Consider the following 280054-nt stretch of genomic DNA (forward strand, 5'->3'; position numbering starts at 1 on the left):
GACCAGGCAAGCCTGTTGAGTCGCAAAGATCTGCCTGTCTCTGCCAAGTGTTGTGTTTAAATTAAAAGCATGCACTACCATGCCAGCTTATTTTAACTCTTACTGAACTTTCTTATTTGGTGGAGATGGTAATGATGGCTAGCCAGAGTCTGATGCAACCACCTTTGTTGTCCTTTCTGGAATTCAAGCCTTCTTCCTATCTAGTTAGCTTGACTATCTCAGACAGATCTGTAAGCCTTCTTATTTTCCCTGGTGTTCTCGACCTCACTGTTTTAATCCTAATGTTTGGTGATCATTGAAGGGCTTTGAAAAAGTGAGTTCACAACTTGTGTGTAACCTTTGGACAGGCTGCAAGTCAGTATGTCAATTCAACTGGTCTTAGACATATGCCTGCCTCTGCCTCCAGAGTGCTGTGATTAAGCCAGTGTGCCACCGGCCTACCAATCCTTTAAAAAAAAAAAAAAGATATGTATATAGGTGTTAGGCGTTCTGTCTGCATGTATATATGTGCTGCCACAGGTGGGAGCATCAGATGCCCTGGACTGGGAGTTACAGAAAGCTGTGAGTCACCATGTGGGTGCTCCTTATGTGACAAACCTTTTCCTGGAGAGGTTAAACATTTATCCACTTGTTGTGGTGTCTGCTTAGATCCAACTCAAACACCTAGCCAATGCAACTGTCAAAAAAGTTATTGGAATCAAGCTGCTACTGATTGATTAGGGCCTTGCCTGAAATAGGGAGCCCACATCAGACCAAAGTAAAGATACCACCAAAGTTCAACCTGGTGAACTAAGGAGTTTTGGGGGAATTACTGACAGGAGCAGGAATGACTCAGAGACAGCTGCATCACCAAAGCCCACCAGCATATGGGTTACATACAGCTCACAGAGCTGGGAGCCTGGAGTTAGCTCACTGCCTGCAGGCAGCTCTTCTTGTCTGAGTCTTCTCTGTAGCTGGGCTCTCTGTTTACTCTGTGTAGTGGCTATTCCTGGTTGTCAACCTGACTATATCTGGAATGAACTACAATCCAGAATTGGAAGGCTCACCTGTGATCCTAATCTAAAGGCTGGGAGAGACAAGTTTCTGACCTGGATCTTGGTTTGGAGATCTTGAGGCATAGTGGCTATGGATCCCAGCAGACTAAGGTGAGGAAATCTCTGAGTTCAAGGTCATCAGGGACAAAGAAAGTCCCAGATCCAGGTTTGATGACACACACCTTTAATCTGGACCACACCTTCTGCTGGACACCAACATAAGGACATTGGAAGAAAGAAGATTCACTCTCTCATCTTCGCTGCTTGCCTTGTGGGACTGAGCAACTGCTATGTATCCTTGGACTTCCATTTAGAACTACTGCTGACCATTGTTGGGAGTTGAACTATAGACCGTAAATCACCAGCAAATTCCCCTACTATACAGAGAATACCCATAAGTTGTATGACTCTAGAGAACCCTGACTAACACACTCTGGCAGGAGGAGCCTAGGGAGTCTGCAAAGTTTCAGGAAGTTCCTGAAGCTATTGTGTTGTTTACCTCTCACTTTAAGGAACTTCCCTGCCCTGGGCCTGGTGGCGCACGCCTTTAATCCCAGTACTCTGGGAGGCAGAGGCAGGGGGATTTCTGAGTTCGAAGCCAGTCTGGTCTACAGAGTGAGTTCCAGGACAGCCAGGGCTACACAGAGAAAACATGTCTCAAAAAACTAAAACAACAAAACAAAACAAAACAAAACAAACCAAGGAGTTCACCTGCAGGATGGAGTGTTTTAATCTTTGAGGAGACTGTTACTAATCCACTCCTTCCCTGGGCTCTTACATCCTTTGTTCCCCTTATTCTTGTTTTGTTTTTTTTTTTGTTTTTTTGAAACAGGGTTTCTCTGTAGCCCTGGCTATCCTAGAACTCACTCCGTAGACCAGGCTGGCCTCGAACTCAGAAATCCACCTGCCCCTGCCTCCCAAGTGCTGGGATTAAAGGCGTGTGCCACCACCGCCCTACTGTTCTCCTTATTCTGCAATAATCCCTGAGCTTTGAGGTTGGAGGTGACTGTATACATGGCAAAGTAATAGGCCACTTGTTAAGAGTTTTGTCAGTGGTTAGAATTGTGACAGCAGCTTATGGATTGTTGAAGATGCCTCAGGGGCTTCCCTGAGCAGCTACTCGGAGGCAGGTAGTCCACCCTTGGCACTGGGATTTTCATTCAGTAGCTTTATGGCCACCAAGAGTGTCCTTGTGCACCCATGTAAGGTACTTTTTAGATTTAAACTGTTTGGCTGTTGTTTTAGCAACCCACTTTTCAATTAACCCAGCCTCAGTAGGATTGTAAGGTAGATGGAATATACTGGTTGCCTCTCCAATGCCTTTTCAAATCGGCAAGGCACTCTGATGTTAGCACTGTTTGTGTATGTGTGTGGGTGTGTGTGTATGTGTACAGGAGGTGGGCAGAACAAGGCATTGTCTTGAACCACCATATAACAAAGGTAACGCCTGTGAAGAGCTCTGAAGGTCTGCTGTCATCTGTTCTCAGCAGTGCTGTGTGAGCCCAGAAGATTCCATCCTTCTTTATCAATTGCTTCCTCCGCTAATGAAGGTACAAAGCATGCAGAGATAGGAAGCACTAAGGTAATTAGCTCCCTTGATCATTAGCCACTCTCTGAACCACTGGGTTTCCATATCCTAGAGCTCTTTCTTCCATGACACATTCCTGCATTTCTCCACACCCGATGAACTCCGTGGGCCTGTCTTAGTTTGCTCATACCTAGTCAGGGCCAAAGAGTAGGAGCTGCTCTGCTCTCCCAGCAGTACCTGGGGCTCCCTGGGTCAGAGCTGCCCTGGGTTGGCTCTGTGGATGTAGCAGTAGCTGCTGATTCCCCATACCTGGTGGTTGGAGGAGTTCCTGACAGGGCAAACCAACTCCACCCCTAGTATAACCTTTTGCTGGAGGTAAATGTGCCCTCCGTAGTCTGGGAGGTAACTGTCTAATCCTGAGACAGACTGGATCATCTCCACCTGTATGCTAGCACAGAGGTCTTCGGTGAGCTGTTTATCGGGGCTCCTTAGCACATAGAAATCAGGCTTTCTATCATCTTTTTTTTTCCTTTGAATTCCAGCTCAACACAAATTTTGCCACATTTGTTTTCAAGTAGCCCAGGTAGACTTCTCTGGCGTTCCCTCGTTACTGTCTCCTCTAGGCTGCTCTCTTGCTTTACAAGCTCTCTTCGCATGCTGCTCTATGTCACTGAGTTCTGCCAAAGCCTTTCTTACTTTATTTTTTTTAAAAGATGTATTTATTTAGTATATGTAAATACACTGTAGCTGTCTTCAGACACCCCAGAAAAGGGGGTCAGATCTCATTATGGATGGTTGTGAGCCACCATGTGGTTGCTGGCATTTGAACTCAGGACCTTCGGAAGAGCAGTCAGTACTCCTTACTACTGAGCCAACTCTCCAGCACCCTTTCTTACTTTATAAAGATCTCAGCTGACTCAGCAAAGCTACTGAAGGTCCATGACAGCCTCAGGGTCCCCACTGCAGCAGCTGTTATCTCCTCTGTGAATACAGTTCTATCTGGACCAGTGAACTGGGGTTCAAACACAGCTTTCCTTGTTGTTAATTTCTTCAATAGTATCTGCTTCTTCTCTGTGGCTCTTCAGTTCCTGATATTTGTAGGGAACTGAGATGGGTAGAACCAAGTGTTCCTAGTGGCTCTGATAAGTCATCATCAGGACTGATCTTCCGGACCCTGAGGATATGCAGCCTTTGCCTTAAGAAGGGAAACGAAGTTACATTATTCAGTTTTCCTGCGTCCACACAAGTCAGATAGGTCTTATCTACTCCCAAGTCCTACAGTCTCATGAGCCAAACTTGCCTGTTTAAAAGTCTTCCCTGATTCCGGCAGTTTGAATGTATTTCCTCCTCACACTTGTGTCCTGCACTGGACCATGGTTAGTGGCCACATCTGCACACTGTACCACAGGCTTTCCCTCTTTATCTTCTCAAGGTTGGACTTGAGGGGGACCGGGTATTGCTTTTACCATCTCTACCATCTCCCTTTCATCCTCTTGTTGACCTAATTTAGTTGTCAAATCAGAGGCTAGCGCATCTGCAGCTCCATTTCTGTTGCAATTGCGCCTTTCAACAAAAAAGTTCCTATCCCTTCTCAGGGCCTCAGATTACTTTCTTTTTCCTTCTTTTTTTTTTTAAGATTTATTTATTTATTATATGTAAGTACACTGTAGCTGTCTTCAGACACACCAGAAGAGGGCATCAGATCTCATTACAGATGGTTGTGAGCCACCATGTGGTTGCTGGGATTTGAATTCTGGACCTTAGGAAGAACAGTCAGTGTTCTTAACCACTGAGCCATCTCTCCAGCCCCCTCAGATTAGTTTCTAAGTACACAGCAGTGCCCAGACAGCCTCTGCCACGGCTTGCCGCCGGGCTCCACTCTTGTGCGCTCATCTCAAAGATTGCTAATTCTCCACTAAACCTTTATCTGCAGGACATTTCCATAGTCCCACAGTGGATAGAGACCACTCATCAAGCAAGCATGCCGCCCGATACCACTCAGACAAAGACTACCATCCTGGGATTCCTCCCACACACATCCAGGATCCTGACGGTTCAGCCTTAGTTGTCTATGTCTCTACCCATTGCAGGAACCATCCAACGCTGCCATAGCACAAAGGCATACAAACACATCAGAATTTCCTCTGTGGACGCTACCCTGCCCCTCTGGCTTCTCAGCCTCATTTGCATGCCTTGCTGCCCATACAGCTAGCACCATGCAAGCCTCCCCAATTCATTTTTTTGGTTCTAGTAAGTCACTGTTTAGGTGCCAAATATATTGTATGACAAAGCTTTTCCTGTGGAGGGAGGTTAAACATCCACCAGATAGGCAAACCACTACAAACCAAAGTGCAGACACCACCAAAATCAAACCTGGTGAACTAAAGAGTTTCATTAGGGTTTTTTTTTTTTTTGTAAAGATTTATTCATTTATTTATTATATGTAAGTACACTGTAGCTATCTTCAGAAACAACAGAAGAGGGCATCAGATCTCATTACAGATGGTTGTGAGCCACCATGTAGTTGCTGGGATTTGAACTCAGGACCTTTAGAAGAGCAGTCAGTGCTCTTAACCGCTGAGCCATCTCTCCAGCCCTCATTAGGGTTTCTTACAGGAGCAGGAATTACTCAAAGACAAGTCTATCACCAAAGCCCACCTAGCTTGGGGGACAGCTCACAAAGCTGGGAACCTGGCTCAAGAGGTTGGAGAATATCCTTCCCAGGTGCCTCAGTTGGTCTGAGTCTCGTGCAGGCAGCTCTTGTGGTCTGAGTCTCTGTCTTCTCTGCAGCTGGGCTCCCTCTGTCTACTGTGGCAGGAGGAGCCTAGGGAATCTGCTCAGTGTCAGGGAGTTCCTGAAGCTATTTTGTTGTTGTTGTTTACCTCCCTGCTTAAGGAGCTCCCCTGCAGGATGGAATGAGTTTTTGTTTGTTTGTTAGGTTGATGGGTTTTGGTTTTTTTTAAGATAAGATTTCTCTGTATAAGAACCCTGGCTGTCCTGGACTTGCTTTGTAGACTTGGCTATTCTTGAACTCACAGAGATTTGCCTGCTTCTGCCTCTCAGGTGTTGGGATTAAAGCATGGTGATGCCCAGCTAAAATGCAATGCGTTAATCTTTGAAGAGGCTGTTCTACAACAGTGCTAGGACTCAGACCCAGGTCCCCAGTAGCCAAGGCATCCTCTCTCCAGGACTGAGGTCAAGTCCCGTATGAAACTCCAGTTTAAATGATCTACTAGAAATTGGCAGGTCAGAGATACCTGATGATGCATCAGTGACACAGAGAGAAGGCAAGGCTTTGAGGAGGGAGGGAATAGAGTCTATATAAGGGGCCAACTCAACTAGCATCCCGACACAGGAGCTGCAGAGAAGGACTAAGAAGTCTCAACTCAATTCCTAATTCATTTTAAATTAGGTAAGTGTTCCTGTTACTGGGGACCCAGCTCTTCTTTTCCAATCACGAAACTGGAAAGCTTGGGCTTCTGTTTTCAGGAAGTGGAGGATGACGCACATTAAGTTAGAAAGATAGAGGTTGGGCTGGAGAGATGGCTCAGCGGGTAAGAGCACTGACTGCTCTTCCCAAGGTCCAGAGTTCAAATCCCAGCAACCACATGGTGGCTCATGACCATCTATCTGCAAAGAGATCTGACCCTTGTGGGGTATCTGAAGACAGCTACAGTGTACTTACCTATAAATAATAATAATAATAATAATAATAATAAAAGATAGGGACTAGAGAGATGGCTCCGTGGGTAAGAGCACTGACTGCTCTCCTAGAGGTCCTGACTTCAAATCCGAGCAAACACATGGCGGCTCACACCATCTGTAATGGGATCCAATGCCCTCTTCTGGTGTGTCTGAAGACAGCTACAGTGTACTCATATATATTAAATAAATCGTAAAAAAAAAAAAAAAAAAAAAAAAAAAAGCAGCAGGGCAGTGATGGCGCATGCCTGTAGTTCCAGCACTCTGGAAGGCAGAGGCAGGCAGATTTCTGAGTTCAAGGCCAGCCTGATTTACAGAGTGAGTTCCAGGACAGCCAGGGCTACACAGAGAAACCCTGTCTCAACAAAACAAAACAAAACAAAACAAAAAAAGCATTGACTTCAGGTGTCTTCCTCAGTCTCTTGTCATGTACTGTAGCTATGCTGGCTGGCCAACAGGCCATGGGAATCCCTGTTTCTGCTTACCCAGTGCTGGGATTACAGGCATGCTCTATCATGTACTAGGGACAGAACTCAGGTCTCCATGCTCTGGCTGCTCTCACTTTATTGGCTGAGTTATTGTCTTAGTCAGGGTTTCCATTCCTGCACAAAACATCATGACCAAGAAGCAAGTTGAGGAGGAAAGGGTTTATTCAGTTTACATTTCCAGAATGTTGTTCATCACCAAAGGAAGTCAGGACTGGAACTCAAGCAGGAGCGCCAGGCAGTGGTGGCACACACCAGTAATCCCAGCACTTGGGAGGCAGAGGCAGGCCAGCCTGGTCTATAGAGTGAATTCCAGGACAGCTATATAGAGAAACCCTGTCCCTAAAATACACACACACACACACACACACACACACACACACACACACACACACACACAGGAAGCAGGAGCTGATGGACATGGAGAGGTGCTGCTTACTGGCTTGCTCAGCTTGCTCTCTTATAGAACCCAAGACTACCAACCCAGAGATGGCACAACCCACAAGGGGCCCTCACCACTTGAACACTAATTGAGAAAATGCCTTACAGCTGGATCTCACAGAGGCATTTCCTCAGCTGAGACTCCTTTCTCTGTGATAACTCCAGCTTGTGTCAAGTTAACACACAAAACCAGACAGTACTCTCATCTCCCCTAGATTTAAGGTTATAACATATATCAGTATAATTGACTTATGTATATGGTGTTTTGCTGAATGCCTATATATGCACCATGTTTGTGCTTAGCATGGTCAGAGGTCTGAAGAGAAAGTAGGATCACTATAACTGGATTTATAGATGTTTATGAGCTGTCATGGGTGCTGGGAATCGAACCTGGTACCTTTAGAAAAGTGGCCAGTAACCACTGAACCATTCTCCAGTCCAAGGCTTTTTTTTTTTTTTTTTTTTTTTTTTTTTTTTTTAACATTTAGTTATTTAGCTGTGTGTGTTTGTTTTATGTGCCTGACACGGAGGTCAGGACAGTTTTGTGGACTAGGTTTTCGTTCCAGCTTTATGTTGTGGGCTCGGAAATTTGAACCCAGGTAGAACTGCTCATGGAGCAAGATCCTTTACCTGCTAATCCGGTTATCTCACCAGTTCCAGTAAGCAGATGGACATAGGATTTAAGAATAATCCCCGAGTTCGAGGCCAGCCTGGTCTACAGAGTGGGTTCCAGGACAGTCAGGGATACACAGAGAAATCCTGTCTAGAAAAACCAAAAAGAAAAAGGAAAAGAAATAAAGAATAATCCTGTTCCTGATTTGAAAGAGGCATTAGGCATTTCTGCTAGGCATTCCAGTACAAGAGCACCTTTACTCTCTACCTGGGGAGAGTGCGAAATTTTGTCTGGGATCTGGACGCGTCCATCCTAAGTGCTCAGAAGGTTTGAAATTTGAGGCCAAAATGATAAGTATCCTCCAGGAGATTTCCGCGTTACTAGGGCAACCCACCTTCTCGTGCACCCCGGAGAAAACTACAACTCCCATAATCGTCCGGGCTACCCAGCACCTCCTTAATGGAGGCGGGGCCCGAGCGAGCGCGGAACCGGCTTCCTATTTCCTGCGTCCCGATTGGCTCGTAGCTCGGGCGCGGCAGCCAATGAGCACACTCTCGGGGAGCGGCGAGGTCAAGATGGCTTCCTGCACCTGGTGACGGTTGAGGAAATTGAATTTGGTATCATGGAGAAGTCGCAGAGCACAGAGGTAAGAGGGGAAAGGGCTCAGCCCAAGCAGGAAGGGGAGCCCCGAACGCCTCACTCGGCGGACGCGCCGTTTTAGCGATGTCTTGGTGGTGGAGAGCTGCTGGATTGGTAAACTGAGGTACGGAGCTTAGTCTCGGCCGGAGGCCACAGAGGTTCCTTTTGGTCTGGTGATGAAGGAAGGCAACGCCTCCCTAGCCAGGGGCAGGGAAACTGGGCTCTGAACGTCGTCTTGGTTTCATGGCTCTGAGCTTTAGGATTGTGCGGCCTGTTCCTTGCACGAGGGAAGTAGAGAGCCGAAGATCAGATCTGATTAATACTCCACGCTGGGAGCGTTCACGTGCCGGTCTCCCAGTGCACTCACAGCCATCATCTTTAGGGGCGGCTTAAAACAGCCTCTGGATTGACACAGCAGGAAAGGGCAAGAGGTTGTCACCAAGTATGTCAGTTTCCAAAACCGTGTTATGCTTTTCCCCTGGTACAGCAGCCGGTGACCCACTGCACCTTGCATTTGAAGTCTCTTTCCGTTTCCTAGCGGTAATAATTGCTAACCTTTATTGAGCACTGTTGAGCGTTTTACGTTTATCATCCCTTCCCAAAATAGTATTAAAGAGTGGCATTGTCTTCATTTTGGTGGAAACCCAGGCAGTGCAGTTGACCGGCTGTGGATGATACAGCTAGGAAGCACGGGAGATCATATTTGAACCTTGGCCCAAAGCGTCATCCTTTTTACCTTTTTCTTGCTTCCCCCACTCCCTTCTACTACAACCTAGGTATGTTTTTATGTAGCGTTTCATCTCTGCCTTACCTTCTGTAACCCAACAACTGTCATAGACAGAAAATAGTCCCACAGATCCTAAGTGACTTGCCTGAGGGTCTGTAGCTGATTTCAATCAGACCTGAACTCGAGGCTAGTGCCACAGAATTAGTTTCCCCGAGTCACCTGACTCAAAGCCTCCTTGGGACAGCCTGGGCCTCAGTTTTCTCAGCCTTTTTTTTCTTTTCCCTATTTTTCTTTTTAGGAAGAAAACAGGTTTATACATTGCAAACATTGCAAGGGACAGTGGGCAAGCCAGCAACAAGAGGGCCACAGCCAGCCTTATTTATTTCTTAATTAATTAATTTATTTTATTATTATAATTTTGGTTTTTTCGAGACAGGGTTTCTCTGTGTAGCCCTGGCTGTCCTGGAGCTCACTCTGTAGACTAGGCTGGCCTCGATCTCAGAAATCCACCTGCCTCTGCCTCCCAGAGTGCTGGGATTACAGGCGTGTGCCACCACTGCCCAGCGCAATATTTTTTCAATAGATACAGTACTTTGAAATTGGAATTCTGCTCTGTACCCAAGCTGTCAGTATGAGAGGCATTGGTGCTGGGCAGAGGCCCAGACTAACCACAGCTTGCAATAGCCATGTGGTCATTAGAGGAAACAGTCCACATTCTCTTCTCTTCTCTTCTCTTCTCTTCTCTTCTCTTCTCTTCTCTTCTCTTCTCTTCTCCTGTTTTGTTTTTGTTTTGGGGGAAATTTCTTTTGTAGATCAGGCTGCCCTCAAACTCACATAGATCTGTCTGCCTCTGCTTCCTGAGTGCTGGGATTAAAGGCATTCACTACCACACCTGCCTTTTTCTTTCTTTCTCTTTCTTTCTTTCTTTCTTTCTTTCTTTCTTTCTTTCTTTCTTTCTTTCTTTCTTTCTTTCGTTTTTGTTTTTGGTTTTGGTTTTGGTTTTTGGATTTGGTTTTTTCGAGACAGGGTTTCTCTGTGTAGCCCTGGCTGTCCTGGAACTCACTCTGTAGACCAGGCTGGCCTCGAACTCAGAAATCCACCTGCCTCTGCCTCCCAGAGTGCTGGGATTACAGGCATGCCCCACCACCGCCCGGCTGCCTTTTTCTTTCTATTTGTTAAAAGATTTATTTTATTTGTATGAGTACACTGTAGCTGTCTTCAGAAACACCAGAAGAGGGCATCAATCTCATTACAGATGGTTGTGAGCCACCATATGGTTGCTGGGAATTGAACTCAGGACCTGTGGAAGAACAGTTAGTGCTCCTAAACGTGGAGCCATCTCTCCAGCCCTTCACCTGCCTCTCTCTTCTCTTCTCTTCTCTTCTCTTCTCTTCTCTTCTCTTCTCTTCTCTTCTCTTCTCTTCTCTTCTCTTCTCTTCCTTTTTTTTAAAAAGAGGATCTACTAGCCAGATGGTGGTAGCATATACTTTTAATCCAATACTCGGGAGGCAGAGGTAGGCTGATCACTGTATTCAAGGCTAACATGGTCTACAGAGCTAGTTCCAGGATAGCCAGGGCTTCTGAGAGAAGCCCTGTTTCAAAAACAAAACAAACAAACAAAAAACCAAGAAAAAGAGGTGGGGGTGTGGAGGTCTACTGTGCAGTCCTAGCTGTGTAGACCAGGCTGGCTTCAAGCTTAGGGTGCTAGGTCTGCCACAGAGTGTGTGCCCCAGGATACCTAACCTCCTAGGTGTTTTGTTTTGTTTTGTTTTTGAGACAGGGTTTCTTTGTATAGTCCTGGCTGTTCTGGAACTCACTCTGTAGACTAGACTGGCCTCTTTGAACTCAGAAATCTGCCCGCCTCTGTCTCCCAAGCGCTGGGATTAAAGGCGTGTGCCACCACTGCCCAGCACCTCTTCAGTGTTTTAAATGAATGTTCAGCGTGTGTGTGTGTGTGTGTGTGTGTGTGTGTGTGTGTGTGTGTGTGTGTGTAAATATTGGTTTTTCATGACAGGATTTCTTTGTGTAGCCTTGGCTGTCCTAGACCAGGCTGGCCTCAAACTCCTAAGAGATCCACCTGCCTGTCTCCCCACTGCTGGGATTAAAGCAGCGTGCCCCTGCCACCCCAGCTCAGTCAAGAGCCCTTGCTGCTCTTTCAGAGGACCAGCATTCCAATCCCCAACTCATATTGGGTGGATTAGCTGGTGTGTAACTTCCGTGTCATTTCCCACTAGGAGACACCATCCTCAGAGCCAATGGAAGAGGAGGAGGAGGAAGATGACTTAGAACTCTTTGGGGGCTATGACAGCTTCCGGAGTTACAACAGCAGTGCAGGCAGTGAGAGCAGCTCCTACCTGGAGGAATCAAGTGAGGCGGAGACCGAGGACCGGGAAGCAGGGGAGCTGCCCACCTCACCTCTTCACCTGCTCAGCCCAGCGAACAGCCGCTCTGTGGACGGGAGTGGTTCTGAGCCAGGTGCTGTCACAGTGGCCTTGGAGATGGAGGGAGGCAGGAGGCTGTGGAAGAATCTGGGATGCGGTTGGAGACATCCAGATATCTAAGGGACTGTCCTGAAGGGTCCTTTCCTCTCTGCAGTCTAGTTCTAAAGTCTTATTCTCCAAAACCTCTTGGGTTTATTTGGCATTGTTAAATTCCGTTACATCTGTGTGACTGGGCTGGGCAGTCCCTGAATCTGGGTGTGAGGACAGTGAGACTCAGTCAGTGGTGTGAGTGCTTTTGAACAAAGGGACAAGAGATAGCCTGTGGGCTGCAGGCTGGCAAGTGGGGGAAGTAGAAAATAAAGTGGTTTTCAGGTCAGAGGGCAGGCATGGAGGTGGGCAGAAGGGTGTGGCCATGAATTATCTGGAAGCCAGATGACTTCAAAGAGGTAGTGCTGGGATGGCTGCTAGACCCTGTGTGAGGGCATCCACCAGAGTGTAGGCAGTGTGTCCTTGAAAAGAGGCGGCTACAATCTGCACACGTCCCTCCTGTCCTGTCCTGTCTCATGTCCCCCCACCCCCACCCCCCCCCACCCCCGTCACACTGGTGCTCTTGGGCTGTGCTGTCAGCTCTGCTTCCACTCATCCTGGCTTCTCCCTTTTCTGTCCTCTTTCACCTTTTCATCTTTCTCCCTCTACCTTCTTCTCACCCTTCTCTCAGAATCCGAGACAAGCAGGAATCATTAGGGAGAGCATCTGACCCTGGGGGGCTGATTTATAACCCTGGCTGCAGATTAGCATCATCTGGGAAACTGAAAAAGCCCTTCAGATGGCCATGTTGCTGGAGCCCAGGGCATGGCAATCTCCAGCCACAGCACTGTTTCCAGAAGGGTCCTCGGGTGACCTTGTGTGACGTCAGACAGCACAGCCTGTGCACTTGCCCCTGTGAGAACTAAGCTGCAGATATTAAGGGACAGCGGCACCTGTCCTCTTGTTGTCACACTCCTCTCTAAAACATGTTCATGTGGGTTTCCAGCCCCTTAGCCCCAGCTCTAGGTACAGAGCCAAGGGAGGTATCTCGATGGAGGGGCACACTTGGGGGTCCAGCTGCTGGGCAGGCTGCTGGTGGAGGGCCAGTTGAGCCTGCAGGTTTGAGGGCACATAGTGAGACTCGCTCTTGGAAGAGAGTTCCATACACTGTTCACACTCACCCCACCCCCTGTCCGCCTCAGAGCCTAGCACTTATATGGCCAGATACAGTGCTCTGGAGCTTGAAGAGCCCGTAGTTTTGTTTGACTTAAAGTAATGATGTCAGGGGGTCACATGCTGTGTTCTCTCCTAGCTGTCTGTGAGATGTGTGGTATTGTGGGCACAAGAGAAGCTTTCTTCTCAAAGACCAAGAGGTTCTGCAGCGTCTCCTGTTCCAGGAGCTACTCCTCCAACTCCAAGAAAGCCAGTATCTTGGCTAGACTGCAGGTGAGAGAGCCCCTTACCCCCATCCTGGGGCCTGGATTCTGAGCTGGAGCCATCATGTGACTGGAGGCAAATGGCTTAGGCAGCTTGGGGGACTTATTTCTAGAGGTCATCTGAGGTAGGTGAGACCCTGCCTCAAAAAGTGGTGCTTATTTGTTTATTTATTTTTAAAAGATTTATGTATTATATGTAAGTACACTGTAGCTGTTTTCAGACACCAGAAGAGAACATCAAATCTCATTACGGATGGTTGTGAGCCACCATGTGGGTGCTGGGATTTGAACTCAGGACTTCTGAAAGAAGTCTTAACCACTGAGTCATCTCTCCAGCCCTGGCCATTTATTTATTTATTTAGATCTTTAGTCATTTTTATGTGTATGCATGCTTTGCCTGAATATTTGCCTATGCTCTACATGCTTACAGTGTCTGAGAAGACCAAAAGAGGTTGTCAAGTCCCCTGTCAAAGTGGAGGAGGTTGTAAGCCACTCTGGGTGCTAGGAGCTAGCCTGGATCCTCTGGAAGAACAGCCAGTGTTCTTAACCACTGAGCCTCTTACTAGACCCTTACTTTATTTTTGAGACAAGGTTTCACTGTGTAACTGAGTGACCAGACTGGTCTCAAACTCACAAGGATCGGGTTACCTCTGCCTCCCCGTGGCTGAGTCATGCCCAGCAATTCCTATTTTAAAAGGCCAAAGCATTTAAGGAAGTGGTTCTCAATTGTCCTAATGCTATGACTCTCTTACACAGTTCCTCGGGCTGTGGTGGCCCCAACCATGAAATTATTTTCATTGCTACTTCATAACTGTCATCTTACTACTGTTATCATAATGTATCTGATTCACAGGATATCTGATATATGACCTCTTTGAAAGGGTCACATAGTCAATCCAAAGGGGTCATGACCCATAGGTTGAAAACCACTTCTTTAATGTCAGACTTTATTTGACTGTGCCTCCGTCTGGCTGGTGTGTTGCCTTTATCATTGGTACTTAGTTATCTTGTGTAAGTGCACTTTCCCTGAGACACCTGATGATAGGACTGAAGAATGTTCTCTCTAGAACATTACAGTTACAGAATGTTGCCTCTGGCTCCCCTGCAGTGTCTCAGCTCAGCTCTTCCTGAGCTGGGAGCCTGGAGAGGACTTTTAGGAAGAGGTTCCCAGAGAGGTCAGGGGACTGAGTGACATGCGTGTCATCTGCGTGTCGTCTGGAACCGTCTCCTGAGTGTTCTCACTCATCGTTACTTTACAGAAGAAACTCAAGCCTGGAGGTTAGATAGCTGCACCAGGGGCTCACCCCAGGAGTTCAGTCACGCATGGTGGCTCATGCCTGGAACCCCACCACTCAGGAGGCCGAGCACTGTAGCCACAAATTCCAGGCCACTGTATCTCAAAAAATAGCAAAGCAAATAGAAACAGCCAACATGGCCGACGGCCTGCACGCTTCTTTTTTTGTCCTCCAGGGAAAGCCACCCACCAAGAAAGCCAAAGTCCTGCACAAGGCAGCCTGGTCTGCCAAAATCGGAGCCTTCCTCCATGCCCAGGGGACAGGGCAGCTGGCAGATGGGACACCCACAGGACAAGATGGTGAGACAGAGTCCTGCGCAGGGACACTAGGGTGGGGATGGCCTGCTGGGAAGTCGGGGATCCAGGTCTACAATGGACTGTCTCTACCTGCTGGCTATTGTGGAAATGACCGCATGCATTCCTTTCAGTGCCTGCTGCCTTCATCACACAGCAACCAAGAGTTAGCTGCTTCTCTTCTCCCTGCATCTGCCTTCATGGTTTCTCTCTTCCCTGGTGCACAGCAAGCCCAGGGTGTGTGGAGCAGGTGGTGAGGTCCTCTCAGTTTTCCAGGCATAGAGACTGCTGAGTCCCAGGGGTTGAAAACTGCACTGGGCAGCTAAGTTGACAGTGGCTGCTGCTTCTGCCCATGCTGAGAGGTGTGGCCAATGACTGGATGCAGGGGGATCAATTTAATCCTATATCTGAATTTCCCTTTCTGTGGAGCAAAAAGAGAGAGAGGTTTCTCTCCAAATGCTTCACAGTCCTGCTGGCCATCAGTGGCCAGGGACTTGTCCCCAGAGCCCTGCGGGGCCTCCGGGCTCATGTTCTAACATGGCTGCCATAGGACCCTGCCTTACCTCCTCCTCTGTGCTCTGCAGCTCTGGTCTTAGGGTTCGACTGGGGGAAGTTCCTGAAGGATCACAGTTACAAGGCTGCTCCTGTCGGCTGCTTTAAACACGTGAGTGTCCGGGCACCGGGAGGGGGGCGGGGGAGGGGGATGCCTGCCTCCTTGCTTCCCTGCACACTTCAGTTGAGCTGCTCTAGGCCGGACAGCCTTTATCTTGTAGGCCTGGAGAGATTATTCAGCAGGTAAGGACACTTGCTCTTCTTCCAGTAGTCCCTGAGTTTAATTCCTAGCACCCACATGGCAGCTCACAACCTACCTATATTCCCATCGGTTCCTATACCCTCTTCTTGGGTATAGACACAGATGCAGACAGAACACCAGTGTGTGTGTGTGTGTGTGTGTGTGTGTGATTATATACATACATAATTATCAAAAATGTATTATGGGGGGCTGGAGAGATGGCTCAGCAGTTAAGAGCACTGACTGCTCTTCTGAAGGTCCTGAGTTCAAATCCCAACAACCATATGGTGGCTCACAACCATCCATAACAAGATCTCACGCCCTCTTCTGGAGTGTCTGAAGACAGTGTACTTACATAAAATAAATAAATCTTTAAAAAAAAAGAAAACGGCCGGGCGGTGGTGGCGCACACCTGTAATCCCAGCACTCTGGGAGGCAGAGGCAGGCGGATTTCTGAGTTCGAGGCCAGGCTGGTCTACTAAGTGAGTTCCAGGACAGCCAGGGCTATACAGAGAGACCCTGTCTCAAAAAAACCAAAAAAAAAAAAAAGAAAGAAAATGTATTATGTATATACGTATATAAGATATATACATATGTGTATAACTATATATAGGTATATAATATATATATATATATATATATATATATATATATATATATATATATATATATATATATATACACACATATACAATATATGTCAAGTATAGTGGCATATATTGTGTGCCACTATACTTTAACCTCAGCATTTGAGAGGTAGATACAGACAAATCTCTCAGCTAGCGTAGGCAACAGAGTCCAGAGTTACATAGCAGGACCCTGTTTCTTTTTTTTTTTTCTTTCTTTCTTTTTCTTTTTCATTTTCTTTTTCTTTTTCTTCTTTTTCTTATCTTTTTCTTTTTTCTTTTTTCTTTCTTTCTTTCTTTTTTTTTTTTTTGTTTTTTTTGTTTTTTTTTTTTTTTTGTTTTTTCGAGACCTGGTTTCTCTGTGTAGCCCTGGCCGTCCTAGAACTCACTCTGTAGACCAGGCTGGCTTCAAACTCAGAAATCCACCTGCCTCTGCCTCCCAAGTGCTGGGATTAAAGGCATGTACCACCACTGCCCAGCAGGACCCTGTTTCAAAAAAAAAAAAAATTAAAAAATAAGAACATCTCGTGCCATACACAACTGCCCCTGGTTTTTGAAGGGTATTATTTACACAGTACAGTTTGGTCTGAATTCAGGGATGTTCTTTTTTTTTTTTTTTTTCATTCTTCATGTTTTGTTTCCCTCATTAAAATTGTTTTTGTTGGTGGTGGCACACACCTTTATTGCTAATACTCAGGAGGCAGAGGCAGGTGAAACTCTAAGTTCAAGGCCAGCCTGCTCTACAGAGTTCCAGGACAGCTAGAGCTACACAGAAAACCTGTCTACAAAAAGAACAAAAAGGTTGTATTTGTTTTATTTGTGGAATTTTTATTATACAACATACAGTCTTGTTTCATTTTTTAATTTTTTTTAGATTTGTTTTTATGTGTTTTGCCTGTCATGTATGTATATGTGTATGTACCACATGTGTAACTGGTGCACATAGAAGTAAAATGCATCTGTGTCGGGCAGTGGTGGCGCATGGCTTTAATCTCACACTTTGGGGCAGAGGCAGGTGGATCTCTGAGTTGGAGATCTGCAGAGGAATTCTAGGACAGCCAGGGCTACACAGAGAAACCCTGTCTCTGGGGAGAAAGGGGGCAAGTGGAGAACTGTGGAGGATTGTTGGCCGCCATGTATGCTAGAGACTGAACCCTGGTCCTCTGCAAGAGCAAGTACACTTAATCTCTGAGCCTCTTCAGCATGCTTTTGGTTTTTGAGGGGTTGGTTTTGTTGCTTTGATTGATTTGGTTGGTTGGTTTTGGTTTTTGGCTTTTCTTTTTTTTTCTTTTTTTTCTTTTTCTTTTTTTTTCTTTTTTTTTTTTCTTTTTCTTTTTTTTGGGGGGGGGGGATTTGGTTTTTTCGAGACAGGGTTTCTCTGTGTAGCCCTGACTGTCCTGGAACTCACTCTGTAGACCAGGCTGGCCTCGAACCCAGAAATCCGCCTGCCTCTGCCTCCCAGAGTGCTGGGATTACAGGCGTGTGCCACCACTGCCCGGCTGGTTTTTGGCTTTTCAAGACAAGGCTTCTCTGTGTAGCCCTGGGTGTCCTGGAATTCCTAACTCACTCTGTAGTGTGAGATTTTCCTGCCTCTGCCTCCACCATGCCTGGACTGGTGTTATTTTTGTTTGTTTTGTTGGTTGGGGTTTTTTTTGTTGTTGTTTGGTTTTGGTTTTGAGGCAGGATTTCATGTATCCCAGGCTGGCCTCTAACTTGCTACATAGCTAAGGATAGCTTAGAACGTCTGGACCTCCTGCCTCAACTTCCCGCGTATGTGTCGCCATGCCCAGCCTTCTGCTAGTTTGCTCTCAGGGTCCATGTTACTTTTTGCTGCATTGGGAATTGCATGCAGTTTAAGCAGCACACTGCCCCTCAGCCCTGTGTGAGTCCCTGTCTGATGCCAGACACACTCCAGGGGGCATCCCAGTTCTTACTGAGGAGCGAGGGGTTGGGGCCCTGTTTGCATGCTTTGGATGAGCTTGAAGTCAAGAACTTAACAGTGCCAGCAGCTATACCTTGTATTAGCCTACAATAACATAGACAACAGGGCTTCTATTTCTCTAACTTTTTTTTTTTTAATTTAAGACAGGGTCTTACATTATAACTCAGGCTGGCCTAGAACTCACCATATATACCAGGCTGGCCTGAGAGCAGACTTCCTGCCTCAGTTTCCCAAGTGTTGGCATACAGGTATCAGACATCAAGCCCAGTTTCTTTTGCTTTTTTTAAAATTTTTTTATTTATTTATTTATTTATTTTTTGGTTTTTCGAGACAGGGTTTCTCTGTGTAGCCCTGGCTGTCCTGGAACTCACTGTGTAGACCAGACTGGCCTCGAACTCAGAAATCCACCTGCCTCTACCTCCCAAGTGCTGGGATTACAGGCATGCGCCACCACCACCCGGCTTCTTTTGCTTTTCAATCCCATTTCCTAAAACCTGACAGAGGCCTCCTGAGACTGCCTTTGACGTCAGGAAGCCATGCCTGGCCTTCCTGGATTGTCCTGCTTATCCTGCACTGAGACAAGTTGGTCCTAGGTCCTACCATGCCCTTCTCTGAGTTGCTAATTGAATGTGTCTCTTTTGCCCCCAAAATTTCCTAGTTCCAGCCTTTTCATTGTAGGGAATTAGGTCATATTTAACACAAGATTCAGTGTGCTCTGTAAAGAGCTTGCCCTGTGTGTCTGGGCCACTGTGTGCTTCCGCCGGTCTATGTGAACCTGTCCACCTAGGGATATGGATTGTTACTGGTTTAGGTCAGGTCTGAGGGTGAAAGAAGATGCTTTTCCTAAAGGAGTATCAAGTTCCCATTGGCAGCAAATCAAGGATTAAGCATTGGGAAGGGTCAGGCGGTGGTGGCGCACGCCTGTAATCCCAGCACTCTGGGAGGCAGAGGCAGGGGGATTTCTGAGTTTGAGGCCAGCCTGGTCTACAGAGTGAGTTCCAGGACTAGCCAGGGCTACACCGAGAAACCCTGTCTCGAAAAAAAACAACAACAAAAAAGCATTGGGAAGGTAGCCTGAAGCCACCCAGTAGGGAGGGACTGGGTAGAACGTGGGTATGTTCTGCCAGCTCTGTGTGAACCCAGGTTGACTGGTGTTCAGGAGGTAATGTCTGTGCTAAGACACTGTTGTACAACTGGCCAAATGACAGATGTGCAGGTGCACCGCGGTGTCCCTACTGATAGTCAGGAGCCGGCCCTGCAATGATGAGAGCCAGGTCTGTGCCTCTGGCCCTGCACCCATGGCTCTGCCTGGTGGTACCCTACCCCTCCATGTTTCTGGACAGTGGACACGCCCTGTTTACCTCTCTGTTCTTAATCTTCTGCACCACGAAGGATGTGAAGTGAGGGTCAGAGGACAGTGGACTCAGGCCTGAGGGCTGGCTCCTGTCAGCACGCCAATGCTCTCCCACCACAGGTGCCCCTCTATGACCAATGGGAAGACGTCATGAAGGGGATGAAGGTAGAAGTCCTCAACAGTGACGCCGTGCTCCCCAGCCGTGTGTACTGGATCGCCACTGTCATCCAGGCAGCTGGTGGGTGTTCTCCGGGCCAGGCCAGGCCAGGCCAGGGTCTGGAATTTGTTTGCCATGTGTCATATCTAGTAGGTGGATGGTGTTACAGGGTGAAATGGGTTTCATAAATCAAAACGAGACCCACTAGCTTTCTTTCCCCTTCTTGGGGATTCTCCTTTAGATGAAAACACAGGACTAAACCATGAATGTTAGTTTTGTTTTGTTATGTATTTTATATGTTTAGTTGGTTGGTTTTTTTGTTTTTTGTTTTTTGTTTGTTTGTTTGTTTTTTTTGTTTTTTTTGTTTTTTTTGTTTTTTTTTTTTTTTGAGACAGGGTTTCTCTGTGTAGACATGACTGTCCTGGCACTCACTCTCTAAATCAGGCTGACATCAAACTCCTCTGAGTTTGATGCCTGTGCCTCCAGAGTGCTGGGATTAAAGGTGTGTGCCACCACCGCCTCACTTTTTTTTTTAAAATAAGGTTTATTCTGGGGATGATGAGGGTATAGAAGCAATGATCAGCCCAGAATGCAGCATGGGTATTGTTTTGTTCTGTATATAGGGGAGGGGACCCCACTAGCCTGGAAGGAGTCCCTGGAATAGGAAGGAGGAAGTCTCGCTGGTGCTAGAGAAGGACGACAGCCTGAGAATATGTCTTCCCTACGCCACCGCCTCACAGGTTCCCTTAACCTTCCTTTCAGGGTACCGAGTGCTGCTCCGATATGAAGGCTTTGAAAATGATGCCAGTCATGACTTCTGGTGCAACCTGGGGACTGTGGACGTCCACCCTATTGGGTGGTGTGCCATCAACAGCAAGATCCTGGTGCCCCCACGGAGTGAGTCCATGAGTATGCTCCCATGCTGGCTCCTGTAGGGCCCTGGGCAGAAGCCTTCCCCCACCCAGGCTAGGAGTGCCTGGGCAGTGTGGACGTATAGAGCCTGTTTGTTGGTCTTTGTGTGTGTGTGTGTGTGTGTGTGTGTGTGTGTGTATTGTAAACTTACTATATGTATTTATTTCATGTGCATGTGTGAGCCTGAGTGAATGTCTCTTCACCATGTGTGTGCAGAGGCTGAGAAGTTCAGAAGAGCTGTTGGATCCTCTGGAACTAGGGTTAGAGATAGTTGTGAATCACCACGTGGGTGCTGGGAACAGAACCCATGTCCTCTGGGAGAGCAGCCAGTGCGTTTAACCACAGAGTCATCTCTCTAGCATCCCAGAGGCTGGTTTTATAAGATGTCATCACTGGCCTGAAGTTGTAGAACTTAATAGTTATGTCTGTAGCTGATCTCTGGGTTGATAAAGCTATCATCCGTCTATGTCCTGCCGGTGTCTCTGCAGCCATCCATGCCAAGTTTACTGACTGGAAGAGCTACCTCATGAAGCGGTTGGTGGGTTCCAGAACACTTCCTGCAGATTTCCATATCAAGGTCTGGCTGGGTTTCAGCTCATTCCCCTCTTTCCCTCTCCCTTCCCTCCTCCCTCCCAATTCCATCCCCCAGTCTTTCCATCCTCCATATGATTCATCTCAGGCATTTGTTTTGTTCTTGTGGTTCTGGGGGTGGGACCTAGGGATTTCCATACACTAGCACTGTGAGGAAGGCCCCTCATTCCCCATCATAATCCTCTTCTGAGACCTCTTGGGCAAACTTCAGCCCAGTGCTGCTGCAGTTGCTGGGCTGCCCACCTCCCTGCCAAGACCCTGGTTCACACCATATTAATCATGTTGCTTTGTTGGCCTTTTGGATTTTAAAATCTCCCAGATTCTTGCCCTTGCTTCTAGCATTTTTTTTTGTTTGTTTTTGGTTTTTGTTGTTGTTGTTTTTTCAAGACAGGATTTCTCTGTATAGCCCTGGCTGTCCTGGAACTCACTCTGTAGACTAGGCTGGCCTCAAACTCAGAAATCCGCCTGCCTCTGCCTCTGCCTCTGCTTCTGCCTCTGCCTCTGCCTCTGCCTCTGCCTCTGCCTCTGCCTCTGCCTCTGCCTCTGCCTCTGCCTCTGCCTCTGCCTCCCAGAGTGCTGGGATTACAGGCGCGTGATACCACCACCCGGCGCTTCTAGCATTTTCAATAGTATCTGTGCTTTTTATTGCTGTGATAAAATACCATGACCACAAAGCAACCTTGAGAGGTTAATTTTGCTCATACTTCCACATTGTAGTCCATCATCCAAGGAATCAGGGCAGGAGTTGAGGGAAGGAACCTGGAGGCCAGACCTGAAGCAGAGGCCGAGGAGGACACCTCTGTACCAGCTCACTCTTTCACGGCTCGCTCAGGAGTGCTTACTTACCCTTTTTTAAAAAAATATTTATTTATTTATTATATGTAAGTACACTGTAGCTTTCTTCAGATGCCAGAAGAGGGTGTCATCTCTTTATGGATGGTTGTGAGCCACCATGTGGATGCTGGGATTTGAACTCAGGACCTTTGGAAGAGCAGTCAATGCTCTTACCCGCTGAACCATCTCTCCAGCCCCGCTTACCCTTTTTTTGTTTTTTCCCCAGGACAGGGTTTCTCTGTGTAGCCCTGCCTGTCCTGGAACTCACTCTGTTGACCACGCTGGCCTTAGAACTGTAGCTCTCCTTCCTCTGCCTCCAGAGTGCTGGGATTAAAGAGTCGTGCCTCCACTGCAGGACTTTAGCTTGCTTTCTTGTAGCATCCAGGAACCACAGCTCAGGGGTGGCACTACCCACAATGGGCTGGGCCCTCCCATGCCAGTCATCAGTAAAGAGAAATGCTCCATAGACTTGCCCATACCCAGCCTGCTGGGCATTTTCCTCATTTAGTTTCCCTCTTCTGAATGGCTTTAGCTTGCATCCAATTGGCATAAAACAAACTGGGCCACGCAGAGTAATCACTCAGAGATGATATTATGTGCTGGTAAGAGACAGCACTATACGCTGGCCATGGTGGCGCACACCTTTATCCCCAGCACTTGAGAGGCCAAGGCTAGTGCATCCTCCATTGGTTGGTTTGAGGGTCTAAGGTCAGTCCTCAGCCCCTCATCAGGCAGCTCACAACTGTGACTCCAGCTCCAGGGGATACACACACACACACACACACACACACACACACACACACACACGAGTGTAGCTACACATGAATAAATATAAGTTAAAAACAGCTCTGTGGGAAAACAAGGAAATTACATATACATATATGCAAATATATGTGTATATATAACTTTTTTAAAAAATTTTTTTTCTCCTGCCTAGATTCTTCAAGCTGGTGGGAGAAGTAAGAGTTATACACACAAATAGTGATAAAAAGAGCCTCCGTCTGAACTGGGGCTATTCGACCATCTGTATGGACATAGCAGTTCAGCACATGCCTTTAATCTCAGGACTTGAAATGTAGAGCAGACAGTCTCTGAGCTTTAGGCCAGTGCATGGTCTACATGACTGTGACAAGTTGTAAGCAAGCGGGGACTCCACAGTGAGGTCCTCTCATAAGGCAGCAAACATTAGAAAGCTGCTTTACCTGACTGAGGCACGTGTGCGTAGTAATTGTTTAGAAGGGACGACCCGAGGCTCACAGAACACTGTCTGCCACCTCCGTTCCCACCTCGGGGACCTCGCTGGGCTGTCTCCCTGATTGGTGCCTGGGCCGCCTTGAGGTCTGCTCCCCAAGGCGTTCCCTGTGTCCTCACTAGGTTGTGTCGGCTTCCCAGCAGGGTGCAGGCCGAGGGTGGGGCACTTGCTGCCAGGACGTGTTCTCAGAGGAGCAGGTTTCCAACAGGTGTCCCAGAGACAGTGACTTGGGTTGTATCTGCAACCAAGAAGCCAGCTTGAATCAAAGATGGAGTGGAAATTGGGACTGTCACCGTCAAGGCCCTGGGTGCGAGTTGCCGGAGTTGGTAAAGAAGTGACCTCTCCCACGTTGTGCTTCAGCGCACTTCACAGAAGCAGTCCTTTCTTTTCAGAGTGGAGATTGCTTTTCCCTCAAACTTCCTGGGGTTTGTGGCTGTTTGTGTCTCCTCGGTGAGCTTTCCCTGTGCCAAGCCAAGCTCTGCCTCCTTTGTCCATGCACAGTGGGCAGATGTAGGCATGGGGCAGTCAGCTTCTGCTCAGCCAGCACTCTTACAGACAGATGGTGTGGCCACCAGGGGTGGCAAGGAGGCCTCTTTGTCCTCACACTTACGAGGATATGGGCGACTCGGACCACTCTGCAGGCCTGTGCTCACTGCTCCCTTCCCGCCCTGCTTTGCACTCTAGAGGGGCAGTGGGTAGAACAGGACTAGTAGTGCCTGGTTGGGGCAAGAAGGTGACTAAAGAGAAGGAGGTGTTATCAGACAGTAGAGGGTTCCAGACAGGCTGGAGTTGGGGGGGGGGCGGTGCGTGCGCTGCCTCAGAGAAGACTTGAAGCTTTGACAGGGTGACCACAACTTAGGCATTTCCAGTGGGAAGCACTGGGTTGCTACTTTGCCAGGCACCTCTGAAAGCAAGAGTGGTAGGGTGGGCAGAATGGGGTGGGCTTGTGGAGAATGCCCAGGCCTGGTCCTTTGACTGCGGTGCAGTAAGTGCAGTATGGGGGTTGTTGGCTGTTTTGTTTTTGAAAGTCTTATACAGGCCAAGGCAGCCTCAAACTTGTGATATAAGTGAGGGGTCCCCTGGAACTTTTACGTTTGTTTACAGTGCATGGGTAGAAATGCCAGGACAACCATGTGCATCCCAGGGCTTGCCCTCAGGCCTTCAGGCTTGGCCACAAAGTTCTTTTACCCACTGAACCACTTAGCAAGTCTAACCTTGAACTTCTAATCCTCCTGCCTCTGCCTTTGATTTGCTGAAATTACAGACAGGAGCCACCAAACCCAATGCACTGTAATGTTTTAGGGGTTTTGTTGTTTGAGACATAGTGCTGTCTGTCCTAGAACTTAGTATGTAGCTCAGAATGGCTTTGAACTCACAGAGGCCTGTCTGCCTCTGCCTCCTGAGCACTGGGACAACTAAAGGTGAGCACCATCATGTCCAATCCATAGTAATGTTTTGTGCCTTACTTGAGTCAGGTGTGTCTGCATGCAGTCATTCATTCTCTTGCAAAACAGACTGTGTGCCTAGCTCTGAGCTGAGACTGGGCCTTATAAACCCAGGCCTATGACACGGCAGGCCTAGACCTGTGTGACTCTCCTAGACAAGCTGCTGTCCCCTGTGGTTGGTGGAAGGAGGTTGCCTAGCCGTGAACTTTGGAAGGGCAAGGTCTGCCTGGTTTAGGATGCCGGGTTGGCTCTTCTGTCAGTGTGTTGTAACCTCTGCGATTGCCCCTCCAGCATGTTTAGAAACAGCCCTGCTCAGCACCGGCAGGGCAGAGCTGCTCTTGAGTCAACTGAGTCCTGATGCTAAAAGCTCGACAGCCACCCTAGATACAGACATCCTGGTTGTCCTGCACTTGTGGACTGCTGCTAAAGTGCGCTAAGCCCTAGGAGTCACATGTGCAAACTATTTCACATACAGAGAGATTAAAAAGACAGTCTCTCTACATAGTCTAGGCTGGCTTTGAACTCGTGATCCCAGGTAGGCCCTACCTCTTGTGTGCTGGAATTATAGCTACAATACCACTGGACAAAACCTTGCATGTGACACCCACAGAGGCTAGAAGGTAGAAGAAAGCATTGGGTGCCAAGGGATCAGTGCAGAGCTTGTGAAAAGCCACAGCTGGACGCCAGAACTGAGTCTGCCTATACTTTTCTAGGTCATTTGAGTTTCCTTGGTCTGAAGTAGATTCTGGGAATTCCATCATCCTGACTAACTGAGATCTGGTGAGACGAGGTACCCACTGAGAATTGTAGGTCTGCCCGCTGTGTTCTAAGGGATTGGGGCTCAGGCAGGACAGGAGGGCTCAAGGACTCAGATTTCACCACCCTTCTCTGTCCTGACTCCTTAAAAAAAAAAAGGTTTATTTTATGTGTATAGGTGTTTTGGCTGCATGTATGTATGTCTGTGTCATATGCATGCTGTTCCTGAAGGCCAGAAGAGGGCACTGAGTGCCCAGGAACTGGATTACAGAAGGTTGTGAGCTGCCATGTCAGCACTGGGAATCAAATCTGGGCCCAGGAAGGGGAATGCTTTTTACTGCTGAGTCATCTCCTCGAGCTCCTCCTCTGCTGACTTTGCTTTGGTTTTTCAAGACTGGGTTTCTCTTTGTAGCCCTGGCTATCCTGGAACTCACTCTGTAGAGCAGGCTGGCCTCAGATTCAGATCCACCTGCCTCTGCCTCCTGAGCGCTGGGATGACAGGCCTGCACCAGCACGCGCAGCTTTTATGACAGCCAGATTGTGTGTGTGTGTGGGGGGGGGGGGCGGTGACTGAAGCAGATTGCCTTCCTGTGTCCTTGCAGATGGTGGAAAGCATGAAGTACCCTTTTCGACAGGGCATGCGCTTAGAGGTTGTAGACAAGACCCAGGTGTCACGGACCCGCATGGCTGTGGTGGACACAGTAATTGGGGGTCGCCTACGGCTCCTCTATGAGGATGGTGACAGTGATGACGACTTCTGGTGCCATATGTGGAGCCCCCTGATCCACCCAGTGGGTTGGTCACGGCGTGTTGGCCATGGCATCAAGATGTCAGGTCAGTAGTACCCCTGGCTGGTGTGACTCCAGGCTCAGCCTCCCCCTAAAGGTCAGTAGGACCTTTGCTGTACTTCCCAGCAGTGCAGTGAAGTGAACTATCATTGCTCTGCAGGAGACAATGTTGAGGTTCATAGAGGCCAGGGACTTGGTCACTGCTCAGTCTGAACAGCAAAACCAAGGTGTAAGGCAGATGATATTGGCACAGTGCCAGGACCAAAGAGCCTGAGCCCCCCATGCTGAATAGTCCCCACTACTGCTCCAGGGGCCTCTGTTCTCCCATGGAGGAAAGCAGTCGGGGCATGGCTGAGAGCGCAGGTAGCCGGCCTGGCCATAGGCCATATAAGTCGGAGAAGCCCGCGGTAGCCAGTGGTTGCCCTCAGCTCCTTCTTCCCTCCTCTCCGTCATCTCCCCTAGACAGACGATGTGACATGTCTCACCACCCTACCTTCCGGAAAATCTACTGTGATGCCGTCCCTTACCTCTTCAAGAAGGTAAGGTACAGCCTATGGGCATTTTTCCTCTTGGTCATAATCATTCTGTCGCTTCTCTGTGGGACTGTATCTTGTCTCTTGTAAGAGATTGTCCCACCGACCTTAACATGCTGAGAACTTTTAGGAGAGTTGAGTGAAGCAAGGTCCTTTTGTAGGCCAGTTTGGCTTGTCATGGCTTCTTTAAGTTCTGGGATTATAGGTGGGCACCACCACACCCAGTAGGACTGTCCTTTGCCCTCTGTTGCCATGCCAAGCCTGCAGTATCTGAAGGATTGATTATTCCTTTACTTTCTCCTGAATGCAATTGCTTCTTCATCCTTTAAGGTTCGAGCTGTCTACACAGAAGGTGGCTGGTTTGAGGAAGGAATGAAACTAGAGGCCATTGACCCTCTGAATCTGGGCAATATCTGTGTAGCAACCATCTGCAAGGTGAGCCTAGGCCGTTCTTCCTGCCTCTCATCGCGCATGGCTGTCCAGGGGTTGGATGGCACAGAACTTTGCTCCCACTGAATGGTTCTTGGAGCTCGGACACTGGCTGATCATTGCCCTTAACTTCTGTGTGGTAGAGGGAGACTATTCCTGCATTTTAATCAGAACCTTCATGTTAGGGTTCTGAAGCGTTTTCCTGTGTCAGGTAGAGGCTTAATACTGCCCCCTGAAGTATTCCTTTCTGCCACTAGCCTCTCCTTTGCATGCCCAAAGCCTCAGCCTGGCTTCTTGCTCCTACCTGCCATCCTTGCTGAGCCTAAGGACACTGTTAATTGTCCACCTGGCCTACTCTGTGTCCAGCCACATGCTATCTACATACTCAGAGCCCGGTGGCAGTAAGGCAGGTGCAGGCCTGGCTGGCGTGAGTTGGCTATGGTGGAGATGGTACATTATCCCTCCTTTCCTGAGTACTGGGTGCCCTGCCAAAAATCAAAAACTGGGGTATTTTGGCAGAAGGCAGAATTTAACGATCCATTTGGATCTATGTCTCATGTCCAATCATAGCCACCTTGAGGATCTGCAGTTAATGACCCTTGCCATCCATTTCTCTTTACCCTCCCCTAGGGCTTCTTTGGTCTTGTTTTAATTGCCTTCATTTATATGTGCATGTGTGTGGAAGTCAGGAGTTTTGTGGTAGCTGTGTGTCCTTCCACTGTATGGGGTCTAGGGATCAAGCATCGGTCGCGCTGGACAGTTTCACCCTTTGAACCTCTTGCTGGCCCCTCCTAGGTTCTCTTGGATGGTTACCTGATGATTTGTGTGGATGGGGGGCCCTCCACAGATGGCTCAGATTGGTTCTGCTACCATGCCTCCTCCCATGCCATCTTCCCAGCCACCTTCTGCCAAAAGAATGATATTGAGCTCACACCCCCAAAAGGTGAGGCCTTGCAGGGTGAGGCCACAGCCCAGATCCCTGCTGCAGGTACCTTGGCATGAGAAAGCATGGGCCTCTCTGGCCACCACTGCCTTTACACTGCCTGGGCTGACCCGATTGATGGATGTATAGCTGGTGAACAGGACTCTTGTGTGTTAGGGCCGTCCGGGAGTTGTGCAACAGGACTGTCCTAGAGCAGGTGTCACACTGGAGAGAAGGGTAGCTGCAGACTCTGCTGGGACTCAGCCCACAGCCAGCTCTTTCTTTGTGACTGTCCCTCCCTCGCCCTCCTTCATCACACTTTTCCATCCAGGGTATGAGACACAGCCTTTTGACTGGGAGACCTACTTAGAGAAGACCAAATCAAAAGCAGCTCCGGCAAGACTCTTTAACATGGTGAGGAGACTCCAGACTCCAATTCCAAACCCCTTCTTTAAGTCTTTACTGCTGGGATCAGTAAAGCAGCTTCTAGAAAACTCTGTGATGTGGATACTGGCTGGGCCACAGTGTAGACTAGCCCCTTCTCCACAGAAGGGTTGGCACTTGAGAGTTGAATGGGATGGCTGTCTGAAGGAGGAGGCCCTTTTCCCTACTCAGTTCCACCAGCAGCTCCTTGCCTCCCTGGACGCCTGCTAAAGTCTAGCACCAGCCAGCCGGGCAACTGCTTTCTTCTCCCAACCAGGACTGCCCCAACCATGGCTTCAAGGTGGGCATGAAGCTGGAGGCTGTGGACTTGATGGAGCCCCGGCTCATCTGTGTGGCCACCGTGAGGCGAGTGGTACATCGGCTCCTTAGCATTCATTTCGATGGCTGGGACAGCGAGTATGATCAGTGGGTGGACTGCGAATCCCCGGACATCTACCCTGTCGGCTGGTGTGAACTCACTGGCTATCAGCTCCAGCCACCTGTGTCCGCAGGTGGGATGGGGGTTGCCTGGCTCAGACAGCCCTTGAATATTGTCCTTTGGGCTTTTCCCTTCCTGTCAACTGCTCCTCCACATGCCCACCACCCTCTGGCATGCAAAGGCTCCAGGTTGCACTGAGCAGAGTATGTGCTCTGCCTCTCCCCTGCTCCTGACCCTTCGTCTCCCTTCCCGCAGCCCTGCAGAGCACCTTCCTTCATCCTGCCCACTCTGTCCTATGCCTGGCCCTTGTGCACCCACACCCCTCGAGCAGCGTGGGGACATGGGAGTGGATGGGACAGCTGCTCTCCTGCCCCTCCTCCATCCTGTTCTCAGTGTCTTGCTTCTCTCATATATGAGGGCCAATGCTGTCATATGGAGGTGCCCTGTGACCTTCCAGAACTCTCTTCTCATTTCTTGTTCTTTCAAACATTAGAACCAAACACACCTCAGAAAGGCAAAGACGCCACAAAGAAGAAGAAGAAACAGTTTGGGAAGAAAAGTAAGTAAAGCACCAGAGCAGTGAGCACGGCTTCGGGCACTGCCGGACAGTGACCATGGGGACCCACAACACAAGCAGGAAGGAAACAGTGATGATGTGCGAGGAAAGGACAGGAGAGGGTCACAGCCTGTCCCCTCCGTGTCCAAAGCACCTGTAGATGCTTGTTCTGATGAAAAGGCACCCTCCTCCAACACGCTGTTCTGGAACAGCTGTCCATGGGGGGACAGGACAGGACAGGAGGGCAGGTGACAAAGTCGCTCCCAACTACATAGCGTGAAAGGTAATGCCAAGCCGGGCGGTGGTGGCACACGCCTGTAATCCCAGTACTTGGGAGGTAGAGGCAGGCGGATTTCTGAGTTCGAGGCCAGCCTGTTCTATACAGTGAGCTCCAGGACAGCCAGGGCTATACAGAGAAACCCTGTCTCGAAAAACCAAAAAAAAAAAAAAAAAAAGGTAATTCCACAACATGGGCATCAGGCAGAGAAGAGGATGTTCTGTAGTGAGACAGAGCCACAGCAGGGACTAGGTGTCCCTGGGTAGGCGTGGCATGTGAATGGAGACTGTGCTGGTCAACGCAGGGACCTGAATATGTATGCCTTGTTCTATTTAAAAAGTCAGACATCACCAGGCAGTGATGCACACGCCTTTAATCACAGCACTCAGGATTTGAGGCAGGTGCATCTCTGGATGTGTGAGGCCGGCCTGGTCTACCAAGCAAGTTCGAGGACAGCCAGGGCTACACAGAGAAACCCTGTCTCGAAAAAAGAAAAAAAAGAAAAGGCAAGAAAGCTAGCTGGCATCCATAACTGCTTTGACCTCAGACACCTGGCTGTTAAGGGTGGAAAACCGGAGCCCAGGGCCACTGCACCCACTTACAGCTGCCTGTTAGCACTAATGCTAGGCTTTTTAATCTTGTTTTCATAGGGAAAAGAATCCCATCAGCCAAGACTCGGCCCCTCAGACAGGGCTCCAAGAAACCCTTACTGGAGGAGAACCTTGAGGCTTTAGGGGTCTCGGAACCAGTTCCTGATGACAGTAAGAGCCAGTGGGCTGGGCTGAGTCCAGGACAGGGTGCTCCACTCTCGGGTGTGGTCTCTTTGCTTCTCTACCTGGACACAAAAGAATAGAGTCAGACTTGAACGGCATTTTCCAGGCACCAAACAGTTTTCAAACCATTGGACTGGAAAAATCTAAACAGCCCACCCAGCTCTGCACTGAGGTCTCTCTCCAGCCATGTCTCCTGGCGCTCCCTTCCTCCTCTGCCTCCAGATACCCCCATGCTCTCTAAAGTGTGTGGCAGTGTGTCGGGTGCCAGATTTCTGGCTTAGTCTTGCTGGCCAGGATGTGCCTGGGGTCCTCACTCTGACTGCAGTAGTTTTGGGGAGTTGTGTGTCCCAGCACATGTGGCATCAGCGATGATGTCAGGAGTCGCTTCTCTCCTACCGTAGGGTAGGGGCCCCACAGGCTGCCAGCTTGGCTGCAAGTGCTATTACCTCACCAGCTGGGCCGCAGCCTTAGGTCTTCTCTGCCGATGCTCCTGGGAAGGTGAGGAGGAGGAGGTCAGAAGTGCTCACTCAGGCTCGCTGCTACCTTCAAAGCCCTCTCTGAAGGAAGCTAACTTCCTTAGGAGCCTCTCATCCCACCCCCAGGCCATCACACCTTCACACACTCATTCCCAGCTCTCTGTCTTCTTCCCTCTCCACAGTTATCGCTGTGTGTGTGAAGGAGGAGCACCAGGACATCTCCTCACCTGACAGGTCACCCAGTCCACAGCTGCCTCTCCCCATTGAGAGCATCAAGCAGGAGAGGGACAACTGAGACTCCCTTGGCATCAGCTGGACCCCTACCTGAAGCCAAGCCTGTCACAGAGCAGAGAGGAGGCCCGGCTTGACTGCTACGGCAGCGAATGGACAGCCTGGTCTTCCAGGGCCGCCTCTGCCCACTGGCCAGGCCTATTGACTGGTCAGCTAGAGTGGCACACTCACTGCACCTCAGCACACTGGAAACCTAGACTGATCCCCATGTGTCTACCCAGGCAAGAGGCGGAAGTAAGGTTATGGAGCAGCTGTGGGTGGGCAGCCCAGGCTGGTGCTGGGTAAGGACAGAGCCACCTCTGCCCAAAATAAATTGAGGGTCTTGTACCTCCCGGGGGCTCCCCACGGCCTAATATCTCAGGGGCCCCACTCTGGCAGGGAATTGACCAAGGTAGTGGGCTTGAGTGATTTGGGTTTGGGCCTTGACCTCAGGGATGGCAAGAACACTGACTTCTTTTCTTAGAGGGAACATTTGGGAAGATGTGCAGGGACCTGTGCCCCTAAGGGTGACGTGGGCCAGGCTTCTTGCTGTCAGGTACAGGACCAGACAGTAGTTGTCCCATGCAGTCTGAGGGTTGAACTTGGGCTGGAACTAACATTTACACTCCTACCTGGTTAGCCAGCCAATGCTCAACCCGTCGTCCTTGCAGGGTTTGGCTTCTGGATCCCATTTAGACACATTTTTGTTTTAAGACTGAGACAGGGTCTGTGTAGTACTTTCTGTTCTGGAGCTTGATATGTAGCCCATACAGACTTTAAACTAATAGGGATCCCCCTGCCTCTGCCTCCGCCTCCTGATGGCTGGGATTAAAGCTGTGCACCCAGCCCCTGGCTAGACACATTGGAACTGGTGGCCTAGCCCTCCAGGATCATCCTGAACAGCAGTGGGGCTCCTGCAGTGCCCCCGTGTCTGACAACTTTGGAAAGAAACCGCGAGGCCCATGGCTCCCTGTCATGCAGTGGCTGTGCTGCATCTCTGGGCCTTCACTGGCCAAGTCTTGTCCATCATGTGCTGACAGGCTTTGCTCAGGCCAGGCTTGCTGCATCCCTAAGGAGACGGAGTGACTAATCAGCACAGTCTGGGCAGGTTCCGAGAGAAGCTGGTCTTGACCTATCTGCTAAAGATAGCCCACCCTGAGCAGAATCTAGGCCATCAAAGAAGCCTTGTCTGCCTGCTTTCCTCAAAGGGAAGAAGATGAAAGGCCACAGTAAAAGGCAGGTTCGATCCCCAGCATGCACTCACGGCCGCCTGCATCTTGAGCTCCAGGGGAGCCTGTGCCTCTGGTTTCTGTGGCTACAAATGTGCACATCCTTAAACGTAATTAAAATCTTTGAAGCAAACAATGAGATGATATCATATGAGTGGGCCTCGGCCCCTAGCAGCGGGATATTGGGAGGAAGGTGGTCCAAGTGTGCCTTTGGAAAGATGTCTGGAGGATGAGCTCCCCTGACGAGAGGTGGGCAGAGGGAGGCTAGGGGCTCAAAGCTGGGGCTGACTGGGCTTAGGCTGCTTGACTCCAAATTCTTGTTGTTCTGTTACTACACATTGAGATAATTCCTTTTTTAAAAAGATTTATTTATATGAGTACTCTTGCTGTCTTCAGACACACCAGAAGAGGGCACCAGATCCCATTACAGGTAGTTGTGAGCCAACTTGTGGTTCCTGGGAATTGAACTCAGGGCCTACGGAAGACCAGTCAGTGCTCTTTTTTTGTTTGTTTTTCAAGACAGGGTTTCTCTATGTAGCCCTGGTTGTCCTGGAACTCACTCTGTAGACCAGGCTGGCCTCAAACTCAGAAATCTGCCTGCCTCTGCCTCCCAAGTGCTGGGATTACAGGCGTGCGCCACCACTACCCCTGTCAGTGCTCTTAACAGCTGAGCCATCTCTCCAGCCCGCTACTTCATTTCAGATCTTGGCTTCATTCACAGATGTGAAAGGAAGGCTGAGGCTAAAAATTGTTTGCTTCAATACACAGGATAAGTGACAGCAGCGGTGCTGAGCCTGGGTTGATCTGCAGTCACCACCATTGCTGGGACCCTCTTTAATATACCTTTCCCGGACCACGGACCAAGCTTGGTAGACTTCATGCAGAGTGCAGGAACATACATAGCAGGTGTGCCCTGGCCTTCCTCCAGGCACTAGGGCTAGGAAATGTCCCTGGTGTGCCATCCTCTGTCAACCCCAAGGGTATGGGGATAATGACATCAGCTCAGAGTATGAGCGCACACGGAAGGGGTATGGTGGGTGTGGGCTGGCAGGGCAGTTGAGGACCTGAGTTTGATCCCTGGAAGCCTCACAGGAGGTAGAGAAAATTACTCCTTTGGGTTGTCCTTAGACCTTCTCCCACACACCAGGACACATGCTCCTGCACACATACAAATAAGTGTAAAAAATATATGCAAGGGCTGATGAGATGACTCAGCGGTTAAGAGCACTGGCTGCTCTTCCAGAGGATCTGGGTTCAGCATCCACGTAGTTCACAGCTGGCTGTAGTTCCTGTTCCAGGGGGTTTGAAAACCCCATAGACACACAGGTGGAGGCAGAACACCAGAGTAAAAATTTAAAAGGGGGGAGGGGGAGGGGGAGGGAAGCTTTGTTTGCTTCAAGAGAGAGGAGACATCATCTCCTAATGGTGGCACCTGGCTTCTAGGCTGTAACTGTTGCCTAGAGCAAGCCTGGAGGAAGGCGACTGGCTGTCCTGTAGACCAGGCCTGGAGATCTGCTGCCTCTGCCAGGAGGACTAGGATTAAAGGCATTTGGCACCACCTCGTGGCAGGAAGGAAGACTTGCATCCTGTAGCTCAAGATCTTGCTTTTCTTTGATTTGTGTGTGCACATACATGTATCCATGTGTGTGAACATGCATGTGTGGAAATCAGAACAGCACGGGTGTCAGTCCCTGCCTTCTACCTTAAGACTGTCTCTTCCTGCTCCACCACCACCTCACCTCTGTCTCTCACACAGCCTACCTCTCCTGTGAATGCTAGTGGAAGCCAAAGCTGTTAAGTCCCCTGCAGCTGGGATGACAAGCATTTGTGATCAGACCTGGGTTCTGTGTCAGAGCAGTGCACGCACGTAGACATGGCAGCCCCAGGTCTATTGTTTACTGTTTGCTGTGAGCCCCGGCCGGCTGGCTGGCTGCTGGGAATCTCCCCGTAGGAGTGCTGGATTCTAGATGGCCCTGCTGTGTGTCGGGCTTATTGATGGGGGCCTCAGGGCCTCATGCTTGTGTGGCAAGGACTGTCCCCCACATCCTTCCCCACTCTAATCCTGCCTCCACAAGGACCCGTGTGTGGCTAGGTAGCTGTACTGAGCTGCCATCCTTATGAAAAAGAGTGTACAGACTGATGACTGGAAGGAAGCAGTATGAAGAGACAGAGAGCACCACAGTGGAAGAGGCAGGTTAGAAGATGGCACAGGCCGCCATTGGCCACAGCAGCAAGATGGGATCCTTTTATCCCAGGCTCCTCTTGAGAATCAGCACTTTGGTTTCTGACCTCAAACCTCCAGGACAGTCAGGCACACTGCTGCTGTACCAACTGATGGTCCAGTCTCTGGCAACCACAGGAACTAATGTAAACACTTGATTGCCTCAAGTCTTCAAACCCAGAGTGGGGGAGGGGCACCACCTTCCCCCACCTTCCCAGCACCTTTCTCTCTGCTCGTTTCCTCTATGACATGGCTTCCTCTCTTCAGACTCCACACTTGGCATCAGCCTCCTGCATCTGGGGGCTCACCCTGCTCAGCCTGCTCAGCCTTCACAGACACATCAAGGCCCATTGCTCCAACTGAGAGTCAGAGCTGGGTCAGGACCTGAATATCACATCATGTGACATCTCAGCCTGTGACTGACAGGCGGTTGGGAGGCAGAGCCAACACACCTGAACTCCCACTCCTCCCTGAGAAGAGCCAGGTCATGATGGAAAAGGGTGGGGTCCACACAGATCCAGTAAAAACAGAAATGGCATCCACAAAAGCATAGTCATCTTAAAGTATGAGAAGGGGTCATTGCCTTCTCGCTGCGTCATGCAAGGAGACCATGAGTCATTGCCCAGCTCAGGAATCACTGAGAAAAGTCGGGCTCAGCTTCCCAGCAGCTTTGGGACCCAGACCTCCTTGCCCAAGGGCTAACCTTGTCTGTTCTTCAATGTCGTCTGTGGATGGGAGTTCTCCTGGCACTGACCCTGGAGGTTGGTGTCCTCTTGGCCTTCCTGGCAGTCCAGCCCGGACAGGCTTCAAAGACTGGAGCTGCAGCCTTCACCTTCTGGCCACGGACACTGGGAGGGGTGGCACAGGTGGCACCTACCCGCAGATTCAGCCCAGTGAGCCACCTGAGGAGGAGGGAGAGATGGGGAGCCCACTATGGATGGAAATGGGTGAGAACATTCCTGAGGGGTGAGAGGAGAGGTCAAGAACTTGGAGGCAGTGTACACGAAGAACAGTCCTCTGAGTTCTGGCTGGGTGGCTCGCCTCCATGTCACTTCAAGCCTCTGATCCCTTCTGCATAAAAAGATGAGAACAGCGGCCGTGCTCTCAAGTACCAGGCGCTGTGTCTCCAGTTTACATCTGCTGCCACTGATTCTCCAGCCGCCAGAGGCAGGGCTGGATGGCTCCTCGCCCCTCCACAGATGACCAGAGGGAGGCATGGGACTCACCTAACCTCAGAGCCTAGACTTGCTAGAGTTCAGACCGGCTTGAGCATAGATGCTTCCTCTATTAGAACAACAAAAACTGGGTCTCATGACGCTCAGGCCAACCTCAACTTCTAGTCGTCTTATTCCACCTACTGAGTGTGCTGTGTTACAGGTGTGTGCCACCACACTGCCCCGAGTGCTGTGTTACAGATGTGCGCCACCACACTGTCCTGAGTGCTGTGTTACAGATGTGCGCCACCACACTGTCCTGAGTGCTGTGTTACAGATGTGCGCCACACTGCCCCGAGTGCTGTGTTACAGATGTGCGCCACCACACTGTCCTGAGGGCTGTGTTACAGATGTGCGCCAGCACACTGTCCTGAGTGCTGTGTTACAGGTGTGCGCCACCACACTGTCCTGAGTGCTGTGTTACAGGTGTGCGCCACCACACTGCCCTGAGTGCTGTGTTACAGGTGTGCGCCACCACACTGTCCTGAGTGCTGTGTTACAGGTGTGTGCCACCACACTGCCCTGAGTGCTGTTACAGGTGTGCGCCACCACACTGCCCCGAGTGCTGTGTTACAGATGTGCGCCACCACACTGTCCTGAGTGCTGTTACAGATGTGCACCACCACACTGTAGTTATGTCCTGAGTGCTGTGTTACAGATGTGCGCCACCACGCTGTAGTTGTGTCCTGAGTGCTGTGTTACAGATGTGCGCCACCACACTGTAGTTATGTCCTGAGTGCTGTGTTACAGATGTGCGCCACCACACTGTAGTTATGTCCTGAGTGCTGTTACAGATGTGCACCACCACACTGTAGTTATGTCCTGAGTGTTGTTACAGATGTGCATCACACACCTGTATTTATGTCCTGAGTGCTGTGTTACAGATATGCGCCACCACACTGTATTTCTGAAGCACTAGAAACTGAACCCAGAGCTTCGTGTATACCAGGCGAGCAGCTTCATCCGTAGCCTTTGCTTTTGTTTAGGGCAGGGTCTCATACTGTCCAGGCCAACTTCACATTCCTGGGTCCTACCTCTGCCTCCCAAGTGCTGGGGCTACAGGCATGGTGACCATGCCCATGTAACTGCCAAAAGTGCATTGTGTTTCTCAGCTCTCAGCGCCCCAAGCAAGGGCAACATACATCATCCTGATTTATGGAGGAATTAAACCTTAGTTTTGTGGTACCTGTGCCAGGCATGTCTGTGGGACATTATCTTGATTAACAATGGATGTGGGACGGTCCAGTTCACTGCAGGCAGTGCCCACCCAGGTAGACAGGCCTGTATATAGGGGATATAGGAAAGCTAGCTGAGCCCACCCGTAAGTAGTGCTTTCCTCCCTGTCTCTGCCTCCGGGCAGTTCCTGGCTTTCCTTGCTGAACTGTATGTAACCTGTAAGCTAAACACCGTCCCAAGAGTAGTGGCACACAGCCGCAGTCCCTCCAGGAGATAGCGGGCTTGCCGGGCAACAGCTGGCCACCTCTGCTGGGGGCCCTGACGGGGTGTACCTGTGCAGCGGGAGCAGCTGGCAGTCACAGTGGAAAGGATTGCCGCTGAGGTCGATCAGCTCCAGCCCGCTGAGCCACGTCGGGGCAGGCAGGGACTGAAGATGGTTCTTCTGCAGGTATAAGCCCCGGAGCCCTTTGCCCAGGCCTGCGAAGGCCCTGGGAGAAATCTGCAAGGAAGTGCCAAGTCCTCTTGTGAGCCCCTGCCAGGCGGGCTGTGCCAGGTCTGTGGGGAGCTAGCCCCCTCCTCCCTCCAGGAGGTGGAAGGCCCAAGGTGGTCTAGAGTGGAGGGGCAGTACTGAGGCTAGAACCCGGGTTGATCTTACTCCAAGTTACACCGTGCCCAGGTTCTTTCAACCCCACCCTCTCAGAACGGCCAAGACTCTTCGGGACTCTGAGGGAACTGCTCAGACTCAAGCTCTTCCATGCCTCGAGCTGCACCTGAACTCCTTAATTAAGGGCTGAGGGGGACGCTGGGTTTATCTGAAGTGTTCTCGTGTGCCCTGCCTGAAATGCTTGCCGAAGGAAGGAAGGAATGCCTCCTACGGACTTGTGCTTCCCGCCTGCACATCCGCCAGCACCCACCTGCTCCAGGTCACTGCTATTCAGGAAGAGCAGCTGCAGCGACCGCCCCACAGGCTGAAAGGCCCCATCCTGCAGAGCCCTGAACGGGTTCCCGGAGAGCTGCAGCTCCTTGAGGGCGGGCAGCCCCTCCAAGGCTGCAGTGGGCACCTCTCGCAGCTGGTTCCCGTCAAGGTGCAGCTTCTCCAGCTCCCGGGCTGGCCCTAGCGCCCCAGGTGACACCTGGGCGACCTGATTGCCACTCAGGTAAAGGCAGCGCAGAGCCCGCGCTCCGGCCAGATCCCCGGGCGCCAGGCGGTCCACCGCGTTGTGCTGAAGGTGGAGCGAGAAGAGGCTGGGTAGGGCGCGCAGAGCGGCCCCCGGCACCCTCGCGAAGCGGTTGTGCTCCAGGTACAGGTAGCCCAGGCGGGGGGCCCCTTCGAGGGCGGCAGCGCTCAGGTCCGAGAGCTGATTGTCGGAGAGGTAGAGGTAGACCAGGCGCTCCAGGCCCGCCAAGGCGCCGGGCTCCAGCTCCGCGATGCCGCAGTGCTGCAGGTGGAGCGACACGAGGTGGCGCAGGCCCGGGAAGGCCGCGCGGGGCACCGAGGGGAAGTGGTTGCGCCTCAGGTCCAGGAGCTGCGTGTCGTTGGGGAAGCCGCGGGGCACGGCCTGCAGACCGCGGCCGTCGCAGGCGCTGTGCCGGGTCTCCCCGACGCACGCGCAGGCCGGAGGGCAGGGCGTGGCCCGCGCGGCCTCTTCGTGCAGGGAGCGAGGAGGGGCGCGGGGACCGGCCGGCGGGTCCTCGTCCTCGTCTTCCTCGGCCGCGTCTCCCGGGCAGCGCAGGTCTGAAGGCCGCAGCGTATCCAGGGCCTCGCCTCGCAGGCGCCGCGGTCCCCGGCACGCGCCGTCCGAGCGCACTCGAGCGCGCACCAGCCACTCGAGCAAGGGCCGCGCGTGGCAGGCGCACCACAGCGGGTTGCCCTGCAGCCGCAGGCGGCGCAGCTGGCCCGGGACCTGCAGCGGGGGCAGGGTGGTCAGCTGGTTCCCGCGGAGGTCGAGGGTGTGCAGGCGCGGGCAGTGGGCGAAGGCCCGGGGGCCCAGGGCCTGCAGGGCCCCGTGGTCCAGGGCGAGCTCCCGCAGGCCGGGCAGCGCCAGGCCATCCTCCTCCCCCGTGTAGGTGAGCGGGTTGTGGCCCAGCTCCAGGCGCGCCAGGCCGCGGGCCTGGGACAGGGCGGCCCCGGGCAGGGCCTGCAGCTCGTTGTGGTGCAGGCTGAGGCGGCGCAGCGCGGGCATGCCGGCCAGAGCCTCGGGGGCTAGCACGCTGAGGGCGTTGTGAGACAGCTGCAGCCAGCGAGCGCGCAGCAGCCCCTGGAAGGCCATGGCGGGCAGGTAGACCAAGGCGTTGTGGGCCAGATTGAGAGTGGCCAGAGAGCCCAGGGCGCCGAAGGCCCCAGGCCGCAGCTCCTCCAACATGTTTCCCTCCAGCTCCAAGCGCCTCAGTGAGCCCAGCCCGTCCAAGGCCTCCTGGGGCAGCGTGCTCAGGCGGTTGGAAGCCAGGTTGAGGAGGAGCAGGCGGCCCAGGCCACGGAAGGCACCCTCGGCCACCTGCTCCACCTGACAGTGCTGCAGGTCCAGATGCGTGAGGTAAGGCAGGTCCTGGAAGGCCGCGGGAGGGATGACCTTCAGCAGATTGCCCTGGAGGTCCAGCCTCTGGGTCAGCTGGGGACAGGAGACAGGAAGGAGAATGAGCCACACAGGCCCCGGCCGAGGCCTCTCTCCCCCACCTCTCCCTGCCATCCTTTCCTTCCTGTCCTCCCTGCTCTTGGCTTACTCTCCCATTAATCGACACCACCACAGGGCAAAAAAGAGCTTCTTATCCAGACACACCCCCAGTTCAGCCCAGGACCTGTCACAAATACATTATTATTTATAAGTCACATAGGTATCTCAGCCACACAAAGATTTTAAATAAATTACATTGTTAATGGCTTGTTTAGTTGTTGTTGCTATTGTTTGTTTGTTTTGAACATGGTTCTGGCTAGCCTGGAACTCACTCTGTAGACCAGGCTGGTCTTGAACTCAAAGAGGTCCTCCTTGACCTCCTGAGTCCTGGGGTTAAAGGTGTGTGTCACTGGATTTGGCCCCTACTGGTTGGGTTTCTCCCCACTTAGACCTAGATACCCAGGCCCAAGGAGCAGGACCCAGCCAGGCAGTGGTAGAGCCACTGGCGTAGCCCTGGCTCCTACCACTCTTCCCTTCTTGCCACACTGCCAACCCAGGCCAGGATGTTCCCTCTCCTGACCTCAGGGATGGAGTTTGGCACCTCGGTGAGGTTCTGGTGCCGGCAGGTAACATGCCGTCTGGAGTTGTCGCAGACACAGGTCTGCGGGCATCGCTGGGCCGCTGCGTGCCAAGCCGGACTCAGGAGTAACACCATAAGCAGCAACAGCATGAAGACCCAGGTGGAGCTCTGGGGCCTAGGAGAAGGGGAGGGGAGGGAGAGAAGGAGGAAAGCGTGAGAGAGAGCACGCTGCTGTCCACAGGGGACATCAGTGCTAGTGGGCCCTGAACTCCTGACCCAGGACAGCCAACTCCTGCCTCAGATCCTCCGGGCCCTCATCCTCTGGGCACAGGAACGTGCTATGGCTCGGATCTTCTCCCTCACCTCGTACTGGGGTGGGGCAGGGAGCTTCTGTTACCAGCTCTGGTTTGTGGGGGGCAGGGGGACTAAGATACAGAAAATTCAGAGATCCAACTCTGCCCAGTGAGTGGCTCTGGACTTGAGACAGTTTGGCAGCAGGAGGGAAGGCCCAGACCTAGGCCAGGTTTTAGGGTGGACCAGGAGGTCCAGGTGATGAACCTGAGAGACGCTGTCATGGTAAGCAGGCACCCCAGGCCTCTGGGCCTGCTTCCCCTTTGTCCTCTTGTTCCCTGAGTCCACACGGCTGACTGACTGTGACAGGGAACTGAGGGCTGGATATGTACTGCTGGAGTGGGGAGAAATAGATCTCACTTGTCTATTTATTGATCTGCCCACCCGCCCACCTGTCCATCCCTCCACCTCGCAACTCCAGCCACTTGCCCATCTTTTTTTAGGGATGGTTGTTGCCACCAAGGCTCCCCTGGGCTCCACCTACCAGCCAGAGGGAATTTCCCAGAAGACAGATAGGATCCTGATACTCCCAACAGAACGGCCCAGTGTCTAGCTGTTGCCCTAGGTAAAAATTGCCAATTCCTAGTGTCTCAAGAAGTCGTCTAGGTTCTCCACCACACACCTTGAACGGCACCATTGTGCAGGCCCCGCAGCAGCGGATTCACCCCGCTCCTCGTTATTCCCTCGGGTTGCAGGTAAATTCCGTGCTGCCTTCCCTGATGCGGGGCCGGAAGGCTGCCCCACGGGACTCCCACAGCTGCTCCCAGGCTTGTTACTGCCTGGCTTTGTCTCCTTTTAGTCCCAGAATTCACCCCTTTTTCAGCCCTGGCTGCTTTCTCTGGACTCTGGCTTGAGGGTCAGGGTAGGAAGGGGGCCTATTAGGCTGATAACTGGAGAGGAAAAAGGTCCAGGACATGGAGGGCTGCCGGGGATCCCTTGATACAAGGCTCCAAAGGGTACCCCACAGGAATGCTCAGTGACCGCTACCTCTGGGGAACCTCAGGTACAGGAAGACCCTGTGGCTCTGCAGCCGGCCTCTCAGAGGCACGAACAGATAAGCAATCATCTCCAACCACCTAGTTCATCTGTGGCTCCCTCGCACCCCCAGGGCTCCAAACTCACCTCTCCATGCTGACTGGAACTGCCAGCCCTGTCTGGAGGCCCCGCACAAGGGAAAGACCAGGGACAGCCCTTGCCTGGTCACCAGCAGTATCCAGTACCCACCCCCCTTTGCCCATGGGCTTGGCAGCCAGGACAGAGCTGAATGGGAAGCATTGTAAGCAGCCCAGCCGAGCTGGGGCTTCCCCAGGCTGTGGGCAGGGGGTGGGAGCAGCGGCTGGAGTTACAGGCTGCCTGTGCAGCACGGGCTCAACAACATGGCCCAGGCCCGAGTCCTTGGACTGGCTGGTGATGGAGATGGGGGGGGGGGTGTAGATGGTGGAGATGGGGGCCTTGGGGTGGGTCAGTATCACCAGGACCCTGCAGACTCCGGGACCCTAGGAAGAACTGCTCAGCGACTGGAGTTAAAAGCCAGCTCACTAGGTTGCTGCAGGAGTTAAGGTGGGAACCTGGAACCTTTAACTCCTTCCTTTCTGTGAGCATATGCACTCACACACTGAAGCCTCTGCACACACTTATCTGTATCTTGCAACTATTTTCCTTTCTACTTTAATGTATTATTGAGGATATCCAAATTGATGCCTAAATTCATATCCATTTTCTAATGGATTGTATGGTGTTTCATTTTATCAACAGACCTAAGGCAATAACCAGGTAGTTGTGTAGACCTCAGGAAACTGAACCAGAAGTATTAAAAAACGTACTGGTTCAACTGAGATATTTTAGTTTTAGTTTTTGTTTTGAAATATGTGAGTGGCCTACATGTGTAAAGGGCATTATAGCATGGCAGGTACCCATAGAGGCCAGAAGAGGGCGCCAGAGCCTCCAAAGTGGGAGAATGTGAGGGATTTGAACTCAGGGCGTCTGCAAGCACAGCCAGCACTCTCACCCAATAAGCCATCTGTCTAGCCCGTCTTAGATATTTCTATTACTCCTCTGTCCCCCTCCACAGACCTTTGTCTGTTAGTGATAGAGTTAGACTTAGCAAGTTAAAGGCCAGCCTGGGATCACTGAAACCCTGTCTTGAAAATAAAAGTTGTGGGTAAACAGATACACATGCAAGTAAAACACCAATACACATAAAATAAAAATTAATATTTAGGGGGCTGGAGAGATGGCTCAGCAGTTAAGAGTACTAACTGTTCTTCTGGAGGTCCTGAGTTCAAATCCCAGCACCCACATGGTAGCTCACAATCATCTGTAATGAGATCTGATGCCCTCTTCTGGTGTGTCTGAAGACAGCTATAGTGTCTTTAAAAAAAAAAAAAAAACAAAAAAACAAAACAAAACATTAGCCAGGCAGTGGTGGCACACACTTGTGACCCCAGCACTTGGAAGGTAGAGGCAGGCAGATTTCTGAGTTCGAGGCCAGCCTGGTCTACAGAGTGAGTTCCAGGACAGCCAGGGCTATACAGAGAAACCTTGTTTCGAAAAACAAAAGTGCTTTTAAGAATGTATCTTTGGAGCATGGAGCATCTCAAAATGTCCAAGGCTCGACATGGCGGTGCACACCTTTAGTTCCAGGAGCTAAAGGCCATTGGCTACATACTGTGACACTGTCTAAAACACAAACCAAGCCACAAACACCCTGGATAGCACAGCTGGGCAACAGCACTCACATCTCAGACCCTCGTTTCTGGCGTGTGGTAGCTTTCAGTGTTCAGCTTGCTTGGCCTTCTGAGACAGGGTATTGAGTAACCCTGGCTGGATTCACAGTTGCTGGGCATCTGAGACTGCTCCTGTCCCCTGGATCCAGCCTGGAAGTGCTGGGACAACAGGGGTGTGCCATCCCCGCATGCATAGCTGTTTTGTTATTTTTACACAGGGTTTCCTGGCTGTCCTAGAACTCTGTTGACCAGACTGTCCTCAAACTCACAGAGATCTGCCTAAGTCTGCCTCCTGAGTGGTGGGATGACAAGGCCTGTGCCACCACTACCCAGTTCAGTTGTTTTTGTTCTCCCAAGATAGGATGTCTCTGTGTAGCCTAGCTTGAACTGACTCTACAGACCAGGCTGGCCTCAAATTCAGAGATTCTCCTGCCTTTACCTAAGCTGGTACACCACCACTGTCCAGTTTCAGAGTTGTATTTTAAATTTTTTTCCTTTATGTTTACGGTTGTTTTGCCTGTATATATGCACGCAATGCACATGGAGGCCAGAAGAGGGCGATGGATCCCTAGTACTGGAGTCTCAGATGGTTGCAGACCACTTACATGTTTGCTGGGAATCAAACCCGGGTCATCTAAAAGAACAACAGCCCAGCTGTAGTTTTTAAATTACACTTATTGGGCTGGAGAGATGGCTCAGTGGTTGAGAGCACCGACTGCTCTTCCGAAGGTCCTGAGTTCGGATCCCAGCAACCACATGGTAGCTCACAACCATCCATAACGAGATCTGATGCCCTCTTCTGGTGTGTCTGGAGACAGCTACAGTGTACTTACCTATAATAAATAAATAAACCTTTAAAAAAAATTACATTTATTTGCACATGCAAATGCAACAGCGAGTGTGAAGGTCAAAGGATAAAAGGTATATACCAGTAGTTGTAGGTAAAAGGAAGAGGATCTTGTGTTCTGGGTCCTCCTTGGCTACAGTGTATTTAAGGCTATGTGAGACTTTTTTTAACCCTACCCCCAAACCACTGTCTGAACCTGAGAGGCCCCACTTGATAAAAGAAGCTTCTGGTGTCTGCAACTACCACAGATGACTTTTATTTGTGAAGCTCCCAGGCACAGCCCAGATGTACAACACAACGGGAAGTAGGAGGTGGCCCAGCAGCGACCACTTCAGGAAGTCACACAGCATCACCCACCCAGCTCCATCCCTACTACACTCCTATCTCAGAAGGGTAGCCCAACGCGCCTACAGGATGAAGAACAGGGCTGGGCCAGCCATGGTACTTTTTCTACTGGGTCCAAGGGCCAGGGTGCCCCAGGCTACTCCCACTCTCGGGCTCTCTGGGGTTGGCCCCTGGCTGCTCCAACAAGCCACATGCTTAAGGCCAGAGTTTCACTTTCTAATGACAGCCATCTCTGACAGTCTATTCCTTAGGCACGGTGGACACAGGAGGACACAGCACAGTAATTCCCCAGGCTTTGGTGGGACAGGAAGGCAGGACAGGCAGGCCAGCCTATGGGCCTATGGCCAAGCTGGCGTAAGTTTAATAACAAAGCAGCTTTTGACCCTTCCCTGGGCATCAGTACCCCACAGTGGACCCGGGTTAGTCCAGCAGGGAGATGAAAATCTGCAATCCAGACAGGAAGTGCATACCCACACACACACCAAACCAACACAGTATCAAAGGACCAATATGACATGAGACAAAGACCCTCCCCTGCCTCTGGTCAAAATCCTATCCAATGGAAATGCTGGCTGAGCTCAGTCCATCCAAGTCCCCCAGTCACTGGGGCAGGGTGAGGGATGAGAAGCTGGCTTTACATCTAGATGTTGTGTAGTGTCTGCAGCAGACTGTGGCGGGCAAAGGAGCAGGCTTCCAGTGCGCCATTGGGCCTGTGGAGAGAACAGCTCAGTGAGTCAGGTGGACATCTGGATTCTGGGAGCTCAATGGTCAGAAAGGTCTGCTTCCTGGTGGGGAAGTTAGCATCTCTGGACTTCACATGGGGGCTGGACTGGGACTGACCCCCACCCGAGAACCTTAGCTCAGGCAGAGACGGGAACACGGAGGCCTCACTACTCACTTTGTCACAAACGCCAACAGCAGGGGTGCAAGAGCCTTAGGGAAATAGTCCTGCTTCACCACGTGGTTCAACACCATCAGCGGGCCATGAAGGTTGGGGATGGCCTTGATCTTGTCTTCACTCTGCAAATGAAGGTGGGTAAGTCCCAAGGTCACCCGTGAGCCCTGCCTCCCCCCTCAGTGACCCAGAGTGCCGTGGAGCCTCACCTTGAGCAGACCCATGTGGATAAGCAGCCGGGTAAGGAAGGTGTTGGAATTGAAAGAGGAGTGGCTGAAGGCCTTCTTCATGAGGGCATCTATGGAGGCAGAAATGGAGTGCGGTAGTAAGCAGGCGGGAGAGGGTTAGACAGAAGGGTATCCGGAGCCCCTGACTTGGCCCTGTCAAGAGGTAGAGACTGAAGAGGCTGCAGGTACAGCTAACTGGGGTCTGAGTACTGGAGCCAAGGGAAGGCTCAGTTTACCAGATGGAGCACTTCCCCACCTGGCGGCCTATGTAACGGGTGTGGTGACAGTAAGTACCATCCTGTACAGCCTGCACATGGAGCCAGAGCGGCAGAAACCACTGGGGAGGTGTTGGATACTAGCTGAGAAAGGAAAGTCTCTTGTATCTGAACAGCCCGGGAAGAGGCATGTGTGTCTGCTCCTTTTCTCTTCCCACGACCTAGTCCTTGACCAGCCCTCCTCTCTTTTCTGCCAAACCTGACAAACCTGGAGGCTCTAACAGATGTGACAGGTAGAAGGTAACAGAGTTGGACTGGAAACAGAACATGGGGAAAGGTAGGGTTTGGAGATGATACAACGGTTCCAGGAAATGATATGAAGGCGACAGTAGGTGCCTTCTGTTTATGACCACATGTGCAGTCTCCCACAGGGGCACAAAGGACTCCCTGACAGAAGAACTCACAGGGCCTTACAGATTTGACTGTCTGGCTTTTTAAGATCAGCCAGATAGGGTGGGGCAAGCCACTGCCTAAGTTCTAACTATATACAACCTTATGCATTGGGGAGTTCCCCAATGCAGAATTCAGGAGAGCATCTAGGTCTGCCAGCTCTGTCTCCCCTTACCGACGGCATCCAGCACTGCTGTTTTTACTGAGGCTTCATCCCTGAACACAGACGCCACCTTCAGGAAGGCTGAAACAACCTTCTCAGGGTCGGAGGTATCAACCTGAGGACAAGACATAATACCTGGTTAGATGCCAGAGCCCTGAGGCTCTGACTTCATACAAAATAGCTGCAGAAGGCCCTGGCCATATTAAGGGGGCGGGGGGGAGGCAGACATGGTGGGCAGCAAGGATTGGTAGCTACTTTCCACAGTAGCTATTATTTCCTGGAGTCTGGTGAAAACCTAGCCACAACAGGTATGAGCAGTGAGTTAAGTACCATTCTCCCCAGGTGCTGGGGTAATATTTTTGTGCACTGTGTGAATGTGTCTCTGTCTTTCCTCACCTGCCCAAGGCATTCTCTGAAAGAGCTGACAGCATATAGCTGAGGTCGGAGAAAAAGGTGAGAGATATGAATTCTGGGAGAGGACCGGTTAATTAAGTTACATGACCTAGTTAGGAACAGGGTAAGCTAAAGCCTGACAATAATAAATGTGTTTATTGGAGCTGGTGGGTTAATAGTCTGACAGTATTTGACATCCAACATGGTAGTTAGAGATCCAATAAACATGGGCAGGCCATTGAAGCAGCTGGGCAAAGGGTTTCTTAGCAACTGAGCAAGCCAGCCGTACAGAGCCCACACTGAAGCCCGCTGGAACACAAGCCAGCCTGAGGGCCCTGCTTTAGCAAAGGGCCGAAGGAAAGTCTTCCAGGAGCTGCAGTGTGAGAAGCCCCAAACTTCTCAACTGGGGAGAAGTTTGAAAATAGTTAGAGAAAAAAAAGAAACTGGGTATAAGAAAACCATAGGAAAAAATAGTTTGAAAACAGTTTCTGAGGGAAAGATTAAAAAAATATTTCCTGTGTTAAAAAAATAAACTATAATGTAAGAATGCACTTGGACCCCATATAATTTTGTTTCGATTATTAGCATACAAATATATTTACAGTAATGATTCTAATTATAAATATCCTCTTAAGAATGATCAGATTAAGCCAGGCAGTGGTGGCACACGCCTTTAATCCCAGCACTTGGGAAGCAGAGGCAGGTGGATTTCTGAGTTCGAGGCCAGCCTGATCTATTGAGTGAGTTCCAGGATAGCCAGAACTACACAGAGAAACCCTATCTCAGGGGGGAAAAAAGGCTAGAGAAATTCATGTTACGTTACAAACAACAAAACAAAAATTAGAAAATTCTTTTAACCAGAATAAATCTTCAGAGGAATCCAAGCTAAAGCTTCTCAGGCTGCCTTGAAAGAGAAGCAGAATGAATGATGCAGATCTTGTTTGATGATGACATGTGTCATACAATAACTTGTCTTTCATTTTGTAAATTAAAGCATGAACGTGTACACAACACTGGTTGCTAGTTCACGCTGATCAGGAATGACGCTCGGTGAGGAGCCTTTTCAGAGGGAAGCGGGTGCTTTCATGGCAGCAAGGCCCACCAGCAGCGCCCCCAGGACTAACTCGAAGCGCCTCTATGTGGCATTTGCTCCAAACAATGCTGCCACCAGGCAACAAACTGCCCTCACCTCGACTGCTGACAGTACACTGTGGACAAACAGGACACTGGGAAGCTGATTGACCAACTTTGCAGAGTCAAGGTAGGACAGTCCTTCCCATTTCCTGCTTCACAGGAAGAAGGTTGGTCAGATATTCTGGGCCTGTTGGCTGAAGACAGATGCCCAGCGATGCAGAGGAGCCCTGGGTGACTGACAGGCAGCCAACAAGGACAACACAGAGATGATGACGCTAGACGAGCTAGCTGGAAAACAGCCTGAACTCTACTAAGTCTGTGTCGTTACTGGGAGTGGGTGGGCAGGACAGTATGAGGAGACACAGAGTGTGGTCATCCTACTCTACCACCACACATCAGCCTGAGGGATGGCTGCCATCTTAAACTCTAACCCTGCACACCAAGCCTAAAACCTGAAGTTGATTCTCAGCAGAAGAGAACCAACTTCTGCAAGTTGTCCTCTGACCTCCACAGATATACAAAATAAAAGGACTTTTTTTTTTTTTTAATTTATTGACCAGTGTCTCACTCTATCTCCAGCCTGGAAATCTTATGTAGGCCAGACTGGCCTCGAACTCACCTGCCTCTGCCTTCTAAGTCTGAATGTAAAGATGTGTGCCTAGCAAAATGCAATGCTTTTTTTTTTTTTTTTTTTCACCTAAGGACATATGTGATCTCCAGGTTGCCAGGGTAACAGAAACCATGCTTCAGTACAATGTCAAGGAATGCCCCTCCCTGAATGACATCATGTGAGGCTGGATGGCACGTGAGCTGCACAGATGACCTGGAAAGGGGGTTTGACCTGGAAGCAGCTAGGCAGGCAGCTCTTGGAACACACACTGTAGGCGTGCACAAGTGAAGCTGGCAAAACTCAGATTCTCCAACTTTTTTTTTGCTGGGACACAGCAGAGACTCTTATGACATCACAGCTCACTGCCCAGCCTACGTTTTTACAACGGGGTGGAGGCTGGGAGCACGCTTACCTGCTGGACTATCAGCACCGAGACCTTGGGACCCAGACGCAGCAGCTTCTCTGGGGAGGGGAATGACAGGAAGGTGGAGAGGTCTGTGGGAGGCGGGGAGGACAGCACGGGAGCTGGCTCCTGAGAAACAGGTGACACAGGGGCTCTGTAGATTCCAAACCCCAGATGCCTTGACCTGGCTGTGCCCGTTCCCACACCAATAGCATCCTTACTCCAGCCAGCTCTGGACTCCAGAATTAGCTCTCAGTCACAGGCCCCAAGCGCTGGCTCACCCCAGGTGCTCTGAGGCAGGATAGCTTTAGCACTCAGAGTGGAGCTTTGACATGCAAACAAGACAGGTGCTTGCTGGCTGCCAGCAGGTACCAGGGAAACCTAACCCTGAGAGGCACTTTGTCAGTCAGCTGCTCCCAGAGCAGAGGAGTGTGGGCTCCAGCTGGAGTTCAGAACCCAGGAGATATGTACAAAGTGCCAGTGGGCTCAGGAAACTGACTCAAGTCTATGTCAACCCAGCCATAGCTCTGGACTGCCCCAGGAACAACCAGGATAGCCCACTGTGGGGAGGAGAAAAGATTAACTAGGTAGCCCAGGATAGTCCCAAAACCTTTTGGCAATCCTCCTGCATCATTCTTCTAAGGCTGGGATGACAGGCACGAGCCATGTTTAGCTCTGCGTAATTTCTGGTGTTATAATTTACACTTAACATTCTTGGCAAACACTCAAAAAGGTCCCTCCTGGACTGACTCTGAGGACCAGCAGGCCTTTGTATTACTGGGCTGAAACAGATACTAGCTATGCCCCAGGACTCTGTGCCCACCAATAACAACTCACCCCACTGTTAGGGTCCAGGGTCTTCCTCGAGGGTGTAGCTGGCTCCTCGCCTGACCCTCGCTGTGGTGGCTCCTCCTCTTCCTCCTCCTCGTCCTCATCATCATCTTCCTCGTCCTCCTCCTCCTCGTCCTCTTCATCTTCATCCTCATCGTCGTCCTCTTCTCCTTCTTCCTCATCATCTTCATCCTCTCCCTCATCATCACTGCAGAGAGAAGCCAGCTACAGTCCAGCAGCCCATGTTGACTCAGAGATCTAACTCTGAGGCTAGGCCAAGAAGCACCGCGCACAGGATGGCAAGCAGAGTCACCAGTTTTCATTCCACTAAGGAATGCTACAGACACAGAAGAACCAGAAATGGTCACTGTCTCCAAAGAGCCTCAAGCGCCATATGGAAGCAGGTAAAGGAGCCTGCTGGGATCTGACCAGACCTGGATGTCCGGGGTAGCACCATCTGCATCTCATGTGACCAGAGAAGGCTAGGAGTGTGGAAGAACGATGGATGTCCTTCTAGTCCCCCCGAAGCTCTGCCTTACACTGGAGTCCCCAGGCCCAGCCCTGAGAACAGGCACACAGTGTCAACATGAGAAGGAAGCCTCCCTAGGGATGACAGAGGCAGGGCAGATGACGAGGCAAAACTGACCTTCCAATGCTGCCCGCCTCACCCTCTTCCATTCCTTCCTACCAGTTACTGGGAACTGAGGCCAACCCCTTCAGGCGCCTGCACTTCCCACACCCCCCTCCACTTGCTGCTTCTGCCAAAGACCTGCTGGGAGTGATGGAAGGCAGAGGCAGGGGGATCTCTATGACTTCCAGGCCAGCCAGGATCATTATACTAAAACCCTGTCACAAAACGGAAAGAAAAAAAAAAAACTGGGGTGGGGGGACAGCAGCTCTTCAGGGCCACCCAGACAGGCCTGTAAGCTGGTCTTGTGCTGAGCACACTCAACCTTTCTCCAACACCCAGTGCAAGGTGCCAGCTACTGGGCTGGCAGGAAGCAGGAGACGAGCCAAAGAGAAGCGAAGAGCAGGCCTGACCCCTGGCCTCTGGAGCCATCTTCTCAAGAGTTCCCTACCTGAGGGATGCCAGCACCTTGGCCATATTGAAGCTGTCTAGGACCTCCTGAAGTTGCTCACAGCCCTCTTCTCCTAGGGCATTGCCTGATCCAGGAAGGAGACAAGGTCAGAGAGGACAGTGCGGGGCCTGCTGCCCAGGGCTGAGCTAAAGCTGATCCACCCCACAGCCTACCGTTGAGGTCCAGTTTCTCCAGCTCAGCCTTGTCAGCCACAGCCTCGGCAACAACCAGGGCAGCATCTCTCTTGATTTCACAGAATGACAGGTTCAGCTCCTAAAAGCAAGGGGAACAAAAGAGGGGCATGTCAAACCTGGGCCAAGAGACCAGCCCTGTTCTTCAGCAGTGAAAGCGGGCTTACTCTTCTGCCTTTGGCACTGGGGACTGAAGAAAACTAAACCAATAAAACCAATACCATGAACCCAGTGCAAAGTTCTTGACACGTTTACACCAAAGTGAGAAGGCTGAGACCCGGCCCACCCTTTCATATAAGACCCCACCACCACAGACAGGGGTAAAAGCTGGCACCTTCAGCTTGGGCAGGCCCCCACGGACAGCATCTGCGATGGCAACCGCACCCTTAGAGCGCACCAGGCAGTCTCCAAAATTGATCACCTCCACTTGTCGCAGAGTCTTCAGGGTCTGAGAGGAGGGAGTGAGGGTCTGGGTTACACCCTGGCCTGGCTTCAGCATCTCCTCAGTCCTCATCACTGCCCACTGGACTCTGATGTTCCCCATGTTACAGAGTTGTCCCCAAAGCATGAATCAAATCAAATTACATCCCATCACATCAGGGCTTCACCCTCCATGGCTTCCTATCACTTAGCGATAGCTTCAGACCGACAATACTACAAGGTCTTAAATTCCTTTGCCCTTCATTTTTCCAGTACCCACTGTCCCTTCCCCCACTGCATTTAGCTGGACTTCTCAGCCCATCCTATTCAAGCTGTGACATTCATGGCCAGCAGCCTCCACCCTTCCCCTGGTGTTATCTCTGGCCCTAGTTGCTGTTGGGAACAATACAGCCACTTTCACCTTAACTACCAAGGCTGCCTCAGGGCAGTCTCACCAGGAGACCAGCAGAAACCTGCAGGTGACTGGAAGCAGGAGACCCGCTGAGAAGAAGAACCAAGGAATTCGAGGCCATTTGGGGGGCAGGGTTGTTTTCTAAAGACTATATATTTTGGCTAAATAATAGTAAAGTCAGCTCAAGTCTAAGATCCAATCCCTCCTCCCACCTAGTGCTAACACCTGCATTTGTGACACTTATAACTTACCTTTCATGAGCCCTTCCCACCCAGAGGCCACTCAACATTAGGTTGCAGAGACCTTGTAACATGGAACCCTATTCTGTGCAAATGAGGGGCACTGGGGTATTCAACATAGAAGGATGGAAAATAGGGGCAGAGCCACGCCCGCCCACGAGCTTCCAGAGGCCCCTGCAGCCTCAAACACCCGCCTCACCTCAGCCATGGCCACCCCACCCTTCTCAGTGAAGGTGTTGTCATTTAGGTTGATGACTCGCAACAGGGGGTTGATGGCAAATGCCTGGGCGAGGGCCGTGACGCCAGGGTGGTTAATTCCATTCTGTGGCATATGGACCTCTTCCAGGGTCCCAATGATCTGTGGGGCAAGAGAGAGTTGAGAAGTGTGGTGGCCTGGTGCTCCACTGACACAGCGGGAAGTGTGGCCGGGGGCCCCACTGACACACAGTGGGAGATGCTGCCAGTGTCCAGGGCACAGATCTCCAAGCAAGCTTTTGAACAGATCCAGGGAAAAAACAAGGTGTCAGATGCCAAGGACTGGCCGGGTTCACAGCCAGTATGGCGGTTCCTCATTGGTATCCTTGGTGTGGTGTGGTGTGGTGTGGTGTGGTGTGGTGGCAGGCAGCCGGGGGTCTTCTCTGATGTGCAGAGCCACTCATCTTCCTGAGGACCTCCTATCCAGCTACAGACTCACTTTCAGGCCACATCCTTTCTAGGCCTTTGATACTTTATCCTCTCTGCTTTTGAGTACCACCATTTCCCCATTTATTGACATTTTAATTTGTCTCACAGGACTAGAGCCTTGAGTGTACTCATGTTGGGCTACACTCCCACCAGCATTTTCTTTAAAACAAACAAAAAACCCCATTATTGTGAACTGTGCCTGTGAGTTCAGGTGCTGAGAAACCAGAGGATCCCCCCTGGGGGCTGGACTCACAGGCGCCGGGAGGCAAACTCAGGTCCTCAGCAAGCGCAGCCCCGCCCCTGCATCTTCGTGACCCCACTTAGGAAAGGTTGCCAGGCATGGTGACAAACGCCTTTTACCAGCCCTTGGGCAAATCTCTGTGAGTTTGAGCCCTCATAATGAGACACTGTCTCAAAAAAAAAAAAAAAAAAAAAAAAAAAAGCTCACAACTATAATGGGATCTGATGCCCTATCCTGGTGTGTCTAAAGATGGCAACAGTGTGCTTATATAAATATAATAAATAAATCTTTAAAAAAAAAAAAAAGGCTCTCTCTCTCCAGCCTGGCACTTAGGAGGCAGAGGCGGGTTTCTGTAAGGTTGAGGCCAGCCTGCTCTACAAAGTACCAGGATAGTGAGGTCTACAGAGAAAGCCTGTCTAGTTGTGGGGAGGAGAAAGAAAAAGAGGCTGGAGAAATGGCTCAGAGTTATAATAGCTGTGTTCACCCAGACCATTTCAGGTTCAATTCCCAGCATGGTGGCTCACAACTATCTGAAAGTCCAGTTCCGAAAGAGGTGCTCGCTCTTCTCTGGCCCACAGCCATGAGGCATCCATCCATACAGTAGACAGCCAGGTAGGCCAAACACCAACACACATAAGATAACTTCTTTTAAAAGAAAGGTTTTTGTGTTGTTTGTTTTTCTCTATGTTCCTGGCTGTCCTAAAATTCCCTCTGTAGACCAGAGGATCCCTGGTTCTCCTCCACCTTCTCTGCCTGCCTCTGCCTCCTGAATGGAATGCTGGGATTAAAGGTGTGTGCCACCACACCCAACTGTTTTGTTCTGTTTTGTGAACTGGGGCACAGAGCCCCAGTCCTTTTCAGAGTTGTGTTAAATGTTGTTACATATGCAGTCCCCTTTGTTTTTCCGTTCCGGTTGAAGCTGCATCAGCTGCACAGGTCCCTCTTCCTCAGAGCTGCAGGAGAAGCCCCAAGGAAAGGGAAAAGCACCCAGCTGTTGGCATCACCTCCCCAGGACGGGAGAGCGCAAACCTTGCTCACTTGGTTGCAGCTACTTTTCTTCACCAGACAATTCAACCAACAGCCCGTGAATGGTTCTGCCCACATTCAGGGTGGGACTTTCCACTTCAAATAACAAATAAAGATCCGCCCAACACACACACACACACACACACACACACACACACACACCTGATCTAGACTAACTCCTCACTAAGACTCTCTTCCGCCCAGGCCTTGCTCCCAGCGCCTACATCCCAGCCTCACCGCACACATGCAGGTGAGACACAGGAATTAAAAAGAAGTCCGGACCTGCATTTCAGGGCCTGGAGAAAAGGCTCAGGGGCTAAGCGCACACACTGCTCTTGTAGAAACCCTGATGGTTCCCACAATCCATGTTGGGCAGCTCCAAACTACCTTGGAGTACAGGTCAACCGAAGGCCTCTGAGGCACAGCACTCATACACGCCCCCCCAAACCCTCTTTTCCTGTATTCTTCCAGGTGGTACAATCTAACACAGACCAGCCTGGACACCTGGAGACTTTCTGGCTCCTCCTAGATGCCGTCCTTTCCACATGAGGGCTGTACCTGGTTACCCTCAAATTTTCAAGGAAAGGTCCCATGTTTAGACAGAGTAGAGTATCTCACACAGACACCCTCAGCCTGGGTTTAAGACCCAGCACCCACAAAGCCCAGAATGTAGACTCAGTCAGTCAAGTGCTTGCCTTGCAAATATGAGAACCCAAGTTCAACTTGTAGGATCCACATGAAGATGCCAGGGCGTGGTGGGGAGCACCTGCCATCCCAGGGCCTCACTGCTCAGCCAACCTGGCCAATTCCTAAGCTTCGGCCAAAGTGAGGTGGGCTGCAGAACAAATTGTTTTCTGACACACACACCCTGCCCCCGCTGCCAAGGAAAGGAAGCTGAAACAAGCGGGGGGGGGGGGGGGGGGGGGGGGGCTTGAATTTGTCCATGGCGGGCTGGAGATGGCTCAGCAGTTAAGAGCACTGACTGCTCTTCCAGAGGTCCTGAGTTCAATTCCCAGCAACCACATGGTGGCTCACGGCCATCTGTAATGGGATCCAATGTCCTCTTCTGGTGTGTCTGAAGACAGCTACAGTATGCTTGTATAAATAATATTTTTTTAAAAAAGAAATTGTCCATGGCAAGGACCCCTAAACCCAAGTCCAAATGCTACTGCTTAGCTACATTAGAGATCACAGCCCTTCATCTACACTGACCACTAGAGACTCAGTGTGGGACACTGCCTGGAGCAAGGACCCAATTCTAGGCAGAGCAAAGGACGTGAGGGCTGCAGGCCCCAGGAAGGGCCTATCCGGCGGCAGCAAGTAGTTCCCGTCCAGCCTAGAGAACAGTCTGCAAGGACCGTTCCCACCAACGGTGCCGGGAGTCCTTCTGGGGCAGCTGCTGGGCCGGCCACTGAGGGCCACAATAGGGCTGCTGCTGTTTGCTTAGTGCAGGGAAATGCTGATTGCTGGGAACAGAATGAAGACCCAAGTTTGCATCCCTAGTGAGGGCAGAATCTGTCCTCCCAGCTGGAGTAGCACCCAGGTGTAGTGTCCTAGAACAGTGGGACAGGAGAAAAGGGGACCAGGAGGCGGAGCTGGTAAAGATGCTGTGGGGCAGCGAAGCGATGCAGTCCGACAAAGAAGCCTCTGGAGCTCGGAGTGGAGGGAGAACCAGCCGCCAAGCTGTCCTCTGAGCTCTGCATATGCACTATGTTGTGGCATCCACACACCTGTAATAAACAGTCTGACAAACAGCCAGACAGTGGTGGAGCACACCTTTAATCCTAGTACTTGGGAAGCAGAGACAGGCCAGCCTGGTCTACAGGAGGAGTTCCAGGACAGCCACAGCTACATTGAAAAAACCAAAAAGAAAGAAGCCAGGTACGGTGACAGACAACTTTAATCCCAGCACTCAGGAGACAGAGGCAAGCACATCTTTGTAAGGTTAAGCCAGCTTGGTCTACATAGAGTTCTAGGCCAGCCAGAACTAGACACACCCCCATCTTAACCCAACAAAACTAACAACCCGAGGCTGTCAACCTGTCATGACCCCCTTCGGTGTATGGCACAGCAAGGTAAAAGAAACAACTCACCCCAAAAGCTTCTGCCAGTGCAGTGGCTCCCTCATTCTCCAGTCGATTCCTGCCGGCCACGAATACCTTCAAGGCCAGTGGCTTGCCGTGGGCACTGGACTTGCGGTGACACTCAGTCAGAGCTGCTGCCAGAATCTGTATGGAAAGGCACCGCGGTGTGCACAGCTTGGCCAGGCCCTGGTCCCACCTGCCTCTCAGCTGCTCTCCAGGCCCACACCTCCTCTGGGGTAGCCCAGTGGATACTGCTAAAGCACAATGGCCACAGACCTTTTATACTTTGTGGCATTTTCGTACTTTTTGGGGTTTCGTACTCGCAGGAGTCTATGGCACTTAGAGGCAGATGGACCAGCTGGATTTTAAGCTAGCTGTGGTGTGGATTCCCAGTTATCTCAGAGTTCTGCTAGGTTAAAACTGTCATGATTTCAACCTTCCAGATGAAGGAACTAGACTATGAGAGGCCAGGCTCTTGCACTGAGATAGGGTCTCATATATTTGAGGCTGACCTTGAACTCACACTCTGTAACTCTGCCAGCCAAGTGCCTCCTTCTTGCTATGTTGTTCAGGGTGGTGATCTTCCTGCCTCAGCCTCCAGAATAATTAACAACCAACATGGGCCACAGCAACCAGCTAAGAAACTCTCTCCCGTCACTAAACCACACTGTGTATCATAATGGAGTCTCTCCCATACTATGAGGGAGTTCTTGTCAGACCATGGACCATATGTACCATCTGACAATACTTGTGCCTAAGTCACCTTTATTTTACTTATGAAGAAAGAGTCCCAAGTACAAATTGGATGATGTAAGCCATTCCAATATGCCACACAGAAGAGGAAGACTACTTTCTGGTTAAGGATGTACCTTGGCTGGTGCAGTACTTATATGCACACGCTGGGATCGATCCCTAACAACAGAGAAAAAGGCTCGGAATCCCAGCACTGAGGAGGAACAGGAAGGGCTGAAGCTCATGGTCATGCTCAGCTGAGTGCAGAGTCTGAGATAAGGCTGTGCTACAAGATATCAGCTCAAAAAACAAAACACAGGGCTAAGAGATAGCTCAGCGGTTAAGAGCATTGACTGCTCTTCCAGGGGTCCTGAGTTCAAATCCCAGCAACCACATGGTCGCTCACAACCTTCTGTAATGAGATCAGATGCCCTCTTCTGGTGTGTCTGAAGACAGGTACAGTGTGCTCATATAAACAAAATAATTAAAAGGTGTGAGACAGGGAAAGACTGGAACCTGTCACCTCTCCCTTCACAACACAGGACAACCTCTACAGAGCTGGTCACTGGCTCCTTAGCCTGGGACAATACAAGGCCCATTCTAAGTTTTTCTGATCTGACTGGAGCCTTGAGATTTTGCTCAATGGTGGAGCCCTAGGTTCTAGTTCAATACTCACTGTTGTAATAAGAGGCCAAAACCAAAAAAAAAACCAAAACAAAAAACCCAGAACCCTAGTGAAGGCTCAAACTCTCTACTCGCCCCACTCCCTACCTTTGTTTACTCGTACAGGAAAATGGAGATGGCACCAGCTGTGTACACAAAACCATCTTCATAAATACACCCCATCTCCCTTAGCTGTGTCCCTGCTCTGGGTCTGATGGAACCTTGAAAGGAGTGGCAAAGAGGAGGGCAGTCTCCATCACTGCATGCCTGGTAGTCACAGGGTGACCTGAAGGCACAGCCCTGTCCAGAAATAAGCCAACTATGACTGGGGCTGTGCCTGCTGTTCTGAGTAACAAGAGGTTTGGTACAGGGATATTCCAACCCTGAATTCTGCACAGCAAGCAGGTCAGAGCAGGTTATGCAGAAGCACTGCCTCTCCGTTGCCAAGCAACTCAAGAACTTGAAATGGTTGCTAAGCAACCTAACCTTCTGGACTCCTTTCCTCTCGGGCTGCAGGCTGCTATCTTTGAGGCTTTGCTTTTCTTTCTCTCCTGTTAAGGGCTAGACACACAGCCCAGTGTGGATGCAGGAAGGGCTGCCTACCCACCTTGCCACCACCGATGCCCATGCCACAGTTGTTAAGCTTGAGTTCCTGCAGGGTGAAGCAGGCTGGGCTCTTGAGGAGGGCCTCAAAGCCTCGCACTCCATCGGGTCCAAATGCGTTGTCACTGAGGTCGAGCTCCACCAGCTGTGCTCCTGCAGTGATGAGTCCCTCCCCTAGTGAGATCTGGACAGAGAGAGAACTCGCTCAGTCTCTCCCAGACATCTACCAAATGCCACTTCTTTGCCAGCCCCAAGCCCTGTCACAGGTCATACCCAAGTCAGTGTGTAGCACAGTAACTGGCTGAAAAAATTATATATTACTGTCACTATTATTGTGCTTGAGTCCAGACACACATGTACTTAAATACAAGTATACAGGTCAGAGAACAACTTACGGGATCTGGTTCTCTCTGCACCAGGCACTCATTACCTGAATGAGGCTTGAACTGAGGGGTGCACAGTGCGCACTCAAATGCAAGCACCTTCACCCACTGAGCCACCCTGCCGGCCCTGCCACGGGCTTTAGAGCAGATTATCCTTACTATGTACCTACACTGTAATGGGAGAGAGTGGAGGCGGGGGTGGGAAAATTTGGGAAGGCTCTCTGTGAGAGGGACTTCTTCACATTATCCCCTGCTCCCACCACAGCCCCGGACACAGGGCAGGAAATGGATAGCCCTGTTTTCACCCATGAGGCTGAACTGATTCTCCAGAGGAAACAGGTGTGAAGGGGTGTTGTGCGGGGAAGCACAACTTGGTCCCTTACCAGAGCTGGTGGAATCTCAGACCGAAGCCTTCCAGTGAACATGTCACTCCAGTGGCATCGCTGTGTAGGAAGAAGAGTATTAGTTGCAGAATTAATCAGGAGCAGCTCCGAGGGAAGTCTCACACCAGCAATGCCTCTTTGAGAGCTTGGGCACCCAACAGAAACTACATTTCCTAGTTCCAGTTTTCTCAGCAGAGAATTAGATCAGTTTGGGCCACAGCAAGAGAGACCCAGAAGCAAAGCATATTCTCTCTCTGTCCACCTTTGGAGGACCGTGAAGATTCCGGGTGACAGAACACCACAGAAGTAAACAGAGGCGTTACCATGGAGAAGACCTCTTTCCAGCCCTCCTGCTGTCCATCTGGGCTGGGCCCTCCCCACTTCCACTGTTAGCCACTTTGTTGGTTTCCATACACGAGTGTCATGTAGCCCAAGCTATGCAAGTGAGGTCGGCCGCGAACTCCTTATCCTTTCCCAACCTCCCAAGTACTGGCAGTTCAGACTGGCACCGCCTTGCCCACCAACTAACTTTTTAACAAATGAGAACAAGATTCAAACTTGGAGCTAATAGCTGGCAATAATGTCAAGATAAAGTCCAGACTATTCATTTTATTTTCCTTGTGTATTATGTCTGGTGACTTTCTTTTTTGAGAAATGGTGTTCGCCTTTAATTACTTGAAAGGCTAGTTTAGGGGCTGGAGAGACAGTTCAGCACTTAGGAGCCCTGGCTGCTCTTCTAGAGGACCTTGGTTCAGTTCTCAGCATTTCCTAAAGCCTCAGCTCCAGGAGAGCCCATGCCCTCTCTTGTCCTCTGCAAGGTGCCAGGTAAACGTGTCATACACATATACACGCAAGCAAAATACCCATACACAATTTTTTTTCCTAAAATACATAAAAAGCTAGCTCAGTAAAAATGATCAGATCAATGTCACAATGGCAGGAGCCATTAGAACTTGGTTGCAAAAGCCATCGTCGCAGCTCTGGTTACTGCAGGTGGCCTGCAGTAAGAGTGGCCTCAGAGAGGCATGTGCTAGCTGATGTTCATGCTCCTTGGGAGAATGGGTCATGCACTGTGAACGGAAGATTCTCTGAGTTTGTCTTTCATGGGTGTCACCTCCAATTAAGACCCCTGTACTCCTGATACTACATGAAGCTTGCCTCATTTCAGAAAAAGGGTGAAACTTTGTGTGCTCAAGTAGTCATCGGGAGAGGACCGGCGTGAGTATCGGCCGCCAGGACAGGGCATTGGCAGGTCTGAGATCTAGGTGGCAGCTGTGGCACCGTGAGGGGATCTTATCAAGTACAAGCTCCTGGCTGTGCCCTCACCTTCAGCTCAGACTTCTTCTCTAAGGCCTTGGCGATGACTCTGGCTGCTTCCACACCCACCGTGTTGCCCTCCAATCGCAGAGCTTCAAGGCCGTCAAACTCTTCAATCTCCTTAATCACATCTTTAGCTATGTAAACAGAAGACACCTCAGGCTTAGGCAGCACTGAGCCCAGCAGGCCAGCTCAGGAAGCATTGACTCAGTCACTCCAAGGGCTATGAACCATGCGCCACTGGAGAAGGGAGAACTGGGCAGGCTCGCAGCTTCTGGAAGTGCACAGAGCAGTGAAAACTAGTCCTCTGTGTTCAAGCAAGCACAGGCCTAGTCACTGTCATGTCTGCTTCTGTGATTTTTAAAGACAGGCTTTGAAGTTTTCTATACAGTCAAGAATATCCTTAAAATTCTGATTTTCTTGCTGTTGTGTGGCTTAAGTCCTCTCCAGGGGTCCTGGGGACAATGGTGGGGACTGATCTCTTTGCTTTTTGCAAATCTTGCTCCAAAAGGAAGAGACTGATTTCCCAGATGGCTGTGTGAGGAAACATAAGCCTTAAAGGCCAGAAGGGCAGGCCATTAATCCCAGTATATAGGAGGCAGCATTGAGAGGATCTCTGTGACTTCAAGGCCAGCCTGGTCTACACTGCAAGTTCCAGGACAACCAGAATTACAAAGAGAGACCCTGTCTTACCAAATAAATAAGTAAAAATTTAAAAAAAAAAAAAAAAATTAGCCAGGCAGTAGTGGCGCACGCCTTTACTCCCAGCACTTGGGAGGCAGAGACAGGTAGATTTCTGAGTTCGAGGCCAGCCTGGCCTACAGAGTAAGTTCCAGGACAGCCAGGGCTACACAGAGAAACCTTGTCTCAAACAAAAAATAATAAATAAAAATAAATAAAAAATAAAAAATTAATTAAAGGCAGATAAAGTGACCTTCAGTTCTCAGGTCCTTTGTTTCAAATCTCTCAAAGATGCCTCCCAAACACCTCATTTTCCCTCAAAGTTAGGAGTTCCTGCAAGGCTAGGGTAAGCTAGGCATTCCTAGTGACCTAATATAATGTTAGCGACATGGAAAAATTATCCACTGGAATTTCAAAGCCAAACTCAGGGCCTTTGCTTTCTGCAGTGCTGGGCATCAAATCCAGGGTTTGTACAACACAAGCATTAAATTGCTGAGCTGCACTCTGAGCTCAAAAGCTTGAGTTTCTCAACCCTACCTCCAGCACTGGTGACTGTGCCCTTAAGGAGTTATATCATGTCCTCAGTCAGTTTTCAAATCTGCAAAATGGGAATAAAGCCTTCGAAAAGAACCAAACAGCATTTATTTATCTATTATGTTTGTGTGTTCACATAAATGTGGAGGTCAGAGAACAACTTGCAGGGGTCAGTTCTCTCTTACCACATGTTCCATCGATTGAACTCGGGTCATCAGCCTAACCAGAAACTGCCTTTAGCAAATCTGTTCTTACTTAATTAAGGTCAGTGTCTGCTCAGAAGAATGGGTGTACAGAATTGAGCTGGATCTCACAAATCTTGCCATTTGTGAAATCTGTGACCTTGAATGAGTTAGTCTCACTTATAGAACATCAGTGTTTCTACCCACTTCCCATGGAGATGACAATACAAATCCAAGCTCCTGAGAGTTGTAGAGGCAGGAGGATTAATTAAGAATTCAAGGTCTGCTGGGCAGTGGTGGTGCACGTCTGTAAGCCCAGCACTCTGGGAGGCAGAGACAGGCGGATTTCTGAGTTGGAGGCCAGCCTGGTCTACAGAGTGAGTTCCAGGACAGCCCAGCCAGGGCTATACAGAGAAACCCTGTCTCGAAAAAACCAAATCCAAAAAACCAAACCAAAAAAAAAAAAAGAGTTCAAGGTCATTGTCTGCCACACAATCAGTTTGAGGCCAGCCTGGTCAACAGAGTGAATTCCCCAAAGAGCCAAGGCCGCACGAGAAAACCCTGTCTCGAAAACATAATACCAAACCAAATCAAAACAACAAAACCAAACCCACGAATAGTATGTCTTTAATCTTTGCACTCAAGAGGCATGAGGATCTTTATGAGTTCAGCTACATGGATAGCCTCATCTACATAGGAGACCTAAATAGGAGACCCTGTCTCAAGATAACACAACAAAACAAGGAACCAAACCACACAGAGCAGTGAGGTTGAGGGGCTGGGCATCCACCGAGAAATCCCAATTTCACAGTACCATGGCGCTGTCAGGGGTGGACATCCATACCATCCTAAGGTTCAAAAGGTTCCCTTTGGGAGGGGAGTAATTTATGGGTGCATGAGACAATCTGGCAAGTCCAAACCAGTTTCTCTGGTTGGGCCAGAACCCCAAGAGGCCTCACAAGGTCTGAGGGCAGATACCTTTATTTCTAGGCAGCAGGGGGGAATTCATCATTCTCCTTCAGCTAAGCCTTGGTCATGAATGGGAAGACAGGAACCTGATTCCATCCCCCAAGGATGCCTGGTTGCAAGGACTGAAAGTCCCCATGAGGGCCCAGTACTGTTGTTTTACTGCAGCTCCCTCCCTCGGTGCCTGTGACATGAGGGAGACAGCTGCCCCGGGATGGGAAGGGGTGGGATAAGCCTAGCACTGAAGCCAGAGGCTGAGCTAGATGGACAGACAGGTATAGACTAGTCTGAGGTATACGTCAATGAAACCCTGTCAAAAGAGAAGGAATCTCCCTTTCCCGCTCCTTTTCCCTCTCCCTTGTAACAGTCACAGAAGCACCTAAGTGAGACTAGGCCACTGTTAGGATGGACCGTTGGCACAAGACTGCCAGGACAAATGACACAGATGAGGGAACTCCAAAAGGCTGAGGAGCAGCAAGCAAGCGTGGCACCTCCCCCACAGCCCGCCCATAGCCCGCCCAGGAACTTACCGTCGTCTGCAGTATTTAGTTTGAGACCCTTGCCCTTAAAACTCAGCTGTCCTCCGGCTACCTGGGTTTTGGCCAGGGTCTCTGCCAGTTTGGCAATGTCTTCAGAGGCCATGACTACGACCGTGGGCTCCCCTGAAGGTCTGTAAACTGAAGAAGAAACTGCATTAGAAAAAGACTCTTGGCCAGCGGTAGTGGCGCATGCCTGCAATCCCAGCACTCTGGGAGGCAGAGGCAGGCGGATTTCTGAGTTCGAGGCCAGCCTGGTCTACAGAGTGAGTTCCAGGACAGCCAGGGCTATACAGAGAAATCCTGTCTCAAGAAAACCAAATCCAAAAAACCCAAAAACAAACAAACAAACAAACAAAACAAAACACACAAAAAAAAAAAAAAAGAAAAGAAAGAAAAGAAAAGAAAAGAAAAAGACTCTTGGGCCAGGCAGTGGTGGCATTTGCCTTTTATCTTGGCACCTGCCTTTAATCTTAGCACTTGGGAGGCAGAGACAGGCGGATTTCTGAGTTGGAGGCTAGCCTGGTCTACAGTTCCAGGATAGCCAGGGCTACACAGAAAAAAAACCCTGTCTCGAAAAACCAAAAAAAAAAAAAAAAAAAAAAAAAAAACCCAAAAAAAGACTCTTGGAAGAGAAGGGAGGGGGAGAATGGAGAGATGGCTCATCAGTTATGAGTACTTGCTGTCTGTACAAAGAACTACATGTGATTCCCATCACCCACAAATGCCTGCCAAGTTCAGCTCCAGCTCCAGATCAGACACTTCCAACCTCTCAGGGCATTTGCATTCACACGAATATACTTACACATTAAAAACTTGTCCTTACACACACACACACACACACACACACACTGGCGCGCACCATACACACAGCTACGGGGCTAGGAAGAAGGCTCAGTAAGGTTAATAGGCTGGTCTTGCTGAGAACTAGATTTTAATTCCCTGCATCCTTATGTTGACTAGGGTCTCTGTGGTCACTGCAGACAAATACAGACATGTATCCAAGGCAACATACTCAACACACTAAAAAAAATAATACTTCTGCTGGAGAGATGGCTCAGTGGTTAAGAGCACTAGTTTTCAATTCTCAGCAACCACATAGCAGCTCACAACTAACTCCTGTTCCAGAATAGCAGACTCCCTCACACATGTAGGCAAAACTCAAATGTATACAAAATTTAAAAAATTATTAAAAAATAGTGTTTCACCGGGCGGTGGTAGCACACCCCTGTAATCCCAGCACTCTGGGAGGCAGAGGCAGGCGGATTTCTGAGCAAGGCCAGCCTGGTCTACAGAGTGAGTTCCAGGACAGCCAGGGCTACACAGAGAAACCCTGTCTTGGAAAACCAAAAAAAAAAAAAAAAAAAAAAAAAAAATAGTGTTTCATGTCTTTCACCCAGAACATGGGAGGCAGAAGCAGGTTGATTTCTGTGAGTTCAAGTCTAGCCTAGTTTACAGAGTGAAACCCTGTCTCAAACAAACAAAGGAAAAAAACTTTGTAAAAAGGATTCTTCTAGAAACTTAAGGCCCTGGCTTTGATGTCCCAAGCATAACCTCAAAGTGTGTATGGAGTGTCCCCTGAGTTCCCAGCCAGGTTGTGGATTAGCCCCCTTCCTGCCATGGAGAACCCAAGAGCTAACCCACCAAGAGAACTGAATATGTCATTAGAAAACTAACAGTTTGGAAAGTCGGGAGAGAGATCAGGTCTTTCAAATCCTCCTCCAAACCGCCCCAGCAGGGACACCCAGTGTAGGGCAGTCAAATCCCAAAGCATCCACTGCTCCAAGAATCACACACCTGTCTGATCATCTTGGTAGCACTCTGTCTGAGGGTCCCACTCCTCAAACAGGACATAGATGGCTATGGGATCCAGGTCATCCATCCCAAGGAAGGCCCCACTGCCCATGCTGGCATGACTGGGGGGTGGCACAGGTGGCTAAGGCCACTGCATGTCTGGTTTCAACCCTGGCCAGAGACTGCACTAGCCACAGTAGCCCCCCTCAGAGGCTCCTAGGAGACCAGAGGCATTTACATCACAAGAGCTGCCATCACAATAGATCAGGTGTGGAAAATACCCTGGCCTCTCCATCGACACTTCTAACAGTGAATACATACATCAAGCAAGCAACTGACTCCTGCAGGGGACTGCACACTCTCCAATTCAGTCTGGACACTCGAATCCCCGGAGTTGAGAGCCCAATCTACAAGGCTATCCCACATGTGATACGACATGAACCCCAGTGTGTTTACCTGTGCTTCTGATCTCCTGGCTATGAACGGCCATGACTCTCCCATGGGGTCAATTAATTTGCTAGAACTCACAGAACTCAAGGAAAACAGGTTTTTGTTTTGTTTAAGTAAAGTTATCTACTGGTTTATTATAAAGGATATGTGCATGTGTGGGTATGTGCTGGGGACAGTATCCCAGACTTCTCGCATTTAACTATACCTTTAACCCCCAACAAATAACTTCATTTATTCATTCATTCATTCATATACAGTGTCTTGATGTATATCTCTGGCTGGCTTGAATTCAGTCTGTAAGATCAAGATGGCCTCAAAGCCACAGAGAGGCATCTGCTTCTGCCTCCCCAGTGCTGGGGTTAGAGGTGTGCACCATCATGCCAGCAAACAAAGGGTATTAAAGACTACAAATAAACAGCTGGATAAGCATAAAGAATGCACAAGGAAGGTCTAGGGAAGAGCCCAGAGCTTCCATACACTTTTGTTGTTGTTTTGAGACAGGGTTTCCCAGTGTAGCTCAGGCTATCCTGGAACTCACTCTGTAGACCAGGCTGGCCTCGAACTCAGAAATCCGCCTGCCTCTACCACCCAAGTGCTGGGATCAAAGGTGTGCACCACCACCGCCCGGTGCTTCCATGCACTCTTAAGGCCCAACAGCCTCCAAGACTCTCCCGTGTACAGATATCTGTAAGCCTTCCAAGTCCTGTCCTTTCCGAGGTTTACAGACTATTACATAAGCATATTGGTTAAGTCATAGGTGTCACTAATCTGACAGTCCCACTCTCTAATTCTGTTTAGGTTTTTCTCATCACTTCCTCCACCTATCCTAGTACTATGCAAGGGACTCTGAGCCAGCAGTCAGCCTTAGGTGTTTTCCATACCAGGAAGTAGGACTATAACCAAACAATATACTTCATAATGTCACTACCAAAGACAAAGATGTCCACAGCTGGGAGCTTAACAGTCTGGCAGAATGAGAAAGCAGGGCTGATGCAGCTAAGTGAGGAGACCTATCAGGCAGATGGGGCTGCAGGTTCAAGTCCCAGCACCACCACACACGGGAAGAGCATGGAAACTGCATGTTCCCAAAGAGGATGTGGCACGTAACCAGGGTGTGGTGTTTTGACCCAGAACAGTCCCCATCGGTCATATACTTGAATTCTCTCCCTGACTTTAGATCGGGTTATAGCTCTCGGCCAATGCTCCAGTGTCATGCATGCCACCATGTTACCCAACGTGATGATAGTGGACTAAACCTCTGAAACTGTTAAATAAGACATTATATTACACACACACACACAAACACAGACACACACACACATACATACACACGCCACCCTGGTCTACAGAGCAAGTTCCAGGACAACCACAGCTATAACAGAGAAACCCTTCCTTGGAAAACCAAAAACCAAAAAAGGATAGCCTCGGTCATGGTACCTCTTCACAGCAACAGAACACAGACTAAGACACAGGAAACAGTCAAGTAATTCTTTGAGCACATTTTGAAGGTCAGGTCACATGTAGATAGCGATTCAGTTAAACAGAGGCCAGAGCCGGAGTCCTCTGGGGTTAACCAAATGCCTGCCCATATGAGGCCTTCTCTGGGCTTGGCCAGCTGCCCATCACTTTTCCTTATTTTACCCCCAAATGCCCTGATTTATTAATCAGTAAACATAAATTACAACTCAGGATGAAGTATCAAAGTAGTCAGCCAAACACTGTATTGGGCACCATGTACCAGACACTGTTTGGAATAACAGGAGAACTACAGTAAATATCACACAGCCCTTGAAGCTTTTATTCCAAAATCAAAATATTTTGCATGTTACTGAAAAAATACTTTGACATGAGGGTGGGCCGGTCAGTGGTGGGACTCTTGCCTAGTATTTGTGAGGGGCTGATTTTAATCTTTAGCACAACAAAAAATAAAATAATAAAAAAGGCCAGGTGCTGTGGCACACCTATGATCTAGTAGTACTTGGGAAGGGAGGCAGGAGGATCAGGAGTTCAAAGCCATTCTCAACTACTAAAGGAGCTAAGGCCAGCCTGGACTACATGAGACCCTGTCTGAAAAATACAAAGAAAAAACCCATACAAGCCAACCAGGAAAGGGGCAAGGAAGAAGGTCGTTTTTGACAGGTTTCTTTTTTTTGGGAGAAGGGGGTACAGTTAGTAGAATGATTAAAGGTGTTATATATGTAAAGAAACTAAAGATAGCACAGACTGAGCCAAGCGAGGGAAGAGCACTCCTACAAAGGGAACGGAATATGCAAAGGCTCATGGGAGAAGAGGAACTGCAAGGCCAGTGGGACTGTGGATAGAGCAGAGGAGAAAAGGTAACAAGAGACTCAAGCCATAAAGGACATTCTAATCACTGTATCAGTGTGAGTGACCAGGAGGGTCCCCGGAAGGCGTCTAGCAGCTAAAGCACACCAAGCTGCTTTTGACAGGAACAGGGTCCTGGCATAAGGCCTGATATTTGAGGGTTCAAAGAAAGACAACACTGAGGTATTCTCCTCAGACCAAATAAGTCAGTTCAAGCCAAATTAAAGCATAATGGCGGGTTTATTGGGGGCAGCTCTCTCTGGTGGGTTCACTAGTCCCAAGGAAGGGAAGGTGCTTTGCAGACAGGGAGTCAGAGGGGTGGGAAAAGATAAAGGAAAAATGAGCTCACGTATGCTGGGAGAGAAATGCAGACAGAGGCAGGGAGAGGAAGGGAAGGGGAAGTGAGGGCGAGAGGACCAAAATGTGTGGATTATACAGTGAAGAGCTTCAGGGGAGAGAGGCAGCTCAGCCCCCGGACCGGAAACTTCAAGTAGGGACGGACTGAGGGATGCTGGGAGAACCTGGAAGCCATGTCCAGTTTGGTAGGTTAAATGGGCACCTCAGCCAGCTGTCACGGGCCAGAAACCCAACAAACACGAAGATGAGTAAAAAAAAAATAAAAATCTATCTGGAATTCAGCCACCTCTTACAGTTCTACGATGGGGCAATGAGATTAAAAACGTGGCGGTGATAGGGCTCCAGGTGTAAGGGAGGCACAATCTCTGTCCGTGGGACCGGGACACACAGACACGCACAAGCCCTCCCCCATTCACTTTAAAAAATGACTAACCAAAGCAAAACAGGGATGGTACTGAGCTATCCAAGGTCAGCAGACCGCCTGCGAGGGAGCACACACAAACGGTCAATACACAAACGCCCTCTCCTCCTGGGCGGCCGCGTGGGAGCCGTCCTCAGGTGCACAGCCAGCCATCGACCCAGCAAAGCGTCAGCAGTGACTCATGCCAGGCTTCCCGCGCGGACGTGGGCCGACTGGGTAGGCAGCGATGGACTGCGTGGCCCCACCCGGCACCACCTCCAGGTGAGATGGACGCCGACGTGAGGCGCCACCGCAGAGAGGGAGCTGTGGCTAGTGTCCACTCTAGGCCTCAGTTTCCCCAAACGTACAAGGGGCAGCGCCGCCCAGCGCCCCATGCCCCAATGCCGGCGCAGCGAGGTCAAAAGCGTAGGAACAAGGCGATCGCTTCGCCCCACCCAGACCCTAGTGGCCCAGGCAAGTGACAGGAAGAGCGTGAGGGCCCCGACTCACCACAAACTAGCGGCACCGCCGCGTGGGGGGACGGAACGCGCGCGTCGGTCACTGCTTGAGAGCCCACGTGAGGGCCGGGACGGTCACCGCGCCTCCGTAAAGCGGGTCCAGTGACCAGTCTGTTTGCCTATCCTCGCTACCGCGCCTCCTCGTCTACCTTGTGCACACCACCTGCTCCACCAGCGATTATGGCGGCGGAGGAGGATTTTTGAAAGCCGGCAGTTTCTTTCCTTCGATTTGATTTGTTTAAGCCGAAGCGGGGTTTTGCCGGGCCCGCTTGCGGGGTCTATTGGGAAAGGAAGTCCTATCGTCCAGCGCGGGCATAGCGGGATGCTCTAGACGAACTACAATTCCCATGATGCACGGTGCTCGAAGAACACAACACTCCCCTCCGCCCGCCCTCTCGGCTTCTGGCTCTTTCTCTACAGGACTCTACGGGATAGTATTTGACGGGAGCGCCCGCAGACTACAAATCCCGGCAGACCATGCCGTGAAGTAGCCACACCCTTCCGTAAAGGTTAACAACTTTATTGACAAAGGCGATACTGTGAAAGGCGGGTCCCTGGATCTCTTTAGCACTAAAAGGGATCTACTTGCTAAAAGAAATGACTTTAAAAAAAATCTAATTCCCTTGAAATTGAAAGGAAACTCTAAAGATAATTAAAAAATGGAGAAAGTAATTTTGTAATAGAGACAAACTAGAGGCCTTAACCAACTGGTTCACATTAACATCAATAACAGGACAGACACAACCACCATAGCCTCACAGCGTGACACACTGAGGACACAGGATGGCTGTCCATTCTTCAAATGAATAAAATTAATCAAATCAGAGAGAAAGAGACAGACAGACAGGACAGACAGACAGAAAGGAGAGAAACAAAACCCAAGGCCATCTTCCAGAATAACTGGTCTGTATTGTTCCAAAAATCTCCTGTGCCATGCGAGTTGAAGAATGTTACTGCTTACAGACTGTGGAAATGGTTGCCCTGGGGCATAGCTCAATGACAAGGGCATGCATTGAGTTCATCCCTAGCCCTGAAAAAACAAACAAATATGAAAAAGACATATTTAATAAGTGAAATACCTGGGCCTAGGCCTCATCTTTCACTGGGCAACAAATATTTGCTATAAAGGACAATACTAAAATAATTAGCAAACTGTGTCTGTATAGCAAATGTTAGTATCAATATTGAGTTTTTTGGTTTGTTTTTTGGTTTGGTTTGGTTTGGTTTGGTTTGGTTTGGTTTTTTGAGACAGGGTTTCTCTGTGTAGCCCTGGCTGTCCTGGAACTCACTCTGTAGACCAGGCTGGTCTCGAACTCAGAAATCCTCCTGCCTCTGCCTCCCAAGTTCTGGGATTAAAGGCATGTACCACCACTGCCCTGCTGAGTTTATTTTTTATTGTACTGTGGATTACGTGTGATAGTGTGAAATAAAGTAACAAGAGCAGTCTTTTTACCCTATTCCTGGCATGTATTTCTAAAGTCCTTGGCAGACACCCAACCATTGTATGCCTGCAAAAATCAGTGAATTCTGGGTGTGGGGAAAAACCTCTACATGGAATCACTGCCTGTCCCATCATTGTTGAAGGAGAGATTGGGGGTGACATATATTTTCCTCTATATTTTCTTTCCTCTTGGAGAAAACTGCTGAAATGATTAGAGATAAAAGAACATAATGTTGAAAATTTATTCTCAAAGAGTATTTTTAAAAAATGTGTGCAGCCGGACGGTGGTGGCGCACATCTGTAATCCCAGCACTCTGGGAGGCAGAGCAATCGGATTTCAGAGTTCGAGGCCAGCCTGGTCTACAGAGTGAGTTCCAGGACAGCCAGGGCTATACAGAGAAACCCTGTCTCGAAAAAACCAAAATCCAAAAAACAAAACAAACAAACAAACAAACAAAAACAAAAAAATGTGTGCGGTTGGGCTGGGAGAGCTGACTCAGCAGGTAAAATACTCTTCCAGAAGACTCAAGCTCAATTCCCAGCACCCACATGGCAGATCACAGAAGTCTGTAGCTACAGTTCCTGGAGATCCAAAGCCTTTTTCTGGTCTCTGCATGCACTGCATACATGTAGGGCGCAAACATACAAAAAACAAAACAAAAACACTGAAAAATGACTTGAACCCTGAACCGTCGGATTAAAAGTCTGACGCTGCTGGGCGGTGGTGGCGCACGCCTGTAATCCCAGCACTCTGGGAGGCAGAGGCAGGCGGATTTCTGAGTTCGAGGCCAGCCTGGTCTACAGAGTGAGCTCCAGGACAGCCAGGGCTACACAGAGAAAACCCTGTCTGGAAAAAAACCAAAATCAAAAAAATAAAATAAAATAAAATAAAAAGTCTGACGCTCCTACCAGCTGAGCTGTCCAGGTCCCCAGCGAGTGCTCTTAGGTGCTAAGCACTATATTCAGCTCCTTCAAAAAAATTAAATTGCATTGTTTCATGTACATTAGAGTACTGCTTACATGTACATCCGTGTATTTCTCTTTTCTTTCTTTTTTTTCCCCCCGAGACAGGGTTTCTCTGTGTAGCCTGGCTGTCCTGGAACTCACTTTGTAGACCAGGCTGGCCTCGAACTCAGAAATCCGCCTGCCTCTGCCTCCCAAGTGCTGGATTAAAGGCATGCGCTGCCAACACCGCCATCACCCGGCAATCCATGATTTCTTGTACCTTATGCCATGGAGACCAGAGAGGGTGTCAAATCCCCTGGAAATGGAGTTATAGACAGGTGTGAACCATCATGTGGGTGCTGTAATTGAAGCCAGGTTCTCTGGAGGAACAGCCAGTGCTCTTAAGCACCGAGCCACCTCTCCAGCTCTCTTGCACTATTTTTAAGTGAGGAAAACTTTTACATTTGTGTGTGTGTGTGTGTGTGTGTGTGTGTGTGTGTGTGTGTACTTCAGGCTTGGCAGCTGGCACCTTTTCCCAGTGCCCTATCTCAATATTTATTTATTTTTCCACTCTCACATTTGAGAATATAAATCCAAGGACGACTCTGAACTCCTAATCCTCTGGCCACTGTTCTTAAATATCAGAATAACAGACATGCCCCATAATGTCTGGTCTGTGGTCTATTTATTTATTTATTTATTTGAGACAGGGTCTTATTGCAGTTGCTTTTTTGTTGCTGTGATTTAAAAAGCGGGGGGGGGGGGGGACGGGGGGGGGGGACGGGGGACGGACAATTTAGGGCTGGAGAGATGGCTCAGCAGTTAAGAACACTAGCTGCTCTTCCAGAGGACCTAGGTTCAAATCCCAGCACCGGCATGGCAGTTCACAACTGCCTGTAATTCCAGTTCCAGGGCATCTGACACCCTCATACAGACATACATGGAGGCAAAACACCGATGTAAATAAATTTTTTTAAAGTTTTTGATTTTAAAGGCAACTTACAGAAGAAAGAGTTCTTTGGTCTTGTGATTCCAGGATACGAGTATGTAATGTGGGGGAAGGACAGGAGAGGAATGGGTATACTATACTGGCAGGAGGTGGAGGCTGAAAGCCCTGATCAGTAACTACAAGCTCACAAAATAGAGAGAGTGATCTAGACATGACAGGAGAACTATGTAAACTCTCCCAGGATCTTACTTCCTGCTGTAAGTTCACACCTCCTAACGGTCCACAAACAGCATCTAAGGCAGAGAACCAAGGATTCAAATGCCCAAGAGGATTTAGGCATTTCTCATTCAAATAGCACTAGATACACATTACCTTGTTTGTTTGTTATTTTGTGTGTCTGTTGGTTTTGAGACAGGGTTTCTCTGTGTAGCCTTGAACCAAAGCAAGACTGAAAACCAGCAGGGCAAACTTGAAATCTTATAGATGTCTGGAACTTTTATTCCACCCCCCCCCAAATTTTAGCTGTCATTTATTTATTTCTATTTTATGTGCAAGGGTATTTTGCTCAAACTTATGTATCATGTGTATGCCTGGTGCCAACAGGATCAGAACAGGGTTTCAGATCCCCTGGAACTGGGAGTCAGTGATGTTTCTGAGCCACTATATGGGTGCTTTCTTGAGTCTCCAGCTTGGTAAATGCAAATCCTGGGATGTGTCGCAGGCAGGGCTGGGTACAGAGCTTAATGCAGAACACTTGCAAGGCCCTGGCCTTGATCCCAGTCAGAGCATGGAGGGCGGAGTGGGGATGATCGGTCTCCACAATCATGTGCACCACTTCCTTACAAGAAAATCTATCCATCCATCTATTCAGTTAGTTCTGTGTCACTGGAGAAGGTTTGGTTTGGGGCTGAGGCACATTATTATCAAAGCAGTCCTGGCCTCCAGGTTCTCCCAGCATCCCTCATTCCCTACATGGTATATCCTGTCCCCATCCCTGAACTTTTCAGTCCACGACTTGGGCTGTCCTTCCCCGAGAGGCTCCTCCATGTATAATCCAGACATTTTGTTTGCCCTCTTTCAGTTTCTCCCTTTCCCTCTTCTCTCTCTGCGCACGCACCCTTTCTCTCTTCCTCTCCCACCTACTTCTCTCCCCATAGTGACTCTCCTTGGGACCAGCGAACTTACCTGAGAGCAGCTTCCCAGTAAACCTGTCTTTAATATAATCTAATCTGGCTTGAATTGGCTCATTTCACCGATGAAGAAATAACCTATCAGAGAACCCTGATGCAGAGTCACCACAAGGGTAAGCAAAGCATTGATGTCTGTGTAATTGTTAATTTAAAAATAAGGCAATTGAGCCAGGCATAGAGTCTTTAGCCCCAGCACTAGGCAGGCTGATTACCATGAGTTCCAGGCCAGACAGAGTTATGTGGTTAGTGTGGTTTGAAAGAGAGATCCCTCAGAGTCTCGAGTTTTTGAGTACTTGGTCCTCTGCTGTGGCCTGTGCTGTGGTGGTGGTGTGCCTGTGGGGAGATTTCAGAGGCGTGGCCTTGCTGAAGGAAGAATGTAGTTTAATCCCCGTCTCATGCTTGTGGCACATTCAGTTCAGGTTGCCATGCCTGTGGCTTACTGACTTGCTTCCCTACTCTGACAGACTCCTGTATCTTCAAACTGTAAGCCCAAATAAACACTTCCCTTAAGTTTCTTTGGTCACGGTGCTTTACCACCACAGCAGAAAGTGAGTTAGTACAGGAGTAACAGGTCTTGAGCACGGGCGGGCTATTGCTGGAGAGAACCAGCCATGTTGTTTCTTGAAAGAATGCCGAAGACTTTGGAACGTTGGAATAGAAAAGTAGTTAAATGCTCTAAGCAGAGCTTCATGGGGCGGCATCGTGAGAACTTGGAAGATTAGTGCTGACAGCAATGTGGACTGTGGAGGGCAGGCTCGAGAGGCTTTGGACGAACAGTACTAGCTACCCATGGGGCTGTATTCCTGTGATATTAAGGCTGCTTTTTTGCCCTTGACTTGAGAATTTGCTTAAAAAGTGGTGGGCTGATTCTTTGGGCAGAGATAATTTCAAGATGACTTAATATTCAATCAGTAGCATGTTTTGTTGAGACAGGGTCTCACTAGGTAGCTTTGACTGGCCTGGAACTTACTGTGTGGAGAAAGCAATTCTTAATCCTTCTGACTCTTCCTCCCGGGCACCAGGATTAAAGACTGGCAAGAGCCACTATGCCTGGCACAAGGTTCTTATTAACAACTGTTACACAGTTCTCAACGAAAAAGGGCAAGCTCAGCAGGGAAAACTAAGAAATATACATTGTTAAAAGAGGAAGAGCACCACTAAAGATAATGTTGCAGCCTCAGCAGGTACTGCAGGAGATCAGCTCCCCTGAGGAAAGGCATGCTACCCTCAGGGCACCTCGCCCTCCTAAGTGTCCCAATGTGTGGAAAGAAAAGACCTAAGGGGTTCTCTATTCCTAGAAAGCAACTGCAAACAAAAGCTGCAAGGCAAGTAGTTTTGGTTTTGTTTTGTTTTTGGTTTTGGTTTTTTTGATTTTTCAAGACAGGGTTTCTCTGTGTAGCCCTGGCTGTCCTGTCCTGAAACTCACTCTGTAGACCAGGCTGGCGTCGAACTCAGAAATCTGCCTGCCTTTGCCTCCCAAGTGCTGGGATTAAAGGTATGCACACCACCGCCTGGTGCAACAAGTGTAGTTTAAGGGGTCCATCCCAAGCTGATGGCGGATCTCGGCAATGTCACCCATACAGTACTGGCTTTGGACCCATGAAGGATACAAGACTGAAGGTGTTTATAGATCTTCCTCTGTAGATTCAGACAGCCATGGAGGCCAGGCATCGTGAGGATCCAAAGGTGCATAAAGGCTCTGAGAAGCAGGAAGACCTGAAAGGCCATTGGATGAGGCTGTGGAAGTGAAGTCTGGGTGCACTGGAGCCCCCAAGATGCTGCAGATGCTGGAGCCATGGCATAACTGTCAAGAAGAGATACACACGGGAAATAGAACCAGCGTGGGGCTGGGGCGGAAGAGGAGCGAGGGGGGAAGGGAGAGAAAGGTGTAGGAGGAAAGAGAGAAAGGGGGAAGGGAGAGAGGTATAGGAGGAGAGAGAAAGAGGTAGGGGAGGAGAGACAAAAAGAAGAGAAAGGGAGGGGGAGGAGACAGAAAGAGAGGGAAGGAAGAGAGAGGTGGAGAAGGAGAGACAGAAAAAGAGAAGAGAAAGAGGAGGGGAGGAGTGAGAGAAAAAGAGGGAAGAGATAATATCAAAGATATATAACATCAAATAACAAAGCTGGAAGGACAGAGACATTTAAGATCTTTGGAACTGGCTGGGCGGTGGTGGCGCATGCCTTTAATCCCAGCACTTGGGAGGCAGAGGCAGGTTCGAACTTCTGAGTTCGAGGACAGCCTGGTCTAGAGGGTTCTAGGATAGCCAGGGCTACACAGAGAAACGCTGTTTTGGAAAGAAAAAAAAAAAGATGGTTTTCAAGAAAGCTGATGGTTTCACTTCAGTGTGGTGGGCAGGCTCAGGGAAGAAGTAATGTTTCAACTGGAGACCAAAGGCAGGAGACAAAATCCAATGTACCAGCCTGAAAATGGAGGCCTTCCTCTCTGCCTTGGTGTACTGGTTAGACCCCCCACCGATTGGCTGAGACCCCTCCTCCTTACAGAGGGCAATCTGTTTTACACAGCCTGTCAATATAAATGTTAAACTCATCTAGAAAATATCGTCATTGGAATGCCCAGAACAATGTTTGACATTGTTTATGTGGTGATATCTGGGCACCCTACAACCCGTTCATACTATACATAAAACTCCTCATCATAGGGACTGAGACTTTAGAAAGCAGTACTGTCTACTTACTGTGTGTAAAGGCCTGTTCTGTTTTTAACCCCCAAACCACAATAAAATATATAAATAATAAAAGTAGTCATTAAGGGGCTAGAGAGATGGCTCAGTGGTTAAAGGTACTGGCTGCTCTTCCAGAGGTTATGAGTTCAATTCCCAGCAACCACATGGTGGCTCACAGCCATCCATAATTAGATCTGGTGCCCTCTTCTGGCCTACAAACAGAACTCTGTATACAAAACAAATAATTTTTTTTTTTAAAGAACCATCAAGCCAGGTGTGGTGATACATGCCTTTGATTGTAGCACTTAGGGATAGGGGCAGGCAGGTCTCTATAAGTTTAAGGCTAGCTAAGGTTATATAGTGTGACCCTGTCTCAAAAACAAATTAATCATCACAGGAGAACAATCACCATAATGAGGTTTCCAATAATAATGAACAACATGAACAACATACATGACAGCATATACCATGTAGCCTAGGTATGGTGTAGGCTCTATCTTCTAGGTTTGTGTAAGTACACTCTATAATGTTTGCAAGATGATAAAAATCACATAGCAACGCATTTCTCAAAGTGTGTCCGGCACTGCTAAGCATTCTCTTATCTTAGGATTCCCCCCTCGCTAACTCAGATTGTATTAACAAGTACCATAGTCTGGAGGACATTAGTGACATAAAGCATTTATTCAGATCTGGAATGTTGAAAATCCAGGATCAGCATGGACAGGCTTTTGGTATGCAGACAGCCTTCCTCCTTGTTTACAGATGCTCCCTCCCCTGCGATCTTCTCTTGGTGTCTCCTCTTATAAGGGCACTCACTCATCCTATTCCCGAGGACTCCACCCCCATGGCCTAACTGTTGCCCAAAGATCTCAATGAATGGATTTAGGAGGGACACATTTGGTCCAACACATACCCCAGTTTACAGATGAGGAAGAAGGAACTTAAGGCTAAATTTATGAATACAATTTACTGTCATCAGTGGGAGGTCGTAGACTTGGGACTGTGCTAGAGCCCTGGGGACTTGGGACTTGGCAGCTTATTAAATGTGTAAATGAACCTGAACAGAACTTCAACTAAGATTGCCACGTGCTGGGGCTCTCCCTGGAGGTAACAGTGTCTAAGCGGGGCACAGAAGGTGCTCACCGAAAGGATCCTCCAATGATATACTTGTTAATTTCTCAAGGCCAAGCCTTGGATTCCCATTTCTAGTGAGTCACTCGTGTGATAAGTCCTTGGGTGTAATGAGTGACAGACCCAGAAGTAAGATGATCCCCATCGAGGTACAGTGGTCATGGTCTTACGGGACAGGTAACAAGTCTGCGACTGAATTGTGACCGACTCTTCCTTAGATGTGTGACCTTGACCCAATCACTAACTGCTTGTGTTTGCTCCTCAACAGAAAGCAGTGAGAGGACTGAGTTAGGCAGAGCCAAGCTGACTCCATGTCAGGCTGCAAACTGACAGGTTGGGAGACTAGGCTATAAATGTCTCTTTCCTAGAAATGAGAGCTTGCTCCCAGGAACCAGTGATCAGGCGACCATAGCCTCGGGCAGCCAATCTGAGGACACCTTGTCATCTGGCCTGAAGGAAGAATAGGTTTCTACAATGAATAAGCAAACCCTCAGGGAGCTCCCCAAAGCCTAACCAACTGTAGAATTAGACCCCTAGGGAGAGAGCTAATCAATCAAGGTAAAAGGGCACATACTTGGGACTAAAGAGATGGCTCAGCAGTTAAGAGCAATGACTGCTCTTCCAGATGGTCCTGAGTTCAACTCCCAGCAACCACATGGTGGCTCACAACCATCTGTAATGGGATCCGATGCCCTCTTCTGGTGAATGTGTCTGAAAACAGCTACAGTGTACTAATATAAATAAAATAAATAAATCTTTTAAAAAGGGGGGGCACATACTCAATCCCTGGAATTCTTCTTCGAATAAAAGCTGGGCCTGCAAGCCCACTAGGTGTCTCTATTCCCAAATGGGGAGAATTTAGAGAATTTGGCTGAATAAATGCTCTTTGCTCTTGAATGTGGGGTATCATTCTTTGGCGATTTTTGGATCCAAACAGTATGTTAAAAAACAATCCCTATCTTATAGAGCTTTTATGATGGTAAGAGACTTAATATATTGATGCTGGAAAGATGCCTCAAGCGGTTAAGAGCATAGGCAGTTCTTCCAAAGGATCTGGGTTCAATTCCCAGCATCCACAGGACAGCTCACAACTGTCTATAACTCCAGTTCAAGGGGATCTGACACCGTCACACAGACAGATAGACATGCAGGCAAAACACCAATGCACATTAAACAAACACACAAACACGGACTTGATATATGCTTATGTTTGCTCAGGATAAATATGTAGTGGCTATTAGTACTAAGTTTTGGTGTGAGGACATGCAGGCTCACAGGAGAAGACCAGGACTCCTCTAAAACCAATCTATCTGAGTGAGATTCTACTTATCTTCATAGCACCCCAACTCTGGTGGGGGTGTCTCTGACAGTCCAGCTTAACAAACTGATGTCATATTGGGAACTTTAGAAACTAGCATCCAGCCAAATTTTCCTTAATTGACAGACATTCCTCTTTGAAGGATATCTGGTATTTCACTAGCAGCTTGGGATGGCAGAATCTTCAGGCCTCTTGCCAGCTAATTCATCTGAGGCAGGATGTAGTAATCCAACTGGCTTCTGTAGGCTTATCCCCGAAATGAGTGCTATTAGCAACGGTGCCTGATGTAGTAAGCTGTCAGGAATACCTCAATGTAAATTGCACAGGAGGTTTGGGAACTGGCATTGTTCGATCTTTATTGTGGGCTAGAATTTAGGCTAGTTGAGGCTAGCCTTAAATGCCTAATTCTCTGGCTTCCTGCCTCCACGCGTAACAGGTGTACCACACTGCCTAGCTCGCTCAGCTTTATGTTTTTAAAATCTTGATTTTGGATATGAGGCAATTGGTACTGTGTGATTGTTTGGTGTGCTTTGGGGTGTGTGTGTCAGCTAGTGAACAAGGGCAGAGCAAGAAACCTTAGGTATTCCTAATGTTAGCCAAGTGATTCTTACCACATCACCCAGAAACCCCCACCTCCCCCCCCCCCACTAAAGCTGCCATGCTCAGACTGACTCTTCTCAAGCCCATAATCTTGACTCTATCTCAAGCGACCCAGTGCTTGTTTTGCATAGAGACACCAGTGACATATGAGAGCAACTGCACTCTGGTTCTGCTTCGGAGATTGCTTCCTCCTCCTCATCCTGGGAGTTTTGCTACTTCATAAGGGAATGAGGAAGGAGGAGGTGGTCACACTGGTAAGAGCTGAAGAGCTTTGAAAGTGGGGGAGCAGGCAGAGCTGGGTAACACTCCTTTAATTCTTTGGGAGACAGAGGCAACCGGATGTCTGTGAGTTCAAGAGTGAGTTCCAGGACAGCCAGAGCTACACAGTGAAACCCTGTCTTAAAAAGGGAAAGAAGGCCGGGCGGTGGTGGCGCATGCCTTTAATCCCAGCACTTGGGAGGCAGAGGCAGGTGGATTTCTGAGTTCGAGGCCAGCCTGGTCTACAGAGTGAGTTCCAGGACAGTCAGGGCTACACAGAGAAACCCTGTCTCGAAACAAAACAAACAAACAAACAAACAAAAAAGGAAAACAGGCTGGGCAGTGGTGGCGGATGCCTTTGATTATAGCACTGGTGAGGCAGAGGCAGGCGCTCTCCGAAAGTTCAAGGCTAGCCTGCTCTACAGAGTGTGTTCCCAGACAGCCAGGGCTACACAGAGAAACCCTGTCTCCAACAACAACAACAACAACAACACAAGGAGGGGTGTGGGAGAGAAAGACAAGAGAAGAGAAGCATATGAGCACTTGTTCCCTTTCTAATGTGTCCTAGAAGTAGAGTTACTAGAAACTACCAGAGGCCATGAGGGACACACAGACTCCAGTCAGACTTCCGCCTTGGAATGTTTAATCTCTGAGCTTTAGTTACCCACCTACGAAATGGGCATGCTAAGACCTGTGTTCCAGGATTCTTTTGTGAATTGAACAAGTAAACACAGCCCTAGATTCTTGTCCCTCTTGAGCACCTGCTGTAGCGTATTCAAGCCGTAGCTCCCAAGGGTATGTATGTCTAGCACAAGTGTCTGTTGAAGAGGTAACATTTGTTATGATAAAGTCTGCCAGGCTCAAAACTGATTTGCAATAAATTAAGTATACATACACATGCATGTGCATAAGGTGGCGAGAAGGAAAAAGAGAAACTGCATCCTGGGGTGGGGTACTTCGGAATCAATAGAGCAGGTAATTACTGTGTAGGATAAACACCATGTGGAGTCGAGAGATCTGGATTCAAATCCAGCCTGTCTATTGGCAGTCCTGAGGCTGCACCATGGACACTTACAGGTGATCTTGTTTGTTTAGTCTCTCTTTTATCTCGGTCCTTTTAGCAACCTTAAATCCCTTCTAGAAAGATCCCCCAACAAAGTGTCTTTCTATGATGAAATGCTACTTAGGCTCTTCCGAACTTTCCAAATAAGCCTGAACTTTTGGGTTTGCATATTTATCTCTGGATTTTATTTTACTTAAAAAATTTTTATTTTAATTTATTATCATTATTTTCTTTGAGATAGTGTCTCTCTGTATAGTTGACGGCTCTGGCTATGTAGACCAGGCCTGCCTCTGCCTTCCAAGTGCTGGTTTAGAAGGTGTGCTTCACCAAGTCTGGCCCAATTGTCTAAATTTTGGCAAGCATCGTGCTAAGTTGACTTAACTAGAATTCCCAGCCTCCCATTGATGGCACACCATCAATATTCACTCAGGATCCTCATCCTCCACTAGGCTTCAAGGTTCCAGTACCTGACCTATCTTCAAGAGATGGCTCAGTCGTTAGGAGCACCCGCTGCTCTTCCAGAGGACCCATGTTACAGTCCCAGCACCCACACTGCGCTCAAAACCATCTGTGACTCCAGTTTCAGGAACTCTGGGCTCCCTCCTCTGGCCTTTGCAAGGTACTGGGAGAATACACAATGCTCGTGCATATCTGCAGCCAAAACACCAGTACGTACAAAATACAAATCCTACTCTAAAAAATACTTAAGACGCAGCCGGGCGCTGGTGGCGCACCCCTGTAATCCCAGCACTTGGGAGGCAGAGGCGGGCGAATCTCTGAGTTCGAGACCAGCCTGGTCTACAGAATGAGTTCCAGGACAGCCAGAGCTATACAGAGAAACCCTGTCTCGAAAACAAAACAACAACACCAAAAATACTTAAGAACCCTGTTGGGTGGGGCTAGCAGCAATCATGTTTTCTGTCCCCTGACCCTGCCTTGCTCCTGGCCCTATAAATTCCCTGTTCGTGCTGAATTCAGGGATTAGCCCAGTGTCTCAGTACCACTGCAAACCCCCACTGCAGTGCTCCCTAAACCCACCATGATGGCCCTTTCTTGAATAAAATCAGCCAGGCTTTCTTAAACAAGTGTCATTGATTTCTCCCCCCCCCCCTTTTAACTTTCTATACATAAAACCCCAGTCAAAGGAGATCCTGATTGAGGTCCTTATCTAAATAAATAAATAAACAAAATAAATAAATAAAAATAAATAAATAAATAAATAAAAATAAAAAAGAGGGGCACAACAAGACCAGATGCTTTGAGATGCTTTCCTTCATCATAACACCTGGAAAGCCAAGTGTGGCTTTACGCTCGATTTGGGGGGGTGGAAAAAAAAAAAAGCAGAGGTCGTTCCAGCATCCGCCCAGAAATGCAGAACTGCCAAAGGAAATCCCAGAAAAGGAAGAGCAGTTTTAAAAGAAAAAAATCAAGGTGAATTCCAGGCATGAACCGTCCACTGGGAAGGGGGGCTTCCCGACTCCCCCCTCCCCCCCAGGTGCGCAGCCCGCGCCGCCCACCCCGGGCGCGACTTAGGCGAGGAGGAGCTGCGCTCTCTAGGACCCGAGGAGGGAGAGCTGCAGGGAGACGGAGCCTCCAGCGGGTGCTGCCGCGAGCGGCCGGCCGAGGGGGCTGGAAATGAAAGTAAAGCGCTCCGGAGCCACATGGACCGAGCTGCCCGGGCGGCGGCGCCGGGAGCAGGATGCGGCCGCCCGTAATTAAATAGCATTTACTCTTATTATTACTAATAATAATAACGTAATCATACCTCTAGTCATAGTATACCATTTATCGGGCTCGGCGCAGGCCCGCGGGGAGCGCAGCCCGGCCGAGGTGAGTGCTTTGGCGCGGCGGAGCCCCGCGGGGCAGGGACCAGGCCACCGCGTCCCCGGCGGCGCGCGAGGTTGGGGCGCGCGAGGCTGGGGCGCCCGGGCAGGGCCGGGCAGGGCCGCGCGCGGAGGAGGCGCGGGAAGCCCGGGCCGGGCCACCTGGAAAGGCGGCTTTGCAAGAATAAAGCAATAGCACCTCCATTACCACGAACTGTTTTTTTGGGGGGGGGATCTCTCTGCAGATTCCCGCACCCCTACCCCAAAGTTTCAAAGTTATTGTGTGGCCGGGCACCTGCCGCCTGGGAGATTGGGTCTCCACTGTAGCCTCCAGGGGATGTCTTGGGATTTTTCTTGCGTGGTGTGGGGCAATCTCCCTTGGGTCTGGAGCTTTGGGGGTGCGCGGATGTTTTGCGGATCCCACTGCAAAGAGGTGGTCCGAGGCTGGCAGTTAGGGTCCCCCTTTCCTTTTTGTATTTGCTTTGAATCCGCAGTGCCTAGAGGTGGAGGGGCCGCGGCAAGGGCCGGGGACAATGGCCGGCTGATGGGTCGCCCCAGTCGGTTACGGCGGCCACGCGAGTCCGGGGATCCGAGGCCTGCGGGCCCAGCCCTGGGGGAGGGGGCGGCAGGAAAGGGGGGCGCGGTCTGAGTCGGCTGAGCTGGAGGGCATTTCCGGTCGTGGCATCCGTCACTGTGCTCAGAGGCCTCCCGGGTGGGCAGTAACCAGGCAGGGGATTCACGGGGACTGCAGGGTGCCGGGGTTGTGGCGACTGAGGGGCGTCCTGGCAGGGCTGGGGGCCCTGGGGAAGCAGAGCCGACCCCGCCGCCAGTGCTCTTAGCAGACAGAAGGTCCCCTCTGTGACCCATAATTCTTTTTCTTTCTATCTTAGAAACCCTCAGGTTCAGGTGTTTGTAAAGTTCCTGGGTTGAGGGTCCTTCACAGAGACAAAGGCTCCTCCCCACCCCCCACTCCCACGGCAGGAGTGGGAACCTGTAGAAAGAGTTCATTCTTGACGGAACAGGATGGCTGGGGTGCCAACAATTCCTTGATGGAGAAGGCTGGGGCCCTGGAGGGGTTGGGGCTTCAAGTCGGGAGAACTGGGGGGCCGCTGCAGTGATAGGGAATTGCGGTTTTTTTTTCCCTCAGGTTGTTAGCCAGGACTTAGGTGCTTGGGCACTAGAATCAAAACCCCCGACTTCTTTCCATTTTCCGGAGTGCCTGCAGTTCATGCAGTTTGATGAAAATAGCAGAATGCAGATCCTTGAATCTTTACACAAATGCTATAATTATAGTACATTTAGCAACTATGTTGGACATGAAATTCCAGCAGAATCTTTTCCTCTACTACCGAGACTTCCACCACCGCAGAGAGAACCATTCCCTCCCTGATGTCTTCACACTTCTTTCTCCCATAGAAGTCTGCTGCAAGCTAGACACGATGCTAGGCCCAAACCCCTGGGTGAAGCAGGTTCTAGAAGGTGTGTGTGTGTGTGTGTGTGTGTAAGAGAGAGAGAGAGAGAGAGAGAGAGAGAGAGAGAGAGAGAAGCAGGTTCTAGAAGGTGTGTGTATGTGTGTATGTATCCTGAGTTGGGCATATGTGGGCTCTTCTGCTGGTCCTGCCAGCCAGGTAGACATTTAGCCATCCTTGTTTTCCAGATTAGAGAATTGGGTATCTTGCTGGAAATTTACACAAGAACGCCTAACTAGTTATTTGACTCCAAAGCTCCATTTCCAGGAGGGAGATCTCAGGATGAGTGAGTGCCTTTATGGTGCTGAGGCTGTCATAACGTCTGTTTAGTGGTTGATGTGAACTATAACCAATTTAGGTAGGGAAGTTCAGAATGTGTCTTGTTGAATTTTTTTGTTTTTGACTGTTGAGTTCAGTGGGATGAGCTTGTGTCTTGTGTCTTATGTATGGGACAGTACAATCTCCAGTGGGCTCGAGTCCTTTAACATGATAATATGAGTATAGCATTTTGTATGTGTGTGTCCATGTGCATCTACGTGTGGTAGGTCTGATACACATCTCCCAGCACTCAGGAGTTAGAGGCAAGAGAATTGTGACTTCCAGGCCAAGTTGGGCTACATAGTGAGATCTTGTGTTTTTTGTTTTGTTTCGTTTTTAGTTTTTCAACATGGGGTTTTTCTGGGTAGTTTTGGTTGTTCTGGAACTCCATTTGTAGACCAGGCTGACCTCAAATTCAGGGGTCCTCCTGCTGCTACACCTGACTTGAAAAAGAGAAAAAAGAAAGGGTTTTGGTGGCTGTGGGGTAGCTCGGTGGTTAAGTACTTCTGCAGAGGACCTGAGTTCATTTCCCAGCACCCATGTAATGCAGTTCATAACTGCCTGGGACATAAGCTCCAGAGGATCTGACACCCTTTATACCTCTACCTGCACATACTCTCATGTGCACATAACCACATAAACATAATTAAAAAAAACAAAATCTTAGCCAGGCATGGTTAAGCCACACCTTTAATCCTAGACACAGAGACTGGCAGATCTCTGAGTTCAAGGCCAGCTTTGTCTACAGAGTAAGTTCCAGGACAGCCAGGGGTACACAGAGAAACTGTCTCAAACAAAACAACCAAACCAAAAAAAAAAAAAGGAAAAAAGAAAGGAAAAAGTATGTGTGTATATATGGTGGTGCTTAGTGCTTTTTAAGTTCGTTTATCACAAACTGTCTTTCACATATGTGAACTCATCTGTCCCTCCTGGCAGTTACGTCAAGTAGAGTTTTTCTTCATTACTTTTTTTTTTTTTTTAAATATATTGGGCTGGAGAGATGGTTTGGAGGTTTAGAACATTGTTGCTTTTCCAGTGTAGAGGTTCGATTCTCAGCACACAGTTGGTGGTTCACAACAGTCCTTTACTGTTAGGGGATCTAAAACCTCTTCTGGCCTCTGTAGGTACCAGGCGCCCAACATGAATATATATGCAAGGAAAACAACCACACACATAAAGTTTAAAAAAATAAACATTTTACCCCCAGGTACTTACAGGGAGGGAGTATGCACGGGTCCTGGAGTGCATACGGCAATCAGAACTTGAGGGTGTGAGTCCGAGGGGTCAAGCCCAGGGTGTGAGGCTTGGTGGCAAGCACTTTTACCGGCTGAGCCATCTTGCCTGGTGTGGGGTAGGCGTTTTCTAATCTTTCTTTTACAGATGAAGAATGTAAGGCTTAGAGAATTGGAAATGTCCACAGGGCCCCTGAGTAGTTTCCTGTCTCTAAATATTTATTCTTTCCCAGAGTCCTGTGCAACCTAGCAAGTCGAAAGCTCCTCCTGGTAAGCTGCCGTGAGGCAGGTCTGGGTATGAGCTCTTTGTAGTTTGGCTGGAAATAGAAAGGGAAATTCAGTTAGAAAGCAGTGGCTGGAGATGGTCCTGTGGTTAAGCGCCTAGCTGATGGATAGGTGCCAGGTTCAGGAAGAGACCCCGCGTTGTCGAATGAACAGTTGGACAGTGGTAGCGGACACGTGGTACTCTATTCTGGAGGGGGGGTCCTGTGTTCACACACAGGTGTGGTCATCCACACACATGTGCATATATGCACGTACATAATTGTTTAAAAAACTGGAGTCAGGGGTTAAGAGTACCGACTGCTCTCCCAGAGATCCAGAGTTCAATTCCCAGAAACCATATGGTGGCTCACAACCATCTGTAATGGGATCTGATGCCCTCTTCTGGTGTGTCTGAAGACAGCAATGGTGGTGTACTCAAATACATAAAATAAATAATCTTTTTTTAAAAACCTGAAACTGAGAACTTTGGAAAAAAAAGAAAGAGTTCTGTGGTTAGTGCACTAAGAGCAGGCAAGATGGCGCCTGGAAATGTCGAGGAAAGTTTCCTGTAGGAGGCGGAACTTGGGATGAAAGAGTGGGGCACTCAGCCAAAGTAGAGGACACGGAAGGAAGCTTGGGTTACCTTCTGTTATTTCTGTGCCCGAAGACTGACATCTTTAATTTTTGGCTATCTTTAATTTTTTTCTTTAATATTTTTTAGAATTTATTTATTGTTTTGTTTCTTTCGAGGCCCGGTTTCTCTGTAGAGCCCTGGCTGTTCTGAAACTCACTCTGTAGACTAGGCTGGCCTTGAACTCAGAGCTCAGCCTGCCTCTGTCTCCCTAGTGCTGGTATTAAAGGCGTGCACCAACACCGCCCAGCTCCAAAAATTATTTTTTGGCTTTCATTTTATCTGATTGTAGTTTGTGAAGGGTGGGCCCCTGTGGCTGGATTTTACTGAAGAAGATACTAGGGGGACTCAAGGTTTTTGTGGCCACCTCAAGGTCATCTTACTAAATTTGAACCCAGGCCTTTCTGACTGTTCTATCGAACGTGCTTCTGCCTTCATCTCCACCATCATGGAAACAAGAACAAAAGCCAGAAAAGTAGGAATTGGCAAATGCCACAGCCATAGTGTTCACGTGGGAAGGGTTAGCAGGTGCCTCAAGGCCAGAGTTCTCCTGAGGTGACTGAGTGCTGCCATCCCACAGAAAAGGCAGTGTAGTCCTGAGTGTGGAAATCTGAGTAATTCTAGTCCTTGGGGGATCTGAGGGCCTTGATTATCACCCTGGAAGAGCTTGGAGCTTGGGCAGGAGACAGATACGGACCATTAACCTGAGCTTCCCATGGACAGGAAATGGCTCTGACCCCGCCTCTGCCTCCAGCTGAGGTGGACGTGCCAGCAGCGCACATTCAGCCCCTGTGTTGTCAAATTGAATTATCCCCAGTGTGGAGGAGGCAAGCTTCTTTCGCCCCGAGGTGGAAGGTCTTTCTAGAAGAATTTCTGTGTGAATACTTGAAAGATAGGAAAAGAAAGGCCAGAGAGGCCATTTGGAGCAGAGACAGATGGACAGAAGCAGGGACAGGCAAAGCCTGAGGAATGTGTCACCTGGTGCAGCCACAGTGTAGGGATGGCTGTGAGTTCCAGTTGAAGTCTGGCTTTGTTGCTCGCCGCTGCCACCACCGCTGGCCCTTGGATGGTCTGCACTTGAGTCTCCATTGCTGGAAATGAGCACTGAGAGTGTTTGTTTTTCTTTTCTTTTGAATTTTAAATTTTATTTGTATTATGATTACTATTATTATTTTGTGAAATTTGAGATGGGGGGGGTCTCACTAAGTAGCCCTGGACCTGGCTGTAGAGACCATGTTGGCATCTTTTTCCCAGTGATCCTCTGACCCTGCCTTTCAGTTGCTGGGGTTTCAGGCAAGTGCCAGCATGTTCCGATGAGTCCTGAGGTTTGCTGGTGTTTGGTAGTAATTCCAGAGAGCTAAATGAGAGAGCTAGAAGGTCAAGGCTTGGGAGATGGCTGACTTGTTAGAGCATCTGCTGCCCTTTTAGAGGACTCAAGTTTGAATCCAAGCACCCATGTTGGGAGGTTCACAACTACATATAACTCCAGTTCTAGGGGGTCAGTGTCCTCTTCTGGCCGCCAGGGCAGCATCTCTTAGTAGTACACACCCACGCATAGATGGACATGTAAAACTTTAGAAAAGAAAGAAAAGGAGCCGGGCAGTGGTGGCGCACGCCTTTAGTCCCAGCACTTGAGAGGCAGAGGCAGGCAAATCTCATGAGTTTGAGGCCAGCCTGTTCTACAGAGGGAGTTCCAGGACAGCCAGGGTTACAAAGAGACTTTGTCTTAAAGAGGGAAAAAGAGAGGGAGGGAAGGAAGGAGGAGAGAGAAAGTACTAGGCATGATGGAATTCCTCATTTAATCCTAATATTTGGAGGCAGAAGCAGTCAAATTTCATCCTGGTCCACAGAGGGAGATTCTGTTGTGTTTTGTGCTTTAAAAGTGGGTCAGAGAGGGATGGCTAGGTGGTCAAGAGCATGTATTGTTCTTCTAAAGGACCTGAGTTCAAATCCCAGCACTCCCATCAGTTACTTGTGCTCCCTGTAACTTCAGCTCCGGGATCTGCTCCAGTGTTCTTCTGGCCTCTACGGAGACCTGGACTCATACACAACCTTCCCACAGACCTGCACATAATTAAGAATACAATCAGTTATTTAAAATTTTGTTTATTTACTTATTTTAACATGTGTTGGTGTTTTGCCTGCATGCATGTCTGTGAGGGCATTGGATCCCCAGGAACTGGAGTCGCAGGTGGTTGTAAGCGGCCATGTGGTGCTGGAAATCAAACTTGGGTCCTCCGAAAGAGCAGCTGGGCCTCTCCACCAGTTAACCTATTCTCCAACCCCAAATAAAAGCTTGAAGAAGGAGAAGCAGCAGCAGCAGCAGCAAGAGAGACTTTAAAAATTGTTACTAATTTAGCAATAGCACTCAGTAATGCCCCTATGGCCAAACCTGGCGTCTGAGTTTATTTAATCTCCCCAAATCATCCTATGGGTATGCCTTGATAATCCCCCATTTTATTGATAATAGAAGAGAGGTCAGGCACAGAGTTTAGATGTTCCTGTTTAAAAACAAGTCTGCAGAGTGCACCGAGTCTGTCTACAGTAGAGAGCATAAACAGTGACTGGAGAAGCTGGTGGGGTCTGCAGCGTAGACCTGAGACTCAGGGGGTGGGGTGTCCGTCCGCTGGGGAGGGGAGGGCTGGCCGCACCCTGCAGCTGGAGACTCCGTCGGCTGAAGTGACTACTCTGTTGGCTCCTTTCTTCATCTTATTTAATGGTGCCTAGCAAACAGGCTCATTTTCCTTCCTGTGACAGCAGCAGCCCCAGAACTCCTTCACACCTTATGTATTTCCCCGGCAGTCTGCTTCTGCACAGGCAGGGTGATGGCTTCTGCAGGAGTTTGTTAGCACTGCTGAGAACCCGCTGTGGATGGAATACAGCATTTCTGTCTCCAGAACCCATCTTCTCTCCAGCGCCATCTACATGACTTCTTTCTTCAGGGACAATCCCTGAGCCTTGTATCAGAAGTTGGGCTGGGAATGCGGACAGCAGCTACCACATACTTGCGCAGTGCTCGGCTCTATCTGTGCTCTAGTATCACACCCACTCAACTACTCCCTGAGGGAAGACGGGTGTCATTGCTGGTCCCATTTTGCAGATGAGGAGCTTGAGGCTCAGAGAGACAAGGAACACTTCCTCGATCATATATCGTCAATAGAGCAGAAGTTGCAGGCAAGCCAGTAGGACTCTAGAACACCAAGTTTTTTTTTTTTGTTTTTTTGTTTGTTTGTTTGTTTGTTTTTGAGACAGGGTTTCTCTGTGTAGCCCTGGCTGTCCTGGAACTCACTCTGTAGACCAGGCTAGCCTCAAACTCAGAAATCTGCCTGCCTCTGCCTCCCAAGTGCTGGGATTACAGGCGTGCACCACCACGCCCGGCTCACAAAGTTTTTTAGTAGGGTTTGTTGTTGTTGTTACTGTTTGGTTTTGGGGTTTTGGGTTTTTGTTTGTTTGTTTGGCTTTTCAAGACAGGGTTTCTCTGCACAGCCTTTGGTGTTCTGGAATGCACCCTGTAGACCAGGCTGGCCATGCACTCAGAGATCTACCTGCCTTTGGCTCTTGAATGCTGGGACTAAAGGTGTGCTTGGCATCGGGGCCACTCTGAGTGGTGACTTCTGGGCGATTTATGTTTATTCATTATTGTTATTTTATTTATTTACTTACTTATTTTGTTCTTTCAAGACAGAGTTTCTTTGGAGCCCTGGCTGCCCTGGAATTCGCTCTGCAGATCAGGCAGGCCTTGAGCTCAGAGATACCCCTGCCTCTGCCTCCTGAGTGCTGGGATTAAAGTCATGCATTACCAGTGGACATACTTATGCGTCCTAACAATTTCCAGGAGTGACCTTCTGTTACTCTTACTTTTTTTTCTGTTTGTTTTTTTCTTTTTTGTTTGTTTGTTTTTTGGATTTGGTTTTTTCGAGACAGGGTTTCTCTGTGTAGCCCTGGCTGTCCCGGAACTCACTCTGTAGACCAGGCTGGCCTCAAACTCAGAAATCCGCCTGCCTCTGCCTCCCAGAGTGCTGGGATTACAGGCGTGCGCCACCACCGCCCGGCTACTTTATTTCTTTTTTAAGCTTAAATGGCAGCTTTATTAAAAAGTTGTCAGGGGCTAGAGAGACGACTCAGTGGTCAAGAGCACCGCTGATTTTCCAGAGGACCCAAGTTTGGTTCTGAGCACACAGGTCCCTCAGGTGGTTCACAGTGGTCCGTGAGACCAGCACCAGGAGATCTGCTGCCTCCAGCCGTCTCAGGCAGCACAACGCACTTGCACATGCCTATACACTGACAGAGATACCTACAAATAATAAAAAATAAGTAATAAAAACATAAGTTGTCATGCATGGTGGCACACTCCTTTAAGCCCAGCATTTGAGAGGTGGGTCTCTGTGAGTTGGAGGCCAGCCTAGTCTACATAGTGAACTCCAGGCCATCTAGGAAGACATAGAGAAATCCTGTCTCAAAAACAGATGGCCAGTTTCAGAGAACGGAAGCTGCAGGCTGCCGAGGCCTGTGGGCACATTTCACACTCGCTTCTTAACCTGCTTTCTCAGGGAGCCTGGGATAGCGCCAGCAACTCAGCCTTCCTCGGAGACCTTGGCCTTGGACCAGCCCCCATCCAGTCTAAGCCTTATTGTTCTGTGGACAATGGGATGATAAATCCTGCTTTTGAGATGATTGGGGACACAAATGATTCTTTTGGACAGAGCCTTTTGTTTCAATCCCTTCTAGATCACAAGTAAAATATATGGGATTGCAAGGAACAACAGTTCTGCTCCCCCATGGACTTTGTGTGTGCGTGCACACACACATGTAGTGTGTGTACACATGTTTGTGTATATGTAATGATGTGCATGTATAGTGTTCCTGTGTACATGCGGAGGACAGGTGACAACCTTGGGCGACATTCCTTAGGAGTCATCTGCTTTTTCTTTCTTTCTTTTCTTTTTTATGTGTATGAGTGTTTGCCTGCATGTATGATATATATATATATATTTTTTTTTTGGTATAGAATAGAGTTTATTTAGAATAGGGGATGGGAGTTAGTGGTAGAGAGAGAGAGGGAGAGAGAGAGAGAGAGAGAGAGAGAGAGAGAGAGTGGAGGCCGGCCATGACCATGTGGAGGGGGGGGGAAGAGCCCCAGGGGCAGAGAGGTGAGAGAGTATGGGAGAGCAGAGAGCAAAGAATGATATATGTTTGTATCATGCGTGTGCCTGGTGACTGCTCCAGAAAAGGGGTGCCAGATCCCCCAGAAATGGAGTTACAGGTTCTCGTGTATGGCTGTCCCCATTCCATATGGGTGTAGGGAACCGAACTGAACCCAGATCTGGACCGTGTACTAGAGCGGCAAGCACTCTTAACTGCCAAGCCGTTTCTCTGGCTCCTAACGTGGTTTCTGAGATAGGCTCTATTGGTTTGGCGCTCACTGAGACTCTGCCTGCCCCACTTCCCCATTACTGGGATTGCAAGTGTGTGCCAGCATGCCCAACTTTTTCCTTTTTTAGTTTCATGGTTCTGGGTTCTCGTGGATATAACACAAGCACTTTATTTATTTTTATGTGCAGTAACTGAGATGCCGTCAGAAGAGAATGCAGTGTCGCCGGCCACGTGTGACTCGGGAGGGCATGACCACACTGGCCTGCCTGTGTTCATAGCTGCGGAGAGGGCTGTCAGGAGGGGTTTTCTCATCTCCATTCAAAATCCCTGCTGTAGATCTTATTTAATATGTTGACCTGTGGAAATAAAGCATGCCCCTCCCTGGCATGGGACAGGGAGGCCGGGGGCGGGCAGACATGCTTCAAGGGCTATGGGCACTTACCAGGCGATATGTGTGGGCAGGTTGCTGGCTGGTGGGTGGAGGGTGGTGCAGGGAAACTTTTCCTACGCGGACTGGGGAAGCTATCAAGGACCATTGCTGCTAAGTGCTCTCAGGGATGCCGGAAGCTCTGGTGGCAAATGCGTGGTATGTGGCCAGCCTGCATTCTGGTGGGACTGCTGCTAAACCTGAGGTTGTATGCATGAGGGCACGGTAAACACAGGCTGTGGGAGCCCCGTGTTGCTGGGGGAAGTGATAAAATGGGGCCCCATTGCCAACTTCCAGGGTTCGAATCTCAGCTCTGTCATTTCTCACAGGGGGACCCCTGTAGGCTGTTTCACCCCTCTGTGCTTCTGTTTCCTCATCTACAAAATAGGGCTGTCATTGCTCCTTCTCACAGAGTACTGCAAAGACTAAGGTGATGTTTCAGGCTCTGTGACAGGAGAATGTGTGTCCGCCATGACTAATGTCCACCGACTCAGTCTTGTCCCCAGATCCCTGGGCCCCTCCAACCACTGGCTCCTAGGCATTTTTTCTCTGGGCTTTCTCAGGGATGAACCAGGTGCAGCTTCTGCCTTCACGAGCTTTAACTGGGGAGTCAGGGACAGAGACTAGGACATGCATGGTGCTTATAACAGACATGATATACATCAACGGCACAAGGACCAGTGTTAGGGAAAGCACTGAGCTTGGGTGGAGCTGGAGAGAAGCTTCCAGGTAGAGGAGGCATCACAGTTGAGCTCTAGAGAAGCACTGGGTATGGAGGGTGCACCACTCAGAGGAGGCAACCTGTTGGTTCACCCAGGTCCTTCCAGGCCTTGCCACGGGACCAGGGGAGGGCAGGTATGCCCTGCTGTGCGGCAGACACCAGCTGAAGAATGGGGACTTTGTCCTCTTGGCAAGGGTATTGTAGGAAGTTTTATTTGTTTGTTTAACTTGTTATTCTTGAGAGGTTGCAAAAATTGTACAAAGAGTTCCCTTCTCCCAGCCTCCCCTAGCAGCGCCATCTTGTGCAGTTGGTGTATATTATTAAAACCAGAGAGCCAGCCTTGGTACATTACTGCATGACAGCTTATTCAGGTCTCACAACAGGGACTCTGTGTGTGTGTGTGTGTGTGTGTGTTCAACACATGTACATTTGAGAGATTTTGAAAAGGGGAATGACATTGGTGTATGTATTAGACAAATGTCCTTGGCCTCCCAGAGTGGGAGCAAATTGTAGGGCTTCACTGGTAAGAGATGATGACGTCCTATGAGATGTGTGTAGTTGGAGAGAGGGAAGCTGTGGAGGTTCTTGCCACACATCAAGAGATATTTAGGAGGTTGAAGGTGGCAGGATCTGGGGTTTAACAAGACCAGATGACAGTCAGAGCTCTGGCTAGGGCAGTGGACAAGAACGGAGGAGGGGGAGGAGAGGAGAGGAGATGCTACATTCAGTCTGGAATGTGTTTAGTGGGAAGAGCCAGGTACTGTTGGGATGGCCATAAAGGTTGTGTGGACATAGGAGGGTTTTGTTGTTGTTCTTTTGGTTTGTGTGTGTGTGTGTGTTTATTGGTTTGAGGTTTTGTTGTGTAGCCCTGGCTGTCCTGGAACTTAGTCTGTAGACCAGGCTGACCTCAAACAGAAGTAGGCCTTTTTTAAATATTAATTTTATTTTATGTGTATGAGTGCTTTGCCTGCGTGTAGATCTGTGCACCATATGTGTGCAGTGCCCTCAAAGGCCAGAGGAGGGGCTGGAGAGATGGCTCAGCGGTTAAGAGCACCGACTGCTCTTCCAGAGGTCCTGGGTTCAATTCCCAGCAACCACATGGTGGCTCACAACCATCAGTAATGAGATCTGATGCCCTCTTCTGGTGTGTCTGAAGACAGCTACAGTGTACTCACATATAATAATAAATAAATCAGAGCACCTGGAGCTGGAGTTATATTATATTATTAGAATTATTTATTATAATAATAAATAAATCAGAGCACCTGGAGCTGGAGTTGCAGATAGACAGCACCGAGGAAGGTCTGGGAACTGAAACCCGGTCTGCTGGAATTACTGCCAGTGTACTTACCCGGCTGTGCCGCCGTTGCTCCAGCTCCTTGGGCATGGATCTGGGTGTGGGTCCTGGGGTTCTACATATCCTGGGCAGCAGACATCCAGGTGCCATACCCAGAAGGTGAAGCGAAATCTTTCCTGCTGAGGAGGGTACACTTGGCAAGAGGGTGGATTCTTGAGTCACCAGCATGACTCATGAGATCACGAAACGCAGGAGCTCATCTGGGGACTGCATAGAAAACTGGGCCAGTGTCCCCTCCACAGAGCCTCAGGAGCATTGGCCTGGGCAGAGAAAAGCCCACCCACAGAGAGAGCCAGAGGAGCCTAGAGGTGGGGGCATGCGCAGGTGCAGCCCAGAGTCCAGGAAGAGGCAAGTTTAAAAAAAACTTAGCAGCAAGGGCAGGAAGCCACTTGGCTAAAGGCGTGAAGTGGAGTTAGATGAGAGCTGTTGCTGTGTGAGTGAGGGTATTGAGTGAGTCAGGGTGGGGATGCAGTTGGGGCAGGGGCAGGGGCAGGGGCATCCTGGATTGTGCCTAAGGGAGTCAGAAGTCAGAGTTTCTGTGAGCCCCCGGGAGATGAGGTTGGATGGACGGGTCCTCAAGCTGGGCCTGCTTCCTTGACAGCAGAGGTGATGCGCGTAGACTCTAGGCCAGGCTGCCAGGTTTGGCATTCCCTAAGCCAGCTCCAAACTGTGGACGGGACAGTTAGCTTTTCTGTACCCCTGCTGAGTGGGGGCCGCTAGCAGTATCTGCCTTAGAAAGCTGTTGTAGTGCTTTAAGGGAGGGAGGTGCCCAGGACAGCCCCTGCTCACAGGAGCCACTCAGCGGGAGCGAGCCCTGCTGTGAGTGTCACCTCTCTTGGTGCAGGTCTTTTATGTATTCATCTGTAAAATAGCTGGGTGGCCATTCATTCATTCTGCCACCATTAACTCACTCTGTGCCAGGACCATGAGATCTTCCAGAGGCCTCCTGGACTAATGAACCACAGTACTTTATCTCTTATTCATTCTTACCTCCCCCATCTCAGTGCTGGGATCCGAACCCCGGCTTTGAATCCTGGATCTCTGAGGCTCCTGGTTCCCTCCTGCCCTACTGAGTTGGTCGCAAGTCAGCCATCTTAGTTTGCATTTGAGATTTTGCCTGTGCGGGGAGTAAAAACATCCGAACCCCGATGAGAAAGTTACTCTGTTGTCTAGCAGATTCCAGTTTCCAGAGAAAATGAGATATATGAAGTGTGTTCTTTCAAATGCCTCCTCTGCATGCGGTGGGTGCTGGGAATCGAACCTGAGACCTCTGGAAGAGCAGCCAGTGCCTTCAACTTCTAAGCCATCTTTCCAGCCCTCAGTTCTGTGCGTGTTTGTGTTGTTGCTGCTGCTTCTGGTGGGTTTGTGTGTTCAATGAGGTAAGATCTCAAATTGTACTTCAGCCTAGAGTCAGGCTCTCAGGAGAGTAGTTACAGTAGTTGAGTCTGGCCTTAAACTTCTGGTTCTCCTGCCTCTTCTTCCAGAGCTGGGATTATAGGCATGTGCTCAACACCTGGCATGGAATATATATACATTATGTTTGTGTATGTATACTATATATACATTATAATATAAATATATATATTACTAGTGTATGCGTATGATTTGTATATGAGTGTGTATAAACGCAGGATGCATGTGCCACAGTTGTGCGGCAGTCAGGGGACAACTTTAAAGAGTCAGTTCTCTCCACGGTGAGATCTGGGATCAAACTCAAATAATCAGGCTTAACATCCCACAGGTGATTGCAATGCACAAAGCATTCTGAGTTTTTTTTTTTTTCTCATTTTTTCTTTCTTTTTTTTTTTTTTTTTTTTTTTTGAGACGGAGTCTCTATGAAGGCCTGACTGTCCTGGACTACGTTGACTAGGCTGGCTTCAAACTCACAGGGATCTACCTGCCTCTGTTTCTGAAATGCCAGGATTAAGGGTGTGAGCCCCCACCCCAGCTTTGTCTGGGTTCGGGTGGGGGAAGGGATCCAGTGAGGACCCCTCTCCTTCTAGCTCCCATCCTTTGTGGCCAGGGATCTGTCCAGAGCTGGGCCTCTGACCACGTGTTCGTTTGCATTACTGTGGCTCTTAGCAGTGGTGTCACTCTGACAGGGAGGAGTGGCTGGGGGCCCAGTAAGTGTTTGTTGCTAGACTTTTCTTGTGGCAGTGCCATTAAGAGCCCAGGGGTCCTCTTTAACCAGTGCCTGCTTGGGTGGCCCTACCAAACCTCTGCCTGCCATGTTGCTTGGTGAGATGGAATCTCTGTGTTAGATTTACTCTAAGGTTTTTATACGCAACAGGAGAACCCTCGGTGATCCACATAGATAGACCCTTGGACTGAACTAGGAAGAAGAATGACACTTTCCTACAGGGAATTATGCCAGACAGACATCTGCCTTGGGGCTAGGGACAGATGTCAAATATCCTGTCGAAGCTGAAAGGGTCCAGGCTCTGTCATTTTTGAGGGAGTGGTGATGACCTGATATCTGGTGTCCTAGAATAGTCTCCACTTTCTGGCTGCACATCTTTTTGTTTTTGTTGTTCGAGACAGGATTTCTCTGTGTAGCCCTGGCTGTACTGGAACTCAACTTCGTAGGCCAGGCTGACTTCGAACTCACCTGCCTCTGCCTCCCTAGTGCTGGTGTCAAAGGGCTGTCCCATCATGCCCGGCTGTGACTGCAAATCTTATAAGCCGTTTGAACATCCTGTCTTGTCTTTATCTCTTGAATATTGGCCTGCCATTCATGACTGTAACCCCAGGGACAGTCATCAAGATTCATGAAAGGTGGTCACGAGCCCTGGCCCATGAAGCCAGGAGAACTCAAGAGCAGGTGGCCACCCAGAAGGCTCCTGTCTAATACTGACAAGTGCTCCCGTTGACCCTTCAAATTCAGCTGGCTGTGGTGGTGGATACCTCTAATCTCAGCACTTGGGCAGCAGAGGCAGGAGGATCGCCCAAAGCCAGGGGCTGGTCTGGTCTACATAACAAGTGCTATGCTAGTCAGAGCCCCGTAGTAAGACTCATCCTAAAAAGAAATAGATTGATAAACCCAAAACAAGCAACCGAACTAAAGGCCCAGTTCAACCCCCCGACCCGCTACCCCTACCCCCCACCCACCCAGAGCCAGCAGCTGCCACTTCAAGTGTTACTTAACTCTGTTCACCGTAGAAGTCTGGCTTCAGGGGCAACTCAGGCACTGTCTGGCCATGTCTCTAACTCGGTTGTGAGGCTGGCTGGGCACAGAAATGCCAGCTTTCTCATTGTATATAGATAGCCATTGTTGAGCTGAACACCCAGCAGAGGGATTCTAATCTTCCAGTAGCCTATTGATGAAGTGCTTTCCACAAACCAGACTCTATTTTGTCTTTTTTTTTTTCAAGAGCTGAGAACTGACCCAGGGCCTTACACTCACTAGGCAAGCGCTCTGCCGCTGAGCTAAACCCCAACCCCCAAACCAGACTCTAAAATTTAGGATTTGCAGGGTGCTGTTTCTGTTAGTGATATCTGTTTCCTGAGTCTAGAAGAGGAAAGAGTAAGAGATTTCACATGGCAGGTCAATAGAAGAGGACACAGAGGCGGGTAGCTCTGGGCCGTGGAGATTCCGCCTATCTCTGAAGCAGGACTGCCTTACCGCTTGGCTTCTGATTCAGCCACCTTGGAATTGATGCTTGGAGTGACTGCAGGCTGTGTGTGTGATTGAGTCAGCTGGATGTCTGGACTGAGGGCCGATATGGAACTGTTTCTGCCTGCTGGGGGTTTCCAGGAAGCCACGGACATCACAGAGGTTGTTCAGGCTGCCCTCCAAGTCATTATCCTCCTGCCTCAGCCTCCAGGATTACAGGCATGCAGCACTACACCTGGCTCAGTGTAGGGAATCTTGATTGTCTGAAGAAAGGAGACTCCTCAAACCTTAAACACAGGGTCAGGCAGGATCAAATGTATGACTTTGAAAGACCCTCCCCAGGGTGTGCTTGGGAAGGCTGAGGGACAATGAGAAAACTTGCCCAGAGTCTGGGGACAGTACTGGCTAGGGGGCAAGGAGGGGCAGAGGCCAATTGGTGGATGAGGCCCAACCACTGGAGGCAGCAGATGTGGATCATGGCCATGCCCTGTAGTGCCTGTGCTCAGACCACAGAGATTTCTGCCTTCCACAACTCCCCCTGCACAGGACCAGGCCCCATTGCATGGCAATTGGTACGGCCTTGTTGTCCCTGCCCAGTTGTACTTCCAGGTGGAGCCTGACCCTGACCATCGCAGCTACCCAGCTCCTAGCCAGCACTAGATGAGTGAGCAGTGATAGAGCTGTTTCAGGGCTGGAGGGAGATTGGTGCCGGGGGTCGGGGGAGGCCTTTGCAGGGAGTCCAGGAAGGAATATGATGGTTCGGTTGTAGGGAACTGTGAGAGGGTTGTGTGGCAAGGGGCAGAGTAGGCTACAGGAAGGAGGGCTTACTCTGTAGACAGACAAGCCAGAGTGGTCATGGCTGGCCTCCCGCCTCAGCACTGAATTATAGTCAGCTGTCTGACCCAAGAACCACGTGTCAGGTGTCTTGCAAGAGGGAGGGTCAGTATGGTATGATGCATTTTCCTTGATGTTTGGACTGTTATCCATGCCAGGAACTCTACATCTGTCACCTCCCACACCGTCACAATAGACAGTATGACAGGATCTGCCATCAGCCCCATTCCCCGCTTGGGACACTAAGGCCTAGAGTCACAGTAAGAACTAATGTTGGGCTCACACCCAGGTCTGAGGCCGGAACCTTTCCATAGTCCCCCGACGTCAAACACAGTCAGTGCCCCAAAAATACATTCATCGGTTTCTTGGTGTATGGAGGGCTCCCCAGGGTGACAGTTATGTACCCATCAGCTTAGACCTCTCCAGACCTGCCGTACTGTCTATTGAAGAGGTAGCCACGGATGTGCTGTGGAGAGAGACGGACATTCCCCTCCCCCAGGACATCCTGAGCTGAGCTCCACACTCTGGCCCAGGCCCAGACCAGAGGTACCCACAGCAGTCCACCTTGCCTGCAATCAGGTGCCCCTCATAAACAGTCGCCAGCTATGGTTTGTACTTCCTGTGTTCCTTCTCCCTGCTGGTCCGACGTTCCTGGTCCCTGGTAGCACACATGGTGGAATTTAATGGTAAAACTAGGTTTTTCCTTTGAACTTGAGATGTTCCGGGCCCTGCTCATGCCCACCCTTTGTGTGGTGGAGGGCAGGTGGCCCATGCATACAGACCACTTGCCCTTCAAGTTCAAGTGCGTCCCAGGTCTGCAAGGTGACAGCATAGCTCCTGAGATGGATGGCCTGTCACTCTGAAGACCCCTGCAAACCTTTAGCATGGAGTGAACGGGAGGGAAAGGGCCTTTCTGAAGGCCACAGGGTAGGGTGGGGTTAGCAGCCACTCTCCCCCCTCCAGCCCTGTTACCCCCACACACGGGTGCTGTCAGACTGATGGCCTTATGCTCTCCCCGCAGACACTGATGGAGAGGCAGAAACGGAAGGCGGACATCGAGAAGGGGCTGCAGTTCATTCAGTGAGTGGGCAGTGGGCAGGTGGGGCGGGCTCTCCTTTTCCTCCTGGCTGAGCCCTGCTCAGTGCTCACTGGGATGTGGAGGTGGGAGGAGCTGGGAACGGCCCATAAGGCAAAGGCTGTGACACCACAAGTCCGTGGGCCTGTGCTGCCTGGCCCTGGCTTTCCCTGGACCTTGGCCAGTATCATTCTACCCTCGCCCATATCATCTTCTGCCCCACTGAGCCTCAGTTTCCCCCTCCACTGGGGACCAGGAGACAGCTCCGCCCTCCTCCCAGGGTGACACAGTGCAAGCCCTCCTGAGCCAATGCTGTCCTCCACAGGGAACTGTAGTTTTACCCACAGGAAAGAGTGGGTAGCCGTGGGCCCTGAGTGACTTGTTAGTGTCTGGTGGAGGGGTTGGCTGCTGTCGGTGGGCCTGGCACTGGCTAATTGACCGTTTGTGTCAGTTAGCTCAGGAGAAGGGCAAAGCCTCCCAGACTGAGGGCACCTGAGGTGGACTCTGCACGACTGTGGGTCGAAGGTAGAAACTTGATTTGATGAGGTCGTTGTTCCAGAGTAGGTGCTATTTTCCTAGCAGCAGTCCTGCCCTATACGAGTCACCCTTGACTTTGCCTTGGCCGGTCTGACTGTTGTTTCGCAGTACTAGGAGCCTCCTAGACCCAGCCATGGCTCCCCTGCTGCTGTACCTTAGAGCCCTGGAGTCTGGTCTTCCTTGAGAGAGGCCTGAGCTCAAAGGCTGAGGGCTGAGGGTTGAGGGCGGCTGCTGCTAGGCAGCTCCTGCTCAGCTTCTGCCTCTGGGAGAGTCTGGGGAAGACGGAAGTCAGTCCTTCCTTCAGAACCTCTTACCTCAGCCAAGCTGCCTGAGGCCTACCCTGCACCACCTCAGACCTGTGGAGCCAGCCTGAGGCTCCACATGGGACTGACCTGCGGGCTCACCCTGTCCCGTCTCTTTTCCCACCAGGTCAACACTACCCCTAAAGCAAGAAGAGTATGAGGTGAGTGTCACCGCAGCGGGCGGGTGGGTGTGGTGAGGGCTGCTGTGTGCTGGGCAGAGGGCTGACTGAGCAGGCTGGATGGACACCCACTTAGTCCACCGCACCTTCCCTGCAGGCTTTCCTGCTCAAGCTTGTACAGAACCTGTTTGCCGAGGGCAACGACCTGTTCCGGGAGAAGGACTACAAGCAGGCTCTGGTGCAGTACATGGAGGGGCTGAACGTGGCTGACTACGCAGCCTCGGACCAGGTGGCTCTACCCCGGGAGCTGCTGTGCAAGCTGCATGTCAACAGGGCGGCGTGCTACTTCACCATGGTGCGTCTGCCTCCGCCTGCCATAGCCGTGTCCTGTCCTGAGTGCTCCTGCCCTCCTCCCCACCATAGCCACGTCCTGCGTGCGTCTCCCTCCTCCCCGCCCTGATTTGTGTGCTCCTAGCCTGGCCTTCACTCCTTGACTCTTCTTAGCTCTCGCCTTATTTTAGTTTGTGTTTTTTTTTTTTATTTTCCCCGACACAGGGTTTCTCTGTGTAGCCCTGGCTGTCCTAGAACTCACTCTGTAGACCAGGCTGGCCTCGAACTCAGATATCTGCCTGCCTCTGCCTCCCAAGTGCCGGGATTACAGGTGTGCGCCACCACCGCCTAGCTCTCGCCTTATTTTAAAAGGCAGTATTTCATTATGTAGCCCTGGCTAGCCTGGAATTTTCTGTGTATATCAGGAATTTTGTGTATACAACTCACAGGGAAACATACACTTGCCTTTACCTCCTATGTAAAAAGCATGCACCACCATACTTGGTTAAGTTTTTTTAAATATTAATTTTTTAAAGATTTATTTATTATTATGTGTAAGTACACTGTAACAGCTGTCTTCAGACATCCCAGAAGAGGGAGTCTGCTCTCATTACATATGGTTGTGAGCCACCATGTGGTTGCTGGGATTTGAACTCAGGACCTTCGGAAGAACAGTCAGTGCTCTTAAACACTGAACCATCTCTCCAGCCCCCTAAATATTAATTTTTATTTTATGTGTATTGGTGTTTTACCTGCATGTATGTCTGTTTACCATGTATGTGCCTGGCACTTACGGAGGTAGCTCTGTCAGTAAAGGACTTGTCTTTACTGCTTTATAAGCACAGGAACCTGAATTGATGCTTAATTCTGAGAATACATAGTGAACTACAGGCAGCACACACATAAAACATATACATATACACGTACATACATGATGCACACACATATATACATATAACACTCATATATAAACATATATACACATATACTTATATATTACACACACATACATTCACTCCCTCACACCCTTCCCCATATATATATATATATATAATTTATATATATAAATATGTATCGTATATATATATCCATCCTTTGGAGCTCATTGTCTAGCCAGTTTTTGTGTTGTTTTGTTTTTTATCTTGTTTTATTTTTTGAGGCAGGGTTTCTCTGTGTAGCCCTGGCTATCCTGGAACTCACTCTGTAGACCAGGCTGGCCTTACCTGCCTCTGCCTCCCGAGTGCTGGTGTTAAAGGCCGTGCGCCCCTAAGCGGCTTGTCTACTCAGTTTATCCAGTCAGTGACATCAGGTCCAATGAAAGATCATGTTCCAAAAATCTAAGACGGACTCCTCTGGCGCCTACGCGAATGTCCCTGGGTGTACATATCTACAAACATATCTATAGCCGCAACAGCAACATCATCATCAAAACACACTCTCCAGGGTGAGCCTCTCCCTCATGGCATCTCTGTGAGGTGCTACTGTCACGCTTAGACCATGATGTTTTGAGCCAAAGGTAGACAAGTCAACAGATGTGTCCCCAAGCAGACTCACTGTTGGAGAACGCGTGGCTCTCCCCACAGTGTCTTGATAGGATCCACCACAGCCCACCATCCTTACACAATGTGTTAGATGAGACACTATGACCAAGGCAATTCTTTTACAGGAAAACAGTTGATTGGGCTGGCTTACAGTTATAGAGATTCAGTCCATTACCACCATGTTGGGAGCACGGCAGTGTGCAGGCAGACGTGGTGCCAGAGGGGCCACGAGTTCTATATCTTGAGCTGCAGGCAGCAGAAGGAACTGCGTGTCTCACTGGGCATAACTTGAGCATAGGAGACCTCAGAGCTCCACAGTGATGCACTTTCTCCAACAAGGCAACGCCTCTTAATAGTATCACTCCCAAACATTCAAACATGAGTCTGTGGGGGGACTGCACCTATTGAAACCACCACACACCATCAGAGTCCATGCTGCCCTCTCTCCCTGGGCTCTGTCTTGAAGCTCTTCAGCTTTGTCTCTGAGCCCAGCCGCCTTGCTGTTCCTCTGCAGGGAAGTGAGGCTGCTTTCCATCCCTAGGGTCAAAGGTGCTGACCATTGGGCTGCCTGGTTGTCTCCTGCAGGGTCTGTATGAGAAGGCGCTAGAGGATAGTGAGAAGGCCTTGGGCCTGGATGGCGAGAGTATCCGGGCACTGTTCCGCAAGGCACGCGCCCTCAACGAGCTGGGACGCCACAAAGAAGCCTATGAGTGCAGCAGCCGGTGCTCCCTCGCGCTTCCCCACGTGAGTGCTGTCTCCCGAGCGTCTGACCTGCCCTCCCACGTCCATGCAACCACACCCTTCTGGGCCTTGGCTTCCTCCTCTGCTGTCGGTTTGGTATACTGAAGTGATGCTGGCAGGACAGCCAGGGCGACATAAAGAGACCTTGTCAGCATTAAAACACAAAGCTACATAGTTTGATCCCTAACACTGCTAGAAAACAAACACTAGAAACAGCCCGGTTCTGTGGGCTGAACCTATAATCCCAGGGCCTCAAGGCCGCCTGCAGCAGCACAGGGAGTTCCCCATCTTAGAGATAATATGGAAAAAGATTAAAAAAAAAAAAACAACTATTCCTTTGCCTCCCCCAAAATAAAAGGAAAAACAAAACAGCCTTGTAGTTCCCAGCGTGTGACTTAGAAAGCCAGTGGCAGCTTCCAGGAGAGCTGTCCACAGGATGTCCAGGAGCACGGCTCTGCGGACGGGGCAGCCTAGCCCACCGGGTGGATCTGAGCCTGGGTCCTGCCTTCCACAGGATGAAAATGTCACTCAGCTGGGTCAGGAGCTGGCTCAGAAGCTCGGGCTGCGGGTGCGGAAAGCCTACAAGAGACCCCAGGTAGGTGGGATTTGAGGGAGGCTTAAAGACCAGAGGTGAAGGGAGGGACTGGGCACTGTGGGGACCCCGAGAGCCTGCTAAGGACAGAGGGAGTGACAGCAGGTGACCTTCCTCCCTGTTGGCCGAAAGCCCTGGAATGAGCAGCAGGACCTTGGGGAGGAGGAAAGAACAGCCAAAGCTCCCAGCTCTCCGCAGACGGCAGCTGTGAAAACACAGCCCCTCCGCTGCCCGAGCCGACTTAAACCAGGCTGAAGATGGCGCACAGTGACGCTGGTGCCCTTCAGCTTTGTGTTCTCAGATGCCTCTCACTGTGCCTGTCTGAATGTTAGTGTCTGCCGGACTCCGTCACATCACGTACTGTCATCTGCCGAGTGTATGGAAACTGCATGACGCAGAACATATGGCTTGAGTTTTGTTGGCCTGACCTTAAACACATTAGTGTGTGTATTTCCACCCATTTCCGCATCTGGAAGGCAGATAATTACGCCCACCTCAGGAGGCTCACGGGAGGGATGAAACGAGGGAATGTATGAGATGGTGCCTGGCGTGTTGCAGGAATGTGTATGTTAGATCCTCTGCCCAGCTCACCCTTGGAAAATGAAAAAAAGTGTTAGTCTGGAAACCAGGGCCCGTGGCAGAGGATAGTCCTGGGGGAGGGACCACAGCTGGTGTCAGGGTCTCTGTGATGTCCTGGCTGATGGAATGCTTTGCCTGTTTTCACAGTCCTAATCTCTGCCCTCTTCTCCACAATTTCTGACAGGAATTGGAAACATTTTCTCTGCTTAGTAATGGAGTCCCGACTGGCTTAACAGATCAGGTAGGAAGGGGTCTGAGACTCCAAATGCCACACCCAGCTTCATACCAGCCTCTCTACTTCATCCACTCCCAAGAGCTCTGGATTCACCCATTGGGGTGACCCCGAGTAGTAGACCACAAACGTCCCCATGTCTGGCACAAGGCCTCCAGGCCCCTAGCATTCTTTCACCAACCCCCACTCCTTACTGGTACACTTAACCACACCCACAAAGGTTAGGACTGGTCACGGTTATGGGGGTCAGTGAGAAGGCCAAGCGCGGTGGAGAAGATAAGGCCAGGCCTGCCTCAGTACAGGAAACATCTGAGAACTCGAGCAACACCAAGTAGTGTCTGGGCCTGCTCCTGGCATCCTGTGACACCTACAGGCGAGATGGCACAGTGTACATGACATGCGGTCACTCGTGAGGTTCGGTTGCTGCATTCTCCACAGGCCTGTCCAGCCCAGGACTCATTTTTCTATCCAGTTGGTCACTCTGCATGCGTGCCTAGAGCTGGGCAGCCTGGGCTGTGCTCACAAAGTTGTCAGCATTTACAAGGTGCAGTAGCCCTGGAGCTTAGAACCCGAGACAAGGAAAGCTATGAATACATGAAGCAGAGCCCAAGGCAGCCTTATTGGGACGCAGTCTCATCCAGCTGGGGGGAGGGGTAGCTTTAGCCAGGTAGAGAAAGAACAGGCTTCACAGGGTGTGGAGCTGAGGCCCCAAGTCAGGAGAGGAAGAGACCTTCCTGAGACCACTGACACAGCTAGCTCCTCCTCAGGGTTCCGCAGAGTGAGCTCTGTAGCCGCATGTGGTAAGGGTCAGATCCTGAGAGCGCCCTTTCTTGGCCTTGTATTGCTAAGTGAATGTTACCAGTAGGGTTCTGTGCGAGAGGCCTGGGAGAGAAACCTGGACAGTAAGGGCGGCGGGAGGCCCGGAGGCTGCTTGTTTCTGCAAGGCCTAGACAGCGCTGTCCTTAGAAGCCTTCATTGTGGCCTCCTTGTCTCCTTTGTCTCCCCTCCCCAACTCCACCCCTCAGGCTGGTGTAACGCTGGCTATCCTGGCTCCATCAAGCCTGTAGATCAGGCTGACCTAGAACCCAGATTGACCTGCCTCTGCCTCCCAAATGCTGGGATTAAAGGTGTGTGCCTCCATCGCCTGAACCCCCTCACCCACCTCCTTTCGGTGTATAAAAGCAGCTCTGTGAGCATTGTGGTGGCCTTGGTCTGAGCTACTTATCTGTGAGATACAAACACCCCGGGGGAAGCACAGGCACTTCACGTGTTCACTGTGCCATCTGTGGACGGGCTCGGGGGTGGGGCTGGAGGAGCTCCTGGCTCCAAGGAATGGACAGGACAGACAGGGTCAGGGCAGGCATTAGACAGCCCTGCTCTGACCCAGGAATTGCACTCTTGACTAATATTGGAGCCATGGAACATCTCTCAGAGCGCTGGCTGAGCAAGGTAGGTGAGGTAGAGTCTGGATGAATTGGCTGCAATTGTTGCTAATGCTAACTTTAAAGAGGGTGGCTAACGGGAGTGTCTGGGCCTTCTCCCAGCCTCCACAGAGACAGGAAGGACACAGGCTAGCCTGGGCCTCATATGGATGGTAAAGGAATCAGGGAAAAGAAGGAGCACGTTCTTTTAGTAGAGGAATGTCTTGTGTCCCCTGTGCCTGAAACAAGGCAGAGGAGTTCACTGGGTATCAAGAACGGAGGCAGGTAAACTAACTGCGAGTCAGCCTCCCAGCAGCACGTCACACACATGGTAAGTTCAGAGCGTGCCAGGCACGCCTCTGAGGTGCCTCGTCTCTAACAGTGCCAGGCAGTGTGGCTGTTGTCTCCTTACAAACAAGGAAACGAGTCCAGATAGGACACCAACTTGGCCAGACCGGAGAGCAAGCTCCAACATTTCCCTAATCCCAGAGTGTACTCTGACCCCAATGGCTGCAGAGGACAGGCTCTCTGGAACACACACACACACACACACACACACACACACACACACACACACACACAACCTCCCCAGGAGGAACTCTGCCTGTGGTCTACGGAATGTCTGACTCCAGGCCAGGTTGCTGCCTGACCTGTGAATTCTGTTCTGTCTTTGCGATGGGGATTGGATCCCACCTAAAATGCCATTCTCCTCAGAAGGAGCAAAGCTTCCTGTGTGGCTGGGGCTGGGAACTGAGCCTTGGGAGGGGACACATTCCTCTTTGAATTAGAAACCATCTGTGACATGGGAGGCAGAAGCCGGCAGATTTCTGAGTTTGAGGCAAGCCTGGTCTACAAAGTGAGTTCCAGGACAGCCAGAGCTACACAGAGAAACCCTGTCTCTAAAAAAAAAACCAAAAAAAAAAAAAAGAAAAGAAAAGAAAAGAAACCATCTGTGATGTGGAAGGCTTGGTAAATCCTTATCCCAACCTTTAATCCCAGCAATTGGGAGGCAGAGGCAAGTGAGTCTCTGAGTTCCAGGCCAGCCTCATCTACATAGTGAATTTCAGGGCACCCAGGACTTTTCAGACCCTGTCTCAGAAACAAAACCGAAATAGCCCCAAACCCTTGCCTCAGGGTGTGGATGAGACTCTACCCTTTTCCAGGTGCCTCAGAGGTGTACCCCTTCCCTGGGGCCATTGCTCCCCTGAAGTGTACCTACTAAGCTAGTTTACCCCGCACCCATCCCAGCCCACAGCTGCTCAGAGCCTGGCTGAAAAGCCAGCCCCCCTGTGATAGGCATTCGTTCCTCAGTGCGTGGCCCTCAGCGTAGCCCTGTGGAAGTGTGCTGGGTTCTGAGGCCCTTCCACCCTCCATCTTTCCTCTCACAGGGAACGTCTAACGGATTGGGATCTATAGATGACATCGAAACAGGTATGCCTCAGCTGTATAGGGTGGGATACCCCAGGGGCTTCCCTGAGGCAGGACAGCTCACTCCTCAGGTTGTCCCTGTCCTTCATCCATGCCTGTCCTGGTTGGACGACTTGTGTTAGAGCCCTCACTTCCTACTTCCTTTTCTCTGTTCACGGGCTTCCGGTTATATGTAATTAAGTGCTTGAAGAAGGCACCGCTCGTCCCAGAGAAAGGTGACATTGGTGGGCATTTGGAAGCCCTCCACAGCTCCAGGCTGTCTTCCCTCCTCTGAGCCATTGCCACTGGGGCAGGGAATAGGGAAACCAGGTCCCTGTGGATCAAGGGAAGAAGGGAAGGTGTTAGCTTCGTGGCTGGGCGACACTCCCACCACACAGGACCCTTTCAGCTACTGAGCTCCCCCCTCCACAGACTGCTACGTGGATCTCCGAGACTCCCCGGCCCTGCTCCCTTCCACTCCCACGATGCCCCTGTTCCCCCATGTTCTGGATCTCCTGGCCCCCCTGGATGGCAGCGGCAGGGCCCTCCCCAGCACCGAGGTCCTGGATGACTTCTCAGATGGGGACGTGTTTGGTCCAGAACTGGACACCCTCCTGGACTCTCTGGTGAGCCATGCTGCTAACTTCTTGTTCTGTCCCTTGAAGCCTCTCACTTAGAACCCCGCAGTCCCATGAAGAGGCAAGGGAGGGGCCCCATCTTCACATCTCAGCTGGGAAAGTGGAGGGCCTTGGGAGGGTCCCGGGAGAGAGCAAGGAGACCCCCAGTTCCTCTTCATGAGCAGACACTGTCAGGCTATGGAGGGATAACTGGTCCCTGGAGTGCCACCCACACGGGGGTGATGGTTATGTGCTTGTCTGATGCCTGGCTCTGTCCCCACTTTGCAGTCTCTGGTCCAGGGTGGCCTGCCTGGCAGTGGTATGCCTAGTGAGCTGCCTCAGCTGATCCCCGTGTTTCCTGGTGGGACCCCACTCTTGCCACCTGTGGTGGGTGGCTCCATCCCCGTGTCCAGCCCACTGCCTCCCGCCTCCTTTGGCCTTGTCATGGACCCCTCCAGGAAGCTGGCTGCTTCTGTGCTGGATGCCCTTGACTCTCCAGGGTCCACGCTGGACCCCCTGGATCTCTTACCATACTCCGAGGCTCGGCTGGACTCCCTCGACAGCTTTGGGTCAGCCCGAGGCTCGCTGGACAAGGTGGACTCCTTCCTAGGTGAGACCTTGGTGGGCACTTTGTCTCTCTTCTCCCTTGACAGTGCTGCTCTGTCTCTCATCTCCACAGCACATGCCCATGTGCCCAGCCCAGGGCAGGGAAGGGCGCTGGACCACAAGAGAGCAGCATGTATGCCGGCTTCAGCTTAGATGCTAGCTGGGTGGGCCCTAGAAGATCATTGGCTCTCCCCAAATTCTCCTGTCTGTTGATGGCTGAGCCGCTCCCAGGAGAGCAGTAGGCCCTTAAACTGTCTCACCTTTGCTGTGCTCAGCACCACTGGAGTTGAGCCTCGGGCAGGCTGTCTTACTCTAGATCAGACAGTAGAGCTATAATTCCACCTGGTGCTCTGCCCAGCCCTCCAGACTCAGGTCCCATGGAGATTATCCCGATGCAAGGTCATGAACTCCATTAGCCTTCTCTTGGCTGGGAACCAGGGACATAGTCCACTGACCAGGCCTTGGTAGGGTTGGCTTTTAGAGGTCAGAGATAGACAAGGGCACTCAAGACTGAGGGACCCATTCGATGGCATGGGTAGACAGGAGCCAAGGTTTCCTTCTGGAAGACCTAATGGCACAGAGGCCTAGGGTGGGTGTGGCAGAGGATCTGGGTCTGGCTGATAGCTAGAGCGGGAGTTCCCAGGGGAGTGCGAGTGAGCCATGGTCTTGCTAAGCATCCTTTCTCCCATAGGCAACAGGAAGCCTCAGAAGGCTTCATAGTAAGCAAGGGTAGACATGTTAGAGCCTCTTTGCTCCAGGGCTGTGACCATGAAAATAGGAGAGCCTGCGGAACTTCTCTGAGGTGGAAATTACAGGGCCCCAGAAAGGCCCCTCATGCCCTCTGTACTAGGGAACATAACCCTTGCATCTTCTCCTTTCCTAGAAGAGACCAGTTCACAGGACCACCGACCCCCAAGCAGTACTCTGAAGCCAGCCCCCTCGGTGAGTGACTTGAGCAGGGCTCCAAGACCAGACCTCTTATTCATCCTATGGTTATGAGCCTTAGATTGGGGGTGAGGTGAGCTCTCTGCATTGGTGAGATGCTATATTCTTCAAGGGGGGCACCTTCAGAATGGCCCTTATGCTGGAGAAACACATTTAGGGTACTCCTTATCTCTTACGTTAGAACAAGGCTCAGTACCTGTAAGTGATATCATGTCTCTGATCCCTAGGCTCAGCCTGTTCTGGGTTCAGAAGAGCGCTGGACCACAAGAGAGCAGCATGTATAGAGACTTCAGCTAGATACTAGCTGTGTGGGTCCTAGAAAATCATTGGCTCTTAATCCCAGCACTTAGGAGGCAGAGGCAGGCGGATCTCTGAGTTCGAGGCCAGCCTGGTCTACAGAGTGAGTTCCAGGTCAGCCAGGGCTACACAGAGAAACACTGTCTCAGAAAAAAAAAAAAAAGAAAGAAAATCATTGGCTCTTCCTGGGTCTTTTTCTCCTGTCTGTTGATGACTGGACCACTTCCGGTAGAGCAGTAGGCCCTTAAACAGGACCACTGCGATTTCTCTGCTTTAATTCAAGGAAATGGTCTGGAGCCAAGATGGCTTGTACTCATTGTCCTGGGGCTTCTGAGGCAGGTCATCGTGATTGGGGTTCTTATGTTACAATACGAGGCCAGGAAAGATGTAGAAGAGGGTCCTAGGCTACTGTTCTGATACTGGGTAGGGGTCAAAAGACATACCTATTCTCACCGCCTTGGCTGGCCCTGGTGGTCCCAGGGACCCTCAGGGCCAAAAATGGCCAATGTCTTCCCATTGTAGCCAGAGCCTTCAATGCTCAACACCGCCCTGCTCATCAAGAATCCTCTGGCTACCACCCATGAGTTCAAACAGGCCTGCCAGCTGTGCTACCCCAAAACAGGTAATTCCACATGTGCAGCATCAGCCCTCTGCCCTGGAGATGCCAGGAATCTCAGGAGTGTGGAGGCCACATTACTGTGTGTTAGTGGGAGATTCCTGAAGGAAGACAAGGCCCTTCTCTGCCGGAAATGAAGGGGTGGGTTCTGAATAGGACTCGCCATCTCTCTGCAAAGCATTGTCTTCACAATTCTAGAAACACTGAGTTGGCACACTCACCATTAATTACGTCCCAGCCTGTTAGGGAAGTCCCTCGGTGGGTGCCTGGGAGGGCTCTCAAGTCCTCCCTTTCCCTGCAAGCACATCCAGGGGAGATATGGTGGGAGCTTCAGGGACCCAGATGAGGGTTTTTCTGGGTTTGCATCTCTGTGTACCCTGCCCACAGGCCCCAGGGCTGGCGACTATACCTACCGTGAGGGCCTGGAGCATAAGTGCAGAAGGGATGTCCTCCTCGGCCGCCTCCGGAGCTCGGAGAACCAGATCTGGAAGCGCATCCGGCCCCGGCCCACCAAAACCAGTTTTGTGGGCTCCTACTATCTGTGCAAAGGTGGGTGGGCCACAGTGGGGCTGGCTGGGGCCAGCTGGGGCCAGCTCCTCCCAGGCCTACAGCAGTGACCACAAGGGACTTGAGAGAGCTCTGATAAAGCCTGAGTCTCATATGAGAGCAAGCATCTCTCCTGACTTTGTCTGAAGACAGAGGCTATTCAGGACATGCTATGGATCTGGATTTGGTCCTGCACCATCACATGGTGGCCATGCACATCACAGTCCATTCCGCCAGCTTCATACCCGCAGGATTCCAGCAGGGATGCAGAGTCCCGGAGCACGTAGGAGAGGCTTGCAGACGGCAGTTGCTTTTTAATGAGCACGTTATTTTCCTTGCCCTCACTTCTGCCTCACAGAAATCTGGCCAGTACCAAACAGATGTTTTTGGTTTTCTTCCATTTCCCTGAACAGTCGTGAAGCACATCTGTACTTCAGCCCTCTTTGGCCCTTACCCCCAAATATCTGCATGTAACCTTTTGGTACTTGGCATCCGCCCCAGGCTCCTTTGCCCTCTTACCCACCTCATGGCAACCACCCACACGGGCCTTCCAGACCATTCAGTGTCCTCCCAGAAGCCCTGCCCAGGGCTGGTGGGATGAAGGCCAGCGCATGCCCACGTCCGCATCTCTACCCTAGCTGCTCCTCAGGCACACTCGCACTGCCCCCCCCCCCACATGCTCTGCCCTTTGAACCCGGTAGCTCCAGTTTCAGAAGCCATTCCCTGTACCACCCCCACCCCTCTGCAGCTGAGGATGCAGCCACGCCTCCAGCTCCAGCTCTGTGGCCCATATGTTCCTGGTCCTAATCACACAGTTATTCACTTCCTTAGTGAATAATACTTTTTATATAGTGTGTATTCTACAAAGGCCTTTGTGCATTGCTCGACCTGCACAGACACTGGGGACCGGGGTTGGGGGTAGGGTGGGAAGGGTTTGGAGGGTGTTGAGCCTTTCACACCGGGGCTTGGTATTGGCAGCCACCAGTGCTCTGTTCCAGCGGATTCTCGCTCTGCTGCCCACAGTGAGATCACAGGGTGCTGCGGGCTGCCTCTGTCACCTGGTAGAGCGTGTGTCCTGTTGCCTCTTTGTAGACATGATTAACAAGCAAGACTGTAAGTACGGGGATAACTGCACCTTCGCTTACCATCAGGAGGAGATCGATGTGTGGACAGAGGAGCGGAAGGGCACCCTCAACCGGGACCTGCTCTTTGACCCTCTAGGGGGCATCAAGCGTGGCAGCCTCACCATTGCCAAGCTCCTCAAGGAGCACCAGGGCATCTTCACCTTCCTCTGTGAGGTACCTGCCTGCCCAGCCAGTTCACCAGCCGCCTCCCCCCATAGTCCCAGGCACAGTCAGGGCTCTGCTGTCTTGCGCTGGTTGTCGCGGGAGCTGTTAACCCTGGAACCTGTGGGCGTGGTGATGCCTAGCCAGAGAATCACCAGAGACTGTCATGAAGTTAGGCCCTGGGGATCCTGGTAGAACCCAGATCCTGTCTTGCTTCTCATTTTACAAATGTGAACGCTGACGCCAGCTCACAGATACTGTACTGGTTCACGGGTGGTGCTGGAGGCTGAGGTAGGTGTTGCCTGAAGGCTGTATGGACACGCCTACCTGAGCCACACCCCCCAGGCGCTGGTAATCTTTAGAGCCAAGCAGACTTAGAATCTTGCCCAGTGTTGTCCCTGAATCCCATATCTATTGTGGGCATGACAAATTTGGCTAGCTCAGTTGCCTAGATGTCCATGGCCAGCCTTTTCACATCTCCCCATGCGGTCCAACCTGGCTGTACCTGCTGTTTCCGGCCTGTGACCCAGCTATGCTATCACACGGTGTCCTCCCCCAAGTTTCTTCATTGTTTCCCTAGGAGTCTAGTAGCTCCCCTGAGCTTTCCTAGTATTGGCTTCTTTTGTCTTTTTGTGGAGTGTTGAGACAGGGTCTCACTATTTAGCCCTGGCTGGTCTGAAATTTGCTACATAGACCAGATTGGCATTGAACTCACAGAGATCCACCTGCCTCTGCTTCTGAGCACTGGGGTTAAAGGTGTGCACCACTATGACCACCAGCCTTTCCCAGTCTTGAGAATACATTTGGTTCAGTAGCAACTTGAAGGTGGGAACAGTGTCATGATTCTCTCTGATGAGGAGGAGGGGCTTGGGTGAGGGGTTGGTGAGGCCCAGTCTCCCCTGATCTGTTGACCTTAGAGCAGATGAACTTGTACTGTCTCCCCTTAGGGAAGACTTGGCTAGGAGCTCTTGAACTCCGTTTTCTCTGTGTTTGACCTGCACAGAGAACCTGTGGGATAAAGTAGGTTAGTTATCCAGTTTACAGTTGAGAATCCCGATGCTCGGGGGCATGGAGTGACTCCTGCCCTAGGCCCTGGAGTGATCTGAGAGAGGATGAAGGGACAGCTGAAGTCCAACTCATCTGTGGGCCAGAGACCTGAGAGCCGCAGAGCCTAGGTTCTCTTCCACGTTTCCCCCACCTGGGGCAGGGTTTACAGGGACCGATGTGCTGCCCTAGGGGCCATTGGGATTCGAGCCCATCGCCTTCCCAGGTGGCCTAGTGAAAGTCGCAGCTCACCTTCTCCCTGAACAGATCTGCTTCGACAGTAAGCCCCGGATCATCAGCAAAGGCACCAAGGACTCTCCGTCTGTCTGCTCCAACCTGGCTGCCAAGCACAGCTTTTACAACAACAAGTGAGTCGTGCAGCGGCGCAGTGGGCAAGCCGGGTGGAGAGGTCCCTTGAGGGCAGCTTGTTGGATGAGGAGAGGCCTAGGCCAGCGAGGGGCAGAGAATGATGACACATCCACCTAAAGAGGACAGGGACCATGTAGAACACTTCCTGTCTTCCAGTCATTGTCTTGGCTGTTTGATGGTCTCAGCAGCCCCCTGGGAGGGAGTTGCTGCTCTCCTGTACAGAAAAGAAAGCTGAGGTTTGGGGACAGCTTGGTCAGCAGGCAGATATGCCCTGCTGATGGCTCTAACCAGCACCTTCCGTTGTCATGGTTTCAGCGTCAAACAGGGCATGGGAGGAGCTGGGTCAGGAGGACACCATTGCCTTGCTCTTTCTAGCTATCTGCCCTGCACCATCATTTGAGATGGAGTCAGGTCCTGGAGTTATGCAGCTCTGGGTCCATACTGCAGCCTGGCTTGGTCGGAGCACTAGCCATTGTAACCCTGGGTTTCCTCCTCTCTGAGAGTAAGGATGTCCCCATCTTATTGGGTTTTGTTCAAGGCCACTGAGTTACCCCACCCAGAGAAAGTGCTTCACTGTTATCCCCTTGGGTATGAGACCGCTCTGGGGCACTGAGCTGGGATAGCCCTTCTACTCACCGGCCTTCCCTTCTCCTGACCTGGTGAGGTCTGACACTATTGGTGGACAGTGGTAAACTGAGATGGCCCCAGAGCTCTGCGATGGAGCCCAAGTAAAGCGGAGCTAGGAATAAAGCCCTGAGTGTAGGGTGTCCTTACCTCTTGTGCCATCCACATTCTGAGATGGGCTAACAGGACAGGAGGCGCCTGGGAGAAAGCGCTGAGAAGCCTCTTCCCTCAGACTTGCTTGGCACTGGAGAGGTGGCCACTGCAGAGGTGGAGGGCGGAGGTTGGTGGGGGACTGTCAGCATCACACACGTCCCGTGTGCCCTCCAGGTGTCTGGTGCACATCGTCCGCTCCACCTCTCTCAAGTACTCCAAGATCCGCCAGTTCCAGGAGCACTTCCAGTTTGACGTGTGCCGCCACGAGGTGCGCTATGGGTGCCTGCGTGAGGACAGCTGCCACTTCGCCCATAGCTTCATTGAGCTCAAGGTCTGGTTGCTGCAGCAGTACTCAGGTAAGGGACAGGCAGAGCTGTAGGTGACGTAGGCTTGGGATTGGCTGGGAGTGTACAGGCCAGGGCCTGAGGATCAATCCCCGCTGGGACTTCAGGTGAGTTCAGAAACAAGTGGCTCCTGGGAGCTTCCTGGAGGAGTTAAGAACCCTGGACATCACAGACAGAACTCTGCTCACAGGGTGCCGCTAGGTTCACAGTCTGGGTCTAGACCCTTGGCGCCGCCCAGCAGAATTCTGCTTGCGTCTTCAGTGAGAAAAGCAGGGGTTCTAAAACTGGAACTCTGGCTTGGGAATCGAGGCGCTTTCTTTCTGTGTTACGGATGGACAAATTGGCCTAGAGAGGACAGTGCACTCTCTGTGTACTGAGTCTTTCTGTGGCCAGAACTGGCCCGGTAGGACCCCGTAGCTTGGGACGCATCCCGGCATCCCACGGGTGCTGTGTCTAATCCTTTGCCAAGACCTGTGCTTTCTCCCGCCTCTACAGGAATGACCCACGAAGACATCGTTCAGGAATCCAAGAAATACTGGCAACAGATGGAGGCCCACGCAGGGAAGGCCAGCAGCAGCAGCTTGGTAAGGCCCGGGATTGGCACTGGAGTAAGGGCGGACACCGCGGGAGCTGTCCATTTCCCTCTACTGTGAGGTGGGACCCTGCAAATTGCACTTTTCCTGTATTCTAGAGTTCACGTTTTACTACTTGCTTTGTTATCAGTGAGTGCCAAAATGTCTTGTTCCTATGTGCAGGTGTGTATTTTTATATATAAATATGCATTCATGTACATAAATATTCACACTGGTTTTGGGGACGTTTCTGTTTTGAATCGTCTGGGAGTGAGCTTCAGATACATATCCTCTCTCCTCTGACCATTTTTTTTTTAAAGATTTATTTATTTATTTATTATTATATGTAAGTACACTGTAGCTGTCTTCAGACTCACCAGAAGAGGGTGCCAGATTTCATTTTGGATGGTTGTGAGCCACCATGTGGTTGCTGGGATTTGAACTCAGGACCTCCGGAAGAGCAGTCAGTGCTCTTAACCTCTGAGCCATCTCTCCAGCCCCCTCCTCTGACCATTTTTAAAAGGGTAATTTGGGCTTGGAAAGATGGCTCAGCAGTTAAAAGAACCCATATTTGATTACCAGCACCCACGAGGTGACTCACAACATCTCTGACTCTAGTCCCAGGGAATCTAGTGTCCTCTTCTGGCCTCTGTGAGCATTCTACATATGGTGCACAAAAGACATACATGCAAACAAAACACCCAAACTCACAAAATAATAATTTAAAAAAAAATTGTAAAAAATTGTAATGAGGGTACTTTTTATATACCCAAAGACCACAAAATTAATAGAACAGTACCATTCAGATTCTGTGACTTGTCCCCTAAATTCTAGGTGACACACTGTTCCATTGGCATGTCTCTTCTCCTTTTAATTTAGATTGGCTCTTCATCAGTTGTCTCTGTGACTGACAGACCTTTTTTTTCCTTTCTTTTTCTTTCCTTTCTTTCTTTCTTTCTTTCTTTTTTTTTTTTTTTTGCTATTTTGAGACAGGATTTCTCTGTGTAGCCCTGGCTGTCCTGGAACTCACTCTGTAGACCAGGCTGGCCTCGAAATCAGAAATCTGCCTGCCTCTGCCTCCAGAGTGCTGGGATGAAGGCATGAGCCACCACTGCCTGACCTGACTGACCTTTTCAAAGCCTCTGGTTTTACACATAATCCTTCCCTGTGGAATGGGAGTACCTGTTTTCTCCTGCTGCAGAAGCAAAGCCATGGGCTCAGAGGCATGGCACCTCAAGTTATCCCATTAGTGGGGGTGACTGTGACAGCTTATTTGAGGTGCCTCCAACTATAAAGGTCCTTGTACTAGAAAGTTATTTTTCTCCACAGTAATTTAGTAATGGCTTCCTGCATCGATAGAGCATGATGGCACATGCCTATCATCTCAGTACTTGGGAGACGAGGCAGGAGAATTAGGAATTGAAAGCCAGCCTCAAGCCGGGTGGTGGCAGTGGTGGCACACGCCTGTAATCCCAGCACTCTGGGAGGCAGAGGCAGGCAGATTTCCGAGTTCAAGGCCAGCCTGGTCTACAGAGTGAGTTCTAGAACAGCCAGGACTACACAGAGAGACCCTGTCTTGAAAAAAACCGAATCCAAAAAAACAAAAGGAAAAAAAAAAAAGAGAACAAGAAATAAAGAAAAAAAAAGAAAGCCAGCCTCAGCTATTTTGAGTTTGAAGCTAGCTTGGGCTATATAAGAGACCCTCTAACCTGCCACCGTGCCCCTCAAGAACGTCTCCAAGGAGCTGCCTTGAGCCCATGTGAATTTCTTTAAGGGCTCAGAGTGGTACCCACTGACTGTGGTTTCTCTCCTGTTTCTCACTGTGCTCTGACTGGATGAGTCATATCATTGGGGCATCCACTAAAGTCCCCTGATGTGGTACTACGTGTGCCCTACCTGTGCCATCCCTACTGTCCAGTGCCCCTTAGATTGATCCTGAAGCCCTGCTCACCATTTACAGCCTAAGTGTGAGGCTTACAGGAGTTGGCCCCGGCTTCAGGGTGTTGAGCCTGCTGTGTGGTAGACCTTGTCACTCTGATGCTCACAACAGCTTGGGTCGAGGTCATTGTGGATGACGAGGAGACACTGGCTTGGGGATGAGAGGAACCAATGAGTATAGCACAGCCATGAAGTGTGATCACCCTGTTTCCAGACCAGACCAGTCTATTGCCAACTTGAAGGGAGCCTGGGCTTCAGAACTCCTTATGGGGCCAGGATAGGGAGGGGCTGTGGAGGAGCCGAGCTGAGGGGAGGGGCCATGAGGGCTACTTGCTCCTTGGGCCTTCTTTCCTCTCTACCCTTGCTCAGTCTCTCTCCGTTGGCCCAGGCCTGGGACTCTTGCCTGCTTACTATCCTGAGAGTAAAGTCAGTAGGTCTGTGAAGAAGCCAAGGGGCTGTCGGGGCAGACGCTGCTTGTGCCCAGTGCCTCTGGCTTACCTGTGAGGGGTAAGAAGCCACTGCTCTGAGCTATCTTTGCTCAGTCATATGGGAATGATCCCTGCACTGGGTGGGCAGTGCTGGTCACTACTCTGGGGGGAGCTGGCAGAAGACACTTACACCTGCTAACCTGGAGAAACTGGAGAGTTGCCCAAACAAGCAGTCTCAACACCCAAGGCTAACGAACGGGCAGTAACAGAAGAACAGGTTAGCCAAGGTCACCTCCCACTCCCCAAACTGAAGGCTAGGCCAAAAGATATGGAAGAATCGTGGAAAAGGAGCCTCAGAGACTAGCTGAACATTGTCCTCGGGATGGTCTCGAGTCCAAGGCTGTCTGTCCTGCTGCCCAAGGCCAACTTCCCACTTTTGAACCTCTGCTCTCTACAGACTGGGCCCTCAAAACTGGTCGATCAGACACGGTACTTTAACCACTGAGGGTGGCAGCTTTGTCGCAGGAAAGCTCCAGGAGAGCCCCTGCAGCCTGAGGTGCAGAGTGTGTGTGAGATGCAGCCATCTGTGCAGGCCAGAGGAGGCACCGGTGTCCCCTCTGCCACTCTGCCTTCTCCCTTTGGAGGCGGCGAAGTCTTGCTGACCCTACAGCTTGCACTTTCTTGCTAGTCTAGTCCCAGCTAGTCCTGTTGCTGACCCACCCAGTGCTGTGTGCAGGGCCACACCTAGACCTTGTATAGGTGCCGGGATCTAAACCGCGGTCTTCCTGCTTTTGTGGCAAGCACTCTCACCTGCTGAGCCATCTGTCCAGCTCCTGAGCTGAATTTTGAAAGACATTTTTTAGAGTAAGTTACAGGAAGAATAGAGGAATCTGGGTAGGGAGGACAGCACTCGGCGTATCGCACCACGCCCTGGACAGACAGACGGACGGCCTGCTGCACTCTCTCCATATCTCACCTGAGTAGTTTACGTGTGGCACAGACATGTAGGTATGTAAGATGGGCATATAACCAGAAGTTTGGCTTTTTTGAAATAGTTTCTCACTATGTAGCCCAAGATTTCCTGGGACTTACTTTGTCACCCATGCAGGTCTCTTGTGGCAATCCTCCTGCCTTAGCTTCCTAAGTAATGGGATTACCAGCATAAACTACCACATCCGGCGATCTATCAAAGACTTGCTAATGATGGGTCATACTTTTTTTTTTTTTTTTTGGTTTTTCCGGGACAGGGTTTCTCTGTGTAGCCCTGGCTGTCCTGGAACTCACTTTGTAGACCAGGCTGGCCTCAAACTCAGAAATGCACCTGCCTCTGCCTCCCAAGTGCTGGGATTAAAGGTGTGTGCCACCAACGCCCGGCGGTCATACATTTTTAAAAATAATTATTTGGTATACATATAATTTTATCATTTATTAAGTTGTTTGTTGCTTATTAATTAAATATTAATGAGGTGGATGAGATTAACTAATTAAGTCTTGGTTGAATAGTTAATTATAGGATGTAGAGACAACACTTTTTGATATTGATGAGTATTTTGTTTTTATCGTTAACAAATTTGAAATGCTGAGACTACTATTGTGCATAATCATGTGGTTTAGAACTTTATTGGAAATTCAATACTAACTCCACACCAAAATTCATGTCTTAATTTTTTTTTTTTTTTGATTTGGTTTTTTCGAGGCAGGGTTTCTCTGTGTAGCCCTGGCTGTCTTGGAACTCACTCTGTAGACCAGGCTGGCCTTGAACTCAGAAATCTGCCTGCCTCTGCCTCCCAGAGTGCTGGGAATGTCATAAATTTTAAAAATCATAGATGAGGGCTGGAAACTCAAGCGGCTCAGCCATGAGGAGAGCCTGCTGAGTGAGCCTGCGGTGGGGCTGTGGCTGTGGCTGTGCTCTGCTGCCCCTGGCTCTGCAGCTCCTTGCTGCTGTTTTGTCTTTGCTGCAGCAGAGAAGAGTCTGAGGAGTCAGACGGCATGGGATTTGATGTGCTTGTTTACATTTCTGCTTGCTACAAACAGAACCTTTTTTATGTATCTTAGGGAGAAACTAAAAGCACTTCTGAATCAGGTGTGTATGCCTTTAACCCCGGCACTCAGAAGATGGAGGCGGGCAGATCTCAGGATTCAAGGCCAGCCTGATCTACAGAGCTAGTTCCAGGATAGCCATTGCTACACAGAGAAGCCTTATGTTGGGGAAAAAAACAAAAAGCACTTGATGCTTTTTCAGACGACAACAACTCCAGTTTGGTTCACAATGCTCCCATTGGGCAGCTCACAGTTGCCTGTGATAGCAGGTGCAGAAGATCTGCAACTTCCATCTGCGTTCACACAGTCCTCATAAACTACTAAAGAAGCCAGGCTCCTTTTAAAAAGTACTTGAGAGGCAGAGGCAGGCAGATTTCTGAGTTCAAGGCCAGCCTGGTCCACAGAGTGAGCTCCAGGACGTCCAGGGCTACACAGAGAAACCCTGTCTCAAAAAACAAAATAAATAAATAAACAAACAAACAAACAAACTACTAAAGAATGAGCAACTCAACAGCAATAGCTTCGATGTGCTCCCTCCATCACTCACTTTCACTGCTGTGATGCAACAGCAGAACCACAGCTCTGTGGGGAGGAAAGGGTGTGTTTGGTTTTTATATCCTCAGTCAGTCCACTGGGGAAAGCCAAGGCAGGAGCTCAAACAGGGCAAGAACCTAGAGGCAGGAGCTGATGTAGAGGCCATGGAGGGCGCTGCTTACTGGCTTGTTCCTCAAGGCTTGCTCAGCCTGGTTTGTTATGGAACCCAGGACCACCAGCCCAGGGATGGCCCCGCCCACAATGGGCTGGGCCCTTCCCTATCAATCACTAATTAAGAAAATGCTCTACAGGCTTGCCCACAGCCTGATCTTATGGAGGCCTTTTCTGAATTGAGATTCCTTCCTCTCAGATGACTCTAGCTTGTGTCAAGTTGACAAAACTAGCCAGCACGGCCTCTAACTCAAAGAGATATGTCTGCCTCCATTGCCCCCCTGCTGGGATATGTCACCACACCACTTTTTTTTTTTAAAAAGTGTTTATGCATTTGACTGTTTTGCCTTCATGCATGTATTTATAGCATATGGCATACCGATTGCCGCAGATGTCAGAAGAGGGGAACTGGAGTTACAGATGGCTGTAATCCACCATGTGGGTGCTGGGAACCAAGTCTTCTCTGAGAACACGCGCTCTCAGCCACTGAGCCATCTCTTTAGCCTCAACTGCAACTTTTAGAAATCAGACATTCTAATAGTGTAACCCAAACATACACTATCAGATACTAATTTAGTATTTACAAGCTGAGATAGAAAAGTGGGAAAACAGCCAGCCAGGCGTTGGTGGCGCTTGCTTTTAATCCCAGCACTTGGGAGGCAGAGGCAGGAGGATTTCTGAGTTCGAGGCCAGCCTGGTCTACAGAGCGAGTTCCAGGACAGCCAGGGCTACACAGAGAAACCCTGTCTCGAAAAAACCAAAAAGAAAAAAAAAAGAAAAGTGGGAAAATATTTAAAGGCTTTGTTTTCTGCAGACCATTCTTCTAAAGCACAGGAGATCTGTATGTATAGTCAGAAGACCACAGTCACAAGGTACAGCAGTCCGCAGGCTGAGCCTGGGTCAGGCAGTGCTCCTGGGTATTACAGGGTGTGGCACCACACAGTGCAGCCAAGGGTTTGCTGAACTAACACGATACAGCATTTGAAAGGCTGCCAGACACACTTCCAATTCCTTGCATGTCTGATGTTAAATTAATTTCTGCTTGTTGTGTATTCAGAAGGTTTTGGTGTTGCCAAAATTTCCAAGTTCCCAAATTCGGTTCTCTGACCCTTTGGGTTGTGAGCACAGTGTAAGGAGCTGTTGAGATTAAGAGCGCATGCTGTTCTCTCAGAGGCCCTGCGGTGGATTCCCAGCACATCAGCAGCCTGCAGTCACAGCTCCAGGGGTCTCTGACCAACGCCTCTCTCTGGTCTCCAAGGGTCCCCACACACATGTGCGCAAATCCACATATATACTTAATTTAAGAATAAAATAGATTGTAGCTTGTGCCTTGAGTCCCAACACTCAGGAAACAACTGACAGATCCACAGCAAGTTCTAGGCAGAGGTGCTTAGTGAGACCCTGTCTAAAAATAAATAAAATACATTTAAAATATTTTTTTAAAGTTTTATTTATTTTATGTACATGAGTATACCATTGCTCTCTTCAGAAACCCCAGAAGAGGGCATCAGATCCCATTACAGATGGCTATGAGCCATCATGTGGTTGCTGGGAACTGAACTCAGGACCTCTGGGAGAGCAATTGGTGCTCTTAACTGCTGCGCCATCTCTCCAGCCCTAAAATAAATTTTTAATAAGAGAAGCTATGCTATACAGTGGCTGCACAAGCCAGACCTCTACAAGAGTAAAGATATGTGAAGACCAGCCAGAGAGGGGAGGGAGCCGGTGGCTCAGGAGTCCCTCTCCACATCCGGCTCCCATAGTCAGAAGTCACAGGGCCCTAGCTGAGAGCTCACTGCCTGTGGGTAAAACTGGGCAGCAGGCTAGCCAATCTAAGACTGAGTGGTCCTAGGAGTCCCAGAGGCTTAAGGCCTGGTGGCTACAGTTTCACCAACCCACTCCCCCATCTTCCACTAGGGTACCCCAAGGACGCCTGGACCCAGCACCTTTGACTTACAGATGAAGTTTGTGTGTGGTCAGTGTTGGAGGAATGGGCAGGTGGTGGAGCCAGACAAGGACCTCAAGTACTGCAGTGCCAAGGCCCGGCATTGGTAAGCAGGCTCCGGGCAGGGGCTCGGGCAGCACGGGGCACTGCCAGAGCCACAGGAGGGAGGAGGCAAGCCTTAGGAGACCTGGGCTCTGAGAGAGGAAAGGATGCCTCATGACCCCAGGCCCCGCTCTGACTCTCCATAATGCCTTCTACCTCTGGCCTACAGCTGGACCAAGGAGAGGCGGGTCCTTCTGGTGATGTCTAAGGCCAAGAGGAAGTGGGTGTCCGTGAGACCACTGCCGTCCATCCGAAACTTCCCACAGCAATACGATGTGAGTGCTTGTGGGGGAGGGGAAAGTACAAGAGGTTGTGGGCCCTGAAAGGCTTTGAACCGGCCACCTCTATGACACGGCTCCATGGGACTCAGCAGGCTTTCTTTTGCCTACCCACAGCTGTGCATCCATGCCCAGAATGGCCGCAAATGCCAGTATGTGGGGAACTGCTCCTTCGCACACAGCCCTGAGGAGAGGGACATGTGGACCTTCATGAAGGAGAACAAGAGTGAGTGGTGGGCTTGTCTGTATTCCTCCCCATATCTGTATCGCCCCCTCGCTAATCTCTAGGATACACTCTGGGCTTCCTGTGAGTGATGAGTCCCTCAGGCCAGGCTGCACAGTGGCAGAGCTTAAGATTTTTGTGCCTCCCGAGTTCAGCAGGGACCATAGGTAGAATGGATGGGAAAGCCCCCTCACCAAGCACTCTGTCCCCTGCCTAGTCCTGGATATGCAACAGACCTACGACATGTGGCTGAAGAAACACAACCCAGGGAAGCCGGGAGAAGGGACCCCCATCGGCTCTCGGGAAGGAGAGAAACAGATCCAGATGCCCACAGACTATGCGGACATCATGGTAAGCCCTGCCCCCATCTGAGCCAGGGCCAGTTGGGAGGGCCCCCAGGAGGGCTGAGAGGGGCCGAGGTGCGGAAGCGGGCACCCACCAGGCTGTGCACGCAGATGGGCTACCACTGCTGGCTCTGCGGCAAGAACAGCAACAGCAAGAAGCAGTGGCAGCAGCACATCCAGTCTGAGAAGCACAAGGAGAAGGTCTTCACTTCCGACAGCGACGCCAGTGGCTGGGCCTACCGTTTCCCTATGGGCGAGTTCCGACTCTGTGACAGGTGCTGAGGGCTGTGTGACAGGGAGCACAGGGGCAGGGAGGGCAGGCAGCAGGTGGGCCTGAGGACCAGGAGGTTGGGCCCGGCTCCATCTCCTGACTTGATGCATCTTAGAGATGAGTACAGTACTGGGGGCAGGCAGGGTGGAGGGTGGGTTCAGGCCTAGCTCTAGCCCTCCTTCAGAGCTCTGGATCAGATCCTAGAGAGCGCTGCTTTGTCGGGTTCCCTGAGCCGAGACCAGAAGCTGTCTGGGGAGAAGCATATTCTAGAAGACTCAGGCAGTGAGCCTTCTGCTGTCCACAGGCTCCAAAAGGGCAAGACCTGCCCAGACGGGGACAAGTGCCGCTGTGCCCACGGACAGGAGGAGCTCAGTGAGTGGCTGGACCGGCGCGAGGTGCTGAAGCAAAAACTGGCCAAGGCCCGCAAGGACATGCTCCTGTGTCCACGGGATGACGACTTCGGCAAATACAACTTCCTGCTGCAAGAAGATGGTGACACCACTGGTGCCACCCCAGATGCCCCCGTTGCTGCAACTGCTACTGCCGCCGCCACCACCACCACCACCACCACCACCACCACCACTACCACTACCACTGGGGAGTAGGGCCAGGTCTCAGCTATGTCAAAGTCCTGGGGTCGGGATGGGTTGGGGGCAGGGGACCATCCCATAAGGCAGCCCCCAGTCCACTGGGTCCCTGTCTCTCCTTTCCACCCCCAATACCCCAGGTGTGTATACCCAGGTCATATACTGCAACCCCAAGTGGTCCCAGGATCCTTGTCCTGTCAAAATGGGGGCAGACCCTCCCCAATTCTAGTTCTCCTGGTTGGAGAGGGAGGGGCCTGGCCAGCTTCAGCCTACAGCTTTAAATTCTGTCTACTCCTAAATGGGTCCAAAGCTCAGGGCTGGGGAGCCTGGGTGCCCACTTGAATATGCAGCAGGAGGTTCCTTTTCCTTCTCTACCTTCCTCTTCCCCCTTTCCCTGGGGCCAGATCAGGACACAGCAAAGGGCAGGAGGCCCTGACTAGCTTAAAGTATAGTCATGCGATGGAGTTGGGTCACTTACCACCTGGGGCCTCAGTTTCCTGATCTGTGAAAGGGGCAAGGGCTAAGGCAGATGATCTATGCAGCTAGACTAAGCCGTCTAGGTGCTCCTAACAACCATCCCGGCCCAGCCCTCTCCTTTGTGAGCCACAATTGTAGACCGTGCCTCAGCCTTGGAGTCAGCACAGCCCACAGCCCTTTTTACAGAAACAAAAACTGAGTTCTAGTAGGAGTGGTTCACCCAGGATCTTTAACCCTCTCTGGTGCAGAACTGGGATGTAAACACTGGTCAGAGACCCCACCCATTATCAGCTGGAGCCGCTGGGCTCCTCAGTCCCATGCAGCGTCCCTGGGACGTGGGGAAGGGATGCTGAGACAGGAGCTGGCCTTCTTAGCTCCATGTTGGGGGATGCTGGGGTAAGCGATGGAGGCTTTATCCTCAGGAGCTTTCACAGACAGTGACGGAATACAGGGCACCATGAGCTCAGGTTCTGACAAGGTACAAAGCGTGGGGAGGCTCTGAGGAATGTGAAGGGTGGGAAGACGACCTAGGCTCCATGGGTCGATGGGAAATAGCCTCTCTTTCCTGGGGACCCTCTGTAGTTCCCTCTAAAAGACCCAGATATACTGTTATGAACATCTATCCCAGCCCCACCCTACGCTCAGCCCTGCTGACTGCCTAGGACCCCAGCTGACCCCCAGCCCATGCCCTCCTTTTACTGAGGCCTCTTTTATCATCTGAAGTATGTGTACACCTTTTCATCCCGTCCCCACAGGTAGACACAGCCTCCCCTGGCTCCCCAAGACATTCCAGAATGCTCCACCCCATTGGCACAAGAAGTGGGGCACCCCCACACACCCCCTACACCCCCGCCAGAAGGAACCAGAAACTAAGGCTATCAAGGAGTAAGATAGAATGGACAGACACTCCTGTTTTCCCTCCAGCCAGGGTTGCTAGGGCTCAAGGTCACAGTGACAGGCACCTGGGCGTAAAGGACCCATTCCTCATCCCACCACTGCCCAACCTTCCCCCGATGACCATGGCGTGCACCTCTTCCTCTCCCCTGACCCTCTTCCCTGACCCCAGCTGGCTAGCACTGCAGTCTGGGTGCTGGCAGTGTGGCTGGAGGGGAGGGGAGACCACATCTAAGGTGGGGGCCATGGCCGTGAGTGTGAATGACACTTGGTATCCTGACCCGTGGTGTTGCAGTCTGTTGTCACCAGCCTTGTTTTAGTGTGTATATATGTCGCCCCTGTGATGCATATATACACAGGTATTAAATATATCGCTCTATATAATATTATATATGTGTGTGGTATCCAAGGAATCTCTTCTATTGAGGGCTAAAGATAAAGAATTTAGCACAACAAAAAATGCAGACATCCTTGTGAATTTTGAGTGCTTATGGGGTCATCTGGTTATTTAGGGCGCTGAGACTGGAGCCATGGCTCAGATGATTTGGACAGAAAGGGCAGGGTGGCCCACACCTGGGCCCTGCTCTAACTGCTAGTCTCCCACAGATTCATGTCTAGAGAGGAACAGCAGTGCGCTCAGGAAAAGGCAGTCGTTAGCGTTTGTCCCCCGGAGAAGGATGAAGCCAGGGTTTCCCTGCTGTTCATCTGTCCAGGGGCCCCTGAGATCTGGGCTCCCTGACGTTCTAGACCTCTGTGCCCCACACAGAAGAGAAGGACGATAGGGATGACCTGGGGTGGGAGAGAACATCCTCAATGAAGACTGCGGTTAATCAGGTGTGACCCCTCTGGGGCCCCTGGTTGGAAGGCTGGGGTTGAAGCCGGGCCTAGGAGCAAGAACAAGATTGCGCAGTAGGCATGGCGTGGGGGACAGTGGGAGGGGTGCTGCATTTCTCAGCTGGGCAGTAATCAATCTAATGGTCCTTTAAAAATGTCTGTATTAAAATTTAAGAATACCACACTTTAATATTAAATATCATAAGGTCTAGTATCTTGATAATAATGTAGATGTTTTAATAACAATTTTTGTCCTTCTTAAAATAAAATGAGAGAGAAATTTGTTTCTTTTAGCCTTTGTTCTAGAGAATACACGTGTGCACTGTGACTCTTGTCCTCCAGGTGTCCCTCCTGCTCCTCCCCAGTGACTGCATGGATTCAGGGGGCCAGGGCTGCCCCGGACTCCTGGGACAGAGCTAGCCCCAGCTGGCTGTGCCTGGGGCAGACATTCCAGAGGGTGAGGGGCAGTATCTGTGTACACATGGAGACCCAGCTGACCCAGCTCAGGCAGCACCTCCAGAGCGAGGAAGGACACGCTGTGCTCTGTACCCTTTGGCAGCCTGCTCGCAGCCTTCCTGTGGGACTGCCCGTGCCTCTTGATTCTACCATCATGTGCCCCGCTGCATTCTGTGCCCTTTTTGGGTATGGGCTGTCCAGGAAGGTAAGGGGTCATGCCAGGCTTCACAATGTGATCTAGACTGCAACCTTGATCCTCTGAGCCCAAGGAAGAAACAAAGTTATACAGGAAAGGTTTGTCAAGTTTTTAAAAACTCTGAGCCAGTTCTTGCTACGCAGCAGTGGGTGATCCCGCTTTGAATGTCTGCCCCTGCCTCAGCTTTCCTGAACGTCAGGGTGGCAGACCTGTGTTACCACACCCAACAGTTTCCTCAACTTTCAAAGAAAACTGGGCTTCCAATCTCACAAGGGTGTTGTTTTTGTTTTTTGTTTTTAATTTCCTGGAGTGTACTCCGTCTACAGTGAGTGCTCATCACACAGTTTCACTGTGGCGCCCTGGCTGGCCTGGGATTCTTTTTTTTTTCCCCCTGAGTTTTTGTTATGTTTTGATTTGGTTTTGGTTTTTATTTTGTTTGTTTGTTTTGTCCTAGAATTTGCTTTGCAGGCTAGACTCAGCCCTGTGTGGACCACCCTGTCTCAGAGTGCTGAGTTATAAGGGTACCCGCTGTGCCTTGCTTGCTTGCTTTAAGCTGCAGGACAGCTTGGCCTGGGAGGAAAGGTCTCCTTGGACCTATGAATCCCCTGAAGACAGGAGTTATCTGGGCCAGGTATACAGGAGGCACTCCAGCTAACAAACAATGGCGATGAAAAACGGAAGACTTAGGGGCTGGAGAGATGGCTTAGTGGTTAGGAGCAGTGTGTGCTCTTCCAGAGGTCCTGAGTTCAATTCCCAGGAACTACATGTGGCTCTCACAACCTTCTATAATGGGATCGGACGCCCTCTTCTGGTGTGTCTGAAGACAGTGACAGTGCACACACATAAAATAAATCTAAAAAAAAGACTTAATCCCAGCACTCATGAGGCAGGGAGGTAGATTTCTGAGTGTGAGGCCAGTCTGGTCTACAGAGCGAGTGCCAGGACAACATAGAGAAACCCTGTCTGGGAAATCAAAACAAAATCCACAAGCCTGTCCCTGGGCTGGAGGGCACATGCATGAGCTTGTATTAGGACATTCCTTAAGCTGGAGAATTAAAGCGAATAAGCAAGAGTAAACCTAAGGAGTTGAATTAACCCAATTTAAACTTCCCTTTATTCTCTTCTGATCTTCATTTGGCTCGCGTTAGGAAGCATTACCCAATGAGCACCCACCCCGTGCAGATCCCAGGGATACCAGACCAACTACAGAAGAGAGTCTGCTGCGGTCTGATTTTTACATCACAATCAGTAGGCGCTTACTATTCTGCATTTCCCCCTTCTTTATTTTGTTCCACGTCTGCAGTCCCGTGTACCAGGGAGACTCGGAGTGTCTGACGGTCATGCTGTGGGTGATGGCCCTGATGGAGCATGGGGCTGTTTCTGGCTTTGGTCTGCATGGCACCAGCTTCCGCACTCTCTGGTTGCTCCTTGGGGCAGGTACAGGTGCCAAAGACCTGGAGGCAGCTGTGTGCCTCTCCAGTGAAGACCTTTGAGGATTCTGCCAAAAAACATCTACTAGTCCTTAACCAGGGGAGTCTGTGCAGCCTTCTGGGAAAACACCCAAGCCTCAGGAAAGAGGAGCCAGAGCAACTGGACCTGGTTTGGGAGCAGTAAGTTTGTATTGGCCTCTCTGACTCTGCTTTGGGGCTTGGAAGTTAAATACACCCTGCTAGCCAAGGGGAGAACAGAAGACCCTCAAAGTTCTTAACCAAGTTCTTACTTAGAAGGACCTCCAGGTGGAGGTCACAGCTTGCTTCCGGACAGATGTAGCTGTTGTCACATAAAAATGCCTTGTTAATGAACGAGGACAAATAAAGTCAGAGGGGAAATGAAGGGTAAAGTACAGGGGTGGTTTCAGCACACTGATTTAAAAACTAACAGACCTAGACCATTTACAGAGGGCTTTGGACCTCGACGTCCAGAAACCCGGAACATGTGGGCAGTCCAAACCCCTGCCGGTAGCCCCCTCCAAATGTCTCCAGGTACATCCTCAGCCACACTTCCTCCCCACAGCTGCTGTCCCCAGCCACCGTGCCTGATCACGGGTGACACTGCCAGCTGGACCCCTTGAGTACAAGGAGAGGCTGTGTCAGTGTGCTCTGAGTATGGATAAGGCTTCACTAGGTCTGTCGTTTAGCTCTGAACTGTTTACAAGGTCTGGCCTGGTGCCACATTCATGGGGCATTGATCTATCTCCTGTCGTGATCAGGATGCCCAGGACCAGATAACTTATAAAGAATGAAAGCATAACTTTCCCCACACTTCTAAAGTCTCCAGATTCAAAAGTATGATCTGGTTTGGTATTATCTGGTGAGGACCCCTTGCTGACTCTCCACAGCAAAGGAGCAGTACAAGCTCTGCTAGTGCAAATCTATCTTCCTCTCCCTTAGTTTTTTAAGATAGGGTCTCTCAGTGGGCAGCGGTGGCACACACTTTTGATCCCGATAGTCTGGTGGCAAAAGCAGGCAGATCTCTGTGAGTTCGAGGCCAGCCTGGTCTACAGAGCTAGTTCTAGGACAGCTAGGGCTACACAGAGAAACCCTGTCTTGAAGAGAAAGAAAAATAGTCTTCCTATGTAACCATGGAACTGTCTTGGAGCTTGCTGCATAGACCAGGCTGGCCTCTGCCTCCCAAATGCTGGGGTTAAAGGTATTCCTGGATTCTATCTCCGTGTTAAGCCGGTTTTGTATGAGTTAATTCACCAGCCCAGCCTGAGTCAGCCTCAGTTTGCAATCACAGTGCAACTCAAGCCTGAACTCCGACTCCCACCTCACTCTCACCTTGGGTACAGGGCAAAGGGGGGCTTGCTAGGGCTCCTGTTGGCACAGAGAACAGGAGGAAAGGTTCCCTTTGTGCTAACCAGAAGCCTCTGATGACTGAAGCATACAGCTGTTCAAAGATTGTAACTGAAATTTTACAAGTACATATTGCAAAAAGAAACATTGGAAGGTTAAATAAAAACACTAAATTTATTATGAGAAGAATAAGAATAGGGTCAGGGAAAGAAATACTGTGAAGTATGGCCTGTCAGGGGCTGGAGAGATAGCTAATCTTGACTACATCTGGAATCAAATGCAAGAAGATAGACACACACACACACACCACCCCATGAGAGACTTCACTGACTGGATCATTTGAAGTGGAAAGACTCACCCAATATCTAGGCCACACCTTCTGCTAGCTTTTTGCCTGCTTGCCCTGGCTTGTGCTGGCAAGTTCATCTATCCTGTTGCAGAGGCATCCCTTCATTAGTATTAAAACCTACTTCTTCTAGATTCCAATGTAGACTGAAGACCAGTAGATCTCTAGGAATCCTTCAGGATTTCAACATTAGACTGAAACAGTTGAGACATCCAGTCTCTCGGGACAGAATACCACCAGATCCTTGGATTTTTGGTCATAAGACAGCCATTGATTGCTAAACTACCCAGATCACAGCTTGTAAGCCATGAGAGTAAGTCATATATGTATGTGTATGTGTGTGTGTGTGTGTGTATGTGTATGTGTGTGTGTGTGTATGTGTGTGTATGTGTATGTGTGTATGTATGTGTATGTGTGTGTGTGTGTGTGTGTGTGTGTGTGTGTATCTATACTGTTCTATCATTTCTGTTCCTCCAGAGAACTCTAATACACTGCCCTTGTAGAGGCCCCAGTTCAGTTCCTCCATGGGACAGCTCACAGCTACCTGTAAATCCAGTGCCAGTGGATCCAGCACACACTTCTGGCCTCTGCTGTCATGCCACACTTACATATAATAAAAACAAAGAAACTAAATTTAGAGCTGAGCCATGGTGGTGCACACCTGTAATCCCAGCACTCTGGGAGGCAGAGGCAGGCGGATATCTGAGTTCGAGGCCAGCCTGGTCTACAGAGTGAGTTCCAGGACAGTCAGAGCTACACAGAGAAACCCTGTCTCGGGGGGGGGGGGGGGGGGGCAAATAAAAAAAAACACACACACACAAAAAAAAAAGAAAAGAAAAACAAAAACTAAATTTAAAATCCAACTTTTCCAAGGTTTTGGACTTTGATCCATGTAATTTGTGTTTTTATACAAAAATTAAAAGTAGTGTAGACAAGAGGGCTCAGCAGGTTAAAGCACTTACAGCCAACCAGACAACCTCAGTTTGATCCCTGGGATATTCACAGTGCAAGGAGACAACCAACTCCCACAAATTGTCTTCTGACCTCCACATGTGCACCACAGCATGTGAGTGCCCACACACACACACACACACACAAACATATGTACAAAAGCTATAAATGGAAGTAGCTAGGCAAAGTGACGCACACCTACAATCTCATCACTCAGGCAGCCACAGAAGGAGACAAAGTTCAGGGCTATGGCTGGTGATCTGGCTGGGGGTAAAGACACTTGCTGCCAACTTTACAACCTGGGTTCCACTCTGGGACTCACAAGCTAGAAGGAGAGAACCAACCTGAAAACTGTTCTCTGATATTCACACACATACCATGTGTGTGCACCTACACATACACACGCAAAATAAATACATGAAATTAGTAATAAAAAATAGATTTTATTTTCATGAGCATCTGCCTGCATGTGTGTATGTGCATCATGTGTCTGCCTGCGGGGACCAGGAGGCAGAGTTGGATCACCTAGAAGGGTAGTCAGGGTGGTTGTGAGCTACCATGTAGGTACTGGGAGCCAAGCCTGGGTCTTCTGCAAGAACAAGAAGTGCTCTTAACTGCTGAGCCAACTCTCTAGACACAATTAAAAAAAATATGCATTTGTGTTGTATGTGTATATATGTATATATGTGTGTGTGTGTATGCATACACACACACACACAAACGACAACAACGAGGATCCATAGGGGATAGGAGAGGATAATGGAATGGAAGCATTAGCTCAAAGTATATATATATATATGTGTGTGTGTGTGTGTGTGTGTGTGTGAAACAATGAAGGAATGTAATTGAGGGCTTAAAGCATTTCCCCAATATGCGCAAGACCCTTAGTTCCATTCTTTGTACTAAAAAAAAGGAAGCCTGGCCCAGTCTGGTCCTACAAACCCCACCCCAGCCGCTTGAGAGGCTAAGACGGAAAGAACACAAGTCCAGTGCCTGCCTGGTTCCAGAGTGAGTTCTGGAGCTGTGGGTTATGTAATATATAATATGTAATTTCATTAATCTGGGGCCGATCACACAGGAGGAAAATATGGTAGTTAAAGGATATGCTAAAGACCTAGGGAAACAGACATTGATGACTGTTTCCAGCTCTGTGTAAGATGTGATTGGGGGCGGGGTGTGTGTGTGCTGGAGAGATGGCTTGCAGTTAAGAGCACTGACTGCTCTTCTGAAGGTCCTGAGTTCAAATCCCAGCAACCACATGGTGGCTCACAACCATCCATAATGAGATCTGACGCCCTCTTCTGGAGTGTCTGAAAAGAGCTACAGTGTGCTTACATATAATAATAAATAAATCTTAAAAAAAAAAAAGAAGAAGAAAAAAAGAAAAGAAAAAAAAGATGTGATTTAGCAAAACAGCCATGAGTCTCTGTGAGATCAGGCACAGAACAGAAGACCAAGAGCAGCCATCCAGCCCAGGGTGTCTGAGCTGCAGACGCAAGCCTGACCGGGGTGACTGCGTTCGGTTTTGAAGTTGAGCCCCAGAATCAGTTTCTGGCTTGGTCTCGATTGATTCTTCAGCCTGACATCTCTGCCCAAGTCTGGTCTCTCTGCTCCAGTCTCAGAAGGATGAGGACATGCAAGTGGGTGACTTCACCCAGGCACAGTCGATGTCCTGGGGGACCACAGTGCACCTGTGGGAAAAAGGAAGGGCCTGTGGCAGGTGGCCAGCTGCCACTTAAACCTCAGCGATGGACACAGTGAGGTTTGTCACTCAGGGCAGGCCTGAATGAGGTGGGCAGGGCTGTCCCCTTTCAGTAGTGTCCACCTTGACAACCACCGTAGGGACCTCTTTTCCTTTTCTTCCCTTTCTGAGAGACTTGGAGAGCAGGCTTTAAGTTGGACAGATAGTGTGAAGCCCCAGCTATGCATCCACATGTACGGGTGCACTCGTTGCAAGGCTCATGTGTGTGTGTGTGTGTGTGTGGGCGCGCGCGCGTGTGTGCACACACACACACACACACGTTCAAACACACCCAACCCCTTGGAATTGGCAAGCTCCCATCTGAAAGGCATGCACAGTGCTATTACAGCATCCTTTGTGTCAGCTGCCTGGGATGCTGGTCTAGTCTGTCGTCCTTTCTTCCGGCTACCCCTGATTCCAGCCCAGGAGGATTTGCCTGGTGTGCCCTGCTCTCCCCTGAACCTGGGCCTCCAGGCCTCCCCCACCCCTCAGCTCCCTGTCTGTGCCTGCGCTCCTTTGCTGCGGCGCTGGAGCTCTGCTCACCCTGGTTATGGCTCCCAGACTGGGGAAGAACTTCCCTTTGCAAAGTTAGATAACAGGCCGGGTTCTCTGTCAGAGGATTGGCGCTGTGGCTCCACGTGCTGCAGCTGGCACACGGCCAGGTCCGCCCTGCCAAGCAGCGAGAAGAAGGGAAGGCCTGGCTGCTGCCGTAGCTGGCAGGTGGCCGAGCTGGGGGTGGACAGGCGGGCTGGGGCTGGGGCTGCCCATTGGCTGCCTCGGTGCTCACACCCCGCCTGCCTCCCTAGCCTGTGGCTCCCCAGCAGCCCCTGCCTCTCCAGCTGCTTCTAAACTCCGGAGCAAGCACCTCCCTCCCGCTGGGCCATGGCGAGCTGCAACCAGATTGGAGTGGCCCCTGCCATGGACATGCCTGAGGTCCTCAAGTCCCTGCTGGAGCATTCTTTGCCTTGGTCAGAGAAGAAGGCAGGTAGGAACACAAGTGGTCTATACTCGCAAGGTCGCCCGAGTGCCTAAGGGGTGGAAGCAGGCTGGGGGGAGAGTAGCAAGATGGGTAGGAAGGGCTGCAGTGCCGTGAAGGACCCCAGGGTGTATGTGGGTGCCGCACCAACTCTGGGGCTAGCCCTGTCGGCTTTGGGTGCCGAGGCCAGCGAGCAGCTACTGACAGGTGCTGTGCTCACGTGGAGCATGGATGGAGCACAGCGCCTGGAGGAGCCCGACTGGAAGCTGATTGCTTCCCAAGCTCCCTCCCTCTGCACGTGAGGGGCGAGCAGAGGAGTGGCGGAGCCTCTGGAGCTTGGGCCGCGGCTGTGTGTGGAGAAGAGGCTTTCTGCTCGCCACTTGCTCGCTGCTGGAGGGCTGAACTCCTGGATGGGATAGAAGCTGGTTATGTAACAGGACCACAAACCCTGCGTTCCTAGGATACCACAGGCAACCCTGGGGCTAGGGACCAGCAGAAGAGCGAAGTGAGTGGCAGAGAGGGTGGAGGAGGGGGCGGCTTGGGCAGCCAGCACCAGCTGGGTACCTTACAAGTCTTTCCTGGAAAAGTTAAGTGCTTTGGGGAGTTGGGGAACTCATTTGGGGTACTCTCTCCTGATATTTATGTCGCCAAATCTTCCAGGCTCAACCAGTTCTTACTACCTTGATCAAAAATTTTCCTGCTGTACTGGGGGATTGAACCTAGGCCTTTTGAATGCTAAGCACAAGCTTGGCTGTAGCCGTGTGCCACCATTCCCGCCGTCACACATCGCTTTTAGAGGAGGCCACCTGTCTGTGCTGCCAGGGTGACAGGAGGTCAGGGTGTTTTGGGGGGACCTTTTTCAGGCATCTGCCTCATTCTGTGTTGGCATCTGATATATCTCCTCACCATGGTGTCACACACACACATACACACACCCCGCTCACCCTCCCCCCAACAGACTTCTTCCTGCAGGGCTCTCCAAACTTAAGAGCCAAAAGGACAGCCCCTGCATTCCTTTCACCCTCTACAGCCAGGAATGGGCTTAATTTTGTTAGCTCTAGGAAGGCAGGACAGCAGGCTTTGATCCTGGGAAATGTTGTCTGAGATAGTGGGTTTCCCCAAAGGTCATGGCAGGGCCCTCCAAGGCCTTTTATAGATCTTTAGACCACAGCCTGGGGCTTCTAATACTGGTGTTCTTATGTCTAAAAGCACAAAGGAAGTCAGTTGTTCAGCAGGAGAAGCCCATGTCTACATCCCTGGGAAAGATCCCTGACAGACAGACGAGCCTGTCATGATACCCATGAACAGACCACAAAGAGCTTTCTGCCATCTCTGGGTGGAAGAGTCTCCAAAATGTAAAGTAGAGCCTCCCGGTCCCGCAGGTGCAGGGAAGATGATGCCGCATCCTCATGACCCCACCCAGCTGTCCCGAGATACCTACCCTGCCGCAGACAGGGTCAGCTCCTGAGGCAAAGGGGCTGACTCGGAGCACCACTCTTTGCTTGAGACTAACAACACCTTTGAAGTGTGGTAGCAACCATTGGTCACTGACTCCTAGATGGTGTGCAGAGCCCTATGAAAGCTAAAAGTCCCCCTCCCTCATGTGAGGGTAGCCAGGGTCCAGCACTTAGGGGACTTGCCCAAGGTTTCAGGCAGAGCTTTGCCAATATTGGGTAATCCTCTGTCTGAGGATTAGTTAGCCCAGTATAGCTGGGTCTTAGGCCTGAGTCTTGGACAACCTGGCACTCCATGTGGCACTTCACTGAACATCAGAACAAGTCATCCCACAGGAGCTGTGGCTAACTTGGAAAAAAAAAATTGAGGGGAAAGTGGTGGAGGAGCCAACCTTGTCACCAAGCCTCAACTCATGTTACCCCTCCCCACCTACAGTCACTACTCCCCAAAGCTCCCAGACCTTCCAAAGCACTTAAATGTCTGCCTTAACAAGAGCAGGCCCCAACACACTGAGCTGGAAGGCTCAGCAGTCCTCTGTCAAGTACTTTACAAGTTCCTGTTGTATTTTTTTTCCTGCAAATTTCCCACCACTCTGCCCTTCGTCCCCAATACCGGAGGTGGGCTTCTCCTAGAGGACTCTGCAGAAGCCTTCCCTTTCCTTCCCCTTGCCCAGATACTCTGCAGCCAAGCCAAGTCACATGCAGGGTGTAGCCAAGTTCCAGCGGGAAAGAATTTCAGAAGCGGAGCCAGAGCAATGCAGAGTGTGAGAAATTCCAGGTGTGCCCTCAAGAATGCTCTCCCACTGCTGCTGCGCGCTCTGTTTTCTAGTTCAAAGACACTTCCCAGGGTCCACATGGTGCTCCTCTGGCCGCTCCAGGGCCTGCTGCAGCCTGCACGAACTTCTGCCTCTCTCTGGTCCCCAAGTAGGTAGACTCCGCAAAGACTGGCTTTTAGTGCTCCCCCCATCTCCTGCTTTGTTCACCAGCGTCTTGAGAGATCTTGACTTCTTCTTCAATCATCCACAGTTTCTTGCCTGTGCTCAGTGGCACCTCATCTACCTTTCTGTCTTCTGCACTCACCCAGACCTCCGTTTACAGGGGCCTGACCACTTTAAAGTCAAACTTTGCAAGAAGGGACACTTCTGGACAAGGCCATAGAAGCAAAGCCTTAGAATCAAGGCCAGGATATGATCCCTGAGCCCCCTGCCCAGTGAGCAGTCTAGCCTTTTTAAGGATGACGAGGAATACCTATGCTGCTGGCTCCTTGCCAGGACTAAATGAGCTGTCCCACATGGAAGTGTTTTCAACTGTGACATCCCATGCGGCTTTCTCTCAAAAGCCACGAACAGTGTGGCTTGGTTTCTGCTCTTTCTACCTATCATCTGACCCTCATTTCCTTGTGTTCACCTCCCTTTAAAGAACTGGATGTTATGAGATTGTGCACACACAGCGCTGTTTCCTTGAAAGTGCGTGGTGAGACTCCTGGGGCATGATTCCATCAACCCTGCACCACACCAAACAACTCTGCTATAGTACAATAGGCAGAATCTTACCGTTATTTGCTGGGCTACAACAAGAGGGGAGAGCGGAAGGGACTCACTCCAGTCCTCTTGGTGAAATGAAGTAAACAGGCAGGGGGTGGCCTGCATGCAGCCTGGGCTGACCCAGTCTTATGAGGCCTGTATGAGGACTCAAAAGCCCGGGAAACCAGAGAAAGCACGGTGCTTGCTCAGGAGGGATGACACGTGGCCTTCTACGAGCTGGATGTATTGCTTAATTTACTTCAGCCTGCTACGTGGTGCATCTGCCCCATTCTTTTAGTGAAAAATGAACTCAGAGAGCTTGGCCACCTCAGGACAAATAGGTGGAATAGTCCCTTTCCTTTCCTTCGACCTTAGGCCAGGACTTGCTCTGTCACACCCCAGCCCTGATGTGTTTATAAAAAGATAAAGTAGTAGAATATGTTCTATGGGGGTGTGGCGAGGGGTGGGGGAGGGGTGCCTCAGCAGGCCCATGCCGAGGCATCCCTTCCCCAAGGGACCAGCTATAGCACAGAACAGAGTTTATTCAGGGCATGGGAAGGGGAGTTAAGAGGGTAGGAGAGGCAGAGGAAGGCAGAGAGAAGGAGGTTGTAGAGAAGTAGAGGCCGGCCATGACCACATGGAGAGAGGAGGGAAGGGAATGGGGAAAGGGGGGAGCAATGGAGCAAGAGACAAGAGAGAGAGGAAAGAGTAAGAGAGGCGAGAGGAGGGGGGGGGGCAAGCAGCCCCTCTTAGAGTGGGCCAGGCCTACCTGGCTGTTGCCAGGTAACTGTGGGATGGAGTTTAGACAGAATGCTAAAAACCCCAATTAGAAACATGAAAAATTCATCTTCGTCAAGTGCTAAATACTGGTGGCAGTGTCCCAAGGTATCCTTTCCAGGTGTCTTTATATCTGGCCAGACCCCAAGTACGGCTCCTAAAGGAATGACTTGAGTCTCTCCGCCATTCTTGGGAGCATGTGCCAACCATTCATTCCTACATCAGTGTGTGCAGCAGAACCATCGCAGGCGAGTCTGGTTTTCCATCCTCCAATGTGAACACTGATGATCCAGAATGGGAGGGTCACGGACGTGTCGATGAGGCCGCCCAGCTCCTGCTTCCAGGCTTATGTCTACCATGAACTCCCTGGCCTCTGTCTTTCATGGTCATCTAGTTATCCATTATAGCTTAGTGAGCATTTGCTATGCGTGTGGCTCAGGTGTGGATGAGACAAACACTGTCCTGGCTTAACTAGAACTGGCAACCCAATGAGGAAAGATAGCAGTTATGAGTCCAGCTGGCCTTTCCAAGGGGAAACCCTTAAGCTAAAACCTAGAAAGTGAGGCAGAGATAAGTATGTGAAGAACTTTGAGGGTGCAGTGAAGCACCTCAGAGGACCTTCTCGTTGTCTGCAGAACAAAAGGCCGTTGGTGCTAGGGAAGGTGACCCACGGGAAAGAGTGTGCGTGTAGTGAGGTTGGAAAGGTCCCATCGATAAGACCTCTGTAGTCAGGCCCTGTAGCTTGCACCTATTTCTATATCGCCAACAGAACTTCAGCTAGGGAAACAAGCTGTCAGGTGGTGTCACCCCCTGCCTGGGCTGGCCGTGTGTGGGAAGTTGTTCTCCATAGTCATGGTACTGTTGGGGCAGACTCTTGAGAGTACTAAAGGGAGAGGCAAGAATTTAAAAAGAAGCCCCACCCACCACTTCTACCCTAGAACACATTCAGACCAAAGTACACAGCACAGAGCCACAGTTTCCCAGCCACAGGTATGCGGGCTAGAAAAGAGAGTGGCTGGCGAGGCTGGTGCTGGGACTTGCCAAAGAATGGCTAGTGCTTGTTCTTCCAGATTCCACCGTAGATCAAACACAGGACTGCTGGTTCATATGAATAACACTCTAAATGTATAGGACTTGGCTCTAAAACGTTTTAACCTTCCTACCAACACTGAACAGAGAAAGCCAGCCAACGAGTGTTTACTGCTGCTCTGAACAGGGCATTGGACTTGCCTTTAGTATTGGGACACCAAGTGTTGTCTTTCTAGAACTCAGTAGAAGCTCATGCGCATCCCAGGTTCCTGTACCATCTGTCAGTCCTTCTAGATGCCAAGTGGTCAAGATCACTGTGGGGTCCAGGCTAATGAAAATCTCTTGTTCAGCATAGACTTCATTCAATAGACTTTCTAATTTGGGTTGGTCAATAGGTTTCTAGCTGAAAAGAACAGAACCTAAAACTCTTCCTATTCTGGTAAATAATATTTCTCACCCCAGTCCAGCTCTGGTTTCGACTCTATAACCTGTCCTTATAATCATACACAAACAACTCCTGAACCAACACATCCTAAGTGGAAGGAAGATGCTGGGTGGATGTCCATCCATTTATCTCACATATTACGTAGGTGGGTACCTGCCAGTGCTTACTACAGATAATCTCCACAGCCCCCTATTCAGGAGGATTTTTCCATCTGCTTCCCAGAGGAAAATGACTGAGGCTTAGAAGCCATTTGCACAGTGCTATAAGCAGGTCATTGGCTGAGAGGAAGGTCTCCTCAGGTCTTCTCTCAAGGCCAGAGTCACAGCCGCTCCAGACATCCTGAGACAAGCACTGTACTGAAAAACTATTATTGGCCTGGCATGGCAATACTTTTAATACCAGCACTTGAGAGGCAGAGGTAGGTGGATCTTTGTGAGTCTGAGGATAGCCTGGTCTACAAATCATGAATCCCAGGCCAGTGCAGAGCTACATAGTGAGATCCTGTCTCAAACCCACCCTCACTAAAAACAAAACCAAACTCACTATAATTGCAAGATGGCTCAGTGGGACAAAGCCCTTGCTGCTAGGCTTGACAATCTGAGTTTAATTCCTTGGAATCGGGCTGGAGAGATGGCTCAGTGGTTAGGAGCACTGGCTGCTCCTCCGAAGGTCCTGAGTTCAATTCCCAGCAACCACATGGTGGCTCACAACCATCCGTAATGAGATCTGACTCCCCCTTCTGGAGTATCTGAAGAGAGCTACAGTGTACTTACATATAATAATAAATAAATCTTTAAAAGAAAGTTATTGAGGAAAAAAATCCTTGGAACCATGGTAAAAGGGGAACCTGACTTCCAAAATTATCCTCTAGTCTCCAAATGTTTATATATGTGAGCACTACATAAGTGATTAATTAATTAAAAACTATTATTAGAGACTACGGATGTACCTTAGTTAGTAGACCGATTGCCTAGCATGCACAGAGCCTGGGTTTGATCTCCTGAACGCCATAAATTGGTGCTGGCAGAAGGATATAAATTCAAAGCCATCTTCATCTACATTTCAAGTTTGAAGCCAACCTGGGATCCATGAGACCCTATCTCAAAAAAAAAAAAAAAAAAAAAACCTCAAAAATGTTATTGATACGAAATAGTGTGATGCCACATCATACTTTCTTTTCTTTAAAGACAGAGTCTCACTATGTAGCCTTGGCCGTCCTGGAACTCATATGTAGACCAGACCAGCCTGGAACTCATAGAGATCTACCTGCTTCTGCCTCCCATGCTGGGATTAAAAGTGTGCCCCGCCACACCCAGCTGCCGCATACCTTTAACGTTTGACCAGGTACTAATATGTTCCTCTGAGGGAGTCTATTTCTTTATAGGGCTTCCACACTGTGGCAATTAGCAAACTACTTTTCACAACACTTACTGCTCTACTCTGAGAAGTGGCAAGGTCACAGCTATCACCATAGCAACGGCAGGAAACACCAGCAGACAAGGCAGCTGGGGTTCTTGAGGTCAGTTGGAGAAAGAAGAGAAAGCAATGCCTCTGCCTTCAGGACCGTGTTGATTGCTGCAATCCCCCACAGCTTGCAAAGACGCATTAGAGGGAACACGCCTGTAGTGCTCCTTCCGGACTCTGAACATCCACCTTTGGTCATCCAGGGGAAACTGAAGTGTTGGTAGACAAGAGGCTCGGAAGCTAGATCAGGTTTTGAAGCCTAGGCTTGTTACCTTTTTGGGTTTTTTTGGATTTGGTTTTTTCAAGACAGGGTTTCTTTGTGTAGCCCTGGCTGTCCTGGAACTCACTCTGTAGATCAGGCTGGCCTCGAACTCAGAAATCTGCCTGCCTCTGCCTCCCAGAGTGCTGGGATTACAGGCGTGCGCAACCACCACCCGGCTGGCCTGTTACCTTCTTACACCCTACTCTCTTGCCGTTCCATGTTGGTGACTCGTCATCCATTCGTGGGTAAGGAAAGGGACCGAGGGGGCAGAAGAGGGAGAGAGGAGAGCAGGAAAGGGAATCAACTCTCCCCATGCGTCCTCTTCCTTATAGACAGACGGAAAGCACTCTTTCCTTACCAATCCTCCTCTGCCACCCTAGGAACTGTTCCCCTTCTCAGCAGTGCAAGACTTAGCTATGGAAGTGCACATTTCAGTTTCCTCTAACGGGTTCCTCTAGAACCAACACACTTGGAGATTTCTACTGCTTTGAAAAAATATTATGTTACATTTGTGTGTTTGTGTGTTTGTCTGTGTACAGAGGAATTATTGTGCTCATGAAGATCTGAAGATAATTTGTGACTTAGTTCCACCTGCCATCATGTGGTACCCAGAGACTGAACTCTGGCTGTCAGACTTGGCAGCAATCACCTCTGCGCTGTGAGCCATCTTGCTCACCCAGCTTTTCTAGAGTTTCATGTGTTGCTTGCTTCATTTTCGTAGAGTTGCTCTTTTAGATTTGTTTCTAAAACCTCTAGGTCAGTTTCTCCTAAAGATATTCAAGATACACACAAAATCCTAATAGTTCTACGACACCTAGGTTTTCTGTGCAGCTTCCTTTTTCCACACTGGATTTATATCCATCAACGTTGATTAAATTAGGAAAGATATTTGCATGGGAACACCATAGGCTAAATCCTGCTTTCTCCTCATTTGACAAAAAGAACAACAGACTGGAGAAATGGAACAATGGGCTGGAGGCATTAGGTTCAGAAAATGATCAACATCACAAAAACTTGTATTTTGGATCCACAGTCCATCATCCGTTCCAAAGGCTACCCAACGTCCTTTAGTCTCTTCCTTTAGGCCCTACTCAGCTAAATTTCTTTTTCCTCAGGTCCAAATACAATTCTAATTCCATGCTTCTATTGTGGTGTTCTGTACCTACCGCAGGAACCACAGGCGGCCTCTCAGCCAGACTCAGCTCCTCCTTCAGAGGAAGGGAGCCATGGGAGACACAGAGTATAAACAAGCCAAGTCCCTGCCCCTCTGGGAGCTTAATCCCAGAGAGTCTAGTATTGTCTGGGCTTGAAGCCGAGTATGACTTATGCTGCAAAGAGGTACAAAGTTCTGCGAGCCATCTTGAAGGTTTGTACACCCCTTCACAGCTCACAGGTTTCCTAAGGAATCCAGGAAGTATGTTTTGTTTTGCTTTTTAATTTTAAGAAAGGGAAATTCGGAGGCGCGCCGAATTGTGGAGACTAGTTCAATGTTGAATTTTAAGACTGAGAAAATGGGCACCAGTGGAGCAATTGGATAATTCCCAAGGTCACAAGCGATCAGCTAGTAGTACGGAAGCCTGTTCCGACCCTGATTTGTGGATAGGTCTCAAGAATGTGCTCTCCGTACTAGTGTTTATTCTGCAACCACGCCCTCTCCCAATCCCTAAATCAGGGCAACCTGACACCCGCTTGAGCGGCGGAGCTTGGAACCCGCCTGCCCTCCGCTAACCTCGCACGGAGCGTGGGAGGAGCGCTGGCTGGGCACCCACGTCCCGGTCCCCCTACCCCGGGCAGAGTCCGCCAAACAACAGAACAGGCCAGCCCGGGCCAGGCCTAGGCCAGAGCCAGTCCCGCCCCTCTCCGCCCCGCCCCGCCCCTCCGCGCCGCAGCCGCACGTGCAGAGCCTCGTGCAAGCGGGCCGGCTCCGCCCCCTTGTCCCATTGGCTGCCGTGAGTCTTTCCTTCACTGCCCTGCCCAGCGAGGTTCGACTCTGCTGCCGCTCCACGTGACCGTCCGGGCTGGGCCGTAGGACCTAGCTCCGCCTTCCTATGAGGTGGCTTCTCTGAGGGAAGGAGGAAAGGGAGGCTGCGATGGACTGGAAGGAAACCTGTAGTCACGAAAGTGGTGGCGAAGGGGACGCGACTGAGCAAAAAGAACAAGGGTTCTCCACCAAAGGCCCCGATGATCTCAGGCAGGCGGAGCGATGCTCCTCACCTGGCCCAGCACGTGTCTACATCGTTTGGTTCCCACAGCCAATCCCAGCTTGAAGATCTGTGCCCGCCCTCACGCAGAGCGCACCAATCGGAAGCCACGTTCCGGGAACGCTGGCCTGGCCTTATGAATAATGAATGAGACGGAACCAGTCCGCAGGAGGGGTGCGGATGGAGAGAGGCGGGGGTGCAGTAGCGCGTCTGCGCAGTGCTGCCCGTGTCAGCAGCTGCGGCGGGTCGAGCCGCTCCGGCCCATCTCGGGGTGCGGGCGGGGGAGGCGAGGCGCACGAGTGGGGCGTAGGGCACGATGTCCGACGCGGGCGGCGGGAAGAAGCCGCCTGTGGAGCCTCAGGCGGGGCCGGGCCCGGGGCGTGCAGCTGGAGAACGGGGCCTGTCGGGCTCCTTCCCTCTGGTCCTGAAGAAGCTGATGGAGAACCCCCCGCGCGAGACGCGCCTCGGTGAGGGGGGGGCGGCTCGCGCGTGTCTGGGGGCGGGGTTTCTGTAAAGGCGGGGCCTTGTGGGGGCGGGGCGGGCCCGGTCAGAGGTCAGGGTGAAGCGGTCCGGTGGAGTGGTGTTATGCGGCCCCGAGATAACTAGGGGCCTGCTGGACTAGGCCTCTAGCCCAGAAAGTCAGGGGATGATCTGGAAAGGACAGGTCAACAGAACTTTGCAAGGAAGCAACCACTTAGAGGGGGCTCCAGCGGGGCTGCCTGCATCCAAATCCCTTGGATGCTGCTTGCCTTAAAATGCGGGTTCCTAGGCCTCACCTAGTCTGCGGATCTTGAAACTGAGCGTGTATTTTAAGAAGCACTCTACTGCAACCTCGTGAGTGCAGAGTTCACCACCAAAGTTTGAGAGGCCCTGATCAATATAGCAGATGGCCTTTGTATGTCTTTGGCTCGTCCTGGAGGAGGACGATTCGAGTAGTGGACATTGAGCAGGTCCACTGTGGTGCTTTACTGGAAATGCATCCCTGGGACGCAGCCGAGGTGCAGATGGAGTAAGCAATTTGAAATGGGGATTGGTAGTGTCTCCCAGTTGTTTTGAAATCAAAGTCTGGTTAAAAAAAAAAAATTGAGGGGATGAAGAATGGGCAAAATAGGGCTGTGATGAGGGTTAGAATGTGGCCACTGAGGTCCCTTTCCTGGTGGATTGTTGGGAATCACAATAGCAGGACCGGGTTTCATCGAATTGCCAAGGCCACAAGGGTCCCTGAGGCCTTGTGTGGAAAACAGACTTGGCCTAGGTATTTGGCCTGGAAGAGCAGAGGACTGCCACCTATTGTGGGGTTTTAGGTCCATTGAGGTGTGCGTTCAGTCTGAGATCTTGAGATTTTCAAGAGCTCAGCTTAATTAGGGTATCCGGAAAGGAATTGGTTTTTTGTGGATTGCCTGTACTGGGGAACTCATTTCCCTTTCTAAAATGCCATTTTTCTTTTCTTGGGTGTGTTCCGGGGCTGCTGTGCTTAGGGTTGTCACTGTTGCGTTATAAATAGCTTCTGCTCATCAGGTGAGGCTAGAGTCTCTTCTCCTGCCTCAGGACCTCATGTGCACAAACCCTTTTGTTTGTATGAAGGTGGTGATTCGATCCAGATCTGAGTGTAAGACAAACTGCAAGGGCTGGTGCTCACATCTGGAAGCTCTTGCTTAAGCTTACCAGAGAGTAGCAGGCCCTCCAGGGATTTTGCCTTACATCTGCACATACAAAGCATTTTGACATAGTCTTATCTTGTTTGGGTTATTATCTTCACTTAGTAGGTGAGGAAAGTTGAGACTCTTGAGAGGCATAGATGGTTTCTCAAGGTCACATGGGTGGGCCTTCTGGCTCTTGGTTTGGTGTTCTTTCTGTTGTATGAAAGTGACAACCACTGGTGTCAGTCACTGTGATTTAACTCCCGGACACATCAGTCATTTACCTTTTTAAATTAATTTAAAACTTGACCTTACAAACACTGAATTAAAACAGCCTGACTGCTTGTAGTGGTGCTTGCTTGCAGTCCCAGCACTGGAGAGGTAGAGGCAGGGGGATCACTAGTTCAAGGTCATCCTCTGGTGTACATCATGTTTAAAGTCACCCTGGATTTCATGACCCTATCTAAGAAAATCAGAAAAAAATGTTTTAATTGCTTTAGTCAGGCAAAATGAGAAACTCCCTGTTGCTTGTCCTTCAGTCAAACTGCCTTTTATCTCCTCCCTTCTCTTACCTCTCTTGATCCCAAGTGACCCCACCCGACTGGTCCATTTGTTTCTGAACAGAATGTGGACTCAGATGAGAAGAGAGGCCATCTGGCCCACCCAGCCCACAGGCTGGGAGTTTTGTTGCCTCCCAGTTGTTTTTAAATCAAAGCCTGGTTTAAAAAAATTAAATTAAAAAGGCAGCCATAAGAATTCATGTTAAATCGTATTATAGGCTATGAGCAAGTTCTGCTTGTGAGAGCCTCCACCTCACGGGGTCTAGTCATTGTTCTTGGACTAATAGGCTCCCTTTTGGCTGTCTGGTCTTGGGACCCAAGCATGACTGCTTTTTCTCCAACATAATAATAGTTGATGTCTCTCTCTCTTTTTTTTACTTCTAAATCCAGAGTTCAAAGTTGTCTCCTTCAGTTTCGAAAACCCATTATGAACATGTCATGATTTATCTCCCACTTCTCTGATGAGCCTCCTTCTCACTCTGATTTCCTTCTTGGCTTGTCACATTTCTCTGTATTTTTGTTCTTAATTGCCCTCTCTTGGATATCCATGTGCATAACCTTTTGACTAAGACATGGGGGCTTTGATCTTCACTAATTGATTAGCTTTGCTTTGAATAGAAACAGCATTTCTTCTTCAGTTCCTCCTCCCTTCTCCATCCTCCCAGGAAACCTGCCTCCAATCTTTTCTGCTTATTCAAGGATAAAGCCTTCTACACTGGTTGCTCTGAAAAGAACTCCAAGCCTCTCATTGTAGTCACCTGAAGCCAATCTGTCTGAAAGTCCAGCATTCTCCAGGCATTGCACAGGCTCCCATAGCCACTGCTTAGCCTCTTCACTGGCCCCTGAAATCTGGAACTGAATCTAACACAGTCCCTGCCCTCAGTGAGCTCATAGCAATAAAGAATGTGTACTGTGAACCATGTACTTTGTAGTAGTCATTTTCACATGCTGTCTCTGTTCTTCACAAAAGAAGTGACAGTGAAACATACTAAGACTCAGGTTAAGTAACATGCATCTGGTCACATGTCTCACAGCTAGTGGGTAGCAGCCCCAAGTTGCTATGGCAAAACCTAACTGCAGGGAAAAGGACAGGGGAACCTAGAAGTTATTGGGTTGAGAATCTCAACCCTTTCCACACTAAGATATCAGTAAAGGTCAGAAGTACTGCTTCCTTCCTCATAGCCTCTCCTATAGATGTCTGCCCACAAACTAGTTTGTAATAACACTGGGACCATCTCATGCCTCAGAATATGCAGCTAGCATTTCACAAAGGCCAGACCCAGAAGAGAATATAGTACCACTCCCTAAGGAGACCAGCCTGCCTGGGTACACCGAGAAGACAGGATGTGCTCTTAAAGGGTATATATGGGGGGGGGGGGTTGGATGGAAACAGGCCTCTGAGAAAGATGGGTCTTCTCCCAGACTCACTGTCCCCATCATGGAATGATGTGTGGTGTCTCATCATAGATTTTGTTTGCAGATAAGGAAAAGGGGAAGGAAAAGCTGGAGGAAGACGAGTCAGCGGCAGCCAGTACCATGGCCGTCTCTGCCTCCCTCATGCCACCCATCTGGGACAAGACCATCCCCTACGATGGCGAGTCTTTCCACCTAGAGTACATGGACCTGGATGAGTTCCTGCTGGAGAATGGCATCCCTGCCAGCCCCACCCACCTGGCCCAGAACCTGCTGCTGCCTGTAGCAGAGCTTGAAGGGAAGGAGTCTGCCAGCTCCTCCACAGCATCTCCACCATCTTCCTCTACTGCCGTCTTTCAGCCCTCGGAAACCGTGTCCAGCACAGGTTGGTGACAGGCCTCTGGGCAGGCCCATGTGTCTCATCTAAGGAGCCCACTTCCCACTGAGTTCTGCTCGACACACTCCTGTGTGCCCCTCTTCTTAGGCAGGTCCTGATGGGCTGTAGACTAGAGGAACACTCTGTTCCCCACTCTTGAGTACTGTCTGTAAGGCTGGGGTAGAACAGCCACCCTGGCAGCAGTCCGCCTCTGTGGGGACTGCTCGGGATGCTGGACTGAGTTCCCAGACTGCAGCTCTGCCAGAGAAGTCCTACTATGCGTTTGATGCTGTATTGTGGCCACAGATTCTTGGGAGGTTTAGACAACACTACTAAACAGCACTGTTACTGTCATGATTGTATGTGCTAACATTAACTTAGGACTTACTATAAGCCTGGCTTTAACAAAAAGTCATCAAAATAATCTTGGATGAGGAAACTGAGGCACAGAGAAGTAAGAAACTTGCCCAACTCACCCAGCTGAAAGGTACTGAAGGAGCGCTTGAGGCCAAGGTGCTCATCTGCTCAGGCTGGTGATGCTCAGGCACAGCACAGGTGACACTCCTGCTGCTGAAAACACAACAAAACCAAAAAATCCTTCAGGATCTAGAGGCTGTTTTGGCTTGAGGGTTGTTTTTTGTTTTTTGTTTTTTGTTTTTGTTTTTGTTTTTTTGCTCGTTTGGTTTTGGTTTTGGTTTATTTGCTTTCATATCTGAGCATAAACCCACTGGGGAAGATTAGTCTCCCTGTTCAGAGGCCATGCAAAGTTCCCGTAGCCTTAGAGACATGAAGCAGGTATCTTCTGGGACCCATGCCACCAAGCTCTCTCTTTTTTTTTTTTTAAAAGATTTATTTATTGTATGTGAGTACACTATAGCTGTCTTCAGACACACCAGAAAAGGGCATCAGACCTTATTATGGATGGTTGTGAGCCACCATGTGGTTGCTGGGATTTGAACTCAGGACCTTTGGAAGAGCAGTCAGTGCTGTTAACCTCTGAGCCATCTCTCCAGCCCCTCTGTTTACTTTTCAAAAGGGAAACTTTTTCAAATAAAATATAAAAAGTAAGTAATTGGAGTATATATCACTGGTAGAACATTTTACTATGTATCAGAAATATCCTTTTAGATTTATTATTTTTAATTATGGGGGGCTAACACATGGATGCTGGGAACTGAACTCAGGTTCACTACAAAAACAGCACTTGGTTTTAGCCACTGTATCTCTGCAGCCCCAATACGCCTGTAATCCTTAATACACAGAAGGCTGAGGCAGGAGGATCACAAGTTTAAAGCTAGTCTAAATAACATAGTGAGACCCTATCTCAATAAAAAAAGAAAGAAAGAAAGAAAGAAAGAAAGAAAGAAAGAAAGAGAGAGAGAGAGAGAGAGAGAGAGAGAGAGAGAGAGGGAGGGAGGGAGGGAGGGAGGGAGGGAGGGAGGGAGGGAGGGAGGGAGGGAGGGAGGGAGGGAGGGAAGAGATGTAGTTCAGTGCTAGTGGGCTTGCTTAGCATGCACAGAACCCTGGGTTCTAGACTGGAAAGATGGCTCGGCACTTAAGAGTATTGGTTACTCTTCTAGAAGACCCAGGTTTGGATTCCCAGCGCATACATGGTAGCTCACAACTATCCATCCCCAGGCATCTAACACCCACTTCTGACCTCTGTGGGGAACAGGTATGCCTGTGGTATACAGATAAACATGCATAGATAGAAAATAAATATTTTCTAAAAAGCCTTGCTTGGGTTTCTTTCTCAGCACTGCAAAACAAATTTTAATTAAGTAAAAATTAAAGACAAAGGAAATGGGTTGGAGAGATGACGCAACCATTAAGATCACTTAGTGTTCTTCCAGAGGACTTGAGTTTGGTGAGATACAACACCCACATTGTATCTCCCAACCATGTATAACACCAAAGGACTCAACAGTCGTGCACATGTTGTACACCTGTGCATGGCAGTAGAACATTTGTACACATCAAGTAAATAAACCTAAAGAGAACCAGAGAAATGCTTAGTAGTAAGTCAGTAGATCATTCAGACAGCTCAGATTCTTAGCACCAGGTGGGCAAGGCACTGCTGGGGTCTGACACTGCTAGCCAGCCAGTCTGTAGGGACAAGTCAGGTTCAGTGAGAGACCGTATCCCCAAAAATAAGAAGAGTGGACTGGCAAGATAGCTCAGCAGAAAAAGGAATTTTCCTTGAAGTCTAATGGAGTGGTGGGACTCACACTCGGGTGCACTGTATGTATAATCCGGACAGCTGAGCCCCAGGACCCACACAATAGAGGGAAAGAAACAGCTCTTGTAAGTTGTCCTTTGGCCTTCAAACATGCTGTATGATACATGTGCAGATGTACACACCTAGAAATAAAAGGGAGTAAAAGGTTAAAAAAGGTGGAGTGATTGAGAAATACACCCAGCATTAGACTCTGGCCTTGACATGTACACGCACTCATATATACACATTAAACAATGTTCAAATACTTTACATGTAGAATTGACAATAAATCACATAGATCTGCCTGCCTCTGTCTCCCGAGAACCGGTAATAAAGGCATGTGGTACCATATCCAGCCTAAGGAAAGATTTTTACTGAAGTGAGTATGTGTGCATGTACAGCTCAGTGGATCTTCACAGGGTGAACCACCCACATCAGTCCTGTCCAAGTCAGGGTACAGAACTCTGTTGCTATGCACGAAATGCCTGTGACTTGGCAGTTGACTTCTCAAAGGTAATCACGATTTTTATCACCAGAGATTACATAGCTGAGCTTCTTATCAATAGAACTGTCCTGCTTTGTTTTTAAATACTGCAAGTGGGTTCCCAGTACTCAGGAAGCAGAGAGACAAGATTGTCACAACCAGAGGCTAGCCTGATTTATAGAATAAGTTCTAGGCAAGCCTGGACTACATAGACTGAATTCCAGGACAGCCGTCAGAGATCTGGTCAGCAAGGGTCAGGGTCACCAAGATGGCTTACCAGTAAGGATGCTTGCCATCAAGCCTGAAGACCTTGAGGGAGAGAACTGACTTCTACAAATTATCCTCTGACCTCCAATCTTATACATTGGTACACACACACACACACACACACACACACGTTCAAAGTGTGAGCAGATGCAATGCAATAGTGACTATTTAGTGTTTCCCTTGCATTTGGGAGTCCCAGGTTTAAATCCCAGCACCATACATGCACACATAATAATAATAATTGTAAATTCATTGCATTACTAACCTTATATTTATAACTTTATGTAGTCTTATAATATACATAAAAATTATGTGGGCATTTTATTGTCTTAGTGGTAAAAAAAAAACATGTTGGGGGTGGTGGCACACACTTAATTCCCGCCCTTGGGAGGCAAAAGCAGGCAGATCTCTGTGAGTTTGAGGCTCCTGGTCTACAGAGTGAGTTCTAAGACATGTAGAGCTACACAAAGGTGAGAACTTATCTAAAAAACTAAAATAGTTTCACAGAACATACTTAATAGAAAGCTGAGTATGTTGACTTATACCTGTGATCCCAATATTCAAGAAAATAAGGCAGGAGGATTACCATGAATTCAGTCCAGCCTGAGCTACGTAGACAGGTAGATATGAAACTAAAAGCCTATCTTTTTTTCACTTACTTTGTAGTAAAGGCGTCAGTAGTGTGTGTTTTTTTGTGTCTGACCTCCTTTATACAGTGTTTTGTGAAAATCATCTTGTCCCTGTCAAGGAGGCCTGCCAGTTCCCCTTGGTGACTAACACCATGTGAGCACACTGCATACCGCTGTGTAGCCATTCTGCAGCTAAAGGTTGGTTAGCTGAGCTTCTTATCAATAGAACTGTCCTCTGTTTTGTTTTTAAACAGAGCTCACCATGTGGTACAGTAGGAGTTCTTAACAATGCAACTAGGAACACTTGTGTGCCTGCATCTGGTCAGTACTCTCAGGTATTTCTCCAGAAGAGGGCACTGGATCCCATTACAGATGGTTGTGAGCCACCATGTGGCTGCTGGGAATTGAACTCATGACCTTTGGAAGAGCAGTCAGTGCTCTTAACTGCTGAGCCATCTCTCCAGCCCTCATGTATTTCTCTTAGGCATTTATTTAGGAAAAGACTGGATGAGTCAGTGGACATGAATGTATTCCCCTTCTTCCCTCCTCCTCCCTCCTCTTCTCCTTCCTTCTTCTCTTCTTCCTCCCTCTTTTTATTTCTTCATAACAGGATTTTTGTATGTAGCCCTGGCTGTCCTGGAACTCACTCTAGACCAGGCTGGCCTCAGACTCTTAGAGATCCACCTATCTCTGCATCCCAAGTGCTGAGATTAAAGGCATGCTCCACCATGCCCAACATTATTAATTTTATGCTTATGAGTGTTTGCCTGTGTGTATTGTATGTGTATTGTGTATAAAGTTCCCACAGAGGCCAGAGGAGGGTGTTGGATCTCTTGGAACTTGAGTTACAGGCAGCTGTGAGCTGCTGTGTGGATGATGATAGAAACTATAACCAGGTCCTGTGCAAGAGTAGTGAGTGTTCTTTTTTTTTTAATTTATTTTTTATTTATATGAGTACACTGTAGCTGTCTTCAGACACACTAGAAGAGGGCATCAGATCCCATTAAAGATGGTTGTGAGCCACCATGTGGTTGCTGGGATTTGAATTCAGGACCTCTGGAAGAGCAGTCAGTGCTCTTTTTTGTTTGTTTGTTTTGTTTTGTTTTTGTTTTTTGTTTTTTGTTTTTTTTTTTGGATTTGGTTTTTTCCGAGACAGGGTTTCTCTGTGTAACCCTGGCTGTCCTGGAACTCACTCTGTAGACCAGGCTGGCCTTGAACTCAGAAATCCACCTGCCTCTGCCTCCCAGAGTGCTGGGATTACAGGCGTGAGCCACCACCGCCCGGCCTTTTCTTTTTTTCTTTTTTTTTTTTTTTGCAGTCAGTGCTCTTAACCGCTGAGCTCCAGGACTCACAAATATGTACACCACATATACACACCTTTGGGGTGCGGGGAAACAGTCTTCTGTAGCTTATATCACCACATGCAACCTGATCCAGTTGAAAACCTAAATTTGATCATGCCACACTTATGCCATGAACAGGAAGATAAATTGTGTGTGTGTGTGTGTGTGTGTGTGTGTGTGTGAGAGAGAGAGAGAGAGAGAGAGAGAGAGAGAGAGAGAGAGAGAGAGAGAGAGAGACAAAGAGAGACAGAGAGAGACAGAATGAGAGAGAGAATGCATTGGCTATAATCTCTCTGTTACACTGTGCTTTCTCTTCCAGGACAGTACCAGGGATGTAATTTGTATTCAGTAACTATTTATTGGCTGAATATTTGGTGTACTCATGTTGGAAGTATTGAACATGTAGGCCAGAGGTTCAGTTTTCTTTTAAAAACAACTCTTATCTCAACACACAACCTTTGAACTCTAAAATTGACATTAACCCAATATTTACCTACAAAACAGCCAGCCATATGGAGCAGGAAGATCCAGGAGCCAGAGTCAGCCAGGCCAAGACTCATATTTTAGTTCAACAATTTACCTGGGATTCTGGAAAGCCAATTGCATTTCTGTGAACCTTGGTATCCTTTTCTGTAAAATAAGAGTTAACATTCATTTTCTTTCCGAGCTGTAACAAATGAATGAGCACGGTGACTGACATGGTGGGGCTCTCGATGTAAGCTGTCCTCTGCCTCTCAGCCTGTGTCCTCACCCTATTGTTCAACCTGAGACACGGAGGTTAAGGGCTGTCACGACTCAGTGTTTTGTTTGCCATTTCTTCAGGAAACAAAATACTTAAAGAAACTTAGCATGCACGGAGCCCTGGGTTTGATCCATAGAATACACAAAAAAGACAGCATCATCTTAGGAATGAACCACATGTGTCTGTCTGCCTTTGGGGCTGATGGTGGGGTTTTCTTCTAAGTAGCTGTGGTCTGTGCTGCCTCCAAGTTGGTGGAGTGATATGTTCTTTCTGTCCAGTGAGATGCTTCTAGATTGTCTGCCTGTCTTTCAGAATCGTCCTTGGAAAAGGAGAGGGAGACACCAAGTCCCATCGACCCCAACTGTGTGGAGGTTGATGTGAACTTCAATCCTGACCCTGCTGACCTGGTCCTCTCTAGTGTACCAGGTGGGGAGCTTTTCAACCCTCGGAAGCACAAGTTTGCAGAGGAAGACTTGAAGCCCCAGCCCATGATCAAAAAAGCCAAGAAAGTCTTTGTCCCTGATGAGCAGAAGGTAAAACCCAGTGTCCTTTATTAAAGGGCATAAGAGTGGTTTAAGAGTCTAGGGTAAACTGTGGCATAGCTCAGGTGTGCAGTGCTTGCCTGGCACATGTGAGGCCCAAAACTCCATCTCTGGCACTTCGAAAAGAGGAAGAGGCTGAGCGTGTGGCACACACCTTAACCCCACACTTGGGAGGCAGAGGCAGAGGCAGGCAGAGACTCTCATAAAGGCAAAAAGAGAGGGAGGGAAAGAAAACTGGAATAGACCCTGTGCTTCCTCATGTGTGATTTTACATGGAGAACCCTTCCTACTATGGACACCACATAGACAGGAGGTCTCTACTTGAAGCCCTATCTGCAGTAATTTGGTGGGAAGAGGTTCAGGTGTGGCTTGGGTCCTAATTCCTCCGACACTTCCCTTCTTCCCAGTGCTGCTTGGGGATTTTAGTGTTTCACCTCCCAGGTATGAGAAGTTGCCAAACCATAGAAAGTGAGATTGAACAGTCTTAAAGGACAAAAGACACCTTGTGGGCCTGGGGATATGGCTCAAAGTAGTGGTTCTCAGCCTTCCTAACGTATAACCCTTTAATACAGTTCCTCAGGCTCACCTCCAACTATAAGATGATTTTTGTTGCTACTTCACAACTGTAATTTTGCTACTGTTTTGAATCATAATGTGTCTCAGTGGTGGTGCTTGTCTTTAAACCTAATAATTGGGAGGCAAAGGCAGGTGTCTCTCTGTGAATTTGAGGCCAGCCTGGTCTACAGAGCTAGTTCTAGGACAGCCAAGGCTACACAAAGAAACCCTGCCTCAAAACCAAATAAATAAATTGTAATGCAAATATCTGTTTTTGGATGGTCTAAGTATAACCTCAGTGAAAGGATTTTTGTTCCCAAAGGGGTCAAAACCCACAGGTGAGAAATGCTGGCTTAGTGGTTAGAGCATTTGCCACAAAAAGAGTAACTTAAGTTCAGATCCTAAGAAACCATTTGAAAGTTGTAACAGGTAGTATGTCCTGACAGGCAGTGTACTGCTGTAATTCCAGGGTTCTTCTCTGGGAGAGGGGAGGCCGGGACCTATCCTGACAGACACAGCGGTGAACAACAAAGGGACCGGTCTCAAAGGGGATGGAGAGTGAGGTCCAACACCCAAAGTTGTCCACGCATGCACCATGGGCCATGGGCATGCACCTACTCTCCCCCTCTTTGTCCCTCCACCCCCCCATCCCCAAATTGTCTTGTAAAGTCAGTTATGATCTTAGGGGACTAAACTGCACCTAGGTTGTTGACTTTTAACCAATACTAAGTGTGGTATGGTGGCACACATTTTTAATCCCAGCACTGGGGAGGTAGAGGTAGGTAGATTGCTGGGAGTTCAAGACCAGCCTGGTCTACAAAGTGAGTTCCAGGACAGACAGGGATACACAGAGAAAACCTACCTTGGGGTGGGGGTTGGGAGAGGGAGGGAGAGAGAGAGAGACAGAGAATAGAGACAGAGATGCTAACAACCAGCAGTATGCCTAAAGGAAGCAAGGGCTGAGCACACAGCTGTCCAGTGCCGTCAACACAGACTTGGTCTCCACCATGCACCTGCCCCTCGGAGACAGGCAGCGTCCCACAGGATTCCTTCTCTAGGGTCTTGAGTTCTTAGTCTTACCACAGCATTAAACTATGTGTGTGTGGCAGGGTGAGAATTTGGGGATGGGAAGAAGGAAATATTAAGTTCTTTTGGGGGGAATATCAGACACCCACAGAGGACACTTCCCCACAGGATGAAAAATATTGGACAAGACGTAAGAAGAACAATGTGGCAGCTAAACGCTCCCGGGACGCCAGGCGCCTGAAGGAGAATCAGATCACCATCCGGGCAGCGTTCCTGGAGAAGGAGAACACAGCTCTGCGGACGGAGGTGGCTGAGCTTCGCAAGGAGGTGGGCAAGTGCAAGACCATCGTGTCCAAGTATGAGACCAAGTACGGGCCCTTGTAACCTGTGCCCCTTGCCCCGCAGGGCACTGCCTGCACCTCAGACCTCTGCCTGGGGCTTCCTGGACCCCACTCGTGTGGAGACTTAGGACTCTTCATGGGCACATGGTGGCGTACCTGCTCTAGGAGCACTCACGTCTCAGCTTCATTATAACACGGCCAGCACATGTGGTGACTTCCCCAGGGGACCAGGATCCTCTCTGATGGGGAACATGAGCGAATCTACGTAGCCGGGTAAATGGCCCGAGTCTCTCTTGTTGGACGCTCCAGCTGAATCAGAAGGGGCCCTCTGGAGTCCAGGTTCTCTTGTACAGAGTGCTCGGGCTTTCCTAGCCTTCCCTCAGTCTCCAGTTTGGACTGACAAGGGCTGTCTACAGAACGAGTCATGATTCTTGTCACCCTAATGTTGTCTCAGGTAGCAGGTGCATTTCCATTTGGGGTGTGTCTGTCATGTACCTCACCCTCCCCCAAAAAAATCTTTAAGAAAAACATTCATTCCCATCGGTCTGAGAGCCAGGATATGCTAATACTCTGTTAGTGTATACAGGGTGATGGGCCACAGAAGTGGGGTCTCTGGATAGCCTGGAAGTGGGTGGGGTTTGGGGCTTGTGGTAGAAATGCTCAGAACCATTCTTAGCTCCGACTTTTATCTTGTGGCTCTCAAGCCTGCAGTGGCCCTGGAATCCGTTCCTTCTACATCCCACTTGCTATGGAAGAGAAAGTCCCAGGATGGCTGGTCTCTGGGCTCTAATTGCCAGCGCCTTTGTATCTCTGGGCCGCTCTGGAGGCCCCTAACTTCCACTAGCCTGGCCTCTGAGTATTCCCACCCAGTTTCCCTTCTCAGATCTTAGGTTTAAAAAGAAAACCTATCACTAGGGAGCTTGAGCTTCCTGGCCCCGGGGAACCACTTCTGCATGGTGTTTAGTCTCCTGTTGTGGGCTTGGGAAGCCCCATGGAGCCCTTGCTCTGTCTGGCGCACCAATGTACCCAGGCCAGAATCCGGTCTCCCTGGAGGCAGAAGAGGGCCTATCACTTCACAGATTAGAATCCCTCCCCATGAGTATCAGCAGGCCGCCTTATACAAGTTGTGTTTGCTGAAGTTACAGTACAGCTCTCATGGGGCAGTAGGCTCTAGAGACATTTACAGCAGCCTGCGGTCCCTCTGCAGTGGAGGCCCACACAGCTCTGACCTAGGGAGAGCGGATCTTGCAGCCTGGGCTCCCTCTGCCTCACAGCTGCACCTTTCTCTTCTATTTGGCTGGATTGGAAATCATGGAACCCTGTGCTCACGTGGGTCAGCGAGGCACCCTCCAGGAGGGCGTGTTCATTTGCTCAGGGCGGGCAGCCTATGTGAAGGAGACAGAGGCGATGAGGGTGCTTATTACACTTAACACTGGCTTTATTTTAAATGGTGGCTTAGTTTGGGGCCCCAACCTTTTAAGACTTTTCATAATGATGTTAAGACCAGGGCAGACTGTCTACTGGCCATGGAGTGAGCCAGGAGATGCCCTGCCCTCCTGGGACCTGCACACCACCTCTCTTGACAAAGGGTCCCTAAGGCTAAGGGAGGTCTCCCTCCTACTAGGTCCCTGACTTTGACTCTGTGGTTCTCTAGGAACCGTGTGCACACGTGTCTCTGTTGTAACTACAAAGGGCAGCAGCACCCAGCATGTCAGTGTCTGCCCGGGCTGCCTGCCTCCACCTACCCAGCACTCTTCTCTGGGCCGCTGTTCACCCAGAGGCAGTTCTCATTTTGTTACTGGTGGACAAGCCTTGAGCTGAAAAAATCTCTTTGTTTTCTTTGGCTAGAAAATGTAAGGTTTGTGTTTTTTAAGTTTTAGTTTTAAGGAATGGATACTTATCTCTGGATGCGATGCCATCTGTGTTCTGACCCTAGTGGGTAGATGGGGATTTCTGTCTCCCCTTGGTCCCCCTTCTGCCTTGTGGTGCCCTCCTTTCCTTCCAGAAGTAGGGAGGGGCTTCTGGCTCCTCCTGAAGTCTTTCAGACACAGTGTCTGCTCGCTTCTTGGAGGAGCCTGTTGAGTGAAGGCCGCAGGCAGACAGACGGGAGGAGCATGCCTGGAGGTTGACATCTGCAGTAAGCTCGGTCCTCTGTTGGCCTCAGGACCCAAGACTGCACAGAAAGAGTTGGTCTCTGCTGCTTGTCTTGCTGTGGAAGCCTCCGGCTCCCTCTAGGAGCTGACAGCTGAAGCCTGAAGCTCCGGCACTTGGATCTTTGAATCCTAAGGAATACCAGGCTCCAGAAGCCAACTTCTGCTTGGCTTTCCATGGGTTTGTCTTAGGATGAGAAGCATCAGGATGAAACATCCTGTTCTCAGCTCTGGCAGCCTCAGAGAAGACACCTGGATAAGTTAGACCCCTGCAGGAGTGTACATTAAGAGATGTCTAGATAAAGAACTACAATCTTTTGGAAAGAGCCACCCTGTGGATGACCTGCCTCAGTCACCTTATCCTCAACCCAAAGGCTCTTAAGTGGGTCTGACTCCTTTGCTTGGGGACAGCACTAGACAGTGAACCTAACCCTTGGCACACTCCCTGCTGCGATGGTGCTGTGGTCTGCTTCTACCCAGGCAGCTCCTACAGTCCTCCAGCCTGGGGCAGGTGTGCAGCTTTCCAGGGGCCCTGAGAGGCATGTTCCCTGTAAGAGGGGCCTGTAAGTGGAGCTCTTGGTTTCCAGGGCAAAGCTCCACCCACAGCTTCTTTAACATCTGTTAATTAAGTGCAATAAATTTTTCTAGAAAAAGGCAAAGATGATTTCCAGGTAGAGATTGCTGTCTTTTGGTGTTGGATGCCAGAACACCACTTGGTTTTATTTTTCTAAGTGCATGTGATTGGTAGAGTGTGTGGGGCTCTGCATCCTGCCTGGGAGCCGCATTCCAGCAACCCCTCTCCCTACCTTTGCTGGGAGAAAGAGGCCAGGAGAAACCCCTTTGTCCCAGCTGCAGAGGTGGAAGCAGACAGCAGCCCATTGGCCTTATGTGTGTGTGTGTCTGTGCGAGTGTGTCACTGCTGGTGGGCCTGAGTGATGTGGTAGGGAGGGAAGTTGGGAATGTATCCTTTTCAAGCAAAATTAAATATTTTGAGACGAGAATTTGGCAGTGGTCTTTGTTACTTCCTCCTTTATTTCCTCTCTCTATATGTAAGCATGAGAACCAAGCCAGAAAACCTCATCTCTTTGGAATCCCAGGCAACACCTCTGTCCACATCAGCTAGATACCCTAGGCCAAGTCTCCTAATTCCTCTATGCCTCAGTTTCTTCACCTGTCAAATCTGAGTAATCCCTACCTTGTTGTTCTCAAGAAGGGAGGACACATATCAGAGCAAAGGTAGTTTGAGAGCAGACTGTGATAGAACCAAAAAAAAGACCAGGAACACAAACACCTCGTGACAACTATGTTTTGTTTTTTTTTAAGTGGATTAATAACACCAATTTAAGCCAGGTAGGCAGTGGTGGCCGCTTTAACCCCAGCACTGTAGAGGCTGACCTCTGAACTGGAGCTTCGAAGACAGCCTGGCCTATAGAGTGAGTTCTAGGACAGCCCAAAAAATCTGTTCTGCAAATTAAACACCAAGAAACTCACAGTCCTCCTGCCTCAGCCACCTGTGTCCTGGGATTAACAGGTGTTGTGTTTTTTTAATCCGTATATAACTTATAATTATATATGGATGTCTGTATGTGGATACGTACATGAGTGCAGGGGCCTGTGGAGACCTCTTGAGGCACTGGATCCTATGCTACAGGTGGTTGCGAGCTGCCTGAACTGGGTGCTGGAAACAGAGCTTGGGCTAGATAGCCCGGTACTTAAGAGCACTGGCTGCTCTTCCAGAGGTCCTGAGTTCAGGTCCCATCAACCACATGGCGGCTCACAACCATCTGTAATGGGATCCAATGCCCTCTTCTGGGGTGTCTGAAGACAGCAACAGTGTACTTACATATAATAAATCTAAATCTAAATCTATCTATCTATCTATCTATCTATCCACACACATATACATAAGTAAAGACAATCCAGGCAGCAGCAGGTGGCTCTGAGGCACCCTAGAAGCCTCTACTTGCCTTCCACCAGTGCTGTGCACTCCAGGCTGACTTTCAGGGAAATTCTGGCTGGTGGGGGAAAGGTCTTAGGGCCCTGGTCTGCTGCTTCCGCTGTCCTGCCTCTCAGCCTATGAAGTACCTCACTGTTCTATTACACCCTCAAAACACTCTAGAATAGACCTCCTTGTTTAAAGAGGAAGAACTATGACCATTGCATGGTGATGCACATCTTTAATTGCAGTGTTTGGGAGGCAGTGACAAGGTAGTCTCTAAGTTTGAGGGCAGCCTGTTCTAGGTCTACATAGTGAACTCTAGGACAGCCTGTCCTGTCCTCCAGAACCCTGTCTCAAACAAAAAAGCAGAAGAAGAAAGGAGAAGAGAAAGAGAAATTGGGATTGTTCAGTCCCCCAGGCCCCAATCTGAAAGGAACATTACAGAAGAAATGGAGGTTCAGAACTGCTTAAGGTATCACCCATCTATTATCGGAGCAGAGATTCAAACTTGGGATGAACAACAGCTCAGATCCTATGGCTACATAATCTAAGGTCTTGTTAACAGGTTTTTGAACACTCACTGCTTTCACCATTACCCAGAGTGCCAGGGTGCCTGGCCCTGCCGTGCCCACAGCAGACTCTACCCACCAGCTCCCTTTGGCTACCAGAAATCAGCCAAGGTAGCCAAAACCACCCCACACTTGCGTGAATTGCTCCCTAGCCCTAGGCTCATATGCTCTGATGATGGAGACAGATTGTCAACTTAACTGGATCTAGAACCACCCGAGAGGCCAAGCTCCTGGCACGCCTGTGTGCGGGTACTTAGACTAGGGCAGCACCTGGCCATGCATGTGGAGATGATCTAGATTACCTGAAGTGGGAAGACTCAGCTGAGGGAAGCACCTTCTCATGGCTTAGGTCCTTGGTCTAAAAATAAGTCAAAAATGAAGGGCCAGCAATATGACTCAGCAGTTAAAAGTGCTTTGAGCTAAACCTGTTAGCCTGAGTTCTATTCCCCCAGGACCCACATAGTGGAAGACAAAAACCACTCCTGAAAGTTGTCCTCTGATCTCTTCACACCCGCACTTACACTTCCCCAATAAATACGTATAAAAGAATAAATACGATCTGGGCTTTGCTTGTTTTTTGTTTTGAGATAGGGATCTGGCTGTCCTGGAACTGTAGATCAGGCTGGCCTCTAATTCCCACAGATCTACTTATTTTTGGCCTCCTGAGTGCCAGGATTAAAGGCATAGATCACCTCAGCAAGATCTGCCTTCTTGATGCCCCCTGATGGGAGGATTGAGGAGGGATATTAGACCCCACACCTGTGCCCCTCCCAGCTGTAACTCTGCTCTAGCTACATATGGGACAGGACCTTCACAGTGACATTGTTTACAAACAACTGAGATGCAAAAAGGAAAGTGATTCCCATGAGAGCAAAGCATTCCTGCACCCACAACCTCCTTGATCCTGCCCACCTCTCTGGGCTCTGTGACCTCAGGTCCCGGAGCTCATTCCCTAATAAATCATTCTTATTAGACTATTGTCTCCTGGGAATTGCTAGCAAACAGGTGTCTGTGGTTAAGGGGACACCTACACAGCTGTATGGAACTCAGCACCTATCTGTGGTGGGACTTGGTGATGGCAGTGTGTGTGTGTGTGTGTGTATGTAGACACATATCTTTGAGGCAGTGTCTCACTATCTAATCCTGGCTTGTAGCTGGTCTTTACTACTTTGTGGGTTCTTTTTCCTACCATTTATCTCCCTGATTTCACCCCCTAATACTAGGTGGAAGAGAAGGATAGATGGGAGAGGGAGAGAGGGAGAAAAAAAGAAGGAGGGCAGGAGGGAGAGCGAGAACAAATGGAAGAGAGGGAGAGTGAATCTAATATCCTTTGTTTCTTCTTTGAGCACGAGTACTAACAAACTGCAACCAACCCCTCCTGTACAACCAACAGTCACCCACCACACCTTTCAGGATCCTAGCATTTATATTCCCCTCTGAAAAGTCCCCAGAATTAACAAAATCACAAAAACTATCTGTAGCTGACAAAACCACACCTCTGCTAGAGCACGAGGCAAATCATAGTCAGCTGCTGTGGACAATATGAAGGATTCCCCACATCCCCACATCTGGGATTAAAATGAAAGCGCACATTCTTACAATATAGCTCTGTGCGTGCGTGCGTGCGTGCATGCGTGCATGCGTGCGTGCTTGTACACCCACATGGGCTCACCACAGTGCACATGCCAGAAGACCTCTACCATGTGAGTCCCAGGGGCTGAGCTCAGGCTATCTGCCTTAGCAGGTAGAGCCTCCACCCACAGAGCCATCACTCTCTTCCCACCTTTTTAAATTTTCCTTTCTCTCTCTTTTGTTGTTTTCGTTTTGAGACAGGGTTTTTCTGTTTTCCTCAGACTGCTCCTGGGCCTCTAGGCTCAAACAATCCTCCTGCCTCAGCCTCCTATGTAGCAGCTAGGACTGTATGTGCAGGTACCATACCTTCCCTCCCATTTCTCCTCACAAGAGAAGCTGTTGATGCTGTGATTCAGCTCACAGCCCGATCCTATCCAACAACAACCCTTCCAGTTCTCAAATGCAGCCATTTCCTGCCACTCCACCAACCTCCCCGGCCAGCAGCATCTTTTCAGCCTGAATCTCAGCATTCTCCTAATTCCTGAGATGTATCCAGCAGTCCCTTCTCCCCACTGCAGCTAGCATGCCCTGTGGCTCCGATGACACCAGAGCCAAATCTGAGCTCACACCCAAAGCCCCACAATGTCCAGCTTCCTGTTCCCATGCGCTCTATCTGGTTCTTAGGGTCTAAGTCTTTGACCTGGAGCACCTACTGTTCTCTCTGTGCCTGACCTGCCTGCACCTGGCTCATTGTGACTGACTGCCGGACAGGATCCATGGGGGAGCTGCCGACGGAATCTGGGCACACGGCCTTGTGGTATCAGTGCCATCCCACCACTAGGTGGCGGTCTATTCAGGCACATCCAAAGCAGTGACCTAGGTAGGGTTCTGCTTCTGGAGTTGTCCTCAGGGTAAAGCCTCCAGACAGACCTTCTGTGCCAGATGGCGCTGTGGAGCACCAGCTGACCCACTCTCGGCACTGCTGGCCTTCCAATGGCTGTAGTGCACACAGTCTGGGGATACCTGCAGACTCTGGAGAGAGATAGAGCCAACAGCCACAGACTGAACGTCTAGGCTCTGGGGAGAGGCTGGGCCCATAGGCACGGAAGAGTGATGTGAAGGGGGGTGGGTGGGATGAGAGGCTCAGCCTGGGGCTGTACCCTCTTTTCTCTAGTCCTCTGAATACAATTGATAAGCCTGGATTTCCCTGGAAGGGACGACAGATGTGAGCAAGGACTGCTGGGAGCTGAGGTGGCCTGCTGTGTCATAGCTGAGGCTGAGGGGCGCTCTCAGGTGAGGACTGTACACAGGCAAGCAGTCCGTGGACTTGGGAAGAGGCAGGGAGACAGGAAACTCGGGAGCTTAGTGTCCCACTGTCAAATAGGGTGTCTCTGGGGCCTCCCCTGCTCTGAGGCCTGTGACCTGAAATACCCATATGCCTTCAGGAGTGTGTGTGTGTGTGTGTGTGTGTGTGTGTGTGTGTGTGTGTGTGTGTGAAGGCCTAAGAGTAACTGTGTACCTACTCCAGGATCCCTCGAATCAGGACATGAGGGGATCTCCTCCTCGTGCCAGGAGTCCAAGAGCCAAATGACCACCTCAGTCAGCAGTGTGGCAGTACCCTTGAAGAGGACTGGACACCCCACCATCTCTCTTCCCACAGTTCCCACCCCATCCATCTCTCTTCCTCTTGCCACAGTTCTTCCCTATTTGGATGATATTTACATGCATTCACATTCCGACATTGCAGGTTTTCCCTCCTAAGCCAGCATAGCACTGATTCTCAGCCCTGGCCCCTAAACAAGGAGACTGTGTGAACTTCCTTAGGGCTTGGGGGTGGGAAACAGGGAGTGAGGGGGTGAGGGGGCATTGGGGAAGGTTGTTTCCCTATGCTCAGAGTCAGCTGAATTACTGAACATTCATCGAACATCTATGTGTAAATGATGATTTGTATATATGTTTCATTCTCAGAATAACCCTTTAAGCTGTGTGTGTGTGTGAACTCAAGGTATTAAACATGATAGATATGTGTTCTACCACTGAGCTACACACCCAACCCCCTTTTAAAGTACTTTCTATGCCAGGCGGTGGTGGTGCACGCCCGTAATCCTGCACTCTGGGAGGCAGAGCCAGGCAGATTTCTGAGTTTGAGGCCAGCCTGGTCTGCAGAGTGAGTTCCAGGACAGCCAGGGCTACACAGAGAAACCCTGTCTCGGAAAAAAAAAACCAAATCCAAAAAACAAACAAACAAACAAACAAACAAACAAAAACAAAAAAGTAAAGTACTTTCTACCCATTTTACAGATAAGAAAACTGAGAATTCAGTGGTTAAAAGCACAAAAGGCTCTTGCAGAGGATTTGAATTTGATTCCCAGCATCCACATCAGCCAGGAGAGCTCTGTGGTCTCTGTAGGCATTTTCTTGTATTTACCTGCACACACAGGTACATACATGAGAGAAATCAGGATTCCAAGGATTCACACAGTGAGTTGGCTGTAAAGCCCAGCCCTGGGGACCTTCTTGCTGACACACTGGAGTGTGGAACTAGAGAGGGGCCTAGGTCCCTTCTCTTTGGGCTCCTGCCCATCTGCTAGGAAATGTCTATGCCTGCTCTTTTGGTTCAAGGGATAATATGTCCCTTGGGGAGAAGAAAGGGAGAGGGCTCTTAGCAGATGGTAGAAAGCTTTGGGGACCCTGAGCATAGATAGGGCTCTGTAGTTCTCTAAGCGTTCTGAGCTGTTTGCCAGAGGTGGATCCTAGGGGGTGTGTAGAGGTGAGGCCCTTGTCCTTCTCACTCTGCAGCCCTGACCCCAGATGTCTCCTGGAGGCCCTGTCAGCACTGTCCTCTCTGGACCTCTGAGCCTTGGGGACAAGGAGCATGCTGAGATCGCAGGATCCACAGCTGGACTGGTAGAGTTTCCCAGCAGTGTTTATAGAGGGACAGAGAAGCTGGCCCTGTTTGGACACTCGTAGATATCAGGACATATGTTTAGTGTTTTTCAGATGTGTTCCCAAGCAATCTTTTGGTAACGCCATGTGCAAGTAACAGAGGCATAGAGAGGTGAAGTCACCAGCCCAAAGCAGTACAGCTGAGAAATGGCACAGGCAGGATTCAGACTGAGGTCTGTCTAGGTCCAGAGTCTATGCCTTACCCTCCTGCTGCTCTAACCCGAACTGTTCAGAGGCAGTGGTGGAACATGCCTTTGATCCCAGCACTCACTCAGGAGACAGAGGCAGGTGGATGCCTGTGAGTTGGAGGCCAGCCTGTTCTACACAGCAAGGCTCCTACCTTTAAAAAACAAAAAGAAAGTCAAAGCCAGCTTGCATAGCTGCTCTTAGATCCAGATAGGATCTTGGGCTGAGTAGAGAGTCGAAGTCTAGCTGATGGCTGTCAGCCCTGGACTTAGGATCTTGGATTGCCTTCTGCTCTCTGGGTTTTAGGTTCCTCCTGGAAATATAAGCAGCTCCTTTTCAAGAGACCCATCAGTTTACCTGGGCAGGCCTGGATTTTGTGACTACAAACACTGAGCACCGGCCTGGCTTCCCCATAGCCTCTCAGAAGCCCGAAGGGTGCCTGTCCAGCACACCTACTAATTTGAGAAGTTGCGAACAGGACACAGGACTGGGAGTGTGAGGTGGGGTAAGCTGAGTGGAGGGGGGAGGGGAGCTGGCCAAGGCCTGAGAGTTTAAAAATACATCCTGTCATCCACAGCCCGGTCTCTTAAGGCCTAGTGACATCACAGGGGCACAGGATGTCCCTGGCAGAGGCTGGAAATAGCAGAGAGGGGACTTGTCCGGGGGAGGGGCTGAGGGGCTCCTGATCTACCCCTCTCTGTGCCTGGAAGCTGTGTTTGCAGAGATCACCTGTCTAGGGACAAAAAGGGATCATCAGACACATTCCTCAAGAGATTCCATACTGCATCTGAAAAAAAAAAATAGGGATCAGGGAGATTGTGCCTGAGACCACACTCGGAGAAATATGGGAGTCCCTGGACACAAGTTGGCAAGTCTGGCTAAGCGTTTGTGATCCTGGAAGTCTGTGGGCATGGGTGAGAGGAGCATTATTTGGCAGAGAGCCTCCTTCCCCTCAGTGGAGGTGGGGGAAGGCTCGCAGAGCAGATGCTCAGCCTTTGGTGTGGCTGATGGGCTAGCAGAGGCAGCTCCCCGCCCCAGACCCTGCTCCTCATTCCCAGCAGCAGGAGGGACCAGGTCCAGAGTAGCATTGTCATTTCATAGATGACACGGAGACCCAAGGTGGGCAGAGTGGCCTGCTCCAAGCCAGACCCCCAAGCGCATCGTGGTGAGCTAGGATGGGATCTGGCCTCCCTGGTCCAGTAGCCGATGAGGAAGGAACCAGTGCTACAGCCAAGAGGGAGCTTAGGGGTGGGAAGGAGGCTGGGGTTCATCTCTCCCCCTTCCTGTCCCCCCCCACCCCACCCCCCGCTCCTGCTGTGCTCTGAACAAAGTCCAGCCCATCATCTGGCCAAGGTTCTCCTCAGGTCAGCCTCCTCTCTCTTGAATCTGCAACCCATAAGCCTCCGCCTCAACCAGGTGCTCCCAGATCCCTGAAGTGATTGCTAATTCAGGCCTCTGAACAGTTGTGCTGCTTCTGCTGTGTGGATTGACCCCACCTGTCTCTGCCCAGGAACCTTCTAGCAGACTTCAGCCCTGAGCCTCCACTGCACAGTCAGACCACAGTCATGATAAGGACGGTGATTATCGCTATGTTTTTCTCTTCGTGGGCCAACATTTTCTTGATAGCTGTACCCTCATTTTTATTCATCTCTCCAATCCCAGTGTCAGTGTCTAACCATGCCTGGATAAAAGGGATTATATTGGATCTTGGATCCACTGAGTTCTGGAACGGGCTTTGTTCGAGTCTCATGTCCTCTCCAAACCTGATAAAGTGGGGGCAAGGTCCAGGTTTTGGGGTTGATAGAGGCTGGGGTTGTCTGTATCTATTAGTAAGCATTAAAGGGCTGGGGACTGAAAGGTCGAGGTACTGGAGGTCACGACTGGCTGTTCCTGGCCCCATCTGTCCTCCATCTATCATATGTTCTCTGCCCCAACTTTCCACCCAGCTCATAAAATCAATGCAGGCCTCAATCCCCGACCTGCCCCATCCTACCTGACTTGGTTCCCAAACTTTAAAAACCTTGGGAAGGGGCCTGACACTTTGGAGGTAAACCGACTCCCATGGGTTCAGTGGCCAGCGACTGTTAGAAAACAAAGCAAAACCAAACCAAACTCTGGAGATCCAGAGGCTAAATTATTGCTAAGGTGACCCACTGGTGTATAAGCGCACACGATGGGCGTGCGGGGTGGGGGTGTTGTGGAAACCTGGATCCAGCAGTGTTGAGCAGCCTTCCAGTAACTGCACCCCTGCTTTAGGGGCGCCTCCATGATCAAGAGAGAAAATGCAGTCCGTGGTCCGCAGCGGTCTGGTGCCCCCCCCCCTTCTTTTCCAGGAGCGAGGGCCTGTGGCAGCCCAGGCACCTGCAGAATCTGCTCTAGGTTGCAGGGTCCAGATAAATATCGTCAAGGCAGATGTCGTCGCCAGCCGGCTGCAGGAATCGAACTGCAGCCGGACAGGGAGTGGGGGTGGGGCGTGGAGCGGAGGCCAGGGACGTAATGCACAGGTACACCTGGCATACCGACTCCACCCCTCCGTCCTAGCATCCCAGCTTCCCTCCTCCCTCCCTGAATCTCTACTCATGCTCCTCCCTCTTCAGGCCCTGGACTCGGAGGCCAGCACGGCGGGCGCCGAGGGGGCTGTGTAGTCACGCGCAAAGAACAGCAGGCTATTCATAGGAGGACGTCCCCGCCTGCCCGGCCCTCGACTCGCCTTACATAACCCTCCTTTCCTTCTTCCTCCTGTGTGCTGCGCGGGGCGGGGGAGTAGCCTGGTGGAGCTCAGCCTCCTGCTTTCCTTACAGCCCCCAGGGAAGTGGAGCACATCCCATGCGGATGGGCGTGGTTGCCTAGGTCGGCAGAGGTGGGTGGAAACCCCCGCAGCCCAACTTGGGGCCCTGGTTTCTCTAACTGGAGGTCCCCTGCTCAGGAGCTTTCTCTTACAACCACTCCACCCTGTCAGGGAAGCTCAAGGTGGCTGTGCCTTGCTTCTTCTGACGACTTGGGTCGCCCGTGCCTCTTAGTCTCAGTGTGCCTACCTACAAAATGGCCTTCTTCTAGCTTAGTAAGAAAACAACAACAACAACCTGTGTCACCTGGTGAAATAGCCAGGTGACTGGGAAACTTCGTGGCCCCCCAATGCCCTCTCAAGGAACCTGGCAAGGTAGAGCAAGGGCCCAACCCGGAATTCCTGGGGCAGTCAACTCCTTGTGGACCTTGGTCTCTGCTCTGGCAGGCTGTGGCCCTGCGCGCCTCTTGGCTCATTAAGGTCACAGGTGGAACTGGGGCCCTTGTCTGGTGCCAAGAGGACCCCCAGGAATATCTAATAGTCTCTGCAGCCCCTCTCCCACATCCCCACCTCAGGGGACCACTATCTGTGGCGAGGTGTTTGCCTGAAGGATTTGGGGGTTCTGTGTTTTGTTCTGTGTAGCCCTGGCAGGTCTATCTGGAAGTCACAGAGATTCACCTGCCTCAGCCTCCCAAGTGCTAGGATAAAAGGCTGGCCTGGGACTCACTGTGCAGCTCAGACTGGCCTCAGAATTGAAGCAGTCCCAGATGGCTCCACCGCCCCCACCCCACCCCACCCCATCCCACCTCCGTTTTGAGCATTTTGAGTGTTTTGAGGGCCTAATGAGAGTAAATATTCTAGGATGGGGCAACATCTGGCCTTCCCTGATGCTGGCCGCCAAGTGGAGACTGTCACTTCTCCCCTCTCCCAAGCTTGGCTTGCCAGCAGGGTGAGAACCATTGTCCCTGCTCCACTTAGTGGCCTGGAAAGAGCGAGAGCCAGGGCTTTATGCACATCTTACCTACAAACAACAAGGGGGAGGGGACGTCCGTGTCCTTTCATAGCTGAGGGGACCAAGGGATGAACTTGTGGTATCCTGGCGTGTGTTTTCCCTACCATATCTGGGTTGGAGCCAGCCCCTGCATTGGGGAAGAAAATATAAAGGTCTGAGCTGGAGAGGTGGCTCAGTAGTTTTAAGTAAGTGCTTGGTACTCTTACAGACAACCCAAGTTCCAGTCCCAGAACCAGTATCAGGCAGCTAGCAATTGCACGTAGCTTCAGCTCCAGGGGCACCCGACAGTGGTAGGGACTTGCCCTAGCGCGGGTGAGATCCTGTACTCAGTCTCAAGTACTGGGGAGGAAAGAGAAGGAGACCCAGGCTGGGCAACATAGTAAGATCTTGTCTAAGAAAGAGAAAGGGAGAAAGGGAGGAAGGAAGAAAGTAAGTAGGACTGGAGAGGTCCTGAGTTCGATTCCCAGCAACCAGCTGGTGGCTCACAACCATCTGTAATGAGATCCCATGCCCTCTTCTGGTGTGTCTGAAGACAGCTACAGTGTGCTCACATTCACAAAATAAATAAATCTTTAGAGTCGGGCGTGGTGGTACACGCCTGTAATCCCAGCCCTTGGGAGGCAGAGGCAGGCAGATTTATGAGTTCGAGACCAGCCTGGTCTACAGAGTGAGTTCCAGGACAGCCAGGACTACACAGATAAACTCTGTCTCAAAAAAAAAAAACCCCAAAACCAAAAAAAAAAAAAACCAAACAAACAAACAAACAAACAAAAAACCCCCAAAACTTTAAATAAATAAAGCAGAGTGGTGGTGGGTGACACATGTCTTTAATCCTAGCACTCAGGAGGCAGAGGCAGGGGGATTTCCGAGTTCAAGGTCAGCCTGGTCTACAGGGTGAGTTCCAGGACAGCAGGACAGCCAGGGCTACACAGAGAAACACTGTTTTGAAAACACACACACACACACCCCAGAGAGAGAGAGAGAGAGAGAGAGAGAGAGAGAGAGAGACAGCCTGGGAAACTGGTAGCCACTGTCTTGTCAAGCTGTACACTTTGTAAGTGGCCCTGCCACAGACCCACATGTGACCCTATCACACACTATCGCCCTCAGTAAATGTTTGCTGAGTAGTGAAGGAACGCCCGTGACTCTCTGCCCCCAACAGTCCAGCCTTCCTAAGTACTTGGCTCACGTGCCTGGGACTCTGCCAACAATATCCTGAATGAGCCCAGGCATCTGGGGTCAGATCCCGGGTCCCAAAGAGCCCTTCGGCCCTCTCTGATCCAGCCCCAGCTTTTGAGAGCCCTCTAGGGCCCACTCAGCCGGCCTGTACACTTCAGCCGACTCAGGAAGCTGATAGAGAGCCTCTACTGTCTGTGGTGCGTCCCTCACGTACGACATGAAGGTGTCGAGCCGACTCTGGCATTTCCAACAATGCACATAAAGTTCCTGACACACACAAGCCTTTAATAAACAAATGTCATTATTGCTTCTTATTAATGTGGTCCTCATAGTGAAACTTACTCCACAGTGCTTCCTGTCAGGGTCACCATCTCACTGCCTCCCACACTCACAACTTAAGAAGCAGATATCATTTTTCAGCTAAAGAGCTGAAATGCCGGTTGACGGTGCACACCTTAAATTCCAGCACTCAGGAGGCAGAGGCCCGCAGATCACTGTAGCTTTGAGGCCAGTCAAGGATGCATAGTAAGTAAGACCCTGTCTCAGAATTTCAAAACAAAACAAAAAAGGAGGAGAGGGTCAGAGAGGTTGTAACTTAAGACACACAGCCAGTATGGACGTAAGGTAAAGAATCCAGGTCGGCATTCTGGGGTTCTGTTCTTAAGAGAATTTTGCTCAAATGATAGTCAGTGATACAGGGAAATAAGTGGGAGGGAGAAAGGGATTGCCAAGGTCCCCACAGGATGTCAGGTTCCTTCCTCCAGAGAACTGGCCCTCTCCTTGGCCAAGGTGGCAGGACAGGTTGTAAGAACAAGCCCTTTGCTCAGACTGGCTGCCCCCCACCCAGTCGGCCAGCTGCCCATACCCTCTGCCAGCCACTGTTCCCTGTCAGTCAGCCAAGCTGTGAAGCAGTCTAGGACATTGTGTCCGGAGAGAGGTCCCAGCATGCTCCCTACCTCTGAGACCCATGGTGCTAAACTGGCCCGCCTCCCTGGGCCTCCGGCCAACCTGGCCTCATCCCCAGCCAGCCGTGACACAACAGAAGGCCAGAGCTGCCCTCCCAAAGGCTCAGCTAGCTCTCTGCCTACCTTGTTTCCAGACTTTTCTAAGAGAGGTGCACTGCTCATGCCCTTTGCCCTGAGGCCAAACCTCTGACAAGTTCTATGGGACCGGCTCCAAGGGTGCCTCCTCTCGGGACAAGTCAGCTGGAGGCTGGATGCCTGTTTTCTCCCTTACACATTTTTTCCCCTCTTCGTGTATCAATATGCCAGTCAGCCAATACAAGGTGAAAGGCCCTCTTCCACAGAAACCCAACTGTGTGTGCGCCCGCCCTGTGCCTTGTAAACTGGGCATGGCCTTGTCTCAGTACTGAAACGAGGGACATGCAGAGAGGCCAGTTTCATGCAATGTCACAGAGCCATAAACTGATCCAACAGCATCGAGGACTATGGGGGCCAAGGAGCCCTCAGGACAATTGTCACACGTACTTAAATTTGTAACTTCATTATTGATTTTTTTTTTTTTTTGAGATACCATCTCATGTAATTCAGGCTGGCCTCAAACTCAGGTTGTATCTTGGGGAGGGGTGGAGGGCTTGAACTGTTGATCTCTTACTACCTCCTAAGTGCTTGGGATTGCAGGCGTGGACCATGCCTGGCTTAAACTGAACACATTTTGACATGCCCATGAATCCATCACCACCAACAACCAAAATAATAGATCTGCAGGTTACCCCTCAAGGTTTCTGTATCCCTCATCACCATGAGTCTCCCTGCTCCTCCCACGTGCCTCACCTCTGCTCTTTTTAGATTAGTGGACAACTTCTGTAATTTTTCTCTAAGTGGAATTAAGCAGTATGTGACTATGTGTTCTTCCCTTTTTAGTCTGGCTGCCATTGTGTGTGTGTGTGTGTGTGTGTGTGTGTGTTCACCCACATTGTTCCGTGTTTTCAGTGGTCCAACATTTTTTATCACTGAGTAATAGTCCTTAGCATGACTCTACAACACAAGGTGTCCAACCACTCAAGGATATTAAGATAGTTCCAGTTTGGGGTTTCTTTTGTTTGCTCATTTATAAATTTATCTTCTAGAGACAATGTCTCACTATGTAGCCCTGGCTGTCCTGGAACTCACTGTACAGACCAGGCTGACCTCAAACTCACAGAGATCCTCCTGCCTCTGCCTCCCCATCGCTGAGATTAAAGGTGTGCTCCATTCCCAGCTTATTTTGATTTTAATTATGTGTACGTGTATATAGGGCCTGTGTGAACATATGAGTATAGGTGCTCTCAGAGGCCAGATGCGTTAGGTTCCGCTGGAGCTGGAGACACAGGTAGGCATGACCTGAGCTAACATAACACTGGCGACTGAGCCTGACTCTTAACCGCTGAGCCATCCTCTTCAGCCGCTGTAATTATCTTTTTTTTAAAATGTGTATGAATGGTTCGCCTGCATTTAAATATATACACCATGTGCTTGACTAGTGTCCAGTCTCCTGGAACTGTGCTTCTAGGAACTGAACCTAGATCCTCTGAACAGCAGTTAGTGCTCTCAACCACTGAGCAATCCAGCTTCTTCTGTAATTATCTGAAGGGGCCAGTCTTACCAAGACACTTGAAAAGTTTTTACATGAGGTCTGTGGTGCTTCTTGGTTTTTTTGTTGTTGTTCATTGTTTTGTTTTTATGTGTGTGTGTGTGTGTGTGTAGGTTAGTGGACAGCTTCTGAGAGTCACTTTTCTCTTACTGTGTTGATCTCAGGGATCAATTTAGGTGTTCAGGTTGGTAGCACAAGTTGCTGCCTAGTAAATATTCTGGTTTCAATAGCCCTCCCAACAAACTTCCTGTTCCCTCTGTGTCCCCCCCCCCCCACAAGGTCTCATGTAAGCTAGGTTGGCTTCAAACTCCCTGTATAGTCAAGGATGACCTTGAACTCCACCTCCCAAGTACTGGGATTAGAGGCCTGCCTCAGCTCCCCCAGTTTATAATGCTAGAGAGGAAACCCAGTGTTAGCATTCTGTCTAAACTCCACCTCACAGTTACCTGGCAACAGCCAGGCAGGCCTGACCCACTATAAAAGGGGCTTCTTGTCTCCCCCCTCTCTCCAGGTGCCAGCCTCCACTTCTCTACTCTCTCCCTCTCTGCCTCTCCTACCCTCTTAACTCCCTTCCCCATGCCCTGAATAAACTCTATTCTATACTATACTGTCCGTGAGGCTGGTCCCTGGGGAGGGAAGGGACGCCTTGGCATGGGCCCCCTGAGACACCCCCTTCCCCCATACCTCACCACACCCCCATAAAACATATCCTATATCTCTTTATCATTTTATAAGCACATCATCCAGGCCTTCATGAATGCAAATACTCTACCAGTTGAGCTATATCTCCAGCCCCGTGGTTTTTTTGTTTGTTTGTGGTCCAGAGAACCTCACTTTCAAGAGATAAGAATCTTCTGTCTTCTGGTATTCATCTGGTATTTTTCTCCTGTCTGAAAAAGTGTCAGAACGTATGGAGGGCACCATGTTTTTATTTTGCTTTGTTTTGTTTTGTTTTGTTTTGAGTCAGGGGTTTCTCTGTGAAGCCCTGGCTGTCCTGGAACTCACTCAGTAAACCAGGCTAGCCTTGAACTCAGAGAGATCCATCTGCCCCTTCTCTCCCCCTGAGTGCAGAATCAAAGGCATGTACTCTCACCAGCGGGTTTTATTTTTGTTTTTGATGGTGCTCTGGCGTGCTGTGTTAGGCAAGCGCTGCCCCACCGAAGCATTCCTGGCTCCATGTTGAATGCTCACTATCGAGTGTGAAGTAGAATGGATTAGGTCAGGGTAGAGCTAGAAGAGCCCGGGGTCCAGGCTGCAGGCCAGGCTACTTCTCCTGGTCAGCCTTCCCTAGCTCTGCTGCAGCCCAGGAGGAGTTTGGGTAGGTCTTGGGTGTGGAGGGTATCTCAGCTGTTCCGTGGTCCTGCCTAGGAACTAGCCCATCATCTCACCCTTTCTACACAAGGGTGATGTCACAGCATAGGGGACTCACTAGAGCAGGGAGAGGCACTGGCCAGAAACAGCTCACATGGCCTGCTGGAGAGGGACCTAGTCCTACCATGGTTTACAGTACAATGAGATGGATGTTAAGAGTTTCAAGGTCACACAGTGAACTGGCAGCTTTGAGGACCTGGTACCTACTTCTTTTTTTTTTTTTTTTTTTTTCCTGGCAGTGAAGTTCCCTAAATTCAAAGTCCTATTGCCCAGGGGCTTGGAGACTTGGTAGCTGTGCCCAGGCAAGACCTGGCCAGACTGATCAGGCCCAGGGCAGAGAGGAGGGGTGTGGGTGTTGGTTCATAGGGAGAAGGCCACCGGGTGTCATCCCAGTGGCCTAAGGACACTGACTCAGGCAGGCAATGACAAGGGAACAGGGTTCACTGTGACTCACCCCTGTTTCTCTATCTGCCTCTGCAGGGAGAAACTCCCGGGAGGTTTCACACCAAGGGCTCCTGCTATCCCGAGGCAAGGGGCTGGGCCCAGGAGAAGGGCAGAGCTCAGATACTCTTGCTGAGGGAAGCAGCCTCCATCTAGGCAAAGGGCAGGGCAGGTGCAGCTCCAAGTCTCTCTGAGAACAGCTTCCTTTTCCACCCCAGCTTGGGTTTCGGCCTGTGTGCTGATGTGGCGAGGTAGAGCTGGGCTGGGCCGGCCTGAGCATCTTGGATGGACAATAAGGCCACGCAGAGAATGAAACTTGTTTAATCCAGACCGGCCAGCGTGCTCACCTGGTCCACCCATCATTTCCTTTTCACAAGGAGACTCAGACTACCAGATTTTTGGCCCTACCTTAGAGAGGACAGGATGAGGCGGGGGAGCCTGTGCTCAAGTCTCAAAGCTGTAGAGCAGGTGGGGGTGGGTGGGTGGGTGGGTCTCCTCTTCCTAACAGGCTCCCCTGGAGACAGAGAGCCCTGCATTTCTCTTCAGTAGTGAACATGTAGTCTTTTTGCTACTTCCAGGAAACCTGGGGCTGTATTCTCCCAACAGCCTTGTGCTTACATGTCTTGAAATTGATCTGCTACCTGTAGTCCCAGGACAAAATCTCATGCACAAGTGGGTAAATCCCTTGGGGAGGAAGAACCTTTTCTCAGACAAACAGAACATAACCCTGGCTGTCCTGGTACTCACTCTGTAGACCAGGGTGCCTCAGCTTCCTGAGCAGTGCTACTGCTGCTGCTTCTTTCCTCTTCCTCCTCCATTTCCTCTTCTTCCTTCTTTAAGCAGTATGCTTAGTGGCATGTGACCTTACCCATTGAGTCACCTCTCTGGCCTCCACTGAGTATTCTTTCTAGCCCAGGCAGCCCCTTGATCCTCTAGGTCTCCTCCCTCACACCTCTTCAGAGCCATGGAGCTGGTTGGGACTAAGTGGTGGTCTGAATGCATGACAGTGCTGTGGGGGAACCGGCTGGGGCAGACTGTTCCAATCTGTAGTCTCCCTCCCTTGACCTGGAAGGTCTGGCTGTTCCGGAAGCTGTAGTCCCTGAGCTGAGCAGCGCCCAGACCCTTCGTGTCCAGGTATGTGACATGGAGTGGAGCAGGTGATCGTGGTGCCTGCTGAGTCAGGACCTGTGTTTATATAAACAGGCCTGCCTGCCAACAGGCAAGCTGGTCATGAGGCATGGAGCAGGCTGGCCTTCTTCTGTCAGGACCTCTGCAATTGGTCCTGGCCCCTGTGTAGACCAAGACCTCTCTTTGTTCCATAGGTTCCGTGGAAGGAAAATGGGTTGACATCAGGGCAGCTAGGACCCTGTCAAGTTGGATGTTTGGAGATTTTTTTTTTTCCTGAGTCAGGGTGTCTCTGTGTAGCCCCAGCTGTGTGGAACTTGCTTTGTTGACTAGGGTGGCCTCAAACTCAAGAGATCTATAGGCCTTTGCCTCCCAAGTGCTGGGCTAAAGGCGTACACCACCACCACCTGGTTGAATTTCTAGCTATAGTTCAGGTGTGGGTGTTGAGGGCTTGCCCACCCTGCCCCAGGTCGTCTTCCCTGGTACTCAGTTCTACCAATTTTCTGAGATGTCACACCTGTGAAGGCAGGGGCTTGGGAAGCCACTCCCCACTGTGGATGGACTGAATAAGAGAGTCAGATAGGACTTTCCACCTTAGCTGGCTACTTACTAATTTTGTAAATTTAGAGAAGCAACCTAACTTGGAGACCACTTCTAGGTTTTAAAATGGACATAATGCCTTTCTCATGGGCTGCCCCGTGGATGAAATAATTCAGTGATAATCTTCACAGACACCCTGCCCAATCTAGTTCCAGCGCTCTCGGCAGCAGCAGTGTGCACTAGGTTAGGGAAGAAAAGACACGTTCTCTGGGCCCTGGGACAAGGAGATGGAGGAGACCTCAAGGAAATCAGGTAATGGCAGGGGCTCCTGGCTTACTTCTGAAGGCTATCTCCCCTCTGGGGTGGCAATGGCTGAGAATCCAAGCATTCAGCTGAGGAATAGAATCTGGCTTTAAAGACGAGGCACACAGAGGAGAGACCTAAGCATGCTCTCCCTTCAGGATGACAGGTGGCTTCTGAGACACCCTCCCTGCCCTGGCAGCACATCACAAGCTGGGGACTAGGGGTGCAGGGTGGTGTGGACGCAGCCATGGCGGCCTCTTCTGACCCTCCCTTGAGAGAACCGTTTGTAATGTGGAAAAGGACTGTGGTAGGGGGTGCACCGAAGGGATAGGAGGCCAACTGTGTCTACCAGGTGAGTCACCGTGAGGGTGACTAACAGTCTTCTGAGGCCCACAGAAGTGGCCATCTCAAAGGGACCCCAGAGACAAAAACAAGCCAGGATAGGCAGAAGGCTATTATATATCATGCTTTTAATACAAACTTAAAAAAATCTGGAACAATATAAACTGTACAGATTTGATCAATCTTTGTTTTGAAACTAAATCTCTAAACACACCAATGTCTCACTCCAAAATATTGCACAACGTTCTGAATACAAAATGTCTTGATTGCATTCTTCCTTCACTAGAGAAAAAAGGTCATCGCCCTGCTCCCCGGTTCCTCTCTATGACTGCTCAGTGCCTGCTCCCATCTCTAGGAGAGCTATAGACTACAGCGTCAGGAGAGACAGCGCCTGCACTGACAGCTGGCATTCCCGACCGACCGACACCATGATACACCTTCTGTTCTGCTCCTGGGTGAGAGGGATAGAGAGGATGGGGAAAGGGGTGGAAAAGGGTTGATGTTCCTATTTTTTAAAGTTTGTTTTTCCTGAAAAAATATTGGTTTCTCTCCTCTTTTTAAGAAAAAATCTTGAAAAGAAAAAAATTACGTTTCTTACATTAGAAATATACATATATTATATATACCTCTTACATTTTACAAATGTAGCAAATTATTCAATACAAACGGACACCAAAAAATGTAAAAAATAAAAAAAAGTTTTTCTACGAAACCAGGTAAATTAGTGCAGTTTTGTTTTTTTTTTTTTCCTTAAAAAAAAAAAAAATAGAAGCAAAAATGCCTAGATTTGCGATGAGACACTGAACTGAGCCCAAGAGCCCAGGCCAGGAGTCATGTTCCTGAACACTCATTTTTCTTCCTATTTCAAAAGACACAAGGGGCGGCTCCAGCCTCCCCTGTGAGAAAGCAAGCTGGCTTGGGTGCGGGTGGTACCTGTGTTCCTGTGGGAGGAGAGCCTGGAAGGGGGTAAGGCAACACCCAACTTGTCCCACAGAGGTTATTTACCCGGGACTGTCCCCTGTGTGGGTGCGGAGGACAGACAATAGGCAAGCGAGAAGACTTGGGGACAGATGGTGCTGGGCTGAGACCGCAGGGCCTTGCTGGCTCGCTCGCCCTGCTGGGAGATGGAGATAGAACTTGAGCGAGGGGCTGGGCAGGCAGTGTCTAGCTAGGCTGAGCTCACTGCCACAGGGAGTCCCTGGGGAGAATGGAGTAAGATGGGGTGCGGGGGCTTCTCTTGTCTGCCCAGGAGCCATCTCACAGCATCAAGGTCAAGTAGTGCTAGGTGAGGGCACACAAAGTATGGCAAGAGACAGGAACCAAGCAGTTGCAGACGGGTGCAAACGCATTTACACCTACAACCAAAAAGCACAGTCTCAAGTCAAGGCTCCGGACTGCCCACCACAGGCGCGGACTTCTCCTGCCCCGCCCCTGGACTCAGGCCACACAGCAGAGTTGCTGAAGTCTGGGGACTCCTCTCAGGCATCAGGCTTGGGTATTCCTCCCACTCTTCAGAGTTAGGTTTGTTTTGTTGTTGTTGTTTTTTTTGGTCAAAAACAAACAAAAGTGCAGATTCCTCTGCATTCTGGAAAACCAGTTCCTTATGCAGTGTTTTCCCTTGGGGTTTCTTAGGCTTTGCCACATGTCATCCCACACATATACTTCCTTACAAACAGACTATTAACCCACCCTGGGTCCATCACCCAACCTTGTACATAAATAAGCATGTGATACAACCCAGGATCACATCTACAGAGGGAAGATCCGTGTGGCTTGGGATCCTTGAGAACATGACAGCAAGCCACACACTCACAGGCATGAATACTACATGAGAACATACACTTACCCCACCTATAAACTCTGCCCTAACCTCAGGCTCAGGGAAAGACTGCGCTGGAGAAAGAGGCTGCATATATCTTACCCAGGTCAAGAGTGGGTGAGGGCTGGGGCCATGGGACAGAGAAGGATTTCATTAGAAAAAGTGCTAACCTCCCATAGTCACAGATATTAGCTTTAAAGGAGGCTGTCAAGTGGCCAGTAGGCAGCCTCCTGTGGTCCAACCTGAGAGGGAGTTGAGGCTAGGGCCACACCTATTTGGGTGGCAGGGCCTGAGAAGACAGCTAGGTTGGGGGCCGGGACGCAGGGCCAGCCTCTCCCGTTCAGGCTGCTCCTGTCCCTTCCCAGTGAGCCTGAACACACCAATCGCCAAGGAGCGTGAAGGAGGGGGTGGGGAGCAGCAATTCACACCAGGACCACTCAGCACAGGAAACCACTAATTAAAGATGTCAGATAGAAAACTACATGTAAAAAAAAATTACAAAATCCAAACCAACCAACCAAATGAAGTCAGAGGCAGCGGGAACAATCGGGGTGAGGCCAACACTTCCGCTTAGGGAACCCTCCTACTCCGTCCGTGCCCAGGCGAATCCTTTTCCTAGTTGGGAGGATGAGAGGACTGGAATCTTTTTGTATAGTTTTCTTTGCCTCTTTCGTTTGGCTTTTCCTTTCTCTTTCCTGCGGTCGTGTGTGCTCCTGGCCTGGCAGACGGGAAGATGGTCAGTTGGCCAGCACGACGGGCTGGAAGGGCTGGTTGGGATACTGCATGGTGTTCAGGTTGTAGCTGAGGCCTTCCACAAAGGGTGTTTTCTCCAAGAACAGGCTGTTAGCACCACCTCCAAACACCTGGGACACGTCAAAGCTGTTGCTGTTGCAAGTGCCGGCTCCACTACTCCCGAAGGGGGCCGCGGGGCTGGCGCTCGGGCCATCCACCCCATCGAAGAAGAGGCTGGGTGAGCCGCTGCCGTTGTACACAAACTCCTTGGCGTTGGGGGAGAGCTGCGACCGGGGCGCCGGACTGGCCGCGATGAAGTTCAGAGAGTGCATAGATAAAGAGAGGCTCTTGTGCTTCAGCAGGTTCTTCGTGGGTGAGCGGGCAGCGCGAGGCTGCGGCGCCGGCTGCTGGCCGCCCGCCCCACTGCCACCCACACTCACACCGCTCGATGCCCCACCACCCTTCTTCATCTTGGTGGAACCAAATTTGGTGGCAGCAAAAGAGGCGGTAGTGAAGGTGATGGGCTGGGCAGACCGGGGGATGAAGGTGGGGCTGGGTGACTGGCCAAAGGATGGCGACGGAGAGCTGGACAGAGAGCTGTCCTGGCTGCCGATGGGCACAAACACCTGGGCGTCAGGATTGAAGCTGCTCTTGATCTCCTTGTCCAGCTCTGGGGCGCTACCCACCTCACCATCCCCCAGGTACAGGACCTTCACTACTCCCTTCTCGCCGATCTGGTAAGACACCTCGAAGGGGTCAATCCAGACACTCAGCTCCTCAGGCACGTTGGCTCGCACGTCTTCCACAGCGAGGCCACTCCGTTTGGCAGCCAGCTCCACCACGGGGTCTACCACTTCCCCAATGTGGACACAGCGGAAGCCGGAACCCTTCAACGGCCTCTCCGGGTACCAGTGGCCCTCATATTTCTTTTTCAAAAGTCGCTCTAGCTCCTCCCCAAACAGGTCTGCCCTGCGACGGGGCAGCTTGTTGTATAAATAGGAGATGATGAAGTTGAGGGCCACTTTGATCTCTAGCTGCATGGTCCTCTTCTAGGCAAAGGACCCGCACAGGACACGTGCACAGCCCAAGGGCAACAGCGGGAAGAGGTGAGTGATCCTGGGATCCAGAGGCTTCTGGAAAGTGAGAAAGGGGAGGAGCACAGTGAATACCTGTGTAGAAAGGCCCCAGCACACACTGCCTGAGCTGTGCCAGGAGGGTGACCAGTGACAAACCACAGCCGACACCAGCTTTAACCACTGGTGTGTTCCTGACTTACTTTTTGATGCTATATAGCTCTGGTTGGCCTTTAACTCACTATGTGGTAGGCCAGGCTAGCCTTGAACTTTCGAAGATCTTACTTCCTGTTTCCTGAGTGCTGGGGTTACAGGCCTGCATAATCAATCACTCCTGGCTTTGGGCAAGGCATGTTTCATAACCCCCAGTTTCCTCATTCGTAGCCTGAGGTCAAGGGTAATGCTCCCCCTGTACTTGGTACCTAGTATGCACTTAAAATAGGAGTGCAGTGTGCTTTCTACCACTTTGAGAAGTCAGGAAGAATGACACCAAATAACGAAGGAAGAAAACAATCCAGCCGGACGCAAGAAGGTTCTTGCTGTCTCTGAAATGTCTTCATCAAGTTGTGCCCTGAAACTGTCGCAGGCAAAGACATAAGTTTCATTTTTTTTTTTTTAGCTGCCCTCCTTAACTTGAACAAGATACAAGGTCACTGAACATGACGGGCACTGCCAGCTTTTCTCTGGGGCTTGGACTCCAGTCACATGCACCTGTCACCTGCACCCCACAGGTGTACTTGGTTTGGGGCTCAGTCTGAGTTTACAGAACCAATTTAAGAACCCAGTAATGTGACCAGAGCTTGTATTTCCATCCAGGCTCCAGTAATGGGGACAAGGCCATGATCCTTCAGAAAAAGATAAAACCTGTTATAACCACAGTCTGTCAGCCCACAAGGGAAACTGTTGGTCCAGGGGAGCCTAGGGAAAGTGCAAGAAGCAGGGCCTTGGCGGACTGCAGGGTCTAAAGAGGAGCAGCAGTGTGGCCTGAGGGAATCTCAGTGGTTTCTGGCAAAGTCAAAAGTGATGAGGATGGCAAAGGGAAGGACTCTCCATCACCTACAGCTTCCAGCTGGGGACTCATCACCCAGGCTCCCAGGGACGGACTGTCTGACCACCTGTCCTCGGCACCAGATCAGATTTATCAAGTGTCTAGAGAAGCCCGCAGAGGAGGTGGCCCAGCACCAACACTCAGATTGTTATTTTGGGACTCTCCCAGAGCCAGATCCCATTGAGGTCACAAAGCTTTATTCCCTCCGTCTGGGCAAGCCTCCTGTTTCAGGAAGCTGATCCGGGAAGATCTGGGGCCAATGATCTTAAGCTCCTTTTTCCCCAAAGCGATGGCTTCTAGACTCCAGCTCCGGGAGAAACTGAAGTGGAAAGGCCCTCTCTGTCGAAGGCAAAGCCAGAGCGCGTCTCCAGCTAGACCGTTAGGCGAAGCCATGCGGCTGACCTCATGAGAGACAAGGTTGCTCAATGTCCCTCCAACGGCATCTTCTGTCCTGTGTGACGCTCAGGGCTGGGTTTTTATTAACTTTCATTCTAGTTCCAAAATGGAGTCTCCAGTCACTGGTACTAGGAGAACCCTGGGCTTTAGGAACACTCACTGTAACACATTTTCATCTTAGCTCTCAGGCCCAGGCCCGGCATGCTTAGAACTCAATCTACAGAAGGAGACTTCTGGTGTGTGTGTACCTGGGAGGGTGTGCAGAGTCAATTTACAGCAGCAAGTATAAGCACCCTCAGTCCAAGTCTGAGAAACAGAAGGAAATTGCTGCTCAGAATTCAGGGACTCCTGACTTCTCCTTAGCCTGGCCTCCAAACAGGTCTGCTAGTTTCTTCAACTGGCTACTCATGACCAAAACAGACTGATTCTAGGATCGTTTTAGGTTTAAAAAGAATGCTTAAATAGAATAAGGGGTGTCACATGCCTTTAATCCCAGTATTTGGAAGGCAGACAGGCATATCTTTGAGTTTGAGGCCAGCCTGGTCTATATAGTGAGTTCCAGGATAGCCAGGGCTATGTAGAAGGACTGCCTCCGAAAGAAACAAAGAAAGAAAGAAAGAAAGAAAGAAAGAAAGAAAGAAAGAAAGAAAGAAAGAAAGAAAGAAAGAAGAAAGAAAGAAAGAAAGAAAGGAAGGAAGGAAGGACAGACGAAAAGAAAGAAAAAAGTAGAAAGATAAAGAAGAAAAGAAAAAAAGGGGCTTAGTTGATGAGAATCAGGTCATCATCTGACACAAAGTTTAAAGCTATTTACTCAATACAATAGGCTTTCTCCTGTGATGAATGTGATGATTGGGGGCTGGGAGGTTCTTATGTTGCCTGGGCTGGCTTTGAGCTCCGAGGCTTGAGCCTGAAAACTCCTCACTTGGGAAGAAGGAGCAGAAACACCAGTTCAAGGCCAGCTAAACTAAACCAAGAACTCCTATGTTCAAGAAACTCATGCTTTCTACATTGGTTAAGAATGAAGGTTCAGGGGTTGGAGAGATGGCTCAGCACTTCAGAAGGTCCTAAATTCAAATCCCAGCAACCACATGGTGGCTCACAACCATCTGTAATGAGGTCTGATGCCCTCTTCTGGTATGTCTGAAGACAGCTACAGTATATTATACATATAATAAATAAACAAACAAATAAATAAATAAATACTTAAAAAAAAAAGAAGGTTCAGGAGCTGGAGAGGTGGCTCAGCGGCTTCCAGGGGTTTTGAGTTCAATTCCCAGCAACCACATTGTGGCTCAAGAGCATCTATAATGAGATCTGATGCTTTCTTCTGCCCTGTAAGCATAACACTGTATACATAATAAATACATCTTAAAAAAAAGAAAAAAAAAAAAAGAAGGTTCAAGGTTCTAGAGACATGGCCTAGTAGTTAAGATTCCTCACTGCTCTGCCAGCGGACCCGAGCTTGGCTCCCAGTATCCATGCCCGACAGCTCTCCACTGCCCGGGAATCCGATGTCTCTGGCCTCCTCAGGCACCTGCCCTCACGTACACATACCCATATAAAGATACACATATCTGTGTATAATTAAAAATAATAAGTTAATAAAAAATGGAGGTTGAAAAGGACTACGATGGTCCACTAAAAGTGTCCAACATGAGGAGACTAAAGGAGAAAGTTTGCATCAGGTCTCAGGAAAGGGTATTTAATTTAATTTAAATTTAATTTAAAGGGTATTTAATACTTAAAAGTGGTATTTTCAAAGAATTTTTTGGCTGGGCGGTGGTGCACACCTGTAATCCCAGCACTTGGGAGGCAGAGGCAGGCGGATTTCTGAGTTTGAGGCGAGCCTGGTCTAGAGTGAGTTCCAGGACAGCCAGGGCTACACAGAGAAACCCTGTCTCAAAAAAACCAAAAGTATTTTTTGAAAAGTAAAACAGAATCAATTACTGTCTTAAAGACACTGTAGAGTCTCTTAACATGCGCCTCTTAGTAGATTCTACTCAGAAGGGCTTCTACACCTTTCGAGATGGCCTCAAATTTTGCTGTATAATTGTCTTCTAATTACCCCTGAACCCCTGAACAGTATAGCCCCAAAATGGGAACATTCTAAATGTAGGCCAAAGTCATTGGGAAATAAGCCTCCCACCCTACACTACAATGGAATCGCTGTCACCAGCCCTGCCCAGAGAACCAGCATTTGCGACCTAATGAGACTGCACAACCCTTCATTCTCAGTGGTGTTCTGCACAAACAAGGACTCCAGGTGCTTCCTTCCTCTAACTGGAGAACAGGCCAGGCCAGATGGACAGTGTGGAGCCTTACAGAAAGGCCAGACGAGTAAAGCGAGATCCTCCCCTCCATCAGCTCAGACTCTAATTTTGACTTCAAGAAGCTTACGGAGCAAGAGGATTAAAGTGCTGCTGTTGTCCTGTCTTCAGCTAAAGATAGGAGTGACCATTTGGCCGAGCTTGTGTTTTAGAAAGTGATGGGCAAATTATAGCCCTTATATATAAAATATTTATGGAAGTATGTTAATATTAGAAAGCTTAGAAATATCTACCCTTCAAAAAAAAGAACAGATCTGTTAAGCAGCTGCAGTGGGACTCAGATCTTTTTTTTTTCAACAAAACACTAGAAAGATAACCAAAGAAAGAGAGAAAGAGAGAGAGAGAAAGAGAAAGAGAGAAAGCAAGCAAGCAAGCAAGCTGTTGACTAGGCCAGTATGGTGGCAGTCAGGAGGCAGAGGCAGGTGAATCTCTGTGAGTTCAAGGCCAGCCTGGTCTACATAGCAAGCAACATGCTAGCCAGGACTACATAGTGAGAAGCTGTCTCAAAATCAGAACGTGTTTAACAGTAAAATCTCATTTTGATAAGGTAGTAAAAAGTTGCAGGTGAGCTAACCTGTGGTGGTGCCTATAATGGCAGCAGACAGGAACCTGAGGCAGACTCAAGGTCATCCTGTGCTCTATACTGAGGCTCCTTCCTAAACACCGATAGATAGGAAACAGAATTCTATCCTCATACTTCTCTCTTCCTCTCCTTTTACTTTAGCCATTGGTTACACCTTGACTCAAGCTCCCTTGTACTGACGTGTGTGTTAGTAGTTAGGAGAAAGAAACCCGGACAAGGAAGGAGCCATGAAGCTACACAAAGATTTCGATGTTAAAATGGTAATTCCAGGGAAATTAATGAAAATGTAAAGCAAGACTTAAGGGGAGAAAAAAGCAATGTTGTAGAAAGTGTGAGGAAAAGGGATTTATACCTCTCCATAAAAAATTCAGTTATCTCAAATTCCCAATATCCTATAATCAGTCGGTCTCCGTGATTTGGGTAAATGTGTGGGGGTGGGGACATTTTAACATGGTCAAGAAAAGTACAGGCAGCCGGGCCGTGGTGGCGCACACCTGTAATCCCAGCACTCTGGGAGGCAGAGGCAGGTGGATTTCTGAGTTCGAGGCCAGCCTGGTCTACAGAGTGAGCTCCAGGACAGCCAGGGCTACACAGAGAAACCCTGTCTCGAAAAAAACAAATTAAAAAAAAAAAAAAAGAAAAAGAAAAGTACAGGCACAGGCACAGTGGACAGCGACAGCGAGCCTCAGGTTGTTTCCCAGAGATTAGGCCTTAGCTCTCATCCTGGAGGCAGCAGCGCCATGGGCAATACGGATTGCAGGCCTTCCAGGATATTTGCAGTGATGAATGCATCGGGGCTTTGACCCTGACTGACATTCCAGACCACCCGGGCCAGATCAGAGCCTAGGGCAGGGCCTTTCGGGGATCACAGGGGTATAGGGCTCGCCTCACTCAAGGCGGTACCGCGCTCAGCACTCTGGGAGACGTAGTCCTCTGGCTTCCTGGCGAGGGTAAAGACTCGTGACCTACTTTTTGGGCACACTACACTTCCCTGTGCACTACGCGAGGGCCCAGCCAGATAGACCGCGCATGCCCCGCTCTAGGTCCTGGCCAAGGGTCCGAAGCCCAGGAAAAGTTTCCGATGCACATGCGCACTTCAGCGAGTGGGCGCCCCCCTCCCATCGCCAAAGACGTTTGGCATAAATCTGCCCATAAGGCCTCTCACCGGCTCTCCTTTCTCCCCACATCCTTGTTCAGGCTAGATTCCAATAACTGCCCTTTTCTTTCATGACCTTCTAAGCTTACTGAATCGGGGCTCTGCAATCTGCAACTAAGGGGCTCTTCCTAGATGAACCAGGTGGGCTGGAAAGCACAGAGCCACCGCTTCGGCCCCAGCCTCTGGATCTCAATGGACTGTCGCTGTCTGTGGTAGATGTAGGAACAGTGTATTCAGGAAGAAACCAGCCCTTTACACTTAATACCCAGTAGGCTCGGCTCCAGCATCCCCACAGCCAGGAAGGGAATGGCAAGAATTAGATCCATTTCTCTAAGTCCTGTTGGCCAAGCCAAAGAAATCCCTAGTAAGGCTGTGGGGAGGCTCCCAGTCAACAATAAAGCCCGAAGCCAGGAGTGCCCAAGCCTCACCCTGCTTCTAATACAAGTCTGAGAAACCAGACCCAGGTAAAGGAAACGGGAAAAGGTTCCCAGGCAGGCAAGCAAAATCCGTACATCTGAAACCTGGTCATCTTTTTATACTCAGAAATTCTGAGTCTCCTCCCACTGCAAGGCCTACCCTAGGACCAGGCTTACCAGATCCTCGGCAACCCTCAACCCTCCCCAGCAGGGTGTTAAACCTTCCTAATCCTGCCTCCCACACCAGCTGTTTTCCCCACTGCTTAAGTGAGGCTTGGGGGCAGGCACCCAGGCAAGCAACAGGATTTTTATTGTTATCAGGAAATCAAACAGAAACCAAACCCACTCTCAGGCCAGGGTGGAATAGAAAAAGAGAGAGAGAAAAAAAGATTAGACACTGAACTGGCACCGGAAACCCTGACTGCTGATCCCAAAGCCTGCTGTGTAAAGTTCTCCTTGCTCCCAGGGGAGGGGATGGCTTGTAGACTGTTCCTCTGTTCATTTTCCCTCCTTAGATTTTGGTCAAGGGCGGAGTACAGCCCCCTCGGACAGAAGGGGAAGTTTAGGAATAAAAGAGATCAAACACAATTAATACACTATCCGACAGGCTCTTCGGGTACTTTTTTTTTCCGCCTACACAAGTATAAAGAGCTCAACCTGCAATGAGTTCTTGCTCGGCAACCCAAGGGCAGTCTCCACTAACCGGCCCTGTTACCAAAAAGGGGATGCCCAAATTTCCCATCTCACAGGTTCCAAAGGGCCAGAAACAGACACTGTGCTAATAATCACCACCCCGCACGCGTGAAAGGCAGCCGAAAAATAAGGATAGAATCCCCTCCCTTCCCCTAATTTATTTAACTCTGGCCAGAGTTTGGTTTCTTTTGGGGAGGTGGGGGGGACAAGGAAAACCTAACCAGCGAGGCGTGAAGAAATGGGGAAGGAGGTCAAGGAGGAAACGCTCCCCGCTTAGGAGAGGGCCACACTCGAAACTAGGTACCCCAGGATCAAAGAGAGTGATGGAGAGCGCCACAGGGGCGGATCCGGAGACCGGCAGCAGGGGAGTGGGCCAGTGTGGGCGTCCCCCGCCCGCCCGCCCGCCGCCCGCAAGCCCGCGCACTCACTGGGGTCTCCGCAAAGGGTCGCTCTGCAGGCCGCGGGACGGAGGTCTCTGTCCCGGCTTCCCGGGCACCGGGAGACTGAGGGCCACGGTGTCCTTTTACGTCGTTGAGGGTAGAGAGGGACGAGGACCGAGCTCATGTGATTCTTTCCGCTGTTTTTGGAGGTCGAGCTCGCCGGCGACGGCGCGGGGATGGCGGACCCGAGGATGGCAGCCGTCACGCGGTGGATGGAGGCCAGCCCTGGATGTAGTCGTCGGGCAGGTCCTGTCCTTCTGGCCTCTCGGTTCCCACGACGCTCAGTCCCAACGACCTGCACCTTCCCGCGCCCGGCCCGAAGTGAGCAAAGTCAATGAAAAGTTTCACCCTCAGCAACCCTGCGCATGGATCTGCTTTCCCCACCCCTGCGTGATGCGTCCCTCCGCCCAGCCGGGGCGGGGCCGGGACTACTTTTCCTCCCTTGGTATCTTTAACCCCTCGCAGCCCAGTCGTAGGTTGGGATTCCAGAATCTGCGGGAAGTGTAATAGCGATCTTCTCACCTTGTCTCCTCTAGACCCCTCCCGGCCGCGTCCTCAGCTGGGCCGCTCACCCTCGGAATCCTTCCGAGCGCCTTAGAGCCCGATTTCTTCCCATAAGACACCAAAGCAGTCTGAACTCGCCATGTACGATTTTTTAAAACCGGTGTAGAACAAGCTCCGGGAGGGTAGGGGCCGGCCTGGGACACGGCAGGCCATTAGGAACTAGTCAGGGACACAGTGGCTGTCGAGGGTAGGGGCTGGCATCACCGGGTTCCCGAGAGCTCCAAACCGTAGCCCCAGCTCTCAAAGTTCCCTGAGACCTAGACGGCGTGACTCTCCAGTTCTGACGGTTCCCGTGACTTGCACTCCCCGGTTCCGATTTATTCATTCTTAATTTGGGGAGACGGTGGCACGACGCCACCTCCGGGAAGGTTCTGGATCTGAGTCTGGGCTAACTTGAGTTTACCAGCGTCGCCCTCCTGGTGGGGACATGGACAATCGAAGGGAAGGGAGGGAAGGGGTGCGAGAAGATCGATGGTCAGAAAAATAGAGCAGAGCACTAGTTAATCATGCACTGCCAGCCCGGAAAGATGGGTCCCAAACACCAGATACAGGGCTGGCCACGCGCGACCGCGGCCCCTCTGCTGTGGTCCTCGAGCTCTCTGGAGCAGGCTACCCACGCACAGGAGAGCATGAGAGCCGCACTCCTTCTAGCAATATCCCAGAAGAAGCGCCAGGCCTGGCAAGGTGAGCAGGGTGTTCAGCCCGACAGCACCCGGCGGCGAAGCGAGGCGCACCCGGCCCGGATTTTGGTCACGCTCTTTCCACTCTGTGGCTTTGTGACAAGGCGGACTCAGAGATCCGGGGGTCTAGGATCTGTGGCGGGTTGAAATCATAGGAGAACCCGACTGTCAGACTAGGCTAGAGGACCGCTGGCCTGTGTCCAGCCCCTCTCCCTCACCTTCGTTCGCCTATTTTCCAATTCTCCAACCCCTATTCTTTATTCACGTTCCTGAAGGTTCTGGTGCAACGGCAGTCTCCGAACCCACGTGGGGCGGTGGGGTCGGAAAGTTTCCAGTTATGAACTGTGTGCATTTTATTTTCTTTGATCACGCAGGCAAGGGCAGTGATCAACGGAGGTATAGAGATTTAAATACGCTTTCCTAGACAGGTGGAGAGAAAAGCGGGGCGGGAAGGCAAACTCCGCGGGGGCCAGTATGGTAGGAGGAAACCTAAGCGCGTGTGTCCCATCCCCCACACTCCGAGCTGAACAGTCTGAGGGCTCCTCCTGGGACTACTCGTGCGTCAGCAAGCGTCATACTTGCCCCTCTTCACTTCACCCTTCCCTTTTAGCACCCCTGCCCCCTAGAGTGTTCCATCTATTGCTGTGAGACCGCCCACAAGGGTGAAAGCTAAAAATACAACAGACCTGTTAGCAACAGCCCTCCCATTGGCCCTCCAGCAGAGAGTGGCGTCTGATTGGGTTTTGGATACAGCTTCCTGGTAAGCAAGCGTTTGTACCCTTAGGTATCGCAGGGGTTGCTGGTATTTGTAGTCTATCATTAGAGGCGGCCATAGAAAGAGGTGGGTTTATATCCTGGCTCTGCCACCTACTGTGTGTTTTCGATTTAATACAACAAATATTCCTACGTTGACGAACGCGATTATTCATTTCTAAAAACATGGAAATCTTGTGATTAAACAATATTGTATGTAAATCCTGCTTCAAATAGGTCAGTCTTCCTCCCTGATAATGCCTGAATTTGCAAAACAGTTTGTTTTTCATCAAGATAAATTAGCCAAATTGCACTAGTATAAACACTAGTTGGTGAGCATTTCCCAATGAGAAATATTCCAAGATAGAATGATGAGAAAGGTTAGGATGAGCTGGAACGAATTGTGAAAGGATATTCTCAAGGATATGCTTATACAGATAAAAAAAAAGTGCAGATTCCTGTGGAAGACCTTGAGTCTCTGTGTATCTGTGCTTTTATTTGAATCAGCTTTGGGCAGGTTTACACACAACAAAACCCGCTGAAAAATCATGTCTCCTTGGTAAATGGGAGTTTTGCGTAAAGGTTGAGCATATAAATAGGAAAGGATAAAATAGAGAGGTAATCATCCTTCTTAATTACTGCTGCTTCAAGTTATGTGGTAAGGAGGAATTTTCTTCTCTTCCCCAGTGTGTAATTTCATCTTGCCAGGGCTTAATTGTAGACTGAATTACTACTCAAGCACTCCGAGTCCCCTCCCATTTGAGCAAACATGGCTTGTGAAAGGCCTGCACCATGCTTTTACAAAGTCCCACTCACTCTGGACTTCAGGGTGGGAGCAACTTCCCCTCTGAGAGCAAAGCAAGTCCAGCCGGATATTTTGGCCCTAGTGGCAACAAAGCTGCTCTTAATTGGCTCAATTAACCCGAGATGAGTCACAATTTCATACACAAGGTGAAAATGTTACATGGTTTCTTTGAAGTTATCCAAGGAAATCTTGGTGAGATTCTTCCCATCTCCCTGCTATCGAGAGCAAGGACAGTCGTGACAGAATCTGAGTGTGGGAAAGAGACACTCTAAATCCATCCTGGTTAAAAAAAAGAGAGAGAGAGAGCTGGGTGGTGGTGGCGCACGCCTGTAATCCCAGCACTCTGGGAGGCAGAGGCAGGCGGATTTCTGAGTTCGAGGCCAGCCTGGTCTACAGAGTGAGTTCCAGGACAGCCAGGGCTATACAGAGAAACCCTGTCGCGAAAAAACCAAATACAAAAAACCAAAAAAAAAAAAAAAGAGAGAGAGAGAGAGAGAGAGAACAAAGCTTTCTTTTGCTTTTCATTTGTTCAAAAATATCCCCCACCCCACCTCTTATTTATTTATTTGTTTATTTATTTATTTATTTATTTATTTATTTAATGAGTACACTATAGCTATTTCAGACACACCAGAAGAGGGCATCAGATCCCATTACAGATGGTTGTGAGCCACCATGTGGTTGCTGGGAATTGAACTCAGGATCTCTGGAAGAGCAGTCAGTGCTCTTAACCGCTGAGCCATCTCTCCAGCCCCCTTAATTTTTATTACTTTATGCTTATGAATGTTTTGTTCAAATGCATGTATATACACCACATGTGCCTGTTGGAAACCTTGGAACTAGGATTATGATGGCTGTGAGCCATTATGTGGGTGCTGAGAATCAGACCCAAGTCCTTCGCAAGAGTAACAAACACCCTTAACCACTGAGCGGTCTCTCCAGCCCCAAAACCATTCTTTTCTGAAGACACCAAAAGGCAGTGTTCAAAGAAACAAATATTTTTAGCTCTCTCTCTCTCTCTCTCTTTATATATATAGCCCATCTGGGGATTGGGTTAATAAGGAATCAAGTATCTGGGTGTTGGAAATAATTTGTTAGGTCTTTTTTTTTTTTTTTTGAGGGGCCAGGAAAATTACTTCAAGGCAAAGAATCTTTCACATTTATATCTTAGCCTGAAGCTATTATTAAAAAGCTACAGGTAGCTGGGCGGTGCTGGCGCATGCCTGTAATCCCAGCACTCTGGGAGGCAGAGGCAGGCAGATTTCTGAGTTCGAGGCCAGCCTGGTCTACAGAGTGAGTTCCAGGACAGCCAGGGCTACACAGAAAAACCCTGCCTTGGGAAAAAAAAAAATTCCAAAAAAAACCAAACCAAAACAAAACAAAAAAACCTACAGGTAAAAATACTAAGACATTGTCTGAAGTTTAACCACTTCAGTTTGATTTCCTGGCAATTTCCTTAATTTACAAGTCGTTAAGTGGGGTGTTGTGTAGCTTTTGCTACCCTGCGTGTGGCAGTGCTCTGTTGTCAGAGCACTCAAAATGTAAAGGCAGGATCACAAGCTGTAGTCAGCCTGGCCTCGTAGTGACTTCCATAACCTCTTGGACTCATGGCAAAACCCTGTCCCCGCTAAACAGCTCAAATATAATCAAAATACAGTTTGTGGATGTGTGAATGCTCCCCACCCAAAGGGACCTAGATTGAGATAAAGTTGCTGATTAGGCCAAGGTCAACATCTGGTGGATGAATTTTCTGATATATATTGATATGTTGTACTATAGCTGTAAACTGATATATAACAATGTCTTCTTGTGTATTTAGATATGCATACATAGGAGTATATTTGTACATTTTTATTACAAAAAAATTGTGTGAACATTTCTTTGTTCACTCGTCAGGGTCCACATGTGACTGATAAGTTATTTCTCTACCAGGGATATGAGCCAATTCAAGTCAGATTAGAGTATATAAAGGCAGGTTTATCAGGAAGCAGCTCTCAGGTGGAGGAGTCATTAATCCCAAGGGAAAAAAGGCCTTGGGGAGAAGCCAGAGGGAAGGGGGAAGAGATCAAAATGTCTGGATTATATAGGAAAGAGCCTCTGGGGGAGAGGAAGCCCAGTCCTTGGGCTAGAAAGGATATGCCATGGAGTGCCCAGAGGCCAGGTCCACTTTAGTATATTAAATATGCACCTCAGTCAGGTGGTGGTGGCACACGCCTTTAATCCCAGCACTTGGGAGTAGAGGCAGGCTGATTTCTGAGTTCGAGGCCAGCCTGGTCTACAGAGTGAGTTCCAGGACAGCCAGGGCTACACAGAGAAACCCTGTCTCAAAAAAAAAAAAAAAAAAAGGCAATGCATCTGAGCGGTTTGTCCTGGGTATGAATCTGAGGTATAATGAAAGGACAGCTTACTGGAGCCATCTTGTATATTGCTTACTGCTCTCTCTCTCTCTCTGTGTGTGTGTGTGTGTGTTTGATTTACTTATGAAGAAGGCATCAGATTCCCGGAAACTGGATTTACAGATGGTTGTGAGGCATCATGTGGGAATTGAACCCTGATCTAAAACAGTAGCTAGCAGGTGCCCATGGAGGCCAGAAAAGGGTGTGAGATTCCACAGAACTAGAGTTTCAGGAGGTTCTGAGCTCCTGATTAGGTGTCAAGAAATGAACCCAGATTTTCCCAGTAGTTTAAGAACTCTTAGCTCAGGAGGCCTTTCACCAGTTCCTACTTTGTATTTATCATTATTTTGGGTTTTTTTCTAGATAAGTTTTCTCTATGTAGCCCTGGCTGGCCTCAAACTCAGAGATGTACCTACCTTTGTCTCCCAAATGATGGATTAAAGATGTTTGATACTAAACTTGGCAAGTGCTTTTTTTCAAAAATAAAAAACGAAGAATTAAGTCTATTATAATTGTGGTTATACACACCTGAGTGGTCTTATTCTCTTCACAGAATTGTATGTTTCTGGTTAAAATTATACTTGTACAGTGTTTTTTCAAGGGTAAATTTGCAAGTTTCCTTTCTTTTTTTCTGTTTTAGATAGTCTCTCTCCTAGCTCGGGCTGACTCTCATTTGCTATAGTACAGGAAAACCCTGAGCTTTTCATCTGCCTGCTTCTACTCCTGGTTTTGTTGTTCTGGATATGGAACCCAGTTTCCTGCATGCTAGGCAAGGACTCTTTATACACAGCAACACTCTTAGCCTCTTTGGTTTCATCTTTAAAATCAAAGGGATTTTCCAGGCAGTGGTGGTGTACACCGTTAATCCCAGCACTTGGGAGCAGAGGCAGGTGGATTTCTGAGTTTGAGGCCAGCCTGGTCTACAGAGTGAGGTCCAGGGCTACACAGAGAAACCCTGTTTTGAAAACCCTAAATAAATAAATAAATAAATAAAATAAATGGAATTATTCTAATGCCCAAGCTAGACAAAAGATAAGTTTCAAGACCTTGCACTATAGTTGCTCATTTCTTGCTGCATGGGGGACCGAACCCAGAAACTAACAAAGGTTTTGCCACTGACAGACCGCACTGAGGTATTCTTAACCCCATTCTATTTTCTCTTGGCCACTGATCAACCAGAAACAAAGCAACACTGGGATTAGGATATTAGATGACAGAGCATTAGATGCCTCAGCTGAGTTGAGTTTACCCACTCTTTGTGGAGGGAGCATGCATGGCCTTTGAGACGCTTCTGGGCATGTGTGTTAACTCCCCTAAAGGCCTTTTAAGGCAGACAAAGCATAGCATAGGACTTATTTCCTTCAAATAGGGAGTGCCTTCCCAAACACTGGTAGATACAAATTCTAAACCATGTGGTCAACAAGGCATCTGGGGCAATGCTGCAGTGGTAAGAGCACAGTGCCACTTGAACTGATCCCTAACACCAGAAGGGGCAGGGTGAAAGCAATGGAAATCCCACCAGAGTGGCTGCAGCACCAAGGGCCAGGGGCAGGACCAGTTGGTGTGATGGCAAAGCACCTGGAAAGCTATCAGGATCAGCTTAATCTTCCGAGGTGCTCACTAAGCCAGCCCGAGTCCCTTCCTTTGGGCATCCCGTGGCCTGTTGATCCTGTTTTGTCCTTTATTCCATTCGCAAGAGACTATCTTAACACTGTACATAGGACATCACATGACTATGAAGTTTATTTCTTGCCATGACTTTGTTACTAAACTGGAGTATAAACAAGTTCAAGGACCCAGATCCATGGTGCTAAAGACCTATTGACTGTGTAGAAATAGCCACCCCTGAAAATTCTCACATCAGCAGGCAGAAATGAACTGACCCACATAGATAGGTACGGCTCAATTTTCTAATTTGTATAATTTACTTATATGTGTTGGGGCTGGTGAAACGATTCAGTTGCTCTTAAAAAGGACCTAGGCTTGATTCCCACCACCCACATGGTAGTTCATATCCATGCGGAATCCCAGGGGATCTGATGCCCTTAACTCTACAGGTACCAAGCATGCACACGACACACATACATACATGTGAACAAAACATTCTTACACAAAATCTTACAATTTTTTAAAAAGGAAACATAGCCTTCAAATATACACACACAGACTGCATGATACAAATCAAAGTTCTTCTAAGTAACCAACTTAATTTTATCTTATTTTCCTCAACATTATTGTAGGACATCTCTTTGAAATCAGTATTAGAAAACTCAGGTCTAGTCATTTACATATGAGATGCCAGGACTCTGAAGGCTAAGGCAGGAGAACCACAACAGTTTTCAGGCCAGCCCGGGCTAATGAGTGAGATAAAAATAAAAATTTGGATAGGAAGAAAAAACCTAAAACTAAAATGGCCTAATTCACCCTCAAGGTCCCTCTGAGGTTTTTCCAGTGGCCAAGGGAGGACAAGGCCCATCTGTTGTTAGCCGTACAGCCTCTAGGACAGTTCCAGTCACCAAGACCTAAACAACTCTCAAAGTTAATGGCACCTTTATTAGCATAACAGAAATTTCCAATTTATAAGGAAAATAACATGAACCCAACACCACCAAGAAATGTAAGGTTACATTATTGTTCTGATGACAACTGGCCACACTGCCGGTCACAGGACCCCACATAGCTGCTGCAAGACCACACTTCTGCCGTGACAGTTTCATCATCAAGGCCACACGCGGACTTGTTCTGGAGCTTTTGAGTTGAAAGGAAAAATTTGAAGAACAGAGCCTTGTTTTCCAACTAAAAACAAAAAGGAAACTAGGGACTGAGTGAGCAATGCCTCCTGCAGTCTGCTAGAGTCTCGGTGGGCGCTCGCTGGTGGCAGGGTCAGGACGTAAGCACCAGCAGGCTGTGCTGCTGACTCTTGCTCTGTTCCCTTTCTGTTGCTGGTAGTGGGCGTCTGTTCTGGCAGCGGCAGCAGCTTGATGGGGGAGGAAGGAGCCACCCACCCCCCATCACCTCTTCTTGAAGCCGTATTTTTTGCGTTCATAGAACAGGTCTGTCTTAGAGCTCCCCAAATTGACAATCTTTGGGCAACCATCTCTCTGAAAAACAGAATAGAGTTGTTAAGTCCTTGAAGTTGTCTCAAGAGATTTAAGATAAAGTAGCCCAGGAGTAGCAGACAGACACCTAACTTTTCACCTTAGTGGCCCTAGCTCCAGAATCAACTGCTTGGCCCCTTGCGTTTAACCCTCAACATCTCCCTCAACCAAAAAGAAAAAGACCCAATCTGCCCACCTCTGCCTCCTGAGTGCTGGGATCAAGGGTGTGTCCACAGCCTGGTGGCTCTTCTATGAGTTTTCAAAGACCATTTCTTTTTAATTAAAAAATTTTTACATTTATTTAGAATGCGTGCATATGCATGCCATGGTGTACGCAAGGAGCTCAGAGAACTTGTGGGTTCTGGGGACCGAACTCAGGGTCAGGTTTAATAGTAAAGGCCTATATTCACTGGGCCATCTTGTCAGCTCCTTAAAGACCATTTTACATCTTCTGGGTTAAAGGTTTATTCAACTTTCCAGTTAACCTAAATAAAATAAACCAGGTAAAAATAGTAGAAATAGCAAAACAAAAAAGGAAAAAGATATTTTTCAGCCTGAGAGTGACAGTGAGGTGGTTGGAGGCACACACACCAAGCACGGGGACATCAGGACATCCACAGTGCCTTCTACCTCACTGTATTACAACCATCTGCAACTTCAAGTTGACTCTTAGCCAACAGTTATCTTAGTCCTTAGTACTTCCTTCCTCATTAGCGATCTGGGTACTGAAGTGGCTCAGAGGGTGGGTGCTCATCTAGTGGACCTGGGATGGGTTGTGTAAAATCCTCGGTTCAACCACCATACTTCAAAATAAATAAAAATAGTTTTAAAACTCTGCAAATGCTAATTATTATTGTCTGCCTGGGATTGGGATCAGGGCGATCTGTTTGATGTCATGTCACGAGAACGTACACGTCAATCATCTAGTACCAAGGCCTGATGACGCTCGTCTCCTGGTATACTTTCTGTCTTGTGAGTTACAGTATCCCAGACTGATTTTATTTTTGGTTTTTCAGGACAAGGTTTCTCTGTGTAGCCCTGGCTGCCTTGAAACTCACTCTGTAGACCAGGCTAGCTTCAAACTCAAGAGGTCCGTCTGCCCGTCTCATGACTGTTGGGATTAAAGGTGTGAGCCGCCACTGCCTGGCCCCACAGCAGTTTTAAACTGGCAAGTCCCCCCCTCAGCATACCAAGTGCTAGAATTATAGGTATGCGGCACCATGCCCAACTCTTTTTTTTTTTTTTTTTTTTGAGGTTTTGGAAAACTCAGCTAAGTCACTGACTAATTAATTCCCTTATAAATTATAAAAGCTGCAGAAGAGCTGAACAATAAGGGGAGTGGCTCCTGCCATAGGAGACTCTGCACGGAGAAAGCCCGGGCACCTCATCTACATGATCATCTGTCAGTAAGGATGACAGGCTGGATCATGTCACAGCACTGCTTTGTGTTCCTTGGAAACTAGTGCCGAGTAACCGTGAGCTTGAGCTCAAGTATCCTCAGAACGTTCCTCTCTAATGCCAAGTAGGTGAAGTGATGTCTAAAGTCCTTCTCAGGGACAGGGAACCACAGGTATCAGATCACAGGATGGGTGCAGACAAGTCAGATGGTAATTACCATTTAGTAATCATTCTCTGGTTCCAAGCTGAAGCCACACAGAGACTCTAGCTGTATCTGTGAGAGCTCAGTGTGGTCTCTACATAAGCCTTGTAGCTTAAGAACTGCGACTGCTATGAGTTTGGGACTCCCCTGGTCTAGCCTAGGCTGCAGAGCCAGGTTACCTCAGCAGCTGCCAAAGCCTACACCCTGCTCAGAGAGAACTACTGTGTGGGTAGGTGTGCTGGTACAGATTGGTAATGCCTGCACGCAGAACGCTGAGGCAGGAGGACCTTTAGTTGCAGGCCATTTTGAGACACACTGACACCTATGTCTATAACAAAAAGAGGAAGACAGAGACAGGCAAACCACTGAGTGCCTATACACACCACCTATGGACTCATTAGTCCACCAACATTGGATTTTACAAAAATGAGCTGCCGACTATGTCAGCCTGACACAAACTGGGGTCATCTTAGAAGAGGAAAACTCAACTGAGAAAACCCACTAGCTTGACCAGTGCTGCATTTTCTCGCTTAATGACAGATACGGAAGAGCCCAGCCCATTGTGAGCAGGCTGCTCATGGGTTGGTGGTACTGGAGGCTGTAAGAAAGTGGGCTGAGTGCACTGGAAGGCAAAACGCCAGTAAGCAGTGATCCTCCACGGCTTTTGCATCGGTTCCCACTTTGGCATCCCGCGATAGACTGCTACTGGGAGGTGCAGAAGTAAACCTTTCCCTCCCTTCAAAATGCTTTTATTCATATTGTGTCATTGATAGGAAACCTATTCAAGACAGCAAGTAAACATACTCGCCAAGCCCAACATTTGCATTCAACCACCACAAGCAGCATCTACGGGGAGAACTGTCTTCCATGGGTTGTCCGACAGCTACATGCACATGCCCACACAGCCATGCACAGGAGACATCGAAGGGCGTGGAGATGTTCTCATTACTGCTGATACTGATAAAGACTTGTTTCGCTCCATTTGCCCTGATGCAGAATAACTGCTCTTCATTAGACCACACCCTGTCTGGCTCACAAGCTTGAAGACATTACCTAGATAGCTAGCTGAACACTGCAATCTCCACAGACCAGGTCCGAAGAGATGGCCATGGAGGGCAAAATGGTTCAAAGGAAAAGGAAGAAAGGCGCTCAGCCTCCACTCACATCCTTCTCCTGAATGGTGCACTCTTTACAATAGTAGGCGTCTGAGACTCCGGGACCCCCACAGATCACACACCGGCCTTGGTAAGATCCGTAGTTACACTCATCACATATGCGAACTAGGGTGCAGGGGCGCACGTAGGAATCGCAGATCACACATTTGCCATCGCCTGTAGAGAGAGGAGAGCTGAGTTATGTCCACTAGCGAGACTGCTTCCCTAAGATCTTTCCTTCGTCCTATACAGGAAATAACTAGTCTCCTTTTGACAATGAGGTTAGGACCTTCTTCTATCTTGACAGCATAAACCTTATCCTGTATCTATATCAGTTCATCAATACATGGAAGGAGTTTGGAATACCGTCTTGAAGCTTTTAAGTCTATGTAGTTACTTTCAACAAATTGCATGTCCTTTGTGCACACACACTGGGCTGGGAAAGTCCCCACTACTCTGCTCTGACAAATCTCACTGTCCAGAAGTAGACATTCTTTTTCAAAACCTAAATATGGAGTATTAGAAATTGCAAGCTCGCCGGGCGGTGGTGGTGTACGCCTGTAATCCCAGCACTCTGGGAGGCAGAGGCAGGCGGATTTCTGAGTTTGAGGCCAGCCTGGTCTACCAAGTGAGTTCCAGGACAGCCAAGGCTATACAGAGAAACCCTGTTTCGAAAAAAAAACCAAATCCAAAAAAAAAAAAATAAAATAATTGCAAGCTCAAGTGGGTGGACGGTGTGGGTCTTTGGTGGCAGCCAGGTATTCCGAGTCCTTTGCAGCCTGGTATATTTATTTAAGACTTCTTTGCCAGCCTGGCGGTGGTGGTGCACGCCTGTAATCCCAGCACTTGAGAGACAGAGGCAGGCAGATTTCTGAGTTCGAGGCCAACCTGGTCTACAGAGTGAGTTCCAGGACAGCCAGGGCTATACAGAGAAATCCTGTCTCAGAAAAAAAACTAAAAAAAGAAAAGAGAAGAAAAGACTTCTTTGCTGTTCCTCTGGAATTGATGACTCTTCAAAGAGTAAAGAAGGCCCGAGAGGGTGTGTTCCGCTTACATTTTTCACACAGTCTTCCGATAGCTGCAAGATCAAAGATGGTAAACCATCGTTAAAATTAAGGTTGTGATGTAGCAACGGTAGCAATGACTACAGTGTGCCGTACAGGATCATTATCATATATATTCTCCTTTCTTTTCTCTCTCTCCACTATCCCGCACCCTCACTTTTTTGAGACAGAATCCCACTATGTAGCTGTGTTAGCCTGGAACTATTTTAAAGCTTTGGGACAGTCTCGAATTCGCAGCAATCTTCCAGCTCCTGCCTCCCAGGTGCTGGGATTACAGACATGAGCTATGCCCCTAGATTTTGCTTTACACCAAAACCATGTTATTTAAAAAAAAAAAAGGCAGTCCGAACCCCCGAAAATCCAAAGCAATCTAGAACGGCTTCTCCAGACCTGGCACAGACGCTCCCGCCAGCCTACGGCTCCCAGATGCGCGCTCCTGCCCGCTTACAAGAAGCCGCAACCCGGTGAGCGCTTCTAGAATACCCAGGGACCGTAAGGCGCGAAACGTGGAGCCTCCAAAGCCAAGCCCCACAGGGGAGGTGAACGGCCCTAGCCCCCCACTTTCTAACACCATCCCACTCAAACAAAAGGGAGCAGGCCTCCAACTCACCCACACCAGCCTGCTTGCGGCAGAAAATCAAATCTGGATGATGTTTAGCCATAACTCTTTTCCAAGCCGGCGGCCGGAAGCTTAGAGAACTTCCGCCCGACCTTTAACCTATAGCGTTCCTACTTCCATTTCTCCGTGATTGGCCATCAAGCTGTCCGTCAGTCCTTGTCCCCCGGGGCAGCAAATCTCGCTAGTTCTCGCGAGAGTTTCCTCCCCTGGCCCTTGCAGGTGCACCAAAGGTTTTGAATAAAATTCTTTTTTTATTCCAGATTTGAACTCATAAAACTGAAGTTTGTTCTTGGGTAAAAATTCTACATATGTTGTTGTGTGTGTGTGTGTTGGGGTTTGAGGCCGGGGCTTCTTGCATGCTTCCGCAAAGTATGTTGGTTTGGGGATGTTCTCTTTCATGGAATGAAGGATGACCTTGAACTCCTGACTGCCCTCCGGCTTCCAGTCCCAAGTGCAAAGGTGACAGGATTGCGCAGAACGCCAAGCTGGCAGTTTCTCTGCAGCTTTTCTTTCCACTCCCGGTTTCCGGCAGGTAAGGCCCGCCCACTGCGCTATCTGGACTCTGGCTTAGGGAGGAAGGCCCCGCCGTCACGGTGACGCGCCTCTCTATAAACCACGCCCCCTCCCCTTGCTTTAAGAGCGCCGTCTGTCACGTCATTTTCATGCGACCTCATCTTTGTCAGTGCACAAAATGGCGCCTTACAGCCTACTGGTCACCCGGCTGCAGGTAAGCGAGCTCAGAGATGTGGGTTTACGGGGGCGGGGAGCCTCCTGCCTTGCCTGCGGCTGTAGGCGAGGCCGCGCGAGGCGGGCTCGACCTGGGGCTGGCTTTTCGTGCACTTGATGCAGTTGCAGGCCCAGCGCCCTTGCCCGTTCCTGCCTTGTCCTAGGTCAAGGCGTCCCTGGCACAGTCAGTTCCGAGTCCCCCGTCCCCGCCCGCCGGGAAGCTTGAGTCTAAGCAACTACAGCCTGGTCAAGGGGTGGAGGCACTCCTTTTGTTCTGAGGGCTGAATTCCTGCTCCCCCAGGGTGGTTTTCTGTTTCTCAAGGTGAAGACAAGGTGATTCGGGGGCGCCGTAGTTGTGGCTTCCTCTAAGCCGGGTGCTTGAAGCCTTCACTTCCCATCAGTAGCAGAGACTTGTCGCCTTATGTATCCGTGGTTGACAGGCCTAGAGTCTGCAGAAGCTATGTCCAATATTACCCTTTGAGGACACTCAGGGTCATAGATGCAAGAAGAAGTATTCTGGGCCCCACCTTAATACATAGTCGCTGTAACAGACCTTTCTCACTTTTGCACCAGATGTCAAGACTGTTTACTAACGCTATGTTATCTGATGACATAGATGTCAGGTAATTTTTTTCCAATTTGATAGGTGGAAAAACTGGAAGAAAGTAAATGAAGTAGTGGCTTTCACAGTGTCACTAAAGTGTCGAAGCCTGAGCAGTGACCCTGCAGACCCTCTCTCCTTGTTCATGGCAGCCTAATGTCACAGAACTTTCTGATCCAGGCAGTGATCGTTTGTATTTGTCAGAATACAGAATCAAGTGTTTTGAAGTCACAGTTGCTTTCCAGATACTAGGTGGAAAGGGGAGAAGACTCAACAGTTTGACCTTGACTGTTGTGAGACATCTAGAAAATTGACTGTGCCTGTCAGATGGTTTTCCACTCCTAATCTTACAGCCCTAGGAAGGTATAATGTTTACTGTAAAATATGTATTTTGTTAATAAAAAGCAAGCAATAAAATAACTGTAGCTGGGCGGTGGTGGCGCGCGCCTGTAATTCCAGCACTGGGAGACAGAGGCTGGTGGATTTCTGAGTTTGAGGCCAGCCTGATCTACAGAGTGAGCTCCAGGACAGCCAGGGCTACACAGAGAAACCCTGTCTCGAAAAAACCAAATCCAAAAAACCAAAAAAAAAAAAAAGAAATAAAGAAAGAAAAAGATGATAAAATAACTGTAGACATTTTCTGGCAACCCTTTATGATTACTTTTGTGAATTTACTTTGGACCAACTTTGAACATAGAATTAATAATTTTAAAAATTTTATGCTGTACTCAGAAAGCATTATCATTATCATTTGAAGTTTTCTTTATCACATTACTTAAAATCAGACTCATTTTTCTGAACAAATCATTTGACTTTTGGCCAATGAAAGGGATTTGCAGCTAAATTATCTCTTTGGTTTTTTTATTCCTTTTGTTGTTTTTGTTGTTTGTTTGTTTTGTTTTTTTCCGAGACAAGGTTTCTCTGTGTAGCTCTGGCAGTCTTGCAACTCACTCTGTAGACCAGGCTGGCCTCGAACTCAGAAATCTGTCTGCCCCAGCCTCCCAAGTGCTGGGATTAGGTTCTTTTGATTCTTTAGATAGTATGATGAATTCTGTCCTGGCCCTGCTGTCCTATGATTTAGTGGAGTCAGGCAAAGAATATTTAATAGGACAAATGACCTTTGAGTTTGTAAGAATGGAATTATGTCACATTTGGACCTTAAGAAGTGAGTGTTAGAATGGTGTAGAAAGAGATCTAGGCTATAGTTCATGTCCTCCCATGATCCGTGACCTTGTACACGATACTTTCTAAGTTCTTTGTCTATAAGTTGTGGATTGTTTTCATTAAGAAAAGTTTATTGAGCACATAATTATGAGGAATTAGAATGTGTTTACAATAATGTAGTCCAATCTCTATTAAATGTGGAGAATCTAGAACCTTGAGAGCTCGGATACTGCTGCAGTCAGGGTTAGAGTCAGAGTCTCCTTATACGTTCATTCAGCTCAGGTGAATGAGTCACATCTTGTTCTTTTTAATATACCAGTGCATCCAAATAGCCACATTGTCTTAGGCAATGTCAGGAGACTCTGTACTCTGAGAACATCTTTCATTTACCACTTCTATGCTGCATGCATTTGAGAAGTTGTATTTACTACCTTAATAATGCGGTCTGATCAATCTCCAGCATGTACTAATTACTTCATAAACATTATTGGCTTTTTCTTTTCTTTTTCTTTTTTGTTTTTGTTTTTGAGACTGGTTCTTACTGTGTAGCTTGTACCAGCCTTGGATTTTTGATTCTCCTGCCTCAGATGCCTAAGTACTTTGAGTTCAGGCATGTGCAATCATAGCCAGTAGAAAACTTGGTGAGAAAAAAAATGCTTGTTTTGTTTTCTTTTTCAGTGTATGTAAAGTTTTATTATTTTATGTGTATGGGTGTTCTGCCTGCATGTACATATGTTTACCGTGACCATGCATGCAGTGTTCACAGAAGCCAGAAGAGAGAATCAGACCCCTTGGAACTGGATTTACAGATGACAGTGAGCCGCCGTGTGAGTGCTGGGAGTCCTCTAGAAAAATAGCCAGAGGCCTGGGTCCTCTGGAAGGATAACAGTGATCTTAACCACTGAGTCATGTCTCTAGCCTCCAGTCCCTATTCTTGTGAAGTGTATACATATTCTAATGAACCCTTCGAGATCTTTCTCACCTTGATTATTTATTCATCTTCTTTTGGCTGGACCAAATGTGATGGAGGTTACAGAAGAGCTGATATCAGTCCTGCCATTAACAATAGCATTTACCTTACATGAACCAGTAATTGCTCATATCTCGGGGATGAGGCAGACCTGTGAGCAGCAGTGTTTCAGGTGAAGAAACAGAGGCAATACAGCATAAAGGTTAATAGCATGAACTCGTACATTAGAATGCCTGGGTTTAGGCCGGGCGGTGGTGGCGCACGCCTGTAATCCCAGCACTCTGGGAGGCAGAGGCAGGCGGATTTCTGAGTTCGAGGCCAGCCTGGTCTCCAGAGTGAGTTCCAGGACAGCCAGGGCTACACAGAGAAACCCTGTCTCGAAAAATACCAAAAAACCACACACACACACACACACACACACACAAAACAAGAATGCCTGGGTTTAAATCCTGGCTTTAGTATTAGGTAACTGTGATAGTCAGTAATTTACTCCCATTTCTCTCCACCTGTTTTCTCAATACCCTAATACATTTGTTTTAATCAAGTAATAGTTGCAAAGTATTTAATACCCTACCTGACACCAGTAAGACTTCTATATACTCCTTTAAATAAGGTAAATGCAGATAGGATTTTATCATTATTTTTGATAAATTTGTTGTGATTTGGATCTGCAAATTTCCGATTCCAAATCCTGAGGGCAGCAACTTGCAGTGTACTGCTCTTTGGTGTAAGACTCAGCTTTGGACCATAACTTAACACATCCTATTGTTTTTGACAGTACTTGTTAGCAGGTAGAGAGATTAGCAACAAAATGAAGAAAGTAGGGAATGAATCTTTTGTTCCCCCAAGACAGGGTTTCTCTGTATAGCCCTGGCTGACCTGGAACTCAGTCTGTAGACCAGACTGGCCTCGAACTCAGAAATCCACCTGCCTCTGCCTCCTAAGTGCTGGGATTAAAGGCGTGTACCACTACTGCCTGGCTAAGAATGAGATTTTTTTTTTAAAGCCATATTTATTCTTTGGTTTTAATGTTTATCTTTGTGCATTTGACTATAGATAAATAAAAGGGGGCTGGAGAGATAGCTCAGTGGTTAAGAGCACTTAAGTGACTGCTCTTCCAGAGGTCCTGAGTTCAATTCCCAGCTCACAACTATCTACAATGGGATCTGATGTCCTCTTCTGGTGTGTATGAAGACAGTGACATTGTACTCATATACATATAAACAAACAAACAAATAAATAAATGGTGTTTGGCTTTGCCTTGTACTGAGATTTGGGTTCTAGTATGACCTTAGGGAAATCATGGAACTTCTTGCAAATAATTCTAGAATAATAGTTAACTACAAAGAAGTCTGACATCTGTGGCAGAGTTTTCTGCATAATTTCATGTTAAAAAAAACTAAAATCACAAACCCCCCTTCCTTTGAATTTTAATCACTGTGATGATTTCCTAGGATCAACTACTGCTTTAAATTGAAAGAGTTTGTAAACTCACTAGTGGCCCACCTTTAGGTCTTAGGTTTAGGTAACGAGCACACTGTGTTGAGGATCAGCAGAACACAGTGTTGCCATCTGAACCGACTGCTTCTGAGATGTTTACTGCGCTTGCTGCCTAGCACTGGTCACAGCTTTGGGAGTGTGAAGTAAACAAGCTGTGGAAAGCTAAGCCGGGTGCAGTGGTGCTTGCCTGTAGCCTCAACACTCTTGAGACGAAGGGAAGAGGGGAGACAGAAAATTACCAAGTAGACAAATAAGAGATTTGGTTATGCCTGGTCATGGCATAATGCTATTTTTATTTTACTTGCATGTGTCGTTTGTCTGTCTGTCTGTATGTCTGTCCATATGCATACGGTACCCGTGGAGGCCAAAATGGCATCAGATCTCTTGCAGCTGGAGTTGCAGACAGTTGTGAGCTATTGGGAATTGAACCCAAGTCCTCTGGAAGAGCAGCTGATGTGCTTAACTACTGAGCCATCTCTCCAGTCCCAGCACTGGACCATTTTAAATCATGGAATAACATTACTGATTTATGCTTGAGGAGAATAATGAGTTGCTGTATAGTGCTGGGCCATCAGAGGTCAAAGAGTGCTTGCCTCTTTTTGGATCCCAGAGAGACTAATGTTCTAGTAGTGGAGGAGGTCCCTTTGTGTGTGTGTGTGTGTGTGTGTGTGTACATACATGTTTGTGTGTGTAGGTGTATATGTGTGCGAGTTTGAGACTAGCCTGGGATACATGATAACCTGACAAATTGTGGTCTCTCTTTCTTTCTCTCTTTCTCTCTTTCTTTCTCTCTCTCTCTTTCTCTTTCTTCCCTCCTTTCCTCCTTTCTTCCTTTCCTCCTTTCTTATTTTCTTTTTTTCCTTCTTTCTTTCTTTCACACATTTATTCTGTGACGAGGGAAGAGGGTATGTCCGCGTTACAATGAGTGTTCCTGTTAGAGGACAGCTTTGCGAGTCAGTTCTCCTCTCATGGGTTCTGGAGATTGAACTCAGGTCAGGAGGCTCGGCAGCAAATACCCTTACCTCCTGAGCCATCTTGTCAGTTCCAGGTTTTTAATTTTATGAGTAACATTGAGACCAGGCACAGAGTTCTATAGTGTGTCCCACAGTGTACCTGTCGAAGCTTTGTTGGAGTTCCTGGAAAGCATGGAGAATAGCTTTCTTGAGTCGTTTTACAAAGCTTAGTCCAAGCAGGAGCTGACCAGTTTTGGAACCAGGACTGGAATGATGGAACCAAAGCAGTTAAGAGCTTCAAGTTCCTCGTCTGCAAAAAGGGCATATTTCTGTCTCACTGGATAGCCACGCAGTTGTGTGGTCAAACACTTAGGATGATAAGGCATATAGGATATGTTAGTTTCTGTCTCAAACCACCGCACACTCCCTTCCCATCCCCAGCCGACTTAGCCTCTATTGTCCAGCACTTTTTTCTTCAGCTCCTTCATTTAAAAGAGAGTCTACAGCTGGTGAGATGGTTTAGTGGATATGGGTTGTCACCAACACGACAGGAAGAGAAAACAGTATCCTGTACGTTGTCCTCTGACCTCCATATGTACACACATGCGTGTAGACACACAATACATAAATTGAATTACAGGTTATTTACAGATTATTAGATTACAAAAAAACCTACCATTTAAGTTAGTTAGTTAGTTAGTTTGTTTGTTTGTTTGTTTTAAGATGTATTTGTTGCTGCTGTTTGTTTCTAGTTTGTCCATACAGGGTCTCTGTAGCTCTGACTGTCCCGAAACCAACCTGCCTGCCTCTGCATCCTGAGTGCTGGGATTACCGCTGTCCTGCCACCACCACCGCCCAGTTTATTTGTTTTAGCATATGTATGAATGCTTTGCCTGTACTATGTATGTACACCCTGTGCATACATGCCTAACACCCAAGGAGGTTAGAATGTCTTGGGTCCCTTGGGACTGGAGTTACATATGGTTGGGAATTAAATCTGGGCCTTCTGCAAGAGCAACACATGCTCTTAACCACCACCAAGCACACTCCAGCTCACACTCAGCTGTTTTTCACATGGGCTGTGTGAATATAATCAGGTCCTTATGGACAAGTCTTTTTTTTTTTTTTTTTGGCTTTCTGAGATAAGGTTTCTCTGTATTGCCCTGAATGTCCTAAAACTTACTCTGTAGACCGGGTTGGCTTTGAACTCAGAGATCTGCCTGTCTCTGCCTCCTAAGTGCTGGAATTAAAGGCATGCACCACCCATCACCTCCCCTTTTTAAGACAGGATTTCTCACTCACTATTTAACCTTGGCTGCCTAGAACTCACTGTGTAGACCAGACTGGCCTCAAAATCAGATCAGCCCTCCTCTGTCTCCCAAATACTGACATTAAAGGTGGAAGTCACTGTGCCCAGTCTGTTGATATTTATAAACAATCCCTTGTGACGTCATTGAGTTCACTAGTGGAGCTATAGAGGCTGACTTCAGATGAGGGCCAGCAGAAGCTCTCTCTTGCTATGACGGAGCAGTGATTTAAATACTGCATAATACATAGCTGAAGCAGCATTAGACAAAAGTGGGGGGCCTCAAAACAGACTCAGACTCAAAACAGTGTGGCACCCAGAAGTGGTAATGAATAGTTATTTAGTCTATTTACTGCGGTTGGAGCTGTGAGCTCAGGCCTGGGGGAACTGGGATCATCTCAGTTGCTGCACACTGACTTCAGGCCCTTCACTTGTCATAGGCCTGTCCTTTTTGTTTGTTTTTGGTTTTTTTTGTTTGTTTTTTGGATTTGCTTTTTTTGAGACAGGGTTTCTCAGTATAGCCTTGGCTGTCCTAGAACTCACTCTGTAGACCAAGCTGGCCTCGAACTCAGAAATTCGCCTGCCTCTGCCTCCCAAAGTGCTGGGATTACAGGTGTGTGCCACCCTGCCCGGCTCCTCCTCCATCTTTTTTTTTTTTTTAAGTCTGGATTTGTTTGTTTGTTTGTTTGTTTGTTTGTTTGTTTGTTTGTTTTGAGGCAGGGTTTCTCTATGTAGCCCTGGCTGTCCTGGAACTCTGTACATCAGGCTGGCCTTGAACTCAGAAATCTGCCTCCTTTTGCCACCGCCCCGCAAGTCTGTTTTTTTGAAACAGGGTTTCTTTGTGTGGCCTTGGCTGTCCTGGACCTAGCTCTATAGACTAGGCTAGTCTCAAACTCACAGAGATCTGTCTGTCCTGGGTGGTCTTTTACCAGGGTTACCCACTTGTCCTTCACAGTAACCCTAAAATGTCAGCATTCCCAGCCTGTTTTTGTAATGATGAAATTGAGGCCCACAGATGTTGAGTAATTCATCTGAGGTCACAGGCAGCACGCTATAGAGCAGATGTTGGTTGCAGAGATGTACTGGACTAGAGAACTTGGGCTTTTAATCACTGGGCCAACCTGTTTCCCCAGAGCCCTCCCCTAGGGGTAGGGTGTAGAAGCCAGATCTCTGGGGGTAGGCTGGATGTGGGGTGAACAGTTCAGGTGCCCCCACTGGTTTCAGTGTATATCTCTTGGGGCTGATTGCCTTCTGCCCCAGATACCAGCGAGGCAGAGGTGTGTGCCTCACACGGCAGTTTTGTTCTTGGCTGGGCTCACAGGCAGCCTGAGGAGCTTTGGAGAATGCCCTTCTTGGGTGCTGCTGTAGAACTGGCTGCCAATCTGCAGGCTGGAGCAGGGCTCCGAATTTGTATGCAGCTTGCAGGCTCTGCTACTGAAGGCAGCTGCAAAAGAGAATTAGAGGGAAGAGCGAATCCATCAGCCTGTTTATTAAAGGAACCCATGCTGCCTTTGGTAGTCATTTAGAAGCTGTGATGTGGGGAGGCGTGGCTCTTTACCATACTGTTCCTTGTCTCTGGAAAGGATAGCACCACTTTTGTTCTTGCTAGTTGCATAGCAACCAAGCTAGCTGATTGCCTGCTGGCGAGAGGGAGTTGTGTAGCTTTAGATGCTTAGGCGAGGTGCCAAGCGTTGCCTATCACCGGGGGTGGGGGTGGGGTGGGGGTGTTGTTAGAAGCTGCAGTGGAGGTGTGGGAAGATGCTTTCACTCCAGAGTGTGGACTGACTGGCATTCCTGGGTTGCCCGCCTAGAAGGAGCCGCTCATTAGGTTTCCCTGCCAAGAAGGGCTGAGAAGTTAGTTTCTGAGGGCAGTGAGCGAGCCTTGGAACTGTGGAGGCCATGGCCAAGAATAACAAGGGTCAGACCCCATCTGTATTCCTGTGGCCATCTTTCATACTTCCTCCTAACAAAGTGCAGCTAGCCCAGGAGTTCTCCAGCTCTTCGTTCCAGTCTCCACTGACAGCTTTATGTTGTCTGCTTTGGGCCTTTCTCTACATTTTAGAACTGTGTGTTCTTTCTGACCCTCACAGTCTTTGCTGTTTTGCCTTTATGTTATAGATGAGGAAACCAAGGCTCAAGAGAGGTTAAGAATCCCAGTCTCACAGCCCAGCAGGCTGAGATTCTAAGGGAGAGGATCCAGATCTAGAAGGATGCTGTTTCTGCACCTGGTTCTTGTATTGGGCCATCCACAGTGGCACAGTGACAGTTGAGTGACCCTGCTTGACCAGGAGCTTAGTCTCTGAACAGCTCAGCCACCTGCAGCTTCATGGCTTTCTGAGGGCAAGGCCCATTAACATGGTGGCTCACTAACAGGTAGTTCTGGTGTAACGTAGGCATGACAGGATGGGAGCAGTCTGCCTTTGTAGCAGCCAGGCACCATGACAGGCATGGACTGACTAGTGGTGGGGTCTGTTCCTTAAGCTGTGTTCCTTTTGAAAAACCAAAATTTAAGAGTTCATGTTTAGGGGTAGAGAGCTGTACCACCTTTTACCATGTCTTGCTCTTTGTCTGGTTATGCGTTGTTTGGGGGCAGACTCTTACACTATAGCCCAGTCTGAACTCTGAGCTCTCCTGCCTCAGCCTTCCTGAGTACCTTCTTTAACTAAAGGCACACTAAGTCTCCTGCCAGCCTTGGCTAAGTAATGAGACCCTGTTTCAAAAAGAAAGAAAGGGAGAGAGGAAGCAGTTGGTCAGGAAAATGTCAGTCAAGATATTACAGTGTGACAGTATGTGGAAGTCTGAGTGTCCTTCTGTGAGTCCACTGGCTGTGTTGCTGCCACAAGGCTGTTGGGTGGAGCTACAGATGCCAGCAGACTTGGAGATAAGCCAGTGAGTAGGTGATTGAAAAGCCTGACAGCTGACCTTAGGGAGGACATCAGGACAGAGAGTCGTCCTCTAACAGCTGGGGGACCCCACCCTGGAGACTGAGTCATCTTGAGTGGGAATGTCACTGTATAGTTAGGACATACTCTGGTGATCCTGGTGTCCCTGGGGTCTGGGAACCATTATTCTGAGAACAGCTTGGCCTCAGAAGGCAGACATGGACAAAAAGGCAATTGTCTAGGCCCCTATGTAGTATTTAAATTTTAATTAATAGTAAAGAGATAGCAGACAGTTGGTTAAAGATACCCATTGTCACATCTTACACCCAAGTCAATCATAAGCCGAAGGGTAGAAGGAGAGAGCCGATTCCTGCATGTTGTTCTGTGACCTCCACACACATGCCATGACAGATACCTCCTCCAACACGGATATTAAATATAAACAACAGCAGCAACAACAACAAAACAATAAAAGTGTTGTTGTTCAATTACACTAGCCCAGGCTGCCTCCTTGGACAGCACAAACCTAGAACAGATCCGACAGAGTAGAAGTGTTGTGGACAGTGTTGACTGTTAGTCACAGAAACTCTCACAGGATTTTTTTGTTTTTGTTTTTTTTTGGATTTGGTGTTTTCGAGACAGGGTTTCTCTGTATAGCCCTGGCTATCCTGGAACTCACTCTGTAGACCAGACTGGCCTCAAACTCAGAAATCCGCTGCCTCTGCCTCCCAGAGTGCTGCGATTACAGGCGTGTGCCACCACCACCTGGCTCCGGCTGTTATTTTGTTTCTAAGGTAACTAATGCTCAGGGTAGTCAATTTGCAAAAATAGATAGTTAATGTGAGTGGACACAGTAAAGAAACTACAGACGTGACAGCTCTAAGGTAAGGTTAAAGTTTGTAAACAGGAGAGTATAGTCAGAGGCATCTGGAGGAGTTCAGAGCAAAGAGAACAAAAGTACACCAAACATGGCCAGCAGACTGGACGTGCCAGGTTAGGGAAGCAGGGAGGGGCACGGAGAGAACACAGACAACAGTGGAGAATAGCGGGTTATAAGGAGGGGATGTCTGTGGGAGGGAACGGTCAGGACCCTGGGTGGAGACTATGAAATGCGTAACAGATGCTTGTGGGTGAGCACTGAGGGAGCCTGGAGGCTTTGATGAGCTTAGGTGCCACAGGAGTGTGTCAGTGGAGCCAGAGGTCAGGGAAATGACTCCTTTTGGCAGATGGAAACCAGTTTCACAGATTCCTCAGAAATGCTGACTTTTATCTTATAGGAATCCTATAGTCCAACTTGAGCTCATTTCTGCATATATGGATGGCCTTTTGGAATTTGAAAATTGGACAGATAAGTCCATAGTGAAGAAGCAAGTTGTACCACAGCTGTATAGCTTCTTGATTTGTGTAGGACACCGAGAGGGCTGTGGTGCCATCAGTGCACCAGAGCAAGACCCCAAGCTAAGTCTGAGCTTGGTGGCTCATGCCGTAATCTCAGCAGTGGGAAGCAGAGATCAATCAACCTGTTTTACATAGTGAACTCCAGGCTGGCCAGGACTTCATAGTGAGACTATCGAAAATAAACACACTACAAAAAGAAAAGTACCCAAACTACTTAGAGCTTGATGTAGTCTCTCCTGGTGTTCACAACAGCTCTTTGAGGAGACAAGTGCCCAGCTTCAGTCAGCTAAAACTGCTTATGCGGTCAGTGGGTGTGCTCAACACACACTCAGATCACAACCAGTCTTCTGGGTTCTCGCAGTTTCAGGCGGGGTGTAGTTGCAGCAAAAATACCTTGCCTTTTCTGTGCCTGGGCACCGGGAAGTCTTTTGATGTGTCATGGGGCAGGACTTTTACATCAGCTAATGAGGCAGACAGCACGGCTCTGTGCTGGACTTTGAGCAGAAGGGCAAGCAGATCTGAACTCCGCATTGGGAAAGTTACTCAGTAGTGAGGGTGGGTGCTGCTTCAGGAGGTGGCCTGTTCTCAGCATGGGGTGGCCTGAACAGGATCACCACAGATGGCAACTGAGGACCTGCACTGAGTTCTGATATGGGGACAGACAAGGATTCATCATCTCCAGGACACTGCAAAGGGACCTGGGTCACCAGTGTCAGTTTTTTCCTCCACAAAGAATCCCATAGGAAGGACACCTAGACAGAGCCTTTGTCTTCCTCCCTACTGCCTTTCCTGTGGGTTCCGGGCTAGCTAGTTTATGTCACCTTGACACAAGCTAGAGTCATCTTGGCAGAGGGAACCTCAGCTAAGAAAACACTCCTACTAGGCCGGCCTGGGAGCCAGCTTATGGAGTTTTGTTTTTTGTTTTGTTTTTTTTCCCGGTTTTTTTTTTGAGGCAGGGTTTCTCTGTGTAGCTCTGGCTGTCCTGAACTCATTTTGTAGACCAGGCTGGCCGTGAACTCAAAAATCTGCCTGCCTCTGCCTCCCAAATGCTGGGATTAAAGGTGTGCACCACCACTGCCCGGCTGTGGAGCATTTTCTTGATTGGTGATTGATGGGGAAGACCCCATCACCGTGGATGGTGCCACCCTGGGCCTGTGGACCTGGACGCCATAAGAGAGCAGGATTTTTTAGGCGAGTCAGTAAGTAGCACTCCTCCATGGTTTCTGTGTCAGTTCCTCCCTGAGATTCTGCCCTGACTTCCCTCAGTGTTACCTGGAAATAAACCCTTTCTTCCCCAAATTGCTTTTGGTCATGGTGTTTTAGAATAGAAACCATGCTTAAGACAGATTAGTTTATTTATTCTTGCTCACCTCAGTTTTTTTTTTTTAAAGATTTATTTATATATTTTATGTATATGAGAACACTGTTACTCTCTTCAGACACACCAGAAGAGGGCATCAGATCCCATTACAGAGGGTTGTAAGACATCATGTAGTTGCTGGGAATTGAACTCAGAACCTCTGGAAGAGCAGCCAGTGCTGTTAACTGCTGAGTCATCTCTCCAACCTTCTCGGTTAATATTGCCATCCAGAGTTTTAAAATTAACTAGTGTATCCTCCATCCTCACTACTGTTACTGTTTATTCATGGCTGCAATACAAACAGGCCTCACATTAGAACCTTAAAACAGTAGTCAGTGTTTACCTCCCACAGTTTCTATGGTCCAGGAATTTGAGGGTATCGTGTCTGGGTAGTTCGGCACAGCCTCAGTTAAGCAGGCATAGTCTGGATGAGCTGAGCACTGGAGTTCAGCAGTAGAGTGCTTGTCTTGCATGCATGAGGCCCTCAGCACTGCACCCTGGGATTGCTTCTGTTGGAGTAGATACATTCCTTTGCCAGGTGGCTCATTTACAAGGCAGTGCTGGTATTGACAGGAGACTGCCGCTCCTCTCTGTGTGGACTTCTCCCTGAACTGCTTATATGTCTAAAAGAACATGGTGATTGTCTTTTCCCAGAGCAATCCAAGCCAGAGTCAGCCTGACAGAAGTTACTCCTTTCACGGCCTACATTAAAAGTTACACAGCATCACTCCCCTCCTTGCATTAGAAGTCAGGAAGTGTTCCACATGGCAAAAGGGATGGGGTCATACAACACCTTTTGAAAGGATGAGGTAATAATGACCAAGCTTAGGTCAGGATCCCTCATTTGGTCTTCCATCCAGGAGACACTTTAGTCCATAAGATAGAAAGGGAGCCCTTCTCCTCCCCCAGGGAACTGTGGGGTGGAGGTCTAGTGGTAATGTGGGCATTGTGTCACAGCTGCTTGAACTAAGACATAGGCGTTCCTGAATGGTCCACAGAGCTTATTAGATTCCTGTTACAGATGCCTCTAGGACTTAGCCAATGAGGTGTCCCTTCAGCTGTTGGAACTTGTATGGTAGAATTTGACTTTGAGCCTGGTGACTCTGATGGGAAGTCCTCCCATTTCCTCCTCTTAGAAATGTTTCTGTGACTGCTAAGATACCCATCTTAAAGGTAAGGGACACAAGGCTTCGGTCACAGAATAGCTCATGAAACCTGATTTTTTTCTTTCACTATGTGGACTTGTCTTTCAGATGTAGACACTTGAGAAACAAACCCATTGATGGTGCTGCTTTCTTATGTTTTGCAGAAGGCCCTGGGTGTGCGGCAGTACCATGTGGCCTCTGTCCTGTGCCAGCGGGCCAAGGTGGCCATGAGCCATTTTGAGCCCAGTGAGTACATCCGATATGACCTGCTAGAGAAGAACATTAACATTGTCCGTAAACGGTAAGACTCGGGAGTTTGAGGTGACAGCTGAGAGCTGCTTCCCTTTCAGGAGGCATTGGGACTGCCAGTGGCAGGATCTAGTATTCAGGAAACAAAGGTCCCAGCAGAGGAAAGGCTTTGTGTTGGAGCTTCTGTCCTTTATCCAAGGAGTAACATTAAGAAAAGAGCAGGGACAGTGTCACATGCCTGCATTCCCAGCACTTGAGAGGCAGAGGAGGCAGGAGCTCCAGGTGTGTCAGACCAGAGAACTACCTTCTAAAGTTCTAAGTCTCCTGACTGGTGAAGCCTACACTTAGCCTATTCTTTCTGACTCAAGAGGCCCCAGCATTGGTTCTAGTATTATTTTTTAAATTACATTTTATTTATTGTGTGTGTGCATGTATAGGCATGCATTTGTGTGTTATAGCACACATGTGGAGGTTAGAGGACAACTTGGGGCAGTCGTTCATTATCCTCTTGTTCTACCGTGTGGGTCCCAGGGATTGAACTAAGGTTGCCAACTTGGTGTCAAGTGCCTTTACCCACTGAGCCATCTTGACAGTTGGGTTTCATGCATACCTGGCTGGTCTTGAACTCACTGTGTAGCCAAGGATATGACCTTGACTTTCTGGTCCTTTTGCCTGTACCTACCAAGTGCTAGGATTACAGGCATGTGCCATCATATGTCACATGGACCTCAAACTCAGATCTTTGCCCAGTAGGCAAGCACTCTACCAACTGAGCCAGTCCCTAGCCAGCTACTAGTCCAGCCAGGTTCATCCAGACTGCATGCTCAAGACATCTGGGAGGCTTTTATATCAGCCAGCCCCTGCTCCCCAGCCCTCAGCGGTTCTGCTTCAGGGGAGCTTGGCCTTGCTTTAAACAGGGTTGTTTTTGGCATCACCTGGGAGTCTCTTCAGACCAAGACTCTCAGATCCCACTCCAGTTTAATTGAGTGAGAACCATGTACTTAATAGGATCTTTTGGTGCCAGGTGGTAGTGACAAATGCCCAGCTCTAGGGTGGCAGAAGCAGGCAGATCTCTGAGTTTTTAGGGCAGACTGGTCTACAAAGTGAGTCCTAGGACAGCCAGAGCTACACAGAGAAACCCTGTTTCAGAAAGAAAGAGACTGAGAGAAACAGAGACAGGGAGAGACAGAGAGACAGACAGGGAGAGAGAGAGAGAGAGAGAGAGAGAGAGAGAGAGAGAGAGAGAGAGAGAGAGAGAGAGAGAGAGAGAGAACAGGGCTACACAGAGAAACTCTGTTTCAAAAACAAAGAAAGAAAATGAAGGAGAAAGAAGAGAGGGAAAAAGAAAGAAAAAGGAAAGGAAGGAAGGAAGGAAGGAATAGGATCCTCTAGGAATTGATGACATCAAAGTGTGGGCAGCACTGCCCGGCCCCCCAGCTTGCTCTTCCTTCCTTCCTTCCTTCCTTCCTTCCTTCCTTCCTTCCTTCCTTCCTTCCTTCCTTCCTTCCTTCCTTTCTTTCTTTCTTTCTTTCTTTTTTTCTTTCTTTCTGGTTTTTGTTTTTTGTTTTTTGTTTTTTTTTGGATTTGGTTTTTTCGAGACAGGGTTTCTCTGTGTAGCCCTGGCTATCCTGGAACTCACTCTGTAGACCAGGCTGGCCTCGAACTCAGAATTCTGCCTGCCTCTGCCTCCCAGAGTGCTGGGATTAAGGACGTGCACTACCACTGCCCTGCTGTCCCAGCTCTTTCTAAAGTCCAGTCTGAATGCAGAACTGCTATTCCTGGCAGCACAGCACCTTGTACAAATACTTTTCTCCAGGAAACAATATTTAATATATCCTTGAGTCTCTGACCACCACTAGGTGGGAGATGAAACATTTCCCTTTCATCCAGAGGCCTGCATCTCTGCTGTTCCTCCCTCATGCTTGGAAGGAGAGCTGGCACAGAAGCGAGCTTCTAGTGACTGGACTGGAGAGTGTTACTTGCCACTCAGAGTCTGTTTTGTTTTTTTGAGATAGGGCTTCTCTGTGTAGCCCTGGTTGTCCTAGAGCTTGCTCTATAGATGAGGCCCTCCTTAAACACAGAGATCTGCCTGTCTCTGCCTTCCATGTGCTGGGATTACAGGCAGGCACTACCACGTGGCTGGCTTGTCATTTAGTTTTTACTGTAAGCACTCGGCTGAAGCAACAAAAACAATATTTAGATTTTAACTTTGTCAATAAATTAGCTAAAACAAAATTTCCATATTTTTTTCAACTTTGTATTGACCAGAGTATTCTGCTAACTATCAGCATGGATCGGGTAACTGGAAAAGGCTGTTTTCCTTGTTGCCATGAGCCAAGCAAGTGTCTGTCCTTAGAGCTGATTTTGCGCTCAGGAGATGCTCAGCACTATGTAAAGACAGTTTTGGTTATCTACTAGAAACAGTAAGGGTTGTTACTACGTGGTGGGTAGGGACTGTTAACACTACTAAACATCCACAGTGCTCAGGACAGACCACCTTACAGCAGAGTCACCTGGCCCATTGTAGGTAGGCTGGGGTTGAAAAACCATGACATAGAGAAAAAGTTGAGATGAGGCTCTTCTAACAAGTTTTTTATTCTAAAGAATTGTTTTCTTGTTTGAGAATTCAAATATAATGTCATGCATCTTGGTCAGCACGAGCTTACAGCAGCTGCGTCTGCATCCATGAAACCTAAGGAAGATCAAGCTAGTGTAAGCTTGAAAGAAGGCACAGCATTGCCACGGGATTCTTCCTCCTTCCTGTGCCTTTGACAGCAGGGCCACTCTGTTTCCAGGAACAGAACACCACCAGAACAATAGCCAGAAGAACAAGGGGACAGAGAGATACAGACAGAGATCCCAAATCACGTGGTCAGAAGAGGAATGCTGAGCTGCCCTAGGTTGCTCGCTCTCAGGTGTCCCTCTTACATTATACTGTTAGAGTGTGTGCTCCTCTCAGGTCACACTGAGGTCACCAGCGTGGAGGTGAGTGCCTTTACTTGCTGAGCCTTCTCAGCAGCCCAGGGTCAGGCTGGTTTTTGTTTAAAGAGCATTTCAGGCATTTGCTTTCAAGGTCTTAGTGCTATTTTTCAGCTCTCTTGGGCCCAGAAAGAGAAGCTATATTTTACACAGTGAGTCATTGCCACACACCTGCCTAAGCTATGCTGCTCCAAAGGGCCAGCCTTGCTGTTTTACTAGCGGCTCTCCTGAAGCAGACCTAGAGATTCTTAGAACTGCCAGTTGAGCTGTTGTACCGAACTGCTAGGACTTTAGAGAAGAGCTCTTAGTTCAAGGGCTTAGGGACTGAGGTTAGGAGATGGGGCCCAGGCAGGCGGAGGAGAAGGAAGGGTCCACCTTTCCCGCTGAGTCATGTGGGTGACAGCAGTGGAGTCAGTGTGAGAGCACAGACAGCACACCCTGTTGGCTCCTTGCATCTAGTTTTGTACTACAGCTTTGGGACCTGGGAGAGCTCACTTTCCTCCCAGTGCCTCAGTTTCCTCATCTGCACTGTGAGTATAAATGAGTTATATGTATGAAGTGCTTAGGAAATCCTAAGAGTAGGGACTGGAGAGTGCCCCAGTCCGCAGGGGTTTTCGACAGGGTTTTTTAGAAGAAAAGGGCAGAGAAACAGAGACAGGAGACGCGAAGAACGAGGTCAAGACAAATTAACTGCTTAAGACCTAGTAAACTGTATTTTTTCAGAGAACTTATACAGGCAGGGGAAGAAGTGAGCAAGTGGGATTCTGCACGTAGTCTGGGCAATCAGCCAAAATCTCTGGCAGCTGCAAGATGTTTTCTTCTTCTGGGAGGGCACAGTGACCACTCGATTTCTCCAAGGTCTGTAGCTGAGGAAAAGTCAAAACCCAAGCCTATCTTTAATAAACTCTAAACAAAAAGTAAAATCAGTTTGGCTTCTGGCAGGAGAGATGGTTCATTGTTCTCTTCCAGAGGGACCCAAGTTCAATTCCTGGCACCACCAACTGTGACTCTGATTCCAGGGGATCTGCAGTCCTCTGGCCTCTGCAAATACCTATTTGCACATGTCCACACACATATAAACAGTACATCTTTTTTTAAAATCCCAGAATTTAGGGCTCTAATAACATAACGCTGACCTTCAGTAACAGAATGAGATCATGGTGGTCTGGGCGTGGGCTGGGAGTTATTACCCAAGGGCAGGGAAGGACTTTGGGGAGTGGGCAGATGGTTTCGGTGTGTTTGTGTGTATGTTGCTGAGGACCAAGTAAAGGTCCTAGCACCTTCTGATCTGCATCTGAGCTACTTACTTCCCAGCTCCAAAACATAGACCCCATACACAGCTTATCAGTATAATTATACTTCTCTCGGGACCTCTTTGTTTGAGGAGGATAGAGTCTTGCTCTGTAGGCCTGACCAGCCTTGACGGTTGAGGCTCATGTTACACTCCTGGTAGTCCTGTCACCTCAGCTTCCTGAATGCTCAGAGTAGAGAGCTACTGTGTCCTACTTAATAAAGCTGTTTGAAAACAAGAGAACTAGCCGGGTGGTGGTGGCGCACACCTGTAATCCCAGCACTTGGGAGGCAGAGGCAGGCGGATTCTGAGTTCGAGGCCAGTCTGATCTACAGAGTGAGTTCCAGGACAGCCAGGGCTATATAGAGAAACCCTGTCTTGAAAAAAACCAAATCCAAAAAACCAAAAAAGAAAGGAAGGAAGGAAGGAAGGAAGGAAGGAAGGAAGGAAGGAAGGAAGGGAGGGAAAGAAAGAAAGAAAGAAAGAAAGAAAGAAAGAAAGAAAGAAAGAAAGAAAGAAAGAAAGAAAGAAAGAAGGAAGAAAAAGATAACAAGAGAACTGTGTCGAACATGTTGGCAGGTACCTGCAAATTCTAGTGTACCTGTAATTCTAACACTCAAGACGTCGAAATAGTTAGTTCTTGAGCTTGAGGCCAACCTGGGCTGTAAATAAACTCCTACCCTGCCCTCCAGCCCCCCAAAAACTACAGGACAAAGGGGCTAGAGCGAGTTAAGTATTTATTGCTCTTCTAGAGATCCCAAGTTTGGTTCCCAGAACCCACATCGCAGCTCACAATCACTTGTAACTTCAGTCTAAGATCCAATATCACACCCTCTTCTGGCCTCTTTGGGTTCTGCATGCACACATGATGCACACATGCACATATCCATACCAAAAGAAAAACACTGATGCACATAACGTAAAAATAATCTTTAAATTAAACCACAACAACAACAACGACACATTCATGTATTGCCAGCATTGGGAATGCTGAGGTAGAATACTGAGTGAGGTATGAGGGTCGTAAGTGGAGGCTAGCCTAAGCTGTAGAGAGCAGCCTCTATCCTGAAAATAAACAAAAACAGAGCCAGGCAGCAGTATCACGTGTGCTTTTGCTCCCAGCACTCAGGACCTGAGACAGGAAGACTGCCGTGAGTGTGAAGCCAAGTCTTAAGACTTGGAAATGCTGTTAGTGTGAGCTTGTGTCTTTAGTCTGGTCCTGTACTTTAAGGCAGGTAGATGAAGGGGCTCTACGAAGAAGCCATCTTGTTAACTTTGGTGCCTTAGTGACAGGGTCAGCTGTGAACTCTGAGCTTCTGACTCTGTGTCCTGGAATGACAGAGCATGGCCTTTGGCTGTGCTGAACTCAGGTGCTTCCTAGGCAGTCTCAAGTTCACCTGAAGTTTCTGGCGGGGGTGGGGTGGGGTGGGGGGGTGGCTGTGGGTAGTGAGCAAGGTGGCGAGGACGATAGGCTGTGAGCTGACTTGGGTCCAGTGGGTGGCGTGCTGGTGAGGAGGAAGTACTTGAGTCCTGGCAGTCTGCCTGCTTGACGGATTGGCTTGATTCCCATGTTTGTCTTTATGTAGCAAGGAGCCATGAACCTCCAAGAGAATCAGGATCCAGGAAAGCAGCCTAAGTGTGCAGAGGCTATGGAGGCTGGCAGCCACACCCCTCTGTTAGGTGCATCCGTCAGGGAAGCCTTTCTGACAGTAAAGAAGTGGGCGTCACTCGTGTGCGGCCGACTTTCCTGCCTAGTGCTGAAGCAAGTCGAGTGAAGGGACCTGAGCCAAGACTTGGGCTGTGGGCTGAGCTGTCAACAGTTGTCTGCTGAGCCTGTGTCCTTTGCATTGCTTTTTTAGATACCCAGAACGTAATTGGCGTCTGATGAGAAGGTGTATTCAGATAGGCACCTGCTAGATAATAGACTAGGGTAGTTTAAAAGCAAATATTCTTTGAAAACTCTATGCCGGGCGCTGGAGAGATGCCTCAGTGGTTAAGAGCACTGACTGCTCTTCAGAAGGTCCTGAGTTCAAATCCCAGCAACCACATGGTGGCTCACAACCATCCTTAATGAGATCTGATGCTCTTTTCTGATATGTCTGAAGACAGCTACAGTGTACTTAGATATAATAATAAATAAATCTTTAAAAAGAAAAAGAAAACACTATGCCTCTCATTTTGTATCTTTGTTTATATTGACTGTTTTGTATTGTTTTGATTTCTTTTTAAGCAGGGCTCTATGTAACCCAAGCTGGTCTTCAGCTTGCTACATAGCTAAGAATAATTTTAATTCCTGATCCCTGATCCCTATCTCCCGTGATGCTGACATCCACTTGTTCTTCAAGTAAATCTCAAACAGCCACAGTAGGTGCTGGGAGCTTCCCCGTGCCCTGGAGATCCCAGGTGGAACTCAGGTTCCTGCACACAGATGCTTCTGCACCTGCTCACTGCCACACACATGAGAGGGAGATGCTGTGCCAGGCCAGTCACAAAGCCACTGCCTTCTTTCTGCCCACAGGTTGAACCGGCCTCTTACTCTCTCAGAGAAGATTGTGTATGGACACCTGGATGACCCAGCCAACCAGGAGATCGAGCGGGGAAAGACATACCTGCGTTTGCGGCCCGACCGGGTGGCCATGCAGGATGCAACAGCCCAGATGGCTATGCTCCAGTTCATTAGCAGTGGGCTGCCCAAGGTGGCAGTGCCATCAACCATCCACTGTGATCATCTGATTGAGGCCCAGCTCGGGGGTGAGAAAGACCTGCGCAGGGCCAAGGTGAGCCCGGGGAGGGCAGGTGGCTGGGGGTGGGACAGGGATGGGGAAAGGGAGAGAGAGCCCATGCCGCCAAATGCTGAGGCACTGCTGCTGAGCTGCTGGCAGTCTTGCCGTACACTGCTGGTCTGACAAGGGACTCCAGAACCTCATGTGTGACAGGCAAGTGCTATACCTCAAGCCATCCCCAGCCCCGAGGGTTAGCATAGCTTAAGGCTTGCTCTTAATACCTCCTAATACTGGAAATGAACTCTGATGCAAAGATGTTAGAGATTCACAGTTTGTCCCTAGTGTTAGCACAGAAAATACTCTCTTCTGTTAGAAAATGCTGTTCCTGGGCTGGGGAGATGTTCTTCAGAGGACCGGAGTTTGAGTGCCAGAACCACATCAGGCAGCTTACAACCACCTGTAACTCTGTCCCCAGGGGTATCTGAGACCTCTGGCCTCTGTTGGTACCTACATTCAGGAACATACTCACACATACACACACTCAGACACACACTCACACATCACACTTTTACAATAATAAAATAAGCTAGACAGTGGTGGTACACACCTTTAATCCCAGCACTTGGGAACTTGGGAGATAGACGCAGGAGGATCTCTGTGTTCAAGCCCAGCCTGTTTTATATAGTGAGTTTCAGGACAGCCAGGGCTACACAGAGAATTCCAATTTCCAAAAAGCCAACTCAAAAGAAAATAAAAATAGACAGTACTGCAGCCCGGGGTGTGCTGGTACACACTGCTGGTCCTGGAGTCAGAGTCCTTTCTGTCCTCCCAGCCTATCTCCATATACCTCTGTCTGTGTCACGTGTGTCCTCTCTCCTGCTCTCTTCTGGCCTATGGGGATCAGCCGTGGGAAAGGATGGAAGTCCCTGTGTAGCAGTACAGCATTGAATCTCACAGCTGCAGGACTTGTAGACCCTATCTTGTTCCTGTGCTAGAGGTATTTGTTGACAGCCCTCTTCCAGGACCTTTCTTCTTTTGTGAGCTTTAAGAAATACAAATTCCAAAGGCTTTGTGGAAACTGCCACTCAGCACTGAAGTCCCCATTTTTACCATGAAATCTAATTTGTGCTCCTTCTCCTGAGCACCCCAGCTTCTGATACCTTCCTGTGTGCTACTCGCAGATCTGGCAGTGGGAGCGGGGCATCGGTAAGAGGCCCAGCTGGCCCAGAGCAGAGCATGGGAGTGAAAGTGCTTGAACTACTGTGGTCAGCCTGGCACACAGAGCCTCTCAGACCCTTGGGAAACTCTGAGGGCAGCCAGTCTTCCCATTCTGGCCTTTCAGCACCCTTACCCACCCATGGTGTCCTAGGGGGACAGTGGTGCTTTCCAGTCAGCTGAAATCAAGTCCTGTCTACAGAATTGCAACTTCCATACTAGCTGCAGAGGGGTGAGCATGTTACATGTCTTTGCTGGACCGGAAGCTGCACAGACCAGCGACCCTGGGGGAGACTTTCCCAGCAGGACCACCATTTGTGGTACAGATTTGATTCACAGGCCATAGATCGCAGATCTCATCCCTTCTTGTATTCAACAAATGTGTACTGAGTGTTCATTGTATGTTAAGTGCTGTAGCAGGGACTGTTGAGTGGGAACTGGATGGATCTGGTCCTCCCTCTTACAGACCTCAGAGCTGTGTAGGGAGAAGTCATGGCAGGGGCAGGGAATATGCAGGCTCTGAAAATTATAAGACAGGGGTGTCTCATTGAGATTTGGGAAAGGGCTGGGAGCCTGTGAGGATGGGCTGTAAGTTGACACCTAAACATATAACTGAGGAAGGAATTCCAGACCTATTAGCAAAGCTGGGTGGTGGAGCATAGCTGTTATTCTAGCACCTGAGAGGTGGAGATCAAGAGTTCAAAATCATTCCCTACCTTACAGTCAGTTTGAGGCCAGCCTGGACTTTATGAGCCCTTAACCCTGTCTCACGCTGGCTGGCTGGCTGGCTGGCTGGCTGGCTGGATGGATGGATGGATGGATGGATGGATGGATGGATGGATGGATGGATGGCCGGCCAGATGGCCAGCCCCGTCTCACACCACCCTCCCTCTAAGCAAACAAACAAACATATTGAATGAGTATTGAGTATAAAATGGCCCTAAGACAGAAAGAAACTTAACTTATACAATGAAAAGGGGTCTGCAAACTTGAGCCCTGTGAGAAGACAGAAGACGAGGCAGGCAGGGAAGGACTGTTTCTGCCATCCTAGAGTCTTAGTTTTCTGCTGCCCTAACAGGACATTCGAGATGAGGGAAACTAAATGCTCTTGAAGTTCATTTTGTCTCCATTCTGAAGGATGGAAAGTCCGGGGCACCTGGCAGGAAGCTTTGGGCTGTCATGGGTGGAAGGGCAAGCAATGTGGGTAAGCCAGGCAGGCCTTACTGCTTTTATTATGAAGCCACTCCACAGTCAGAGTGTTAATTTGCATTCCTGAGGGCAAAGTCCCTTAAAGCTCCTAATTCTTACTCCTGTTGTGGCTCTCTTTCAACACGAGTGTCAGAGAGCCAGGAAGATGAGGAAAGGGATCAATATGGTCAGTTCTGCATGTATTTATAACCTCCGGCCCAGAGACAAGTAGTGATCTGTCTAGTATCACACAGCCAGAGAAGGTTCCAGGCTGTTTCAGGGTCACACCCACCCTCTCACAAACACACAGTACACCCACCCTTTGACAGCAGTCTTGTCCCCACTTCCTACGTGGACTGTGGGGCCGTTTACTGGAATTTTATTTGCAATCAGTAAGTGTTAGCTGGAAGTCTAGACAGATACCCACCACCAATGGAGAAACAAAACTAAGATGTCCTCTTGGTCCCTTTTTTCCCTTTGATAGTCCCCGTCACCCTGTGTACCTTTGTAGACGTGGCATATCCCTTTGTTATTAGCCCTCACTGGAGAAATGAGTATCAGACAAGCTGTTAGCAATTAGCTACCCTATTCTACAAGGAAACTGAGGCACAGAGCAAGGCAGAGACTTGTTTCCAAATTACTACTCTGGCCAGGTGTCATAGGCTGGAGCAGTCTACTGCCCCGTCTTTCTCCCTGGGCCTGCCAGCTGAAACCACAAGCCAGTGGCCAAGCCCACGGGGTTATTTTTAGAAGCCCTGCAAGAGAAGACTTATCTTCACAGTACCAGCATGTCAGTGCCATGGGGAGGGAGGGAGTGCAGGCTGTGAGGCCGTCCCAGATCAAGCTAATGCTCTGGTTATTGATTTGTTTTTATAGGACATAAATCAGGAAGTGTATAATTTCCTGGCAACTGCAGGTGCCAAGTATGGCGTGGGCTTCTGGAGGCCTGGATCTGGAATCATTCACCAGGTAATGCACAGCTTAACTTGCCTTTCTAAGGCCCCAAGCCCAGGTTGCACTCTGGTAATGGGACAGCACGTTCCAGGCCTGCTGGGGGCTTGAGGAGGGCTGAGCAAGAGCGCTGATGGCCGCGTCATCCTAGGTGCTGGGGTTAGAGGTATGCAGCTGCCACTTACACGGGACCAGTGCTGGAGGTGGCTGGTGGGAGGGTATAAGTTAGATATGTTGACTCATATCTGTGGTCCTTTATATGGTGAGGGGGATCCTGGATGTACTACTGAGCTACATGGATTAAAATGTTTTCATGTGTATTGTTTTTCTCATAAGTGTTAGGACCAGTTGTGTAGGGAGCTGACCCAAGGGTTGCAAAGCCCTATTCTGACTTCCACAGGCACCAGGTGTTCATGAGGTGTGCAGACATACATTGGAACCAAATGTTCACATACATGAGTAAATCTAAAAGTATTTTTAAAATAAAAATAATTATAATTTTTTGTGGTGCTGGGGTATTGAATGCACTATGTCAGTTGAGCTGTTTCCCATAATAAATATAAAAATTATCAAGATATTAGCTTACTAGTACTTACCATGACCTTGTGAAGTAAGGTTTTATTATAGCATACTTGGGGAATGAGGAAAGTGAGGCAGAGATTAATATCCTCACGCAGTGAGAGTTCCTGGATAATTGTGTAATAGGGATGTGGGCCTGAAGGAGTGTCTGCTTCACCGTGGTGCTCTGCTCTGCCTTGATGCTCTGCCGCCTATAGCAACAGGGAGCACATCCCACCCCTGCCCAAGGCACTGCTTAGTTCCTTTCCAGTGGAACTCTGCAGGACGGAAGTACTGAAGGTCCAACACCAAACTGGTGTTTAATTCAGAAAATAATTTGGTCCATAAAGCCATGTTTAGTAGGCACATCTATAATCCCGGCATTTGGGAGGCTGCAGCAAGAGGCGGTTGTGAGCTTGAGGGTGTCCTGGGCTACAAAGGTGAGTTCTAAAGAGCCCGACCTACAATGTAAAACCCTTTCCCAAAAAAATAAAAGTCAGCCGGGCAGGGTGGCTTGCACCACCTTGGATTGGAGGGGGCAGAGGCTGGTAGATCTTTGTGAGTTCAAGGCCAGACTGAACTAGGTATTAAGGCCTTGACTCAAAAAACAAACTAACAAAAACAAATTGTTTAAAAACAATGTATGCAAATTAAGTTTGCCGCTGCTGGTCTGATTGAAAACATTTATGTCAGAATTCTAGAATGTGTCTTCAGCCAAGAATTTTATCTACTTAAATATATTTATAGCCTGTAAAAAGTAAAACAAAGAAAGTGTAACTTTTGTGAGCAAAATAGCTTTGCTCGTAATATGTGATGTTTACCAAAAGAATAAATGATAAAGGAGTTGAATCAAAAATACAAAACAAAACATTCTTGCGTGCATGCGGTTGAGGGAGGTGCTGCTTCCCTTCCATTAGAGGGAGCTGTTGAGGGCTGGCCTGCTCCATGTCTGTTGGCCTCCATCCTGAATGCACGGATCTGTTCTGCATTTCCAAGGTGACTTCTCCCTACTTCTCCCCGATACCGGCTTCCTTATAGAGAGCTGAGTCAGGATGGCTGTCTTAGGCCCTGGCTATGCCCATCTCTGAGACCAGAGCCAAGAATGGATTACTACATTGCCCTTTAGGACAGATTTGCCAAGGTTGCATGTCACACAATCTGTAAGGACCAGAGTGTCTCTCTGCAATGGGGCATAAAGGCATATGGACCTACCCTTGGCTAGCCTTTTGATATGGAGGGCACCCCAATCCAGGGATCAGCTTAGGCCACCGTGGCAGCTCTTAAGCCGAAGTGTGGGCCTGTAAGTGGGGCCTGTTCTCTGCCTCCTATTGAGTATTCAGCATGACTCGTAAAAAAACATTTCCAGGAACCATGTGTTTTAGTCACTGAAGAGACACCATGGCCAAGGCAACTATTAGAAAACATTTATATGGGGCTTTCTTACAGGTTCAGAGGTTTAGTCCATTTTCATCATGGCAGGAAGCATGGCAGCATGTAGGTAGGTACTGGAGCGGAAGCTGAGATTACATTTTGAGCCCTAAACAGAGTTCAAGACTCTGGGCTTGGCATGCATGGGCTTTTGAAATCTCAAAGCCCACCCACCTCAGTGACACACTTCCTCTAACAAGGCCACACCTCCTGATCCTTTTAATCTGTTCTTTTTTTTTAAAGATTTATTTATGTATATGAGTACACTGTAGCTGTACAGATGGTTGTGAGCCTTATGTGGTTGCTGGGGATTGAATTTAGGACCTCTGCTCGCTCTGGTCGGCCCACTCTCTCTGGTTAACCCTGCTCCCTGCTTGCTCTGGCCTAAAGATTTATTTATTATTATATGTAAGTACACTGTAGCTGTCTTCAGAAGCTGTCTTCAGACACCCCAGAAGAGGACATCATATCATTACAGGTGGTTGTGAGTCACCATGTGGTTGCTGGGATTTGAACTCATGACTTTCGGGAGAGCAGTCAGTTCTCTTACCCACTGAGCCATCTTACCAGCCTCCCTTTTAGTCTTTTCAAATAGTGCCACTTAGTGGTGACTAGCATTCAAGCATCTGAGCCTATGGGGCTATTATTATTCAAACCATCGCCATGTGTGTCTTATGTGGCTTTACGTTCTGTCCCTCAGTGTCAGGCTGTCAGCCGCTTTGTTCACACGGAGCCCCATCCCTTGTCCCTGTAGATCTGACAGACCCTGCTCCTGCAGCTTGGCTTTCTAATCTACTTCTTCAGTTATTCACACTCCCTCCCTCACCCCCCCCTCTCTCTTCCTCCCTCCCTCCCTCTCTCTCCCTCTCTCTTCCTCTCTCTTCCTCTCTCTTCCTCTCTCTCTCTTGCTCTCGCTCTCGCTCTCTCTCTCTCTCTCTCTCTCTCTTCCCACAGCCTGTGCCCGGGCTCCAGGTAGGCTGCTCTGGGCCACCCTGAGTTTTGTTCCCAGCATATGCTCGGTGCTTTTCCAATATGTCATGAGCTGCGTAGGCACAGGGATTGTGTCACTGAGGACAGGGCCAGGTGACTACAGAATTGGGCCTCAGTGTTTGTATGTAGATGGTTGAATTTCTAATATGATGTAATAAATGTTAGTCCAGCCTAAAATACACTTTTTGGCTGGGTGTGATGGTGCATGCCTATAATTTCAGCACTTAGGAGCTGAAAGAGGAGGTTCCCAAGTCCAGGACCCTGCCTCATAACAGACAAACAAAATATACTTCTCAACCATTAACCCATTTACCTAGCAACATTCATAGGTTGGTGAGGTCATTGTCACAGCTGGTATGTTGTGACGCTAGACACCAACATTAGACAATTTACACGCAGCTAAGAGCGCTGTAGTCCTTAGATCCACATTAACCTGTCCTCCTGGATGGTAACTACATGTGTGGCCACCAAGCCTCCCCACCATGAATTCTGTGTAACTCACCTTCATGAGTTACTTCTTAGTCTGTGGATCTTTAGGGATTGCTACTCCCACATCTTTGCATATGGCTGAGACAAGTGAAAGGGAGGGAAAGGGATAGTGGTACTGGCCAGCTCTGTCCATCTAGATGCCACAGCTGGAGGAAGGCCCTTCATGCCATCCTAATTCCATGGGTAGATGCCTTGCCCTTCATGCCATCCTAATTCCATGGGTAGATGCCTTACTTCCTGTGGAGACCTGGGTTTCTGTGATAGCCTAGGGACCCTGTCCACATTCAGTGCTGATAGTTGTAGAGCCTCTCACACCTCTCCTCACCCATGTTCTTCCTAATGTCCAGGAATGGGCTAATTTCACCCGGGCAGAACCCCAGGTGAAAGATCTTCTTACAAAATAATAAAATATTGCGTCTCCCAGCTGAATGACATGATATCTGTCATTCAGTCATCACGGTGGTCTGGCGAGATGGCAGCTGTTAGTATAGAAGATGAAGCTGAAGCCTCAGGAGGTCAAGTGTCCACCCAAGACTTCACAAAACTAGTGGGCAGGGGTGTGGGGGGCAAAAATGCAGGCACAGAGCAGGCTAGACACCTAGCCTAGCAGGACCTTCCTATGAATCTAGGCTAATTTCACCTTGGAGGGACCTGAAGCGTATGTAGAACTGATGTGGGCTACTGCCCCTGCTTTCTTACCCGATGTTGTAGAGAGCACTCATACCCTGCCCTTCATAGCTAGGAGGGGCTTTGGATAGAGCAGCCCTGCTACACAGTGATGCCTCCAGGGTGAAAAAGCTCTTGGAGGCAGGCTGTGGACTGTTGAAAACTGCAGGGCTCCTGGATTCTTGGTGCTTATGTAAGTACCCTGTGGGGACAGTTCCTGACAGAACGTTCTACCCTGATGAGAAGCCTGGACAGTGGATCACCTGCCCTGGGCAGTTCACATCACAGGGCTGAGAATCTGTCAGGAGCTCTTTCCAGGCCCATCATAGGATATATTCTGACATGCCAGTTTGTCCAGTTCTTTCCACATCCCGAGGTTAAGATGACCTGAGTACTTTATTACTGTAGATGTGGAGACTGAGGCACGGGGAGGCAGTTACAGACCCAAGTCATACAGTAGAAACTATTAAAGCTATTCATGAGTCGGCCACCTGGACAGGTAGGTGTAGCCTAAATGAGGCTGCCCGACCCCATACGTGAAGATTGCCTGGGCATGGCTGGGGGGCCTGGTGTCAGGGGGGGCAGCTCTATACATCCTTTTTAGGGTCCAACTTAATTCTGTTCTGAAGACTTGTAAGCTTAAGATCTCTGGTTATTTTTCAGATCATTCTAGAAAACTATGCATACCCTGGAGTTCTTCTGATTGGCACTGACTCCCACACCCCCAATGGTGGTGGCCTGGGAGGCATCTGCATTGGAGTAGGGGGTGCTGATGCTGTGGATGTCATGGCTGGAATCCCCTGGGAGCTGAAGTGTCCTAAGGTGAGGGGGAGGGGAAACCTTGCTCTGGCCTCCTCGCTAGAAGGGAGGCTGGTGGGACTACATAAGGAACTGGGGTCCAGGGTGGAAGCGCCAGGCTGGACTGTCCTTGGCTTGTGAGGAGCGGGGCTGAAGAAGAATACAAGGGACTAGAAAGCCCCACTGCGTGACTCCTCCCTAGAACCTGGTGTGTAGTACCTGTACTTGTCTAGCCTGCTGTTTCAGGTGATTGGTGTGAAGCTGACAGGCACTCTCTCTGGTTGGACCTCACCCAAAGATGTGATCCTGAAAGTGGCAGGTATCCTCACGGTGAAAGGCGGCACAGGAGCTATTGTGGAATACCATGGACCTGGTGTCGACTCTATCTCGTGCACTGGTGAGGATGGCAGCCCCACAGTGTCTCTGCCTCTGGGCTGCAGCTCATGAACCTGAAGCTGTAGTTAAAGTGGTCTTCCCTGGAGGCTGTACAAACAGTGGGCTGAGAATAGATATGCGGGGGGGGGGGGGGGGGGGGGGGGGGAGCTAGAAACAACCTGCTGAACTGATGGAACAACTGGAAACTAACTGTAAAATCCCAGCACTAGGGTGGCAGAGGCAGGCAGATCTGAGTTCAAGATCAGCCTGGCCTACAGTGAGCTCCAGAACAGCCAGGGCTACACAGAGAAACCCTGTCTCAAAAAAACCCTTCTGAGTTCACACAACCCTCATATCTGTACTTCCCAAGTAGCTACGACTACAGGTATATGTTCTATACCCAATTTATTTCATTCTTATTGTTCAAACTCCAAAAATTATTTACATAGAACCCTGGTGTGACTGAGAGGGGGCAGAATTATAGGCAAACAGACCAGGTTCTAAATCGAGTGCCAGCATTTATTTCTTTGTAATGATCTTGAAGCACTCTAAGCAGTGGCTGGCTATGTCCTCATTCAGTACACAAGGGCTATGTGCTCTGCTTAGTAGGAAAGCTAGACTTTGAGCTAGAATTCTGCTTGTGAAGGCTGAGATCTCTCTCTGGCTTTGGGCTTTGAGGGATGGGTACCCGCTGCTGCTAGGTGGCCTTCTAGGCCAGGAAGGAAGTGATGCGGCTCGTTGCTCGAAGAGCTGTGTGCCCGCCTGGCAGGTGCTAGGGCCCACACCTCGCTGCCCAGGAGCCTCATGCTGTGGCTCTGTTTCTCCGCAGGTATGGCAACAATCTGCAACATGGGTGCAGAAATTGGGGCCACTACATCAGTGTTCCCATACAACCACAGGATGAAAAAGTACCTGAGCAAGACAGGCCGAGCAGGTGAGTTCCTAGTGGCAGGCCGAGCACACAGCTGTGCTGTACTCTATCCTGAAGGCATGGGCACTTAGCTTGGTGTCCCTAGGCTGGCTGCATGCAGAGGCCCAGAAGTCCCTGCAGGTGGATGACAAGGTAGGTGTGTGTGACTGCTTCTAATTATGTCTTCAACCTCTGAAAGGGTCTGGCATCCAAATTATCCTTGCTACAGGTTATCCATGTGAGTTTCACAGGAAAAGGTGGCTAAATTCTGGTCTTTTCTTGCCTAGTCCCCAGTTCCTCCTACAGGAAGCTCTGGAAGTGTCATGGGTCTCTTCTGTGTAGCTACTCTCTGATTGAGGGAACTTCCCAGCTTCCTCCAGCAACTTCCAGGCAGCTTGTAGATTTGTTTGAGGCTCAAACAAGGAAATGAAGGGGTAGAACCTGGTAAGGCAGGAGTGTAGACGAATGGGTAGGTACTAGAGGTTAGAGGCCCTGGGAAGCTGAGAGCCTCCTGAGCCCTACGTGGACTACCCTTATCTCTTCTTATCTTCTTAAAAAGTCTGCTCTTACCAGTGAGCAGGGGTACACACCTTTAAACCTAGCCCCAGGGAGGCAAAGGGAGGTAGCTCTCTGAGTTCAAGGCCAACATAGTCTACAGAGTGAGTTCAGGGGCAGCCAGAACTATGCAGAGAAACTCTGTATTGGGGGAAAACATCTCTGATTGTCAGTGTGTGTGGTAGAGCGTGCTTGTGACCCCAGTACTGTTTCCATATCCTGTGTGCTTCTCATTCTTGGCTCACCGACAGCCTCTTCAAGGGGCTGAGCTCCTGTGCACAGGGGCAGCATTTTGTGCTGTTGGATTTGTCCCTCTGTTGACTTAGTTACTGTCTGGAACCTGTTATTTGGTAAGTGGCAGGTATCTGGCTCAAGTGGATAAATAAAGTCTTAAAACCAGTTTGTTTCATTCTCTTCCCTTGTGAATTTCAGACATTGCCAATCTAGCAGAAGAATTCAAGGATCACTTAGTGCCTGACCCTGGCTGCCAGTATGACCAAGTGATTGAAATTAACCTCAATGAGGTGAGCAGAGAAGTAGAGTTTGGGGGACTGCTGAGGATGGGGCTTTTATTTTTTGGCACTGGGCGAGAAGGTGGGGGAGCAGGTCCTGCCAGCACACCCGGTAGGGCAGTTGGCCCTTGGTTCCTAGGGCCTAAACCAGGCAGGAATTGGAGACAGACAGAAGCACATGACATTCAGCCATAGAGAAAGCAAATCTGACTGAGTGTGCATTGGCTACTGCCCCTTTAGTGGAGGCCGAGGTCTTGCCCTGGGGGCTCACTTTGAGTTCTTAGGACAAGCTGCAATGAGTTGGCACCCTGACGCCTGCAGAGCTGAGAAAGGGCTCCTGGGCAAACAGAAGCCAGGCAGTTCAGTGCCAGCCTTGGCTCTGTGGGTCTGTGCAAGCTGATCTAACTCTGTAGGCCTCGTTGCACCAAGTGTGGGCCCTAAGGTAGGTGTGAGTGACAGGGTTAATTCCTGTAGTAACAGTCTGCTGTGTTGGTGTTTGTGTGCCAGGTACTCTGCTGTGCACGCCGAGTTTGTTAGTTATTCCTCATACAAAGCGTATGGCATGCTCTGTCTGTCACAAGAGTCTGTCCCAACCTGTAGGAATAGATTTGAACTCTAGGCAAGCATGCCTGTGTCCCCAGCCCTCTTTTTTTAATTTTGTTTTGGTTATTGTTTGTTTATTTACTTTTTGTTGTTGTTTGAGACATAGTTTCTTTCTTTCTTTCTTTTTTTTTTTTTCTCTGAGACAGGGTTTCTCTGTAGCCCTGGCTGTCCTGGAACTCACTTTGTAGATCAGGCTGGCCTCAAACTCAGAAATCTGCCTGCCTCTGCCTCCAAAGTGCTGGGATTACAGGTATGAGCCACCACCGCCCGGCTTGAGACATAGTTTCTCTATGTAGCCCTGGCTGTTCTGGAACTTGCTCTATAGACCAGGCTGGCCTCAAACTCGGAGGTGGCAGGCCTCTGCTTCATGAGTGCTGGGATTAAAGGTGTGTGCCACCAGTGCCCAGCTATGTCTTTTTAAGAAGGTCCACAAAGTTCCTCATGCTCTCCTTGAACTAACTTTGTTAACTAACCCCGGTGGGCTTTACCTTGCAGTCCTCCTGCCTCAGTCCCTCAAGTAGCTGGAATTCAGTCCTTACCATCAGGCCCAGCTCCTTCAAAAGCAATGTAGTTTCAGAGATGGACCTAGAAGCCAGATGGCTCAGATTGCTTCTGTACCTCTGTCATCTCCTTTTTGTGACCTGAAGGAGGCCCCATCACTCTAACTTTCAGTTCCTGTGTGTACCATGTGGAGATGAGACAGTCTGATAAGGCTGGGGGATTCCGAGTGTTGTGTGGCCCCGACCTATTGCCCACTTGTCTCCCGTGACAAAGTCTGAGCCCTGTAGAAAGAAGCCAGTTCCTTCTGTAGAAATGGGGGATCTGTGAGGAACGCTCACCCACTCTATTCCTGTCTCTCTGATCCTTGCCTGTCTTCTTAGCTAAAGCCACATATCAATGGGCCCTTCACCCCTGACTTGGCCCACCCAGTGGCAGACGTGGGTACCGTGGCAGAGAAGGAAGGCTGGCCTCTGGACATCAGAGTAGGTGAGTGCCTCCCACTTTATCAGGTCAGTAGGTATCTGGGCACAACCACCTTCATGGCACCTCCTGGGGCAGGCACTCTGCAGGAGGTCTGATTATTCAGATGTTACCTGTGCTTGGGATAGAAAGAACACATGCTTATTGTACTTGACACGAAGAGTTTTAAAATACCTCTAACTCTGACTCTGAACCAGAAATAGTCCTTGAGAGTGTTCCTGTACCACTGTATACATGAAAACTCACATGTCTCTAAATGTACCTCTGTACATCTACACAGATCATAGGCCATGCTGCTGTCTGCACACATCACACATGCAGACACACTGGCCCGCTGCTATTGTAGCTCAGCCTGAGTGTCCAGAGCACTGGTAGTCTCTGACCTGCAGTCACAGGGCCCGGTATGAACCTGAGCTCTGCTGCTTCATAGCTGCCTCCAAACACAACGCAGAGAAGAGAAGCAGCCCATCAGAAGACTCACACTGTCACTGACTCAACAATGTCATTGCCGAGAAGAAGGGGCATGTAAAGTGACCAGATGGAACACAGCCTGGTCCACTACACTCGGGCTCTGAATGAACAGAAGCAAATCATTTTCAGTATAAACACACATGTGCCTCCTGCTAATCATGTTTTCAACTAAGAAGGGAGACTTCAAAAAGCAAGTCTGGTCCCCATCTAGTCAGGAGTGATAGTCGGGTTTGCCCTTCTAAGAGTGAGAAGAGCTTTCTTTAGTGTCTAATCATAGAAAGGAAGAAGAAAACAAAAACAAAAAAAGCTGGCTAGGCATGGGGGTGCATGCCTTTAACCCCAGCACCAGGAGGCTGAACAACCGAGTCTTTGTTCAAGGCCAGCCAAGACTATATAGGACACTAAGAAATTGCTGCACTGCTAAGAGAAACTTGATATTAATAAACAGAATGATATCATTTGGGGTTTTTTTTTGGAAGATTGACTTATTTGTTTTATGTGAGAACACTGTAGCTGACTTCAGACACACCAGAAGAGGGCATCAGATCTCATTACAGATGGTTGTGAGCCACCATGTGGTTCCTGGGAATTGAACTCAGATCCCCTGGAAGAGCAGTCAGTGCTCTTCACCACTGAGCCATCTCTCCAGCCCTTAACAAGGTTTTTTAAAGATCTTTTGTTGTTCTGATTAAAAAGCAAGAAGAAAGCTGGACAGTGGTAATGCCTACCTTTAATGCCAGCACTTGGGAGGCAGAGGCAAGTTTGAGGCTAGCTTGGTCTACAGAATGAGTTCCAGGACAGCCAGGGCTGCACACAGAAACCCTACTCAAAAAAATAAAATGATAAAATAAAGCAAGCAGAGAACAGAAAATCCTAGAAAATATAAAAGAAAGAGTTAGCCTATCAGCTTCCATTAAGCAATAATCACTGTGAGTGTGTTAGTATTAACATTAAAGTAGGATGCAGGCTTATAATCCTAGCATTCAGATGGGTGAGACAGGAGGATCAGCTGTTCAAGGTCAACCTGTGCTATGTGAAACCCTGTCTCGAAACAGCCTTTTGGAGTTTTATGTGTTCTTATACATTTGAATAAAATTTGTGTGAAAATGGATGCAGTATGGTCTATGAAGTGTCATGGTCAGTGACTATGAATGACTGGGTTATGAGTAGCTTTCCTTGTTGATATTTAGGTTGCTTTCAACATGTCTATTAGAAATAATCTCTGTGCCAGATCAGTTGGTGATCTTTTTGTCCCAGGTCAGATGGAGACTTCTGGTTACTATCTCTTGACCTTTGACCCTACCACATACCAGGTTTGATTGGCAGCTGCACCAATTCAAGCTATGAGGACATGGGACGATCAGCAGCTGTGGCTAAGCAAGCACTGGCCCATGGACTCAAGTGCAAGTCCCAGTTCACCATCACCCCAGGCTCTGAGCAGATCCGTGCCACTATTGAGAGGGATGGCTATGTGAGTGTTCATCTGCCCCTACCCCTGGCTTCCCACTATGCCTACTGACGTGTGCTTCAGGACAGCACAAGCTACGGCCTGTTGGGCTAAGGCAATGCAGGCACAGCCTCTCATCCTCCAGGCTGGTGTCTCATCCATTGCCATCAGCTTTGTACCTGGCCCTGACAGTTTTCTGTCTTCTTTATCCTCTATAGGCACAGATCCTGAGAGATGTGGGTGGAGTCGTTTTGGCCAATGCCTGTGGCCCCTGCATCGGCCAGTGGGACAGGTAAGCAGTGCATTCTGAGAGAGGAGCCTCCAGCTCCTCGGTTAAAAGTAAACAGTGGCCGGGCGGTGGTGGCGCACGCCTGTAATCCCAGCACTCTGGGAGGCAGAGGCAGGTGGATTTCTGAGTTCGAGGCCAGCCTGGTCTACAGAGTGAGCCCCAGGGCTACACAGAGAAACCCTGTCTCCAAAAAACCAAAAAAAAAAAAAAAAAAAAAAAAAAAAAGGTAAACAGTGGAGAGAAGACTCAGCCTACAGTTTCTGGTTCCAGGACTGCTTCACCTTAGTGGTCCTGGTCAGACATGGACGGGCACTCAGAAGAGCCCTACAGAAGCCATGAGTGGCCAGAAACTGAGTCCTGTCTGGCAGGAAGAAGCCAACAAGGCTACATCCTAGAAGCCAAGCTGGTGGCTCTGGTGGAACCTTTTGAGAGCAGGCAGCTGCCTAAGTGAGGAGACTCAGGCCTCAGTCTGCCTGTGCCTCTCTTCTACATACTCTCAGATCAGACCTGGGGAGCGAGCACAGGTTGTGCCCTGTGCAGTGTGCTTGAGTCCCTCAGAGGACACAGCGTTTTCAGGGCCTTGCCATTCCTCTCGTCATGAGCTAAGCATGTACCATAAGAAACCAGACAAACTGACCTCTGGACAGCCCAGGTCGCAAGGCTAGGCATTTAATCCTATCCCCTCTGTCCTGGCAGAAAAGACATCAAGAAGGGAGAGAAGAACACAATCGTCACCTCCTACAATAGGAACTTCACAGGCCGAAATGATGCAAACCCTGAGACCCATGCCTTTGTCACATCCCCAGAGGTGAGTCTACCTGGCCAGGTGTTAGACTGACCACCTTGGGGGTCCTGTTCCTGGTGGGTCAGAGGAAAGGCTGGGGAGATGGCTGCTTAGGGTTGGCATTATAGAAAGTCCCAGAGAGTACAAAAGAACAATTGGCCTCGTAATGCCTCGATTCTGAGGGAAACCAGAAGAGCTCAAGAACTGCAGAGTCCCCTGTAATGTAACGTAAGAGTCTTTATTTCGAGTCTTGACTCAAATCGCAGACCGTCCCACAACATACACCCTGAGTGCTATCTTGAGCTTGAATATTAAGCACTTATTATACAGAATGGTTAGAGTAGTTAGGAATTCTTTGAAGTGAAGGGCAGGGTAGAGGCGGGTTAGGGTGAGTCATAATCAAGCCACAATACCATTTGGCAGGGCAGAACCATGCTGCTGAAAGAGGGATTCTTCAGACCTAGAGGTTATCTTTAGTGGGTCTATTGGTACTAGCTTTATGGCTGGCTATAACTGTCTGTGACCTCTAATTGTCCTTTTTTTTCTATGATTTAAGCGAAGGACTCTAATCTCTCTACCCCAAGGACAGACACCAGCTGCACCTGGTTATCTGGCAAAGTTGGTCTTCTAGGTGCCAGTGTCTTTGCCAGAGCTGGCATCTGAGTCTCCTTGTAGCAGCTAGGATAAAAGCAGGGAGGGGAGGAGGACTCTCCGCCTGCTGCAGAGGGCAGTGAGGAGAGCCAAGCTAGCCGGCTGGCGCACCCCTCCTCACTCCCCCTCCTTGTAGAGGGGAGAGCCGGGGAGAGGGCAGAAACGGGCTGTCAAGCACTCCAGCCTCTCCTACCAGTCTGACCCCTCAGCAGACACGCCTAACTTGAGTAATTCAGGGTAAGCCAAGAGACATGGCCTTGTCCATCATCAGACACCACACAGACTTGGTGACTCCTGTTGGTCTCCTCAGCTCTTGAGGTATCTAGCACAGTTAGGAGATGTGAGTATGGACTATGGAACGGCAGTGCCTGGGATAGTCCTTGCTCTCCTAACTACACGAGCTTGCTCACTTCTTCATCTTGAGGGTCATGTGAGAAGGGTGTGAAGAAGAGCATGGAGTTCTTTGCCCCTCCAATCTCATTTCCTGTCCCTTCCCTTGTGAGTGACTGAGACCACAGGCATGTCTCCAGCTCTAGTTTTTGAGTTCAGTAAAACTGTGCCTTTGCTATTAATTACTATGGGCACTGAATGAGCAGACACATCTTAGGCACTGCATGGGTGTGCTACCGCAGCCTTCACTAGCACAGGGCCAGTCTCCTGACTTCACTGAGTGCAAAAAGTTCTCACTGCTTGGTGAGGAAGTGGTTCTCTACTCTTCATTTGCTGGCAAGCAAGAATATTTTGTGCACTGAAGTATTTGTGTGCTGGGTCTCCTCATCTGTCCCAGACACCTGCAAGGAACAGGAAAGTACCTAGTGCCATACTCTTCTGCCATGTCTAATGACAGGTATAGTGTGCTCATATACATAAATAATTCTTTAACAAAAAAAGACACCCTCGGGGTCGTGAGTACTCTGCAGGCCTGGTGGCTCATGGTCCCAGAGGTGCCCTGCAGCTCTGGCCTCATATAAGGGGCCAGGAGAGAGGGAGATGGTTCAGTTGGTAAAGTACTGCTGCACATGTATGAGGATCTGAGTTTGACTTCCCAACATCCACATTAAAACAAAAATCCTTAGAGCTTGTAGCCTAGCCAAACGGCAGAGGTTCATTATGAGACCTTGGAAGGTCATCAAGATGACTCAGCAGACAAAAGTGTTTACCACACATAACCTAGAGACCTGAGTTCATTGCCCAGAGCCCCCTTAACTACACACTTTTCTGTACCAACATGTACACTCTGGTATGTATATGCATACACATATATCATATGCACATTCACACAGAACAGTAGTAAAAATAATTAAAAAAAAAAAAAAAGAGGTGTGTAGATAGGCATACATAGATGGTTGTGCTAACCAGCAAATCGGCCTTCTCCATTTCAGATTGTCACAGCCATGGCCATTGCGGGAACCCTTAAGTTCAACCCAGAAACCGACTTCCTGACAGGCAAGGACGGCAAGAAGTTCAAGCTGGAGGCTCCAGATGCAGACGAGCTTCCCCGGGCGGTGAGCAGAAGCTGAGGGTTTTTATGGCTGCCTGGGCTCATGTGAAGTGACTGACAGTTACTGAGAATGAGGTCTAGGGCCCAGGGAAGCTTGCAATCTACCAGACATCCATGTGGGGACTAAGGATTCGGTGCCCATTGTGTCTCCACCCCTCCTGTAGGACTTTGATCCAGGGCAGGACACATACCAGCACCCCCCTAAGGACAGCAGTAGCCAGCGGGTGGATGTGAGCCCTACCAGCCAGCGCCTGCAGCTCCTGGAGCCTTTCGACAAGTGGGATGGCAAAGACCTAGAGGACCTGCAAATCCTCATCAAGGTTGGCACAGGCATCCCATCCCCAAGCACTGGGTGTGGCTGGGGAGCTTAAGGGAACAGGGAGGGAAGGAGGCTGGTTTTGAGAAGGGAATGAATACAGGGGTTCGGTGGTTCCCCTTCTACATGAACCTGGGCTGGGGCACAGCCAGCTATTGTCAGGCCTCAGCCCCCCCCCCCCCCCCCCAGTGTGAGTATATCACACGTGACTCAGCTCTGGACTAACACACAGCACTGCTATTATTGGGCCATTACCAGGTAGGGACTGTTTGGGAGCTCGGCCTTTCTAGTATGGTCAAGGGCCTCAGACTCATGTCAGACAATACTTTATGGGCTTACAAAGCAGTGTTCAGGCATGCCTATGATACAGCCAGTGTTTAGCTCATGTGAGCCAGGACCCAGACATGACTCCTAGCTTCTATGTCTGGCTTGGAGTCGCTGATCTTCCACCCTTGGCAGTTTAGCTGAGTAAGCAAACAGCTGCATCTGTTTTCCCCATATCTAGCCTGTCCCATGAGAGAGTATCCTGTCATGCAGACAGTACAACTGGGGCTTTTTAGCCAGGCAATGGTGGCAGAGACAGATGGATTTCTGAGTTTGAGGCCAGCCTGATTTACAGAGTGAGTTCCAGGACAGCCAAAAACAACAACCTGGGCGGTGGTGGCACAAGTGTTTAATCCCAGCACTTGGGAGGCAGAGGCAGGCGGATTTCTGAGTTCGAGGCCAGCCTGGTCTACAGAGTGAGTTCCAGGACAGCCAGGGCTACACAGAGAAACCTTGTCTCAAAAAAAAACCCAAACAAACCCTAGGGCTTTTGAGGGGGTGGATGATAGCCTTGCCTAAACCAGGCGGCATGGGAGCACCAGGGCTGCATAGATTACAGGTCCAAGGCGAACATATCCCTAATCCCGTCCTCATTTGGCTCGGCGCTGCCGTCTCTGGAAGGCTTCCTTCATCTGTTGTTCACTACCTCAACCTGGCCTGTCCTCTCTGCTCACCCACAAGGTCAAAGGGAAGTGTACCACAGACCACATTTCTGCTGCCGGTCCCTGGCTCAAGTTCCGTGGGCACCTGGATAACATCTCTAACAACCTGCTCATCGGTGCCATCAACATCGAAAATGGCAAAGCCAACTCTGTGCGCAATGCTGTCACCCAGGAGTTTGGCCCTGTGCCTGACACTGCTCGCTACTACAAGGTAGGCCAGCATTGTTTGAGGGAAACAGTATTGACTCACACCTTTAATACCATACCAGTACCTGGGAGGCAGAAGCCAGAGGATGAGAGTTTACATGAGTTCCAGCCTGGGTTTTAGTCCCTTAATATTTGGTCTGTGTGAGCTTCAATTTCCAACAAACTCCTAAAGCAATATAAGGTTTCCTCTAACCTGCTGAGACTCATCTGCGTCCTGGTCAGGGTTCTCGTGGGTGTTGGGATAGCAGTTTCCTCTAGTCATGCCCCTCTAGTTTGTTTGTCTGTGTACCCCCACCCCCAAGCCCTCAGGCAACACCCTCCGCTGCCTCATTCCTTGTCCCTGTTGCCTGACAGAAACATGGCATCAGGTGGGTGGTGATTGGAGATGAGAACTATGGTGAAGGCTCCAGCCGGGAGCACGCAGCCCTAGAGCCTCGCCACCTGGGGGGCCGGGCTATCATCACCAAGAGCTTCGCCAGGATCCACGGTGAGCCAGTCGTCCCACTGACAAGGACTGCTCCTTCACTCAAGGTCACCTCTCTGCCATGGCTGACTTGTTCCATGTAGCCTGCCCCACCTACCCAAGGCCAAGTTAGCATCGCCCCAAGTCCAATGTCCATGGCATCCCACCAACACTGGTCTTGCTTCTTAGCTTGTGGTTGAACTCTGAGGCATGTAGCATGCCCACAGTGCCATTGGCACCCAGCAGGCTCGCCCTGCAGTAGGACTGGGGTTGCAGGTGGGGCCTGTCTCATCTCCATGACTGACATAGAGAAGAGTGCTCCTGGGGCTGCTAAGGAGCCTTGGGCAAGGAACCACACTGCAACTTATGTTTGCCTAACAGAAACCAATCTAAAGAAGCAAGGCTTGCTGCCCCTCACCTTCGCTGACCCCTCTGACTACAACAAGATTCATCCAGTGGACAAGCTGACCATTCAAGGCCTGAAGGACTTTGCCCCTGGCAAGGTCAGGAGGCTAGGAAGGAGGGGAGACAAGCCGGGGGTCTCTTGGGTGGGTGGGGTTGGGCATCGGCATCACCTTGTTTCTTGTCCTGCACTTAATACCCAACAGCTTGCCTGATACAATCCTGGGTTCTAAGAGCCCAGTGAGGACTGTGTTCTAGGAGCACTGTCCACTCCCCAACCACACCCATTTTGTATTGCAGCCTCTGAAGTGCATCATCAAGCACCCCAACGGGACCCAGGAGAGCATCCTCCTGAACCACACTTTCAACGAGACGCAGATTGAGTGGTTCCGTGCGGGCAGTGCCCTCAACAGGATGAAGGAGCTGCAGCAGTGAGGGGAGAGCCAGGCTGGCTGGCCCGCCCCACTCTGACCCTGCTGGGTGTCAGAAGTACAGGTCCATAGCATCATCAGAGCCTAATCCGGTCTGTCCAGCATGACCAACGCTCTAAGATGGTGACCAGACCTGTTTCCTGCCGCATCCTAGCCCACTGTGTGAACCATGGAGGGCACTTAAGATAATGTCCCAGCCCCGCCTTCCTATTCAGTTTGGTTTGTCTTTGAGCAACCCATGCAACTGTATTTATTTTTGATGACAGCACTCCCTCTACAGAAGTTTTTATTCTGTCTGATCATTTCACTGGCGGCTGAAGGATTTTAGAGAAACTTGTTCTTATAAGAAAAAAAAAAAGATCCAAATCTATTGAATGTTCTGAGAGTGGCTGTGTTTACTGTCATCAGCACGGGCTAATGGAAGGCTTTCAAGCCAAGGTTTCATCAGGCCTTGGTCACATCTGCCTGCAGTAGAGGACAGCTGCAGGGACCAAGAGCTGCCGCCTCCTCTCTTCCCTGGGGCTACAGAACTAGACCTGGCCTTTACCCTGGGAGCAGGCGCAGCACCTACTTTAGCGATAAAATTGGTGGTGGTGGCACACACCTTCAATCCTGGCAGAGGCAGATGGAGCTGAGTTCAAGTCCAGCCTAGACTACAGAGTTTAAACAACCTGAGAAGGAATCAGCCAAGACACAGCTAATAAATGCTGCATGCTGTCTGCCCCGCCTTTGCAGCAGAGTTGTGACAGGACAGGCTCTCTTCATTAGGCTGCATCAGCTAACTCTCACATGGAAAGGCCCAGGCAGGCCATGGAGGTTTGTCACAGAAGAGTATTTATCACACAAGTGCCTGTGAGAAAGCAACAGCAGGACTAGACAGTCACCTGTGGACCCGGGCCACTCTAGCCCCACAGGGCACTCATGGTCACAGTAGAGGCAGCAGCAGCCCCAGGCCTCCTGTGAGGTAAGCCAAACCTCTCCCTGACGGCCTATTTTGGAGGCTCTGCCTTCCAGATTTTGTGAAGTAATGCTGTTGCTCAGTGTTCTAACTTCATCAGCAACTGACAGCACTGACCCAAAACACCTGCCCAGAGTGACCTCTACCTTTATTACAGAGCCACTGAGCTCAGTAGCCAGTCTGCTTCATACACAAAGACCACCACCTGTGGGCTTGGGAAGGGTCGTCTCTAAGGTGCAGCAGGACATGCTATCCCAGATTGACAATTCAGTGACCTTAGAGCGTGACGTCAGCTATTGAAACGGGGAGGTTCCTGCTGCTGCCATCAGTATTAAGTGTTTCTGTCACTGAAAGCCAGAAGTTCATAGGATAGACTGGGCCCATCTCAGGAGTACAATACCTGCATAACATGAAAGAGGCCCCAGGTTCCATCCTCAGCCCTGAAGAAATTATATCAAAATAAATCAGTCCTTGAGCTGGGGAAGCAGCTCAGCTGGTAGAATGCTTGCATGGTGTGCACAAGCCCTGGACCCATCTCTGCCTTCCACAGAGGCTCAGTGTGGTACTGCACACCTGTAGTCCAGCACTCAAGAGGGAGAAGCCAGGGCATCAGAAACTCCAGGTTATTCTATGCTATACAGCAAGTGAGAAGCCAACCTGGATCCATGACACTCTGGAAACGATTCAGGGTGGCTCCAGACCGGAGAAGCAGTGCTGGGGAGGGAGAGGACAAGCAACTGTCACTCTGCTCCTGGTCCCACCAAGCCTGGCTCTGGGCAGTCACTCAACTCCAAGGCTAGTTGCTGGTCCACCAGGAGAGAAGGCCCAGGCCTGGCTCACTGATCGATCCCTGCCAGACAGAAAAAACAAGTACACTCATCACTACTCAGAGCTGGGCTGCCTGGGACAGGAGGGACTGGTACCCCACCCTATTCAGCACCTAGCAGGCCCAGCACAGGCAAAGGAGGCTGGGGAGAGACTGGGAGCCATTATCACCACTTCTGTCCTAGCTCGCCAGGATTTTAGGAAAGAGGCTCCAAAGCCTCAAGTGGGATCAGGTAATCTTTCCTCAACCCCAGACCTGTCTTTCTGAGCTCCCCGAGTGGCACAGAAGGGGAGCCTGAGAAACCCTCTCTAGCCTTAAAGATCGTGATATCCAAATTCTCACCTTGCCTGCCCATCATCTACAGCAACCTTGTTACCTCCTGGCCCCAACCCTCCAAAGCAGACTAGTGTGATTGACAGGTAACAAGAGACCTGACCTGCTAAGAGAATTCTAGGAATGAAACCTCAAGAAAGCAGTCTCCTGTCAGCTTACCACAAGTGTATACGGTGCATCCTTCTTTGGCAGCTCCTCACTTGAAGAGGCAGCCTCAGCCGAGCTGGGTCCTGAGGGGGATGTGTCCACAAAGCTCTCATCCACCACCCTGAAGCGGATCTCCTCCCCAGTGTCCATGTACAGGTCATGAGCGCCTTCCTCCGTCTCATACTCCCACACCCATACTTGTTCTGTTTCATCACTGGAGTCCAGCGTCAAGGCCACAGTCGTGCCATGGGAGTCCTCTGAAGTACCTACCCACCTTAAAACCAACCCTACATTAGGTTGAGACTATTTGTACTAGGAAATACAGAAAAAGCTGCTTTTGCCCCTTGGAGAGGAGCCAGTTTGTACCAAGACACAAAATGAGAATGATATTCCCATGTCTAAAATTAGAACTATCCAGGTACCCTGTGCTTCTCATTTAATCCTCAGGCAGACAGGTCCTGGAAGATGAGAGGCAGGGTGCAAAGAGAGGCTGAGCCCAGCGCTACTCCTCCCGATAGCCTGCAGGGCCACACTGCCCTCTAGTGGCACACTGCATTCTCCATATCAGCCAGGAGCCATGAGTGCAGTTGTGACGTACCACCTGAGCCTCTCCTGGGACCAGTGACATTCCCATTGAAACAGCCCAGAGCTGGGGTGAAGACAAGCAGCTCTGCACTCCGGGCCAACTCCAAAAACCCATCCCATATCCTGGCAAACGGAGGCAACCAGCCAGGGTGAAGCCACTGGGAGACATCTACACTGACTCCACAGAGCGGGCAGGGTCACCACAGTAGTGGGGCTGTCCACTTGCCCCAAATCATACTTGAGAGGATACAACTTGGCAGGCTGCTGCAGTGACTCAGGGGGGATGAGAATGTCTTCAAAGAACCCTAAAGAGACTGAAGAAAGATGACATGAGATGGGGGCTTCAAAGGGACAGCCCAACAGAGATGACAAGTCCCTTTCCCAATGGCCCAGGTGTCTCCAAAGGCAAGTGTCCCCTCCTTCCTCAAAGCCCCACTTCTAGAACTATACTATCCACATGGGCTGAGCAGCCCGGGCGGCTCCAAGTCCAGAGCTCCCAGCTCACTGCACACAGACAGAGCACAGGCACCAGAGCCTGTCACCTCCACCAGTCAGCACCCACTCTCAGCTCCTAAGCTGCGGCCTTACCCCATCCTTGACCGTGAGGGCTGAGGCTCCCCTCGTTTGGCCCTGAAGCTGGACAGCTGCTCTGATGCCACAGGAAAGATTCAGCTGGATTCTGGACCACACGGTCAGCATGCACTGCCCACCCCACTGTGTTCCCTTCTGACCCAGAAGTCAGGGCGCCTTACCATGCACGCCCTCTGGGCTGCAGCCTTTGATCTTCCCAATGAGAATCTCATCCAGGAAAGGGTGGAACACCACGTAGCGGAAATGGACTAGAAAAGAGGGCCACACTGTTAGTCACACCAGGCCTGCCAAGGCCACAGAGCCTGGAGCCACTCATGTTCTCCAGCGTCCACCTCCCTTCCCCAGTGCTTCGTGCCGAGTCGTCTTGCAGGCCTAGACGTGTCCACTAAGGCAGAGAACCAACCTTCCCTCACTTATGCAAGGTCACAGCTTGGTCCCCACAAGGAACCATCAGCACCTGCTGCCCTGGAACCAAGGCTGGCTTCCAAAGCCATCTCAGTCGTACCCGAGCCTAGATTCTGGGCCATTAGTGACTCCAAAGTCAACTGCAAACAACCTCCAGGCTGTGTCTTTCACATTCCAAAAGGACAGAAGAGACTGGCCAGGCTGGAAAGGAAGCTCCTGTCTCCTGATGCTGAGCAAGGTTGTCCTCAGCACAGAGCTGACCTGGGCTAGGATACTAAAACCGCCTCGGCTGCCTGCCTGTGGTGAAGGGACACATGGTGACTTCGTGGCTTCTCAGGCCTGCCCTTTGTGCTTCCTACTCACCTGAACCCAAGGAAAAGGTTGGCTAAAGCTGTACCAACACCAGAATGATTCCTGGCCTCAGCAGAGACTCACTGGCCCTCTCAACCAGGAAGAGGCCCTCTACCATCAGACTGCCTATATGAGCCTCCTGTGACAGACGCCCTGTTCCACCGGCACAGTCCTCCTGCCCACTCAGCCATGGATAGACTCTAAGGCAGTGGTTCTTAGTCTTCCTAATGCTGTGGCCCTTTAATACAGTTCTTCGGGCTGTCGTGACCCCCTCCAACCATAAAATCATTTCATTGCTACTTCATAACTAATTTTACTACTGTTATGAATACTAATGTAAGTATCTGATATTCAACCCACAAAGGAGTTGTGACCACAAGCTGCGACTTGCTGCTCTACATCTTTCCCCAAAAAAGGCCAGCAGGCTGAACGCACCTTCCTCAGACAGACTTACTACCACCAGCACAGGCTTCTACTGGGACTCCTTCAGCAGCCTAGCCTGCCAGCACCCATCTTCGGACACCAGGGCCTACCATGCCCAGCTCTGTCCAACTGCACTCTACCTTCTGTGAGATGACAACCTGAGGATGACCGAGGCTTCTGCTAACTCTCCAGAATCCAGCCAGGAGAGGCATGGGTCACTTACACACAGGGTGGAAAGCCCCGCCTTCCATAAAACCTAGCATTCAGCCCAAAGCTTCTGCCAGGCTTAGTTTGGCACAAGGCTTACTGGGATATGTAAGCCCATGCCCAGAGCCTAAACACCATACCTGAAAACAAGTGGTGAACAGCTCGGGGTACACACAGTACAACACCAGTCGGCCTTGAAAGGGAGAGTGCAGCCGGGTATGATGGTCCTACCTTTAATCCCAGAACCCTGGAAGCAGATCTTTGTGAGGCCAGCCTGGTCTACATAGTGGGTTACAGGATAGCCAGAGCTACACAGTGAAAGCCTGTCTCAAAACAACAATAAAAGGCTAGAGATGTGGATGAGGCTCTGGGTTTCCATCCCCCAGAAGCCCCAGGGAGGGGAAGCTCCACTTGCTGTTAGTTAAAGAAGACAGATCCCAGGATGTGTCCTCCCCAACCTTTGGGCTGTTGAGTTTGTGAAAAGGACAAATTCCCAATTCGATTCACATGAGTCTGGTCCGCCAGAAAGCAGGAAAGGGTCAGCAAAACACTCAATGAATAGAGAGGCTTGCCACCAAGTCTGAGCCTCTGAGTTTCTGATGCTCCTGCAGGGCTCCATGGCCCTCCGAGGATTTCAAAGCTCCGAGTGGTAATCCCACTGTGTGATTCGCTGTGCCTAGCTGCCCAGCCCTCACCCCAGGGCTCAGAGCCAGAATTCAAACATTGGTCTGTGAGATGTACTTTACATCTCCCACAATGAAACAAGAAATGTGGAGCTGGAGAGATGGCTCAGTGGTGAAGAGCACTGACTACTCTTCCAAAGGTCCTGAGTTCAAATCCCAGTAACCACCTGGTGACTCACAACCATCCTTAATGGGTTCTGATGCCCTCTTCTGGTGTGTCTGAAGACAGCTACAGTGTACTTACATATAATAAATAAATGAATCATTAAAAAAAAAGAAAAAAGCCAGGCGGTGGTGGCGCATGCCTGTAATCCCAGCACTTGGGAGGCAGAGGCAGGCAGATTTCTGAGTTCGAGGCCAGACTGGTCTACAGAGTGAGTTCCAGGACAGCCAGGGCTACACAGAGAAACCCTGTCTCGAAAAAACAAAACAAAACAAAAAAAAACAAAAACAAAAACAAAAAAAAGAGAGAGAGAGAGAGAGAGAAAGAAAGAAAAGAAGAAATGCAGGGTGTTAGGGACAATAAAATCCAATCCTGGAGACCAAGTGTCAAATATACCAATGTCCCAGGCAGCAATGTTTCTGGTCTTCCTGAAGTTCGGACATCTGTTGGCACTGGCCTCTCGGACAACAGGGTCTTGGTTCAGCTCAGCAGCATTCTGAGAACAGAAGCCTTGCCCTTGGCCAAGAGCACAGCCCAGCTAGGCCTGGCGCTCTGCTGAGAACAGAGCTCCTCAGCTTTCTACACTCTGGGCTCCCTTTCTACTCATGAAAATGCCTGAGCCACACAAAGACAGCCTGTCTCCTGGGGCTCTCTGCAGAGCTCAGCACCCATGTCACCTGATCAGCCTCGGGGTGTCAGCGCAGATCCCAGGCTGTCCCCAAACGCTTCAGAACACTCGCAAAGTCCCCTGGGGCTTGTATGTCTGTCACTTTGCCTCTGCTCTATGAACAGGCCGGGCAGGGTGTATGTAGATCCACACTGCTGCCCGGTGCCAGGAGACAGAGCTACAGAAGAGCCCTGGACACCAGCCCCGCCCACCACTCCTCAGGTTCCGCCCAGCAGATGCACATACATACCTTTGAGTTTTACTGCAGTTTCCCTCAACAAGGGGCAGAGCCTGTTTCTCTATCCTGTAGTTTTAGCCATGTGACAGTGGCATTCAGGTATGCTGAAGACATACTTAGGCGCAGAACTTTGGACCTGCCCTGGCTAACTGCACAGAAGAGGACCACCCAAGTAGCCCACAGAACCAACAGAACCAACAGAACCAAGCGATCCCCTCAGCGCCCGCCGAGGTCCAGTCCTGAGCTCTGCTGTATCAATTCCTTAGTCCTTCTGGAAGCCTGAAGAATAGACTCTGCTATCACTGTCAGATAGCCCAGGCTGGCTTGGACCTCCTGATCCCCCTTCTGGAAGCCTGAAGAATAGACTCTGCTACCACTGTCGGATAGCCCAGGCTGGCCTGGACCTCCTGATCCTCCTCCTGGAAGCCTGAAGAATAGACTCTGCTATCACTGTCAGATAGCCCAGGCTGGCCTAGACCTCCTGATCCTCCTTCTGGAAGCCTGAAGAATAGACTCTGCTACCACTGTCCGATAGCCCAGGCTGGCCTGGACCTCCTGATCCTCCTTCTGGAAGCCTGAAGAATAGACTCTGCTATCACTGTCAGATAGCCCAGGCTGGCCTGGACCTCCTGATCCTCCTTCTGGAAGCCTGAAGAATAGACTCTGCTATCACTGTCAGATAGCCCAGGCTGGCCTGGACCTCCTGATCCTCCTTCTGGAAGCCTGAAGAATAGATTCTGCTATCACTGTCAGATAGCCCAGGCTGGCCTGGACCTCCTGATCCTCCTTCTGGAAGCCTGAAGAATAGACTCAGCTATCACTGTCAGATAGCCCAGGCTGGCCTGGACCTCCTGATCCTCCTGTTTCTACCTCACAAGTGTTGGGATTAGTCATGTGTCGTGTCACCATTCCCACTCAGAGGCCACACGCGTGCACTCATGCATGCTCCTCGCACACATATGTATATAATATGGGATCAGAGGACAATTCTGTACAGTCAGTTCTCTGGATTGTGTAACTAGCACATTATTTACCCCTGAGCCACTTGCTGGCCCCGAAGGACACTTTTAATTGCTGTATCCTACCCTTTAGGGCCCTAGACCCAATTAGGCTGCTCTTCCCCTGCCTGCTGCTCTCCAGCCGGAAACAGCCACACTTAGGGCCCTTGCCTAGTGGGTCATCTCACCACGAACAATAAGCAGCATGGGGACGAGGCACATATCAGGGGCTCTAGATTGAACCTGAGGGACACACAGGCTGAACTGAATCGAAATCTCAAAACTGGTGGCTTTGAGCATACCCCATCCACACCGATGCCTCACAGGTGAAGAAACTAAGGCCCAGGGGGGACATGAGTACCCAGTCACTGAAGTCAATTCCTAGAAGAATTAGGACTACAACCCAGGTCTCCCACCATCAAGAGGCATGGCAGATTGATTTTTGTTTTTTGTTTTGTTTTTTTTTTTGCTACAGAAAAATGAGCCCCAAGAAATATGGCACCCTAGGAAGAGAAGGCACTCACCTTTGGTGTGCGATGCTCCATCCCCTGGGAATACATAGGCATCCTCCAGCTTGGTGATATCAAACAGGCAGATGCAGAGTCCCACGTTGTATACGACCTATGCACACATGCATACACGGTGACCCCAGGGCCAGGCTCCTCCAAAACCCTCCCGACCACAAGCAAGCTCTGTGCATCCCTTTCACTAATGGACAAGAGCTGAGACTGCAGGAGGCCCTCAGGATGCAGAACTCTGTAAGGAGCAGGGCCTGAGCGACAAGCCAGCTTCCAGTACCAGCCCTGCCTCGCTGTGGGACCAGTAAGGACACTACTCTGCCTCAGCTGTCCACGTTCAAATCTGAGACAGCAGCCAGAGTGTTACGTGGTTAGGACGGACATGACGGCTGCTGGTGGCCAGGTCAGACCACAATGACCCATTTGCTGTCCCTGCTTAAGTTACACTTCCCAGTGTACCAAAGTCCATGCCCCAGATCGCAGCCAGGAAGTGTGAGAAGACATCACTCTCACACCTCCTCAGACACACGGACGGGGCTCGCACGGGGATATGTGGCCAAAGCCCTTCCATGGAGCAGAAGCCCACACAGCCTAAGCCACATACTCTGGTGTTCTAAATGACTTGGCTCAGTGTCCACACGTCTACCACCAGTATTACCCCTAGTCACAGCCCTTGGGGGTTGCTCAGTGCTCCCTGCAGTGATCTTCTGTGGGGCTTCTCCCTCAGGATCCAGAGAACTGACCTCAGCCAGGCATGGTGACCCCTGCCTTTGAGAGGGGTGGCGCGGGTATCAGAAGCTCAGAGCCACCTTTGGTTACACGGTGAATGGAAAGTGAGTTCAAGTCCCATGAGATACTGTCTCAAAATTAAGAGGGGAGATGGTATTGGCAAAATGGCTCAGCAGTCAAGCTGCCTGGCACCAATCCTCACAACCTAGGTCAGGTCCGGGACGTCCTGGACCTTCTCAAGAGGTTTGCTCTGGCCTACTCGTATGTGTTGTGGCATATACACCCACATTCAAAATAAATCCATGTCATTTAAAAAAAAAATTAAAGAAAGAAGACCTGGATGTTGTGACTGAATAGGTATGGCCTCCACAAGCCCATAAATTTGAATGCTTGCATCATCAGGGAGGGGCACAATTTGAGAAAGATTAGAAGGATTAGGAGGCATGGCCTTGTTGTGTGAGTGGGCATGGGCTTTAAGTTTCAAAAGCCCAGAGCAGGCAGATGAGGATGTAGCTCTCAGCTACTACCCCGACACCATGCATGCCAAGATGCTTCCACCATGATGCTAAGCACTAAACCTCCGAGACCGTACGCCAGCCACCAATAAGACGCTTGCTCTAGCTGCCGTGGTCATGGTGTTTCCTCTCAGCACTAGAACGGTGACTAAGACTGTGACACACACCTTTAATCCTAGCACCTGGGTGGGCAGAGGCAGACAGTTCTCTGGGATTGAAAGGCCTGCCTAGTCTATAACAAGTTCCAGGCCAGCCAAGGCTACATAGTAAGATCCTGTCTCTGGGAAGGGGTGGGTGGGAGGACAGGGGAAGAGAAAGGGGCTTATGGGACTTTCGGGGAGTGGGGGGCTAGAAAAGGGGAAATCATTTGAAATGTAAATAAAAAATTATATCGAATAAAAAAAAAGAAAAATATATATTGAATAAAAAAACAAAAATAAAAAAACTAAGAATAAAAAAAAAAGTAAGATCCTGTCTCAAAAAAGGAAAAGAAAAATCAGTGAATTCTCTCTTCCGTCTGACAAGCCTCAGATCTGTGTGTATACCTCCTCCTCAGGCCTCAGGCTCCTGTCCTCCCTATAAAGCCAAATTTGCTCTTTCTTTCCGGCTCTCAGAAGGTCACCTCCTACTGACTTGTAAAGAACAGCCTGGACTACAAGGCCCCCAGGGCTCTGTGGTCTGGCTTCTGTCCACATTTCCCAGAACACCCTCTCTGTTCAAAGCTACACCAGCATTCTGTGTGCCTTTTTAGATGCCACAGCACTTCTGCCTCAGGACCTTTGCACATACTAACTGCTGCCTCCACAGATCTTTACATCCAACCCACTCCAACCATCAAGACAAGAGTCTCTCTACGTGGCTTCTCCTCACCATCAGCTCTCAGGTCAATGGCTGTTTCCTCAGAAGCTGCCAATCTCCTTCATCCCAGGTGACGCTCCTCTGTTCTCCAGCTGTGTGCATGTCTGCCCTTCACGGCGTTTACCCCAGCTCATTACAATGAGACCTTCTCAAATCAACTCTTTTCCCTCACTAGCTACAAGGGCAGAGCTTGTGTCTCCCACTGGAGATTAGTGAAAGGATTATGTCAGAGAAGGCCCCTATATTCATAGAAAGGGAAATACAGTAACCAAATGAATACAAGAAAGGAGCTGTGGAGCTGGCTCAGCTGGTAAAGCTGACAGCTAACCGGGCAGTGGTGGGGCATGCCTTTAATCCCAGCACTTGGGAGGCAGAGGCAGGCGGATCTCTTGAGTTTGAGGCCAGCCTGGTCTACAGAGAAACCCTGTCTGGGAAAAAAACAAACTCAAAAAACCACCTCTACTCACACACTGTGGGCAATACAGGTACACAAGCTAAGGCCCAGAGAGCATGACTTGGCCAAGACTGCACAGGAACTGAATAAGGAAACAGGCATTTTCCAGTTTCCGTTTTACAAACCCATTTTGTGCACACTCTCTCCGTTTTGTTTTCTGGCAATACTAAGAATCGAACCAGTGACCCCGCAAGTGTCAAGCAAATTTAAGCACTGTTCAACACCCTGATGCTTTTTGTTTGGGTTTCTTGCTGTTGTTTTGTTTTGAGATAGGGTATCTCCGTGTAGCTGTGGCTGGTCTAGAGCTCCCTCTGTAGAGCATGCTGGCCTCGAGAACTCAGAGATCCGCCTGCCTCTGCCTCCTGAGTGAGGGGATTAAAGACATGCGCTACCGCCAGCAGCTTCGATGCTTTTTAATTTGTTTGAGACAGGGACTAACTATGTTGCCCACGCTGGTCTCGAACCCAGGATCGTCAAAAGCCTCAATAGCAGAAGATGGGATTACAGGTGTGCACTCCCTCGCCAGGCCCATTTACTACCTTGGGTACACATTGTCATCCAACTCTGGTTCATAAGGAAGCGAAGGAAAGAGACCCTGACGTGAAGTTACGTTTAGTGTGCAAGGCCAAGACTGAACCAGGGGACCGCCAGACTAGCAGCGGGACCGGTCCGGACACTGCCGGGAGCCCGAGGGTCCGTTACCTTGTTGGCCAATTTCTTGTTCAGCTCCTCAGCAATGGAGTCGTTGAGTTTCCGCTCAAACTGCCACGGGGGTATGCGCACGGTGTCCACCATCTCCACCAGCACGAACATCCTGTGCTGGGGCTCTGGAAACCGGAGAGGCTGTCAAGCACGGGAGCCTTCGAGCGATGAGGGGTTGGGGGTACCTGAGCCGCCTCCATCCCTTCTCAGCTTCTGACAAGCCAAACCTGCAGCCGAGCCGCACCGGAGGGCCTGGGGTCCCGCATGTGGGTGCCACGCTCCTCTCCCGGAGGAAACTGAGGCCCGTTCCCGCCAGCCGTAGAGGAGCGATGGCCCCACGAACCCCGATCCCGCCCCGTCCCGTCGCACCACGCGCGAAAGCCACGCACCATGCACACGCGTCCAGCGAAGTCGCAACCCAGCGCTCGTCAAACCAAATCAACTCAGCTTCCGGAAAATTGACCAATAAGAAGCATCTGCCCGCCCCTGCAGGTCGCAGAACTACGCAGGCTCCCGTGAGGGGCGGGGTCGGGAGGTGGGCGGGGCCGCCTGCACACTCCGGCTAATGAGAGGAGAGGGGCGGGGTAGTGGGCTGAGAGGGCGGGGTCTCATTCTGAAGCAAGCCAACCCCCGGGCCCCTGAGTGAGTCTAGTTGCTAGGCGACAAGTCCGCACTTCAAGCCTGATTGTCTTTCTTTTGCACAACAGCCAGACAGATCCTTTGAAAATACAAATATAACACGTTCAAAATAGCCTTTACTCCAGACAAGTACTCAAGAGAGTGGGCAAAAAAAGGGTCACCAGGCCTGGATGACAGTAATTTTAAGGGGTGCAAAATTCAGCTCACTCGGTCCTTAAACAGCTGAATGCAAACAATCTCACACTTGTAACACCTGCACAAGGGAAGCTGAGGCTGGGTAATCACTGCAAGTTCAAGGCCAGCCTGAGAGACCCTGTTTTAGAGCCCCCCACCAGCCCCTGGCTCCACCCCCCTCCCCCTTACACACACAAAATTTTTGGTCAACCAGACATGGTGGCAAACACAGAAAAACTATACATTCAGATCAGCTACACAGTGAATTCAAGGCCAGCCTGGGGTACAAGAGATTTATTTATTTTTCTTTTCTTTTCTTTTCTTTCTTTCTTTTTTACTCTTTCCAAAAAAAAAAAAAAAAAAAAAAAAAAAAAAAAAAAAAAAAAAAAGCCTAGCAATGGTGCCACATGCCTTTAATCCCAGCATTTGGGAAGCAGAGGCAGGCAGATCTCAGAGTCTGAGGACATCCTGGTACAAAGCAAGTTGCATGACAGCCAGGACCACACAGAAAAACCCAATCTCATAACACATATAAGACAATAGTGTCCCTTCCCACTGCTGACATGAGAAGTAAGAACTAGTTAGCTACGATCTTCATAATATCAGTAAGTAACTTGTTTTACATTTTTATGTGTATGAAGTGTTTTGTCTGGGTGTGAGAGTGTGTGTGTGTGTGTGTATCAGAAAAGAGCCTCTAATCCCCAGAAACTGGAGTTACATCGAATTGTGAGCCACCAGGTTGGTGCTGGGAATGGACTCCTGGAAGTGACACACAGTGACACATCAGCTGGGTAGACGGTGGATCTGGAGGGGCAGGAGGACTAGAGAGAAGGCTTAGTATGTGGCCTGTGGGAGGAGGAGCAGGCTGGCAGCAGGAGACAGCAAGGAGACAGTGTGAGGAGGTCTTAGGCACTGAGGACAGGGCCAGCCGAGCCTCTGAATCAGAAACAGCCAAACCACAGCCCGAGGGCTTTGGCTAGTAACTGGATGGGAAGCTGGAGGGGGGCCAGGCTGGTGGGCTGTGGAACCCCGAGTTTCAGACTTCAGTCTTCTTTTGTGGTATTCAACTCAACAATTTGTTGGCACAAAGTTTTGGTTTATGGTTTATGTGGTGCTTGAAAGAAAGAAAGAAAGAAAGAAAGAAAGAAAGAAAGAAAGAAAGAAAGATCCGGCCCCTTTACTAATTCTGTGCCATGCTCCATGGATTGTTGGGGTGGCTTACAAAATACACAAATAATTCAGTCCACAAGCTCCCCGGCAGGCAGCAGAGGACCATTGTATGGCTTCTCTCTGCAACATCCGGGCCGAGATCAGTGGCTGGCGGATGGCCAGGGCTTGAAAATATGGCTTATTTGAATGAACAAAAGGGCGACAGAATTGTGATTGCCAAGAGTAAAAGAGTGAGGCTGGGAGCTTGTCGGGGTGTGGAGCTCCCACGCCACAGCCCAGGAATCGGGCACTGCTGACCATGACAATAAAGTTCTCAGTGCCCCACACTGCCCTGCAGAACAGCACCAGCGCCAGGAGAGCTTTCAAAGGAAACAGCTGCTGAGCAGGTTGGGGCACACCTGTAATCCAGGCAAGACCAGCAAAAGTCCAAGGCCAGACTGGGCTACGCCTGAGCCCAGTTATAAGAAGACAAACACTCCTAGGGAAAAGACAAGGTATACAGTCTATCTTATAACAGAAAATGTAAAGCCATGGACAAGAATGATGATGCACTGCTACGGAATGGCATTCAAGATTTATCGTTAAATCTAGAAGTGCAGGGGTAGCAGAGGAGCATGCCTGCAGCCTCGGCCATCCTGGGGCCTGACTCGGGAGGATCTCCAGTGACGAGGAGGTCAAGGCCAGTTGAGGCAATATAGGCAGGCATGACTGTATCAAAGAAAGGGAAAGAAAGGAAAACGCTGGGCATAGTGCCTCCACCTTTATTCCAACACTTGGGAGTCGGAGACAAGTGGATCTCTGAGAGTTTGGGGACAGCCTGGACTACATAGTGAGTTCCAGGAAAGATAGGGCTCCATAGAGAGATCCTGTTTCAAAAGCAAAAATAGGCCAAATTGGAAGTGATGTCGGATTTGTTTTTGTTTTTGTTTTTCAAGACAGGGTTTCTCTGTGTAGCCCTGGCTGTCCTGGAACTCACTTTGTAGACCAGGCTGGCCTGGAACTCAGAAATCCACCTACCTCTGCCTCCCAAGTGCTGGGATTACAGGCGTGTGCCACCATAGAAATCCACCTACCTCTGCCTACCAAGTGCTGGGATTACAGGCGTGTGCCACCATGCCTCATGCTGGCCTGGAAATGATGTCCTGCCGGGCAGTGGTGGTGCACGCCTTTAATCCCAGCATTCCGGAGGCAGAGGCAGGCAGATTTCTGAGTTCGAGGCCAGCCTGGTCTACAGAGTGAGTTCCTGTCTCGAAAAACCAAAAAAAAAAAAAAAAAAAAAAAAAAAAAGGAAGTGATGTTGCCTGGTTTTAATGCCAATGTGGAAACTTGAGGATCGGATCGGGGGTTCAAAGCCACTGCCTGCTACATCGTTAGTTTGATGACAGCATAGTCTACACCATTTCTATCAAAATCATAAAAACAAATAAAAAAGCAGTTAAGGTCTTGTTTTCTTTCCTTTTCTTTCTCACATCTTAGAAAGAAAGAAAGAAAGAAAGAAAGAAAGAAAGAAAGAAAGAAAGAAAGAAAGAAAGTAAGTCAGGGGGCTGGAGAGATGTCCCAGCAGGTAAGGACACTGACTGTTCTTGGAGAGGTCCTGAGTTCAATTCCCGGCAACCACATGGTAACTCACAACCATTTGTAATGGGATTTGGTGCCTTCTTCTGGTGTGTCTGAAGACAGCAACAGTGTACTCACATACACAAAATAAATCTTCTTTTTTTTTTTTTTTAAATCTGTCCTTGGCCTCTTTTCCTTGCAGCAAGCGTTCCAGTTTTCCACTCGCTCTGTCTACAGAGCTGCCCGAGGCAGTCAACAGCCTTGCTGTTTCCAGTTTCTTTCTTCTCTGCTTTTTTTTTTTTTTGGTAGGTTTTATACCGTTCGAGCTGGCTTTGAGCTCACTATGAAGCTGAGGGGCTGAGGTTGACCTTGAACATCTGGCCCTCCTATGTCCACTTCCCACGTGCTGGGATTAGAGGCCTGCACCATCACGTACCCACATTAGGATTCTCACTCTGGGGTCAGGTGTGCGTTCACATTCCTGTGATCTCAGTTTTCAGGAGGCAGAGGCTAGAATGAGTGAGTGTGAGGCCAACCTGAGCTACAATGATGAGACCCTCAAAAAAAAGATAGACAGACAGACAGACATTTTCACTGTTGTGCTGGATGAGGCCTTTGGTTCTGCGCATGCTGGGCATGTTTGAGGCCCTGTGTTCCATCCCAGTCTTAATCCCAAAGATTCAAGGAGAAAGACCACTGACTCAGATCATCATGGCCAAATTAGTTAAATTGAGCAATTGATTAAAGCAAACGTTCTTATTCTTGTACACAGGGCTCCCCCAAGGTCAAAAAGTCAGCATTGCATGTGGGAAAGACAAGCTCTTACAGATCAGAGGCAGGGGGTTTCCAAAGAGGGGATTTGGCAGGCAAATTGGTGTGGTTACAGGAGCAGAGTGTAACAAAATGGTCATAACAACAAGTGGTTATAATAACCTTTTGAAACAAAGGTAGGGTATCAAGATGGTCATAGCAATATTTAGAAAAAGAAACATGGATGAGGGAGGGGGAGCAGGGACTGGGAAGAGAACAGGGAAAGGAAACTGCAGTCGGGGTGTAAAATAAAGAAATTTAAAGAAACAAAGACACGGTCCTTGTTTCCTGGCACAGGCAGTGCAGAACCATTTATAGTGGAGGTTACAGTCGGGACATAGCCTGATCCTTGAGAAACAGAGGGTTAAACATAAACTGGCAAGATCCTAGACTGTCTTTACATTAAGATTGCTTACAAGCCCAAAATGGAGGCAGGCTGGTTCATCCCCAGCACAGTAATAAAATAAAGTTACATCTTTCTGTCTGGACCCTGAAGTACAGAGTCTTTTTTGGGGAGGAGCCAGGATGAGTCCTCCCTGATGTCCCCTTTTAAATCACAAGCCACCTGCCACCAGCCCCACTTCCCCCACTTCCTGCTTACTAGTTCTCTGAAACATTTATTGCCTTCTAACATACAGCACATAGTTATTAGGTTGTTTTATTGCCTTCTCCATGAGAAGTTCCTGCTTCGTTCTGGATTCTCCATCGTCTAGAAAAGAGCCAGGCTAGGTGTTTGTAAGCTTCCTAAGGACCTGAGTTTGATCCCCAAGACCCACAGGCTGAAAGGAGAGAACCAGCTAGGCAGTGGTGGCACATGCCTCTAATCCTAGCACTCTGGAGGCAGAGGCAGGAGGATCTTTAAGTTAGAGAACAGCCTGGTCTACAGAGCGAGTTCTAAATCGGCCAGGACTACAGGGAGATACTCTGTATCAAAAAAACAACAACAAAAGTTTCCTCCAAAATCTGTCTCAGGTCCGACTGGCCATCTGACTATGAGAGAGAGAGCAAACCAAAGCAGCCCAGGAAATGATATTATGTGCTTTTCAAAGAGCTAAAAAGTAGAGTATTCCCAACAGGAATGCTGTTGCTTTTCTCATCTCCTTTCCTTGGTTTTAAGTGATGCTCTAAAACTTTTGCTAAAATATAAACTTCATCTAAAGATTCATCTGAGTATTGTGTACATTTTCTGTATCTTCAGAGTTTTAAATATAGTTAGGTGATGGTGCTGCACACCTTTAATCTGATCTTTGAGTTCGAGGCCAGCCTGGTCCAGAGAGGGAGTTCCAGGACACTCAAGGCTGCAAGAGAAACCCTGTCCAGGAATACCAAAAAATAAAAATTAAAGAATAACCAATTCTCCAAACCTCTACCCTCCTCCCACACCCCAGGGCGAGTGTGTGGGAGACATGCATAAAAAGATCCATTCCTCCTATTTTTTTAAGTGCCTAAAGAGATTATGTCTGACAAAACAGTACTTAGGTTATTGAGGATGGTGACCAGCTGGTGGCAGGGTGTAGAAAGGGCCATCCCAATTTACAGGGCAGACATATTACCCCAGGCTGGACATGTCCTGTGGCAGCAGAGATGGGTGCCCAGGGGATAAGAATCCACTTCAAATGCACCGTGGCAGAAAGAACAAGAATATCCCGAAGCCAGAGTCTGAGCTTTTTATTTTTAACCCTTCAACTGCCTTTTAAAAAAAAAGGATTTATTTATTATTATATGTGAGTACACTGTAGCTGTCTTCAGACACACCAGAAAAAGGCATCAGATCTCATTATGGATGGTTGTGAGCCACCGTGTGGTTGCTGGGATTTGAACTCACGACCTTCAAGAGCAGTCAATGCTCTAAACTGCTGAGCCATCTCTCCAGCCCAGCCCAGCCCACCCCATCGTGCCTTTTTGAACCCTGCATCTTAACATCACCTGCAATGGCAGCTATGTGAGGCAAGTCCGTTGTTTTGCTCTCCTCTGAGACAGAGACTCACTATGAGTGGAAGGCAGACCTGGAACCTACTTGTGGACAGACCGTTCTGGCTTCAAACTCAAGGCAATCCTCCTGCTTCACCATCCCGAGTGCTGGGATTACACGTATGAGCCACTAACCTGGGTGGGCAAGGCTCTTAACCTATTCTCACCTAGACTTTCTCTCTTCCAGGCGTCTGGACACCACTGGGATCTGTGTGCACTGAAGGGTTAAATCGGCTGATGCCCTGCGGGTCGGGGCCTGGCACTGTCCTCGGTCATGGTGGATTTCAGGAGAGACTGAGGTGTGTCCAGAGGACCTCCATGCTGTTAGGTTCTCCCCTCCCGTCTCTCCCTTCTCCCCGGTGAGGAAGGCTTTCCAGGAGACAGGCTTGAATTTTCAAGCTTCTCACAAAAATAGCCTTCACACAGAGCCCCTGGATGCGAGCAGACGATTTCTTTGTTACTCAGCTGCTGGTGGGTGGGCGGGTGTGTCTCTGCTGCTCACTTCCTGAATGAACAGCTGTGGTCTCTGCGTGCGTGGGGTAATCACCACACTATTTCAAACCTCGGCCACCCGCCTTCATTCACTGTGCGCAGCTGCCTGACAGCCCTGGCTTGCGTTCACCAGTGGCAGGATCAGAAAGGAAACTGGATGAGAAGACCTTAGCTGCAGCCTTAGCCTGCCTGGCCCACAAAGGACCAAATCCCCTCCCCCCCACCCCACACCCCCACACCCCCACCCCACCCCCAGACTCCACACAAACCGGCCTTTGAGCCTTGCCTCCCACCTCCAGTCCCAACTCCTAACAGTGACTTGCCCCACTCTTCCTGCTATATCGGCCCTACCAATTCATCTGAGGGATCCCTCTGCCCACAACTGCTTTCTAGGCTCAGGCAAGCCTGGTTCATCCCTGGAGCTCAGAGAAATCCTCCTGGGCCACTCCCTGGTCACTCAGTTCAAGGCCACTGGAAAGCCAGACTGAGCACTAATGTTGGATCCCAGGTTGGTCCCTGGCTCTGTTGGACCAGAGTAGACTAAGGAGTCTGGGACTGAGAGGGAAGAGGTGGGTCATTCCACCATGTGACACCAAATCGTCCCCCGCATGTGGGAAAGTGGACGGCAGGCAACCAAATTCTCAAGAATCCATCACTGCCTTGCCTTCCTCTGTGAGGACAGGTTAATGCGTTTGGAAGATTCTGTGAGTTTAAAGCCAGCCTGCGCTAAGTAGTGAGTTCAAGGCTACTCAGGTCTCTGTTCTGCCAGTCTATTACTTCTGAGCTGTAAGACAATGAAGCCCCTGAGAGAAGGAGGAAGAGATGGCAGAGTAGAGAATTTGGGGGTTGAGAAGAGAAAAGGTGGGGGAAGGTTCAGTAGCAGTAGCACGTGCTTATGACCCCAGCATCCAGAATATAGATGCTCAGCAGTTCACAGTTGTCCTCTAGCACAAGTTCAAACCTAGCCTGGGCTACATGAGACCCTGTCACAAAAACAAACAAGGGAGGCAGAGACAGGTAGCACACACCTGTGACCTCAGCTCTTAGGAGGCTGAAGCAGGATCGTCACAAGCTTGAGGCCTATCTGGGCTACACAGATAGACCTTGTCTCATAAAAAAGACAAAGAAGGAAATGGGGAACTAACTGAAAGAGAGAGGAAGACTCCTTGGTGTGGTGCTTGGAACGGGACTAGAATAAAGGCAGCACTCTGGGTCTCTGCGGACACAGACAGAGGCCCAGTCTCTCCTGTACTGTCAGAAGCCAAGACTGAGTATAACTGATCTAAGAAGCTATAGGAAGGGCCATATACAAAGGTGCTCACCCCTAATCCCAGGACTCGAGAGGCAGAGGCAGGCACATCTCTGTGAGTTCAGGTCCAGCCAGGTCTACAGAATCAGTTCCAGGCCAACCAAGGATGTCCCTGTCTAAAAACAAAAATAAAACAAAAAGCCCACAACAACAACATTTCTGGGCTTGTGGGCATGCATGGTGTTGCAACCCAACCCCCTATAACCAGGTCACTAACATAGGCAAATTCCTCTCCCTGCTGGGTCTCCCTTTCCTCTCTAGAACAGTAAGGTCTACAAAAATGAGCGAGTCTGTCACGTGCATAAAAAAGGTCAAAGGCCCAGGTGGTGGTGGTGAATACCTTCATGCCTGCCACTCAGGAGGTAGAGGCAGGTGAATCTCTGTGAGTTCGAGGCTAGCCTGGTCTACAGATTGAATTTCAGGACAGCCAAGGCTACACAAAGAAACTCTGTCTTGAAAACAATAACTAAATAAATATAAATAAATAGGGGGCTGGAGAGATGGCTCAATGGTTAAGAGCACTGACTGCTCCTCCAGAGGTCCTGAGTTCAAATCCCAGCACCTACATGATAGCTCACAATCATCCGTAATGAGATCTGACTCCTTCTTCTGGAGTGTCTGAAGACAACTACAGTGTACTCACATATAATAAATAAGCATAAATAAATAAGTAAAATAAATAAATAAATAAATAAATAAATAAATAAATGGCAAAGCACACTACATGGCCCAGAGGAGCCCTAAGTACATCTGAACTATTTTCTTTTTCTTTTCTTTTTTCTTTCCTTTTTTCTTTTTTCTTTCTTTCTTTCTTTCTTTCTTTCTTTCTTTCTTTCTTTTTTTTTGTTTTTCGAGACAGGGTTTCTCTGTATAGCACTGGCTTTCCTGGAACTCACTCTGTAGACTAGGCTGGCTTCAAACTCAGAAATCCGCCTGCCTCTGCCCCCTGAGTGCTGGGATTACAGGCATGTGTGTCACCTCTGCCCGGCTATCTGAACTATTCTCATTAGGTTTTTTTTTAACTTGTTACCATGCCTCTCTATACTTTACCTTTATTCCAGTGTGTGTCTTTGAGGTTTTTTTTTTAAATGACTTTTGTTTATGTGTATGGTGCATGTGTGTCTACGTGAGAACATGCCACATGTGTGCAGGTGTGTTGGAGCCCGGAGCTGGGGTGGCAGGCAGTTATGACTCGCCATATGTGGGAGCCAACCCACGCAGGCTCCTTGGAAAAACAGCGTAACTACCGAGCACTGGTTTGTTTGTTTTGTTTTTTTTTGAAGACACAAGGGTCTCCTCAAATTCACGCAATCCTTGGCCTCCTCGGTGCTGGGATTACAGGTATGCCCTGTCATGTCTAGTTTTCTTTTTAATTGTTTACATTTGTTATTTATTTTTATTTCATGTTTCATTGATGTGTTGCTTGAATTTATGTCTGTGTGAGGATGCTAGATCCCATGGAACTGGAGTTGCAGACAGTCAGAAGCTGCCCTGTGCGTGCTGAGAATTGAACCTGGGTCCTCTGGAAGAGCAGCCAGCGCTCTTAACCTCTGAGCCATCTCTCCAGCTCCTGTCATGTCTGTTTTGTTGTTTGTTTGTTTGTTTGTTCTTGAGACGGGGCTTCTCTAGGTAGCCCAGGCTAGACTCAGACTTGAAATCTATCAGCTTCACCCTCCTGAGGGCTGGGACCTATTGGTCTGTGCCAGCACAAAGGGCACCTCCTCGTGACTCAGTGGTACTAGTGTGACACCTGGAGAAGATGCCTCTAAGCTGAGGCTGAGGAAGAGGGACAGGGAGGAGGCAGAGAAGCCTGGCCCTGAGCTCACAGACAGCTGAGCCTTAGCTGTCCTCTTGGGGAGGACTGGAGTCCTAAGGAATTTGCTTGTTTTTTGTTTGTTTGTTTTTTGGATTTGTTTTTTTTTTCTCTGTGTAGCCCTGGCTGTCCTGGAATTCACTCTGTAAACCAGGCTGGCCTCGAACCCAGAAATCTGCCTGCCTCTGCCTCCCAAGTGTTGGGATTTCAGGTGTGCACCACCCCCACGGCTGCCTGAGGTCTTAAGAGTTAAATCCAGTACTGTCTGAAGAGACCTAGGCTGCTTGGACTGAATCTGCTGAGTCTGACCTCACTTCTAAAAGCCTCCCAGACACACAGACACAGACACACACACACCTGTGTATGTGCATGTGTGCGTTCATGTGTGTATACATGTGTGTGTGTGTAAGAAAGACACACACACAGAGACACTCATTATTCATTTAGAGTTCTCTTCCCCTGGATTTGGTAGCCCCTCCCAAAGACCTAATGTGTGCCAAAGAGACATCTTCGCATGGAGATCTCAGATGCTCTGAGGAGACAGTGCTGAGCACAGCTGCTGGCGCTGGCTGTGGAGACTCCAGGGGGAATGGAATGTCTGGGAGTCCCCAGGAACCTGGCTTGTTCCCAGAGGGTCTCCTCTGTTCTCCAGCCTCCCTTCTCCAGAACACATCCTCCCACCCCGCAGGCCCTCCCGTGGGGCATAAACACTCCCCCCACCCCACCCCATTTGTTCCCCAGTCACCAAGAGTGCACACTGTCTCTAGCTCTTCCTGCCCTGCATTCCCCAGCAGCTACCCTCCTGACCTGGTAGAGCAAATTATACCTTGGCCCAGCAATAAAAGCCACTTTCCAAAACAAGAAGCAGTAACGCTCTAAGTGACGCAGCTTAGACACTCACCCAGCACCTGCCTGGCTCAGGAGGTGGTGTCTGGGCCACAGAAGAGAAGGCTTAGTGTCCCTTTAAGCTAGGAGTACAAATTCCCATCCCAGTCCCTCCCTCCAGCACATCCTGACGTCAGCAGGAGGGCGTGTGTGAGTGAGTGAGTGAGGGGCCGAGGTGCCTCCTGCACACCACACACACACACACACACACACACACACACACGCCACGGAGAGTGCATCATCCAGACGTGACCCTTGCCAGCCAGCTCCACGGTCCAGAGAGATCGGGTGCTGCCCACTCCAGGAGACACTGCCTGGACCCCGCTGCCACGGCGAGGTAAGGGACCTGGAGGAAGCCGATGATGGAAACTGGCAGACGGAGGGACCGAGGGCGGATGGTGCCAAGAAAGGATGTGTGGGGTGAGGCTGGAAAGGTCGCGGAGCTGCATCAGCCAGGCCAGCTCTGCTAAGAGGATGCTGGGCATGTAGAGGAGCCCACCGCCCTTCCCTTCTCTCTCCTTGACCCTCCAGAGAAGCTGAGGCAGAGTGGCTCCCGCGCGCGACCGCGAGCGTCTGAATGTGTGTGAATGTCTGTGTCTGGGACTCGCGTCTGGCTTGAGAAGCAGGTAACAGCAGCTTCCTGCCAAGCCGCAGCCTCCGGTCTGGGAACTGGGTGAGGGAAAGCCCGTGACTCCTTCCAGACCCTAAAAAGGCCAGTCCGGGGCACCGCTGGTTTTTGCCCCTGGAATCTGCATTGAGGCCAGGGCAGAGGGGAGGAACCGCCTGGGGCAGGCAGGGGGACCCAGAGCAGCTGTCTTCCCCTCACTCTGTTTTTCCCTAGTGTGGCAGAGATAAATGTGTCAACTGGCTGGAGGGATGGACGGCTCCGCTTATTTCTGCCTTTATGCCAGCCCACCGAGTCTTAGCTCTCCCCAGCATGCCGGATTAGCTCTGCCCTCCTCCTTCGCTTGGGTGCAGCCTACTGTAGGACAGGGGGTGACAGACAGCTGCTGGGCACCTCTTGCTGTGGGATGCAGGGACTCAGGTTGGCCTTGGCTGGCGTCAAGACCCTGAGTGAGTGGTCTGACCCTGGCACCAGGAGACTGAATGGAGATAAGGGGCCATGCTGGCACCCACAAGGAGACAGCAGGTTCCTGCCAGGCTGCCAGGCTGCAGGCGCTTCTCAGGACTGAGAACAATAATAAATCCAGAGTGTGAACTGCTGCATCCGCTGGGGCTGGGGGAGGGGAGGACGTGTGCCTGGTGGGAGGTGGGCACCCTCTCTGACAGCCTGGCACTGGCTGGCTTAGATGCCATCCAGTCAGGGCCTTTCCCTGGGAAGGATGGGAGTGGGGGTGGGGTGGGGTGGAGGGTGGGAGTAGGGATGGGGAGAGCTCTTTCCCAAAGCCCACTCCATCCCAGAGCGAATGCCCAGGTCCTGCGTGTCTCCTCCCATCTTTACCCCACAGTGCATTTTCCCGAAACATCTGTGGCCCATCCTTGTCTCTCTGGCCCCACCTTAACCCAACTAGTGCAGACAGAAGCTAGCGGCAAAGGGTCCCAGGAGAACATGCCAAGTTGTCTCAGGCCTGGAGACAGACGGCTGGACAAGGGTTGAAGATGCTCTTATTGGCCAGGGAGGGGGCTCCCTAGTGGCCCTCAAGGATCTACAGGGATGGATAAATGGGGGAACGGGGATATTCGCCAGCCCATCCCAAGGCAGAGTGTCCCCCCCACCCCGTGCCCTCTGTCCCCCCACCTTGTGCAGGTGATACCCAGCAGAGGGCGCTCTTGGACTAATTGAGCCAGGCACAATCAGTAGTCACAAGCCTGGTGTCCAGGAGCCAGAGTCTTGTGCACAGGCAGCTTGGGGGAGTAAAACCCAGGTGGGGCTGCCCCAGAAATGACAGTCACCAGGCGGTGGGGGTGTGTGATGGGGAGGTCACTTAACAGCCTGGGAAGCCCAGGGACTTTGAGACCACACCAAACATTGTCACTCTGCCACTGTGTGTGACTTTGGCTAGTGTGATCCTCCCTCCAGAGGACCCAGAATGGGAAGGTGACTTGTTTAAGCTCACATGGTCAGGCAGAGGTGGAGCTTGTGAACTGGGGTCCTCATGCTATCCTGGCTTTCCCTTCCCCCACTAACGCCAGAAAAGCCTGAGGCCTTAAGAATCAGAGCCTCAGGGCTGCCTGGGCTTGTGAGCAGGAGGAGACTAAAGAACCACTTAAATAATTAATCTTTAGTATTGTCTGGGACACCACACACACACACACACACACACACACACACACACGGTGCAGGGAGAGGAATCAGCTTTAATTAGGTCACCTCCCGCTGCAGGGGCAGCTGATGTATATCCTAAGGAGTGGCTGGGAACCTGGGGGGGGGGGGAGGAATCGGGCAGGTGCCACTTCTGTCTGGTGGTCCCAAGGGTTGCTGTCACCTCCCCAGGACCCAGCATGGACAAGCCCGAGACATCTGGCTCTTCTACCACCTTCCTCGTGGTCCCTGCCTTTCTATTTTTAAGCTGTACCCATTCCTCCCTAGTGGCACCCCCCTAATGGGGACGTGGAGCTGGAACACTTTTATTGGGGGTGTTGTTTTTAAGCTTCACAGGGCTGGTGAGTAATTCACCCAAGGTCATGGTCTGAGTCAGCACAACACCAGAAATAGAACCCCAAATCCTGGCTCCCCAGTTCTTCTACCCCTTTGTACATCCTTCTCCAGGGGAAGCCGGGAGTGGGAGGTTTTGTACAGAGAACTGAGGGTTTTCTCTCCTTGCCTTGGCTACATAGCCCTCTAGGGCTCAAGAGGGCTGCCAGGCCAGGTGGGTGACCTCAGTGAGTCTCTTCACACACACACACACACACACACACACCAGCCTCAGTTTACTCTTCTGAAGAATGGGTAGGTTGGTTATAATTACTGTTTAGGGTTCTTATGAGGCACAAATGGAACTAGAGCCTAACAGGTGGTTAAGCTGATGGCAGACTTGCCAAATGAGGACTGGCCAGCCAGTCTCATAATCCACAGCAGACAGGCACCTTGTAAGTCCAAGACTATCCGTCTTCCCTGTGTATACTGCTCCAGTGTTTGCCACTCCGTTTGTTCTGGCTTTGTGTGTGTGTGTTGATTTTGAAGGACGGGGTTGGGAATCACCCCACGAGGGTATTTTGATAACCTCAGAGGTGAGTTGGACTGCCTGGCTTTCCTCCATCATCAGGACCCTGGTGATGCATGCGTCTAGGGATATAGGTGAAGTCCAGACGGCGACTTTCCGAGGTCACTGTGCTGCTTTCACTGAGGCGCCCACATTTAAAGGGGTTCTCATCGTCAAGACAGTCACTTGGAAACCTTTCCCCCTTTTTTCTTGTCTTTTGCTTTGTTTTGTTGCTTTTGTTTTTGGAGACAGGGTCTCTCTGTGTAGCCCTGGCTGTCCAAGAACTCACTCTGTAGACCAGGCTGGCCTTGAGCTCACCGAGATCTGCCTGCCTCTGCCTCCTGAGTGGTGGGATTAAAGGCATGTACCACCACCACCCAGGTATACCCCATTTTTTTTTTTAGGAGGGAGGATCTGAGAATTGGAGCCAAGTCCCAGCTGGCTCTGGTCACCTATTGCCAGGGCTGACTCACTGTCCTGAGTGCATGGTCCTGTGACACTGTATCACACCTTGGGTTATCTCCAAACAGTTTGGCGTTTTGGCTTTGCCTGACTCTACCACTGTCTGTTGGTTTGGCTTTCATGCAGGGAAGGGTGAGCTTGGTTGGTAAGCCAGAGCCATTGTGTCACCAAGGACATGTCTGTGGCTCATGTTCTAGGTCCCACATTGCTGTGCTAGTATGAGGGAGGGCCTGCGTGTTATCTCCAGTACCATATAAACAGGGTGTGGTGGCGATCCTCACCTATAATCCAGCATTCAGGCAGCAGAGGCAGGAGCTTAGGAGTTTTAAGGCTACAATTGGCTACTTGAAACCTGCCTCCATCTCCTGCCCACACCCCCAGTAAATAAACAAATGTAAAACAAAAGCAAGAAACCCGAAAGGCACTGGCAGCCAAACAAGGACAGCCTTGGTCCTGTCTGTTCTTCCCCACATCAATATTCTGGAAACAGGGTCTGAGCTGGAGCCTTGCTCTATATTTTCCAGTTCTCATCTCCCTGGGCTCTCTAGGTGTTTCATAGCCTTTCCAGCTCTGGTCCCTCTGTGGTCCTAGAGAGAGTCACATCCTGTCCAAGAAATAATAGCAACCGGGGACATCGTTATTGTGGGTCTAGCCTGCAATCCCAGTTCTCAGAGGTCAGAAGCTCATCCTTGACCATAAGGCTTCACGTTTGGGAGCTGGAGCAATGGCTCATCCATTAAACGCACTTGCTGAGCTGGGCGGGGGTGGCGCACGCCTGTAATCCCAGCACTTGGGAGGCAGAGGCAGGTGGATTTCTGAGTTCAAGACCAGCCTGGTCTACAGAGTGAGCTCCAGGACAGCCAGTGCTATACAGAGAAACCCTGTCTCGGAAAAAAAAAAAAAAAAAAAAACAAATTCAAAAAAAAAGCACTTGCTTCTCTTGCGGAAGACTAGAGTCTGGCTCAGAGCACACACATCATTAGGTGGTTTACAATCACCAGTTTTTCTAGCTCCAGGGGAAATCTCATGCCCTCTTCTGGCCACTGTGGGTACTACACACATGTGTGCATATTAACATGTTCACACTAAATGAATAGATAAGTAAATTAAAGTTAAATACTGTATTTTTAGTTAGTTTTGTTTTTTCAAGACTTGGTTTCTCTGTGTAGCCCTGCCTGTTCTGGAACTGGGTCTGTAGACCAGGCTAGTCTAAAACGCAAAGGCAAGCGCCACCAATGCCCAGCTCAAAAAAAATTAAAACCTTAAGAGAACAAATTCAAACCTAGTTTAAGGTCAGCTTGGACTACATTTGGACTATATAAAACATTGTCTCAAAAGGAAAGGGGAGGGCTGAAGAGATAGCTCTGTGGTTCAGAGCACTGACTGCTCTACCAGAGGTCCTGGGTTCAAATCCCAGCAACCACATGGTGGCTCACAACCATCTGTAATGAGATCTGATGCCCTCTTCTGGTGTGTCTGAAGACAGAGTGTACTTACATACAATAAACAAATAAATCTTAAATAAAATAAAAAAAAAATGTAACAGCAGCCAGCCATTGCGGAGTAGGCCTATAATTCCAGGATGTGGGAGGCTGAGACAGAGGAATTACAAATTCTAGTCCAGTTTGGGTTGCATAGGACGTTTTTATTTATTTATTTAAGATGTATTTATTTATTATATGTAAGTACACTGTAGCTTTCTTCAGACACACCAGAAGAGGGGGTGAGATCCCATTATAGATGGTTGTGAGCCACCATGTGGTTGCTGAGATTTGAACTCAGGACCTTCAGAAGAGCAGTCAGTGCTCTTAACCGCTGGAGCCCCCTACATAGGAAGTTTGAGGACAACTTTTACAGTGAGACTCTGACCCTCCCCCAATTCCAAATAAAAAGCCACAAGGGGCCTGAGGAGGTCCCTCGGTGAGGATATAGGGCCAGTCTGAGGCGGTCCCTCGGTGAGGATATAGGGCCAGGGCTCTGCCAGCACGGGGCCTGAGCAGCATTCATCCCCCACACCCTGAAACAGCCAGGCCCACCAGATCCTCTGCAACCCAGCCCTGGAGGGTGGAGGCAGGGGGATCCCTGAAGTTCACAGGTCAGCCAGGCTAGCCTTTCTGTGAGCTCTGGGATGAGAGCGCAGACTCTCTGTTTTGAAGAATAAAGTGGAGAACGAGACTTCAACATGAGCCCTTGGCCTCTATACCTGAGCATGCGTGCGCACGCATGAACACACACACACACACACTCATATGCAACAAAACAAAACAAAAAAACAAAAATGTCTGCGTCAATACCAGCCAGCGCAGATCCGGACGCCTCCTGACCTACCACTTCGAAGCCTCGGGCTGTCCTGCTGAGAGTCTGCCTAAGACATTGTACCCCTGATTGATTTAACCAGAGCCTCCTTCTCCCTCTCCCCTCCCCTCCCCCTTCTTATTTCTGTCGGTACAGTAGGGTAACAACACTAACCCTGAAGGGACGCTGCAGGAATTAAGCCCCGAAGAAGGAGCTGTGGGGCAGGGATGCAGCCAGAGCAGAGGGGCAGTCGGTCAAGGAGGGAGGAGAATAGAGGGGACCGGCCCACTCGGGAACCGGTCCTGCGTGTAAGGAGCTGACTGCCGGGGTGCAGCACCGGCCGGGCTCTGTCCCACGCACCCGCTTCCACCCTCAGTGAACCCTTGAGGAAGGAGGGCGTCTTGTCCCCATTCAGCACCCTAGCTGGGGAGTTGAGGCCAGGCCCGCTGGAGACACTTCTGGATGTAGAAGCCGCCCCTAGCCAGCCCTGCCCTTCCGACCTAGGAGAGCCCAGGGAAGGCCTGCTCCTTCTGTGTTCCCGAGGCTCGCCCCTGCCGGAGTCACTCCAGAGCTCACCCGGGTGGCGGCGTGACCTCTTCCCGCTAGCAGCTTAGCTAGATGCCCGCCCCTCCCCCTCCCCTTCTCCCTTCCCCTCTCCCGTCCCCGCCCCCAGCCACTATCACCTGGCTGGTGGAGCTGCCCTGCGTCTCCTTGGTAACCACTGTGGCTCCTCCCCTCCCACCCTCTTGGCTCCTCTAAGCCTTCGGAGACCGCAGGGAGGAGCTTTAATGGCTCTGGGTTACAGGGAAGGAAGAAGCCCCGGACCTAGGGACTAGAACCAGAGCTTCCCAGGCCGGGTCACCCCTGGGACTTTGGTGCCTGCCTTATCTTTGGCAACAGTTTTATTGAGATGCAAGCCACATATGCAGTTCATTTGTTTGGGATTCCTGGCGGAGCTCCGCGGTAGAGAGCTTGCCTAGCTGGCACCAGGAATAAAAAAAAATCACTGTTCGTCCTGCTCCTCCCCTTACTCCCTTCCTTCCTTTTCCTTCCTTCCTTTTTTAAGATTTACTCATTTATGTATATGAGTACACTGTAGCTGTCTTCAGACACACCAGAAGAGGACATCGGATCTCATTACAGATGGTTGTGAGCCACCGTGGTTTCTGGGAATTGAACTCAGGACCTCTGGAAGAGCAGTCAGTGCTCTTAACCACTGAGCCATCTCTCCAGGCCCCTTCCTTCCTTCCTTTATTATTATTATTATTATTATTATTTTAAGGTTTGAGTTTTGTTTGAGACAGCATTCTTTCTCTGAAGCCCAGACTGGCCTTGAACGTGCAATCTCCTGGAATTTCTGTCTCAGCTTCAGGAGTGCTAGGGTTACAGGCGAGTTGCCACACTCACCTGAAGCATCTGATTGGGTGGTTCTCCTAAGGGACCCAGAGTATGGGATGGGAAAGCGTTTCCTAAGCAATCCTGAGGCCTTGGTTAGATGGGAGAGCACTGCAGCAGGGCGGGTGGTAGAGCCCTGGCATGGGCAAGGCCCCAGGTTCAATTTAGAGTACTGGGAAGGGAGAGAGAGGCGGTAAAGCCTCCTCGGGGGTATGGGAAGATTCCCCCCCCCCAAAAAAAAAAGAAAAAAAAAAAAGAAAAGAGCCAGGCAGTGATGACACCTTTTAAAAAAAGGAATCGGGGTTAGTTATTATTATAAGTCCACTGTGAATGTCTTCAGACACCCAGAAGAAGGCATCAGATCCCATTACAGATGGTTGTGAGCCACCATGTGGTTGCTGGGACTTGAACTCAGGACCTCTGGTAGAGCAGTCAGTGCTCTTAACCACTGAACCATCTCTCCAGCCCTGATGACACACACCTTTAACCAGCACTAGCGAGGCAGAGACAGGCACATCTCTGAGTCTGAGGCCAGCCTGGTCTACAGAACCAACTCCAGGACAGCTAGGGCCACAGGATGAAACCATGTCTCTGCAAACTAAACCAAACCAAACCAAACCAAACCAACAACAGCAAAATGGGCATGGTGGCACCCATCTTTGATCCCAGTAGTCTGGAAGCAGAGGCAGAAGGATCTCTGTGAGTTAGAAACCAACCTGATTTACACAAAGAATTCTAGGGCTGCCAAGGCTATGTAGTGAGATGCTGTTAAAAAGGAGGGGAAGGGGCCGAGGAGGGAGGGAAACAGCGGCTCAGTGATGGCTGAGTCCACAGCTTTAGAAACAAATGCAGAAAATACATGTTCTAGATGAGGCAGTGAAGGAGAAAGGATGTGGGAAGTGGGGACTGTCCCCTGCTCTTTTGTGACTGGGGATTAAGGAAGCACAGTCCTATTACAGGCTCAGCCAAGCTTCAGAACAACCTGTGAGAGGAGGAGGCAGGGTGTGCCCATCCCATTGCACAGATGAGGAAACTGAGGCCAGCTAAAATGCTACCCAGGGTCAGCAGCTAGTAGTAGCAGAACTGAGGGTCTCCTGGTTCTGAGATCCCACCCCAAGTCTTCTAGGCCACCTGCCTCTCCCAGTTCCTATAGCGATCTCTTAGGCTCTGGGACTCCACAGTTCTTCAGGAAGGGGGCATAGGGCATGACAGGAAAGTGACAATCTTTTCCTTAGAAGAGGCACATTTTCCCAAGGTCCTAAAGTATACAAAAGTATACAATGGAAGACAATGAAATTACTTACAATTTAAAAAAAGAAGAAGAAGAAGAAGAAGAAGAAGAAGAAGAAGAAGAAGAAGAAGAAGAAGAAGAAGAAGAAGCAGCAGCCCTGGGCTGGAGAGATGGCTCAGTGGTTAAGAGCACTGACTGCTCTTCCGAAGATCCTGAGTTCAAATCCTGACAACCACACGGTGGTTCACAACCATCGGTGATGAGACCTGATGCCCTCTTCTGGGGACAGTACAGTACAGTTTCTATGGAGTCAGCGGCCTGGAGCAAGCAAGGCCAGAGAGAGAAGAAAAAGTGTCTGAAGACAGCTACCGTGTACTTACATATAATACATTATAATAAATGAATCTTAAAAAAAAGAAGAAGAAGTAGAAGCACTAGCCAGAGCAATGAGGTTGGTATCTGTGGATACTCATGGGCACAAGCTGTCTCTCAACCCTTATCAGATAGATACTACCTCCCTAGGGAATTGCCAGTCTCTTGTGGGATCTCGGCTGTTCATCTACCTCCACCCCACCTGCTTGGTGGGGCTAGCCCCCGGGCTCTGAGTGTGCTAAGTGAGTGCTCTCCCACTGAGCCGTCCCCAGCCCTTCAACCTCATTCTGAGAGGCAGAAACTGGGTTAATGAAAAATAGAACGTGCACACATTCCCAAGAGCTCCCGTGTGCTTACTGCTCCTGTTTTGGGGCATTTTGCATGATGGCATCTGGGCCTCAGGGCAAACTTCCTATAAAATAAGAACCACAAACACTATACCCATAGTGCAGAGCTGGGAATGACACCAAAGGTCGAGAAAGGATACAGCGCAGTCAGCCAGTAGATGCCGCACGTCTGCTGGGAGGTCGCCAAACTGTAGGTAAGAATTCTGAAGCTGCGCTGTCTTGGCATCCACTCGTCCTGCTTCCAGAGCCCTGGGTTATAGAAATAAACAGCAAGCTGGAAGAACTTAGGGATTCTAAAGCAGGCCCTGTTTTGTCATGTGACCAGGCCTCAAACTTCCTCTGGAATCCAGGATAATCTTGAACTTCCGGTTCTTCTCCCTCTACCTCTGGAGAGCTGGGATTATTAAAGGCCTCACTGTGCAGTCTGCTTTGCGTGTGTGTGTGTGTGTGTGTGTGTGTGTGAGAGAGAGAGAGAGAGAGAGAGAGAGAGGGAGGGAGACAGACAGACAGATAGAGAGAGAGAAAGAGAGAAAGAGTGTGTGTTTTCTTTTTTCTCTTTTGCTTTGTTGTGTTACAGGGTCTCTGTGTATAGCCTTGGCTGTCTTAGGACAAGCTCTGTAGATCAGGCTGGCCTTGACCTCTGCCTCTCAAGCACTGTGATCAAAGGTGTATGCCACCACACCGGGCTCGTGCCTGGTTTTATGTGGCATTGGCTACGCAAACAAACATTCCGCCATGTCCACAGTCCCTTGTTTTGGGGCCAGGGATCATACATGCTAACTACATGATTAGCTTGTTTTTCAGGTGAGGATGCCGAGGCAGGGTGGGACCCTGAGTGTCTTCAGCTGGCTTCAAACTGTCCTTTCAATTCGTGTCCCATATCTGAAGCTGTCCCCTGGCTGGGGTTAACTGGGTTTGTTCTCTTCTCTTATAGACGGAGTCCATAGCTGGTGAGGCCAGTGAGCAGGGCGAGGCCAGGCCCTGCCCAAAAGGACCCCAGAGTCCTTCGCCGGCCCCCGTGCTCCAGAGCCCACCAGGCTCTCCTGCTGGCTCCACCATGACATCAGAGTCTACGTCACCTCCAGTGGTGCCGCCTCTCCACTCCCCCAAGTCCCCCGTCTGGCCCACGTTCCCCTTCCACAGGGAGGGTAGCAGGATCTGGGAACGTGGCGGTGGCATCGCTCCCCGGGACCTGCCCAGCCCTCTGCCCACCAAACGGACCAGGACATACTCAGCGTGAGTCCCTTCCCCTCCCCTAGGTCCCAGCCTGCCCGTCCTCCCAGGAAGCTGTGCGGCCTTCCAGTGACATCCGTGCTCCTTCACTCATTCCTTCAACCCACAAAAGCTCACTGTCTGATAGGCACCGCGGCCATTTGTCCCTGGCTTTGACGCTTACTGAGCTCCTGACTGGGGCTTCAAGATGAATGAGGCAAGTCTACAATTTGCAGGTGTTCTGAATACTCGGGAAGGACAGTCCAGGGCGCAGTAAATTAGGACATTGTCTTAGTCGGGGTTTCTAGTCCTGCACAAACACCATGACCAAGAAGCAAGTTGGGAAGGAAAGGGTTTATTCAGCTTATAGTTCCACACTGCTGTTCATCATCGAAGGAAGTCAGGACTGGAACTCAAGCAGGTCAGGAAGCAGGAGCTGATGCAGAGGCCATGGAGAGATGGTTCTTACTGGCTTGCTTCCCCTGGCTTGCTCAGCCTGCTCTCTTATAGAACCCAAGAATACCAACCCAGGGATGGTACCACCCTCAAGGGGCCCTCCCCCTTGATCACTAACTGAGAAAATGTCCCAGAGCTGGATCTCATGGAGGTACTTCTCCAGCTGAAACTCCTTTCTCTGTGATAACTCCAGCCTGTGTCAAGTTGTTATAGACATCCTACCTGAGTCTGAAGATGAGGGGAATGGAGAGCGAGCGGTTAAAAGCACTGACTGCTCTTCCAGAGGTCCTGAGTTCAATTCCCAGCAACCATGTGGTTGTTCACAACCATCTATAATGCGATCCCATTCTGTCTTCTGGTTTGTCTGAAGACAGCTACAGTATACTTGTATAAAATAAATAAATATTTAAAAAAAAAAAAGATGCACCAGAGGAAGAAGGGGTTTGGAGCCCAGAGATAGTAAGATCATCTTAAAATAATAAAAGGAGTGAACAGCAGAGTTAACCTTTAAGGAAGGCTGGTGGACTGCCAGGGACCATCCTTGGGCCTCTGGGGAGGTACCTGAGTGAGGCTAGATGGGAGCCAAAAGGTCTTACATTTATTGTTATTTTTTTTTAAAGGACTTATTGACTTTTTTTTTTTTTTTTTTTTTTTTTTGGTTTTTCGAAACAGGGTTTCTCTGTGTAGCCCTGGCTGTCCTTTGTCCTGGAACTCACTCTGTAGACCAGGCTGGCCTCGAACTCAGAAATCCACCTGCCTTTGCCTCCCAAGTGCTGGGATTAAAGGCATATACCACCACTTCCTCGTATTACTGATTTTTTTTTGTTTGTTTGTTTTTTGTTTTTGTTTTTTTGAGACAGGGTTTCTCTGTGTAGCCCTGGCTGTCCTGGAACTCACTTGGTAGACCAGGCTGGCCTCGAACTCAGAAATCTGCCTGCCTCTGCCTCCCAGAGTGCTGGTATTACAGGCGTGCGCCACCACCGCCCGGCCCAACATTTTTTAAAAATAGATTTATTTATTCATTATATGTAAGTACACTGTAGCTGTCTTCAGACACTCCAGAAGAGGGAGTCAGATCTTGTTATAAATGGTTGTGAGCCACCATATGGTTGCTGGGATTTTAACTCAGGACCTTTGGAAAAGCAAGTCTTACATTTATTGTTATTGTTGATTTTGTGTGTGTGTGTGTGTGTGTGTGTGTGTGTGTGTAGGTCAGGAGACAACTTCTGAGGACTGAGTTCTAAGGCTCAAGCTCAAGTGTCCAGGCTTGGCAACAAGTGCTTTTTTTTTATGCCCTGAGCCAGCTCATCACCTGTGTTTTATTGAGATAGCTCTCTGCAATGTAGCCCAGGCTGACTCTGAGCTGGTGGTGATTCTGCTGGGGTTTGCAGGCTCGTGCCACTGTGCCTGGCTTCACGGTTCCTGTCACTGTTCCTACTCTGGATAGCAAGTGTACAACGAGCTGTGTCTGAGCCAAGGCTGCAGCAGATAGTTCATAGAGGAAATAGTTCATGGGGCTGGTGGCCTGTGGTGCTAGGAGCTGCCATGGGAGAGGGCGAGAGGCCTCTGGGTTTTTGTTCTGGTTCTTGGTGCAGAGGAAGGAGCCTGACATGGCCAGCAAGCCGCCCACCACTGAGCTCCACTACCTAGCTCCACTCAGAAGTCTTCCAAGTGGAACCCATTTAAGCTAAACATCTGGATGGAGGGTGCTATTTAGGGGGACACTGACAAGGAGCCAGAAGATACCTTTGTCCCACGCTGAGAGACACTGGGCAGACACTGTTCCTCTCTGGGTCCCACTCTTTGTTATCCATCCAAGGGCAGTGCTGGGGGCCTGGCAATGGCTCTGGAGGCCACAGCTCCAATCCCTCTTCCCTGTCCCCAGGACAGCTCGAGCCTCGGCCGGCCCAGTGTTCAAGGGCGTCTGTAAGCAGTTCTCACGCTCCCAGGGCCACGGCTTCATCACGCCTGAGAATGGCTCCGAAGACATCTTCGTGCATGTTTCTGAGTGAGTCCCCTCTCCTTCCGTTTCTGGCCAGGCCCTGCCCGGTGTCCAGTTTCCCTTGGCTCTCCCCTAGCTGCTGAGGTGTGTTCCTACAGACTATCCCTATCGAGGGGTGAGCTAGGGCAGGCAGGGTCCAGCTGCGAGCCCCCAGGACCCTGAGAATCACTGCTGAGGCTCCGGGGCTCTATGCTAAGGCTTCAGGAGGCCTGAGAAAGTCAGACCCGCTTCTCTGTCCCCTCAGAGGGAAGAACTATCCAGATCCCCTTTTCGTGGCCTAGAGAACTACAGCTGAGCAGAGAGCTGGCTGAGGGACTCTGGTCTAGCGCCGCGATGCTGGGAGCTTGCTACCTGGTCTGATGTCAGACTGATCCTTCCCCTTCTGTCCACCAGCATCGAGGGGGAGTACGTTCCCGTGGAAGGAGATGAGGTGACCTACAAGATGTGTCCCATCCCACCCAAGAATCAGAAGTTCCAGGCTGTGGAGGTGGTGCTCACCCAGCTGGCTCCCCATACCCCCCACGAGACATGGTCTGGCCAGGTTGTGGGATCCTAGGCAGGCGGGGGTGTCCCCATGAGGAGGCAGGCAGCAGTCAGTCTGTGCCCCCGCTGTGCTGCTGACCAGCCCTGGTGTGCTTGTCTGTCTGTCGTCTGTGCTTGTGGCTGTGAATGTGTGCTTCCACCTGTGACCCATGACCTGTATGATCCGGCCTAGGGTTGGATGGAGTGCGGCTGCCAGCCCCGCCTTGGCCCGTCTCTCCTTCCTCCCAACTCTGCCACGTCAACACACCTTCTCACCCTCCTGCCCACTATCTATATACTGAGTCTCTGTGGATCTGCGTCATGTTCTTGAGAACCCAGGGGGACCCCCTCTCCCTGAGCCTGTTCCTCCTCACTGCTGTCTCCAGCATCCAGGCTCGGCTGCTTTGTTCCTGTGCTGGACCTGGGCATCGACCACAGGCTGGACCCTTCCTCTCAGAAGCCAGGCCTCTGAGTGCTTTGTAGGGGCCTCCTTTAGGGAGGAAGAGGGCAAGACATGGAGGTTCATGGCCAGTCCTAGTTCATCTTTCTGTGCTCACCCGTTTGGTGCCCTGAAGAGAACATGGCTGCAAGCAGGAGGGGACTTGAGCGCTCCTGTTGTGCAGGCCGGTCCTCTCTCCTCAGCGGGTAGATGTTCTTTGAACCCCACAGAGCTAAGATCCCTCCTGAACTGGGGAAGCCAGGCTCACTCACTCCCTGAGGTGAGGTGGGGACATGGTTTCCTCTAGCCTGCTTGGACAGAACCATCTTTTCTACCCGGGATGCACAAACCCTGTGGATGCTCTGCCCAGTGCTGGCCACGACAGCAGCTGAGTATGGACCGACATGTCACCTCAGGCAAGGCCAGGTCCAGGCACCCAAAGGAATGGTCCTTGGCCAGGGCGACCACTGGCTTTGCCCCACACCCCCATTAGACCCTCTTCCCAGAGCCATGCAATGGCTCTTATAAGTCCCTGACAGGTCAGCAGCTGAGGTGGCTCTTCTCTTGTTCGTTCATCCCAAAGTATGACTGTCCCTCTTACCTGGAGTCCCTTTGGAGCTAAGATGTGTCCCTTCTAGAGAGCCCATTACTTAACCAGAGGACAAGCGAGGTCACAGGCTCAGGAAGGGAGGGCCTGACACAATAGTCACCGTTATGAGACCCAGTCCAGAAGTAAATGTGAGCGGATAGCCAGGACGAAAGGGTCAGTGGTTGTCTAGGTGGCCTTGTAGGCGTTCCAGGACCACAGGGTAGTCCTTCAGGGCATCTGCACCCCAATTAGTCCTAGTACTCTTTGCACAGAGGCCAGCAGCCCAGAGCTACAAACAAGTGCTGGCCAGTCCTCCACCCTGGGAAGGACCTGTCTGACACCGCACTGTGAACCAGGCTTCTCCAACAAGGCCTGTCCCTGGAGAACAGTCCTCAGCAACCTTGAGGATCTGAGTTCAAATCTCCAGCATGCCTGTAACCCAGCACTGTGTGACAAGACACAGGCAGACCCTGTGACAAGGAACTTGTTGGTTCAGGTGAACCCCAGGGCCATCCAGGCCTTCCTGTTGTGAGCAGGTCCTTAGCAGTCATCACCTTGAGGCTGCCTGAGTGGTAGGACAACACCTCCTCCCTACTCTTGGGCCCTGCAGCGCCAAGTCAGAAACTTCCCCACTCAGACCCCAGCCACGGATCCCCCATTCCTCCTAACACTGGCAATAAACTCAACTGTGACCCCCCTGCCCCTGAGCTGCCTGTCTCGTGAGTGTTCTTGTGTAAGGGCTGAGGAAGGACAGACACAGCGTACTGACCATGTTTGGTGGTTCAGTGGATCAAAGATGTCCCGGGGCAAGCCTCAAAGCGTGACCTTAAGAGCATGTGACAGGAACCATCACACCTTGTCTTGAGAACTTTAATATCTGTGACAAGTCCTTTGAGTAATGCCCCTTCCCTGCCAGTCTGCTCCTTGTCAGTCTGTGGCCAGCAGGCTCCATAACATAAGTTACATGCCACCCTGTGGTGAAACCTATTCTGTCCCCAAAACCAGCAGCATCAGAGGCCAGGGCCATCAGGGTAGAGTGCAGGGATGCGTCTCATCAGGAGTCACCTGGCTGGGGACAGTTCCCACACAGACCTAGGTCCTGTGTAGGGAACCCTGCAGTGCTCGGCAGGATGCTGTGTGTTGGGCCTGTGGGACGGCCACCCACGGTTCTATCTTCAGGCCTGGTCAGAGCTCTTTGAAGTCCCAATGCTCGGCTGTGGGCCCCGTCACGCCTCGTGGGCTGTCTCTGGGAAGAAAAGCTCTCGGCATCGCTGTACGGTGTCCTGAGGGGAGACCACGCTGTGGCCGACAGTCCGGGGGTCCGCATAGATCTCAAAGTCATTACCACCCTGTGCTCAGAGGAAGGACAGAGAAGACATGGCCTTGGGTGACACCAAGGCAGGAGCCCAGGACTGGCTCCTACAGACCTCCCCTCCTCAGAACTGCCAGGAGTCCAGGCTTGTCAGAACGTCCTGACTTGCTATATGACATGGTAGAAGCATCTGGCATTCTCTGAGCCCCAATCTTCCTAACTATAGAATGGGGACAGTGACCATTTCCTGTTGCCATGTGTCCTGGCCTGGACCTCACGCGTGGGGTGGGGTTGAGGGGATCTGGGCAGGACCACACTCACAGGACCGGTCTCATTCCCAAAGAAGTGGATGATGTCGAAGCTGTCTTCGTCCAGGCTGTCCAGGCAGTAGCGTTTATCCCAGCCCTCAGGGAAGACATCGAAGCTTATCATGCCTCCTGTGGAAGGAGGGGGTACGACAAAGTCCTGAGAGGGACAGACAAGCTGGCGGCAGGAAGGCTCACGGGGCTAACTTGGGAAAAGTACTCTCTGTTTTTGAGACAGGGTTTCTTTCCTGTATCCAGTTTGGCTTTGGATTTCCAATGTAACCATGGATAGCCCTGAATTTCTGTTCTTCCTCCCCCTGTTTACCTGTCAGCTCCCAAGTGCTAGGATTACAGACCCGTGGTGCCACACCCATCTCTAAGGCACTCTATTCATTATACAGTCCCGAGAGCCACCGAGGGCTGACTTAGGACCTGTGCTGTCTCATGCAGGGAGGGAACAGGCCAGAGCAAGCAAAGGTAAACAGGGAGACATGGCTAGGGAGACCCATGATGACA

General features: G+C 49.7%; 11 protein-coding genes across 21 annotated transcripts in view; 5 read left to right on the plus strand and 6 right to left on the minus strand.

Moving 5' to 3' along the window:
- Positions 1 to 8342: 8342 nt before the first annotated feature.
- On the plus strand, positions 8343 to 31383 carry L3mbtl2 (L3MBTL histone methyl-lysine binding protein 2). Of its 3 annotated transcripts, none has more exons than XM_052160467.1 (17): positions 8343 to 8449; positions 11404 to 11644; positions 12950 to 13083; positions 14544 to 14667; positions 15246 to 15325; positions 19497 to 19614; positions 20296 to 20442; positions 20934 to 21022; positions 25926 to 26157; positions 26574 to 26650; positions 26975 to 27079; positions 27869 to 28016; positions 28327 to 28409; positions 28696 to 28930; positions 29351 to 29416; positions 30341 to 30451; positions 31122 to 31383. In XM_052160467.1, the coding sequence occupies exons 1-17, from the start codon at positions 8426 to 8428 to the stop codon at positions 31232 to 31234; spliced, it is 2127 nt and encodes a 708-aa protein (XP_052016427.1). In that variant the 5' UTR covers positions 8343 to 8425; the 3' UTR covers positions 31235 to 31383. The 3 variants fall into 3 exon arrangements, with proteins under 3 accessions (XP_052016427.1, XP_052016428.1, XP_052016429.1); XM_052160468.1 differs by having other exon boundaries at positions 20296 to 20430; XM_052160469.1 differs by lacking the exon at positions 8343 to 8449 and adding an exon at positions 8475 to 8566.
- Positions 30404 to 39736, minus strand: Chadl (chondroadherin like). The gene is made up of 5 exons (XM_052160356.1): positions 37964 to 39736; positions 37382 to 37548; positions 35363 to 35561; positions 30910 to 30953; positions 30404 to 30525 (listed from the first exon to the last, which is right to left on the minus strand). Exons 1-3 carry the CDS (start codon positions 39734 to 39736, stop codon positions 35375 to 35377), a joined length of 2127 nt encoding a protein of 708 aa, XP_052016316.1. The 3' UTR covers positions 30404 to 30525; positions 30910 to 30953; positions 35363 to 35374.
- Positions 39737 to 44395: 4659 nt separating this feature from the next.
- Rangap1 (Ran GTPase activating protein 1) lies at positions 44396 to 69246 on the minus strand. Of its 3 annotated transcripts, XM_052160606.1 has the most exons (16): positions 69024 to 69245; positions 63182 to 63328; positions 60298 to 60425; positions 58972 to 59031; positions 58210 to 58389; positions 56217 to 56351; positions 52372 to 52530; positions 51436 to 51549; positions 51084 to 51183; positions 50911 to 50995; positions 49838 to 50039; positions 49010 to 49129; positions 46473 to 46575; positions 45615 to 45703; positions 45409 to 45530; positions 44396 to 45220 (listed from the first exon to the last, which is right to left on the minus strand). In XM_052160606.1, exons 2-16 carry the CDS (start codon positions 63291 to 63293, stop codon positions 45151 to 45153), a joined length of 1779 nt encoding a protein of 592 aa, XP_052016566.1. In that variant the 5' UTR covers positions 63294 to 63328; positions 69024 to 69245; the 3' UTR covers positions 44396 to 45150. The 3 variants fall into 3 exon arrangements, with proteins under 3 accessions (XP_052016566.1, XP_052016567.1, XP_052016568.1); XM_052160607.1 differs by lacking the exon at positions 49010 to 49129 and having other exon boundaries at positions 69024 to 69246; XM_052160608.1 differs by lacking the exons at positions 60298 to 60425; positions 69024 to 69245 and having other exon boundaries at positions 63182 to 63275.
- A 12909-nt stretch (positions 69247 to 82155) lies between these two features.
- On the plus strand, positions 82156 to 126914 carry Zc3h7b (zinc finger CCCH-type containing 7B). 3 transcript variants are annotated; one of them, XM_052160465.1, is made up of 23 exons: positions 82156 to 82437; positions 99691 to 99749; positions 100711 to 100744; positions 100860 to 101057; positions 103159 to 103317; positions 103829 to 103909; positions 104670 to 104726; positions 107527 to 107569; positions 107978 to 108171; positions 108451 to 108772; positions 109652 to 109710; positions 110533 to 110632; positions 111014 to 111175; positions 112265 to 112470; positions 113770 to 113870; positions 114823 to 115004; positions 115488 to 115576; positions 122593 to 122726; positions 122892 to 122997; positions 123118 to 123226; positions 123441 to 123574; positions 123679 to 123842; positions 124143 to 126914. In XM_052160465.1, exons 2-23 carry the CDS (start codon positions 99697 to 99699, stop codon positions 124441 to 124443), a joined length of 2988 nt encoding a protein of 995 aa, XP_052016425.1. In that variant the 5' UTR covers positions 82156 to 82437; positions 99691 to 99696; the 3' UTR covers positions 124444 to 126914. The 3 variants fall into 3 exon arrangements, with proteins under 3 accessions (XP_052016425.1, XP_052016426.1, XP_052016424.1); XM_052160466.1 differs by lacking the exon at positions 123679 to 123842 and having other exon boundaries at positions 124143 to 124313; XM_052160464.1 differs by lacking the exon at positions 82156 to 82437 and having other exon boundaries at positions 99676 to 99749.
- A 6902-nt stretch (positions 126915 to 133816) lies between these two features.
- Positions 133817 to 158533, plus strand: Tef (TEF transcription factor, PAR bZIP family member). 2 transcript variants are annotated; one of them, XM_052161123.1, is made up of 4 exons: positions 133817 to 134100; positions 146927 to 147244; positions 153231 to 153451; positions 155210 to 158533. In XM_052161123.1, exons 1-4 carry the CDS (start codon positions 133998 to 134000, stop codon positions 155423 to 155425), a joined length of 858 nt encoding a protein of 285 aa, XP_052017083.1. In that variant the 5' UTR covers positions 133817 to 133997; the 3' UTR covers positions 155426 to 158533. The 2 variants fall into 2 exon arrangements, with proteins under 2 accessions (XP_052017083.1, XP_052017082.1); XM_052161122.1 differs by lacking the exon at positions 133817 to 134100 and adding an exon at positions 143452 to 143713.
- Positions 158534 to 176545: 18012 nt separating this feature from the next.
- Tob2 (transducer of ERBB2, 2) lies at positions 176546 to 187550 on the minus strand. The gene is made up of 2 exons (XM_052160937.1): positions 187106 to 187550; positions 176546 to 180118 (listed from the first exon to the last, which is right to left on the minus strand). Exon 2 carries the CDS (start codon positions 180023 to 180025, stop codon positions 178991 to 178993), a length of 1035 nt encoding a protein of 344 aa, XP_052016897.1. The 5' UTR covers positions 180026 to 180118; positions 187106 to 187550; the 3' UTR covers positions 176546 to 178990.
- A 7298-nt stretch (positions 187551 to 194848) lies between these two features.
- Phf5a (PHD finger protein 5A) lies at positions 194849 to 199956 on the minus strand. The gene is made up of 4 exons (XM_052160941.1): positions 199842 to 199956; positions 199222 to 199245; positions 198178 to 198344; positions 194849 to 195416 (listed from the first exon to the last, which is right to left on the minus strand). Exons 1-4 carry the CDS (start codon positions 199891 to 199893, stop codon positions 195327 to 195329), a joined length of 333 nt encoding a protein of 110 aa, XP_052016901.1. The 5' UTR covers positions 199894 to 199956; the 3' UTR covers positions 194849 to 195326.
- Positions 199957 to 200476: 520 nt separating this feature from the next.
- Positions 200477 to 241644, plus strand: Aco2 (aconitase 2). The gene is made up of 18 exons (XM_052160936.1): positions 200477 to 200577; positions 214020 to 214156; positions 220893 to 221151; positions 224377 to 224469; positions 229246 to 229404; positions 229627 to 229777; positions 230585 to 230689; positions 231653 to 231744; positions 233217 to 233322; positions 235101 to 235258; positions 235453 to 235526; positions 236220 to 236331; positions 238341 to 238463; positions 238624 to 238779; positions 239781 to 239972; positions 240323 to 240455; positions 240813 to 240934; positions 241134 to 241644. The coding sequence occupies exons 1-18, from the start codon at positions 200542 to 200544 to the stop codon at positions 241266 to 241268; spliced, it is 2343 nt and encodes a 780-aa protein (XP_052016896.1). The 5' UTR covers positions 200477 to 200541; the 3' UTR covers positions 241269 to 241644.
- A 321-nt stretch (positions 241645 to 241965) lies between these two features.
- Positions 241966 to 253070, minus strand: Polr3h (RNA polymerase III subunit H). Of its 3 annotated transcripts, none has more exons than XM_052160938.1 (7): positions 253005 to 253070; positions 252616 to 252740; positions 249364 to 249460; positions 244866 to 244952; positions 244364 to 244427; positions 243541 to 243742; positions 241966 to 243072 (listed from the first exon to the last, which is right to left on the minus strand). In XM_052160938.1, exons 2-7 carry the CDS (start codon positions 252724 to 252726, stop codon positions 243019 to 243021), a joined length of 615 nt encoding a protein of 204 aa, XP_052016898.1. In that variant the 5' UTR covers positions 252727 to 252740; positions 253005 to 253070; the 3' UTR covers positions 241966 to 243018. The 3 variants fall into 3 exon arrangements, with proteins under 3 accessions (XP_052016898.1, XP_052016899.1, XP_052016900.1); XM_052160939.1 differs by having other exon boundaries at positions 252616 to 252773; XM_052160940.1 differs by lacking the exon at positions 253005 to 253070 and adding an exon at positions 252843 to 252973.
- Positions 252783 to 276975, plus strand: Csdc2 (cold shock domain containing C2). Its single transcript, XM_052160357.1, has 5 exons — positions 252783 to 253130; positions 263656 to 263772; positions 273636 to 273937; positions 276255 to 276377; positions 276765 to 276975. The coding sequence occupies exons 1-5, from the start codon at positions 252783 to 252785 to the stop codon at positions 276925 to 276927; spliced, it is 1053 nt and encodes a 350-aa protein (XP_052016317.1). The 3' UTR covers positions 276928 to 276975.
- A 1800-nt stretch (positions 276976 to 278775) lies between these two features.
- Pmm1 (phosphomannomutase 1) overlaps positions 278776 to 280054 on the minus strand; it is an 11294-nt gene continuing 10015 nt past the window's right edge. For both annotated transcript variants that reach the window (XM_052161322.1, XM_052161321.1), the window contains 2 exons: positions 279555 to 279670; positions 278776 to 279270 (listed from right to left, as the gene is read on the minus strand). In XM_052161322.1, coding sequence (XP_052017282.1) covers positions 279148 to 279270; positions 279555 to 279670 — 239 coding nt within the window. In that variant the 3' untranslated portion in view covers positions 278776 to 279147. The remainder of the gene's footprint in view (positions 279271 to 279554; positions 279671 to 280054) is intronic.

This window comes from Apodemus sylvaticus, chromosome 17, assembly GCF_947179515.1.
Source record: "Apodemus sylvaticus chromosome 17, mApoSyl1.1, whole genome shotgun sequence".
In the NCBI taxonomy this organism is placed as follows: domain Eukaryota; kingdom Metazoa; phylum Chordata; class Mammalia; order Rodentia; family Muridae; genus Apodemus; species Apodemus sylvaticus.

Coding starts and splice junctions, on each gene's coding strand:
- Phf5a (XM_052160941.1), bottom strand. CDS start 199,893: ATGGCTAAACATCATCCAGATTTGATTTTCTGCCGCAAGCAGGCTGGT. Junction 198,345..199,221: donor CGGAAGACTGTGTGAAAAAT/GTAAGCGGAACA, acceptor CTCTCTCTACAG/GCGATGGCAAATGTGTGATC. Junction 195,417..198,177: donor GCACCATTCAGGAGAAGGAT/GTGAGTGGAGGC, acceptor TCTGTTTTTCAG/AGAGATGGTTGCCCAAAGAT.
- Aco2 (XM_052160936.1), top strand. CDS start 200,542: ATGGCGCCTTACAGCCTACTGGTCACCCGGCTGCAG. Junction 221,152..224,376: donor AAGACCTGCGCAGGGCCAAG/GTGAGCCCGGGG, acceptor TTGTTTTTATAG/GACATAAATCAGGAAGTGTA. Junction 238,780..239,780: donor ACCTGCAAATCCTCATCAAG/GTTGGCACAGGC, acceptor CTCACCCACAAG/GTCAAAGGGAAGTGTACCAC.
- Rangap1 (XM_052160606.1), bottom strand. CDS start 63,293: ATGGCCTCTGAAGACATTGCCAAACTGGCAGAGACCCTGGCCAAAACC. Junction 58,390..58,971: donor CTGAGATTCCACCAGCTCTG/GTAAGGGACCAA, acceptor CTCTCTGTCCAG/ATCTCACTAGGGGAGGGACT. Junction 49,130..49,837: donor CCCTGGACCCTAACAGTGGG/GTGAGTTGTTAT, acceptor CCTGTTTCTCAG/GAGCCAGCTCCCGTGCTGTC.
- Tef (XM_052161122.1), top strand. CDS start 143,563: ATGTCCGACGCGGGCGGCGGGAAGAAGCCGCCTGTGGAGCCTCAGGCG. Junction 143,714..146,926: donor CCCGCGCGAGACGCGCCTCG/GTGAGGGGGGGG, acceptor TTTTGTTTGCAG/ATAAGGAAAAGGGGAAGGAA. Junction 147,245..153,230: donor GGAAACCGTGTCCAGCACAG/GTTGGTGACAGG, acceptor CCTGTCTTTCAG/AATCGTCCTTGGAAAAGGAG.
- L3mbtl2 (XM_052160467.1), top strand. CDS start 8,426: ATGGAGAAGTCGCAGAGCACAGAG. Junction 11,645..12,949: donor CGGGAGTGGTTCTGAGCCAG/GTGCTGTCACAG, acceptor GTTCTCTCCTAG/CTGTCTGTGAGATGTGTGGT. Junction 30,452..31,121: donor GGAACCAGTTCCTGATGACA/GTAAGAGCCAGT, acceptor CCCTCTCCACAG/TTATCGCTGTGTGTGTGAAG.
- Polr3h (XM_052160938.1), bottom strand. CDS start 252,726: ATGTTCGTGCTGGTGGAGATGGTGGACACCGTGCGCATACCCCCGTGG. Junction 249,461..252,615: donor ACAAGAAATTGGCCAACAAG/GTAACGGACCCT, acceptor ATGTGTGCATAG/GTCGTATACAACGTGGGACT. Junction 243,743..244,363: donor CTGCAGCAGCCTGCCAAGTT/GTATCCTCTCAA, acceptor GCTGGACTCCAG/TGATGAAACAGAACAAGTAT.
- Tob2 (XM_052160937.1), bottom strand. CDS start 180,025: ATGCAGCTAGAGATCAAAGTGGCCCTCAACTTCATCATCTCCTATTTA.
- Zc3h7b (XM_052160464.1), top strand. CDS start 99,676: ATGCTCTCCCCGCAGACACTGATGGAGAGGCAGAAACGGAAGGCGGAC. Junction 99,750..100,710: donor AAGGGGCTGCAGTTCATTCA/GTGAGTGGGCAG, acceptor TTTTCCCACCAG/GTCAACACTACCCCTAAAGC. Junction 108,172..108,450: donor ACACCCTCCTGGACTCTCTG/GTGAGCCATGCT, acceptor CCCACTTTGCAG/TCTCTGGTCCAGGGTGGCCT.
- Chadl (XM_052160356.1), bottom strand. CDS start 39,736: ATGGCAGGGAGAGGTGGGGGAGAGAGGCCTCGGCCGGGGCCTGTGTGG. Junction 37,549..37,963: donor ATAGCAGTGACCTGGAGCAG/GTGGGTGCTGGC, acceptor ACTTCCTTGCAG/ATTTCTCCCAGGGCCTTCGC. Junction 35,562..37,381: donor CAGCTGCTCCCGCTGCACAG/GTACACCCCGTC, acceptor CCTCCTCCTCAG/GTGGCTCACTGGGCTGAATC.
- Csdc2 (XM_052160357.1), top strand. CDS start 252,783: ATGAGGGGTTGGGGGTACCTGAGCCGCCTCCATCCCTTCTCAGCTTCT. Junction 263,773..273,635: donor GACCCCGCTGCCACGGCGAG/GTAAGGGACCTG, acceptor CTTCTCTTATAG/ACGGAGTCCATAGCTGGTGA. Junction 276,378..276,764: donor ATCTTCGTGCATGTTTCTGA/GTGAGTCCCCTC, acceptor TCTGTCCACCAG/CATCGAGGGGGAGTACGTTC.